Here is a 288,358-nt window from a genome sequence, read left to right as displayed (position 1 = left end):
GCTCGAACGTTGCTACGATCCATCGTTATCGGGAAACGCAGCCCTGGACAGTAACCCCAACACTGACAACAGCCTACCATCCACAGACGGACCTAACTGAAAGGGTAAAACCTAAAGTGCATGATTTCATCCTACATTGTGGAAAACCACAGGAAATGGGATCAGTACTTACCTGAATTTCGATTCACCCTAAATTCTGCCGTCCATGAGACCACGGGTGTATCCCCAGCCGAGCTACACCTTGGGCGGAAATCCCATGGATAAACTACTGAAGGGTCAGAATCTTTCCCCCGATGCTGCCGAATATGATGTAGTGCAACACATCAAAGATCTGAAAAATAAAGCACTCATCAGCAGTAATAAAGCAAAGGTGAGACAGCTGAGAAACTATAACAAACACCAAAAAGATGTAACATTCTTACCCAAAGATAGGGTATGGTTGCACAACCATCCTCAATCTTCCAAAACAAAACACTTTTCTGCAAAGCTGGCTCTGAAGTGGAAAGGACAGTATTGAGTCTTGCGGCAGCTAGGCCCAGTGAACTTTGAAGTAGTGAGAGAAGACACTGGAGAAGGTCTGTGCAATATTCATGTGAACAATATCAAAGTTTGTTATCCAACTGCAGCCGAGATTGACAAGCAAGAGAAACAAACACTGTACAACATTTTCTGGGAGGTCTCTGATGAGGAGGACTTCCTCGGCTTGGATTAGGCTGCACTTTACCAACCATGGGTTGTCTTTCCATGGAGGGGGGAGTGTAGCAGAGTACTTCATGTCATGAACGTAACTTCCAATTCACGCCATGGTCACGTCAATGTAAGGGTGGTTCCTGTGCATATAGGATGCTCACAGAATCAATGGGGGTAAAGTGAGAAACAGACACAGACGGAGACACAGCCATGTTAGTAGCAGAGTCAAAGTGAGCCTGAAGCAGTTAACTAGTTAATTGGATACAGGTCATATTGCCTACCGCAAAGAGTGCTGGAGTTCGTCGTCTGGAGAAGTCCTCCCGACGTAACACAGAAAACCACCCAACATTGGAAAGCCTGGATTTCTCTCACAGAGATTCAAAAAGGGGAGATTTATGTGCAGCTAAATTGCAGCCGGTAAGCATCATACTAAGCGTTCACAACTTTACATGTGTTTTAATGTTGGTGTATTCGCCATGCTAAACTAAACATGAGCTGGACACACTGGATAGATCTCAAATGTTGGCTGGGAAAGTTAAGCGCATAAATTAAAAATATATGGATCTTTCACTCTAGAGTGTATTATTTACTGCAGCTTTCATTTCGAATGAAAACCACTAACTATATTGAGTGATTTCGCGGCAGTTCCCTGCCATTTAGCTGCACATTGTCCAACTAATGCTAGGTTTAATGACTGGTCGTCTAATTAAATATCCGTATACATATTTACATTAAAAAACTATTCTTCTTACTACGACTCTTATCCATTAATTTATACTGTTAAGAGTGTGCTAACCGAATAATCTTTAAATGTTGCATTAAAGGTACATGCCCATGGATATTTTGAATTACTTACCAAATGACTCGCCATTGAAATCATCAGCGTTCTAGTTTTGTTCTTATTCGCTGACGTTCTTTGTGTGATAGACAGACGAAAATGTCCAATGATACTAGACACAGAAATGGCTATATTTGATTGGCCCCACACAAATTGCTTTCTAAACTGTGGGAAACACTCATAGAGTTGGAAACACAGAAGAGTGAGGTGTGCGGGGTCAAGTGTTACATCATCAAGGGTCATATTTGTTGCCGGAACACAAAAAAAACAAAGATGGCCTCAAGTAAACAAGACGAAAGACAGACTATTGTCAGATGTTTTAAATGCATATTTGTGAATGAATATATATTATTTTGATCTGTGGTTGGTTATACAATAGTAAAATGTTTTGAAAGTGATAAGTCAAGGGAAACGGATAATATTATGGTTTACTAGGTAATATACACGTAGGCTAATGTTGAACTCTATTGTGACGTAATAAAGAAAACTGGAGGTTCTAAGGACGCGTTCTGTCACACCGGTGTCAGTGACAGTACGCTGTAGGGCCCAGTCAGACAAAGGGTTAAGTAATTGGGTGTGCTTGGCCTTCGGCAAGGGCACAACCTTTGTTCTCTCACATTTCTTGTTCTTCTTTTCTGACCCCTAAGGATCAGTGAATATTCGGACTACATAGAAAACGGCGGTGTCAAAATGTTCGTCTTGGTCTCGATTGCGTTGCTTCTATTGGGATTTACGTTCTGTTGCACGGTTTAGGCTGAACTTTTTGCCTTTTGTCAACAAAGGGTATCAGTGCTAGCCTACGTCACAGCATCAGCACACGTTAGCAACGAGGCATGGATACAACGTGCATAGATGTTGCACGATACAGCGAGTATCGTGCCGTGGTGTACTAACAGCATCATACATGTACATTTAAGCAAATCAAGACTTGCATGTACAGTAAGTAATGTAACATTAAATAATGTATTAAACTCAAGCTTGTGTGGTGCGTCGCTGGCTTCAGTGCCACAGCCTAAGCTTTATGTCAAAAGAAACGTTCTCATTTCCGGCGCTTTCAAACAATCCCCTCACAGTTCGGCTAGCCACCACAACCAGCTTGCTCGTAGCAAACCTCTTTTGAAATGGCCAATTCTCCCTAAATAGATGTCGAGCTTATTTACGTTTTTGGGGGCATATTTTCAGTAGGCAGATGGTACTGTTTGAATCGCGATTCCATCTGAAATACTGCCGGTGACAGCATTGTTACAGTCGTTTGTTTCAAAGTTTTTTTTTATGAATTACGCAATATGAGTAGGCTAAATGCTTGAAAAATTTCCCTAGAAGACAAAAACTTAAAGGGACGGACCCACCTGCAACCGACGCAAGCAAGCACACCCTACAATTTCCCCAGAAATTGTACCCTCTCTAGTTCTCCTTACTTTGGTTGATAAGGTATTTTGTGCGACAGAGAGAAGTATAAGACCGAGATAAGGAGAAAACCTTAAATACTTCAGGGAAACCTTAGGAGAACACTTAAGGGTGTTTTGTTTATTTATTTTTATTATTTTCAGGAAACCTTAACCCTTTCTTCGAGGAAAATATTAGTTTTTTGTGCAAATGCACTTAGCAACAACAAAAAACTAAACCTCAAAGGATATTAAATAATTTTGACATAGACATTTTGAGTTGTAGCAGAGCCCGTTTACAGAGAGCCTGTCCACTCCCTATTAAGCCCCATTGTACCGAATTTTGTTGCAGTTCCACCAGAGTTCCACTGGGAGTGATCGCGGTCGATTGCAAAATGAATGGGAGTCTATGGAGCTAAACGGCTAAATTGGTCTGTTTCACCTGATTGTCGTTGAGAAATCTCAGATTTGATTGTAGTTTTTGCATGTTCAACATGGATTACAGGTCTAAAGTTGAATGAACAAGTACTTATGTCCTTTCCATTTCTTACAGGGTAAGTCATTGTTGCCCATAACACGCTAGTATTCTGCTAATGAATGCTGATTGGTTAGTGAAGGACTGACTACGACCAGCAATGCCGCTCGATGGCATCCGAAGCAGAACCAGAATATCAGAGCATTAGCAACATTAGCAGCAACATTAGCAACAACATTAGCAAACCAAAACTCTTTCTAGCATGTGTATTGACAGGGAGAGCCTCCCCTGTCAGCTGTGTTGTCGATGCCTTGAGAGAAAAATGGAAGGTACCAGAGCTTGCCGCAAAGCAGTATCTCTGGTCGTACGATGTGTATGACGTCATTGACATTTTAAAAGGCTTTTTAAGACAAAAAAGCGACACCCAGCAGTGTGTTTTTTTTTTTGCCTCCCCTTTCGAATTCAACATTCAAATTACTAGACAAAAAATGATATCCTGAGAAAAGTGGATTTTGAGGGGTATAGTGTAACGGGTGTAAGAGACGTGGTATTGCTCTGCCAGGGCCGTCGTTCGCTGCCATCGGGAGTCGAACTTGCCACTTCTGGACTGCCAAGCGCAACCACTACCAACTACGCCAAAGAAGAGCTAGCTGTTTGTTGACGCGGGTGGCCTTTTACATACCTGAGGAGTGAGTTTCACCGATTCATACCGGTTACATTCACCCCTCCAAACTCACTCCGGCCGGTTAGCATCTAATGCTAACCTAGCCATCCGGGTCACGGCACCAATGTAATGGGGGTGTAAGAGTTTCACCGATTCACACCGGTTACAATAGCTCCATTGAACTGCAACCAGTTGAGAAGCCGGAAGTTTCCCGAGAGTAGCAGTTCTCCCATAGTTAATATAACTAGAGGAAGCAACTTTTGTCTTCCAAGATGGCGTCCCCATTCATTTCTATGAAAAGTGCGCAGTGAGGCAAGCGAGAGCGCGAAACTGGACCGCGCCATCTTTCCACTTCCGACTCTTCCGGTCTAGCTTTAAACAGTGACTCTTTTTTTCCCTAGCTCCGAGACCTCGTGCACGCTTGCAACTAGCTGTACACGTCATACTTTGCGACAGCCAGTGGCAAGCATAGATTTATATGGTTGCGAGCGTGTGAGCTAAGGCATTGCAGTGGCAGAATGGGGTACAAGTCCGATAAGAATCAGAGACATGATGCAAACTTTACGTAAATGTATGCTGTCATTGTATAGTATTCCTTTCACTTGGTTGTTAGAAATAGGCTATAGGGCTAAATATAGGGCTATTCTAGAACTCATCACATATGTTGATTTTTTTTTCTTGTGATTTGAGTATGATTTCCAATGCATTGTATCGGATTAAATAAACTGTTAACATGAACACCTAGCTCCGTCGTTGTTCTCACCAGGCAAAGAAAGCTCAATAGTTATTTTGGTAACAGAAATCTTCCATAATGCAGACTTACCATAGCTTACTGTCAACTGTATTTTCAAACGAAATGCCACGAAATTCACACTGCCTTCAATTTACATATCAGTGTAGAAATGTGGACTGTGTTTTATATGTTCTACAAAACCAAACGCCTATTAATGGATATAACGTGATCTAACAAGACTCGGAAATAATGTTATAAATAAAAGCTTGAGAAGTGTGTCTAAAATATACTTTATTTAACATTTGCCTTTGAAAGGGGCATATTAACAGAACTAGGTTTATATACAAGACGTTTCCATCAGATATAAGTGGGGGTGAAACAGTCACTGAGGACCTTCATTGTCCCACAAAAGCAGTCTGGCTTGATGACACGATTAAAAAAAAGAATAATGGGTGTGTTTAACAAAAGCTTCTGAAGGCAAGACTAATCATATTTATATCATTTCTTATTGTGGTTATTAGTTAAAGTATTAATCTTCGTCTTTGCTCCAGATAGACATGTCAACAATCTATGCTCACGCTTAACATAATGTAATATTTGCCATCATGTTATGAACGTAAAAACGTTCTTGACAGGCAAATCAACTCTGTTTTAAAATAACGGGAATAAACTATATTAACAACATTTCATGTGTGTGTGACAACCATTTGCTGAACTTGCTACAACAGGGCAGGCAACTCAAGCCATTTCTCCCTGTGCTCATTCAATATAGCTCATTCTGCTCCAGGTAAATCGGCTATCGGCCAATGTGAACTTTTGTGCTCGTGCCCTGTTAGTATCCGCGAGCACATTTGCATGCAACTTTTATTGACGTAAGCAAATAAATGGGGTGCTAGTTTACCCATTTCGGATTGGTTTCAAATTTAGCAAAAATCTGGAAAAATTATTTTATGAAAAATCTAGTAGTATGAGCCAGGTTCGAGAATCGAACAAAATTATTGGGGGAGATAGTTTTGTAAATGTTGACTGGAGTTAATAGAATAAAAACGACCGGAAAAGCCGGAAGTCTAACAACAAATGCAATACCACCTACATCCACCGGGGCCGTTGCTTCAAGCCGAGGGGCGAGGGGTGGGGGCTTGAGTTCTCCCCATATTAGACATTCTCTGGTTGTAGTCTTGCAAGCACAACGACTACATATCCCAGTAAGCATCGCTTTCTTAACGCACGTTGTGAACCTTTTTCACATTGGTAGACTTTTCCTTTCGGATTGTCATGACGCGCAGTCAGTGTCTGACTCGGGTGGTGAGTTCGTTGAATTGCTTGTTTGCTAGCTATCTAGGATTGTATAATTAAATAACCTATCTAGAGACAAATGTGTACATTTAATCTTACTACCATGTTATTAGCCCCGTCGCTGTACACGTTACATTGACTACCCTAGTTAGCATTATCTGTGCTAACTAAACCACCGATGGCTAAAATAAAATAACAATAGAATAAACATCCTGAATGATCCTTGTTGCTGTAGCTTGCTAGCTTACCTTTTCTTTTTCTTTGCTAAACAGTAGCTAATTGTATAAGACCAACAGGCTGAATACTATCGCATTAGCCTGTGTGATCGCCACACCAAAAAAAAGAAATCTGTCTTTCCATAGCCTAAATATTTAAAGTTCAGGGTTTGCCTAGTCAACAGATTGTCTAATCTAAAGGATGCAGATTTTTTCCATGTGGACTTAATTAAGTGGAGTACAAAAAATCTAAAAGGTTGAATCTGTTTAATGCAGGCTACACTGACATTGCTGTATTCTTGTACTTTTCAAGTAAGTACTTTACCTCACTGATTCAAACCACCAAGAGTCATGGAGGATGACTGCAAACCTTTACTGGGCTCTGTCCGAACAGGAGAAAGCTACACTCACAGAGGGTCTACGGATTCACTTGATTCAAGAGCTAAAAGGTAGGTACATTGATCTTTTGACTTGAATGGCACTCAATAGGAGTTCATTGGAAATTGATGTCATAGTTGTTGGTGTTTTGTAGTCTCATGGCATGGCTCTACTGTTCAACTTTCATAAATGGTCGATTCTACATTATCATAAGAAGAAGTTGGCCCATTTAAGTTAATCACTAACCATTTAACTCGGGAGGACACATCCTGAGATGTGGTATTCTGTCTGAATCAGCACTGAGTTCACATGACACATCCACCAAATGTGTTTAGAAAGTCACAACGCCTTGGCACGACTCAGTTTCATATGGGTCTGCTGTCTTTTAGAATGCCACAACACAGACAACATTAGTTGTTTATTATAAGGAGAAGCACCCCTAGTTTCTACTTCCACAGAAAATCTATTATTAGCTTCTGAAGTCTTAAAACGTTCCTTGCCCCTCCACCCAACCCAATAACACATTCAGGCTGCATCCCCACGCTAGATTAATCCAGTCTGGTATTTCACAAACAGCGACGAGGTAGCAGCAACATTATTGGAATATGTGTTTTGGCAGAGGTCTTTTGAAAATCAAGAGGGCCCCTCTACCATGTTGTCATATACAATCTCTTTTTAGATGTAAATGTTAAAAACAAGTAGGCATTTTAAGTGGTTTTTAAAACTCAACTGCAACTTAATGTCTTTCACTCTGCATCTTTACAATGCACCTTCATCAAAATGTAAAGCTGGAAGGTTCAACAGGTAGTGTCTGAGTACTTTTAACGAGTAATTTAGCTGCAACAACCAAGGTTAACAGCTTTGGACACTGCTGTTCTGAAGTCCATTGAAACTATTCAATTGGGCGTTGAAGTGACTGGGACATTTGGACTTTTACCATTTTATTTATTACCATTTTAGATGCCTATGTCTTGGTGTGTGTCAATACGAATGTAATAAGGAAATTACCACATCAAATTCAGTAGGTACAGCTTAACCAAGTAGCTCCTTCTTTCTCTCTCTTACTTTCCCCAGGCCGTTCCATGTGGAGCCCAGGAATATAGTTGAGAATACCCCCCAGGAGAGAGTGACTTCTGAGGCCTCTGTCCTGAGCAGCCGAGTTCACTACTACAGCAAGCTTACTGCATCCTCTGACAGATTACTGGTACAGTAACTACTGTCAAGGACACACACTCTTATGCCAAAAATCTATAAATCACAAATTGATGCCAGTATGTTGCATACGTAAATGTGGCACCTGTTTCAGAAAGCCATCACTCACTTTGTGTTGCAAATTGCATTCCAATTGAAATGATATGCATTGAGACGGCTAGATAAAACAGTCTGTGACTTCTTTTTTCTCCCAATGTTGTGAAGTTAATGGATTTAATACACCAGCTGTCCTTTAGCGAAATGAAGGCTCTTCTTTGTCATTCACTGGACCTTTGAGCTGTCATTGGCCATATCAACATGCTTTTACACTTCTATATAAAGGATTTAGTTTGGACCAGACCTTAAACAGATAGGCCTCTGTGACCTAGGATATTTCACAGACATACTGTTAAATTCAGGATATAGAACATGCACATGATATATTTACTGGCCATCATTGAGTCCAGGCTGTCAATAGGGGTGTCAGCCAAGTGTAAAATCAGTGTCAGTATTGACCTATTCACTTGTAAATTAAGTATGTTTATATGTTCTATGGCTTTCAAGTCCCAGGTTAGTTGCACTTGGGTAAGTCACAGCCACAGCAGCCTTTACTAAATGGACTGTTGTGAACTAAGCTTTGTGTTCACCCACTGATCTTAATATAAAATCTCATTGGTCTGACTGGACCCCGGTATTTTCTCTCCCTCAGAGTCCTCCAGACCACGTGATCCCTGCACCACAAGAGATCTATGTGTACAGCCCACTGGGAACAGCCTTCAAAGTATCCAAAGGAGGGGATGTATCGTCCAAAAATCCTAGTATCGTCACTATGTAAGCATCTACTGCAGCTTTTCCCATACATTGATTTATTTTTATTTTTACATTTTTTTTTATTTTTTTTTTTACTGCTTAACATGTCCCCCCAAAAAATTGCGACGAGCTGCACGCAGCGCATTATGTGTATTTGACTTCATGCAGCGCCGATAGAATTTTGCCAAACTTGAGACGGCGCCAACGCCACGTCACTGTGACATATGTCATCAAAGTACCGCAAGAGAGATTCGAGAGCAGCCGGCTGGGTCAGCCAGCGCTTCTTCTCCAGAGCAATTGCACAAGCTCTGATGACGACACAGCTATTTCATTGGCCAGACTCATACACGACAACTTTGACGTGTGTTTTGTCTGTATTCTGACATCTTCAGTTTTGCCAATGCTCAAATCCGGACCAAACAGTACAATTGAATTCGATATTTGCCGTATTGTCAATAAGACTGCCATACTGACGATGAAGAAAGTGTCTTGGTCCGCCTCTTCACTAACGGTAAGACTTAGTTTAGTTGAGTTCTGGTTGTATTATCGATCTGCAGATTTCAGAGAGAGTTTAACATAGCCCAATACATAAAATGAACAATTTCAGTGCACTGGTTCATGCAAAATGGGAGTCAGGTGGCTGAGCGGTTAGGGAATCGGGATAGTAATCTGAATGTTGCCAGTTCGATTCCCGGCCGTGCCAAATGACGTTGTGTCCTTGGGCAAGGCACTTCACCCTACTTGCCTCGGGGGGGAATGTCCCTGTACTTACTGTAAGTCGCTCTGGATAAGAGCGTCTGCTAAAATGACTAAATGTAAATTCGAATGCGAAAACAATAAAATTTGCGACCAGTTCGTCAGCGATAAAGTAAGCAAACAGTGCTTGATCAGCCATGGATTTGAATTTTATTTATTTACATGGGAAGTGCACGTTATTGAACATGACTGTAAATGTGCCAGAATGATAAAATATGGCTATTTTTCCATCTGTATTTTTATTTTATTTTTTATTTCACCTGTATTTAGCCAGGTAAGCTATTTAAAAATAATAATGCATTTTATTTAAAGGCGCCTTTCTCGGCACTCAAGGACACAGTACAGGATATAAAATACATTTAAAAACAGCAAAAACAAAGAATACAACAACATTAAAAACAACAGAAGCAGGCAGCGTAATTGACATCAAATGGAATATGTAGTAAAAAAAAAAAGGGTTTTGAGTTCCAATTTGAAATGGGGGAATGAGTCAATATTTCTTAGTTGGGGTGGTAGTGCATTCCAGAGACGGGGAGCAGAGCGGCTGAATGCTCTACTCCCCATGGTAGTGAGGTGGGCAGATGGGACAGACAGGTGAATGGAGGAAGAGGATCTGAAGGCGCGGGAGGTAGTGGGACCCTGGAGTAGATTAGACAAGTACGGGGGGGGCGAGGTTGTGGATGGCCTTGAATGTAAAGCTGAATTCTGGACCAGTTGAAGCTTATGGAGGGATTTGTGAGGGAGACCAAAAAGGAGAGAGTTACAGTAATCGAGACAGGAAGTGACAAGACTGTAAACAAGAATGGCGGCAGAGAACAAGTTTGAGAACAAGTTCTCATTTGCAACTGCAACCTGGCAACGATACAGCATAGCGATTGGACACATACAACACAGAGTTACACATGGAATAAGCAAAACATAATAATTACAATATAACAATTAAACACAGAGAATAAAAGTGCAGAGATAGAGATACTGGGGTGCAAAGGAGCAAGATAAATAAAAAAATACAATATTGGGATGAGGTAGATAGATGGGCTGTAGACCCATCTAAATCACACTGAAAAACAATACATCTTGTTAAAACAAAAAAACATTAATTAGCCTAATTAAAAAAAGGTACGTCATTGATCGATTCTAAGCACACTTAATCATTTAAATACATTATACAAGTAGGAAATGTTATCTAAACTCATGCCTGATGTAAACGCAGCATGGAAAGCTGAAAACGTCCGACTTGACGGCTCCGCTTTCAACTCCTCCCCCGACTACAAGCGGCAACTCTCGCAGAATGGTGCATCCAGCCGCAGCCCATGTTGAACACACCTATTGATTCCCTCAGCCCCTTCTTGCCCCACTTGCGTTCACTCTCTCTTACTACAATGGACCCGTCTGTGAATAGCCCCCTCTCTCTGTGCACGCTTTGAATCAATGCACGGGACAAACAGCTTTTTCCCTCTGCAGGAGAATCAATCCGGAGTTTACGAACGGTTAGGCCCAATCCCAATGTCCACCCTCACAGACTCATGGAGTTTGAGGTGCGTTCTTGCTAAGTCTGTAAGGGTTTAGGGCTGTCCCACTGTCAAATCTGTCAAGTGTGCGAGGGCTCTTTTGCAGACATTTTGAGCCCTTTATGCACCCTTTTCGTTAGTCTGCATTTTTGCAGACTTTGGTTAAGGGAATTGCCCACAATTCACAGCATTGTGACGTGAAACACGAGGGTTACCAGGGAAAGCCCGGAAGCGAAAAAGAATCCTGTCAAACCCGCCTAATAAGACAAGAAAGAAGAAGAACGGTAAACAAACAAGCATGCTTGGAAGGAGCAACCAACCCTGACGTAAACATAGTTGGAAATAAAAGTTAACATGTAAGTTTAAACACAAAGCTCACTGATGGTTAATATAGCCAGAACTGTGTGTAGTTTGTCCTTTGATGATCATTCCAAATATGCTTTCAACAGATTTTATCTGACAACATTACTATTTTGCCGATAATGCAGCAAAGTGCTGTCCCATTCCAATTTATAGCATTTTGAACCCTTGCACTCAATCACTTACTAGTAAGCCTGAGGGTTTAGGGGGGGGGGATATTGGGATTGGGCCTTAGTATCATAATTCTCTGCACAAATTTGTCCAAAACTGATACATTCAAGTTAAATATAATAATATTCATAGTTAAATACATTTGGCAAATATAACAATATGAGTCCAACGTAATGTTTATGTTGGGCTACATCAAGCTCAAAAAACTATTTTGCCAGTCGCATTGCTTGTCGAAGCCCCTATGTACGTTCACATCAACCAATAGGACCTAGGTTTGGCGAAACCGGTTACAAAGTCTGGCTCCACCCCTGCTTACCACCACAAATATAATCTAATTACACATGCACATCTAACCATTGTGATGTATTTTTACTATGGATATAAATTATGTATAACTTTGATCATAATTTCAGTTAAGATGCTGTTTTAATTTGCCCCCAAGTTTTGCCATATGGAATACAATGATGGGGACATCTATACTCAGCATACCATGGGGCATAAAGCAGGTTTGTAGTATAAAGCACAGTTTTGTGTATTTCAATTTACTCTAAGTTGATCAATGTTTTTGTTTCAGTTAGGTTTGAGTCCTGAAACCCATTTGTTGTTCTGACAGGCAGGGTTCACTTTGGGGATCCTCATCCTCATCTCCATGGGCCTGCTGACCCTCTACTGTTGTTACAGAGTGCTCAAGGCACCTAAATCAATACGTAAGTCCAGCTCACAGACTCTGGTTATTAAATAAACTCATACATGATGAGCTTATGTTGGTTTATGTAATCTTATGTTGCTATTGTTATCTGAAATAGAGGTTTAAAGTTTACAAACTAAGGGCTTATTGACATATGTCCATTGTAAGAACTGCTCATGTTACATAACAGAGCCTTGCGCTGCCCCACTCCCTGTGTACATTGTGTAGAGTAGCTGTTATCTACACATGCTTAAAAAGGAGAGATTCATCTCGCATGTTTTTGCTACCTTTAGCAAGTGTGTTGGCACCTCTGAGCAACGTGCAGGGACTGATGAGGACGGTTTAACACTCGGTCACGGTTAGGTCAGGAATCTATCCCCGTTGGTTGTTCTCAGGAAAAACACGAGCCCACATGTAACATGTTTTAGACAAAGGTTATTTTAATACGGTGCAACAGCCAACAACAGGCCTCTGAAATAGTTTAGAAAAGTTCACTTGTCTTTTATTTATATTTACACTACCTAGTAACAGTTGTTATTTATTCTTTTAGCGTACATTGACACCTCCGACTGGGAGTTTCCTGACGTGTGTAAATACTATTTTGGGAAGTTTGGCCAGTGGTCCAGTCTGGTGTTCTCCATGGTGTCACTCATTGGTGCCATGGTGGTCTACTGGGTCCTCATGTCAAACTTCCTCTTCAACACTGGCAAATTCATCCACAGTATGTCAGAAAGGTTTTAACTTAACATGGCATTGTTTGAGAGTTTGTGTAAAACTGTTAAGTCCTAATTCTTCTTCTTTTTTTTCTTTTTTTCCTCACCCTTTCGCCAGACTATGCTAACAATGTCAGCATGTCTGATTCAGATTTTGGGACCAATGGCTCAGAAAGAGGTTAGAACAGTCTTTTTGCTTGCATGGTGTTCATTCTTTTTAATCTTGTGATGTAGTTAAGCGTTGCAGTAGTCATGAGACAAAAGGATGAATGTTGGGGTCTCGTCAACAATGTACATTACTCATGCTGTTGTTCTTGTTCTTCATCTTGTGCCCAGTGATCTGCCCGTTCCCAAACTCCATCCCTGGAGGAAACTCCAGCAGCTTCAACATGAATTATCTGAGTGCCAGCAACTCGTCAGACACAGCCCTGTTTGATCGCTATTGGAGCAAAACCAACACCATTCCTTTCTACCTCATTGTCTTGCTGCTGCCGCTACTCAACTTCCGTTCTGCATCCTTCTTTGCCAGGTTCACTTTCCTAGGTAAGGAAAGACAAGGACTGGCAAGCTGGGAAAACAAAGTGGAAATGGGAATTTTAGTACACAGCAAGAAAGAACTGGGAAGCGTTAGCGCTATGAGTAAAGGGCAATAATATTGTGGAGAGTTTGGAGGAACTGTTATTGTAATATTGAAAAACTAGAAATGGAAATGTAAAGATTAGAATCTAGGGTTGAGCTGGAAGGGCTTCTTGAGTAGTTAAGGGGATAGTCATAAGGGGGGAACTGGGATTATGACCTTGTTTTAGATTGGCTAGTAGCTGGCATTTAACTCTGTATAACTCCAAACAGCTATCAACTCGGCAGAACATTTCCTTCTGTATGCCTGTGCCTCGTCCATTTATATTATATAGTGGGACAAGTTATCTCTTACTTCTCAACGTAAGAATACAAGGTGTAGCGTGATTTGTATCGACTTTCCTGACTATTGTGCATGCCAGTCTACAACTTCTCTCGCTTCAGCTATTGCTTCTCTCGCTGTCTCCTAACATGTATTCTAAACTTTAGCTTCGATTGTGTGAGTTTCATGAAGTGATTTAAATAACACACGTGATTGGACAACACATCGTAGTATGGAGCGCTGTCTGGGATTTTCCCAGCTGCGCTGAGCCACCACAGCATGTGTTCATTGAAAATAACGGTTGCTTCATCAGTTTGTAATTTAACAATTATTGTGCACCCCAGGTCTAAAGCATTAAATACAAACAAATACGTTGCCAGCCAATGTTAAGTGTTTACTTCACTGTATGACACACATCAGCAGAGTTAATTGGCCTGTGTATCTCCCTTCTTTAGGAACAATATCTGTTATCTACTTGATCTTCCTGGTCACGTGGAAAGCTTTCCATCTTGGCTTCCACTTGGAGTTCCACTGGTTGGATTCAACACAGTTCTATGTTCCAGGTAAATTATGGTTGGTGGGGTGGTTGTCATTGTTTGCACAGAGGTGTCTCTGAGTTTTTACATACTAAGCATTCAAATAAGCATAATAAAACAACAATGTAATCTTTACTTGCTATCAATATTGATCTCAGATCTTCCTTTAGACTTTTGACAGACTTGGAAAATGTATCTGTTAAAATCTGGTCATGTCAAGCTGATGACTTAGCTTTATGTGCTAATTGCGTAATCAACATGCTAATGTTATATTTCCCCTTTTTCTCTGTGTGTGTCAATACTTAAGAGTTCAGGCTGCTGTTCCCTCAGCTTACTGGTGTACTGACGCTGGCTTTCTTCATCCACAACTGCATCATCACACTCATGAAAAGCAACAAGCACCAGGAAAATAATGTGAGTGTGAGCTATGTTAGCATTTAGCTTACTCTGCCAACACGTGACTTGATACCTTAGCTGTGTGACTAACGACATTGGGCTTTGCATTTACTGTGAAAACCATGACAGAAGGAATTCTAACTTCCATCTAAAATACAGAATAGGAAATGCTTAGTTTCTGTTGTTGAGTCTGCCGTTTTCAATCTCTCCTGCCACAGTTCCTTTCCTCCTTTTTTCACATGACTATTGTCATGAAATCTGTTTGGTTCAGTTATGACTGTACTGGAATAGCTGCCATATAAATTAATTTTATCTGACCTTGTGGATAATAATAATAATTAGGGATGCACCAATAACATTTCTTAAGGACCGAGTACAAGTACCAATTTTTTTTTCTGGTACTTGCCGATACCTATACATTTAGATTATTATTATAATTGTTTTGGGTGACGTGGCAGTTTTACACGCACAACACAGTGAGACTAATGAATGTCGGACAGCTTATTTATTATTTCTCAAATGAAAAAAGTATTTTATGTGCTTATCACAAACTTAAAGCACAAATTTCAGTGAGTGTCTTATAACCTTCAAAGGGCATAATTACCTGTAAGAAAGGCTGGTGGGATCAGCCAAAAGGAGACCGAATACGCTTGTCAGACTTTTATCAGTTAAAGTTATTATAAATGACGGTTGGACTTCTGCAGTAATACCGCACTAAGTTTTCTTTTATGCTCGCAGTGAGCAATCTTTAATTTAGTGAAATGGTGCTTTCATGAAAAAAGTAAGTTGGTTGTTGTTCTTAGTCCTCGGATTGTTTAACCTTATTTAATTCTGTAAAATTTATAAATAGTCTGTAGCGGTCGGAGAATTGTGTATACTGCGCTGTGGAATGTTTAGTTTAGTTTTCGACGGTGGTCGGATTTTATTAATATGATGTTAATAAACCGTATAATATTTGTTTAATTATGATGGCATTGGTAACATATTATTTGTGGTATATTCTGTAATATGCTGTGTCGGGAGTGTGATGTTAATTGTCTACGTTCTGTGTTGTTTCAGCACCACCACATTCATTCATGTAAGAAACAGAAACGCTAACTTCCTAGCAATAAATCTACAAAAGAAAGCTGTGTCCAAGAGTGAACCCCAGGAGCGAACACAACGCACCAACCAGCTATATATATTTAGTTATTTCATTTTGCACCTACATGACATTGTTTTTTTTTTTTGTATCGGTATAGGTATCGGTCTTTGGTATCAGAGGTATTTTTACGAGTACAAGTACATGAGCCTGGTATCGGTGCATCCCTAATAACAAGAGAGGGTACAATTTTGGGGGAAATTGTGAGGTGTGCTTGCGTTGGTTGTGGATGGGTCCATTTTTTTTCTTATTTCGGTCTGGGCCCGACCGTGGGCCGGAAACGCTGCCCCCATCTCTCCCAGTTACTGCGCACAAAATTTTAACAAATATATTTTTTAGACTGCTACACGTGATACATCATTGGAAAGCTACGATTCTTGTGCTTGTACTATTTCAAGATCAAGGCGCAACAGCAAGTATTACCAACGTCTTTGTCCAGTCACAAATATGTAAACAAAGCAAAAGCAAACTATTCTACTCACCCTAAAAGGTTCAGCCTGGTCCAGGTATGCAAAAAATCCCAACAAAATTTGACTGGTTACATTCCCAAATGTCCAAACTATCTAACCATGTCGAGTAGTTCGTCCAAAACAATTATTATATCCACACATCAGTGTTTCCCCTACCATTATATTAGGGGGGGGCCCCGCCCCCCCCTGGAAGGTCAAGTTAATAAGAAAAAATAAAAATATTGTTATTTTTCTTTTATATTATTTTAATTTTTTATATATAGCGCCAGATCACAAAATAAGTAATTTAAGGTTACCTTTCCTATAAAACAGGTCTATAGCTTGCTCTTTAATTAAACAAACCAAATGGCCTTATGTTATTTATCTTATTTACACGACGGCATGTAATTTCTGTCCCCCTCCCCGCACGCCCCCCCCCCCCCCCCCCAAACACTGCACAGCCACGTTCTTGTTACTTCATTCTGACTTCGCCAATTCAATTTTTGCAGACTCTCATGCACTATCACTCATTGAAAGAGATGTATTCAAATATTGACGATTGGAGAGTGTCAAGATGGCCGCTAACCTCTGACCTTTCGATTGACACCTTGTTTGACCCAATAGGAGCTTCCATGCCCTGGTGACAGCCTTCTAAAGCCAACTAGGTCTGTGCGTCCTGCCCACCCCCCTGTCCCCCCTGTCCCCCACACACACACACTCGTTCTAAACAAATGTATCAAACTGGCTCTGAAATGAGCTTGTTAGCTTTGTAGCTAAGGAAATGCTGCAAATGCTAATACCCAACATGATAGGTATCTATGGAGCCTTCAAAATAAAAGTCTACGTGCCATATGGATGACAGAAGCAGTGTTCTTTGTGCGTCAATCCTGGGAATCAGATAAAGCACTCCAATGTGTTCATGCTTCAGTTTTTGTGCTTCAGCAATACTAATGGGGGATTTAGCTATTTTATATATGATCATTCTAAGTGCCACCTTTCAATAGAGATAACAATTATGAAAAATAATACGTTTTTATCCTAAGTATTTGACCTTAGTTACTAAGGGTCCTTTTGAAGCCTCCAAAAGGCCCTTTTAGAAAACGCCTGGATGTACTCTTATAAAAACGTTTGTCAAATATGAATATACAGTCAGGTCCATAAATATTTGGACATTGACACAATTTTCATCATTTTGGCTCTGTATACCTCCACAATGGATTTGAAATGAAACAATCAAGATGTGCTTTAAGTGCAGACTTTCAGCTTTAATTTCAGGGTATTTACATCCAAATCAGGTGAACAGTGTAGGAATTATAACACATTTGATATGTGCCCCCCCCCTTTTTAAGGGACCAAAAGTAGTTGGACAATTGGCTGCTCAGCTGTTCCATGGCCAGGTGTATGTTATTCCCTCATAAAGGGAGTTCGTTATTTCATTGACAAGGAGCAGACAAAAGGTCTAGAGTTCATTTCAAGTATGGTATTTGTGTTTGGAATCTGTTGCTGTCAACTCTCAATATGAAGTCCAAAGAGCTGTCACCATCAGTGAAGCAAGCCATCATTAGGCTGAAAAATCAAAACAAACCTATCAGAGAGATAGCAAAAACATTAGGTGTGGCCAAATCAACTGTTTGGTACATTCTTAAAAAGAAAGAACGCACTGGTGAGCTCAGCAACACCAAAAGACCCGGAAGACAACTGTGGTGGATGACAGAAGAATTCTTTCCCTGGTGAAGAAAAACCACAGTGCAGATGGACAATGACCCGAAGCATACTGCGAAAGCAACCAAAGAGTTTTTTAAGGCAAAGAAATGGAATGTTCTGCAATGGCCAAGTCAATCACCTGACCTAAATCCAATTGAGCATGCATTTCACTTGCTAAAGACAAAACTGAAGGGAAAATGCCCCAAGAACAAGCAGGAACTGAAGACAGTTGCAGTAGAGGCCTGGCAGAGCATCACCAGGGACGAAACCCAGCATCTGGTGATGTCTATGGGTTCCAGACTTCAGGCTGTCATTGACTGCAAAGGATTTGCAACCAAGTATTAAAAGTGACAATTAGATTTATGATTATGTTAGTTTGTCCAATTATTTTTGGTCCCTTAAAATGGGGGGGGGGGGGGCCACATATAAAATGTGTTGTAATTCCTACACCTTTCACCTGATTTGGATGTAAATACCCTGAAATTAAAGCTGAAAGTCTGCACCTAAAGCACATCTTGATTGTTTCATTTCAATTTCCATTGTGGTGGTATACAGAGCCAAAATGATGAAAATTGTGTCAATGTCCAAATATTTATGGACCTGACTGTATTGTGGTATTATATTTGACTTTTGAGTTGAATTGGGTAAGGCTTCAATATGTGGTCCAATGCTGTCTTCCAGTTAATACCTACCACCTCTAGGCCTCTTCAGGCCTCTGTTTTCAAAACAAAATCTAGGCGGACATAGACATTTTCAATTTCCTTGTGTTCAAGCTTCTATTACTCAACACCAGTAGGACTGAAGGCCGAAATATACTACTCCGTTTTCACGGAGACGGACACAGGGAACGCCCTCTTCGATGTGGAACGCCCTCTCCGAGCCCCTCCGAGAACTCTACGTGGACCTCCTGATTTTCCTGACTATCCATCCGCTAGTCCGTCATTTTACGGATACTCCTTGGCTGTGATTGGTCCGCTAATGTCAAAGTAGCTTAGCATCATCAGAGTAGGGAAATTCTTATGACCTGGCAGGCAACATCTACACAGTAGACATACAAGATAAAAAAAAATAACATGTAACATATTAACAACAATTTAAATTGAGAGCTAGCTGCAGTTTACAGGGTGAAGGAGTGAGAAATATTAAATTAAATAATCTGCGTATATAGGTAGTAAGTAAGTGTAGTTGTATGAGTGCAATTTTCATATTGCTAACAGAGCAACTGCATGTTTTTTATAGATAGATAGATGGATACTTTATTAAATTTAGGAAATTTAGGATTTAGGAATTTCTTAAAGTGCTTACATTGTTCTCTAAGTTTCAAAAACGTTGCTCCACCTACTGTTCTGGCGGTGAATTGTTTTCAGCACCCACAGCCTTTGGAGTACTATAAATTCAACAAATCCGTCCATTTGTCTGTCTGTCAGTAACGTAGTTGGAGTAATATAATTCGGCCTTTAAAGGGGTCCTAACTTCAGTGTGTCAGCTTTCAAAAGAGACCATTTACATGCATGTACTCCAAATGGTTCAAGAACAGCTTTCAATTTACTTTGGGTATGCTGTTTAGGCAGCATACCCAAAGCATTACCAGCATTTTCAGGCAAATTTATCAGGATTTTTTAAAGGTTAAATAAGCGTGCATACTTATTATTTATGAAGATGGCATATATTAAAAAGCATATATTTGTTGCTGCTCATTTACACTTCAACACATTGAGTGAAGTGTAGAATGAAACAGGGTTACATTACATTTACATTTATTCATTTAGCAGACGCTTTTATCCAAAGCGACTTCCAAGAGAGAGCTTTACAAAGTGCATAGGTCACTGATCATAACAACAAGATAGCCACAAAAACATTGCGAGTAGCCAAAACATGAAGCACACATTGTGAACAACCAAAGTAAGTGCCAAAGGGAAGAACCATAAGAGCATGTAGTTAAACAAGTTACAATTAAACAACATGAACCGCTATAAGTGCAAGTGTACCTGTGGAAAAAAAACAAGCAACAATAATACAAACAATATATCACAGCAAGTACAACATTTTTAAATCAGTTACCACTAACCACAAGAGCAACAAGTCTCTAAGCAAGAGTCATTGTGATCCTTCAGGAAACTAACATCGGGTCAAGCGAACCATTCCTAAGTACCGTTGTACTCCCGGAACAAGTGCGTCTTGAGCCTTTTCTTGAAGGTGGAGAGACAGTCAGTGTCTCTGATGGAGGTGGGGAGTTGATTCCACCACTGGGGGGCCAGACAGGAGAAGAGCTTGTGTTGGGACCGGGCGGTCTTGAACGGTGGGACCACCAGGCGGTTGTCTGAAGGAGACCGTAGGTGACGGGTGGGGGTGTAAGGCTGCAGGAGAGACTTGATGTAGACGGGTGCAGTCCCGTTCACTGCTCGGAAGGTCAATACCAGGGTCTTGAATCTGATACGGGCCATGATAGGTAGCCAGTGGAGAGAGATGAGGAGCGGGGTAACATGGGAGCGTCTGGGTAGATTGTAGACCAGGCGGGCCGCTGCGTTCTGAATCCTCTGAAGAGGGCGGGTTGCACATGCTGGGAGACCAGCGAGCAGCGAGTTGCAATAGTCCAACTTGGACAGGACAAGTGCTTGGACTAGCAGCTGGGTGGAGTGCTCAGACAGGCATCTCCTGATCTTCTGGATGTTGTAGAGGGTGAATCTACACGACCGGGAGACCGCAGCAAATTGGGCCGTGAGGGAGAGCTCGTCGTCCATGGTAACCCCAAGGTTCCTGGCAGAGGATGAAGGGGTCACCGTCGCAGATCCCATGGTGATTGAGAGATCGTGGGAGATGGAGGGTTTAGCCGGGATGATGAGAAGTTCTGTTTTGGCGAGGTTCAGCTGGAGGTGGTGCTCGGTCATCCAGGCGGAGATGTCTGTGAGGCAGGCCTCAATCCTAGCTGAGATCCCCGGATCGGTCGGGGGGAACGACAGGTACAGCTGCGTGTCGTCAGCGTAGCAGTGGTAGAAGCCATGGGAGGTGATGATTGGTCCAAGTGAGGTGGTGTACAGAGAGAAGAGGAGGGGTCCAAGGACGGAGCCCTGTGGGACACCAGTGGAGAGCTGGCTAGGGCCTGACAGTTTGCCTCCCCAGGAGACCTGGAAGGATCTTCCAGACAGGTAGGATGAGATCCACTGGAGTGCAGTGCCAGTGATGCCCATCTCAGAAAGTCTGGAGAGCAGGATCTGGTGGTTAACCGTATCAAACGCTGCAGAAAGGTCCAGCAGAATGATGACGGATGACCTGGAAGCCTCTCTGGCAGACTGGAGGGCAGTGGTGACTGAAAGGAGGGCAGTCTCTGTGGAGTGGCCAGTCTTGAAGCCCGATTGGTTGGGGTCAAGCAGGTTGTTCTGAGAGAGAAAGTTTGACAGTTGGTTAGATACAGCACGTTCAATTGTTTTTGAAAAGAAGGGTAACAGTGATACCGGTCTGTAGTTCTGGAGGACGGCAGGGTTAAGGGAGGGTTTTTTGAGTAGAGGGGTAACTCTAGCCTGTTTGAAGGCAGAGGGGAAGGTGCCGGAGGTAAGAGAGGAGTTTAGGGCATGGAGAAGAAAAGTTATGATGGAGGGGGATGGGGAGTCAGTTGGCTGGGGGATGGGGAGTCAGTTGGCTGAGCGGTGAGTGAGTCGGGCTAGTAATCCAAAGGTTGCCAGTTCGAATCCCGGTCATGCCAACTGACGTTGTGTCCTTGGGCAAGGCACTTCACCCTGCTTGCCTCGGGGGAATGTCCCTGTACTTACTGTAAGTCGCTCTGGATAAGAGCGTCTGCTAAATGACTAAATGTAAATGTAAGGGGGAGATGGTTTGAAAGAGAGGGGAGGGGATAGGATCAAGGGGACAGGAGGTGGGGCGATGAGAGAGAATGAGGTCAGAGATCTCTGCCTCAGGATTCTGTTGTCATTTCCCTTCCCCTCTCGTGGCTAATTGCTTTAAGCATATTAGTCCCACTACAATACTAGCTCAACAGCGCAAATATAGGGAAAACAAAGCTGACTAAGTATTAGCTAGCCACAGAAGAGCACATTCTAGTAGGCATAATGTACAATTTTCCTCACCTGGAGAAGCCAGCTGTGCTCCGTCTTGCTCCTAGTAGCAGACCTGACCCCCGGACCGGTAAGTTAGTTTTACAGCTAAGCTAACTTCTAAAATACCGATGTGTGGGATATGATGGAGCTAACCAGTTGAATGGTGTACAAAAGTACAGGGTGTTGATATAACAGCTTGGAAACTAGTTACATGTCATCACCCTGGCCTTTGCCTGTGGCGTTTCTGCAGCTGTCTTCCGTTTTGGGTAGCTCAGTGTTTCCCAAACATTGATTTATTTGTGGCAGCCTGCCACAATTACAAATTGACCGCCACAAATTGATGCAAGTTTGTACTGTTTAACATTAAAAATCTTCATTGTAGATTTGCATGGCGTAGCGCATTGATTCTCAGCCCCTTCTTGCCCAGCTCACGTTTTCTCTCACTACAACAGACCCGTCTGTGAATAGCCCCCTCTCTCCGTGCACGCTCTGAATCAGTGCACAGGACAAATGGCTTTCCCTCAGAAAACACGTCCAGAGAATCAATCCGGAATTTACGAACGGTTAGGGCCCATCCCAATGCCCACCCTCACAGACTCATGGAGTTTAAGGTGCGTTCTCGCTAAGTCAGTAAGGGCTTAGGGCTGTCCCACTGTCAAATCGTCAAGTGTGTGAGGGCTCTTTTGCATACATATTGAGCCCTTTATGCACCTTTTTTGTTTGGCTAAGGGAATTGCCCACAATTCACAGCATTGTGACGTGAAACACGAGGGTTACCAGGGAAAGCCCGGAAGCGAAAAAGACTCCCGGCAAACCCGCCTCATAAGACAAGAAAAAATAAGAACGGTAAACAAACAAACATGCATAGAAGGAGCAACCAACCCTGACGTAAACATAGTTGGAAATAAAAGTTAACATGTAAGTTTAAACACAAAGCTCACTGATGGTTAATATAGCCAGAACTGTGTGTAGTTTGTCCTTTGATGATTATTCCAAATAACAGATTTGATCTAACAACATTACTATTTTGCTGATAATGCAGCAAAGTGCTGTCCCATTCCAATATATAGCATTTTGAGCCCTTGCAGCCTCTTGCACTCAATCACTTACTATGTGACGTTAATTAAGTCTGTGAAGGTTCAGGGTTTAGGGGGACATTGGGATTGGGCTGTGATTAGTGACTTTAGTGACTGTTGTCGTGAAAAATATTAAAAGTTTTTATCCAATTCTCAAAGTTTTAAAACAGCACTGAAACTCACCTGAAAGTGTGATTCAAAGTGTTTATTAGAATTCAGAATGACAGAGATTCCAACAAACGTGAGTAGACCCCAGGGTCTGACTGGAATTTTTCTCCGGACATTTCACTTATATATTTACTCTATTATTTTGTGATATTTTGCCATTGGTACGTTATAGTTGGTCACAGATGCATAATGCATTTCTCACACCATTGGTCTCTTACTCTAGGGGCTTCAGAATACAGTTGCATAGAAATCAGGCCTGCTCTGGCCTTGAAGACCAGCTGCAATAGATTCCTGGGTGTAGGGTCGTAAATCTGTCCCATGATATCTGGGCCTTGTAGTTTTCTATGGACAAAGCCTATACACACAGTCTTCTCTGGCCCTGAGCCCCTAAATATCCAGATTTGCACTTTGGGCTTAATATCATCTACATATTAGTGGCAATACTAATCAGTCAACAGCTTTGCATCTGGTTTTCAGTAATAAAGCATTTAAAAGTAAAAAAGGTGATTAAGAGGTTCATTTTCAATCATATAATCCATAATAATTTCTCCATCGTCATAATTACAGCAGTGTGATGTTTTTTCTACAACATTGTGGCTAGCTAGTTAGCCACCGTTAGCTTCACTTTTCTCCACAAAAACTAAAATGATGCCTAAACCGCCAAACGGAACGTTCGCACGGATACAAGCAACGCAATTGGGAGCAGGACCAACATTTTGACACCGACATTGTCTATGTAGTCAAAGAATTGAGGGACGAGTTAAGGTGGGAAAATAATAATAATATATTTTTTTTAAAGGATATGTGAGAGGGAATATGTTTTGCCTTGCCAAAGGCCAGCACACCCAATGAAAAATCATATTAGAGCTTTGCCTCATACCAAGAATAATACATGACTGCAACTTGATCTAGTTGTCAACCTGAACTATTACTTTTTTTCCCAAGAACCTCTGCTTTGACGATTTTGGTGATAAAGACTAATAAACATTACACTTTTGTTGTGATTCTAGGTGCGAGACTTGTCTGTGGCTTATCTATTAGTGGGACTGACATATCTGTATGTGGGAGTGTTGATCTTTGCAGTCTTCCCCTCACCACCATTGTCTAAAGACTGCATTGAACCGGTAAAGCTCTCACGTATATCACTCACTCATTGAAAAAGATTTTTGATTTGACCTTAAGATCGTCATGATTAAACCTTTCTCTTTTCTACGCTATACTCAATACACCATTTCATTAGTCAGATCCATAAATTCCACTCCTATTAGACAAATGCAAGAGTTGATTCTCAACACACTTAGAAATGAGAAATTAATTAATGCTATGTATTTGTATTTTATATAAAAAAAATGTTTCACTGTTCCTCGTCAAGCTTCTACTCATGTAAATGTGTACAGTCTCCAGAAATGTTAACCAAATGTGTGTATTTCAACTTGGCCTCTGCAGAACTTTCTAGATAACTTCCCTAGCTGTGATGTGCTGGTGTTCGTAGCTCGCACCTGCCTGCTGTTTCAGATGACCACAGTATACCCTCTGCTTGGCTACCTGGTGCGTGTTCAGATGATGGGACAGTTCTTTGGCAAGCACTACCCCAGGTAAGAAACCACTGTTGGTGCATTGGGACTCAAACTGCACAGTACATCTAGAAAGTATTCACAGCGCTTCACTTTTTCCACATTTTACAGGCGTATTCCAAAATATGTATTTATTTTTGCAAAATAAAGACGACAATCAAACGTATACATACAGTGAGGGAAAAAGGTATTTGGTCCCCTGCTGATTTTGTAGGTTTGCCCACTGACAAAGAAGTGATCAGTCTATAATTTTAATGGTAGGTTTATTTGAACAGTGAGAGACAGAATACATTTACATTTAGTCATTTAGCAGACGCTCTTATCCAGAGCGACTTACAGTAAGTACAGGGACATTCCCCCCGAGGCAAGTAGGGTGAAGTGTCTTGCCCAAGGACACAACGTCGTTTTGCACAGCCGGGAATCGAACCAACAACCTTCTGATTAGTAGCCCGACTCCCTAACCGCTCAGCCATCTGACCCCCCAGAATAACAACAAAAACATCCAGAAAAACGCATGTCAAAATTGTTATTGATTTGCATTTTAACCCTTGTGTTATCTTCGGGTCATTCTGACCCATCAGTCATTGTGACCCACCGTCGTATTGCGACAAATTTACCTCATACAAAAACAAAGTGAAGCATTTTCTTTTAACTGTCGGGCTGTCTCAGACCCCCCACATTGGAATGGTTAAAAGAAAATTATTTTTATTTGTTTTTGTATTGGGTAAAATTGGGTAAACACAACGATGGTTCGTTATGAACCTTTGAGTCATGTGACCCGAAGGCAGCACGAGGGTTAAGGAGTGAAATAAGTATTTGACACCTCTGCAAAACATGACTTAGTGGCAAAACCCTTGTTGGCAATCACAGAGGTCAGACTTTTCTTGTAGTTGGCTACCAGGTTTGCACACATCTTAGGAGGGATTGTGGATGGTGTTCTTGGGGTCATAGGCAGCATTTCTCCTCCTCCAAACACGGCGAGTTGAGTTGATGCCAAAGAGCTGGTTTTTGGTCTCATCTGACCACAACACATTCACCCAGTTCTCCTCTGAATCATTCAGATGGTCATTGGCAAACTTCAGAAGGGCCTGTACATGTGCTTTCTTGAGCAGGGGGACCTTGCAGGTGCTGCAGGATTTCAGTCCTTCACGGTGTAGTGTGTTACCAATTGTTTTCATGGTCCCAGCTGCCATAAGATCATTGACAAGATCCTCCCATGTAGTTCTGGTCTGATTCCTCACCGTTCTCATGATCATGGCAATGCCACGAGGTGAGATCTTGCATGGAGCCCCAGGCCAGGGGAGATTGACAGTTCTTTTGTGTGTTTTTTGTGGTGGCGGGGGGGTGGGTGCTACCAAATCTCACGCCAAGGTTTTTGGAAAAGTTGGCAGCCCTGGTATATGGTTACCTAGCTTGCTACCCTTAGAATGTGGCTGTAACATTAGCTTTGTTACATCCAAATCTTTGTTATTTGAATAACCGTTCTGCTGTTGGTGTTATGATGCGCGCGATATCCGCCTTTCCCCTCATTGAAGTGACAATGAGTGTGCACCTCTGCAAACCAGGGTGATCAGATGAGAATGGGCAAATTCGAGGCATCTTACCGCAACTGGGCTACGAGCCATTGCAATACATCCACTGTAAACATTAGCGCATGGTGCCGCCTCTCTCCTCCTCATTAGCATTAAAAGCAACAGACACAGAAACAGCGCGTCCTGAGGAAAGCTCATTGTGGAACTGCTCGTAGTGGCTGTAATTCTGCACCAAAGCTGGATTTTGGGAAAGAGACTTAACCCTTGTGCTGCCTTCGGGTCACATGACCCAAAGGTTCATAACGAACCATTGTTGTGTTTAGCCAATTTTACCCAATACAAAAACATTTACAAATAATTTTCTTTTAACCTTCGCAATGTGGGGGGTCTGAGACAGCCCAACGGTTAAAAGAAAATGCTTCACTTTGTTTTTGTATGCGGTAAAGTTGTTGCAATACGTTGGTGGGTCACAACAACTGATGGGTCAGAATGACCCGAAGATAACACAAGGGTTAAGATACAGTATCAGGGGACCGTAAGGCCTATATAAAAGCATCCAAAAACAGCATGTCTTGGGACTTTTAAGAGTGTGCTCCTAATATTAGCTTGTTACCTGTATAAGACACCTGGAAGACAGACATCTTTCTGATTTAGAAGGGGTCAAATACTTATTTCAGTCATGAAAATCAATTGATAACAATTGACATGCATTTTACTGGATGGTTGTTATTCTGATGGTTGTGGTCAGATGAGACCAAAAACCAGCTCTTTGGCATCAACTCAACTCGCCGTGTTTGGAGGAGGAGATATGCTGCCTATGACCCCAAGAAAACCATCCACAATCCCTCCTGAGATGTGTGCAAACCTGGTGGCAAACTACAAGAAACGTCTGACCTCTGTGATTGCCAACAAGGGTTTTGCCACTAAGTCATGTTTTGCAGAGGTGTCAAATACTTATTTCACTCCTTAAAATGCAAATCAATAACAATTTTGACATGTTTTTCTGGATGTTTTTGTTGTTATTCTGCCTCTCACAGTTCAAATAAACCTACCATAAAAATTATAGACTTATCAGTTCTTTGTCAGTGGGCAAACGTACAAAATCAGCAGGGGATCAAATAATATTTTCCTGTACTAAGTATTTACAGCCTTTGCCATGACACTCAAAATTGAGCTCAGGTACATCCTGTTTCCACTGATCATCCTTGAGCTGTTTCTACAACTTGGTTGGCAAAATTCAGTTGATTGGACATTATTTGGAAATACACACACCTGTCTATATAAGGTCCCACAGTTGACAGTGCATGTCAGAGCACAAACAAAAACAGAGAACCACCAAACTTTATCAGTTTTCCTTGGCTGCTCAGCCAAGCTGAGCAATCGGGGGAGAAGGGCCTTGGTCAGGAAGGTGACCAAGAACCTGATGATCACTCTGACAGAGCTCCAGCATTGCTCTGTGAAGAGATGAGAACCTTCCAGAAGGACAACCATCTCTGCACTCCACCAATCAGGCCTGTATGGTAGAGTGGTCGGACGGAAGCCACTCCTCAGCAAAAGGCACATGACAGCCCGTCTGTAGTTTGCCAAAAGGCACCTGAAGGACTCTCGGACCATGAGAAACGAAATTCTCTGGTCTGATGAAACAAAGATTAAACTCTTTGGCCTGAATGCCAAACATCATGTCTGGAGGAAACCAGGCGCTGCTCATCTCCTGGCCAACACCATCCCTAGAGTGAAGCATGGTGGTGGCAGCATCATTCTGTGGGGATGTTTTTCAGCGGCAGGAACTGGGAGACAAATCAGGATTTAGGGAAAGATGAATGCAGCAAAGTATAGAGACATCCTTGATGAAAACCTACTCAAGAGCGCTGGACCTCAGATTGGGGCGAAGGTTCATCTTACAGAATAACGACCCTAACAACACAGCCAAGATAACAAAGGAGTGGCTTCGGGACAACTCTGTGAATGTCTTTGGGGGGCCCAGCCAGAGCCCAGACTTGAACCCGATTGAACATTGTCATAGAAGGGCACTGATGCTCCCCATCCTACCTGATAGAGCTTGAGAAGTGATCATACTCATCATACTCAAAAAGACTTGAGGCTGTAATTGCTGCCAAAGGTGCTTCAACAAAGTATTGAGTGAAGGCTGTGAATACTTATGTACAATACATGTTACATTTTTGTTCTTAATTTTTGTAAATCTATTAAAAATATGAAACAAACTTTTTTTCACTTTGTCATTATGTTATATGTGTGTAGAATGCTGATTGGAAAAATGAATTGAATCAATTTTAGAATAAGGTTGTAACATATTTAATTTTTAAGTGAAGCGCTGTGAATACTTTACGGATGCACTGAAGTTGTTCATCTATCGTATATATTACCACATACGTTTTTTTAGGTATAAAACACTGAATTTTGCCAGCTCTGAAGACAACTTTTAATCAACGTTTCTTTTTGCTGAAGGTTTCATGTTTTACATAAACAGTGAAAAACGGGTCGACGGTATGAACAATATAGAAATATACTGGTATGAATTTGCCCTACGGTATGAATTTTGACTACCATGGTAACTGCAGACTATACCATGGTAACTCCATTCACATGAGGCCCAGCATAACATTACTGTACAGGACTTGAACGCAAATGTAACCCAGTAAAAAGTATATGTATATTTAATAAAATATATCATAATATAAATATATTATTTGAACTTAACCAATTATTTGTTAGAAATCGAATGATGAACAGGGTATTTTGTGCCAATAAAAACTCAGTATGCGTAATAACTAATAGTGAGTAGACGTGACCAGGTAGAGTTGGAGAACAAAGCGAATGCCATGCTTGAAGAGAAACCTTGAAGTTGCGCACATATCTTATTGTTTTATGCAAGATTAAGTTCATACCATTTAGAATTCACTGAACTATCTGGGACCAATTCTTTAGACCAATTCAGAAAGATTGGTCTAAAGAAAAAAGAAAAGTTGATTTGAAAATTTCTACATGGATTTGGTCAGGTTTTTTGAGTGCACGAGTTCTGTGCCACCAAGGATGCGACCAAGGATGGCAAGTCGCCCAAATTCAGGACAACAATAAGAAGATTGCATGTAAAGATTAATTTTCATTGGAAGTTACAGAATTTACTTTATCATGCCTTGGTGTGGTTGGACTTTATGCAACCCATCATTGCATAGTGCAACGGACTAAAAATTATATTCATGACATACCACACAGTATTGACTGGACATTCCATCACAATGGTTGCCATTTCATAGTGGTTTGAGTATTGGACTGTAATTTTGTTATGTGGATTTTATGGTTTTCTTGAATTGAGAATCTAATGTTAAAACTGAAACTTTGGTTATGTATGGACAGAATGTGGCCAGTATTCTAGTCCATGGTTATATCTGATGTGAACTGCAATTGATTTAATAAGACATAGCTAATCTCTGTTTCCATAAAAAATAATATTTATTTCTAAGGGAAAAAAAGGAATAATAATACAAATTCACGTCAATCATAAATCATCTCGTTGTTGGCTCATTATTCACATCTAAGGGCTCTGTGGTCGAACCATAGACTGTATAAAGATGGACAAAGATTAGACTGATAAAGATCCACTTTCTCACACAAAAATGAAGCCAAAATATCCGCTGGTGATGACATTTGGAGCCAGTGTCTGTGCAGTAGTGATCGGGTGGTGGAGCCCGCGGTATCGAGCATGATAAGAACTACAAATGACAGACACCATCTTTGGAAAAAAGTGATTTTATGTGTAGCCTACTTAATTTTTTAGTTTGGCTCATGTCCCATCCGCTAACATGGAGGGGGTGGGACTTATGACCTATACTGCAGCCAGGGTGATCGAGATGTTTTGGCTTCACTTTTGGGAAGCTGTCATGCCGTCCATTCTTTTTACAGTCTGGGTCGAACCTAGGCTGAATACCTTTAGCAAATTTTAGTTAACCCTTGTGCTGCCTTCGGGTCACATGACCCAAAGGTTCATAACGAACCATCGTTGTGTTAACCCAATTTTACCCAATACAAAAACAAATAAAAATAGTATTATTTTATCCTTTGCAATGTGGGGGGTCTGAGACAGCCCAACGGTTAAAAGAAAATGCTTCACTTTGTTTTTGTATGCGGTAAAGTTGTTGCAATACGACGGTGGGTCACAATGACTGATGGGTCAGAATGACCCGAAGATAACACAAGGGTTAAGACATATGTCTTAACTAAATATTCTCCTCTCAAGAATTACATCAACATCGCAATCAATCTACGCAAACATCGCAAGCAATCTTCCGCATCCTCATAAACAGTAGCTATTGCACAGATGGAGGAGAACATATTTTTGGGCTTTATCCATTAGTTTTATATGACAAAACTTCTGACGTTTGCAGAGACTTACAAGTAAAAAATGCAGTGTGGAATAGCTATGCAATCCAAGATTCCAGGTTGGTTGGAATTGTGAAATGTTTATTGTAGGCCAACAGCATTCAATCATGTAATAATTAGTTAAGCTAGCTCACTACAAATATTGGGAGGATATAATGGAGGACTCACTGAACGAATCCAATGTAAAAATGTATATCATGGTATAATTTTAAGTAGGCTACCGACAGTAACTATATCACGATATTTGTTTTTCTTAATTTCTAGTCAATTCGTTTCAATAGAATACAATCTGCACCGCTGGGACTACCGCATTTGGACAGATTTGGATGGGGGTGTGACAGGTGTGTCGCATGAATTAGCCTACATTTTTCTAACTGTTGCAGTGATTTGTCACGGAAGAAGAGCCAATATGTAGCTTTCAATAGTACGTTTAAGGGATCACAAGAAAACGTAGTTCTATATTTGTAGTGAGGTAGCTATAACAAATTATTACATGGCTGAATACTCAATTCTGTTGGCCTAAAATAAACATTTTACAATTCTAACTAACCTGGCTTTTTTTTTTTTTTTTGCATGACTACACTCTTCCATTCTGCATTTTTTACGTTTAAGTCTCCAAATGTCGGAAGTTGTGTCAGAAAACCGAATCCCCAAAACTATGCTCTACTCCAATGGTTGCCAAACTTTTTGCTGCACGCACCCCTTTCTATTGTTGACACCTGTCAAGCACCCCCCAACACATTACTCTGGTTAAACTTCACATTTTTTATTGCTAAAGATGCCGATGGCTCACTCCTACTGTCCCTTGATTTCTTTAAAGTGCCCGTTTTTAACAAGGTGTCCATTTTGATGAATGTAGTAAGCGAAAAAATATATCAATGAATGATCACTTAGCGCTTAATAAGAACAGGGTGTGGCTGTTGTGAAACAGACGTGCTTGTAAAATGTAATTTACAACTTGTAAAAAAAAATTATTTCTCAATAAAACTTTGTCATGTCAAGTTTTACGACGTCGTATTAGGGCCAGTGTAGGTATAAAAAAAACGGAGGGGGGGGGGGTTCCGAGATTAGTCACAAACTTGCAATAAATAAAAAACTCATGGATTCTCCTACATTTATAAAGTCGAAAATATGGAGAACTTTTTTTTTTCAAGGAACCTCATCCCTTCACTTTGCATGGTCAACCTCATCACATCACAGACGACGCCGCTTGCCATGTATAAAGCCTGCAGTAATGGTTCCCGGATCTAATTATACTTTTCAATAGGTTCGTGGTTCAACAGGACACAGCCAAGACGCTGCGCTATTGGCCGTAGATGTAACCAGCGATATTTTTGCGTCTGTCCATTGCATTGTAGTTCCTGATGCACAAAAGCTATCACCTCATCCAAATAGGTATGATGTTTCCTTCTGAATAGGCCCAAATCACGGCAATGTATATAAGTCCGAATGCTTATTACAATCTGGTGATTCTGGGCTACAATTAGGAGTAGGCCTAGGCAGCCTATTTCCTTATTGCTGAATCGTATTGAAAAGTATAATTCAGACTTTTTGTTTCGCAAATTTGTGACTTTATAAACTCTGAGAATCTCCGATTTTTTTCTCGCACATTTTCGACTTTAATCTCAGAATATTACCCACCCTCCTCCGGCTCCGATTTTTTTTTTTACCTACCTGGCCCTTATACGCCGTCGTAGAAGTTTACTTCAGTTAAATACGTAAAAATATTTCCGCCATTACAAACATTCTCTCGCACACAGTCTGGTGGTCAGTCTGCGCACCACTAGGGGTGCGCGCACCCCAGTTTGGGAACCACTGCTCTACTCCATCTGTGGTTGGGGGACTCCATCTTGTTGTGAGGATGCAATATTTGCGTTACAGTCCCATACGGTAATTTTGTGCCGTGTCTGGTTTGAATGGGGCTGTGACCAGGGGCGCGGACCCAGACATTGTAAACATTAAGGGCTTAACCCAAACGTAGGGACTTTGTCTAAATTTGATGTGCGCTTATGCCTGTGTTATGCTTCTGCGGGTCTGCATTCGTAATGTCATGTAAATTGTGCAGAGACGTGCTCAGCATATATAGTTGTGTGGCCTTGTTGTGTAGATAGCAGATTGCACTAGGCAGTGCAATCATGCAAAATGGTTTGTTACTTGCTGTGGTTTGGTAAACAATTATTTATTTTTTTGCATCTTCTCCAATAGCCTATAGCTAGCTACTGAGCTATAATGAAAGACGCAAATACATTTTCTGATGTGTGAAATTGTATGAGGAGGAAATGGACATTGAGTTGGAAGAACATATTTGCTTAAATTTAATTAGAAACAGAGACAGAAAATGCAACAAGGCTTTTGAATATGTCTATAAGGGAGAATACAGTGTGCTTGTTCGACAGATGAGAAAATGGACGAAGAGATGCATTTCAAATTTGCCGGAAATCCGAACTGTGTAATTACTACCTCCTCCCTCCTGAAAGACGACGTCAAACGAGTTTGCAAGAATACGTTTGACGTGATCTTTCATTGCCCAAGTACGGTTCCAATCCAAAGAACACAAGTCACCAAGAACGCCAAAAATACCCAGAAGCGTTCTTGATCTGCCCATTTTATCGAGGATGCATCGGATGGTGACTTGGTCAGCGAGAACGCATCTGATTTCCCAGAAGTCATTGCAAGAACATGCATCTCAAATCGTTCCCCGTCCTTGCAAGACCGTTCTCGCAAGACGCTTGGAAAGAATGTTCTTCTGAACATGTTTGCATTCATTTGAGCGCAAAATACTTTTTTGAGCTTTATGCAATATAAACATTGTTGGGTTAGCGCAGGGGTGGGCAATCCTGGTCCTCAGGGGCCACTGTCCTGCATGTTTTAGATGTTTCCCTGCTCCAACACACCTGATTCAAATTAATGGTCCATTACCTGGCTTCCACAGAGCTTGATAACAACCCATTCATTTGAAACAGGTGTGCTGGAGCATGGAAACATCTAAAACATGCAGGACAGTGGCCCCTGAGTACCAGGATTGCCAACCCCTGGGTTAGGGTAATATTTGCTGAAAATGACAACCCACATTTTGACCTAAAAGATTTGGGGCTTTTGAGAGAAAAGAAACCCGGAGGCCCCCCCTCCATGGCCGTGACAAATCGTATTTCTGGAAGGCTCTTCCGTGGTTAGCACGGTATAGTCAAAATTAATATGGTAGACCAAATTCATACCAGTATATTTCTATACCGTTCATACCGTCTACCCCTTGCCCAGTCCTACCATCAATAAATATACAATTTTCCACTTCATTACAGTTTCTTCCACGTCCTCACACTAAACATATTTATTGTTGGAGCTGGAGTCCTCATGGCTAAGTTTTACCCCAACATTGGTTCCATTATAAGGTAAGAAAGCCCTTCGGCTGTCATTAATATCCTCCTCTAAATTCCTAATGTGTTTCATAAACATTGTCATGGAATACCTAGAAAAGTATGGGAATGAACATTAATGTTTCCCTGCCTGGAAAGATCATACAAATGAAGACAGTTAATATCATACTATCAAATAACTAAATGTAAATCATAGAGGAAAAAAATAATTGTAAATTGTGAAACGATACCTAATTGACACAGTGCTACTGTATTGGAGACACTGAATAAGTTCTAACATTGGGCACTTGCTCAATATTATCTCTGTGTGCACCCCGGTGTGTCGGCCAGAACACCACTTAAGGCCACTGTGTCCAGAGCATGTAAAAATAAAATGTGTAATATGTCGTGTTATTCCATGGGCTCCTTCAAGCCCCCAAAAATGCTAACTGAACCGCATTCCTTTTACCCTTCCTTAAGGTATTCGGGGGCTACATGCGGTCTGGCCCTGGTGTTTGTTTTCCCCGCCATGGTCCACATGATCTCTCTAAAGCGTAGGGGTGAGCTCCGCTGGCCCTCTGCCATCTTCCACAGCTTCCTCATCCTCCTGGGTGTGGCCAACGTGTTGGGACAGTTCTTCATGTAACTTATTACTCTGGGTGCTCACATAAATGCCAGGCCAGTGTTCCACCTTGAACATTTTAGGTGTTGCACACAAAAAAAATAACAAACGTAGGGGCAACACTGCTGCTGTGAGTTTAGGTGACATTGTAGTTATTGTCACACTATGGATGGACTGTATTTATGAGTGATCTTACAATCTGCATAACACACTGGTAAATTATTACAAATGTCTTTGTCTTCTAAATACTTATTGATTTCCTCTGTCTTTGCACTTTCATTATCTTCATACTGATCTGTACTTTAATTTTGCAACAAAGTCACACTTAAAGTCAATGACATTAGTCTAGATATTTTGGCTAAACCTTTCTTCATACATATTTACAGCCAATACAAACGTTCCCAAAACCTTGAGCAAGATTTTTATTTATCTGCAATTGGTTAAAACTGCCAGTTTGCACAGCTATGCTCAGGTGTAGGCCTGATATAGAGATGATATGGAGAGGTTATTTACCATATTTGATTATAGATTTGAGAGAACTATAGCAAAGTCACTCTTTTATACATTGAAACTCTCAATCCCAAAACCATATAGTTTCACTTATTTAGATTTGACTTTAACTTCTCACCCTGCTGCATCTCTGGGTTTTGTAGTTGCTTGCACTCATGACCAAGCTTCATGCCACTAGAAAACTAGAAGAAAAAGAATTCTCCCCAATTCAAGCAAAATGTAGACTGAAGCTGAATCATGTGTCAAGTGTACATTCTCTCACAGCTAAATAATTCAAAAATAAATGTGATGCATACCTACAATGCTGAGTATTGAGTCATGTTGTTTGGATTGTATTTGTAACTTGTCTATCCTGTACACATACAGTCCTTTCAAACGTTACCAAGCACCAACTATACTTTAGTGAAGTTGTGGACATTTTGCTATATTTAGAATACCAGTATCTTAAAATTAGTTTCTGATTGTTTTGTTTGTAAATGCAATGCAATAAATGCTGATGGTGTTATATACTGTAACAGTTACAAGCATGGAAAAAAGGATTGGGTAAGTGAATGTAAACAATGTCAGACTTTATCTAAATGATGAGTTTATCATTAGTGAATTTTCTTTGGGCCTTCGGTGTATGTGTTTGTATAATTGTCCTAAGGGATTGTTACATGCTGGATCAAATAATACAGCATACCTCCACATGGTTGAGGTATTGGTGGTGAACTGATTTAACACTAGATGAGTGGTAGGGACAGAAGCTCCTAGTCATTCTATTCCAGCGTTCAATACACTTCTTGCAATGCACCATTTACTTACACCATACATTTTTTTCATTGCTGGAGTTGCTGATTTAGATGGTGATACATTACATTTAGTCATTTAGCAGACGCTCTTATCCAGAGCGACTTACAGTAAGTACAGGGACATTCCCCCGAGTAGGGTGAAGTGCCTTGCCCAAGGACACAACGTCAGTTGGCATGACCGGGAATCGAACTGGCAACCTTCGGATTACTAGCCCGATTCTCTCACCGCTCAGCCAACAGACTCCCAGACTGATACATCCCAAAGCAAATTTTTAATGTTGTATATGTAATGCTCTGCAGGCATTGTATTCTACATGTACATTTATGCTTGGAAAATGCAAGAAATAGAGAAAAATAATAATTCTGTTGATGTTCATATGTAAGACTCCTTTTAAGGCCACAAAATATAACAGGCTAGTGGGATAATTCAAAGTCTGGAATTTATTCAAGTCTCAAAACCAGCAACTATTACTGTTTTGAGATAACTTTAACATTATCATTGCAGGCAATTTGTCAATATAATGCATGAAATTGTAATACATGCTGCTAAGTAATGTTTAAGGAGAGGAGGGGGGGCTGGACTGAGCATCTTTATACAGTGCAAGAGGAAGATAATTGGCAGTGAGGAAAAACGATGTGTTTCTATTGGATGGGATTGGCTAGAGAATGTGTCTGCCACAGAAGCAGTTAAGATAAATAGCCTACAGTGGCTTCCTTCCCATTTTGTCATCTGAACTGATCTGAAAATGTGCTACCATGTAGCGGCTTCCCATAAGAAATATGTTTGAACTGATCCAGCTTTTTGCACATTTGTGCCAAAATGGAAATAAATGAAAGCAACCACTTTAAAGGATTTAGATACTTTGTTCCCTATGTTGTTTCATGTCCCAGATGGGTATGGTAGGAGGCAGTGCTCTATGGTTCAGGAGAAGAGATCAGTGTAGTCCACACTGCCGGCCTTCTGTCCACATGGGTGAATCAGTTGCTCCCCTCCTGACATGGTAATTGGCTCTCCCTTGAGAGAAAAGGAAGAATTGCATGTGTTTTTATTAACTTGATTTTTTACAGTCGCTAAGACACATTTCTCAATACTTAGGTCACTTTTTCTCCACACAGTGAGCACAACAGAAGTATATGTGGGCTAAACTGTGGATCATTTATCATTGCTTTGGCACAAAATGCATTCAATGACTACATCTTTCAAATTAAATTCATTCTTTTCTCACTTTGACACAACGCCAAAACTCTTTGTACCTACAGGCCAATTTTCACATGCTTACATACTGTTTTCAAAACTGTTAAACTTAAGTTCAAAACAATAATATAATACAAATAATACAATTTGCTACATTTCTACAGTAATATTGTAATGAAATATATTTCTAATCTAAAAATTAAATGCTATAAAAACAATTGGACCAACCACAGCTGAATCTCATTGCAGCTGAACACCTACACAGGTGTTACTGTTTCAATTTAATTACAAAAGGAGAAAACTTCAGGGGGGTGTTCCATCAACGTCGATTAAGGAAAAGCGAGACTTATTTCGCCAAGTCTCACTTACTTTAGCAAGAGTTCCGTTCCATTAAGGTGGCTTATTTTAGTTCTAGCTACGTAACCTACGTAATTTATACTTCGGAACTAGCCTGATCCGTGTCAGGCTAAAAGTCAACCTAAACTAAAATGTGTTGCATATAAATTCAAACAGGCGGAAACAGAATCTCAAAAGACAGTTCCGTCGAGTAAATTCCTGCGCGCAAAGCACTTTTAGTCCGTGTTCGAAAACATAAATTCTGACTTTTTGAAGTGCAGACATGAATGATTTACATGTTTACTTCATCTCCAAAAAATATATAAATTTAAATAAACAAGTTAAGATAAAATGTCACTTTAACTGTTTTCAAAAGCCATTGGTTATTGATGTAAGGCCTTGGAAACTAAGCAGAGCCTCTAGACAAGTTACAATCAATTATGGCGTATCCGTTCTGTGACAACTCTGTGGTGGATGAAGGTGCTCAGATTATACAAAGAGCGTTTATCCCACCAGCCCCAAGGGTCTTCAGAAACAGAAGTAATGCTTCCCTGACCAGTATCTGTGGAAGAAGTATAGGTTCAGCAGGCCCAGCATAGTTTATCTAGATAGATTTAATTGTCATTCTTAAAAAAAAAAATACATAAATATATATATGAAATAACACTTTAGCAACTCTTAAGGATGGCAATGAACACAATAGCAGCCTACCATCTGTAAAGGACCTAAAGACAAGTCCGTATTGTGATTTTAATTGTTTGTTTTTACTGCTGTATTTTATTAGTGGCCTTCCTATAGCCTTTTAATTTGAAATGTACGTCACGGTCTTATGGGTAACGGATGTACTAAATAAACGCGCACTTTCTACATGTGAAGAAGTGACGTGCTGTGATGTGCATGACTTAAGAAAAGTGAAGTGATGTGCATGACTTAAGAAAGTCAAAGGAAAAGTAAAGGTTATATATATAAAAGAGAATTACGGAAATTAAAGGCCACTTTATTTTTATATCCCCCAAGTAAATGGGAGAACAAGGTTTGATAATTTCGTAAAACATTGTTAGCCAATTTTCTACTGTTAGCAACGGCACCTCTAAACTGCAAATGGTAATGTGAATATATGTGTTTGTTTCAGCTCTTATGTTATGGTGTTGAACGCATTGCAGTAATGTAATAAAGCTTTGCATGAAGCATCAGTTGGAGAGTGACCATCCTTTAAAGCTTGGGGACGCTACAGTAAGAGCTTGACCCTTATCGATGCTGGCTGTGTTCTGCGCTTCGACAACGTGCCATCAACGAAAGGTCCTCCGCGGTGCGACGGTGACTACGGACTTTGTCTCAGATCAGAAGGCTACATTCCCACTGACTCGTCGATGCAGATCAGTACTTCAATGAGGATTTTGGCATCATACGGGCAGAACGCCTTTGGATCCTGTGTGATGGTCTGATAATTGTAGGCTAATTAAGCTAACAAGTGGACATATGTAAAGAATAGGCTAACTGAAAGTTAATACAAACTGTTTGGGCATTACAGCAAACGCAGTTACATGCTAGTGTGTTACTGTTCACTTACCATATTTTGTTTTAAATCATTGTGTGAGTTTGGTTTAGGGCTGCACGATTAATCGAATTTTAATCACGATCAAGATCAAATTCGCGTGATCGAGCGATATTTAAAATGCGTCATTCTTTTCATAGAACACTCTGTATCAAAGTTTTTTTTTTTTTTGCAAAGCCAATCTAGCGCTCCGTAAAACAATAGGTGCGTTCTGCTTGCAGTTGGGGAGGAGTTATAAACGGCTCCGTAAAGTCGAAAATGTTGTGATGTATTGAGCTATGTTAAACTCTTTCTACAACCTGCAGGCAGCCGGCTGCAGCGCTGCATTAAGTCGAATACACCTACTGTCAGATCACGTGCCTACATGAGCCAGTCGGTCAGACGGTCACAACAGAGTAACGTGAGAAAAATTTCACAACAGAGAGTAGTCGGTCATAAGGCTATAAACTATCATAACAAAGAAAACTAAAGAATGTCTAACGAGAATCGGATCGTCATCCGTTGTGTGGAAGCATTTTGGGTTCAAGGCAAGTGACACAAAACAAGAACAGGTCATATGCAAAGTGACGTAAAGTTGCCACTCAAACAAACACCATAACGTTCAAGATGAATGTATGAGGGCCAAGAAATGCGTTGCAAAGACTAATCTAAACACAATATCAACTCAGGCATCCGTCGAAGCGAGCCTCTTAAGCGCATTACCATACCCATCCACCTCCCAAAGACACAGTGAAATAACGAATGCAGTCGCATTTCATTTGGCCAAAGACGTGCCCAATAAACACGGTGACAAACGAAGGTTTCAAATTCTTGATAAATGATACGTGATTCCCTCACGCAATTTTTTTTCCAACCTGCGATGTAAAACGCAGAGGGGAAATAAAGAGTGAATCTTTCTAAAAACCTGTAAACTAGTATTTTCTGCATAGTTCTGAAACATTCTCATTTGGTTACATTCTGTTATGGGAATATTTGTTTTTATTGATTGTATATTTTGAGTTTTATTCACATCCATTATGCAGGTACAATGCATTGAGACAATAACATTTGTTTAGCTTAAAATCAACAAATAATCGTGATAATTAATCGTGATCTCAATATTGATCAAAAATAATTGTGATTATCATTTCAGCCATAATCGTGCAGCCCTAGTTTGGTTGATACATTACTGATCTATGGTATTGATTTATGGTACTGATTTAATGGGCTATTTATGATTACATGTGCCAGTGTTATTGCTAGTAAGGTAAAATATGGAGCCAAGTAGGCCTACTACCACAAATTTAGGAGATCTAGATTACCCAGTCAATAGTTCACAAACGGAAGGTTACGAGCAAGAATATGTGCAACAAAGTGAATTCAAAGAACAGACTTGTGGAGAACTTCAAGGCCCTAGACGCTCTACCCGTAATAAAAACCCAACACCAAAAATGCTAGCTTCACCAATACAGGAGGCACAAAAGGGAGATAGAAAGTTTGCAGTACTGTACAACCAATGGAAAATCCAAGCCCGCAAAGCCAGAGAGCAGCTTAAATCAGACATTACAGAGACACAACTTGGGCTCTTAATTGACTCTTTAGAGAAAGCAAAACAACATGTAATGGACACGTATCTTGAAATCCGAGATCACATCACACCTTCAACCGAGCTAAGGCATCGTGTTGACTCATTGTGACCATGCCCGCTCCATTTATGGCTCTACTGCCTCACAAACGAGCCAAAGGTCTAGCATTCACTCCAGTAATCCCTCCATAACCTCATGTATAATAGCCAAACGTGTAGATGCAGCCGTAGAATTGGCAGTAAAGGAGGTAGAATATAGTGTGTTACAGAAGGAGAAAATTCAAAGGGAAAAAATACAACAGCAGCAAAGAGATCTTGAAGCTCAACACCGTGAGTTGTAACAACTACAGGCAGAGAAAGAACTAAGAGTAGCTAAGTCTAGGATGGATGTTTACAAACAGGAGGCAGCTCGGGAAAGTATCTCCTCACCTGAATACAGCACTGAAAATAGACATACAGACTTAACTCAAACTGCCACCAACCAACGTTTCAGCCTTCGACCAACATCCCCTCAAGTAGATGTGTCTCAACTAGCTCAAGCCTTTCAGGACAGCATATCTCTAAATAGACTACCAATGCCTGAACCTTATGTATTTAATGGCGATCCAATTCAATATCTCAAGTGGAAATCCTCGTTTGTGTCACAGATTGATAGAAAAGGAATCTCATCAGCTGACAAACTTTATTATCTTAAAAGATATGTAGGTGGCCCAGCTCGCAAGACCTTAGATGGTACGTTCTTCAGAAATGATGAAGAAGCCTATAAAGACGCTTCGAACAAATTGAACCATCGATACGGTCAACTATTTACCATACAGAGGGCCTTTAGAGAGAAGCTAGCAAATTGGCCAAGGATCCAACCCAGAGATGCTGAAGGACTTAGAGAATTTTCATTTCCTGAACGCTTGTCAAGATGTTAGGCAACATGTTAAAGGAGACATGACATGCTGTTTTTGGATGCTTTTATATAGGCCTTAGTGGTCCCCTAATACTGTATCAGAAGTCTCTTTCCCTAAATTCAGCCTTGGTGCAGAATTACAGCCACTACTAGCAGTCCCACAAGGAGCTTTCCTCATAACGCGCTGTTTTGGTGTCTGTAGCTTTAAATGCTAATGAGGAGCGGAGGGGCGGCACTAGGAATGGGCGATATAAACAATATGCAATATAAATGATACAAAATTGGCCTACGATAGAGATTTTAATTCTATTGCACTATCGCGATAATGCACGTAGGACGCAATCTACCCATGAAATTTAGAGCTATGAGCTGCAACGTATCATCGTATTAATCATCTTGAGTAGCTATGGCTTAAAGTTAAAACTGGTGAAAAAGACCGGTGCAACATCCATTATTTGGACTTGATTCGGATTTAAGCCGTCCGAGAGCATCAGCAAACTACTGGGGGGGTCGTTACACAGAACGTTACACATAACTTAAAAAAAAAAAATATATATATATGTATTATATCCTCTCCTACTCTTTCTTAAAGGCCTAGCGAATCTATGTCTTTCTCTCCCTGACCCTGTCTTTCTGCTTGAGCAGCACTGGTTGAAGCCTCAAAATATTGTAAACAATTTCTGCATATATGCAGGTAGCAACGCTAGTGCTAAATAAGTATTTAGCTGGTTGGCTCCATGATGCCGGGTAAGTAGGGCTCGTGAGACTGCTCACCAAAAGAACGATGGGGAACCCACTTGTCTAGCAGATTAAGATATGTTCGTAGGTACCTAGCGAAAAGTCACCTCAACTTTCCTAGACTCGTAGCTACGGTAGCCTACTAATGCTGAAGGCTCGCTGATATCGCATAGCGTCGTTGCTAGCGTGTGCTGACGTTGTGACTGTGTGTGCGCGCGCGTGTGTATGTGAGAGACGCGCGAGTGACAGAGAGACGGAGGGAGAGCAGGGAAAGGAAATGCAGCTGAACGAATACGCTGCTTGCTTTAAACAGCGTTAAAAAAATAATAACGAAACGTAATATGTGGCGGCCGGTGTTGATTCTGTGGCACACCTCCACAAATTAGTCTATGTGTGGGAAACTGTGGGTCTATGTAACCTGTTCTGAAATGGTTCTGTTATAATTTATATATCGTGATATATATCGTTATCGCAAGAGGCTGCAATGTATATCCCAATATGGATTTTAGGCCATATCGCCCATCCCTAGGCGGCACCATGCGCTAATGTTTACAATGGATGTCAGGAGTCAGGTGGCTGAGCGGTGAGGGTATCGGGCTAGTAATCTGAAGGTTGCCAGTTCGATTCCCGGCTGTGCCAAATGACGTTGTGTCCTTGGGCAAGGCACTTCACCCTACTTGCCTCGGGGGGAATGTCCCTGTACTTACTGTAAGTCGCTCTGGATAAGAGCGTCTGCTAAATGATTAAATGTAAATGTATCGCAATGGCTGTAGCCCCTGTTGCTGTAAGATGCCTCGAATTTGCCCATTCTCATCTGATAACCCTGGTTTGCAGAGGTACACACTCAGTCATTTCAATGAGGGGAAAGGCGGATATCGCGCGCGCCATAACACCAACAGCAGAATGGTTATCCAAATAACAAAGAAGTGTACAACACTCACGTTACAGCATGTGTATTCACACACATACTTGATGCTATCTACCTTTCCATTAGCGACAGTAACTCAGCTGTTAGCTGCAGAGCTAATGTTACAGCCACATTCTAAGGGTAGCAAGCTAGGTAACCATATACAGTAAAGCTACAAAATGATATAGCGTTAGTTAACTTACTTGTCCGAGGTTAGTAGCTGGACGAAGGAGAGTTAGTACTGATCCAGAATTTAATTTTAGCAAGGCCAGTTTTGTATTAGCTCAAATTGAGGAAACAGTCGTGGCTGAAGTGTTTGGCGCAGACATACAAAACAAATGCGCCTACAACAGAAGTTATGTAGGCGCATTTCCAGAGAAAATAAAATTAAGATACTGGGTCTTCAGAGGCTCGGATGAAGGAACTGTAAAAAGATTTTTGTTTTCCTTTGTACATCCAAACTGAGCAAATGTAATGCTTTGTTCGTTTGCAAGCCATGATGTCTCTCGAGGATAAAAACACTTGCACGGTCGTAGCTCAGTTTCTTATGGGCGGGCCAGATTCTCTGGGCGGGCAAAGCAGAGAGAGGGGAGGTAACCTTCCTCCTTGTGACGTAACAAAGCGGAGATTTTCAAACAGAGCAATTGAGCTTTAATTTTCTGAAAGGCGAAGAAATACACCCAGGGCTTGGTTTACACCGATCGAAAATTCTAGCCACTGGGGGACCAAAGGCAGGCTAGGGGAACTCATATTAATGTTAAATAACCTCCTAAAGTGAAGTTTTCATGTCATGTCACCTTTAATGTTTAAATGTTTTGGGTGTGGACCCGTGGGAATTTCTCTTGGCTATACATCCAGTTTGCTTGTTTAGAGTGAGAGGGCAAGACCCTCTCAAAGGGGGGTTATGTAGTGGGCCGGAAACTGGATAAGACACCTCAGTTTTAGGCCTGAGTGGAAAACCACAGTACACAAGCTTTGTCTTGACATTTGGTCTCTCAGCAGTCACAACGAGAACATCACATATTTACTAAACGCTCACGAGAGATAACGAAGGGCATTCGCAAGAACTCAGACCTTGTACGAAGAACAGAGGGCAGGGCGAACTGACATTTTAGGGTTTAGGAGATAAGCACACCATGGCAGGCTAAACAGCCATTGAGATGAGGGGTGTTCCATGTACTATAAATGCTGGCTGTATTCAAATGTATAACTAGGCTCTCTTCTCTGGCGCTTGAAAAAGACCTAACCGAATGTGTTCCCTGTCTTGATCAATAAAATCAAACCTTTGCATCTGAAACTTGGACCGACTCCTGCGCTTTTCTTTTTGCAACCTGTTCCGCTAGAAAGCTAGCCACCACACACGGAACAAAAACGTATATATTTTTATGCGGTTTGACCTTTCATTTACACGAAAACTGAGGTTTTATCACGGAAAACGATCATTTCTAAAAACTCCAGCCAAAGTGGAGATTTCTGAAAACTCAGTTTTTGTGTTTGCGTGTGCACTACGTCAAACAGAGTTTTAGGTTCTCAAACGTCACAGTATGCGACTAAAAATGCATCACGTCATGTTAGCGTCCTATGTTTACAGTTAGTTTGCTTATGGATCATGGATTTATGCGGGTTCATGAACAGAAACATTTTTGAAAACTATCTTGTGTGTACAACGTTATTTTTGAAAACGGAGAGGCAGAAATATTTGTTTCTGTAAATACCCGTCTATGTGTAAATGTGGTCTAAGAGCACTACTACACAACTACTACCACTACTAGTGCTGCTGCACGTGCCGATATCCCAGCTAACACATGACGTTGCGGCAACGTTGCGAGTAAGTGCTCAGATGGTAACCCGCGACGTTACCTTCTTGCAACGTCGTGGCAACGTTATAAAGGGAATGTTGCCAGTTGGTCCCATGGACAACATTGCCACAACGTCCTACCTTGGTCGGCTGGTTACGTTATTTTTAGACCCTTGGACAACGTTGCCGCGACGTCGTACCTTGGTCGGCTGGATACGTAATTTTTTGGTCCCATGGACAACGTTGCCGCGACATCGTACGTTGGTCGGCTGGTTACGTTATTTTTAGACCCTTGGACAACGTTGCCGCAACGTATCTTGGTCGGCTGGATACGTTATTTTTTGGTCCCATGGACAACATTTCCGCAACGTTGTACGTTGGTCTGCTGTTAGTCACAAGCCTTCGCGACCCAAGCCAATAGACATTATTCGTAAATCACAAAATTAAGGTGGATTTTACCATTATTGAACAATAATGAGGATATATTATTGTTATTTTATTGTTATTTCAGAACTTGTAGGCCTACTGCCATTGTTAATAAGCTATCTCAGACTGAGTGATCACTTCTTGCTGAACAATTGAACCAGCAATATTTAAAGAAGGTATCAAATAAGTGCCTTATTGGACATTACATGTAGGCTATAAAATTATACTTGAAAGGTGAGTTTCTTTACAGAAATAGTTAAATATATAAATGTATTTGCAGAAATTGAATGGGGCATGCTATTACGTATAGGTTTGAAATCTAGGCTATTTAGCCTGTTTATCTGCTATCAGATTCACGTTGTTTACGTTAGGATTTCAATAGCTAGAGGCTTATAGGTTAAACCCTCCAGAAAGTTATGTTGAAATAGTGAAAATGCATATATGATATCAAAGTTTAGCGTCTCACAAATCACCCACAAAAGAATCAGTGAATATAAACGTTAAGAACTGTTAGAAAACCTTGTTCCAAAATAGTTTATTTAGCCCTGAATTTTCAATGACTGTGGAGCTAGCGCATGGCGGATCACGTTTTGATCACAGTCAGTCATGGCATGCACAGCAATATGGCGTTATAAAAAAACTGCGTTGTCGCTCCTTAGTAAGGACCTTATATGTTTGAGCCGTCTAATTCAAAATCACCTTAAATTAATTGAGTGAGTTACAAAATGCTTTGCTATCTATATTACTCTTAAGTATTATAGCTAGCACAGAGGAGCAATTAGAATTCCCATTGGAGAAAAAGGAACTGAACTCCAAGACCTTGAGGAGCGCCTTAAGGTGCTGGAGTTCCGAAAGAGAGTGGTAGGTGTTTGGAGATGCCATGAACTATGGCTTCTACGCAGCGTTCAAATTGGTGCTGACAATAAGTTCATGACTTCTAATTGCAGACGCTGTGATGAAGTGGAAGACGGGACTGGGAGAGAAGGCTGTGGAGCTCCTCATAGCGGAGACACTCAAACACGCCCCGGCAGCCCATTCAAAACAAGCAAGGTGAATCATGATTGCAGCTTCCATATCCAACCTTTCACATGGCTATGTGACAAAAATCGAGAATCCCATAATATTTTTTTGATGATGTATATTATTTTAGAAGTGATTTTTTATGACTTGTACAGCCCCTTTCACACATGCAATTATGTTGATAGGACACTAACTTATTTTGTGCTTCATTGTCAGGGCCAACAGACAGGACCTGTAGCGGGGACTGATTTTAATTCACTGTTTGGCACTTTGTTTGAAATAAAATGACTAACTGTTACATGGTAATTCTGCCTCGTTTATGATTATCTTGAGTTAGGCTGCACATCACACAAACATAGTCCTCCTAAAGTTGGCTACCATGTAGCCTATTATACAAGAACAAGTAGCATTTGGGGCAAATGAGGTCTGCATGAACCAACCCCAGGGCTCAACATTAACATTTTTTGGCACTGGCCCGGTTTGAAACTTACTGGCCCCAAGACAATTTTTACTGGCCCCCCCTCCAAAAGTTGTAATTTATCATTGTTACAACAAAACCAAAGACTTATAAGTTGTGTTATTCTGTTAACATGTTTAACCATTTATTAAACAAATCCTGGATATAAAAAGAACAAAAATGAAATCAAATTTCTAGTGATAAAAAATTAAAAGGTAATAGTCAGCCAAACAATTGACTTTTAACCTCAAACATGACGTGCTTTCTTCCCTGCTGACAGCCATCTCTGCACAACTCTGTCTGGCTGAAACTTGAAACCTCTGGTCCCTCAATGCTAATATATAAAAGCTTCCATAGCATTTCATCAGTATGACACTAAGTACCCAAGTCGACAACATTCTTCTGCTGCAGTTCAATAGCCTGGGGGAACGAGGCGAACGGCTGGCCCGTCTTAATTACGTGATATGCCGTTGTTATAAGTCTTGCAATAACACGATGGGCATCTACATTTAAATTCCTGACCAGCATGGTCAACGGCCTGGAAGATGGATTGTCAACCATCTGCTTAACGCTAGCTGTCGCGCAAACCAGGTGCTGTCTGCAAGCATGGCTGGTCAGGGATTGTTTTCGGAAATTGTCGGTGCCTGTGTAAAAAGATCCACTTTTGTCTGCTTTAGACGGGAACATACGACAGACGACACAGTGCATCTTCGTTCCATAAAAAAAGTTGCTTCCGTTTGAGCTCGTAGCTCTACTTTTCTGCCATCTTCACTTTATTGTCTCGCGCCAGTTGTTGAAAAATGTATCGAGATTAGAGAATTACAATTTGACAACCACTCGTCACTCACTACTCAACTCTTGATTTGCCAACTGTGCGCCCCACGAGCTGCAAAGTTATTTATGCATTTAGCGGATAGCAAAACATATGAAGGGTGTTAACTTTTACAATGCACATTTTTTTTCAATCAATAATTTGCAGTGGCCCGATCGGGCCAGTGAGTTGCTAGTTTAACTGTCCCGACGTTACTTTTTACTGACCCCGGGCCATCGTTATTGTCGAGCCCTGCGCCCCAATATAAGCAGTAGAATTGAGAAATATAGGTTACTTAATTAACGTTGCAGTTACGGACTGGCAACGTCACAAAATTACTTTGCTAGGAGGTCGCGGTTACGGACTGGCAACGTCACAAAATTACGTTGCTAGGAGGTCGCGGTTACGGACTGGCAATGTCACAAAATCACGATGCCTGGACGTCGCGGTTACGGACTGGCAACGTCATTTCGTGACGTTGCCCTTACCAACTGGCGTCGCCAAAGACGTTGCGGCTACGAATGTTTGGTCATCGAATGACGTTGCGACAACGTGAGGGCAACGTAACTGTGTTAGCTAGGATATCTTATGCCACTACTACAACTACTAATTCTGCAGATGCTGCTAATATCTCTTTTACTACAGTACAGCTTTCAGCTTCTCCCGCATTGTATTTCAGCTCTTAACATTGTTAGATGATGCAGTTCAGATTCCACACTGCCTCTTTTGTGTGACTGACACATTTTTGAAATTCATTTCAGCTTGTATTTTTTCATTTCTGTATTTTCAGCAATTTGTAAAAAATAATTTCAGCCTTCAGCATTCTAACGCATTTTCTGCAGGAAATGCACTTTCTAGTTATTGGGTGTGCTCAAGCCTTCGGCGAGAGCACAACCTTTGTTCTCTCACATATATATTATTATTATTATTTCTTTTTGCCCCCCTAAAACTTAGACAATATTTGGCCTACATAGACAACGTAGGTGTCAAAAGTTTCGTCTTGGTAGCGATTGAGTTGCTTCTATTGGAATTTACGTTCCGTTGCATGGTTTAGGCTTAAGTTAAGTTTTTGTGGCGAAAAGTGAAGCTAACGGTGGCTAATTTGCTAGCCACAGTCACTGACGTTACTAACGTCACTGCGTCACTAACGTCACGAAAACACGCGTGACTACCTTTGCCAGAACATTCGTTTAGCATCTGTTAACTTGGGGGATAGCTAGGCTAACTATAGCTTTACTGCAAGGCAGCTGCAGAAACGCCACAAGAAAAGAGGCCAGGGTGATAACTATTTACTCATTTTACTTTGTGATATGACACACAATTGTGATGTGTAATGTACAATATAAGCTGATATTATTAAGGAAGTACATCTACTTTCGGAAACAGCAGTCTACTATTTCACTGAAGTATTAGCATCATGACATTAGCCTGTGTTGCCCGGGCAACACATACTACAGTGGTCTATGATGTAGCGTTATCTGTTTTCAATCGTTAAAATAAACATTCCTCACATATACATTTTCGTTGTAGGATTTATTCTGACATTAGAAAACAATTTGTTGGTGAAATTACCATTACCTGTGGTTTCAAACCAGTGTAGCTCACTGCAACGCTGTAGCTTACGCGAGACACACTACTGTACAAAAACATCTACACTAAACAGCTGTTTAGGAAGTCAAACGGCGACAGAACATGTTCGGCACTCCCCTTACTTAAATCAAAAGTCTATCTAACTACTAACCTGAACTTCATTGCCACAGCCTAAACGTTGTCAATCTGTTCATGAAAATAATTAATTTCAGTTTAAACCGTACAACGGAACGTTAAATCCAATTCAACCAACGCAATCGCTACCAAGACGAACACAGCAGTAGTCTAGTACTGTACCGTAGTAGTACAATTTACCGGGGCAGCTTCTCCACACAGGGCTATATCGCATTTTGCGTTGTTACTGACAATGATCGCTACCACTGAGCTTTTTATGAATGAGCGATTTTCCACTAAATAAATGTCAAGCTTATTTACGTTTTGGGGGGCATATTTTCAGTTAGCAGATGGTACTGTTTGAATCGCGATTCCATCTTCTACTGCCGGGTAACGTCGTAGAATAATCTTCAAAGGGGGTTCTTTATTAATGAATGAATGCAATGAGTAGGCTAAATGCCTGAAAATATCATGAGAAGGGAAAAACTTAAAATGACGTTTAAGTCATAGAGATTAGGTCAATTTTTACACCGGTCTGCCCAATTTATTCGTTTTGTTTCAACGATGAGGCTGCCTCTTGCAGGGGAAATGAGAAGACATCTATTTCATTCTACACTTCACTCGTATTTTCAGTTGTAAATGAGCAGCAAAAAAAAAAATGCTTTTAAATCTATGTCATCTTTATAAATAATAAGTATGCATTTTTATATAAAATATACAGAAATATCAGTTGTAAAAATGTCATTCAAAAACGGACCCCTGTGCAACCGACGCAAGCAAGCACACCCTACAATTTCCCCAGAAATTGTACCCTCTCTAGTTATTATTATTTTTGCCCCCCTAAGCATCCGTCAATATTTGGACTACATAGAAAACGTCGGTGTCAAAAGTTTCGTCTTCGTAGCGATTAAGTTGCTTGTATTTTTATTTATGTTCTGTTGCATGGTTTAAGTTAAAATTACGTTTTTGTGGCGAAAAGTGAAGCTAACTTGCTAGCCACAGTCACTGACATGACGTTATACGTCACTAACGTCCCGAAAACACGCGTGACTCCCTCTAGCAGAACATCAGTTTAGCAGCTCGTTAACTTCTGGGAGATAGCTAGGCTAACTATAGCTTTACTGTCAGGCAGCTGCAGAAACGCCACAAGCAAAGAGGGTGATAACTATTCACTCATTTTACTTTGTGATATGAAACACAATTGTGAAGTGTAATGGACAACATAAGCTGATATAAGGAAGTATATCTACTTTCGGAAACAGTAGTCTACTATTTCACTGAAGCATTAGCATCATGACATTAGCCTCTGTTGCCCGGGCAACACATGCTACAGCGGCCTATGATGCATCTGTTAATCAAAACCTTCCTCAAAAATACATTTTCGTTGTAGGATTTATTATGACATTAGATTACAAGTAAACGATTTGTTGGTGAAATTATCATTACCTGTGGTTTCAAACCAGTGTAGCTCACTACAACGCTGTAGCCTACGCGAGACACACTATTAGCTAACAAACATCTCCACAGCTTTAAACCTTTTTCAGTTTAGGAAGTCAAATGGCGACAGAACATGTTCGGCACTCCCCTTAGCTACTTAAATCAAAAGTCTTTCAATAGGTGAAACTATCTGACTACTAACCTGAACTTCATTGCCACAGCCTAAACTTTGTCAATCTGTCATGAAAATAATTAATTTCAGCCTAAACCGTACAACGGAACGTTAAATCAAATTCAACCAACGCAATCGCTACCAAGACGAACACAGCAGTAGTCTAGTACTGTACTGTAGTAGTACAATTTACCGGGGCAGCTTCTCCACACAGGGCTACATCGCATTTAGCTTCGTTACTGACAATGATCGCTACCAGTGAGCTTTTTATGAATGAGCGATTATCCACTAAATAAATGTCGAGCTTATTTACGTTTTTGGGAGCATATTTTCAGTTAGCAGATGGTACTGTTTGAATCGCGATTCCATCTGAGATAGCTACTGCCAGTAACGTCGATGTTGGAATAATCTTCATCAAAGGGGGTTCTTTATTAATGAAGGAATGCAATATGAGTAGGCTAAATGCCTGAAAATATCACGAGAAGGGAAAAACGTAAAAGGACGTTTATGTCATAGAGATTAGGTCAATTTTGACACCGATCTGCCAAATTTGTTCGTTTTGATTTAACTATGAGGCTGCTGATCACCATTCCCTCTTGCAGGGGAAATGAGAAGACAACTATTTCATTCTACACTTCACTCTTAGTATTTTGAATTGTAAATGAGCAGCAAAAAAATTATGCTTTTGTATGTAATGTAATCTTTATATATAATAGGTATGCATTTTTATATAAAATATACTGAAATATCCGTTGTAAAAATAAATGTCACTTGCAAAATATGAACTTTGCAGAGTGCCCAGTTCTTGAGCTGATCATGGGAAACTAAACCAGACATCCCAACCTGCAAAAACTCATTTCAGGGAGGTGGCTTCACCGGCTACTACCCCATGGTATCTCAGATGTACTTCTGCATTTGCTGCAGCGTGAACTAATGATGAATATAGCCTATAATAGCCTACACTTTTTTAGCCCACCCAATATCACCACCAGCCATCACTGGACGGGCTACTTGTCTACCTACCTACCTCCTTGCAGTAGTCAGACCATAGACTGTAAAAACAATGGACGATGCGTTTATGCTTCCTCCCAATGCTGTCCATTCTTTTTACAGTCAATGCGTCAAATAGTGAGTTCATGTGTTTTGGAGGTTTGGCTTTGATGGGAAGGGTGGGATATTTTGGTCTGAATCCGAACCAAACTCAAGCAAAGATTTCTAAGTTTGTAAAATGTACCTACCCTGCCTTTAATAATGCTTTCTAACAGAACTTTTTATAAATTCACTCGTATGGTTAAATAATATATAACCCATAATACATTGCTCTAGACCAGGGGTGTTCAATCCTGGTCCTCGAGAGCCCCTGTCCTGCATGTTTTAGATGTTTCCCTGCTCCAGCACACCTGATTCAAATGACTGGGTTGTTATTAAGCTCTGTGGAAGCCGGGTAATGACCATTCATTTGAATCAGGTGTGCTGGAGGACCAGGATTGAACACCCCTGCTCTAGACAAACTATGTCACGTGGTACATTGTTCTCAATGTTGTACATAGCAGCAACATTCAGCTACTTTCACACATTGATGGACAGGGAGTGACTTAAAAAAAAAATACTACCTCATGGTACTCGACAAGCTCTGCCAATGATGAGAAGTGTAACTGGTCCCCAAGTAGTGTATAGCATCCGTCTGTGGCATCAATGAGGAAGTGCTTAACTGCATCTTTACATCGGTAGGAGAGTACATATCCCAAAATCCTCTCACTGACCCGAACCAGGAAATAGCCCGGTGTCCCTTCGGTCAGTAGGTTCTCTGCATCCTCCCGTGAAATAATTCCTTGGTGAAGCAAAATAAACATGTTACATACTGGTGGTATGTGAGACAAAAAAATCTTCATAGAAGTATGTGTATAAAAGCATTTGATATCTAATACACTGCATTACAGTGTACTTAACACTGCTAAGCAGAATTAAAACATAATGACCATAAAGGTTTGAGGGAAACATATAGTATAATATAACTCCCAATAAAATTGTTCCCAGCTAATATCTAGAAGCAAGGCTATCACTCATTTGATTGTAGATGTTGTTGTTGTTTCATCCTTTCATAATATCAGGATCAATCAATAAATGTAGAAAATATTAAATTTAGAAAATGTAAAACAGTATCTAAAAACATTCTAATACTACTAAACAATTTAAAAAACATCTATGTCAAATATATAATACAAATTAAATAAAATATAAAGAGAGTGCAATGTGATTTGTGCATTGGGCAATGAGCAATAAGTGGCCGATGGACTTTATTACAGTATTATTGGCAGTTGGAAGTTCTGGGCCTTGTTGATGAGGCCATCTGCGGATGAAAAGAAACTGTTCTTGTGGCATGAGGTTTTGGTCCTGATGGACCGCAGCCTCCTGCCGGAGGGGAGTTGCTGAACAGTGTGTGTCCAGGATGGGAGGAGTCGGCCACAATCTATCTCGCTTGCCTCAGGGAGCTTGAGGTGTGCAGGTCCTTCGAGAGATGGCAGATTGCAGCCGGTCACCTCAGCAGTGCAGATGATAAGCTGCAGTCTGCTCTTGTCCTTGGCAGTGGAATCAGTGTACCTGATGGTGATGGAGGAGGTGAGGATGGACTCAATGATGGCTGTGTAGAAGTGCACTATCATTGTCTTTGGCAGGTTGAATTTCTTCAGCAGATGCAGGAAGTACATCCTCTGTTGTGCTTTCTTGGTGAGGGAGCTGATGTTCAGTTCCCACATGAGGTCCTGGGAGAGGATAGTGCCCAGGAAGCGGAAGGACTCCACAGTGTTGACTGGGGAGTCACACAGGGTGATGGGGCTTAGTGGGGCTGGATTCTTCCGGAAGTCCACAACCATCTCTTCTGTCTTGAGAGTGTTTAGCTCCAAGTAGTTTTGGCTGCACCAGGTCACCAGGTTGTCAGCTCCCCACCTGTAGTCAGACTCATCCTGGTGTCATCCGCAAACTTCAGGAGTTTGATGGACTGATGACTAGAGGTGCAGCTGTTGGGATAGAGGGAGAAGGGGAAAGGACGTAGCCCTGGGGGGATCCAGTGCTGATGGACCGGGAGTCAGAGACGCGTTTCCCCACCTTCACACACTGCTTCCTCTCAGACAGAAAGTTATCCACCTGCAGGTGGAGTCTCATGTTCAGCTGGGAGAGCTTGTCCTGTAGCAGAGCTTGGATGATGGTGTTGAAAGCAGAGCTGAAGTCCACAAACAGGATCCTGGCATAGGATCCCGGGGAGTCCAGGTGCTGAAGGGTGAAGTGGAGGGCCATGTTTACTGCATCGTCTACAGATCTGTTGGCTCTGTAGGCAAACTGCAGGGGGTCCAGGAGAGGATCCGTGATGGAGGTGTGCCAGCACCAGACGCTTGTAAGACTTCATTACCACAGTTGTCAGGGCGATGGGTCTGTAATCATTAAGTCCAGAGGACCTTAGCTTTTTGGGCACAGTGATGATTGTGGAGGACTTGAAAACATCTGGCACTTGGCATGCCTCCAGAGAGGTGTTGAAGATTGAGACAAAACAGAGTGCACCGACAGGACGAGGCTGCCATCAGGGGCGCCATCATGGATTTAGATAGCAGGGGCTTTGCAAGCCATATCTGCCGGAGCTGTAGCCCTGAACCTTTTGAATGTAGCCCCAAATATAATTTGTATATCTCGACAAAACAAACTGTGTGTTATGTGCTGTGTAACATGCTACAACAGTCTGTCAAAATAAATGCACTGTCTATATAGCATGTCAGTGAACGTAATGTTTATATTACATTTGCGCTCAAATTAAAGCAAACCTTTTTGAACATTCTATATTGATGTTCCGAGCTGAGATCAAATAAGCCTAGTCAAGGTCCTATGTTAGGTTTGGGCTAAGCCCCGAATGTTAACAATGTCTATCTACGTACCTGCATAATAGTGTGTATGGCCTAAATCATTTACTTTCATAGACATTCAGTAAATTCTTGTAGGCAGAAAATCACCCAAAATGTGTGCCTTAGACAAATTGGCACTGTAATGTTAATGTTAAAATTTACCTTTCCACTCAAATGATCCCTAATGGACTTGGAAAAAATTATAATGGATGATTACCTCCACACAAACATAAACATTTCAGAAACTATGTCACTGAAGATTTACTAACTAAATTCTAGCTGTTGGCTTTACCATGGAACCAAGGAGCTATACGACTCTGATCCTTTTCAAAACCTGCTCGAAGAGGCAGCTGCTCCTCCTGGAACCATTGGATGATGTGCTCTCTACCGGAGGTGGAAAGAGTCCGTGGCACACCCTTCTTCCTGTCAACACCACAGAGACAAAGACAGAAAATTGGGTCAGGCAGTAAAGAGCATTCCTGCATTTAAGCTCTAAAGCTTGGGCTTGGGTGTCATACTGCAAATCTCTAGATATCTGCTTGCACCCCCAAATTAACGAGACAGACCCATCACAAGTGTGCGGGTTGATATACATGGGATCCATTTCAGGCCAAGGAGATAACACTGAGGCTGTGGTTACTGATGTAAATTGATTATGTATGTAATGACATTATGATAACAATCTTATGAAGTTTGATTCCGGGATGAACGGGGACATAATAACAATGACCCGATTTACTGCACCATCACAAGCCACAACATGCTGTACACACCAACACTCCTTTAGTTTAAACCTATTTCAGGGTTTTTCCTGCATAGAGAGAGAAAATTTGGGCATGCGCCTAAGCCGTTTTCCCGAGCGCCTAAGGCAAAACAATAGTCTGCGATGGGGGAAAAAAAGCTGTGTTCATCACGCGTGCAATGCATGTCAGCGAATATGTTCTCAATAGTATGTTTCAAGTAGGCTACAGCCGAACCCTCGTTCTGTGCATGTCTTCTTGTCTGATCAATACGCAACTGTGAGGGGCGCGAATGGACAGAGCGGCCAGTAAACTGTCGTTCCGCTGCGAGGGCCAGCCTGATGTGCACGAATACACTTGTACAAATGCAAATGAAATTTATTAATTTATTAATTATTGTTTAAACTAATATCAGACATCCAAACATTTGGAGATACATTTGTTGCTGCTCATTTTCACATAAAAATACTAAGAGTGAAGTGTAGAATAAAACACGAATCTCTTCTCATTTCCATTAGTGTAAAAGGTAACGGTGATATGTGGCAGCCTCACATAGTTGAAACGAAGTTGCATTCAACCGAAGAAACTGGATATATGACTTAAACTTCCCCTTAAAGATGCTGGAAAGTGGAATACAAAATTAGTTTTAAGCTCATCACACCATAGAAGAATGTGTTGTTAATTACCCATCCAAATTCGAATGAAAAAAACAATACTGACAAGTATGTTAAATTAGGCTTTGAAATCGTGAGAATCAGCAGTCTTTTACATTTACATTTACATTTATTCATTTAGCAGATGCTTTTATCCAAAGTGACTTCCAAGAGAGAGCTTTACAAAGTGCATAGGTCACTGATCATAACAACAAGATAGCCAAAAAACATCGCGAGTAGCCAAAACATGAAGCACACATTGTGAACAACCAAAGTAAGTGCCAAAGGGAAGAACCATAAGAGCATGTAGTTAAACAAGTTACAATTAAACAACATGAACAGCTATAAGTGCAAGTGTACCTGTGGAAAAAAGCAAGCAACAGTAATAAAACAATATATCACAGCGAGTACAAAAATTTTAATCAGTTACCACTAACCACAAGAGCAACAAGTCTCTAAGCAAGAGTCATTGTGATCCTTGAGGAAACTAACATCGGGTCAAGCGAACCGTTCCTAAGTACCGTTGTACTCCCGGAACAAGTGCGTCTTGAGCCTTTTCTTGAAGGTGGAGAGACAGTCAGTGTCTCTGATGGAGGTGGGGAGTTGATTCCACCACTGGGGGGCCAGACAGGAGAAGAGCTTGTGTTGGGACCGGGCGGTCTTGAGCGGTGGGACCACCAGGCGGTTGTCTGAAGAAGACCTTAGGTGACGGGTGGGGGTGTAAGGCTGCAGGAGAGACTTGATGTAGACGGGTGCAGTCCCGTTCACTGCTCGGAAGGTCAATACCAGGGTCTTGAATCTGATACGGGCCATGATAGGTAGCCAGTGGAGAGAGATGAGGAGCGGGGTAACATGGGAGCGTCTGGGTAGATTGTAGACCAGGCGGGCCGCCGCGTTCTGAATCCTCTGAAGAGGGCGGGTTGCACATGCTGGGAGACCAGCGAGCAGCGAGTTGCAGTAGTCCAACTTGGAGAGGACGAGTGCTTGGACTAGCAGCTGGGTGGAGTGCTCAGACAGGTATCTCCTGATCTTCCGGATGTTGTAGAGGGTGAATCTACACGACCGGGAGACCGCAGCAATGTGGGCCGTGAGGGAGAGCTCGTCGTCCATGGTAACCCCAAGGTTCCTGGCAGAGGATGAAGGGGTCACCGTCGCAGATCCCAGGGTGATTGAGAGATCGTGGGAGATGGAGTGTCTTCTCTGCTTGAGACTGGGGGGGGCGTGTCGCCTGAAGGAGCTGAAGCTGCGCCCCCTCGAATTTATTGAATTTAGCAACAACAGCAACACTAGCTACATCAATTGCAGATATCAGGACAGACCTACCTGCAGTGTTTTATGTGTTAATTACTTTGTGTTTGCATCGTACCAGCTGGGTAACAGAATGCAACTGTCTGTGATCTGACGTAGATAGGTCGCTTTGACGTAGATAGGTTGGGTTTTTGCCCCGCCTATACAAAACCTGTTTTCAAACAGTACCATCTGCAAATGGAAAATATGCCCCCAAAAAGTTAATAATCTTGAAATGTATTTTTGGAAAACAGCTAATATAACAAGTTTACTGGAAATAAAGTTTGACACATTTCCAATTGAACTGTTGCCTAGCAAGTAATTAAGACAAAAATGTTCGTTCCTACCTAGGCTACCTACTCATATCAAGCTACATATGAGATATCATCACCCTGGCCTGTGTCTGTGGCCTTTTTTTTCTGTAACTAGCCTAGTCGATTTAGAGGGGGCAAAAAGGAGGACAATCCCAAAAAGTATCATTAGTATGAAATTAAGACAATAACAGTCATTTTAATAAGTCAACATTTGCAATTTGAATACAAATTCAATACAAGTGCACTGATTTTCTGTTGTCTTTGGTGAGACAAGTTTAGTCTAAAGATAAATAAGAAAATAAGACAGTACCATTCCCCAAACTATTTAAATTGTAATAGAAATTAAAATACATAATTTGGTCAGCTCAGCAGCGGTTGTTTTATCATCTGTTGTTGTGTTCGGTGCAAAAATAATGTCAAGGAAGAGTTCCAGACAGAACTAGCATTATCCTTGTGCCGTTGCGTAGCGCAGGCATCCCGCTCTAAAGCCCCTTTCCCCCTACTACTCACATCTATATCAATGCAACAGAGCTTACAGAAGACATGCTATTGAACTTTGCTGCTCTTAGTGGCAAAGTTGAGTTCTGAACTCCACGTAGGTTTGAAGGAGGTCTTTTCGGCATCTGAAAACCTACGCGATTGGTAAATTGCGACGGTGGGCAGGAAGGGTCAAAAAGGAGGACAAAAGGGCGAAAAAGAGGACACGCAACAGCGGATCCGGACGTCTGGTCACCCTAAGTACCTACCGGAAGCTAACTAGTTATAGCTAATAAAAACTGAGAAATATCTGCAATATCTGCAGATGTAGCCAGCCATGTTTTCTGCAATAATACCACCATGGTCTTTATTTTTGGTCAGCAGTTTAGCTACGCAAGTAGCAAAATTACTTAATACTCGTCTTTCATTGAGTCGGTCTCCACTGAAAGCAGTGAACATACCAGCTTGTATTTATTGTACAGGCCTTGTTACAAACACACACGTTCTGTAATGTTGTGACGTTTCTGACTGTTGCTAGCTAGTGAATGCATGCTTTGGGTGTGACGTTTCACTTTTCTCCCCAAAAAATTATGCCTAAACCGTGAAAGGCAAGTGTAACGTTTAGACCAGAGCCCGTCTACGGAGAGCCTGTCTACTCCCTATTAAAGATCCTGTAAAGTGGACCTGGAAACGAGTTTTAAGTTCGCCACACCACAGAACAATGTGTTATCAACTACCCATCCAAATTCTAATGAAAAAATAACACGACAAGTATGTTAAATTAGGCTTTGAAATTGTGAAAAAATCAGCCGTCTTCCCTGCTCGAGACTGGGGGGGCGTGTCACCTGAAGGAGCTGAAGCTCCGCCCCTCGCTGCCTAGTGCCTACCTCCGACCCAGATAATGGACGCTATGTCAAGCCGAACAAAACCGTATAGAATTAGAATTTATTTGTTCAATGAGTGAAACATACAGATGCATATAAATGAAATGTCCCCCTGAGCTGTAACAGTAAAAATGGACACCAGAGACAGCAGACAGTGAGCTCTCCAACTAGGCTACTTCTAACACATTAGCTACCATTTCACCAAAATACCATCATTCTACACCGAGTAGCCTAATATCAATTTAGCGGTTTGCACTAACTCATAGCAGAGATACCTCTGGAAAAGTTATCTACTATAATTATAACAAGCACACAGAACTGAGTGATGAACTGCTGGCGGCGGTGGATGGTCCAGGTGCGACCGGAGGATGAACGGCCGGAGGGACGATGCTCGGTACGGCTCCACGCTGCAAGAGAAGCCGTGTGTTGGTGAACCCCGTCTGTCTCTGGTCCATGTTAAAACTGTCCGCCGTGAAATGATCAGTGCGCTGTTGGAGTTTATCCGAAGCTTTCCATGAGCGTGGCTCTTCACAAAATCTATCCACCTATTTTTCCTTTCATTATCAACAGGGAACTTAAATGGCGTTGCAGCGCAGCTGGAGTTCTTGCATCCAGGGAAGATGCAGTTGCGGGTGGTGGGAGACATCCTGAAGCTAGCTAGCTAGCTGATGTAGGCTACAATAACAGTACAGCAGGAGGAGCCATTCAGTGATCTGACGTAGATAGGGCATTTTTTGGCTCCGCCCATTAAAACCTGATCTGAAAACGGAAGTGAAACTGTTCTTCGGTTTAACTCCACATTTCAGTGTGACAAGGTTTTAGCGCTTCGCACATGCTTTCAGGAACTCATTTCACACGTATATAATGTACTTAGAAGCAAAACATGGAATTTACTTTACAGGATCTTTAAGCCCCATTGTACAGAATTTGGTTGTAGTTCCACCAAAGTTCCACTGGGGGTGATCGTGGGCGAGTGCAAAATGAATGGGAGTATATGGAGCTAGACAGATACATCTTTCGCCTGACTGCGTTGAGAAATCTCAGATTTGATTGTAGTTTTTGAAGTTCAACATGGATTATAGGTCGAAAGTTGAATGAACAAGTACTTATGTCCTTTAGATTTCTTATAGGGTGAGTCGTTGTTGCCCATAACACGCTGGCATTTTGCTAATGAATGCTGATTGGTTAGTGAAGGACTGACTACGACCAGAGATCCCGCTTGATGGCATCCGAAGCGGAACCAGAATGTCAGAGCATTAGCAACAACATTAGCAAACCAAAACTCTTTCTAGCACGTGTATTGACAGGGAGAGCCTAACCTGTCAGCTGTGTTGTCCCCTCGAGAGAAAAAAGGAAGTGACCAGAGCTTGCCGTAAAGCAGTATCTCTGGCCGTACGATGTGTATGATGTCATTGACATTTTAAAAGGCTTTTTAGAACAAAAAAGCGACTTAAAAAAATCTAACACCCGGCAGTGTGTATTCTTTTTCCTCCCCTTTTGAATTCAACATTCAAATTCCTAGACTAAAAATTATATCCTGAGAAAAGTGGATTTTGAGGGGAATAGCTCCATAGACCTCCATTCATTCTGCACTCGCCCGTTAGCGCCCTTATATGGAAATAGAGTGGAACTGCAACCAGTTCAGAAGCCGGAAGTTTCCCGAGAGTGGCAGTTCTCCCCATATTAGACATTCTCTGGTATAGAGCTCCGGATGTCTTGGAATTGGAACCAGATGCGATGCCCCATGATAGGATGTATATACACGAGGATACAAGCCTGGGAAAGTTCATGTTAGGAAACGTGGAAGAAGAGGTGGTGTTCGGAGGCGGATTAGTCAACAACTACGGAATAATCGCATCCCTCTGCCTTCTATGATACTATCTAATGTGCAGTCTCTAAGAAGTAAAATCGACGAGTTGCAAGCGAATGTCAATCATCTGCGGGAATTTCGAGAAGCCTGTATAATGGCGGTGACGGAAACTTGGCTCACACACATGGAGACGGATTCTTCACTGGAAATTGATGGTTTCGGGACTCCTATTCGACTTTATCGTGACTGTGAGGTAACGGGGAAGGCTAAAGGAGGGGGCGTTTGTTTGTATATAAACCGCAGATGGTGTAGCAACTTTACGGTAAGAAAACGGGTCTGTCTAGCTGACATAGAGTTACTCACTGTGTCGCTTAGGCCCGGCTACCTTCCGAGGGAATTCCCTCAATTGTTTGTTACGGTGGTGTATATACATCCTAAAGCAAACGCCAAAGCAGCTGAATTAATATTTAAAGTGACACAAGAACTTCAATCTATATCACCAGATTCCCCCAATTTTATTATGGGAGATTTTAACCATTGTAAACTAAAGGGCACATTATCAGGGTTTTATCAGTATGTCTCATGCCCTACTCGTCACAGTAAAACCCTTGACTTGTGTTATGGCTCTATCAAGGGAGCTTATAAATCTGTGGGTGGACCCCCGCTTGGATCTTCAGATCACAATGTAGTACACCTTTTTCCAACCTACAAGACTGTGCTTCAGCGTGAGCAGGTTGTGAAGCGAATGGATAAGGTTTGGACTGAGGAGAGTTCCCTTGCACTTCAGGGCTGTTTCGAGTGTACTGACTGGTCAGTGTTCCTGGACTCCTCTGATGACATAAATGAACTTACTGATGTGGTGTGTAGCTATGTTACATTCTGTACGGACTCTGTGATCCCTACCAAGGAAGTTAGAATATTCCCAAATAATAAACCCTGGGTTTCAAAAGACTTGAAGAGTCTTTTAACCCTCGTGCTGCCTTCGGGTCACATGACCCAAAGGTTCATAACGAACCATCATTGTGTTTACCAAATTTTACCCAATACAAAAACAAATAAAAATAATTTTCTTTTAACCATTCCAATGTGGGGGGTCTGAGACAGCCCGACAGTTAAAAGAAAATGCTTCACTTTGTTTTTGTATGAGGTAAATTTGTCGCAATACGACGGTGGGTCACAATGACTGATGGGTCAGAATGACCCGAAGATAACACAAGGGTTAAATCAAAAGGAGAGAAGCATTTAATAGAGGAGATATAGCCAAGATGAGAGAGTTGAGGAAGTAGGTAAGGGCTGAAATTAAGACAGCAAAGTTTAACTATAGGGACAAAATAGAGACAGAATTTAAAAGTAATAATCTAAGAACTGCTTGGAATGGCATGAAAAAGATGACTGGATGTCATGTATGGGGTAATAAGGCAGTCAGTCTGGAGGGTTTTAATTCTGATAGCCAATTGGCTGATGGTTTGAATGATTTTTATCTAAGGTTTGATAAACAAGATTTTAATGAACAGATAGACAAGATGAGGTGCAAGACTAAGTCGAGTCAAACATTGAACATTGATGTTGACTTTGTTGCAAAACTCTTTAGGCACACCAATAGTAGGAAGAGCCCAGGCCCTGATAAGATCTGTGGCAAACTAAAGACTTGTGCTGATCAGCTCTGCAATGTTTTTCAGGTTATTTTTATGAAATCTCTGGAGTTACAAAATATTCCAGAAATCTGGAAACATTCAATTATTGCCCCTGTCGCTAAGTGTACAAAACCAAAGTCCTTAAATTATTTTAGACCGGTAGCACTTACATCTTTACTTATGAAGGTTTTAGAGAAAGTGGTGGGACGGGCTTTTAGGTAGCAGATACAGGGTTCTCTGGATCCTCTGCAGTTTGCTTACAGAGCTGGTAGGGGTGTTGAAGATGCCTCTCTGACGCTGCTGAACAGCTTGTATCATCACCCTGAGGGCCCACTAACTCATGCCAGACTTCTGTTCATTGATTTTTCTTCTGCTTTTAACACTATTCAACCACATTTGCTAGTAGAGAAACTTCTTTCCGATTTCAATCTTGATATGAATATTATTGGATGGATCTTAGACTTTATGACAGAAAGATCAGTGTGTGAGAGATAATGGCGTCCTTTCAGACAAGCTCCATTCATCCACTGGCTCACCCCAAGGTTGTGTACTCTCTCCTCTTCTTTATATTCTGTACACAAATAGTTGCCAGAGTAAGTTTGAGAATAGACACATCATAAAGTTTGCAGATGACACGGTCATAGTCAGCTTTCTGAAGGGAGGAGATATGGATCATGGGCTGGTTGTCAATGACTTTGTTTCATGGTGTAAGGAGTTTCACCTTGAACTGAATTTGTCAAAGACCAAAGATATGATTATCGACTTCAGGAGGTCGGTGCCCATTCCCCGATTCACAACTATTGAGGGGATTGAGATTGATTTGGTTGAGAATTATAAATATCTGGGTACTGTGTTTGATAACAGGCTGTGCTTTCAGAACAACACAGTTGCCATTTCAAAAAAGGTACAGCAACGTCTCTATTTCTTGAGAAAAATGAACTCTTTTAAGGTGTGCACCAAAATGATGACGCTGTTTTATAGAACTTTTATTGAGTCAGTGCTGACATTTTGTGTGGTGGTACGGTTTGGGAATCTGAATCTGGCTAATAAGAACAGGCTTGATCGGCTTGTCAGAGTGGCCAGTAAAGTCATTGGGGTAAACCAAGTCCAGCTCTCTGAGCTTTATGTTCGGCAGGTTGCAAGGAAGACCCACTCCATATTGGCTTGTACTGACCATCCCCTGATGGAAGAGTTTGAGCTCTTGCCTTCAGGAAGAAGGTATAGAGCTCCCACCCACAGAACAAAACGATTTGGGGACTCTTTTGTTCGTTTTGCTATTGGGAGGCTAAATGTGCATAAATGAATGGCATGAAGTATTTATAGACGGAACTTATTCTGGGTTTTCAATATTAAGTGATCCTTGTACTGTATTGTTTTTGTATTGTGCTGGTTATGTAGTATTTTATGATGGATTGAATGTGTTTTAATACCTGTCTACAAACAAATTTCCCCTAGTGGGATCAATGAAATTGACTTGACTTGTCACCTGACTTTACTGTTTACGTCACCATTTTGGCAGGAAAGTAGTGGCTAAAATGTACGGTGCCAGCACGGATTTAAACCTGTCCGAGTTCATTGCGCACTTTAATTCAAAAGACATAGGCAGCTATAAAGAAAAACTTGATCGATTTAACATTAGTGATCCATATAATGCTCCCAGTGTTATTTTTACGCCCTTTACGAGTGAAACTGAAGGCTTCCCTGACCTTCTGTATCCAGATATTTACAACTCTCTATCAACTTTCATTCGTCCTAGTCTGGAGAGTCTTTGAAAGCCTACAAAAGCCTGGAGGGATATAAATGGACGCAATCAGCTGGATTAGTGATGAATATTCAGCTTTGAAGTCTACCGGCTACAAATTGCTATGTGAAGCTAACGTTAATGCAGTCAGTTTTATAACTTGTATAGCTAGCTAGCGTTAGCAACGTTTGTCAACGGTTAGCTCCGAGCCCCTCGGAGAGCTCTACGTGCACCTCCTGATTTTCCTGACTATCCGTCCGTCAGTCATTTTACAGATACCCCTTGGCTGTGATTGGTCCGTTTTAAGAACCGCTTGTGTCAGGGGCGGGGGCTGCCGTGACCAACAAGACGAACATAATCCTTTGGCTGCCATTGCTCTAAGTTTTTACAATTCATATTTCAGCTAAACAGTACATGTAAATCAACATCTGAATTCAAATGTGAGGAGAAATGGGAAGTGTAGTTGCTGAAAATGTGCTTATTTTATTGATGAAACGGCTAAACGGCACCTCCCTGAAATGAGTCTCTGCAGGTTGGGATGTCTGACAAAGCCATTTGAATACCTCAGCAGTTTGAAACTTCACAAAAACAGATGAAGATCGTCAACAGATGAATCACAAATATCAGCAGTGTCTACCAAGTAACAAAATGCACAACAAAGGAAACTTTACACAAAAAGAAGCATCAGTCAGTTCCACAAAAACTGCACAAAGTGTGGAAAAGACCCACAGCACAAGTGGAACCAAGGCAAGTGCCCAGCAAAAGGCTCTGTTTGTTCCTACTGCCACAAACCAAACCATTGGGTGGAAATTTGTCACAAGCGAGCGGTAATCGCTGTAAGTATTGAGGCAAATCAAGATTCTTTAGATGATGAAGAAATTTGGAATATTAGTCTGATGCAACCTGCTGACCCCATGTTGACAAATGGGTGGTGAAATTGTAAATTCTGTCTAAAGAAGTGATATTCCGAATCGATTCAGGCTCCAAATGCAACACATTAACGCTATTTTTTTTTTAAACTTGTCTCATTCTGTATTTTTCTGTCTGTAACTATGTGTTCTTATGTTGCTGCCTGGTCTCCCTTGAAAAGGAGATTTTTAATCTCAATGGGACCTTTCTAGTTCAATAAAAAAAATATGTTCTGGACAGCGGAAACCAGGAGTACCGCCGCAACAGTCAACATCTTTGTGCAAACACTCGAAGCAGACAGGGCCACCAGAGCAGTCAGCTGAAAAGCAACCACTGTCTCCCACCCCTTCTGAGAAGCCTCGCTCACCTCCCAGGGACACCTTGAGACATGCTCAGGCCCAGCGAGGTGAACAGTACATCACTAGGCCCGACAGACTGACTTATTGAGTTATGCACATAAAGTTAGTGAGGGCCAAGGTGTGGTAAAGACTAGGGATGCTCCGATCTGATCGGCGCCGATCCATATCGGCCGATATTCCCATTATCGGTTTTGATCGGCTTTCTCAAAATGGGCGATCAAACATGGCCGATCAGATGACATAAAATCTGCGAGAACTACTATCAGAGATGTTTCAATAAAACGTTAGATAGGCATTTCAGGCCGCCAATGGTAAGAAATGATTCTTTAACCTTTAGATGCGTGAGTTCTAAATATTTCCGACGCTTCCACCAGAGTTTGTTTTCCAAAACGGAAGCTAGCTAGCTTTAGTTAGCTTCAGTTACCTAGCAACCTACCATAATACTCGTAGCAATGCTACTATCTGCTAGTGTTACTTGTTAGCCTCTAATTGTACATTTTGAAGCCATACTATAGCGTTTGTCATAGTTTTTGCCTATCTGAAAATAGTCGGTTGGAATTTTCAGAATCACACATGTGCGACGTTACTCTGTGAGACCCACATTCGAACGAAAACAGTCACGGACAGCCACTGCTTTTCGGAAGGCCAATAAAGACCTATTTCCTGCTCTTGCACAAGCAGAACGAGTCTTCCTCTCCGCACCTTGTACAAGTGTAGATAGCGAGCAACTTTTCAGCACAGCAGGGCATATTTTAGATGAGAAGAGGAACAGGCTGACTCCTAAAAATGCTGATATGCTTATATTTATCAAGGCAAATCTTCCAGTGATGCTGCTTAATCAGAAGTAAGGTTTGAATACTCTAGTATGCCCCCTCTCCGAGTGAGAGAGTGCGTGAAGTGAGTGAAGTGAGAGAGTGAGTAAAGGATGTGAGTGAGTGAGACGCTACAGATGCATGTTGTTGTTTTTTTAAATTGCTGACTTCCTGTGCACCTTTTATCTTTATTCTGTCTGTTATCTCCTCCTAAATGCAGACAAATTGACTTGAAACTGACTGACTTGAAACATATTGGATATTTGGCTATGACCTGTTTATGTTGCAGTTAAGTTTGTATTATTTTTCCACAGGAAAGCTACTGTATAAGCTCCAAGTTCTCTTGAGAGCCTCTAGAGAGTGGAATGTTGCACATGTGATTCTATTGTTGTGATTTTTATTTAAAGATTTATATTTTTATTATTATTTTAATATGTATTATTATTCACACATTTTATAGTAAGCGAGAGAGCTTCTACACTGGAATGTTGCACGTTCCCTGCAATAGAACGGATGGTTGTCAATTCATGATACTCTCTCAATACCAATGTTGTTAAGAATAATTAATTTCATAAATAATGCTACACAATAAATAGAATGCTTCAATCGACACCGTGATCGGTATTATCGGATCGGCAGATACTGATTTCAGTGATCGGCACCAAAAAACCTGATCGGAGCATCTCTAGTAAAGACACCTTTGGAAGTGAAGTGCTAGTAACCTCTCCTTCCAAGTTAGTGTGACTAAAGTCACTGTTTTGTAAAGTTCTTATGTGTTTGTTTATTTTCATAAAGCCACTGAACTCTAGAATGGATGTTGATATTATTTAAAATGAAGCCAGGACATTTAAACTGCTGACGATATTTCTGAGTTGCTCCTGTGTACATGTTTCTTATTTTGTTAAGAAGGGAGATGTAACATATTGAGTTTTAATTACTCCTGTGGCTACAGTCTGTTCTGTACTAATGCATTACCCGTAGTGCTGTATGTGTGACGCATGCGCAGTACAATAAAGTTGGCATGCTCGAAGCTAGAAGCGCGTACGTTGACTGGAATACATTACAGCAAGCACACACAATAAGGTAGAAACACAATAGATAGCTTTGCAGCTTTGCTGCTTGGCCCATAATAATAAATGGGGATAACATTGCTGCAATTACACTGCATTAACATAGCATATCAACACAGAATTGCCAGCTGTTGAAGCACATGCCTTTTTAAAGTTATTCACATTTTCCTAAAATGAAGTATGGAGAGCTTGTCTTATCAGATAACGTAGTACAGCATTTTACCTGTCTTTACAAAAAAAATTGCTTGTCTCTGTACTTTAGGTGAACGTAACCCGTTTTTCAGTTTCCATCCACGAAAATAAGCAACAAACCCTCTGGGGCAGAAAGTAGGAGGCTGACAGCGAAGCAGGCCATACGCCATGGTGTTCAGTTTATCAGGCTTTTGAAAAATCCACTGACAGCAGTTTCTGCTGAAGGCTACTTTATATGTGCATTATTGGGTGTGACTGTCTATGGCAAGGCACAACCTGTTCTCTTTAATATATGGGGGCCAAGGAGCTAAGCTGTGAAGGCATCTATTGTGTTTCTACCTTTTCTTATCGAGGGCCAAGCAGCGAAGCCACTTATTGTGTTTCTAGCTTTTCTTATTATTAGGGTTAGGGTAAGTCTCCTTGTGTGTTATGTAAAGTATGTTAATGTTTTATATTTGTATTTTAGTTTGGATTTGTTTTATTGTACAGTACTATGTACTCTAGAATTAATATGACTTGATCAACCTAGGATTATAATAAATCGGGGGTACTCAATAGGCGGACCGCGGTCCGGATCCGGACCCAGACGCAATACAATTTGGACCGAAGCCAAAATCAACATTCTAATTTAGTCATGATCCAAGCGAGTTTTCATTGGTGCGTGATTTCACGCCTATATTGTTGTCCTACTAGCATTTTTACATATCCCCTACAATTAATACAATGTAGTACTCAACAACACAGCAGAAACATTAATAGACCTAGACTAATAGTCTAGTGTTGGGGGATTTGGTTCAGATAAATACCGGGATACTTTCCTTCCACAGTTATTGTATTATCATGCTGACTCCGATATAGATAGATATTTTATTCAGATCTTAAGTCTTAGAATCCAACAGCAGAATTTACAATATTACTTACAAATTAAGGGTATCACTAGTAATAGTGAGGTTCCTTGGTTTGGGTCTAGGCAGAAGGGTCAGCTTCTCCCCTCCGAAGGCCTTGGCAGTTGCAGCTACTCGACCTCGCTCTAGAGCCTTCACCGATCTCCTACGGTGATCATCACGTGTCTGCTTGGCAATGGATCGCCGATGCAGGTCTGCTGCTTTGGACTTCCGCACTATGAAACACCCAAATACTGTATTTAGAACCCTGTTTAAAGAACTAAAACTACACATTAAACTACCAAACAACCAGGTTTACAAAGGTATACTTATTAAATGAAACCTTTCTTGGGTAACCCAGAGAGAGTTCCTATTTGAACGTTTTCTCACATGTCTCCTGCCAGTCCTTGTCATCCCTCTCTTCCTTCACTTTCCTCAGGTCCATGTAGATCTGCTGCTTCCGCTTCTCCTCCAACCTTCTCACCTCCTCCTCGGCCATCCTCCTCTCTTCTGACTCTCTTTTCTGGAAGACAAAGAAAATACACCTCAATAGCTCCACGTGTGTGAGAACAGATGTATTATTTCACAACTGTCTTATGAAAGTTTTAAATGAGAGACGTGTGGCCCACAGAAAAAAATTAAAACACTATTTCCATTTTGGGAACTACAACTACTTGACATTGCCCACAATTACTATATTTATTATATTCATCATGCAGGTGCATTGTTGGATTGTCTGATGCATCAACTTCCTTGTTTAAACAACTTCTCTGTAAAAAATTCCAAAGCATGTCAAAGGTAGGCTAAATTCTGTTTTGTATGTACTGAAAACAGCTGGTATGTATGGCTAATCAGTCAATCATTAATTATGACCATTAATAACAAATCATATAACAAAGCAAAAAGTGGTATCAGAACACTTAGAAAGTCATATTTGAACACAAACCATTGTTCTGGTGAAATTATTATTTCACAGCAATAACTATACTGTACATTAACCCCTTGGATGCTGTTCCGCTGACAGAAAAATACCCAAAAAAACAAGATACAAAAAAAATGGTATCTTCGCACTCGATCAAATTCCAGGACCCTGCTTTCTTGACTTTTCCTAGATATGTGACACGCTCCAGTCTTGTCGGCCCAGTCTTGTCGGCATTTCGTATTGTCCACTAGAAGCCGGACAATCTTTTAAATATTTTTTTACAGATGTTTTCATCATGGCCCGCATCAAGCTCTTCTCCTGTCTGGCCCCCCAATGGTGGAATCACCTCCCCACCTCAATCAGAGACACTGACTGTCTCCCCACCTTCAAGAAAAAGCTTAAGACGCACTTGTTCCGGGAGTACAACGGTACTTAGGAATGATTTGCTGGACCTGATGTTAGTTTCCTCCAGGAACACAATGACTCTTATTGAGGGACTTGTTGCTCTTGTTGGTTAGTTGTAACTGATTTCACTTCTTGTACTCGCTGTGAATTATATTATTGTTGCTTGATTTTTCTACAGGTACACTCTTGCACTTTTTGAGGTTCATGTTGTTTAATTGTAACTTGTTTAACTACATGCTCTTATGGTTCTTCCCATTGGCACTTATTTGCTTTCCACAATGTATGCTTCATGTTTTGGGGCTATCTCATTGTTATGGTCAGTGACCTATGCACTTTTGTAAAGCTCTCTCTTGGAAGTCGCTTTGGATAAAAGCGTCTGCTAAATGAGTAAATGTAAATAAAGATGGAAGCAGGTTACAATTTAGAAAATGTATATGTGACCTAGGGCTTAGGGATCGACATTGTGCTGTTCAATAGACTGTTGACTATGACTTGTTTGATGGTGCAGTACCTTGAGCTCTTCCTGCAGCTGTGTCTGTTCCTGAGCTGCTGCTTCCCGTCTGACATGCTCACGTTGCTCCTCCTCCCTCCAAGACAGCAGCTCAGGGTCTGGCAACATACCAGAGAACCTCTTCACCAGCTCTGCTTCCTTCTTCAATCTAGAAGTCACACATACACACACTTCAACTTCAGAGGATGTTTGGGTTAACACCAGCTGTGTCTGTGAAATCAATTTTGAGGAACTAGGAAGGGGACAAACACATTAGTAAGTACAGGAGCGTGTTAATGCTTTAAAACAAAATGCAATTTAGCCTGCAGGCTCACTTTGAAGTCCCTGAATTATTCCGGCCTTCATGAAGATAGTGTATGTACATTTTAAAAAGTGAACCAAAGAAGAACAAACAACTGGAGTTTATGCTATGTTTTGCACACATAAACGTAATATTTTGCTACATTTTACTATACTTTTAGAGCTGCCATGAACACCACAGTATGGTGCAACCAAATCAGGGTGAAAGCTACCATTATTAACTATAATAAAAAGGCAAGCTCTACCATTTTCCAATAAATTAGTATTAACCTCCAAGCAATCTAGGTCATAGGCATAGCACAATCAGGGAAAAGTTTAACTTACAGTATAGGAGTGGCTGAGTCAATAGGCAAAGTAAATAAATGTTTAACTAGGATTCCAGATCTGTTGGTACTATGTCTAGATAATAATTAACTGTGCCCTCTTCAGCTGACTGACAGACGTAGAATCCAAGCAGAACCTACCATATAGGTTATTTTTAGTGAGATGCTGTGACAGAACATGCATGAGTGTGACAAGGCAGAAATAGGTCTATAGACATTCAGGCATTCAAGCAATGAAAGGAACCATGCAAATTGCAGATAATGTGTCAGTCACGTTTTAAAAGCCTGTGAGTACTGAACATGTAATTTACAAAAGCACACCAGAAAGCAAGCAAATAACCTGCTTTTAAACATGTTTAGAGGGAACATTGTGGAAAGGTTTGTCACAAAGGTGACACATTTGAACTTTAGAGTTGTGTCAAAGTTGTGGTAACCGACTCCACATAGATGTATGTAATAAAAATGTGGTGATGTAATGACAGATCACTTCCTACCTAAGCTCATCTGCCTCTCGCTGAGCCTGCTGGGCTGCCTTCTCGGCCAAAGCGTCATTACAAATCTGGACGTAGGGCTTGTCAGCATGGTGCTCCCCCATCACCCATACCCACACGTCACTGTCCATTCCTGTCAACCACGTCACACTCTTGGATGTGACTGGTGGACAAAAGATGTGTGAAGAAAATATATACCACAAACATGCACACACAAACACGTACAATAATGTGAAAACACATACACAGCCAGACACAAACAAGCACACACCCATTAAAGACTACCAAAGCAAAGTACTTCTACAATACACAATCCAGTGAGTTATCAAGTACTTAAACAAAATTACTGCAGGTCTGGTTATACCACATAAAGAACCATAGTATTTTCCCACAGATAACTTATTTATTGCATAATGTAAACTTTGAATGCAAACTTAAATATGCAACAACCTCTAGGTGACATCCCAGATGTGTGCTATAGCTTTGAGAGTTGTATTTATCACCAATTGAATCAGACATATAATAATAATGTATTTGTTAAACTGACACTTTATCCAAGGCTGAATACAGGGAGAATCTGAACCTGTGACCTCTGGATCTGCAGTTAAATTATATCCCCGAGCTACACCCATTCCCCTTATTCAGCCAATAAATATGAAAATACTTTTCTTGAGACTTACACACACATCAAGAACTAAACAATTGATACCTGTCTTAGGTTTCTTCGTTTTGTTTTCCTCCTTTTCTAGTCTTGCTTCTCTCTCCTTCCACCGGCGGACTTGCTCCTCTCTCATCTTGATGAACAAAACTTGCTTCTGCTCTTCGTTCAACTCAGCCAGGAGATCAGGGTCGATGAACATGTCAGTCAAAATTTGTTGCAGCATCTCTCAAATATATTTTACAGTTTTCACAGTGAACTTAAAGCTGGGGAAATTTCTCAGCTTGAGGTATTTGAGTTGAAGAAATATGTCTCAGTTCAATGTTGTTAAAACTTTAATGTTTGCTGGTCCATGGTTTTTCTCACTCAGTTAGAACTTCCTAAAAACAAAGGGGCTATTGTCAAATTTGAATAGCATTTTTATGAACTAAAATAAGGATAGCTCTCTGCCATGTGTCCAGTGTATCTTAATACACCTGGTCTGTGTGAAACAATCAATTTTAATATATTATCAACTAATTTCAAAAACACCAATACACACTCTAAAGTAGGCTAATAGTTGGCTACACTGCAATTGGAAAAACTGGTAGGCCGAATTATGTTAGGCTATGTATTTTGTAATTATATACCTCAGTAGGCTTATATATCGGTCATACAGCCTCTCTCGAAAACGTAAACTTTACTTGACTTACCCTTTTCACGGCGTATCTAACTATGCCAATCAAAAACCACGTAAAATTCGTCTTCAGTTTTTGTCGCATGTTCTTCTATAAGGAAATCAAAGCTTCTCGAATTTCAATAAAGCCTATTCATGTTCATTTTGTACATGGGTCAATGTGTGCGTCGTGTAAAAACAACAGTCACCTGCTTTAATTATTTTGTCAATTTCCTGAATTGTAAATTTCGATAGTCCTACTAACGAGTCTAATCCAAGAGAATTGCAGGTGAAGTTCGGTAGCCACTCAACAGACTACTCCGAGAAGTTTCGCAAGACGCTCCCTATTTACCTCATCCACTTCCACAAGATGTCATGTAACTCATCCAAAACAACAAATAAGCCACTCCCATGTAGGCGTATATCCTCCTGTCCTAGCCTAAGGCCTAAAACTTTTATTCACAAACTATATCGGCTATTCATTATGTTAAATAGGCCTACAGTATTTTAAGTTGTTTTTAGTATTAGAAATGTAAGTCAGCATATCGTTCACTTGACGTGCTTTGAATTTAAAGTGGCCCAACTAGCCTAGGCCCTACTGTAGAACAAGTTTTCCTAACTAAAACAATTTCACCTTTTTCCAAATCTTGGCAATAGTCTACTTGACGATGTCCACTTTGTTGAGAGGGGCTGCGCCATGAGAAAAAAACTACAATTTAACTAGAAAGGTACATTTCTTGAAGAAAATGTGTGTGTTTGCTGAATGCAGTTGAAACTATTTTGTTTTGATGGCTTTAATAATGAAGGTTTTACAAAGATTTTAAAAGAGGTATGTGCTTTAAAAACAAAATGGTGAGAAAAAGTATTCAAAGTATATCTGTCATTGTTATGCATTGCAATATTTTCTTACTGTTTAAAAAGTAGAAAAAAGACTGATGAAAAGAGTGATCTTATTGACTTTCATACATTTTTAAGTGTTAAAAGTATTAAAGAATGAAAGACTGAGAAACAGAAAAAAGTTAGAAAATGAGAAAATATAGTGATGAAGAGTATATTGCATAACAGTTATCAATATCATAGCAGACAAAGGTATGTCAGCAGTATGAAGGTTAAAAAAAGTGTTGCTTTGAAACCAAAATGGTGAGACAGTGTTAAAAGTATATCTGTCATTGTTATGCATTGCAATATTTTCTTACGGTTGAAAAAGGAGAAAAAAGAGTGATGAAAAGGGTATCTAATTTAATTTCATAAATGTTAAAGCGTTATGTTAGAGCTCAATGCTCTTGAGACAGTCACCCCCATCACCCTGTGGACCCCCCAAGTCAACCCTGTGGAGTCCTTCCGCTTCCTGTGCACTATCCTCTTCCAGGACCTCAAGTGGGAACTGAACATCAGCTCCCTCACCAAGAAAGCACAACAGAGGATGTACTTCCTACGGCAGCTGAAGAAATTCAACCTTCCAAAGACAATGATGGTGCACTTCTACAAATCCATCGTTGAGTCCATTCTCACCTCCTCCATCACCATCTGGTACACTTTTGCCACTGCCAAGGACAAGAGCAGACTGCAGCATATCATCCGCGCTGCTGAGAAGGTGATCGGCTGCACACCTCGAGGACCCTGAGGCAAGCAAGGAAGATTGTGTCCGACTCCTCCCAGCCTGGACACACTGTTTCAGCCACTACCCTCCGGCAGAAGGCTGCGGTCCATCAGGACCAAAACCTCACGCCACACAAACAGTTTCTTCCCATCCGCTGCTGGCCTCTTCAACAAGGCCAAGGACTCACACTGACTTTATCACTTATTCACATTTAGTCATTTAGCAGACGCTCTTATCCAGAGCGACTTACAGTAAGTACAAGGACATTCTCCCTGAGGCAAGTAGGGTGGAGTGCCTTACCCAAGGACACAACGTCATTTGGCACGGAGGGGAATCGAACTAACAACCTTCTGATTAATAGCCTGACTCCCTAACCGCTCAGCCATCTGACCCCCCCTTATCACTTTATCTGCACAAGACACCTTGCCAAATTGCAGTATGTTGCCCTATTTGTACTATAGATATTTTATTTATTTTTTCATTCTAAATGTTTTACATTTTTAGCCCCTTAGTATTAGTTAGACTTGTACACTTCTTATTTAAGATTCTTATATGTTTAATGTGTGCACCTTCCTGCCACAGTAAATTTCTTGTCTGTGTGATGTGTTTCTTGGCGAATAAAACCCATTCTGAAAAGTATTAATTATTGAAAGACCGATTGGTTCCTTGTTTCTTGTAACGTAGCAACCGTTGGTCATTGTCAACATTTCTAACCTAGAATCTAGGTTTTAGGTTCAAGATGGAGGAGAAACTAATCATGTGTGCCTGCACACCCAGTCCTGTTCAGACACTTAATTTAAAGATTACATCAAAAATATAATCCATAGTGCAGGGTTTCCGATGTTGTCGTTGTCCCTGGTGAGTTTCTTTATACTTTTAATTTCAATCTCGTCACATTACGTGACTTTGTTGTGCAACTGCAAAAGCTACTCTGATTAGCTAAAATGCTGCTGCAAAAAAAGCTGAACTATTGTGGGTAGTAAATAAGATCATGCTACATCTAACCAGCGGATCATTTTTTGCAAGTGTGTCAAAGTGGTATTTTTACAGACTGTATTAACACCGTAGGCGTGAATAGTACATGCATGTCCCATCTTTAGCCGAAGCGAAGCTAGAGAGAGGATGCAATGGGAGATCTGTTGTCAATATCGCCAATAAAAAGTAAATACTCTTCAGTTACGAAGCATTTGTTTGAAGGTAACGAACGATAGTTATTGCAGGAAGAACGTAGGTAGCTATGTGACCTGGCGCCCGTTCTCCGTACGTCGCTTATTACATCCCAGATCAAATGAGACATTCAAGATGACATCATCGTGCGAATCATGATCTGGCTAATTCGGTTCTTCCAACACCCTTGTTGTTTATGATTAGTATAGCTGGATTGAGTTAAGCGTTGGTCTGAAAGGGGGTATGTATCGATAGTAGAAACCTTGATCAGTAACGCTGCTATTGGCTGCTCACATAAGTCTATGGCTGCTCACCATGGCCAAAAAGAGCGCCCCGTGTTTTCCGCAACAGAGCCAAACAGAGCACCCAGCTAACACATGACGTTGCGGCAACGTTTCCAGTAAGTGCTCAGATGGTAACCGAGACGTTACCTTCTGGCAACTTCGTGGCGACGTTGTAGCAACGTTATAAAGGGAATGTTGCCAGTTGGTCCCATGGACAAGGTTGCCACCTTGGTCGGCTGGTTACGTTATTTTTAGACCCATGGACAACGTTGCCGCGACGTCGTACCTTGGTCGGCTGGTTACGTTATTTTTGGTCCCGTAGACAACGTTGCCGCGACGTCGTACCTTGGTCGGCTGGATACGTTATTTTTGGTCCCGTAGACAACGTTGCCGTGACGCTGTACCTTGGTCGGCTGGATACGTAAATTTTGGTACCATGGGTTACGTTGCCGTATACGTCGCTCTTTGGTCGTAGGACAACGGATCTCGAGTGCATTATAAGTGGTTTATCCAGAGATGGAGAGATCACACTGGACTGCTCTCAGTTCTGACACTTTTGTAATGTAGCCATAGTCTACATGAATTTCAATCACACACAATATTAAATGTTGCATCCCAGCGCGATCTACGTTCCTACCCTCACCTATGGTCACAAACTGTGGGTAGTGACCGAAAGAACGAGATCGCGAATACAAGCGGCCAAAATGATTTTCCTCCGCAGGGTGTCCGGGCTCTCCCTTAGAGATAGGGTGAGAAGCTCGGTCATCCGGGAGGGGCTCAGAGTAGAACCACTGCTCCTCCGCGTCGAGAGGGGCCAGTTGAGGTGGCTCGGGCATCTGACAAGGATGCCTCCTGGACGCCTCCCTGGTGAGGTGTTCTGGGCACGTCCCACTGGGAAGAGGCCCCGGGGAAGACCCAGGACACGCTGGAGGGACTATGTCTCTCGGCTGGCCTGGGAACGCCTCGGGGTCCCCCAGGAAGAGTTGGTGGAAGTGGCCAGGGAGAGGGAAGTCTGGGCCTCCCTGCTTAGGTTGCTGCCCCCGCGACCCGACCCCCGGAAAAGCGGCAGATGATGGATGGACGGATGGCATCCCAGCACGTATAAATGTAGACAATGCATGTAATTCATATGCAGCTCAGCCCCAGCATGTCGTTGGTCATCAATTTTCTCATATGCAGAAACATAGCTTTAATAAATAAAATACTTCACTGATATAATTTAGTCTTTCATTCTTTACTATAAACATGTACAAAAGCAATCAATGTGTGATGTGTAACATGATTAAGCAAACATTCTTTGTATAGCACACCAAAGCTGTATGACACACAATGCAAATTTGTGCTCCAATAATTTTGTAATACAAAATTGTTAAATGTGACCAAAAGGTAAGCGACACTTAAAGATCCTGTAAAGTGGACCAGGAAACGAGTTTTAAGTTCGCCACACCACAGAATGTGTTTTTAACTACCCATCCAAATTGGAATGAAAAAATTACGCAAGTAGCAAAATTACTTAAGACTCGTCTTTCATTGAGTCGGTCTCCACTGAAAGCAGTGAACATACCAGCTTGTATTTATTGTACAGGCCTTGTTACAAACGCACACGTTGTGTAATGTTGTGACGTTTCTGACTGTTGCTAGCTAGTGAATGCATGCTTTGGGTGTGACGTTTCACCTTTCTCCCCAAAAAATTTAATTATGCCCAAACCGTGAAAGGCAAGTGTAACGTATAGACCAGAGCCCGTCTACGGAGAGCCTGTCCACTCCCTATTAAAGATCCTGTAAAGTGGACCTGGAAACGAGTTTTAAGTTCGCCACACCACAGAATAATGTGTTATTAACTACCCATCCAAATTCTAATGAAAAAATAACACGACAAGTATGTTAAATTAGGCTTTGAAATCGTGAAAAAATCTGCAGTCTTCTCTGCTCAAGACTGGGGGGGGCGTGTCGCCTGAAGGAGCTGAAGCTCCGCCCCTCGCTGCCTAGTGCCTACCTCCGACCCAGATAATGGACTATGTCAAGCCGAACAAAACCGTATAGAATTAGAATTTATTTGTTCAATGAGTGAAACATACAGATGCATATAAATGAAATGTTCCCCTGAGCTGTAACAGTAAAAATGGACACCAGAGACAGCAGACAGTGAGCTCTCCAACTAGGCTACTTCTAACACATTAGCTACCATTTCACCAAAATACCATCATTCTACACCTAGTAGCCTAATATCAATTTAGCGGTTTGCACTAACTCATAGCAGAGATACCTCTGGAAAAGTTATCTAGTATAATTATAACAAGCATACAGAACTGAGTGATGAACTGCTGGCGGCGGTGGATGGTCCAGGTGCGACCGGAGGATGAACGGCCGGAGGGGCGATGCTTGGTACGGCTCCGCGCTGCAAGAGAAGCCGTGTGTTGGTGAACCCCGTCTGTCTCTGGTCCATGTTAAAACTGTCCGCCGTGAAATGGTCAGTGCGCTGTTGGAGTTTATCCGAAGCTTTCCATGAGCGTGGCTCTTCACAAAATCTATCCACCTATTTTTCCTTTCATTATCAACAGGGAACTTAAATGGCGTTGCAGCGCAGCTGGAGTTCTTGCATCCAGGGAAGATGCAGTTGCGGGTGGTGGGAGACATCCTGAAGCTAGCTAGCTAGCTGATGTAGGCTACAATAACAGTACAGCAGGAGGAGCCATTCAGTGATCTGACGTAGATAGGGCATTTTTGGGCTCCGCCCATTAAAACCTGATCTGAAAACGGAAGAGAAACTGTTCACATTTCAGTGTGACAAGGTTTTAGCGCTTTGCACATGCTTTCAGGAACTCATTTCACACGTATATAATGTACTTACAAGCAAAACATGGAATTTACTTTACAGGATCTTTAAGAGTTTCATTTCCAAAGACGACTCACAGAATATTACAATTCTTCCTTAGCAAACCTGCCCCTCAGTCTGCCCCTGAGCAACAACTTTGCGCATGCCCATTTCAACGCATCGCTGAAACTGGGGTTTCAGAAGAGATTTTGCAGGGGTTCCACCGTCTTTCACGCATTGGATTTTACCTGGAAATTAGCTACTTGAAAGGTGAGTTTCTTTACAGAAATAGTTTTAAATATAGCTGCAAGCAGCGATGCGGGTTCCTCCGCAAAATGGCAAAATATTATAAACATGTACACTGTTGAAGATGGAGAGTTGGACAACAAGAGAGCACAACTACTTCATGTTTGTCCAACAACAATAGGCTGAATGGGGATTTGAACTCATGAGCACAATGTCACCTTGAGGCCAATAAGGTTTGAAAAACCATCAGTCAAAATTCTATTTGATTTATTGACACAAAGATACTGAGGCAATGTGGACACTTACATAAATACACCCCTTTCAGACATTTTGTTTGCATTTCTCATTCCATTTCACCCTATATAAAGACACACCTGCCCGCACACTATCCCCATTCATGATGTTTCCCTCTCTCCCAGCGCAGGTCATGCCAAAGCAGAAATGCTGTAGCAGCCACATGAGGTTAAGATGTAGTCCAAACCTTTCCTCCCACAATCAATACATATCAATAATAATTTACAAACAATAACATTACAAACATCTAACTGAACGAACACAACAACTGAAATCCCTTGCATGGCCGTTGTAACCAAACTATTTTCCACAAGTCTTTGCGTTTTTTGACATGCCGCACTGCATGCTGGGTACTCAAGAGCGCTGACAGTTGATTATCTAGCTGTGCGCCGACTGCGTGATATGACAAGATGCTAGTGACGTGCTAAGGTCTATGAGTCTCCTGCATTAACAAGTTCTGCTCGATTATCAAGCTATTTATTTTTTCATCATTGTCCTCAAAAAAGCAGTCTGCAGAGCTACTGTGTCTGTGGGGTGACTGTCTGTCTCTGGAGGGCTGGCAGGCAGGGGCAAGCAGGGCCTGCAGGCAGGCAGGCAGGGCAGGCCAGCTGGATGAAGCTGTCCAGCTAGAGAGGGATAGTCCAGCAAGGGGTCTGTGATGCTCTCAGCATTCTCTGTTGTTGCTCTCAGCATCCTCTATTGAACTCTGTTGAGCAGGCCTCTGCATGACCTTCCAGACCTGTAAAAGTGAAGAAAGGATCCATGTCAGTTCAGTTACACCCATCTACACTTGACATAAACTACAGTTTTGACTGTGAAATGCAGTGGCATTACTTGAACTTGAATCCAAATGTGTTGACCTGATGGAGACCCATGCAAAGTCGCTCAAAACACAGGTTCGATTCCAGGCTCTGGCAAGAGTATTTAGCTCTAAACTGGTCAATATATACACATCTGACAAAAGACCAGCTCAACCTTTGCCTGTAAACAGTGATTCTGACAGTCAGAGACCTTTAAATTAGCCTGGCTCTGCCCTCCTATGTACTTCCGCTCAATTTGGATTTTGCTTCTGTACTAGGTCTGGGATTTGAGTGCATCAGTCGGTTTTCAGAAAAACGAACAGAGGGAGTGGCTGAGAACGATGACGTTGATGACGTGCACTAGTTTGTGTTGTAGTTCAGTAATGGCGGCGGAGAAATATGCGAGCGAAGCTTTTCTGCGGTTGTGGCAACGCTTCCGAATATCCATAAGTTAAAGCCGGAGCAAGAACAATCCTTGCTGAGTTTTGTTGGTGGTCATGATGTTGTGGCCCTCCTCCCCACGGGGTTCGGGAAAAGTTTGATTTTCCAGCTACGGCAGCTAGCTCCGTGGTGAAGGAGTTGGCTAAGGCGAACGCTAGCGATTGGTTATGGCAAATCAGAGTGGCTCTGGGCAGATCCAATAGTTTTAAACTTCAACAGAGTACCCGCCTTCAATGAAGTTAACGCTTGTCAATGGGGCGATCCCAGACCCTCTGTACAAATGAAATGTATGAGGGTCTGGTTAGGACCAGGCTACCTTTAAATAGCCTGACTTACTGAAATTGGCAAAACTAGCCTGGCTAACGTAGTTCGCTTTCTCAGGGCATATGACGAATGAAACAGACTCGCCTTGAGATATACTGGCTATCTTTAGCAGGCCCTTGTCTACAAAAAGCAGTCCTCACTGACGTTTTTGGAGTAGAATGGAGTAAAATACAAAATTGTTTACACACTGCCAGTGGGCGAGCCGAGCCTGACTCCGAGGCTAACGTCAAAACAATGTACCCCCGGGACGCAGTATCACTCCAATTGCAAGTCCACAAATCACAAAAGTAATCGGAGCATCTGGCTAAAAGCACAATTCCCACATCTCCTAAAGCCTGCCCTCCTTGACCTTTTTCGTGTAGACCTAACTGTAAAATGGTGAACTTATGAACATGACGCGACCAAAACATGGCTGCCGCCTAAGCCTATGCGGTCTCCCTGGCGCATAGGCTTATTACAAAGACTTTCACGCCCCAAATCAAAATTGTGAGCCGACAGGTCGGTGGGGAATTGATTTTTCTCCTAAAGGCTGCTCTCCTCGACCTTTTTGATGAACAATTCGCCAAGATGCAAAATTATTCACTAATTAAAGACACAGAGGAAAAAAGCTAGAGCTAGCTATTTTTCGAGTTCGGTTTTCCGTCACTTCAGACTCACGATCTAAAGGTCTAAAAGTGCTAAAACCTTCACCATAATTCAAGAGTAGTGTACTTTCACAACACAATCATTGATTCTAGCTTAAAATGTGTAAAAATAGGTGATATTACTTACCGAACGTGGCTGCCTCCAACACTATCAGGCGATTCCAGTTGAAAACAACAATGGCCGCCGAAAAATAATTTAGATTCGTAACGGCGAGCTGCGATTGGAAGCGAAAGGAAACAGGAGATAAAAACAGAGGGTGGGGGCTTGGTCAGCACACAATTTCCAGAAAGGATGTGTGTGCGTCTTGTCAAGCTCGCGCGTGTGTCAAGTAGGGTGAACACCTGTCCCGCAAATAATAAGAATACTAACAAAAACAATAGGTTTCCTCCTACCGGAGGAACCCTAATAATAATAAGAATACTAACAAAAAGAATAGGTTTACTAACAAAAACAAATACTAACAAAAACTAATACTAACAAAAACAATAGGTTTCCTCCTACCGGAGGAACCCTAATAAATATATATGTGAGAGAACAAAGGTTGTGCCCTTGCTGAAGGCAAGCACACTCAATTATATACTCGACAAATGAAAAGTACTTACTCATTAGATTTTTCTATTTTTTAGGGCTCAAATTTGTGACCATTTTGGTTGCATATGCTTCCAAAATGTAATCTGTGTGACCTCAAAATATATTTGGTAGTGTAGCAGAATACTTTTACATTATTCACTGGACAGGTTCAAGTGGACACCACCTTTATTTTATTTTGCCATGTATACAGATACATGTATAAAGATTTGGTATTCTCCATGCAGGCTATATACAGTGGGGAAAACAAGTATTTGATACACTGCCGATTTTGCAGGTTTTCCCACTTACAAAGCATGTAGAAGTCTATAATTTTTTATCATAGTTACTCTTCAACTGTGAGTGACAGAATCTAAAACAAAAATCCAGAAAATCACATTGTATGATTTTTAAGTAATTAATTAACATTTTATTGCATGACATACAGTAAATATTTTATCACCAACCAACCAGTAAGAATTCTGGCTCTCACAGACCTGTTAGTTTATCTTTAAGAATCCCTCCTGTTCTCCACTCATTACCTGTATTACCTGCAACTGAATCCGTTACCTGTATAAAAGACATCTGTCCACACACTCAAACAGACTCCAACCTCTCCACAATGGCCAAGACCAGAGAGCTGTGTAAGGACATCAGGGATAAAATTGTAGACCTGCACATGGCTGGGATGGGCTACAGGACAATAGGCAAGCATACACATATATACCCCCCCTCCCCATACATATTGGCAAATTCTGGCAGACTCATTCCCTCATTCCAGTTTTTTTAACATGAAAAAGACTAAAAGTCAAATTTGCAGATCGCACATGTGCGAGTAGTTGTAGAAAATACTTGCACGGTCTCAAAACCTTTTCTCATTTGGTCGCTGTCTAGAGCCTTGGCTTGAACACATAGCAATGTAGCAGACACTACCAGCAGACAGGTGCAAGAAGCTTCTAGATGGCTACAAAAAAAACGTTTGAAGGCTGTTGTTGGCAAAGGTTCTGCAACCAAATATTACAGGGGTGCCAATAATTGTGTCTGGAGTACATTTTGTTTGTATTTTGTATATCATTATCATGCAAGCATTTATTTTTTGTGTTCAGTAACTTTGGACATTTCATAAAAATATTCTGATAATACAAAATTGGTTCATTTGCATTTATTTCTTAAAGATCCTGTAAAATGGAATTGAAAATGAGTTTTAAGTTGATCACACCACAGAAGAATGTGTTGTTAACTACCCATCCAAATTCAAATGAAAAAACCCCACAGACAAGTATGTTAAATAACCCTTTGTATGCATTAATCCGCGTTTGGCTGTGACATAAATCAGTCGGGTTTTTGCTTGCCTATAAAAAACCTGAGCTGAAAACGGAAGAGAAACTGTTCAACGGCACATTTCAGTGCGACAAAGTTTTTGAGCTTTGCACATGCTTTCAGGAACTAATTTCACACGTATATAATGTACTGAGAAGCATATCATGGAATTTGCTTTACAGGATCTTTAAGATATTCTGAATTCTGCACTTAAAATTCAGGGGTGCCAATAATTTTGGCCATGACTGTACATGCCACAGATAACTTAAAATATGGTTAGTACTGCAAGAATTTCTCTAAAACTGCCAGTGATAAGTTACAGCTATTTGTTCATAAGAGAATCTGTAATTGGGCAGTCTTAGAGCAACAGCAAAACATTGTTTATGGCTGGCATTCTTTGAAGGGAGCCACACCACAATCAATGTGAACATCTGTCTGAATGCTTTGGATATATTTAAACATTCACAAATTCAGTCTGAATTCATTAAGTCATTAAGCTTGTTTCTTAAGCCTATGCTACATGCTAATAACGATACTGGAGATTACACTGAAAGTTTGCCACTGTATGACTGTCCCACTCAGCAGAAACATTGTGTTTTTAAAGGGAGATGGGGGATTTAGCTAGTCTGTCTGAAAAGATACAATAGCAAACTTAATCATAATTTTTTGACATTACCAACATTTTGACACCTGAACATGTCTAATGAACTGATTAAAACATATTCAAATTAACATACTTAAACCACATTACAAGATCATGCTTTACATGAAAGAAAAAAAATCTTGAAGGATTTCAGATGAATTCACATGACTGAAGAAAATTGTGTGCATTCTCATACTGTATGTAAAAACAAGTACAGCGTTCCATATTTCCATAATTGCCAAAACGAAGTTCTGACCAAACAAGTTGCTTCCTCTTTTCTGAAAGACGGGACATGCCCAAATTAGAAGAATGTTGTCTACTAACCAGTTTCACATTCTTATTAAAAAATGTTTTTACAAAAGTATTTACATACTTTTTATTGGTCATATCATTACTTACAGGACAGGATTTACAGACATCCACTGCCACCCGAGAGAGAGAGAGAGAGAGAGAGAGAGAGAGAGAGAGAGAGAGAGAGAGAGAGAAAGAAACAAAGGTCATCTGACAAGTAACAAGTCTTATTTATTCAAAATAAATACGGAGTTGAATAGACTTATCATGGAAAAGCCATGAACTTAACTTGATAGATGAAACACACACATCTAACATCGACCCCTCAATTAAAATCAAAATGGTTTAATATTTTCATATGAGATATTCGTGTTTTTTTTTTTTTATTACACAGCAATTTTCATTTCAATGTGTCCCCATCTGTCTGCAGCTCTGCAATGATAGAAGCTAGATTGGCCTTGGGAAACTGTTGTCTCCTCTGACCCCCCCACCACCACCACCACCACTACAGAGGGATGCTCATCACCCCCATTCCATGAAGACTAGCCTCCCATAGAGGAAATGGGTGATCATCATCGCAAAGTCAAGACTTCCTTCCTCTTCTTCCAACTGCAGTCGCCCTTTAAGGCCCATAGGAAGTTGCGTACTGCAGTGACTGCCAGCATCGCTGTAGAGGAAGGAGTGGAAGCTGCAGCCGCAACTGTAGAACCCATTTTACCTGGTGACACAGAGGATTACAGTGTCACAGACTTGAGGGTGGAAGTCAACTCAAACAACGAGGTGATTAAAAACGTTGAAGAGCTTTATTCATCAGTTAAGGCTTAATTATTAATTTGGGTGTCAGATGATCCTTCAAACCAAGAAAACGTGTGTTTAAATGCAGAGGGATTTTTTACTGAATTACAAGTTGCTGGTCAGTGTTTCAGATAGTTCTGCTTGGGTCTTGAGGAAGGAGAGTCTTCAGATGATGGATGATGAGAATCAAAACCCTAAAATCGGGAGCGCCAGCCAAACATCACCCTCGACAACACGCTCAGGAGGGTCACGGGTAAGCTTTCTACATCCAGGGTCTGTCACCAAGATCAGCAAGATCTATGAGATGAATAGTGAAGAGTCCAGTAAACCAGTTCACCAAGTCCCAGCACAGCCCAATCATAACAGCTGGGTCTGCAATGAAAAGCAAGAGTCTGGAAATCCAAAGGCTCCACAAATAAAACCATCAGGGACCCTCAGGAGCCCAATGAGAAACTCCTTTTTGTATGCTGTCAAAGAAAAGTCATCCCAATTACATGGGGACATGAATAAGAAAGCAATGACACTGAGTCTCTCAATGGCTGTTACTCATCCCATTGTCACAACCGCAGCAGTTTTGCAAAGCTCTGTTACAAGCTCTGTCACATCTAAACCTTCCATCCCAACAATTTCTCAGTCAACTGAGGTTAAAGCAACTGGTTCCTCAACCATACTCAAGGCTTCACCACGCCAGAAAGAGAAGGTGAGTTTGTTACTAGTCTGGTAGCATGTACTCAGTTTATGTTTTGGTTACACAAAAACAAACCACAATATCTGTATTGGTTTTAGACATATCAATGCTCCTGTTAGTGTAAGCATTCTGTAAATACAAAACCACACAGGATGAAGAATGCTTGCCAACTCAATCCCACCCAGATGGAATGATAACTGTTAGGTATCCGGGGCTTGTCTATATAATTCCTCAGACTAAATGGACTAGAAAGCAATTACATCTGTGGCATCTACTTTGAAGATAACCCAACTGTGTTTGAAGTTTACAGGCGTTTGACAACTAGAGTGAATCTTTTTCTTTCACCTCTTGGAAATTATATTTGTTATGGGCTCTGTTTTGGCTTTTATCAATTTGCTGTACCTCAACCTCAGTACCTCAACTGGAATTGAATCACCCCTTATTGTTTGGTTGTCAATTTTTTTTTACTGGAGAACAAAATTTGTTACTTCCATAATACAGTATTTTCAGTTTATATTGAGATCATAGAATGAAATTATTTAATTCATCAAATTCAATGATCCTGTCCATTTTACTGTATGATTATCAATGTCTGAATTTCAAGACCAAATACCCTTTTCTGACTAAATGCTGTTTTGGATTTTCTTTATTAAGTATGCATAATTTAAATATTCAATAGGTTTCTCATCATCTGTATTGATCTTATTCTTAAATGTATTTCGAATTTATGACTCCCAGGAAATTAATAACCAAACTTCCACCTTTGTAATTAATATTGGCACTGCACTCATTGAAACATGCCAACACTGTATGGAGAGGATGCCTCGTGAATGTGTCACAGACACACTTGAGTTGGAATTGGCATTGTTCCAAAGCGCTTTTTCCAAAATTACTTTCTGGATATTTGTAATTGCACCCTTTAATTACAGTATATTCTGACCTTTGAAAGTTAATATAATGCATATTTACAGCCATAAAACATTTTTCACAAGACAGGAATCTAAATCATATCACTGATTATTTCACAATTGTTAGATCTAGCAACTTCTGGGTCATTCTTGGGCTACGGTAATTCTAATGGAATTTAACTCAAATTTGTATTAAAGTAAATGTATTGTCTGAACACCCCCTAATATTAAGTACATATTAATACTTCAAGAAAACATATTTTCACACCTCAAGCATTAAATCCCTTTTTATTATTTTCCACTTTCATCTGATATGGACACTATTTATCTTCAACCCCATCACAGACAATAATGGTAGATGATTTTAAAAGACATTTGTCATACAATCAACATTTACCTAAAGCTCATGTGTCCCCAAAACAATTCCTACAGTAGAAATCTAACATTTATGCAAAATCTCTTAATTATGCTACATCAAACCCTGAAATAGACATACAGTGCATCCGGAAAGTATTCACAACGCTTCACTTTTTCCACATTTTGTTCTGTTACAGCCTTCCAAAATTGATTCAATCAATTTTTTTCTTCAAAATTCTACACACAATACCCCATAATATATATAATGTCAGTTGGCTGACTCCCTGTCAGCCAACTGACAGGGAGTCAGTTGGCTGAGCGGTGAGGGAGTCGGGCTAGTAATCCGAAGGTTGCCAGTTCGATTCCCGGTCATGCCAACTGACGTTGTGTCCTTGGGCAAGGCACTTCACCCTACTTGCCTCGGGGGAATGTCCCTGTACTCACTGTAAGTCGCTCTGGATAAGAGCGTCTGCTAAATGACTAAATGTAAATGTAAATGTAAATATAAAAAAAGAAAAAGATTGTTTAATATTCTTTTGAGATTTGCAAAAATTAAGAACAAAATTATCACATGTACATTAGTATTCACAGCCTTTGCTCAATACTTTGTTGAAGCAAAATAAATCAGGTCTCTCCAGAGATGTTCAATCGGGTTCAAGTCTGGGCTCAAGGACATTCACAGAGTTGTCCCAACGCCACTCCTTTGTTATCTTGGTTGTGTGCTTTGGGTCGTTGTCCTGTTGGAAGATGAACCTTCGCCCCAGTCTGAGGTCCAGAGCGCTCTTCATCAAGGATGTCTCTGTACATTGCTGCTTTCATCTTAACCTCGATCTTGACTTGTCTCCCAGTTCCTGCCACTGAAAAACATCCCCACAGTATGATGCTGCCACCACCATGCTACACTGTAGGGATGATATTGGCCCGGTGAAGAGCGATGCCTGGTTTCCTCCAGACATGATGCTGGGCATGCAGGCCAAAGAGTTCAATCTTTGTTTCATCAGACCAGAGAATTAGGTTTCCCATGGTCTGAGAGTCCTTCAGGTGCCTTTTGGAAAACTCCAGTCAGGCTGTCATGTGCCATTAACTGAGGAGTGGCTTCCGTCTGGACACTACCATACAGGCCTGATTGGTGTAGGGCTACAGAGATGGTTGTCCTTCTGGAAGGTTCGACTCTCTTCACAGAGCAACGCTGAAGCTCTGTCAGAGTGATCACCGGGTTCTTGGTCACCTCCCTGATTAAGGCCCTTCTCCCCCAATTACTCAGTTTGGCCGGGCGGCCAACTCTAGGAAGAGTCCTGGTGGTTCCAAACTTCTTTCATTTATGGATGATGTAGGCCACTGTGCTCATTAGGACCTTCAACTGTCATTTTTGTATGCAACAATGTAATAAGGACAATAGGAATATTTAGAGCTAAAGAGTGTACAATGTATTTGGAAATTGTGAGGTGTGCTTGCGTCGGTTGCCACTGGGGCAGTTCTTTTTCTTCCTCCAAATCTGTTGTTTAAACTCATTTTTGGGGTGCCATAACTTGTCATGGAAGGGAATTTCAAATCATGCCTAGCATCAGTGGCGATGTGTCCTGGCTTAGGTTACTGAAATGAATTTGCGCAACAGGAAAGGGATGCACCTGAACAATCAAAATACTTCATTACAGCTGACTTGGTTGTGAATCTGACACTACCATGCGTAGACTTCAAGTACCTAGCTACTGTGATGAAGCTGGCTTGTTTTGCAGTGGTTTACACAGTCTCGCTAAACAGATGATTGGGGTGTTGTGATGGGCTCAAATAAACACGCATTGCTATGTTTTACAACCGGAGGATTTGACCGGAAGACCAGAAACCGTTCTGTTAGAAGAAGAAAAAAAAAAAAGAAAAAAAAACTATGCCTTAGGTTTTGAACCTACAACCCTTCGCTTAGCAGCACATCATCTCAGCCTATTAAGCCATTCACATACCTGGACTTTACTGTATTCAGTAACTGGATAATAAAATAAGACGTTTCTCCTGAGGCAAGCATTGTCAGATTTGGTCCAAGCTCAAACAGCTGTAATTCAGTCATATTTTTACATATCAAGGTTAAACTTTGCAGGGTATTGGGCCCTGACAGAGGAATATTAAATATAGCTGCAGGCAGCAATGGCGGGTTCTTCCTCAACATTGCAAACCTTTTCAAAATGGACTTGACACAGACATGTATTTCCAAAGCTATTGTGGTCTCAAACTAGCCTGGTCCTAACCAGACTCTCGTACATTGCATTTGTACATAGAGCCTGGGCTCGATCCATTGACAAGCGTTAACTTCCTTGAAGGTGGGTACTCTGTTGAAGTTTAAAACTATTGGATCTGCCCAGAGTAACTCTGGATCTGGCATAACCAATCGCTAGTGTTCGCCTTAGCCAACTCCTTCACCAATAATGGAGCTAGCTGGAAAATCAAACGAACCCCGTGGGGATCAAAGATTGTTCTTGCTCCGGCTTTAACTTCTGGATATTCGGCAGCGTTGCCACAACGGACCGAAAGGCTTCGCTCGCATCTTTCTCCGCCGCCATTACGTAACTACAACTCAAACTAGCGCACGACATCAACGTCGTTCTCAGCCACTCTCTCTGTTCGCTGATTGGACCGGTAAAAAGTTTACCGGAGACATCTGACCAATATACCTCAAGCCCAGACGCAGTACAGAAGCACAATGAAAATTGTGCTGGAGTACGTAGGAGGGCAGAGCCAGGCTAGTCTCAAGCTAGCATAACTACATATGTGGCCTGGTAACATGTTGTAGTGTCTTCCTCGTGTGTGGAACAGATCAAGTCCCTAGGGCAATGTGACACTTATTTATGGCCACATGAAATATTTGCCACAGGTGCAAATTCACCCGTATGCATTCTTTTTTTGCCATTTTGTTATATATTACTCATTGCTTATCACCTATACAAAGACATATGTCTTACAAATCAGTTTAGTATTTCAAGTCAATCGGAGCTACGGTTCATGAGGAGAATGATTTTGTTGTTTTGGACAAATCTTCATTGTACAGAAATCAAATTAAAATGTATTTGTATAGCCCTTTTTACAAGCAATGTCACAGAGGGATTCACATACGCCCATATAACTGCCCCTCAACCAACCTAAACCCTCAAAAAACAAGGAAAAACTCACAGGAAAACTCACTAGAGGAGAAAACATTTAAGAAACCTTGGGAGGAGCAATTCAGTGATGGATTCCCCCCCCTCCAGACACGGTTGGTGAAACAGAGGTGCAGAACACAGGCTTAACATAGTCATACAGCAGGGATGTGTTAATGGGTGTTAAAACACCAAAATCCAGTGTTCAAATTGGGTCAGTTGGTAAATGTCAGTATAAGCAGAGGTAGCCACAGGGCTGGGGACTATGATCGGCGCAGCATCACAGGCCGGGGGGTGAGGAAAGGGACCGGGAATTCGCCGTCGTCCGTCATGGAGACTGGTTTCCAGTTGCCGACTAGATCCAGCTTTGGCAGACTGTCACAGATCGATGTGTACTGGCGACCAGGTCCAGCGTTGACCGACCCACGACCAGGCAGATGCTGACAGCTCAAAACCCCCACACCACAGGGGATGTGTGGAGGGGGGACAGAGAGAGGATAGCAGGAATTACAGAATGCCAGGAGCAGCTAACAGTTACAGTAATATTAGAATGAGATCCCCACCGGTCAAGTGTGGACTAGTGCAGCAATTTAGCCGAGCAAAAAGGGTATTTGATGCAGCTCTAGACACTAAGATAGTGCCAGCCCCCCTTGATTGGAACATGAAATCTGTTCCAGAGAAGAGAAACTCTAAAATACGTTAATCTCATACGAATAAGAATGCCCCGTCCCCCGTCGTCTCCAACTAGTAACAGAAACAATAACAGTAAGAATATACAGTAATTATTTGTCAAATCTAGATGGGGTGACATGAACATATAGAAGCTTTATTTGTAATTTAAAAGTTAAATATGATACATATACAGACAAACACACACTTCAGGTTCACATTGAAAGTACATACACACACACTATAGCAGTCGTAGAACTGACTAAACAAGAACGTTTTTAACCCAATTTTGACTGTCGAAACTGTGTCAGCCTCCTTAATTGAGACAGGTAATTTGTTCCAGAGAAGAGGTGCTCTATATGAGAATGCCCTGCCTCCAGCAGTTTATTTCTTTATTTCGGGGACCACCAGATAGCCGGCATCTTGGGATCTTAGTGACCTTATGGGGTGATAGGGTGCAAGAAGACCAGAGAGCTATAGTGGTGCCAATCCATGCAGATTTGTAGGTTAGTAATAGAACTTTGAAATCAGCTCTGGCTTGGATAGGGAGAGACGAGAGTAGATGTTATGTGATCATACTTTCTGGTTCTGGTCAATAGTCTAGCAGCAGCATCTTTCACCCGCTGTAAAAATGTTAAGTAGGTACTTGGGAGGCCAGAGAACAATACATCGCAGTAGTCCAATTGGAATGTAACAAATGCATGTATTCGTTTTTCAGCATCATCCTTTGAGAGGAAATTTCGTATTTTGGCTATGTTACGTAGATGGAAAAATGCAGTTCTGGTAATTTGCTTAATATTGCGCTACGTAGCCGATCATGGCAAAGGTAATGTGTATGTAAGCAATAACTGTATTTATCTAATTACATCTATTTGATGTTAAAAGTATTTGAAGCATAAGTCAATCAAACATACAGAAGCATGTATAACAACTTCATATTTGAAAGATTCAACAACAGTCTATACAGGTAAAATACAAGGCTTGGTTGCAGCAGAGCGAGTATAAAATAAGGGTACGTGACTATAAAGACCCTATTTACTTATTTTCTCAAGATAACAAAAAAAAAAGTAGCCTATACCATTCAAAAAGCCACTGTCCAAACTGGAGCTAGGTTAATGACTCACAATTCAAGATAAAGTAGACGCGGAGGTCCACGGTAATAAATCCAACAAAATTGCATCTATTAGGCCTATGCATTAACGTTTGACAAAATATTCTATGTGGCTTTTCAGTGCGAACAAAACATATTCCATTACCACAGAGGTCAGGGCGACAGGTCTGTTGTCATTAAGTCAGGTTGGCCTTGATTGGTGTTGAAGATGTTTGTGAACACCGGAGACAGCTGGTCAGCACAGTGCTTGAGGGTGGCTGGAGGGACAGAGTCTGGCCCAGCTGCTTTGCGGGGATTCTGCCTCTTCTGTTAATTTCTCCCTCCTGAAAGTAAAGAGTTGTCTCAAATTCTTATTTACAGTGATGGCCTGGCAAAAAGTACAAGGGTTAGGGTTGAGGGAGAGGGGGCTATGGAAGAAAAATGTGGTTAAAAAACACAACGGCACACAACCACAGCAGTACAGACATACAGAAAAAGCAAAAGAGCAACAACAAAAAACAAGCAGGTTAAACAAAGCAGGGCATTAGTAGCATAGGGAGTCAGAGGGGATACAAATGTTAAAAGCACAAAAAGCACAAAGCAAGACACAGAGATTATTTACATCAAACAACAACCACAATCAAGACATAGACTGACACTGGCAGGTACGAACAAAGGATACAGGCAGGTGAGAAAAAAAGTATCTGTGGTGGAGGGGGCGGGCAGCCCAATTGTCTTTCAAATTGACAGTAGAACCGTTGGCCAGGCGAGAGTTGTTAATGGGGTGGGGGGCTCTGAGCTTGTAGTTGGTGATCTGCCTAAAGGCCGAAATATGCTTATGCATCTCCGTTTACGGATGGGCGGGCGCACGGATACGCATGGATACGGACGGATAGACTTCGTTTATGGTTCTCCGTAGGCTGTGGGTGCTGAAAACAATTCACCGCCAGAAGAGTAGGTGGCGCAACGGTTTTTTGTAAGTCGTCGTCGAGTGTTTTTTACCTAGGTTATCGAGAAGTCGGAGCAAATTTACAAATTAGCCGTTTCATCAATAAAATACGTACATTTTCAGCAACTACACTGCCCATTTCTCGTCACATTTTAATTCAGATGCTGATTTACATGTACTGTTGAAGCTGAAATATGAATTCTAAAAACTTACAGCAATGGCGGTCAAAGGATTCTGTTCGTCCTGTTTATCACGGCAACCCCGCCCGACGCAAGCGGTTCTTAATACTGATCACAGCCAAGGGGGTATCCGTAACTATCCGAAATTACGACGGATAGTTAGAAAATTCAGGAGGTGCACGTCAAGGTGTCTGAGGCTGTCCGAGGGCTGACGGAGAGCTCGTAGAGGGCGTTCCACGGAGACGAGGGCGTTCCCATGTGTCTGTTTTTCAAAAAACGCAGAAGCATATATCGGCCTTAAGCCCTCTAGACAGAAGCAGAGTCGTTAGCTGAGAATTGGTGTTTTAGTCTCTCAGAGTGCAGTCGTTAAGCCTCTTTCACCACCTTGCTAAACCTTTTTTCGAAACCTTGAATATTTCTCTGCTCTCATTCCTAAATGACATGTATGCTACACACACATACCACATTTCAAGTAAATTGAAGCTATGGTTTTTGAGGATTACATTCTTGTAGGTTTGTACAAGTCTATATTTTACAGAAAAATCCAATATGGCGGCCATTGTGGGTTCTTGAGGCTTTGTCATGAGAAATAAGGTATATGTACAAAGTTTCAGAATTTTGGGACTTATGGACAGGAAATGGCATCCCTTTGACACAAATTGACAAATTGGGGCGTGGCCTGTAGTGCCACCTATAGTCTCATGTGGGCCATGTTTGGTGTGGTAGTTACTAGTACGCTGTTGTACAAAAACAATAGGTGCCGTTGCGGATTCGCTTCTTGGACCCTAATAATAAGAATAAGAATAAAACTAACACATACAATAGCTTTGCTGCTTTACAGAATAAAGCTGACTTAAGGACAAAATAAAACGGACTGCAAGAGATTCAGAACAGACATGGCCTGTTAGCTAGTTGCCTATAATGTTTCAGTGAAAATAAGATGATCCGTAAGTAACTTTCTTTCGTTTCGTCATGTTTTCCTAGCCTATACTAAATTCTGATTGGGATACTGTATTTATTTTTTTACGGGATTATCAATCGAAATGAATGCACTGACTAATAAAGTAAATTCTTCAAACTCAAGATCTTACTGGGGAACAGCAGATTCATACTGGGGCACTTGCCTCAGTAAAAAGTCTTGCGACACCCCTGGACCATAAGTAGCCAAATTCAACGGGCAGTGGGTAAAATGAAATCATGAAATCAAGGTGAAAGGCAGAACTTTTTTCCTTATTTGATCTGTAATTGGGTAGTTGACAAATACGCAGTAAAGTGCTTTGTAAATTACAAATTTGTATGACAAAAATCATGTATTTATGTAGTGTGAAATCTGGTATTTGAGAAAATATGACATTGTCAATTCTTTCAGTTTCTTTTAACATTAACATTAAAGTTATTACATAAAAGTGTTGTTTTTTTTACTTTGAATAATAAGAAATATTTAATTTTAATTAACAATACAAACAGTATCATGTATACCCCGTTTTTAGAAAACAACTTTTCACCAACAAAATGAACTTTGATAATCCAAAAATATTTCTTAATTGTATGAATGTGTCTATTTTGGATATAAAAAATATACACTACCGTTCAAAAGTTTTGGGTCACTTAGAAATGTCCTTTTTTTTTTTTAAGCCCTTTTTTTCAATGAAGATAACATTCATTTAATCAGAAAAACACTATACATTGTTAATGCGGTAAATGACTATTCTAGGTGGAAACGTCTGTTTTTTAATTAAATATCTACATAGGTGTATAGAGGCCCATTTCAAGCAACTCTCACTACAGTGTTCAAATGGTACATTGTGTTTGCTAATTACCTTAGAAGACTAATGGATGATTAGAAGAATTAGAATTACAATGCCAAAGGTCTCCAATGCTGAAATTGCTGCAAATGGAGCATTCTTTGACGAAAGCAAAGTTTGAAGAACAAAATTAATATTTCAAATAAAAATAATTATTTCTAACCTTGTAAATGTCTTGACTATATTTTCTATTCATTTAGCAACTTATTTGATAAATAAAAGTGTAAGTTTTCATGGAAAACTGTCTGAATTGTCTGGGTGACCCCAAACTTTTGAACGGTAGTGTATATTTTTTTTTATTATAAAAGTTAGAATTAATTGGTCCCAACACAAGCTCTTCTCCTGTCTGGCCCCTCAATGGTAGAATCAACTCCCCACCACCATCAGGGACACTGACTGTCTCCCCACCTTCAAGAAAAGGCTCAAGACGCACTTGTTCCGGGAGTACAACAGCACTTAGGAATGCTTGGCTGGACCTGATGTTAGTTAGTTTCCTCCAGGATCACAATGACTCGTATTGAGAGACTTGTTGCTCTTGTTGGTTAGTTGTAACGGTTTCAAATTATTGTACTCGCTGTGAAATATTTTACTGTTGATTGTTTTTTCTACAGGTACACTCTTGCACTCTTGTGGGGAGTTTCATGTTGTTCAATTGTAACTTGTTTAACTGCATGCTCTTATGGTTCTTCCCTTTGGCACTTATTTGGTTTTCCACCATGTATGTTTCATGTTTTTGGCTGCTCGCAATGTTTGGGGCTATCTCGTTATTATGATCAGTGACCTATGCTCTTTTGTAAAGCTCTCTCTTGGAAGTCGCTTTGGATAAAAGCGTCTGCTAAATGCATAAATGTAAATTGCTTCATGCTTGAGACAGTCACCCCATAGGACAGTTTTGAGATTTGGCTCAAATGTTTTCCAAAACTAGCAACGCAGTTTTTAGAACAGGTCCATGTAAAACAAATACATAACCATTTACTGCATAAAAAATATGACAATACTGATTATACACATTTTTATCTGGTGTGACAGTGAAAATACCACGTCATGTCAACAACCAATTATTATCAGTAAGGGTGCTTGTCCACTGCAGCGACGCAATGTTTTCCATTCATTTTCAATGGAGCCAGGCGAATCGCTTGCGTGGTGCATTGTGGGTAGCGACGTGACGCGATTCAAGCGATTCGAGTTGAGATTTTCTCAACTTGATGCAAATGAGGAGCAATTTTCGCTAGCGATGGCCAATCGGATTGTTTTCCTGTTTCTGTGGGAAGGCGAGCGATGGCAAGCGATTCGCGTCGCTGCAGTGTAAACGCACTGTTATACTGCGTTTGCAAGACCGTTAACCAACCTACAATTAAAATATGTAGGTTGCAGTATACACTGCATAGGCCTTATATATTATCTGGAATAGGTTGTATTTTGTCTATTTACTCTTAAGTAACTAAAGTTTTGTTAAATATTTAAATGAAAAATATATTAATTATTTCAATGTTCATAATGTCTTTGTTGTCATAGTGCATCTCCTTTAGCCTATACTGTAATTGGATGAGACCTGGAATGTTTTATAATGGATCGTACCAAGTCTGACAATGCTTGAGGGGTAGACTGAAAACCAAACATAAAGTCAATAGATAAACACCGAAGGCAAAGTGTAGCACACAGGGAGCAGGAGTAGCATGCACGGCGAATCAAATGCTGAACACAGAGATTGAATAATCATTTTCCTGGTGAGTATGAATGCCTCCCTACTACAAATCCCACATTCCCATGGAGCATTGCTTGGATACTGGATATACTCAACCGATGCTAAAACATTAGAACATAAAGTAGCACAAGGTCGCTCGGTCTCGTCCGCTTGGTCGGTGGGGCTTTCTGTTCCATAGGATTGTTGTCACGCCTCCAATACATTTTCAACCATCCGGACTGAGTCTATGCTGATACAGCTGCCAGCATAGCTACACAGGCTAGCTTGCTAACGCAAACGTTACAATAATGAGTTCAAACCGTCGACAGATGGTCAACTAATTGTGCAGGGAACATTTTGACAGTATACAAGAAGATAAGGAGAGAATCGGGCAGACTGAACCTAAAGATGCTTTGCCAGCCTCGAAGGTAAAAGGCTAGTGAGTGTCACTTGAACCGCACAACAATGAGGATATGGACGATAGGGATGGGGTGAGGAGCATTGACTTGCTTGAGTGTTAATGTGGTCATACCTTAGAGAACTCTAGCGATATAGCAGCAGTAGTGCTAATGAGTCAGCTCGCTAACTGAAAGCCAGCCGGAAACACAATTTTCAGCTGGATGGAAAAAATACTAATATTGTTGTCCCTTGCTTAGTAAGATACAGGCACCGTAAACAGCTAGCTACTTTGCCCCACTCTTGCATACCAAGACTAGTCATATGGTCTGATGGTGTCAACAACAACACACACAATAAGGCTTTTTCGGTCACTTACCATCTTTACTAAGAGCAAGGTTACCCTTTGCTGCAAGAGAGCTTGCTGCTGCTGACCCCACACCAGCGCTCTCTGAACATTCAGTTTAGTGCTAACTCCTAGGAAAACTAGGAACATTTTGTCAGCCAACAAAACAACTTGGCAATGCCACATTCATCTAAGTTAAGTGTAAACTAACCTAGCTACAAATTCTTGCGCTGCTAAACTGGCTTTTGATTCCTTGTTGGGTGCCTATGCTTTTGGCAAAGCAAAACCTATATTCTCTCTCATATAGGCTAGTCAGAGCTTGTCTAAGGAGAGCCTGTCCACTCCCTATTAAGCCCCATTGTACCGAACTCTGTTGCAGTTACACTCGAGTTCCACTGGGAGTGATCGCGGTCCAGTGCAAAATGAATGGGAGTCTATGGAGCTAAACGGCTAAATTTGTCTCTCGCCTGATTGTCGTTGAGAAATCTCAGATTTGATTGGAGTTTTTGCATGTTCAACATTGATTATAGGTCGAAAGTTGAATGAACGAGTACTTATGTCCTTTAGTTAGCATACCAACTCAACATTTATTTTGTTGTTACTTGTTAATAGTGTAACTGTTATTTATTGTGAAATTATTGTAGTTGCGTGTTAGACTGACTTAGGTTTACTTATTATATATTTAAGCTACTTAAAAACTTTATTATATTGTTAAATTTAAATAATTTTCCATAAAAAAAAACTCTAAAAGAGGCTTTCTTTGATTACTTTCATTTCAATTTTTCATGAATCTGAATAATTTTAAAAGTACCGGTTCGGCATCGGAATCGTACAAATCCAATCGTTACCCAACCCTACCCATAGGCCATTTTAGGTTTTAAAATTGGGGGTGCAAAGGGTAGTGATTTTTTTTTTGCTTACAAAAACATGCTCAAAATTAATAAATAAGAAAAATGAATCATTAGAGTACAACAAACCATGATAGAACATACAACTCTGACATCACATAAATGGGTCATTCATTGCAAAACGAAGTTTACCTTGTCAGCTGAATAACGACAGTTCGTGGGTAAAATGGACATACAACAGTAAAACAGTCGGTTTCCAAAAATCCCTGTTGTGACATCACAATGGGGGCTCCACCTTTTTTGGCTCTGGTCACGCCCTAAAATTTGCTGCGCGCTGTTCTGTGTACTTACACGGAATTACAAAGAAGAAGGTTTTTCAAGGATATTGAAAATTGATTAAGGTCGTAAATGCAGTGTTCCAGGCTGTACAGGGAATGCTGACACTTTTCAGTCTTCCCAAGGAACCAAACACTCAACGGGCTGTGATGTTTGTCTATGAGAAGATCCCTGTGCAGTTCGACCCTCAATTACTAATTTGCTCGAACCATTTCACAGAGGACAGTTTTGAAAACCTGGGACAATGTAAAGCAGGATTTGCTATGTTCAGTATGGCTCCGCGCTGCAAGAGAAGCCGTGTGTTGGTGAACCCCGTCTGTGTCTGGTCCATGTTAAAACTGTCCGCCATGAAATGGTCAGTGGCGCAGAAGCGGCTGTTGGAGTTTATCCGAAGCTTTCCATGAGCGTGGCTCTTCACAACATCTATCCACCTATTTTTCCTTTCATTATCAACAGGGAACTTAAATGGCGTTGCAGCGCAGCTGGAGTTCTTGCATCCAGGGATGAGGCAGTTGCGGATGGTGGGAGACATCCTGAAGCTAGCTAGCTAGCTGATTTAAGCTACAATAACAGTACAGCAGGAGAAGCCATTCAGTGATCTGACGTAGATGGGGCGAAATGACGTAGATAGGGCATTTTTTGGCTCCGCCCATTAAAACCTGATCTGAAAACGGAAGTGAAACTTCGGTCTAACTCCACATTTCAGTGCGAACAAAGTTTTAGTGCTTTGCACATGCTTTCAGGAACTCATTTCAGAATCAGAATGGGATTTATTCGCCGTGAAAGTTTGCACAGACAAGGAATTTGCTTTGGCAGGAAGGTGCATACAATAAACATATACCTAAAATTTAAATATGTGGACTATCTATACTAAGGGTACATAAACTAGCAGTACTAAGTGGGATTAGAATAGAATTAAATATACAATAAAATATAAGTTGTCGTAAATTACAATACAAAAATACAAAAATACAAATATTACAAAAAATACAAATGTACAAGATACCATTATTGTAATGCAGTGCAAAAAGCAGTGTGTTTTAAGCAAGAAGTCATTAGAGTCAGTGTGGTCCCTTGGCCTTGTTGAAGAGGCCAACAGCGGAAGGGAAGAAACTGTTTTTGTGGAGTGAGGTATTGGTCCTGATGGACCGCAGCCTTCTGCCGGAGGGGAGTGACTGAAACAGGGAGTGTCCAGGGTGGGAGGAGTTGGCCACAATCTTCCTCGCTCGCCTCAGGGTCCTCGAGGTGTGCAGGTCCTCGAGGGTAGGCAGATTGCAGCCAATCACCTTCTCAGCAGTACGGATGATACGCTGCAGTCTGCTCTTGTCCTTTGCAGTGGCAGCAGCGTACCAGACGGTGATGGAGGAGGTGAGGATGGACTCAATGATGGCTGTGTAGAAGTGCACCATCATTGTCTTTGGCAGGTTGAACTTCTTCAGCTGCCGAAGGAAGTACATCCTCTGTTGTGCTTTCTTGATAAGGGAGCTGATGTTCAGTTCCCACTTGAGGTCCTGGGAGAGGATAGTGCCCAGGAAGCGGAAGGACTCCACAGTGTTGACTGGGGAGTCACACAGGGTGATGGGGGTGAGTGGGGCTGTGTTCCTCCTGAAGTCCACAACCATCTCCACTGTCTTAAGAGCATTGAGCTCTAAGTTGTTCTGGCTGCACCAGGTCACCAGGTTGGCCGCTTCCCACCTATAATCAGACTCTTCTCCACCAGAGATGAGCCCAATAAGGGTGGTGTCGTCCGCAAACTTCAGGAGTTTGACGGACGGATGACTGGAGGTGCAACTGTTGGTGTACAGGGAGAAGAGCAGAGGAGAAAGGACGCAGCCCTTGGGTGATCCGGTGCTGATGGACCGGGAGTCAGAGACTTGTGTTCCCAGCTCAACGCACTGCTTCCTGTCAGACAGGAAGTCTGTGATCCACCAGCAGGTGGAATAAGGCACGTTCAGCAGGGAGAGCTTGTCCTGAAGCAGGGCGGGGATGATGGTATTGAAGGCAGAGCTGAAGTCCACAAACAGGATCCTGGCATAGGATGCTGGGGAGTCCAGGTGCTGTAGGGTGAAGTGGAGGGCCATGTTAACTGCATCGTCCACAGACCTGTTGGCTCTGTAGGCAAACTGCAGGAGGTCCAGTAGAGGGTCAGTGATGGATTTAAGGTGTGCCAGCACCAGGCGCTCGAAAGACTTCATTACCACAGAGGTCAGGGCGACGGGTCTGTAGTCATTATGTCCTGTTGGCCTTGGCTTTTTGGGCACAGGGATGATGGTGGAGGACTTGAGACAGGCTGGCACATGGCATGTCTCAAGGGAGGTGTTAAAGATGTAGGTAAACACCGGAGACAGCTGGTCAGTGCAGTGCTTGAGGCTGGCTGGAGAGACAGTCCGGCCCAGCTGCTTTGCGGGGATTCTGCCTCTTGAAAAGTCTGTTAACTTCACCCTCCTGAATGGAGAGAGTCGTCACTGTAGAGGGGGGGAGGTGGGAGGCCTCCTGGGTGGGAAGGGGTAGTTCAGGACTGTCCAATTGTCTTTCAAATCTGCAGTAGAACTCATTCAGGTCGTTGGCCAGGTGGGAGTCGTTAGTGGAGTGGGGGGCTCTGGGCTTGTAGTTGGTAATCTGCCTGAGCCCTCTCCAGACAGAAGCAGAGTCGTTTGCAGAGAATTGGTGTTTTAGTCTCTCTGAGTACAGTCGTTTAGCCTCCCTCACCGCCTTGTTAAACCTGTTCTTCGACTCCTTGAAACTGTCTTTGTCCCCACTCCTAAACGCGGCCTCTTTCTCTGACCTCAACCTTCTGAGTTTAGCTGTAAACCAGGGTTTGTCGTTGTTGTAGCTTACCCTGGTGCGTGTTGGTATACAGCAGTCCTCACAGAAGCTGATGTATGATGTCACAGCCTCTGTGAGCTCATCCAGACTATTGGTAGCAGTCGTGAACATGTCCCAGTTAGTGCAGTCCAAGCACGCCCGCAGATTCTCCATAGCTTCACTGGTCCACTGTTTTGATGTCCTCACAGCAGGCTTACAGCGCTTTAGCTTCTGCCTGTATGCAGGAATCAGGTGGACCATGGCGTGGTCAGAGTGACCCAGTGCTGCTCGGGGGACCGCATGGTATGCTTTGCTGATTGTAGAGTAGCAGTGATCCAAGGTGTTTCCTTCTCTGGTAGGGCATTTGATGAATTGTCTATATTTTGGGAGTTCTTGAGTGAGATTGCCTTTGTTAAAGTCGCCTAGCACAATAACCAAGGAATCCGGATTTTCATGCTCCACACTCAGTATCTGGCTGGCGAGCACACGTTGAGCCTCGTTGACGCTAGCCTGCGGAGGCATGTAGACGCCAATCAGAATGAATGATGCAAACTCTCGTGGCGAGTAAAAAGATCTACAGTTAATAAAAAATGATTCCAGATCAGGAGAACAGTGCTGCAGAATCACTGTCACATCTTCACACCAGCCACTGTTAATGTAAAAACAAATACCACCGCCTTTCGTTTTGCCAGAGAGCACAGGGTCACGATCCGCTCTCAGCAGTTTGAAACCTGCTAGCTGTAGCGCAGAGTCTGGGATCAGTTCATTCAGCCATGTCTCCGTAAAGCACAAAACGGAAGATGAATGAAAGTCTCTGAGAAATATCTCCGGTAACGCTGTGCGTGCCCCACGCCGACGGAGTAGCACCAGAGCACCGGCTCGTTTGCCTCTCCTACGGCGCTTCGCTGCTAGGACAAAGCCGAGGGTGGCTTTGACTATAATTCCCACTAATTCTGCCGCTGGAAGCAGAAAAGTGGGAAATAAATCCACAGGAGTTGTAGTCCTGATGTTTAGAAGTACTTCTCTAGTTAGAGAACCCCGGAAATCTTGGCAGAACACTGAATTAACAGACAAAACAAGACAAAAAAGAGCGCACCTAACGACCGAGGCAGCCATCATCGGCGCCATCTTGGATCTTCACACATATATAATGTACTTAGAAGCAAAACATGGAATTTACTTTACAGGATCTTTAAGGAACAGTGTGAAATACCCTATAAAATCAGTTAATGACCCCTTTAAAAATGTTCATTACATTCGTTACATTAATTTGAAAATTATTTCATCCCAACAGTAGGGGGTGCAAATGCACTTGCGCTAAAATCACCTGAGTCTACCTATATTGTCTGTCATATATGTTATATTATTTTCCCACCCTTAAAAAAACGTCTTGGTCCCGAAAGCATTGCTTGTATCGGGTGGAAGGTTCCGTTGCCCAGTTTTGGCATTGTTTACGTTTTTGTGGAGAAAAGTGAAGCTAACGGTGTCTAACTAGCTAACCACAGTCACAAACGTCACTAAAGTAACTAATGTCACATCACAAACCCGCGCATGATTATCTATGATAGAACATCAGATTAGTATGGAGGATTATAGGGGCCAAAACTAAATAAATAATAAAAAAATCGAATGGTTAAATACTTGGATAAATAAATAGTTATTTAACACAAAGATTAAATAAATGACTAATTATATCATTTAATGCCTAATTGACATACAAAATATATATGTACTACAAATTAAACGAGATACTAAATATATAAATGTTACATGTATGTGTGTATATATATATATATACGTTTTCAAAATTCAAATACATGTAACATTTATATATTTAGTGTCATTTAATTTGTAATTTATATATGTTATATGTCAATTAGGCATTGAATTATATAATTAGTCATTTATTTAAGCTTTGTGTTGTATAATTATTTATTTATCCAAGTATTTAACCATTCAATTATTTATATATTTATTTATTTAGTTTTGGCCCCTATAATCCTCCATAGTTTAAAAGCTGTTTATTTCTGGGAGATTGCTGGCTAGTCTACCTAAAACGTCAAGACAGCTGCAGAAACGCCACAGGGACAGGCTAGGGTGGTAACAAGTAGCTAGCTATGTTTCTACGCCATGATATCAACATTCTGTATTTTTGTACGCCCTTCAACTGGTTAGCTCCTGCGATTCTCACATATCGTTATTCTAGTAGTTAGCTTAGCTAGGGTGACCAGACGTCCTCTTTTACCTGTACACGTCCTCTTTTCGAGACCTAAAAAATGCATCCGGCAGGGACTCCAAAATTGTCTGGGATTTTGTCTATTTGTGTTTCTCTGGGTCTTTCACAAACTATTACGCCCTTACAAGTTTTGGAAAGGGTATCTACCTTACGTTCCACCTGCTTGCGCGAGCTCTGACTGTAGAGAGAACTGTCATTTTGATCAGATAGTGCGGCATGCAATACACGACCAGCACTCCCCCCCCCCCCCCCCCCCCCCCCTCCAAAACCCAGAATGTTCCAGCTGTGTTGGCCAGCTCCAGTAAATAGCGACCAAACCAGTTAATACTCAGTCAGCTTTGTTTTTTCCTGTATTTGCGCTGCGGAGATAGTAGTGGTGGGACTGATAGATTATTAAAGCAATTAACCACGAGAGGGTGATCATAAATTCTGTAGATCAATGATGCCATTCAATATCCAAACGATTGGAGTGGATAAGTACGAGGCGGTACTTCCTACTTACAGTGTATAGCCGGTCACACCACATGACATCCTAATCTTGTTGTTACTGACACATAATGATCACTTTGAGTAAAGTTGTCATATTATCCAGTTTTTCAGAAGTACATTTCAATCTTATTTACGTTTTTGGGGGCATTTTTTCAGTTTGCAGAGGGTAATGTTTGAATCGTGATTCCAGATAAGATACTGCAAGTGACATCGTTGGTATAGGTTAGGACAATTTTTACACAGGATTGCCCGATTTCTTTGTTTTGATGGAACTGTTTCAACTATGTGGGAGTCAGGTGGCTGAGTCAGGTGGCTGAGCGGTTAGGGAAGCGGGCTTGTAATCAGAAGGTTGCCAGTTCGATTCCCGGCCGTGCCAGATGACGTTGTGTCCTTGGGCAAGGCACTTCACCCTACTTGCCTCGGGGGAATGTCCCTGTACTTACTGTAAGTCGCTCTGGATAAGAGCGTCTGCTAAATGACTAAATGTAAATGTAAACTATGTGAGGCTGCAACATAGCCTATCACCATTCTCTCTTACACTAAGGGAAGTGACAACAGAACCCTGTTTCATTCTACACTTCACTCTTAGTATCTTAGTAGTAAGTGTAAATGAGCAGCAACAAATGAATGCTTTTTAATCTATGCCATCTTCATAAATAATAAGTATGCATACTTATTATTTATTATACTTAAAATGAACAGAATTTCACACAAAAAACGGACCAATCTGCAACCGACGCAAGCACACCCCACAATTTCCCAACATTCCCAACATTGTTTGGTGGCCCCTGTGCCAGAATATACTAGCACCTTGAGATCTGTTTTCAGATGAAAGGTGCGGTAGAAATACAATTTTTTATTTTTATTTTTTTAAGACAACCCTGGGTGATTGAGTTTTGGGTCACAACAAATTAGTATTGTATTAGAGCATAGTGCCTGTGATGTAGTCTGTGAATAAGATGTCAGTGGTTACAGGTTACTTGAACTAAATATAGTGCATAGTACCTGTGATAAAATTGGTGTTGCACACACACAGATTTCCGAAATTATAGATAGGGCACAGTGCCCCTGATGATGTTAGTGACACACACAGATTTCTGGAATTATAGATTGATAGTGCAGTGCCTGTGATGCAGCTGGTGAGGACTGTTCTTCTCAGGGATTTTGTTAGGCTACCTATATTTCTCAGATCACAATTGAAATTCTCTGTCATCTCTGAAGTACTTCTTCAACCTCCACATCTATTCTAGTCAAATTGCCAATGTTGTGCTAGCCTACGTTCATGCAAATGATTATGTAGCCTTCATTTGTCTTATTTAACATAACATAATTGCTTATGTTATGTACTATATTTGTTTTCTGTTAAATTGTCTTACCACCACAAACATCAGAACATTTAGTTAATAACAGAAGTCATTGCATGCACAACGGTTGAGCCAGTTGTCATAATTGTAGGCCTAATTCACCATACAGCGCTTGTACATTTGCAATGTGCTGTCAGTTTTGACATCAATAAACACATTTATGTAGCCTACCAAAATTCACTGATACTGAAAGTATATCCACTTTAAATTGTTGTTCTGTTCGCTAGCCAGCCTCTTTGAAAGCATCTGATTATCGGTTGTAAAAGCAAATTTGCTTCCAAATAACTAAACAGAATTTCCCTATTTTCCTTACTACGCTTAGTTTCATTTGTTGCAAATACCTCAAAACTAAGGCTGTGTGTACTGATTGTCAGGCTGAGGTTAGTTATCACTGGAGTACTTACAGCCTAAAATATCACATGCAAGCAAAGCACACAGCAGCGGTAGCAGCAGCAGCGTTTGCTCCGGTAGTATGGCAGACAACACTCACAAAAGAAGCGAGCAGCTGGCTGGGTTCAACAAAATAGAAACTGTATTGTTCAATATTAAGGCCAATCTGTGGTTGCTAAAGTATCTGAAGTATGTTGAGTGAGATTTGAATATTATGGAGCAGGATATCGTACTAGGCTATGAGACAACACGTCTTAAATGTATTCCAGAACAAGTCTAATTTTGTGGATGTTTATTATAAAGCAATACAGTTTGTGAGTGAATAAAATTCCCTCACAATTTAAGTTGTGTTCCATCTGAACTTGTTATATGGACATTATCATCCAGTTAGGCCTATTTGAAGTTAAGTACAACCTTTTAATGTTATTTCACAAAAAAAACTTTGATTGGGGTAAAATTGTCAGATTAAATAATTTTGCGATTTAATCGCGATTAAATATTTTAATCACTTGACAGCCCTAATAAATATACCATCATATAATTATATAGCTGAATCAATTTACTACATCAATAAATAAATACATTTACTTATTTCAAAATGACGTTTTTGTAAAGACGACATTTATTTATTTCATGGGACTTTTATTTCCTAATACCACATTTATTTATTTTTTGAGACTTATTTCGTAACGTTCTAATTTCCAATCTCACATGCAAACGAGAGGAGCGTGGTTATCTTCAGACCAACCCAGCTGCACAAGTTCGAAGGCAGATAGGGACACCTAGATTCGAGAGATGATGGAAGACATTAGTCGTGTCAGAGATCGCATGCTGGCCTTAATAGATCAAATTGATCAGCATGGCTTGTCAGGATATATCGTTTTGGCACGCATTGTAGATTTTGTAGAGGTACTTAGGCGGATAAGTGCTCTACAGAACGTAGACATTGAACACAAAGTCTTAAATAGTTTGAGACTTATCGAGCACCGTGTTCGTGTGCAAGACGGCAAGTGTAGAAAGCCACCATGGGGCTAAAAAGAATCTTCCTTTAGAGTTAGGGGTTAAGCGTATTTTGATCTTAGCCTATTGTCTGGGTTCACAGTGACGATCTAAGTATTCATTTGTAGGATGTAGTTTCATAAGGGGCTGTGGTATCGTGGGAAATTTGGCTATTGCCTCAAGACAACCCCAAATACGTGATTAGCCTACACATTCGTATTTTCTGGTGTGTCCACGGTAACCAGTTGTTTTTAATGAACCCATACAAAATGTTGCCTGAATGCCAATAAATTTGTGACTGAAAGCTCCTTTTCTCCATGAGCCTGAATCAAGCTTACGTCAAAAGTTACCTGCAAATGTGCTCGCGGATACTAACAGGGCACAAGCACAATAGTTCACACATTGGCCGATAGCCGATTTACCTGGAGCTGAATGAGCCATATTGAATGAGCACAGGGAGAAATGGCTTGAGTTGCCTGCCCTGTTGTAGCAAGTTTAGCAAATGGTTGTCACACATACATGAAATGTTGTTAATATAGTTTATTCCCATTATTTTAAAACAGATTAGATTTTTCTGTCAAGAACGTTTTTACGTTCATGACATGATGGCAAATATTACATTATGTTAAGCGTGAGCATAGATTGTTGACATGTCTATCTGGAGCAAAGACGAAGATTAATACTTTAACTGATAACCACAATAAGAAATGATATAAATATGATTAGTCCTGCCTTCAGAAGCTTTTGTTAAACACACCCATTATTCTTATTTTTTATCGTGTCATCAAGCCAGACTGCTTTTGTGGGACAATGAAGGTCCTCAGTGACTGTTTCACCCCCACTTATGTATGATGGAAACGTCTTGTATATAGGCCTAGTTCTGTTAATATGCCACTTTCAAAGGCAAATGTTAAATAAAATATATTTTAGACACACTTCTGAAACTTTTATTTATTACATTATTTCCAAGTCTTGTTAGATCACGTTATATCCATTAATAGGCGTTTGGTTTTGTAGAACATGTAAAACACAGGCCACATTTCTACACTGATATGTAAATTGAAGGCAGTGTGAATTTTGTGGCATTTCGTTTGAAAATACAGTTGACAGTAAGCTATGGTAAGTCTGCATTATGGAAGATTTCTGTTACCAAAATAACTATTGAGCTTTCTTTGCCTGGCGAGAACAACGACGGAGCTAGGTGTTCATGTTAACAGTTTATTTAATTCGATACAATGCGTTGGAAATCATACTCAAATCACAAGAAAAAAACACTGCCACTGCAATGCCTTAGCTCACACGCTCGCAACCATATAAATCTATGCTCGCCACTGGCTGTCGCAAAGTATGACGTGTACAGCTAGTTGCAAGCGTGCACGAGGTCTCGGAGCTAGGGAAAAAAAGAGCCACTGTTTAAAGCTAGACCGGAAGAGTCGGAAGTGGAAAGATGTCGCGGTCCAGTTTCGCGCTCTCGCTTGCCTCACTGCGCCACTGAGCACTTTTCATAGAAATGAATGGGGACGCCATCTTGGAAGACAAAAGTTGCTTCCTCTAGTTATATTAACTCTATGGCCTGAATAGCTCGCATTGTGTAGCAACGGACCAACAATCATGTGTTTTTGCTGTAGTGCGATCGAATCCCACTTCATGCCAGCTTGTTCTATTTTGTTAGCCTACAGCAGCAAATATGAGATGTGACTTGAAAATCGCCAATAATGTTGAATGTTGTGTGAATTTGTAACGAATCTGGTGATAGAGGCCAACAGCAGCTGCTGCTGTTAGGTGAACGCACAGCTCGCATGCTTACGGAAACCAGGTAGTCCGGAAACCAGGGCGATAACACCGGGTGTCCAGCACCTGTGCTAGGGGGATAGCTCTACCTGTATACGACAGGTGACAAGTGCCATCGGCCGAAAAGCATACAATGTAGACAAGCTTTGCCCACAATGTCCGTGTCGTCTCTGCCTTTTTATCATTGGTTCCCAATGGGAGTGATGGCGGCGACCTAGTACGTGTGGGGACTTTGTCTGATAGCTGCGACGTAACGCTGAAGTTACCTTTGTAAACATTGCTTTAGCTCGTGTGATGTGTAACTCGTCTGCAAAGCTAACAATCACTGCCACCACTACGTCTTCCTAGGTGGTATGTTGCAGGGTTTCTGCAGGTTTCAGTAAGTCAAATTTAAGACTTAGGACCATAAAGATCGAAATTTAAGACCTACACGACGCATGACCAAAATTCAAATAAAATCAAAGAAATTCTGAAAAATCTTTTTATTTAAATGAATTCAGTCATTGAAAAAGCATTAATTTTACACATAGGTTGATCACATTAGTAACGATCGACACCCAACAACGTGCCAAATCCCCAAAACCTTACCCCCAAAATGAAAATAGGGTAAAACAAACTTGCCCTCAAATAGAGAAAGTGTGTGAGTGTGTGACTCCAGCGCCTTCACACCCAATTGAATATTTTTTGGGCAAAGTTTGCAGCGAGCCTCGTACCTGGAGCTGTGATCTAGCCATGTCTCGTTGAAAGTACACTTTCCCATTTTCCACACGTAGTCGAACTTTAACAAACTGTGAGGAGACGCAGACGTATTTCGCGGGTATTGCATTTATCACAGGATTTGTAGTTTTATCACCGCATACGTACCAACACCAAGATCCCACAGAAAGAACTACAACACACCGAACCAACGTTCTGAGGGCAGCGTTCTGCTGGTTTTGTAGCAGCGACTCTAGAGCTCCGCTCTGTAGGCTACGACTCAATAATTTTTTGCTACTTTATAATAACTTTCTGCGGCCAGCGTTTCTGGAAAACTTTTTTTAGACCTGACTAGATTAAATTTATGACCTCGGATGAAAATCTAGCCGTTTTTAAGACTTTTTAAGGCCTTGAATTTTAAATTCAGAATTTAAGACCCCGCGGAAACCCTGTGTTGGCTATAACCGGTCTCAAGTCTGCAACTGTAGGCTGTGGCCAGCTTATGGGAAAAATAATAAAAGGACGACATATCAGTGTGGCCATTTCAGCTAGCTAGTGTTGGGCTGTATTGGCACAGACCAGCCAAAACCCGTTTCGTCACTGACATCACTGGTCATTAAAACGAGTCCAGTGGTAGTGGTTTGATTTACTATTGAAGAATTACATAAATTCTCATATCTGGGTTTGGGTAATGTGTACCGTGTTGAATGGGTCTTGGTCTAGACACGTCTTGGTTTGTTGCAACTTTTCATTGCCAATATTGACAACGCTTTAAGAAACTTAACTACAATTTGAAGCAGTAAATCCAAAGGTATGGGTAATGTCTTGAATGGTCTGGCTTCACTTCAGGTCTCTGCAGCGATCGTTTCGGCAGCTGGTCGAATTTTTAGCGAGACGCTTGCGAAATCGGCTGCAGGATGATGAAATACACCATATTAGTTGATATATTTGAATAAAAAAACATGTTAAGATTTTACTCCCTTAATTGTAGACTACGGTGAACATTTGTAAAGTTGTAGACTTTATAATTACACAATGTTGGTAACATTACATGTGGTTACCCTGACGAAAACAAATGAAAATAAACGGATTGATCCGTTGAGCTAGCATGCCCGTAGTTGTTTTGTTTGTTTGAGAGAAACGAGTAGTCAGGCGTTGCACACAACACACACGCGTGCAGACATAGCCTACCGAGAGAGAACCCCCAAGTCGATTTCTAAAATCAGCATCAAATTAATTCTCGAAGTTGAAAAGCATAGGGAGTTGTTGTATGACCCCCAGCAACAATTTTACAAGGACAACGTAGATAAGGATCAATGCTGGGATATAGCCAATGCCATGTTTATGTACCATGTCAGCGTAAAGGAAAGCTCAGAGTAGCTGAAGGCTTGGTGACCGGCGCGGAGAAATGCGCGTCTGGTGTGAACAGCTTTTGCTCAGTCATAGCCGATCGTGGCGCTGCGCGGCCCGTCCAGGCGCTTCGCAGCCAGTGTGTCCCAGGCGTTAGGCGTAGCAACGGTTGCTAGCTTTTTTAGCTAACATTACCTGGCACTAATCACCCCCCATACTACCTGTACATCTTGCACACGAACACTTGCTTGATAGGTCTTAAACTATTTAAGACTTCAATGTATATGTTCTGTAGAGCACTTATCCACCCAAGTACCTCTACAAAATCTACAATGTGTGCCAAAATTATATATCCTGACAAGCCATGCTGATCAATTTGATCTACTAAGGCCAGCATGCGATCTCCGACACGACTAATGTCTTCCATAATCTCTCGAATCTAGGTGTCCCTATCTGCCTTCGATCTTGTGCAGCTGGGTTGTTCTGAAGATAACCACACCCATTTCGTTTGCATGTGAGATTGGAAATTTGAACGTTATGAAATAAGTCTCAAAAAATAAATAAATGTGGCATTGGGAAATAAGTCCTACAAAATAAATAAATGTTGTCTTTACAAAAACGTCATTTTGAAATAAGTAAATGTATTTATTTATTGATGTAGGAAAATGGATTCAACTATAGAATTATATGATGCTATATTTATATCTTTATTGCTATCTGTTTTTAATTTAAGAATTTATTTCATAGCCATATTTATTTATGTATTTATCTATTTTTTTATTTACTTATCTATTTATTTAATTCTGACTAACTCAGCGTTCCATAGTAAGCAAGAAACCTTTTGACTTTAACCTATATTTGAGTTGTAAAGTCAGCCAGTCGGCCTGTAGTCATGTGAAAGGCTCAACCGGTGGAGTAGAAGCGACAGTGCGAAAGAAACCATTTGCAAATGAGCAATTTTATCTATGGAAAAATACCCCCACGGGATCGTAATACCCTTCGTAATAAAGTTAGAAACCGAAAAGAGGAATCGAAATTCGAATCTAATCGAATCCACAGTTCCAAGATGAAAGTTGATGGATGGTCCAGAAAATGAATTAATTAACTAGGCTTAATAGTAGTAGTTGAATACTATACAAATTTAAATTTGTAACTTAAGATATAATATTTAATATATTTGACTTGATATTGAATGGTTTAAAATGTAATTATATCTTGTTATTATATGATATTAATATTTCTTGTAGGCTAATGAAATGTAATGCTAAAACAGCATTAAAACCTCTAAACTCATCTGCAGGACAATAGCTCTTCGACTCGTTTCACGAAAAGGATTTTGGTAGCAATGTTTCCTGGACATTTGAGAAAATATTTGGATGTTTTATCACTATTAGGGATGCACCGATATGGAAATTCTGGCCAATACCGATGACTGATGACTCTTTATATTTGGAAGCCGATAACCGGTATGCCGATGAATACAAAGCCTGAGTGATTACAAAAACAAAAGGCAAACAAATACAGTGGACAACTGCTTTTATTAAAACCTTAAATGCATAAAACATTTAGATCTTTTTTTTACCAAAATGATCACATTTCTAAATTGTTTACAATTAATGATACATTCCTATGGCTAACTTTCTTTTATATAAAGTAAAATATAGTGCCTGACAGAAAAAATAAGTGGTTCAACGGGCGGAAATAATCCATGATTTATCGTCTTTAATGTATCTACCACATTTTCTTATTGGTCCAATAACAATAACACAAAAAATAAACATTTATCGGCCGATACCGATATGGCCGCCAATATATCGTGCATCCCTAATCAATATGGTATCATGTAGGGCTGAACGATTTCGGAAAAAATAAGCTAATTGCGATTATTTTGACTAATATTGCAATTGCGATTAAATATGCAATTATTATATGATTTATTATTAATAAATATAGATATATACTACTGTTCTCCAGTCAGCAACATAACACACAAAGTTCAGAAAAATTAAGGAAAACATACTGCCTGTACCTCTTTGAAAATATTTTGTTAAATCAAAGCTAAACGTAGGCTAATGAGTGCGTTGCACTTTCTTAACTAAAGCTAGCTAGCTAGCTAGCGTTTTGGGACTTTTGCTGTGGGGACCGTTGCAAATATTAAGAACGCACACATCTAAAGGTTAAATATTAAAAGAAAAAGAAACACTGTCTGAACATTTCTGATCCAGTCAGTAGCCTAACTGAAGCTGTGTATCACAGCTGTGTATCACCGAGGGGAATCATATCTTTTGTGATGAACACTGTGACTGCTTGAGTAATTTCGTACATGAATATGGAATTAGGCTTTGAAACATTTCGATCAGTGATCCTGTCGGGTGTTATTTGGCTTATTTGACACACTGGTGTTCAGCATTTTAGCTATGCATCGTACATGGCTTTGTGGTGTTTTTTTAGGGCTAATTAGGTTGGTGGTGTTGCCCCGTGTGGTAGCAACGTTAGCCAGGCAGGTTTTCTGCAAGTATTTCTGCAAGTATTGCGCAGCATCTTTTTTAAAGGAAAAATTGGCAGAGTGTCTGTAGTGTCAGGTTCTGTCGAGCCTGAGGCCATCATACAGGTCAAGGTAAAGTGTAATGTGCAAAGTTGATCCTTTGTCTGCAAACTGCGTTACTCTCGCGTGTCACGTGACCAAAGTAAAATCGCAGCCTTTGCGATTACAAAATCTTGTTTTCTCACGTCGCGATATTATCGCAAATGCAAATAATCGTTCAGCCCTAGTACCATGACATTTTTCTTTATCCACATTTCGGTCTTGTCCTATTTTTCATTGACACTGAATGTTTACTGTACTCGAGTGTTCTTTTTGTCTAGCTAACTGAATGCTACTATGCATCAAACTGAATATTATTCAGATGCCAATTTCAACAGTACAAGGTTTTATATTACACATTACACTCACATCAGTTTTAATCATAAAGATATTTTAAATTGGTAATTGTGCAAATTGTAGACAGTTGTACTTGCTCATTAGGGAAGAGGAACTAAAACAATTAGCAGTTTGTTTAAAAGATTGAGCTATTCAAATCTGTTGTGAACAAGTGCCCAATGGTTTGGAGGTTTGCACAATGTTTGAAAATATCCATTATAATCTTTGAATTATACCAAAGCAATTGAGAAATTGTAATGTGGGCCAAAAATAAAACAGCATTTTTTTTGGCATTTAGGTATTTTCATTGTTTTCAGAGAGAATGCCATGGTCATCTCATGAATTATTGTTGTTGCAGGTAGTCATCATATCCTTCTCTAGATGGGTCATTTCCGACAGGCTAAAATTCCAAACTTGGTAACTTTGTCAATATTTGATACAGTAATTTTACTATGGACCAGTTGAAAGACCGTTGGTCAATTGTTGTACGACAATAATTCTTACTTTCTATAGCTGTTCATGTTGTTTGGTTGTGACTTGTTTAACTACATGCTCTTATGGTTCTTCCCTTTGGCACTTACTTTGGTTGTTCACAATGTGTGCTTCATGTTTTGGCTACTCGCAATGTTTTTTGGCTATCTTGTTGTTATGATCAGTGACCTATGCACTTTGTAAAGCTCTCTCTTGGAAGTCGCTTTGGATAAAAGCGTCTGCTAAATGAATAAATGTACTTTCATGTCACTGCTCACCGTCATGCTCACACAATTTTTACTGACAAATATTCTCTTTCAAATATGGAGGTAAGTAGGCCAAAGTTTAACCCTTGTGTTATTTTCGGGTCATTCTGACCCATCAGTGATTGTGACTCACCGTCATATTGCGACAACTTTACCGCATACAAAAACAAAGTGAAGCATTTTCTTTTAACTGTCGGGCTGTCTCAGACCCCCCACATAGCGAAGGTTAAAAGAAAATGCTTTTTATTTGTTTTTGTATTGGGTAAAGTTGTCGCAACACAACAATGGTTCGTTGTGAACCTTCAGGTCATGTGACATGAAGACACTGTGATTTTAAATTGATTAGCTACTATTAATAAATTGCTATGGAGGTAAATGGATATGATTGGTTTGTCAAGAATACACACAATATATTGATTTTTTTTTTTTTGGCTGTCTTACTCTTGCAGGAACAAACTTGTGTTCAGGTTACCTCATCCTCACACACTGAAAGTGTTTCAAAAGTTCAGTATGAGTTTCTTTTGAGGAAAACAGAGGAGACCAGCTCTACAGAAAGTGGTAAGGTCCAATTTGTTTTACATGTCCAAACTATTTTGAATAATTTAATCATCTCCCATTGCTGAAGTGTGTTTTTTTAGCACTTCAGTGAATTTTATATTTGGAAGAAGCAAGTTAGTATTAAGGAGAGAACATTTTCACATTAATGAGACGCACCCTACAGCATTAAACCCTGGAAAACCACAGTTGTTCATCAATACATAAATGTCTCTTTTGTTGTTTTCAGTAGCTAAGGGGATTTAAAAATATACCAGGGTTTCCTGCAGAAAATGTGTTAGTTAAGGTGGTAGGGTGGGGTTTGCCATCAGACCGGGGGGGGTGGGGGGTGTAGTTTGAGTGATAGACTAATGCGTTCTGCAGAGAAGGGAGACTGGTGTTGGTCATGGTTTGGAATGAAAGGTAAAAAACAGGACAGAGTAACACGGCGGATATCGCTATAACAAATAAAACTAGAGAGGGTACAATTTCTGGGGAAATTGTAGGGTGTGCTTGCTTGATATTTTTTTAGGCATGTAGCCTACTCATTGCATTCATTCATGAATAAAGAACCCCCTTTGAAGATTCTATGACGTTACCCGGCAGTAGAAGATGGAATCGCGATTCAAACAGTACCATCTGCTAACTGAATATGCCCCCAAAAGCTTGACATTTATTTAGTGGAAAATCGCTCATTCATAAAAAGCTCACTGGTAGTGTGGAAGAAATTGGGATTTCCGGTGTGCTTACTTAACTGAACTTAGTCACTCCGTTTATGAAGAGACGGACAAAACACTTTCTTCATCAGTAGCGATCATTGTCAGTAACAACGCAAAACGCGATTTAGCCCTGTGTGGAGAAGCTGCCCCGGTAAATTCTACTACTGTACAGTACAGTACTAGACTACTGCTGTGTTCGTCTTGGTAGCGATTGCGTTGGTTGAATTCGATTTAACGTTCCGTTGTACGGTTTAAGCTGAAATTAATTATTTTCATGAACAGATTGACAAGTTTAGGCTGTGGCAATAAAGTTCAAGTCAGTAGTCAGATAGTTTCACCTATTGAAAGACTTTTGATTTAAGTAAGGGGAGTGCCGAACATGTTCTGTCGCCGTTTGACTTCCTACAGCTGTGTAGATGTTTTTGTAGTGTGTCTCGCGTAGGCTACAGCGTTGCAGTGAGCAACACTAGTTTGAAACCACAGGTAATGATAATTTCACCAACAAATCGTTTACTTGTAATGTAATGCCATAATAAATACTACAACGAAAATTTATTTGTGAGAAATGTTTATTTTAACGATTGAAAACAGATGCATCATAGACCACTGTAGTGTTTGTTGCCCGGGCAACAGGGGCTAATGTCATGCTAATGCTTCAGTGAAATAGTAGACTACCGTTTCCGAAAGTAGATGTGGGCCTACTTCCTTAATATCAGCTAATATTGTACATTTCACAATTGTGTGTCATATCACAAAGTAAAATGAGTAAATAGTTATCACCCTGGCCTCTTAGCTTGTGGCGTTTCTGCAGCTGCCTTGCAGTAAAGCTATAGTTAGCCTAGCTATCCCCCAAGTTAACAGATGCAAAACGAATGTTCTGCTACAGGTAGTCACGCGTGTTTTCATGACGTTAGTGACGTAGTGACGTTAGTAACGTCAGTGACTGTGGCTAGCAAATTAGCCACCGTTAGCTTCACTTTTCGCCACAAAAACTTAACTTTCAGCCTAAACCATGCAACGGAACGTAAATAAAATACAAGCAACTCAATCGCTACCAAGACGAAACTTTTGACACATAGGTTGTCTATGTAGGCCAAATATTGACAAAGATTTAGGGGGGCAAAAATAAATAATAATAATAAATATATATGTGAGAGAACAAAAGTTGTGCTCTCGCCGAAGGCTTGAGCACACCCAATAAACGACGTAGGACGTTTTGGACGACGTACTTAAGGCGGCAGGCTTGTGTTGCTTAGGCGGTGCCTTAGCTGCAAAGTGCTGCGGGAAACCCTGCATACTCTACTGCATGTAGCAGTCATACCTTTTGTGCTATCGCTTTCACTTCGTCAGAAATCTTATCATGGGTTGCACAACACTACTATATGATCCCCTGCTACCCAGTGACAAGGATTGGCTGTCATTGTCAAATGCACGGCTCTCATATGGGATGTTTGTATGAGAATATGAATCTCCTTTGTCTTCCCCCTCCCTCTGTAATGACTAAACTAAATGTACTGTACATCCCTCAGTAATGTGGATGACTCATTCCTGCCACTTTTTTGTCATTATTTCTGGTAAACAAAGACATCTTCATGAAGCCTGAAACACAGGTTTTGATTGAGTGAGGAACAAACCTGAGAGGTTGGAGGAATTTGATAACTGCACTGAACACTTATCATTTAGTGTAGTTTAAATGTTTAAGTTTAAGTGTTGTCCTATACTGAAATAGATTAGTAGTGTGGTCTAAACTTAACATGCTCAATAGTATGCTGTCCTCAAGTGTGATAATGCTGGCTGTTTGCTCTGTGCGACAGATTTGCAGAGAGAACTGTTTGAGCCAATAAAATGGCCCAATTTTATCACGTAAAATGTCTCCCATTCTGGTAATGCTAATTTCTCTGGCTTCAAAACCACATGCACAGGGTGCTTCATTATGATCTAAACACAACAGTTATCCTGAGAAGATCTTCTACAGGTACTGCCTCACTAGTCTTAAGTAGACAAGTAACAACATACAAGGGATTAAAGTATCTGTGTGTGTGTAAAGGAATGGACCAAAGGCAAGCAACAGAATTGGTTTGGACTCATCCCAGACCTTCCTGGGATGTGAGTCCTTTTAGGGCAGTGTTTCCCAAACTCCCCCCCTCCCCCCCAAAAAACTAAATAAATAAAAATGAAAAGGACTTCGCTCTACATATCCCGAATTCTCCTGATTGAGGAAAGTTTTTAACTCTTCCCTCAGTTCGTCGAGTTGTGCCAAAACCTTGCCGCGTGATAGCCATCGAACGGCCTTATGTATTAACAAGCTCTGATGTTCCGCTCCCATTTCCTTGCATTAAATCGAATGATGAAATTAACTAGGCCTATATCTACTGCTCTGTCCAGTACATCAGAGTTCCTTCGCCAGCGTCTTTGCTACCAGTGCCTCCCTATGTAAAAAGCAGTGAGTGGCTTTCACATGTGGGTTTTGCACTCTGACTCTGCTAATGAAGCCCTTCGTACTCCCCGTCATGGCAGCGGCCCCATCAGTACATAAACTGTGACAGTCCTTCCAATTCAACCCCCCCTGTTCAAGATACTCTGTTGTCACACAATATATTTCTTCTCCCGTTATTTTGTCAGACATTGATTAACAAAATTAAAGTTTCTCTAATGCTGTCGCCATCTACGAATCGAACATTTGCCAGGAGCTGAGCGTGCGTGCCCACTAATGTCAGTCGACTCATCCAGCTACAAGGAAAATTCGTTGAAGGCAGGGACGGACTGTGTGTAAAGGATTAAAAGTCCCTGGACTTTTATCCAGACTGGCCCACAAGAACCGGCCCCCGTATACGCCACTACAGCTAATGATCGGCTGCACAGACGATCATTTGGAATAGACCAACCGGCCTTGGGGAAATGGGGAATGGCCAACCGTGTCGCTCAATCTTCTGCCGACATTTTATTAGTAGTTAAAAAAAGTATAAGGCCCTCTGGCCCAGACGTGTCTCGGCCCACCGGGAATTCTCCCGGCCAGTGGATGGCCAGTCCGCTACTGGTTGAAGGACTTTTACACGGCACCCCTGCTCTCATCAGACGGCACCCCGGTTGGGAAACACTGTTTAAGGGATCAATGGGAACACATACCTTGTGTTCCGTCACCACACAAGAGGGATTCAGACCTACTGCTACTGCAGGGGGGAAACGCTCACACAGAAACGATTAGATTTACGCTATGCACGTAGATACATTTGTACGGTTAAGTTAAGTGTGTACATTAAAATAGCTGAAAATACATTAAAATAGCTGAAAATACATTAAAATAGATTTCATGTTAACTTTGTATTGCCTTGTCTACTCCTTCTATTTTCAGTGTTAATTCTACCAGAGGAAGGGAGCAGCAGAACCAGTTTGGACTCTTGCTTTCTTAATGATGGCATTGATGAGACATCGCTCTTTATGGAAATTGACCGCAAGCTCACCAGCCTGCTGAGTGGCCTCAGCGCTAGGACCCAGAATGCAACAGCCACCTCATCAGAGGACAGCCCAAACCAAGTCATTTGTGAGAGGAGTGCAGCTATGATCCCCTGCAATGGTCAAAACGGAGTCTTGTCAAACATGGCCAATCAAGCCTCGGAGAGACAGGAAAGTTGCGGCGGTAAGGAGGAAAACGGACTCCTAGATTTGGCAGGTCTGGATCCGCTCGGAGACCCGCAGATCTCCCCCACCTTTGTCTTGGACTCATGGACTGAAGCACTGCTGAAGGAGGCAGTTCCCTTGTGTTCAGCCACAATTGAGAAGCTGGGTGACATCTCAGGAGAAGGGGTAAATGGAGACATCAGGAATGCGTCCACAACTGGTCCTAAAAATCCCAGCAGCCTCATTTCGAACACCAAGCCAATTCTGGATTCAGTGTTAACACCTGGGTCGGCAGTACACACTGGCGATGACGTGGACTGTTCTGAATTGAGAAGAAGGTCAGAGGCTGAGGCTGTGCTTGCCTCATCCGAGGATTCCAGCCAGTTGCCACACTACAGTTATTTTGAGGAATCTAGTGAAATCCTAGCAGAGCTACCCGGTATCTTCACTGACTTCAATGACGGTGGCCAGCTGAGGGAGAAGGCTTTCAAGAAACTCAGATTTTTAGAAAGCCGACCAGGGAGCTTGAATGTAGCAGAGTTGAAGGAAGGGGAAGAAGAATGGAAGAGCAGCAACAATCTAAAGGCAGATAGCTCCCTGGACAGTCTCAGCCCTGCTGAGAAGCTGTGTCCTCTACATCTGGAGGACGAAGTGTTCCCGTTGGGGCTGCTCCTTGAGTTGCAGAGACCTGAGGGGGGAGCACAGGAACCCAGCTCAGACAGGTATGTCACAGTCCTCTACATTTACATTTATTCATTTAGCAGACACTTTTATCATGAACAACGAGATAGCCCCAAAAACATTGTGGGTAGCCAAAACGTGAAGCATGCATTGTGAAAAGCAAATAAGTGCCCATGGGAAGAAACATAAGAGCATGTAGTTAAACAAATTACAATTAAACAACATGAACCTCAAAAGTGCAAGAGTGTACATGTAGGAAAGCAAGCAACAATAATATAATTCACAGCGAGTACAATAAGTTAGTCACAACACAAATCAGTTACAACTAACCAACAAGTGCAACAAGTCCCTCCTCTGAAAAAGTTTACCAGCTGACTTTCCCACCCCCCACCCCAGTTTAATCTTTTAAAATATATTGCCAATGCATTGATAGGACTGAACTTTTTATATACTGTACCCATATATACCCATACATACCCATATATTATTTTCAGCGGCCTGTATTTTCTATTTAAGATTTAAGATCAGTTGAACAAGTCCCTCCTCTGAAAAGGTTTGCCAGCTGACTCCCCCCCCCCCCCCCGTTTAATCCTTTAAAATATATTGCCAATGCATTGATAGGACTGAACATTTTATATACACTGTACCCATATATACCCATAAATATCCATATATTATTTTCACCAGCCTGTATTTTCTATTTAAGGCTTTATCAGTAGAACACTAGGAGTGTGTAGTTTTGTTTGAGTCTCACCACAAGGAAGTACAGAAGTGTAAGGTCTCTGGCTTAATAATGGAGTTGTGTGCTTGATAACTTCCTGTGGGGTTGACTTGCCGACAAAAGAGGCTGTGTGTGTTTAGGAAGCTGCATATCCCTGAAGGTTATGTTAGAAAATCAACTTTCACTTCAAAGTCAAACTCTCACAGTATGAAACCTTCACATTGTCCTTGTGCTCCAACAATGTATTTTTATTTGGTTTGGTTTTCCCGCTTCTGTAGTAACCTTGAACCATAATCTGTAACACACGTTTTTATTCAATCTTGGTTTCCCTGTAGATTAATTCCACAAAGACAATCTTTATGTACTAGATTGTCTTTTCTGTTTCTCTTTCCTATACCCTCTAGCATCACAAACACGAATGACAGCCAGAAGGAGAAAGATGACAAGGACACGTTGGAAAGCCAAGAGGCCAAAGACGTCTTTAGCTCGCATTTTGAAAGCATCCTAGAATCAGAGCGTCTTTGTAACACTCTCTACAGCAGTCTGGACTCTCTGGATGCCCTTTCATCCTCCGCCGATGAGGCACACTCTGGGTTCATCTTTGACATGCCTCTAACACCCATGATCCAGCAACGTCTCAAAGAGACCGTACACTTCCTGGATTTGACACCCGAGGTGGGGCGGCAGGAGGTGCTCAGTGTCACAACAACAGGGAAAAGTGGAAAAGCTGCCCTGGAAGTTACATCGTCCTACTTTGATGTGGGTAACAAAGACCCTGCTCTGAGAAGCCAATTGGATAAAAATGTGAGCGAATCCTTAGCCAATGAGGTTGTGGATAACACGGAGGTGGACTGTAAAGTTTGGCTGCATGGCTGTCTGAGGTAGGAAAAGGAGGATTTCTTTCTTTCTTTCTTTCTTTCTTTCTAATGAAGACCGGCCTGTGTCAGAGGTAAATTACATGTTACAATTACATGCACAAACAGTTTTAGTTTTCATTAGAAAAACATTACCCTAATTACCATAACAATCTGTTTAATTACGCGCACACACACATACATCCGTGTTTCCCACATAATTAGATTATATTTGTGGTGGCAGGCAGGGGCGGAGCCAGACGTTGTAAACATTAGGGGTTTAGCCCAAACCTAAGTTAGGGGGGCACGATATATCGACTCAATGTCGTTTTTGCAATATCACGTTATGCAATATCAATATCGAAAATGTCCCGAAAAGTATCAGATGTTCTGTTTATTTTGTGGATAGATGCACCGGGGGCTGTGTGTTGTGATCAATTTAGAGCCTGCATATTTCATTGGCCAGTTGCCCTGTCACACATGCACACTTCGACAGCGTGAGTGAAGAGGGAGATAGACAGCAAAAGAAGCGAGAAGTGAAAGGGCAGAAAGAGAGGGAGCAAACTGCGAATCGAGTGTGTGGAGCGAAAGGAAAGACATAAAAGTAAGAATATGAGTGTGGCTCAGGGACGTGAAATCATGGAGATTGAAGAGGAAATGTTAGTAGCCAAAAATAATGTCTCCTGACCAGCGTGGAAGTACTTTGGCTTTAAGACAACAGATGTTGCTCAGGCTAATGCACTGGAAAAAACGTGCCGTATGGTGGTACAACGCGTAAGAGGCAGTACAGACTTTTTTCTCACCAAAAACCACCTCAAGACACGATGATTGCACAGTAATATCCCATAAATATCTGCCAGTTACGTCAGAGCTAGTAAAGCAAACATCGCTAGCGAGTGCTTTTGCTTGTGGTACAAGTACGTCAAGAACTCCAAGCAGTGGCGGTTCTAGACACATTTTACTGGGGGGGCCAAGGGGGGGCCAGTGTTTAATCAGAGGGGCACATTCAACAACGGAAACAAATGATATTTAAACATTAAATACTTAAATTTAGCTTTACATTAACATCATACAAACGGCTCTGGCTCTCCCTCTTCCAGCTCCTCAGCTCTCTCAATACCTCGATATGTTTCTCAAACTTTTTTATTTACTGGGGCAAAAAAAGGCTGCAATGTCCCTTCCTCGTTTCATGATGACTACTAGAAGAAGAAAAACGTGTAAAAAAATTAAATAAATATTCAGTCAGCTAGGGGGGGGGGGGGGGGGGGCACAGGGAGGGCCAGGGACATTTTTACAGGGGCACTGGCCCCTGTAGGCCCTCGTGTAGAAACGCCCCTGACTCCAAGAGACATAACGAAATCACCAATGCTGTAACATACTATTTGGCCAAAGACATGATGCCCATTTATACAGTCGATAAAGAAGCTTCTGAATGAACTGGATAAAAGATACCAAATCCCATCCCGTTATTCACGTATTATTTTGTTATACTGTACCACCAGCAAAACATGTCCTGTTTTGTAGACATGGTCTTTATTTATTTATTTATTTATTCAGGTTGTACTGTCAGTTTAAATAAACCCTTGTGTTGTACGAAAAGATGTTGTTTTGATATTCAATTAATCTATTTTGCTTTCCCATAACTTTTGTGTTTTTATATATGTTTAAGAAAATCAAAATTAATATCGATATCGCAATATTCATGCTCAATATCGCAATATCACATTGTTGTCAATAACGTGCAAACCTATTCCTAGCATCGTTTTGATGTGACTGTAAATAGGGACCTCAACATGTAATGCTGGTGCGCAGCGCAATATTTTTGCATTAATTTGAGCGTAAAATAGTTTTTGTAATATTAATATTACGTTGGACTCATTGTTACATTTTGCCGAATTTACATTACATTACATTTATTCATTTAGCAGACGCTTTTATCCAAAGCGACTTCCAAGAGAGAGCTTTACAAAGTGCATAGGTCACTGATCATAACAACAAGATAGCCACAAAAACATTGTGAGTAGCCAAAACATGAAGCACACATTGTGAACAACCAAAGTAAGTGCCAAAGGGAAGAACCATAAGAGCATGTAGTTAAACAAGTTACAATTAAACAACATGAACCGCTATAAGTGCAAGTGTACCTGTGGAAAAAGCAAGCAACAATAATAAAAACAATATATCACAGCGAGTACAAAAATTTAAATCAGTTACCACTAACCACAAGAGCAACAAGTCTCTAAGCAAGAGTCATTGTGATCCTTGAGGAAACTAACATCGGGTCAAGCGAACCATTCCTAAGTACCGTTGTACTCCCGGAACAAGTGCGTCTTGAGCCTTTTCTTGAAGGTGGAGAGACAGTCAGTGTCTATGATGGAGGTGGGGAGTTGATTCCACCACTGGGGGGCCAGACAGGAGAAGAGCTTGTGTTGGGACCGGGCGGTCTTGAGCGGTGGGACCACCAGGCGGTTGTCTGAAGAAGACCGTAGGTGACGGGTGGGGGTGTAAGTCTGCAGGAGAGACTTGATGTAGACGGGTGCAGTCCCGTTCACTGCTCGGAAGGTCAGTACCAGGGTCTTGAATCTGATACGGGCCATGATAGGTAGCCAGTGGAGAGAGATGAGGAGCGGGGTAACATGGGAGCGTCTGGGTAGATTGTAGACCAGGCGGGCCGCTGCGTTCTGAATCCTCTGAAGAGGGCGGGTTGCACATGCTGGGAGACCAGCGAGCAGCGAGTTGCAATAGTCCAACTTGGAGATGACAAGTGCTTGGACTAGCAGCTGGGTGGAGTGCTCAGACAGGTATCTCCTGATCTTCCGGATGTTGTAGAGGGTGAATCTACACGAATGTATTTAACTGTGAATATTATTATATTTACCTTGAATGTATCAGTTTTGGAAAGATTTATGCAGAGAATTATGATACTAAGGGCCAATCCCAATGTCCCCCCTGAACCCTCACAGATTTACATTGGGTAATGGCACATTGGGTTTGGGCCTAACCGTTCGTAATTTCCAGATTGATTCTCCATCCGTCTTCTCTAAGGGAAAAAGATGTTCGTCCCGCGCATTGATTCAGAGGGTGCATGGAGAGAGGGGGCTATTCACAGACGGGTCCTTTGTAGTGAGAGAGAGGGAACACGAGCGGGGAAAGTAGGGGCTAAGCGAATCAATGCGCTGTGCGCAGCTCTACAAAGATTCTTTTACCATGTTAAACATTTAAAAAAGCGAGCCGGCACAAATAAATCAATGTATGGGAAAAACTGTACATACATAGGCCGGTGTTTCCCCTACCATGTTTTGGAGAGGCGCCCTGACCCCCCAAAACGACCTCCTGCCCCCCTGAAAGAATGGCTAAGTATATATAACTAGAGAGGGTACAATTTCTGGGGAAATTGTAGGGTGTGCTTGCTTGCGTCGGTTGCAGAGGGGTGCGTTTTTTTAATGACATTTTTCAGTATTTATATAAAAATGCATACTTATTATTTATAAAGATTACATAGATTTAAAAGCATATTTTTTTTGCTGCTCATTTACAACTCAAAATACTAAGAGTGAAGTGTAGAATGAAATAGTTGTCTTCTCATTTCCCAAGAGGAAATGGTGATCAGAAGCCTCATAGTTGAATCAAAACGAATACATTTGGCAGACCGGTGTAAAAATGGACCTAGTCTCTATGACTTAAACGTCCTTTCAAGTTTTTCCCTTCTCGTGATATTTTCAGGCATTTAGCCTACTCATTGCACTCATTCATTAACAGTGATGCCGGTAACGCGTTACTCTAATCTGATCACTTTTTTCAGTAACGAGTAATCTAACACGTTACTATTTCCAAACCAGTAATCAGATTAAAATTACTTGTCCAAGTCACTGTGCGTTATTTTTTAGTCATTAACAGTAAATATATATATTTGATTTCTTCTTGCGTCTCTGGGAGTTAAGCCTATGCGACAATTAAGTCACGTTTTCAGCACGAGGGTCACGTCACGTGTATATACATAGACCTACCACTCAGCGACACAAACAACAATGTAGCAGGAGAGAGAGAGAGAGATGTATGGAAGCAAATCGTTACCAAAATTCAAATGCAAATGCATTTCCAGAAATGCATTTTCATTTTAAGAATGTTGCTGCATTATTTGACTCATAAATGAAATTTGTAATCAATCATCCTATTTGCATTTTAATTTTCTTCTTCAAGAGTGCTCAATCTTTCAATTAAATTAAAATGAAAAAGAAAGACATTTGAGATTTAATTTTCAAAACATGCCCCAGCAAATAGATACCAAAATTCAATTTGAAATGTAAAATTTGAAAATTAAAATGCATTTCCAGAAATGCATTTTCATTTTAAGAACGTTGCTGCAAAATCGTGACCACAATTCAAATTCAAATGCATTTCCAGAAATGCATTTTCATTTTCAAGAACGTGGCTGCAAAATCGTGACCACAATTCAAATTCAAATGCATTTCCAGAAATTCATTTTAATTTTAAGAACGTGGCTGCAAAATCGTGACCACAATTCAAATTCAAATGCATTTGCAGAAATGCAAAATGAACGAAAAAGCATTCTGAGCGGCGCAGCAGAGTGACGTCAGTAGCCGCTCTTCTTCAGCTCCCTGCTGACCGAGCTACCCATCTTGTTCGGTAGGGGGCGGTGTGCACATCTGCATTGCATTACATTGCAAATGTGCCGGGAAATTGATTGAATTGCCGGGTCTTTAGAGCAGCGTTCCCCAACCGGTGCCCACCGGTCCGCGGACCGGTACCGCTCCGTGGGTCATTTCGTACCGGGCCGCACAAAAAAGAATTAATAACATTATTTCCTTTTAATTGATTATCAGAGTCTGAAAATACGTTTTATTCTGAAAAATTAACTGATTCTCTCCTTCTCCGCGGGCCTTTTCCCCTGAGCAAAAAAGCTCTGCAAAGACGTGTGTTTACTCATTTTTTAGCAAGTTTGTGGGCTGTATTGAGCGGTATCATGCGCGTCTCTTCCTCTTGACACATGACAAGTGATAGTTACCACTCAATGAAGCCTGTTTGAGACAACAACTCTATCGGTGTTTTGGATGAAGGCTATCCAGAGATCGCCACTAAAGCACTGAAAACCCTGCTTCCATTTCCAACATCAAGCGGGATTTTCTGCCGTGACAGCAATCAAACAAAATGATGGAATAGGCCTAAACTGGATATAAGGAACGCACTTCGGGTGTCACTGTCGTAGCTTATAGTCACACACAACAGTGGGACTGACACATCGAAAGATAGCTAGTAACAATATAACGATGGAAAACCAGGCTAAGAAACGTAAAGATGGGGCTGAAAAATTGAGACAAAAATACATCACATTCACTAGACATGGTTTTGTCAATTGAAAAAACGGCTGTTTATTTTACATAAAACTCCAAAAACTATTTTTCGCTCAAATCAGCTAAACAATTTTTCTCGCGCGCTCGCATTAGGTGTGGAAATCACTAACTAGGATCACATCAAACCCAGAATGTGCATGCATTAGCAGTGTAACTGTCCAGGGCCTATCTTTCCTCCCAGTCCGTCCCTGCTGGTCCGTGAAAAAATGTCTTACATGAAAGCGGTCCGTGGCGCAAAAAAGGTTGGGGACCGCTGCTTTAGAGGACGCATCACAGATCATGGCGCTCCCTCAAATTGTGCAAACACTGTTAGAATTAGCTGAGCAGGTAGAATCTAATAATACATCAGAGTCTGATGCCCGTGACCGAGTAGAACAAGTCATAGAGAGCTTGGCTGCATACTCTGCCGTCACAGATTTACACATTAATAGTAGCTCTGCCACTGTTTTAGTCATTGTTTGACATCAAGTTGCTCAGTCTGTGATACGTCCTCCAGGGCTCTCATGTTTTGAAGACAGGCAAGAGTGACATTCCCCCCCATACCCCCCCCCCCACCAGGGGGTCAAAATTAATTAATTAATTAATTGCTTTTTACCTGACATCTTTGAAAGGCAGCAATGATTAATGCATCCATGGCCAGGATATAATTATAAAATATGACATTATTTTAAAAGTGACCTATAACATTGACTATGCAAAACACATAAAATTATTCCGCGTATTTGGAAAGAGATGTTTATAATGTGAAAATATGACTAGGCCTATTATATGTATCAGACGAAATATTGCAAGCTCCGTCAAAGGTATCAGGCCTATGTTCGTCCCGCACTGGTTTTGAACCTGCCACCTCTGACATTCCTAGTGCCACCACTACCAACTACGCCAACGAAAAGCTAGCTAACCGTCGACGCGGGTGGCCTTTTACATACCTGAGGAGTGTGTTTCACCGATACACACCGGCTACATCTATGAACTACTTGTTCTGAGCAGGTGTTGTCAGTAAACAGGCTGTAAAACTGTTGGTTAAGACACTCATGAAAAACTGATGCTAATTATCTGGGAAACATTTTCTAACAGCAGTCAAGTTGTCATTGTTTGTGTCAAACAAGTTGTGAATTTGTTGTAACATTAAAACAGGATATCATGACTGTGCTCAAAGTGATGCTCGAGCTCCAGTGGTTTGCTCTGTAGGTGAACGAAACTTTTGGAAGACGTTGTAGCAGAATCACGTAAAAAATTACAGGATATTATAAATATATTTTTTCTGCGTGAGAAATACAATGTGTGGCGGGAGGGCGTGACAAAAGACCGAAATGAGTGACTGCTTGACACTTGAGAGCCCTGGTCCTCTAAAGACCCGACAATTCAATCAATTTCCCGGAACATTTGCAATGTAATGCAATGCAGATGTGCACACCGCCCCCTACCGAACAAGATGGGTAGCTCGGTCAGCAGGGAGCTGAAGAAGAGCGGCTACTGACGTCACATTGCTGCGCCGCTCAGAATGTTTTTTCGTTCATTTTGCATTTATGCAAATGCATTTGAATTTGAATTGTGGTCACGATTTTGCAGCCACGTTCTTAAAATGAAAATGCATTTCTGGAAATGCATTTTAATTTTCAAATTTTACATTTCAAATTGAATTTTGGTATCTATTTGCTGGGGAATTGCTTTTCGATCATATTTCCCGGTCAACTATAACTCAATGACCTTTCGATCATATTTCCCGGTCAACTATAATTCAATGACTTTTCAATCATTGTTCCCGGTCAACTAGCTCTATAATCATCTTTTCATTTCCCAGTCAACTATAATTCAATGACTTTTTAACATCGTTGCTGTTTACCCGGTCAACTACAAATCGATGTTTAATCAATTAATCAGGACAACTATAAATCAATGTTATTCTAATGTACCCTATGTTTCATCGATATTGCAATAGTGATTCAACGTTTATTTAGCATTGAGATTTAAATCTCAACCATTCAGATGATTTAGATGGAAAATAAATATTAATTCAATGTCGTCTTTCTATCTGGGGAAAGATTGAGCACTCTTGAAGAAAATAAAAATGCAAATAGGATGATTGATTACTAATTTCATTAGAGTCAAATAATGCAGCCACATTCTTAAAATGCAAATGCATTTCTGGAAATGCATTTGCATTTGAATTTTGGCAACGATTTGCTTTCATAGAGATGCGCATTTTCAAGTTGGAAATGCAATCACTATTTTGAGTATTTGTCAGCTAAAGATGGAAATATCAAGGTTCGTTGTACACTCTGTGCTGGTGGCGACAAAGTGCTATCAAGCTACAAAAACACGACGGCAAATTTGAAGAAACATTTGGAGTCGCAGCACTGCACAGTCAAACTTATAGAGACTGTTGTCAATAGGTGGGTTCGAACGCACCTATTTTTATGTTGAGACGGCGGGGGTGTTGTCGGCAGCTGCTGAATGTTACTAATAAAGTAACTTGTAATATAACTTAGTTACTTTTAAAATCAAGTAACTTGTAAAGTAAGTTACTTTTAAAATCAAGTAACTGTAACGTAACTAAGTTACTTTTTCAAAGTAACTGTGGCAACACTGTTCATTAATAAAGAACCCGCTTTGAAGATTATTCCAACAACGACGTTATCGGCAGTAGAGTTATCTCAGATGGAATCGCGATTTAAACAGTACCATCTGCTAACTGAAAATATGCCCCCAAAAACGTAAATAAGCTTGACATTTATTTAGTGGAAAATCGCTCATTCATAAAAAGCTCACTGGTGGCGATCATTGTCAGAAACAACGCTAAATGCGATATAGCCCTGTGTGGAGAAGCTCCCCCGGTAAATTGTACTACTACAGTACAGTAGCCTACTAGACTACTGCTGTGTTCGTCTTGGTAGCGATTGCGTTGGTTGAATTTGATCTAACGTTCCGTTGTACGGTTTAGGCTGAAATTAATTATTTTCATGAACAGATTGACAAAGTTTAGGCTGTGGCAATGAAGTTTAGATTAGTAGTCAGATATACTTTTGATTTAAGTAAGGGGAGTGCCGAACATGTTCTGTCGCCGTTTGACTTCCTAAACAGCGGTGTAGATGTTTTGTAGTGTGTCTCGCGTAGGCTACAGCGTTGCAGTGAGCAACACTGGTTTGAAACCACAGGTAATGATAATTTCACCAACAAATCGTTTACTTGTAATGTAATGTCATAATAAATCCGACAACAAAAATGTATTTGTGAGGAATGTTTATTTTAACGATTGAAAACAGATGCATCATAGACTGGTGTAGTATGTGTTGCCCGGGCAACATGCCCGGGTATGTGTTGCCCGGGCAACATGTCATGATGCTAATGCTTCAGTGAAATAGTAGACTACTGTTTCCGAAAGTAGATGTACTTCCTTAATAATATCAGCTTATATTGTACATTATACTTAACAATCGTGTTACATATCACAAAGTAAAATAATAAATACTAACGTCACTGTGTCCAATCCCGACCGCCGTAAACTCCTATTGCCGGGTTTGGACACTCAGTTTCCGGTCTTTTTGCCAGCATTTTCTTTTGCGATCGCCAGCAAAGTGTAAGTAGTATTATTTTAGGCATACCAAACAATCTACGTGTCAAATTTCATGAACATATATGGACGTTTACATGTCTAAATAATATGGGAAAGTTACTTTGGCCGAAAGACCACTCGGCAACACTCGGGCGACGCTTGGGCGACGTTCTTTACTCTGACAAGTGTGTCTGTGTTGTCATCGTACTGCTACAATATGGGTTAGCATATGAGTGTATTTCAACGCTAGCTTAACACTACTTTGTCTAGCCAATGAAAATACACGATCATGTGTGACGTGATCTGTAGTCGAGGGGAGGAAGGGATGGGGGCTAGCAAACTTTGAGAAGAGTTCAACAAAACATCCAGCAGGTGGTGCTATACAGTCAAATTGAGATTTTATCGCATAGTTTGGAGATGTTGAAGCGTGATATCTTATTGTGGTGGACATAACTACGTCCCCGGATATGTTGACAGCATTGATGGTCAGTTTGGTGACCCTGGATCAAGTTAATATCCCCGTAAAAACAGCAGCGGCAAGTGTTTACTACGAGGATAGAAGTGCGGTCGGGTTTGGACAAGGGTAGGGCACGGCTAATTTACCGGCGCCAGCGTCTTTTGACCGGCTCTAGTAAAGGCTAAGCTAACTCAATTTTTTTTTACAATATTTAGCTCAAAAGGTAAGAAGTTAAAGCTTAACGTGAAATCAGTAAATCAGCTGAAAACGTGATACGATCAATATTTGAAGTGGCATTTTATCAGAATGTTAGCTAAAAACCGGTCGGAATTGGACACAGTGACGTTAGTAGTTGTCACCCTGTCCTCTTTGCTTGTGGCGTTTCTGCAGCTGCCTTGCAGTAAAGCAGTTAGCCTAGCTATCTCCCAGAAGTTAACAAGCTGCTAAAATAATGTTCTGCTAGAGGTAGTCACGTGACTTTTCGTGACATTAGTGACGTAAGTAGCGTCATTGACCGTGGCTAGCAAGTTAGCCACCGTTAGCTTCACTTTTCACCACAAAAACTTAGTTTCTACTTAAACCGTGCAACGGAACGTAAATAAAAATACAAGCAACTCAATCGCTACCAAGACTAAACTTTTGACACCTAGGTTGTATATGTAGTCCAAATATTGATGAAGGCTTAGGGGTGTGAAGAGAAACAATAATGATAATATATATGTGAGAAAACAAAGGTTGTGCTCTTGCCGAAGGCTTGAGCACACCCAATTAGGCTATATTTTCCAAAAAACAATAAAATTGAGGCGCAAGATCAAGCTGTTTTCACACATACAGGCAATTTGTTTCTTGCTTGTCGCCTCAAAAGTTAAATTAATTTGCGACTAATGTTCGCAACGTTGCCCTCGTTATTTACACTTGATAGTCTATAGATGAGTAGGCTACACTAGATCCACTGGCAGCCACTTATTTCGCTCCTCGCGAGTGGCTCCGTGTGGCGCTGGGAATAGCTGTGTTATGCTAGCTAGTTTCATTTTCACGAGCAACATACTGACATTGCTCTTCACAATTGCCCTTATAAACAAATATAATTCACTTCTCTTGCTAGGCTACCTGTTCAGGCTGCCAGGTATCTCACACTTTGCGGGGTCTGTCATGTGACTTCCATTGAAAATAAATGGGAGGCAACATTTTGGTGTACCCCCCCCCCCCCCCCCCCCCCCCCCCCCCCGAAATAAATCCTTGGGGGGAAACACTGTAGCTTATATATTAGGTTTGGGCAACAGGAGCAACTGTCGTAAACTGTCACTGCTTCTATCGCCAATAGCCGATTTGCAGGTAGTGGTGCAAACGGACCGTAGTTGATCCGTAAGGATCCCCGTAATTCCCTAAATCTCAATGCAACGTTGCAGTGAAAAGAATACAGACTAGACAGATGCATGCTGTGGTTAAAAGGTTAACTTGATCATCAAAAAGCACAAATTAGCTGCAACCACCTACAGTAGGCCGTAGCTTACATGCATGTCATTTTTGTGAACCGACCAACGAAGAGCTCGCAGTAAAATACAAAAAAATAAGTTGTGTTCATGAACTGGGCATGTTTGATCCCAACGAATCAATACGGTATACATTATATAAGAAACAAGAAGAAAAGCGCAGCTGAGGAGCGGAAGTCTCATGATTATTAGGCTCCTTATGATATAAAAAAAAAAAAAAAAAAAAAATTATCAGCTGCGTTGGCCATTGCTAGGAATCCTTAGCATTGAGTTTCAGGAAACGTGCTAGCTAACGTGCGTGCTTGGCTGCCACTACATCATGATAGCTAGGCTAGTAGTTTACTGTTCGCTGTTACTAGGGAGGACAAACGTTCTGCTCTCAATGTAATCACAACGGAGAGTTCCTAGCGTCAACAAATGCAAAACTGAACTTATTGCTCATTTAACATTGTGATAAAAAACACAATTGTGATATTTAATGTACAATACGATGTACGCTGATATTATTAGTACGTTTACTTTCGAAAATAGTAGTCAATTTTCGCTTATTGACTGAGGCGTTAGCATAATTAGCCTCTGTCGAACGATATATACGATAGCGGTCTGTGATACATCCGTTTTCAATCGTTAAAATAATAAACATGCCTCACATATCGATGAACGTTTTATGATTTATTATGACATTATATTACTAGTAAACAATTCATGGGTACAATTGTCCTTATATACCTATAGTTTTTAACCAGTGTAGCCCACTGTAATGCTGTACGCGACGCGGTTTATAAAAACTTCTACTGCTGTTTAGGAGCCAAACGGCGACAGTAAAATCTCGGCACTCCCCTTACAAAAATAAAAATTGAGAAAAATAGATGACTTTTTCAATTGGTGAATCAACCTGTCACTCAAATTATAGCCAATCGCTGTGTGAATACCATCCCGTATGTGGCACACAGAGGTTTTCCCATTTTAAGAGGTCTGTAATTGGCTGAGAGTACTTTGAGCCATAGGCTACTAACCTGAACTTCAATGCCACAGCCTCAATTTGATGTCATTCTGTTCATGAAGGTCTCCTCTACAGGACTGTGAAAACCGCGAACATTTCCCAGCTGGGGGATTTTTTATAATCGAGCTTATGTCCGAGGAGTGCCCCTGTTTTAGAGCTACATTTTGAGTGCTAACAAACTCCCCATCGCTCTATCCAGCTAGTTAGCTTGCCACGAGCATTCCTCTCCCTGCTTCACTAAGAAAATATGGACAGATGTGCCTTGTTTTCGCTCATTTAATCGGATCGACCTCAATATCCGTATACATATAGTGGAAACGTACATCTATGAATGTGTGGTCTCAAATATACATAAAGATAAACATTTTTTAATTCCAGCGCGTTCAAACAGTCCCCTCAGTTAAGGTTGGCTAGCAAGTTACAGCAGCAGCCAGGCCCTGTGACAGGTGGGGGGAGGGGCGCAAAGGGCACACTTAAAAGTGGTATTTTGCTTCCAACTCATTTTGTAGACAACCCATTCATTTGTAGCAGATAAACATCTTAAAACATGCAAGCTAGTAGGCCCAAAAACTAGGATTGAGAGAGGTTGATATAAAAGGAGTATAAGAGAAGCTGACAACGCTGAATGAGTATTTCATTTGTTTGATGTGTAAGGCAACTAAACACCTCTCTGGGAAAGTGTAAAAGGGAAAACAAACATTATGGAGATCCAAAATTACTGAAGAGCTCTGGCAGTAGTGCAATGCTTTGATAATGGTTTACTACATCAGAACTTGATGACTAACTAAATTAAAGAAGCCAATGACAAAAGGCTCTCACAAACAAGCTAGAAGTGGGTAGTAGCTTACTTGTGCTTTCCAATCAGTATCTAGTTTTGATTGCTGTAACCAAGACTTGTTTTGATTGCTGTTACCAAGACTTGTCCTGCTTAAAAAGCACCAAACTCTAGTCTGCTGTTTTTATACCTTGGTTCTATGAGAAGCCTTTAAAAAACATGTAAGTCACATTCACTGTTGACCATTCTCCTTAGAAGTTGAGGCAAACTGACCATCCACATCCTCAAACACCGGACTGCCATCCATGGGCTCATAACTGCTCATCTGTAAATGTAACTGTGTTTCCTCTGTGTATATGTAAAAAACACTGTGATTTCCCACACTGACAATAAGACTTACATTTGTCTAACATAAGTCTTACAATAACTTTGATCAGTGCATCAAGCATCTTACTGACAGTGTGGGAAATGTACACAGTACCGTTTACATGTACACAGGGTGAAATGTATTGTGCTATAACATGTATAGTAGGCCCACATAATGATGTAATTAGTATGTGGATACAAGAAAGTATGTATGTGGTACGTAATAAGATGGCTCAACAAAATAAGTCAAGTTGTGACCATCCTTGTCTGGCTCATAGAAACGACAAGAAGACAGGGGACAGTTTCATGGTTTGCAGATGAGCAGTACTAAGTCTACAAATGTTGTTCAGATGTATGAGGATGTAGTTGATCGGTTTACCTCGAAGAACGACAACTCAACAGTGACTGTGACTAGTTTTCTTTTTAAAAGGCTTCTCAGAACAATGGCAACAAAAATAGAGACTGGAAGGTTGGATGCTTTTCAAGCAGGACCAGTCTTGGTATGGCCATCAGAACTAGACACTGACTGGAAAGCACAAGTATGCTACTATAACTAGAGCTTGTTTTTGGGAGCAGAGATCATTTTGTCATTCTCCTTTTTTAATTCAACCTAATCAACACAATAAAGTAGGCTTGTTTTGTCCTTGGCTAATGCATGGACCAGGGGCATCGTTAGACCCTTTTTACTGGGGCACAGCGCACCGCACTTCAGGAGTAGCTGTGTACAGGATCGTGAAAGCGACATTATCAGCGGTGGAGCCTACATGTGAAGATGTGTTATGCCAAAGCAGTATCCCAATTAAAGCAGTTAAACCGAAAACTCAAACCGATGCCCGCAGAACTCCATGTCAGTGTGCTCTTCTGAGCTTGCCAAATAGCCACTGCAGCACGCACACAGAAGTCCAGGTGTCGGACTCGGCACACAAGTCAGAATTGAGGTAGGCTAAGAAAACATTACAAAACTAAAGAACGTTTCTAAATGATAGGCCTACCCATCATCTTATTTTGACTAAACCATAAAAACAATATTACATTAAGCTCCAAAAAAAGTATTTGCGCTCAAATGAATGCGAAAAAAAATTATGCGCTCGCATTAACTATTGATGTCCCTGCTAAAGCTGATATCAAACTTGCGTATCTGAACTGTTGTATAGTGGTTTAAGCAAGGGGCGTTTCTATAGCCGAGTAGTGTATTGTGCGCAGCAAGCTTGGAAGAAAAAAAGGGATATGAATAGGGGCCTGTGCCCCAGTAGAGTTTTATGTCTAACAACGCCCCTGGCATGGACATTGTCAATAAGATGCTTGCATTTGCCTTACTGTACTGATCCAAGTTATCAACTATTGTATGTCTGGCAGAATAATGTCTCGGAGCCCAAATCTCAATCAACCTCCTCCCTTGATGTATCATAGGCTACTCACTCATCATGTCTTTGCTTTATCAAATCTTTCTCAAAAGATTGCTACCAGTGCTATAGGCCTGTTGTAGATGTTGACAACACCCGTCTTGTGTCTTAGAAGAGGTAACTTAAACCTTACAAATGTGTACTGTATAGGTACCATCACTACAGTTACACTGGTGTCTGTCTAGTGTGTGATTTAAAGTGTAAATGAGAGTCGTTTCCTAAGCAAACTAATACACAGATGTACTGTGTCACTATTTAAGCAAATCCACCAAAAAACTCAAACATAGAATTCCATGGTTGTTTAGGAAGCTATAGCACGGACAAGCTAGCACCCCCACTACTTGAGTCAAAAGTCCCAGATCAGTTTTTAAATTGATGTAACAAACTATCACTCAAATTAGAGCCAATGCCCGTGTGAATACCGTCCCGTATGTGGTACTGGGGGTTTAACAGTTTAAGACGTCTGTAATTAGCCAAGTGGTCTTTACACCCTTGGCTACTAACCTGAACTTCAATGCCACATCCTTAACTTGATGTCAATCTGTTCAGGAAAATGTCCTCTACAGGACTGTAAAGCCGCTAACATTTTCCAGTTGGGACTTTTGAGATATTTGAGTTTATGCCCGATGAGTGCCCGTACCCATTCACTGCAATGAAAAGCTTAAAGATCCTGTAAAGTGGACCTGGAAGCGAGTTTTAAGTTCGCCACACCACAGAATAATGTGTTATTAACTACCCATCCAAATTCGAATGAAAAAGTAACACCGACAAGTATGTTAAATTAGGGTTTGAAATCGTGAAAAAATCAGCAGTCTTCTCTGCTTGAGACTGGGGGGGCGTGACACCTGAAGGAGCTGAAGCTCCGCCTCTCGCTGTCGAGTGCCTACCTCCGACCCAGATAATGGACGCTATGTCAAGCCGAACAAAACTGTATAGAATTAGAATTTATTTGTTCAACGAGTGAAACATACAGATGCATATAAATGAAATGTTCCCCTGAGCTGTAACAGTAAAAATGGACACCAGAGACAGCAGACAGTGAGCTCTCCAACTAGGCTACTTCTAACACATTAGCTACCATTTCACCACAATACCATCATTCTGAACCGAGTAGCCTAATATCAATTTAGCGGTTTGCACTAACTCATAGCAGAGATACCTCTGGAAAAGATATCTAGTATAATTATAACAAGCACACAGAACTGAGTGATGAACTGCTGCCGGCGGTGTATGGTCCAGGTGCGACCGGAGGATGAACGGCCGGAGGGGCGATGCTCGATGCGGCTCAGTGCTGCAAGAGAAGCCGTGTGTTGGTGAACCCTGTCTGTCTCTGGTCCATGTTAAAACTGTCCGCTGTGAAATGGTCAGTGCAGAGGCGGCTGTTGGAGTTTATCCGAAGCTTTCCATGAGCGTGGCTCTTCACAAAATCTATCCACCTATTTTTCCTTTCATTATCAATAGGGAACTTGAATGGCGTTGCAGCGCAGCTGGAGTTATTGCATCCAGGGAAGATACAGTTGCGGGTGGTGGGAGACATCCGGAAGCTAGCTAGCTAGCTGATGTAGGCTACAATAACAGTACAGCAGGAGGAGCCATTCAGTGATCTGACGTAGATAGGGCGAAATGACATAGATAGGGCATTTTTTGGCTCAGCCCATTAAAACCTGATCTGAAAACAGAAGAGAAACTGTTCTTCGGTTTAACTCCACATTTCAGTGTGACAAAGTTTTAGCGCTTTGCACATGCTTTCAGGAACTCATTTAACACGTATATAATGTACTTAGAAGGAAAACATGGAATTTACTTTACAGGATCTTTAATGGAACTCCGACTCGGAATTTGAGCTTCAGGGACTCTTGACAAAAAATGACAACATTTGGCATGTCAGACATTTTAGAATTGTTTATGTGATGTGTTCCCATCGTATTTAAGACTACGTATTTTACAAACAAGAGGTTTGTTAATGTAACTGTATACATATGTCACTCGTAACGGCTAATCAGCTAACATGTTAAAGTAGGCTACATCCAAAGTCACTGTCGTAAAACTAGCCTTTTGTTCACAAACTGCTGATTAACGGAAGTAGCTCCGAGGTAAAATTAAAAACCTTTAAAAACGTCTAAATTGAGCAAATATTGTTTATTATTGTGCACACGTATTTCAGTATAGTTAATATGTAATTTAATTCCATAATTTCCCCAGGAATAACTATTAAAACGTATTTCAGGAAAAACGCTCAAACGGGTTTGTCCTCCCTACTGTTACACTGCGGCTCACCTCTCAAATCTTTTGTTGTTGTGGTGAAAACATTTGTTGTTAGAGAAATTTCGCAGAATTTACTGTATTTTCTCTATCCTTTCTGTCTTTTCTTTTTTGTACACCAGATTTATGTTGCGGCGACATTTTCCTGCCACCCGTTGCTAGTCCCACTCAGTCACTGAGTCGCATGGCGCAATACTTGGGAATTGGGAACATGCAGTTAGAACAGATCATTTATTAGAGCGCAGAGAAGGATGACCATAGAGATTTATAACTATTACATTTAGAAAAAGTGAATTCTATATTTTTCCTTTTCTTTTTGAAATATTGGCAAATAATAACGACTGCAGACTATTGAAAACCCACACAGTAGTAATGGGCACCTTCCAAGCCATGGGCCCCGTGAATCACATCCACCTTTCCCCGTGTTAGCGACTGCCCTGTGCATGACTCAAAACCGTGGCTTGATCTGTGAGTTTTGTGATCTGTTGAACCGCTTTATGCTGGTGCATAATCTAGCTGAACACACTTTAGCACCGACAGCAGCAGCCACCTCACACCTCAACTGCAAGAGACCAAGTTACCCAGTCATCAATCTTAAACGCTTTTGCAAAAGAACATACTTACAAAAGAACATATATTTCAATTTAAATACCCAAAACAATGGACTTTTAATCGTCAAAATACCGATGGGTCGATTGACGATATTAGGCTATACGGCTATATGTCATATCTCCCAACCCTAATATATCTATACGTACGTGTACAGTACAGTTCTGTTTTGGTGACTGTAAAGGACTGTATACTTTTTAGCTGGTCTTCAAAAGGTTGTGGCCACCAGGGTGCATCGATCAGAATGCTGACAAGATGTTCCTTTTTAGGTGTTTTATTTAAATACAGATGTAAGTGTATGTGTGTGGTTCTGAAACAGAGATACAGGCATACATTTGTAAAATGTAGGCTCTATATGAATGATTACATGCCTAGCAGGTATATGATAAAACAAACAGGTTAAATTATAGTTATATATAACTGAAAGGCAGTGGTATAATAAACGCTTATTACTAAGCAATACAAACGTAGAAATGCAATAGTAGAGTATATGGTCAAAGATTAATACACAACACGCTACATTCAGCTAAACATACAATAAGTATGAACTGCAGAATTCCTCCACGAGAAGTGCATGGCTCTGCCATTATACAAAACTAGCAGCGCGCGGCGTCGGCTTCCAATTCATTTTCAATGAAACCAGGCGTTGACGCTCGCGTAGGGCATTGTGGGAAGGCGAGCGGAGCGGAGCGTTGCAAGTTGGATTTTCTCAACTTTATGTAAATGAGGAGCGTGAAAACGCTAGCGTTGGCCAATCAGATTGGTTTCTTGTAACGTAGCAACCGTTGGTCATGATAAACATTTCTAAGTTTCACAATTTCAAGATGGAGGAGAAGCTTTTCGTATGTGTCTGCACACCCAGTTTCTGTTCAGAACAAAGTTACTAATGTGACGAGCCTGAATTTAAAGATTACATTAAATTAATAATGCATGGTGCATGGCTGCCGATGTCGTCATTGTTCCTAGTGTGTTTTTATAGCCTACTTTTAAATTCAAGCTCGTCACATTACGTGACTGTTCTGTGCCACTGCTAGCTCGCTAGCCCAGCCTACAAACGACTGGTTGAGTGACCGGTGGCGTAACGTGTATTCTACTGTAATCTTGCACTAGTAAAATCTTGCACTTACATAAATGTTGTGTAAAAGTGGTATTTTGATCGATATTGTGAGTACATGAACCCAAATCTGCACGCTTGGCCATGACTACAACAGTGACCTTAGAGAACTACAACTCTGTATTAACTTGTCTAACACGCCCCCGAGCGTGGTTTACTGTGGGAAGGCAAGCGATGCAGAGCGTTAAAAAACGCTGCAGTGTGAACGCAGCGTTAGGGTCTCTGAACTTGTCGGTTGTCATTGTCTTTGCAAATGTGTCAACACTATGGTGATGCTGCCCTCTGCTGGAAAAATAGATTTAAAATGGCTATAATGCACTTAACTTTGTCTAGAAAGGTACAACAAAATGACTGACAGATTCAAGGATTTTTACAGAAATTCCTACTCTTGCACTCAGAGAGAGCGTAAATGGTTTAGTAAATTACAATATAAAACCAAATTATTTCCTTAGCACTATGGGAGTTCAAAGTTAAGATTTTAATATAATAATGTCATGGTTATCATCACCTTAAAAAAAAAAAATGGTCAACCTGGTGTAGCCTAGGGCATTTGTAAATTAAATGTATTCATTTAGCGTACAATTTCTTCCAAAGCGTTGTACAAATGTACATATATTGTGCATATACTTTAAATCTAGCGTTGATTGAGTCATGTCAGTGAAAAAACAGGAATCAATAAAATTCTGAGGTTAAATATCAATATACTCTTGAAATTATTAAATAAGTAGATGCATATATAATTATGGGTTGGTCAGCAGTTTTTTTCCATTTTGATCCACCAGATTTTAGGTGCCTAGATTTGACAGTTCATAATTTTTCTAAGGAGAAAATTATGTCCAAAATATCATTCTTGTTTAAAAACACTTGCAAGCACAGCTGTGGTATATGTTCAGGGAAATGTATTATGACAAGTATCGTGTTATCTGCGTTATCTACAAGGTTATTTATTTTCATGGCATTCATTGCAATGTTGTCAGTTGCTATACAACAGCCGCCATCCCCTTGCAATGGCAAATTTCCCTCTGTTTTATTCCTTAGCCAGGTTAGACAATATTAAGCTGTGTTATTTATAGCCGCAGTAGAAATGCAGACACAGGCCCCCCAGAGCTGCGACACAGAAGCACAGGCACACACTCACTCTGTACACTGAAGGACATAAATAAACCGCACCACACTAACATCACACACACCCTGCCACCACCCGAGCAGCCAAGTCCCATTTGTGCATTTATTCATACTTCTGCATGGAGGGGCTCAGCACACGTCCGTAGTCGGGCCCCTTCAAGCAGATGTAAAAGGATGCAAGTCAGCCAGGTTTCTTTCCCAGTTGGATACCCAGGCAGCAGTGATTATGGTGGCCTCTCAGCTTCCCACACACATACACACCGGCTAACCTGGCTGGCTGCTACTAGCATCTAATGATTAAGCTGTATCAAGCATAGCTACCTGTGTCCTCGGCTAGCTCGGCAGCACTGTTGAGAGGGATACAGCGGCGCTCTTGTCTTCCATGTAGGTCAGAGCTGCTCTGGAAACTGAGCTGTGAGGAACCTGGGCCAGTCACATGGCTGAAGCTCAAGAGTTTTATTCTTAAAAACTTTCTCTCCTCATACCCTTACTTTTCCTTCTCTCTCCTCCATTGGTGGTGAGAGGGAGTGAGCTAAGCTGGGTTCTATGGGCTCCTTCGTATGCGCCTGTTTCTCCCAATCGAGCCTAGCTGATGCTGAACACGACTCTATCCAGTAAGTGTTGACCTTCAGTAATGCATGACACGCTGGCTGGCCGTCTTTGTTCATTATCATGAGAATAGCTGTTTTTTGTTCAGCAGGATAAAAGGCAGGCTGTTTTTTCTGTCTGGATAACAGGCAGGTTACTCAGCTTAGTTCTCCTTGTTAGCGTGCTCGAGAGTGGCTTATAGAAATGCGGTCCGCTCTCTAACTAGCCCTCCCTCTCTCTCTCTCCCTCTTTGTCTCTCTCTCTCTCCCCCATGTCTTTCAGGAGGGAATGTTTTGAGCAGAAGGCTTTGCCTTGCCAGATACTGTTGCCCCTTCCTCTTCTCTTCCTTTACGCCCCCCTATCCCCCAACACATCTCTCTTATTTCCTCTCACCCAAGAAGTGGGTTGTTTTTGTGTCAACAGAAAGCCTGTACAGGAATGCAATGTGATTTGTTTTTGATGAATATTATTGATGAATTGAGGAATCCAGATATTGGGCTTCTTAACCTTTTTGCTGTCTTACTGAGAAAATTACAGTCAGAAGGAAATGTATCAAGTCAGCAACTGTGGGTAATTTACAGCCTACTAACTGAAATTTTTGATTAATCAAGAAATGCAAAAGTTATACATCTTGTGTCTCAACTAAGATTGTAAGAATTTGACAGTCCAAGGATCTGGCATTCCCTGTGGGAATTCACTTACAGGGACGAAGTGACGGCATTCTCGTATAGGGATTAAATGAAAGTGACAATGAAATCAGTTACGATAAGCCTTCCCAATGTTTACCTGTGTTTCTTAATCTCCCTTCTTCCTGTATACAGTATTAGGATAACCATGGATGTTGTAATAATCTGGCCAAGCTGTTCATTCAGACATTAAACCCTATGAAGGCTAGTCTATATTTCTGTATTATAGTTTGATGGAAAATGTGGATTTTCAAAGCTGATAACTATTATTAGAAGGAGAAAAGCAGACTTAAGGATTCTGTTGTACATCTCTCTAATAATGCCAGGAATCTCTCTGTGTGTGTGTACAAATTAGAATGGGTTAAGTTTCTCAGCTCAAGAACTAGGCATTCACCGGCAATTTGGCTTGCTCTCTTCATGTCCCAGCCCCTTCAATCTGATTGGTCCTCTGGTCTGCAGCGAGTTTCCTACAAATAGGCTATCTCAAGAACCGGGCACTCTGCAAAGTTAATATTTTTCAGTTGTCCTTTTTATACATTCAGTTTTGTTTTGTAAACGCAAATTCACTTCCAAAACCAATATTCAGCTACTTTCAAAGGGGCTGGCTAGCTAACAGAATGACAATATGAAGTGGATATACTTTCAGTATAGATCAGTGAATTGATTTATATAAATTAATGTGCTTACTGTTGTCAAAACTGCCTGCAAATTGCAAATATACAAGCGCTGTATGGTGAATTAGGCCTGCAATTGTGACAACTGGCTCAACCATTGTGCATGTACTGACTTCTGTTATGAACTAAATGTTTAGATGTTTGTGGTGGGAAAACAATTTTCCAGAGAACCAATATAGTACATTTTGATCAACATAAGCAATTTATAACATAGGAAACAGCAGACAAATGAAGGCTACCACAGTATCGGCAATTTGACTAGAATAGATGTGGAGGTTGAACAAGTACTTAAGAGATAACAGAATTTTTATTTATTTTATTTATTAGTATATTTGACAGGGACAATGCAGTTAAACATAGCTACAGAGCAAAGTTTGCAGCTGATGTGATGCACATAGAGTTTCTAGCTAAAGCTAATTTTCAACTCCCGTCCCTGGATGAGCCTTTCTACAATAGCACATAATAAAAACAATATACAATTTTAAAAATACAGAATAAAGAAATACACATTCAGAACACACGCATTCTAAGAACTAATTCGAAGGGTACACAATGCAATTGTACTAATTGAAAACTCATTCACGCTCAGACATTTACATGGGTACCGTTTTGGTTTGCTTTCAGCCATGCCTAAAGGCTTAAGGCTTTCAATTGTGATCTGAGAAATATAGGTACCAAAACCACTGAGAAGAAATTTCCTCACCAGCTGCATCACGGGCACTGCACTATCTATAATCTAAGAAATATGTGTGTGACACCGACATCATCGTGGGCACTGTGCCCTATCTATAGTTCAAGGAATCTGTGTGTTTAACTCATCTTAATCACTGACTGCATCATGAGTACTGTGTACTAGTAACTCTTAATAATGCAAGCTAATTAATTTTCTAAACCCCATAGAGGCCATTCCACATTAAAGAAATTAATCACAAGGTATGGTGATGAAGAAAGTGTTTTGTCCGTCTCTTCATTAACAGAGTGACTAAGTTTAGTTGAGTTCTAGATTTTTATAAGTATTATCAATCTGCAGATTGCGAGAGAAAACAAGACTTCTGACAATAAATGACAACACAACACCAGGCTTAGGTCTTGATGATGCCCTTCTCAGCTCTGAAGGTCGGATGACTATCTTTTATAGGGCACAAGAAAGTAAACAAAGATAGTGAACGTCAGGCAGTAATGGTGGTACAACAGTCACAGAGAAAGAGATTCACAGCTCCCAGCTAAGTCTGGGCGATATGGGTAAAAAATGATCACAATAGATATTTTATATTTCCATTCGATAACAATAGTTACGACGATAGACCACAGATCCGTAGTAGTAGGCTAGCAAAATAAGTCTTCCTTAACTTTTTCCCTACACTCGGCATAAAGTTTAGGCAGCGCGGTGTGAGAGAAATGTTTGCGGCCAGGGAGCACGTACCTGGGGTCAAGTAACTTAAAGGGGTCATTGATTGCAAAACCAAATTTACCTTGTCACAGTTGAATAACGACAGTGGGTAAAATGGACATACATTCATTCGAATAAATAACCCGTGTTGTCATGTAAATCTACAATTCACGATGCATGTTTGTCCGATCTTTGATAGCTAGAGCTAACTGAAGCTGAGTTGAATCACGATAGTTTGTTTGCTAAGTTGTAGTGCTAACGTTACCCACCTACGTCAATCCCGTTTGCTTCGACAACAGAAGTGGAAACAACTAACGTTATCATTTCAAATGATATGTAATCTGTTGAAAACAGTGTTGTGTAGACACAATAGATTTATTCGATGTTTCATCGAGTGCTGTTGGCCGTGTTGCGTCTTTGCTCCGCAGATTCACTCGTTGTAAACCAACCAATCAGCGCGTAGCTCATCTATAAAAGGGAGAAAACCTAATTTTTCACAGGGTGCATATGGCCGCATATTGGAAGTTGCTCCCTTGCCATGGCTATCGCTGCCACTGTTTTCGGCAACAAGACTCATTTTCCACGGTTAATATTAGCAACTCCACTAGAGGTGCTCAGTGTATTTTAGTGGGCGTATACCATTTGTCCGCAACTTCCTGCTGCACAACAGAAATTAAATGGACTGCTGTTCCTAATTATTCTCTATCGACATTATTGAAAATGAATTAATGTTACGGTATTGTTTCCAACAATTATCTCGAGAACCGGGCACTCTGCTAAGTTAATAGTTTGCAGGTGTCCTTTTTATACTCCAACACAGTGCAGATTGACATTGTTTGGATAAGCATTTTGACATTTTCCATAAAATAATAGTTTGCCGATGGATCTTTTTCAGCCATGTTCAGCTCGCACCATACGCTTGATTAGCGCGTGAACTAGGACGCTGTATCAGAGGTTGTATGATAACTTCAGTGAATTTTGTTTAGTTAATTAACTAATGCAATTAACAAAGGCATTTTAAATTAAACTAAGTGCTTAACGCACTGGACGCACTTGTAGTAAGGAAAATAGGGAAATTCTGTTACGTTATTTAGAAGCAAATTTGCTTTTACAACCGATATAGCCAGGTTAGTGATGACTGCTGGCATAACATTGAATCATCTGCTTTCAAAGGGGTTTCTTTATGGATGAAATTCTGGCAAGCTAACAGAATGACAATATAAGCAGTGGCGTCCCCAGAAATATTTCATAGGGGTGGCCAGATGGGGCTACTGAAGATCTTGGGGTGGCACACCAACATCAAAATGGTTCGAGCAAATGAATAATTGAGTGTCAAACTTCACAGGGATCTTCTACTAGACAAACATCAGCCATGCCCGTCGAGTGTTTGGTTCCTTGGGAAGACTCTGAAAAGTGTCAGCATTCCCTGTATAGTCTGGAACACTGCATTTACGACCGTGGTTAATTTTCATTGTCCTTGAAAAAATCCAAACTTCTTTGTCATTCCCGTGGACGTACACAGAGCAGATCACAGCTAAACTAGTGTCTGAGATCTAAATTTTGGGACGTGACAAAGGTACAGACAAAAAGGTGGAGGTTTTCGAAACCGTCCGTTTTACAGCAAAACATTTTTATTGTGAGATGTGCATAGGAAAGAGGTGTCAATGGACTTTGAGTTTCACTGTATGTCCATTTTACAACTGAACTGTCGTTATTCAACTTTGACAAGGTAAACTCGGTTTTGTAGTCAATGACCCCTTTAACATTCGGGGCTTAGCCCAAACCTAACAAGACCTTGAGTAGGCTTTATTTGACCTTAGCTAGGGACATCAACAAAGAAAACGAGTGTTGCAGGCCCCGGCTCAGGAGGCACGACTGGCAGATTACTGTAGACACAGGAGATAAGAGACTGAGAAGATGTGTCTGTTCTCTCACAGCTTCTCCAAGCATGTGTCTTTATTTTCAAGCAATCAATTAATCTCAGTTTCAATAGTACATTTTCATCAATGGCAACAAAATATGATCTCACATTCCTGATTTTTTACTGACGTGGTACAACAGCTTCCAATGTTCAATAAACTTGTTTAACACCCTAATTTTCCAAGCGTGCCAAATGCGGTTAGAGCATTGGAAGAGCGGCGGGGGGGGGCTTCTGAATCCGAGTTTCGACAATCTGACAGACCCTCCTCTCCAGCCCTGAATCTTTAGGTAAAAATTTGGGTTGTCATTTTTGGCCAAAAATGAGTCCAACATAATGTTTATATTACATAAAGCTCAAAAAAGACTTTTTTGCTCAAATTAATTCTCAAACATTTCGCTTGCGCGCAACTCACGCTCGCATTACCTATGGAAGTCCCTATCGAACCTCACTGTTGGAGCAATAACCGGTCTAATGGTATTATTTACTTTATTGTAAAAACATACCAGATGATTTGTAATAACTTTATTTTATTCAATTTCTTTCTGAATTGTTAGATTAAAAATTACACATTATAATTCTATACTCAACGTGTGCTCGCCAGCCAGATACTGAGTGTGGAGCATGAAAATCCGGATTCCTTGGTTATTGTGCTAGGCGACTTTAACAAAGGCAATCTCACTCAAGAACTCGCAAAATATAGACAATTCATCAAATGCCCTACCAGAGAAGGAAACACCTTGGATCACTGCTACTCTACAATCAGCAAAGCATACCATGCGGTCCCCCGAGCAGCACTGGGTCACTCTGACCACGCCATGGTCCACCTGATTCCTGCATACAGGCAGAAGCTAAAGCACTGTAAGCCTGCTGTGAGGACATCAAAACAGTGGACCAGTGAAGCTATGGAGGATTTGCGGGCGTGCTTGGACTGCACTGACTGGGACATGTTCACGACTGCTACCAATAGTCTGGATGAGCTCACAGAGGCTGTGACATCATACATCAGCTTCTGTGAGGACTGCTGTATACCAACACGCACCAGGGTAAGCTACAATAACGACAAACCCTGGTTTACAGCTAAACTCAGAAGGTTAAGGTCAGAGAAAGAGGCCGCGTTTAGGAGTGGGGACAAAGACAGTTTCAAGGAGTCGAAGAACAGGTTTAGCAAGGCGGTGAGGGAGGCTAAACGACTGTACTCAGAGAGACTAAAACACCAATTCTCTGCAAACGACTCTGCTTCTGTCTGGAGAGGGCTCAGGCAGATTACCAACTACAAGCCCAGAGCCCCCCACTCCACTAACGACTCCCGCCTGGCCAACGACCTGAATGAGTTCTACTGCAGATTTGAAAGACAATTGGACAGTCCTGAACTACCCCTTCCCACCCAGGAGGCCTCCCACCTCCCCCCCTCTACAGTGACGACTCTCTCCATTCAGGAGGGTGAAGTTAACAGACTTTTCAAGAGGCAGAATCCCCGCAAAGCAGCTGGGCCGGACTCTGTCTCTCCAGCCACCCTCAAGCACTGCGCTGACCAGCTGTCTCCGGTGTTTACCTACATCTTTAACACCTCCCTTGAGACATGCCATGTGCCAGCCTTTCTCAAGTCCTCCACCATCATCCCTGTGCCCAAAAAGCCAAGGCCAACAGGACATAATGACTACAGACCCGTCGCCCTGACCTCTGTGGTAATGAAGTCTTTCGAGCGCCTGGTGCTGGCACACCTTAAATCCATCACTGACCCTCTACTGGACCCCCTGCAGTTTGCCTACAGAGCCAACAGGTCTGTGGACGATGCAGTTAACATGGCCCTCCACTTCACCCTACAGCACCTGGACTCCCCAGCATCCTATGCCAGGATCCTGTTTGTGGACTTCAGCTCTGCCTTCAATACCATCATCCCCACCCTGCTTCAGGACAAGCTCTCCCAGCTGAACGTGCCTGATTCCACCTGCAGGTGGATCACAGACTTCCTGTCTGACAGGAAGCAGTGCGTTAAGCTGGGAACACAAGTCTCTGACTCCCGGTCCATCAGCACCGGATCACCTCAGGGTTGCGTCCTTTCTCCTCTGCTCTTCTCCCTGTACACCAACAGTTGCACCTCCAGTCATCCGTCCGTCAAACTCCTGAAGTTTGCGGACGACACCACCCTTATTGGGCTCATCTCTGGTGGAGACGAGTCTGATTATAGGTGGGAAGCGGCCAACCTGGTGACCTGGTGCAGCCAGAACAACTTAGAGCTCAATGCTCTTAAGACAGTGGAGATGGTTGTGGACTTCAGGAGGAACACAGCCCCACTCACCCCCATCACCCTGTGTGACTCCCCAGTCAACAAAGGGAGTCCTTCCGCTTCCTGGGCACTATCCTCTCCCAGGACCTCAAGTGGGAACTGAACATCAGCTCCGTCATCAAGAAAGCACAACAAAGGATGTACTTCCTTCGGCAGCTGAAGAAGTTCAACCTGCCAAAGACAATGATGGTGCACTTCTACTCAGCCATCATTGAGTTCATCCTCACCTCCTCCATCACCGTCTGGTACGCTGCTGCCACTGCCAAGGACAAGAGCAGACTGCAGCGTATCATCCGCACTGCTGAGAAGGTGATTGGCTGCAATCTGCCCACCCTCGAGGATCTGCACACCTCGAGGACCCTGAGGCGAGCGAGGAAGATTGTGGCCGACTCCTCCCACCCTGGACACTCCCTGTTTCAGTCACTCCCCTCCGGCAGAAGGCTGCGGTCCATCAGGACCAATACCTCACGCCACAAAAACAGTTTCTTCCCTTCCGCTGTTGGCCTCTTCAACAAGGCCAAGGGACCACACTGACTCTAATGACTTCTTGCTTAAAACACTCAGCTTTTTGCACTGCATTACAATAATGGTATCTTGTACATTTGTATTTTTTTTAATATTTGTATTTTTATATTGTAATTTACGGCAACTTATATTTTATTTTATTGTATATTTAATTCTATTCTAATCCCACTTAGTACTGCTAGTTTATGTACCCTTAGTATAGATAGTCCACATATTTAAATTTTAGGTATATGTTTATTGTATGCACCTTCCTGCCAAAGTAAATTCCTTGTCTGTGCAAACTTTCATGGCGAATAAATCCCATTCTGATTCTGATGAGTTTTTTTGCTTTGTTATGGAAAATGGTATTGAGTACCGTGAAAATTCACTGGTTTTGGTACCTACTACTGACATTTTGGTACCATGATAACACAACTCTGGACCACTACTTTCACCTTTTAAATTGAATGCCTGCCTGGAAATATCTCTAGGCTTTGGAATGTTTTAATTGATCATACACTTTTGCATAACAAATTGTAGGTTAATTATAGCGTTTTTGTGAACTGTTGGTTTACCTTGTGTATTCACGTGTAGACTAATTTACCCTAATATTTGGTCTTGATTGTGTGCACTGATGATGATGATGTTCTTTTTGCTTCTTTCTGTCCACCTCCTTTTCTGTCTACAAACATTTACAATGATTTCTTTTTTTCTACACCTACTTTCTCTCCTACAATTATTGTCCCTTTTCTTTTCCCTTCCATCATCTGTCCCAGCAGCAGTGATGCGGGGCCAAAGGCAACATTATCAGACTGGGACTCCGACATGGGGAGCACAGAGAGGCTGAAGGACAGTACTGACATGTTACACAATGGAAACCGTGGGGACCAGGAGGCAGCACGCCGACTTGCCCGACGGCTTTATCACCTGGAGGGCTTCCGCCGCTCTGATGTAGCCAAGCACTTGGGCAAGAAGTGAGTTATTCCCATTAACATGCGTAGCCCCTCTGTGGCCACATTAGTTTATGTGCACACTGGTTTCACACACTGATGACGTGTATGTAAAGTACGTTGTGCAACCCAAGTTTTTAGGCCTAGCTGTTTACATTCTAGTGCATTGAAGAGTTGATTTATATATATGCAAAAACCTTTTACATTTTACTGATCTTTCTTATCGAAGGTACTATAAGTTGGCTTGGTGATTGCCATGTTTGTTGGCATTGTCTGTTGGCCCATTTAGTGTTTGTACCTTTTCTTATTATTGGTGGCAAAGCAGCGAAGCACCTATTGTTTTTGTTAGTTTTATTAGGATTCCTCCGTCAGGAGGAAACCTATTGTTATTGGTGGCAAAGCTGCGGAGCCACAAGTATTTCTACCTTTTCTTACTATGATTATTGGTGGGCAAGCAGCGAAGCTGCGGAGCCACTTAAGTGTTTCTACATTTTCTCATTATTATTGGTGGCCAAGCAGCGAAGCTGCGGAGCCACTTAAGTGTTTCTACCTCTTATTGTTATTAGGGGCCAAGCAGCGAAGGCACCAGCTGCGAGGCACCTATTGTTTTTGTTAGTTTTATTATTATTATTATACTTAGGACTAGGAGTCTATGGCAGCCCATAGAACCGATTGGTGCAAAGTTTTGAAATTTGGCACACAGATTGGGAACCGTCTCCTGATTATTGTCACCAAATTTCATGTTGACCACTAAAGCACTATAGTGCCACCAAGGGGTCAAAGTTGGAGGGGTGTTTACGCCTATAACTTTTGAACCGTAAGACAATTTTCTTAAGTGAGGTATTGGATTCCTAAGATGCAGACAATTCGACTGGACACTATGACGTCATTGTCGTACTGAAGGTTTTTCTGTCATTTGTATTTTATGGAAAGCCAACTTTTTCGAACTCTTCCTAGGGCGTTGCTCCAATTTTCATGAAAATCGTAACAGATCATCTTCAGACCATGCTGTCGAAAAATCTTTAGCATTTTATCGATAAGTCAAACCGACGCTCGCCACGGGAGAAACGGCTTCCCTATTTTGATAAAGTAACCGAACACAGCATTTTGCAGCAGTGAGAGTAGCTCACTAGGATAAGACAGGCTCCTTCAAAACAAAAGGTCGTAGGATCGAATCCAGCCACAGCCATCAAGCATGTTGTGATACTGGATTATCTGTTTAGCAATGCCAGGTAAGCCACAGTAGCTGTCTAGCAGTATAATCATAATGGTAACGATAACGTTTCATTGTCAGGGGATTTATACTCAAGAAGAGTTGGATTTATTGTGCTTTGTAGATATAACGCTGCTACATCTAGCCAGCGCATTTTGTCTCAAAATGACATATTTACCAAACGCTTATCGTTTCAAAACTCGGTAAATGTCTTTTGCGTAAGGCCGTGAAGGTAATCAAAAGTTTCGGGGTAGCGCCTCCACGTTTCCGAAAAGTATATTGCGATTTTTAAAGACTGAATAATTTTTATTAAAAGTTTTGCTGTGCTTCTTTAGCTACTGAATTTCCATATCGAATGCTGCTTGGCCCCTTCATTGCTGCTTGCAGCTATATTTATTGGGTGTGCTTTATTGTTCTCTCACATATTTATTATTATTTCTTTTTGCCCCCCTAAGCATCAGTCAATATTTGGGCTACATAGACAACGTCGCAGTCAAAAGGTTCGTCAAGGTAGCGATTGAGTTGTTTGTATTTTTATTTACGTTCCGTTGCATGGTTTAAATTGAAATTACGTTTTTGTGTCGAAAGGTGAAGCTAACGGTGGCTAACTTGCTAGCCACAGTCACTGACGTTGCTAACGTCACAAAAACATGTGTGACTACCTCTAGCAGAACATTATTTTAGCAGCTCATTAACTTCTGGGAGATAGCTAGGCTAACTATGGCTTTACTGCAAGGCAGCTGCAGAAACGCCGCAAGCAAAGAAGCCAGGGTGATAACTATTTACTCATTTTACTTTGTGATATGAAACACAATTGTGAAGTGTAATGTACAATATAAGCTGATATTATTAAGGAAGTACATGTACTTTCGGAAACAGTAGGCTACTATTTCACTGAAGCATTAGCATCATGACATTAGCCTCTGTTGCCCGGGCAACACATACTACAGCGGTCTATGATGCATCTGTTTTCAATAAACATTCCTCACTAATACATTTTCGTTGTAGGATTTATTAGGACAATAGATTACAAGTAAACTATTTGTTGGTGAAATTATCATTACCTGTGGTTTCAAACCAGTGTAGCTCACTGCAACGCTGTACTGTAGCCTACGCGAGAAACACTAGTATAGTAGCTAACAAAAACATCTCCACACAGCTGTTTAGGAAGTCAAACGGCGACAGAACATGTTCGGCACTCCCCTTAGCTCTACTTGAATCAAATGTCTTTCAATAGGTGAAACTATCTGACTACTAACCTGAACTTCATTGCCACAGCCTAAACTTTGTTGAACATCTGTTCATGAAAATAATTAATTTCAGCCTAAACCGTACAACGGAACGTTAAATCGAATTCAACCAACGCAATCGCTACCAAGACGAACACAGGTAACTGTACTACTGTAGTAGTACAATTTACCGGGGCAGCTTCTCCACACAGGGATTGCATTTTGCGTTGTTACTGACAATGATTGCTACCAGTGAGCTTTTTATGAATTAGCAATTTCCCCCAAAATAAATGTCAAGCTTATTTACGTTTTTGTGGGCATATTTTCAGTTAGCAGATGGTACTGTTTGAATTGCGATTCCATCTGAGATAGCGCTAGCTACTGCCGGTAACGTCGTTGCTAGAATAAGTTTCAAAGGGGGTTCTTTATTAATGAATGAATGCAGTATGAGTAGGCTAAATGCCTGAAAATATCACGAGAAGTGAAAAATTTTAAAGGACGTTTAAATCATGGAGATTAGGTAAATGTTTACACCGTTCTGCCAAATGTATTTGTTTTGATTCAACTATGAGGCTGCTACTGTATATAGCCGATCACCATTCCCTCTTGCAGGGGAAATGAAAAGACAACTATTTTATTCTACACTTCACTTAGTATTTTGAGTTGTAAATGAGCAGCAAAAAAAATATGCTTTTAAATCTATGTAATCTTTATAAATAATAAGTATGCATTTAATATCAAATATACAGAAATATCAGTTGTAAAAATGTCATAAAAAAACAGACCCCTCTGCAACCGACGCAAGCAAGCACACCCTACAATTTCCCCAGAAATTGTTCCCTCTCTAGTTGGGTGTGGTTTGCCTTCGGGCAAGGGCACAACCTTTGTTCTCTATCATATATATTTATAGTGAGAATGTATTGTGAGAATGCTGTTAAGCATTCTCACTATTGTTTTCCTGTTTCTTTTCATTATTGTTTGAATGCTGCTTCAGCATTTTCAAATCCTCTAAAACTTCTTTAAACTTCTTCAACTTCCAAATCCTTCCTCTTCCTCAATCTTTCAGCTAGAGCCACCATTTAAACTTTAAAATGTTGACAAAACCCTAAACTGTTTTTAAATATTTCAGCTTTTTGATATCTATTCAACTTTTTTCAATATCACTGATTGTTTCATGACTTTTTCAAGCCGTTTCTGAGATTTACATGGTTGTGTACGTGAAACCCTAGAGTGCAGACTGAAACGCTTAGAGTGGAGGCCTGAGCTTCGGATGTCATTGAAAAAATATTTCTAGTTTGCCAGCATTGCCACAATTTTCGCTCTTCATGCTTCATTTTTGGATCAATAGATAGCTAATTTTGTGCTGGTCATAGACAGTTGTCTGTTGAATCCAACAGACGTACACATTTGTTCAGAGCCCCACGAAAGCGAGACAAAGTCCAACTCTCGCCCCATAGAGACCAATGCAAATCTGGTGACAAAATCGTCTGAGAAAGCAAAAAGAACAAGATTTTGAAACTGCCGGTAGAGTCATATTTCTGACCGCACAGACATATAAAGGACATCTCCGAGTGGCACACTCTGCTGGCTGTTCTTTTTCTGATATTCAACTAAATTGTCAAACAAATTCCTCTAACGTTCATATAGTTTAACTTACAGAAACAAGTTATACCTTAAAATGAAGGAAGGATTGTCCTCTTTCAGCCAATGTAACTACTAAAGAGCTCACATTTACAGATTTTCAGCTATGAGCCTTGAAGCGAGAGCAGCCTTTCAAATTCTCTCACTAACTTCAATGGAGAGGTGGGTACAATTTGTCAGAGAAAGCCGAAGGAACAAGATTTTGAAACTGCCGATAGAGTCGTATTTCTGACCACACAGACATATAATGGACATCTCTGGTTTCGGCAGTCTTGGGTCTCGGAAAATATCCTTATTTTTTGGATTGGACTTGCAGTTTTGCGTCTAGGTTATCTTGTTTGAGGTGTGGATTCTAGCTACATTTCTGTTATTCTCTGCCCTCAGCACGTTAGCAATCATAGCTGCACCATCACCGTGGCAACAACAGACATGCACCACTCAGTCTCTCACACAGATGATTGGTGCGTTTACTTGACCATGAGAAACCCGATTACTAGCAATTGTCGGTTTATGCCAATAATACGATTAGTCCGTTTACATGTGTAATTGGTGGCCAAGCCGCGAAGCCACTCAATTGTCACTCTTTTCTTACATTTACATTTAGTCATTTAGCAGACACTCTTATCCAGAGCGACTTACAGTAAGTACAGGGACATTCTCCCCGAGGCAAGTAGGGTGAAGTGCCTTGCCCAAGGACACAACGTCATTTGGCACGGCCGGGAATCGAACTTGCAACCTTCAGATTACTAGCCCGCTTCCCTAACCGCTCAGCCACCTGACTCCCTTTCTTATTGGTGGCCAAGCCGCGAAGCGGCGAAGCCACTTCAGTGTTTCTACCTTTTCTTATTATTATTAATCATCTTCCTCTCCCATTGGAGTCTATGGCAGCCCCTAGAACCGTATGGTAAAAAGTTGTGAAATTTGGCACACTCTTTAAGGACAGTCCCCTCTTTATTTTCACCAAGTTTCATGTCTCCCATTCGAGCACTCTAGCGCCACCAACGGGTCAAAGTTGGACGTAACTTTTGAACCGTATGACCGATTAAAAAAAATGAGGTACCGTTGGATTCCCTGGATCAAGACGAGTTCAACACACCATATGACGTCAATTTACGGTTATATAGACTTTCCGACCTTTTGAATTTTAAGGAAAAACGTTTTTTCGCTTCTCCTCCTTCAATTTTTGTCAAATCTTCCCCAGAATTGGCACACATCATCGTCACAGCAACCCTCACAACAAATTTCGAGGATTTTTGATTTTCAAAACCGTTTGTCCGGTACAGCCAATCAAAATCGGCAGCAAAGACACCAAACAGGAAGTTGGGTCATATCTCAGCCAATCCTTGAGAAATCAACACCAAACTTGGTAGGATGACTCGAAACCCTCTTCTGAGGATGTCCAATCAATTTGGTGTCATGTGATCACTGGGCGTGGCCGCAGGAAGCAAAAATGTGTTTTGGCCAATAACTGTTGATTTGTTTGCCTTTATTAAGTGATTCCTTTGTCTCATGATATCTTGGGACATTCCGTGTGTGACACATGATAATTTGTGAATTGATGCGGCCGCCATTTTGAATTACATAAAAAACACGTTTTCTCTACTCCTCCTACAAATGTTGTCCAATCTTCACCAAATTCGGCAGATATTATCTTCAGACCAAGCCTCACAAAGACCATTTGAATTTTAAGGAAAAACGTTTTTTCGCTTCTCCTCCTTCAATTTTTGTCAAATCTTCCCCAGAATTGGCACACATCATCGTCACAGCAACCCTCACTACAAATTTCGAGGATTTTTGATTTTCGAAACCGTTTGCCCGTTACAGCCAATCAAAATGTGCAGTTAAGCCTTCAAACAGGAAGTTGGGTCGTATCTCAGCAAATCTTTGATGGATTCACACCAAACTTGGTATAGGGACTCGGAAACCCTGTTCTAATGATGTCTAAAATGTTTTCTGGGTCATATGACTGCTTGGCCACCTCATTGCTGCTTGCAGCTATATTTAATTATGCGATTACTCAAACGCGTCTACATGATTCTTTTTTATTAATTGTTGTATGCTCCACGGACAAAACTTGCACCATCATCCTTCTGCAACAAAGTGTCGCCGTGTCTTCCTGTATCGGCCCTACTGCTGTATGTTTCATTCCATCAACACCAGGGTTCTCAAGTGTCACGCATTGAGCGTAACAGTCACTCATTTCGGTCTTTTGTCACGCACTCCCGCCACACATCGTATTTCTCACGCGGAAAAACTTTTTATATTTAATATGCCGCAGCGCCCAACCGAAATTTCTCTGGCCGCGCCTCTCTCACGCCTGGGACACACTGGCTGCGAAGCACCTGGACGCGCCACGCAGCGCCACGATCGGCTACGATCGGGTACGACTAAGCAAAAGCTGTTCACACCAGACGCGCATTTCTCCGCGGCGGTCACCAAGCCTTTCTGCTACTCTGAGCTTTCCTTTACACTGACATGGTACATAAACATGGCATTGGCTATATCCTAGCATTGATCCTTATCTACGTTGTCCTTGTAAAATTGTTGCTGGGGGGTCATACAACAACTCCCTGTGCTTTTCAACTTCGAGAAGTCATTTGATGCTGATCTTAGAAATCAACTTGGGGGTTCTCTCTCGGTAGGCTATGTCTGCACGCGTGTGTGTTGTGTGCAACGCCTGACTACTCGTTTCTCTCAAACAAACAAAACAACTACGGGCATGCTAGCTCAACGGATCAATCCGTTTATTTTCATTTGTTTTCGTCAGGGTAACCACATGTAATGTTACCAACATTGTGTAATTATAAAGTCTACAACTTTACAAATGTTCACCGTAGTCTACAATTAATGGAGTAAAATCTTAATAACATGTTTTTTTATTCAAATATATCAACTAATGTGGTGTATTTCATCATCCTGCAGCCGATTCCGCAAGCGTCTCGCGAAAAAATTTGACCAGCTGCCGAAACGATCGCTGCAGATCGCAGGCAATTGCAGGCAATCGCAGCCAGTGTGGTCGGTCCCATTTGATAACATGGGCGCCAAAAGAAAAAAGGATGCACTTCCAGGTGCGTCGCAGCAGATCGCAGCAGATTGCAGCCGATCGCAGGCAGTGTGTCCCAGGCGTCACTATGGAACCGGCAGGAATCAAGCGCATCTCCCCTGGAGTTCTTAGTCAAGCCTGCCACTTATCATCCAATCAAAAAAAAGAAAAGGTCTACACAATAGCTAATCAGAAAATAGCACTATTGCTCAAGCAGCCCTAAATTTAATCTCAGCACCCCTAAAAATAATAATAATTAAAAAGTTCATGAAGGGACATCTTTAGTTTTTTCATTCATTCAATATTTTGCATAATAATACATATAGGCATAAATGTATGAATTGTTATCCAGTGAAATTAGGGATTTATAGGCATGCAAACTCTTCACCTTTTTTAAACCAATATAACCTACGTTCGTGGCCGTGGCCAACACAGCATTTTACCCGTGCTTCCCAACTTTACAACTGGCTCTGGAACCAATGCTATACAAAAAATGTCTTTATGGTTAAAAGAACATGACATTGTTTACAAGAGCACAGATTCTACATAGATCTAGCCTCTTAATTTTGATCTCGAAGTGCACCAGATTCATGCGTTTAACTTAAAAATTTAATAACATTTTCTTCCGGGGGAGCATGCCCCCGGACCCCCCTAGAGGGTTGGGGGTTCGCCGTATCTTTCTCACCTTTTTCACCTTTGACCTGTTTGCATGCCTGTTATTAGCAAGGGGGTTTTGCACTTTTGCAAGGCACTGTATTCATGTCACATTGTCATTGGGGGCAGAGCACCCGTAAAGGTCTGATCCTAGAATCGCCCCTGAGTCTAGGCCTAGTCATATTTTCGTTATCACACGATGACTGACATATTGTCACATTATAAACATATTTTTCAAAATAGGCTTAATAATATTATTAGCACTAAATACATTTAAGTGTTTTCCATAGTCGATGTTATAGGTCACTTTTAAAATCATGTCATACTTTATCATTATATCCTGGCCATGGATGCATTAATCATTGCTGCCTTTCAAAGATGTCAGGTAAAAAGCTATTAATTAAGTAATTAATTTTGAGGGGGGGCTGGGGGAGGGGAAATGTCACTCTTGCCTGTCTTCAAAACTTGAGAGCCCTGCAACACATTGAATCCTACTAAGAAAGCCAAGTAAACGCACTCAATGATAGGCTACATCTGCTTCTGCTATTACTATTCCAACTATAATTGCATCCGTTAAAACGATAATATTCTTGTTACGACTAGCTAGCCTACTTCTTCTTCTGTTTAACAGTTCAGCTTTCAGCTTCTCCCGCATTGTAGGGCTATTTTAGCTCTTAGCTGTTAGATGATGCAGTTCAGCTTCCACACTGCCTCTTTTGTGTGACTCACATTTTTGAAATTCATTTCAGCTTTCAGCTTGCGGGTATTTTCTCATTTCTCACTTTTATACTTTTTAAAATATTAAGGTTTTTGTGCAAATTATTCTACATTTAAAAGTAATGGTAAATCATTTCAAATCATTGTTGGAATGCTGCTCCAGCCCCTTTCAAAAATACCTTTCGGTGGCTTTGACGCTTCAGCTTATAACTTTCTACTAAATGTTCACTATTTTCAGCTTTCTTAGCATGGTCAGCTATCCCCATTCAGGTTTTCAACATTCTCACTGCTGTTTCGCAGGAACAGCCTTTTCTAGTTCTTATTATTGTTTCTTTTCGCATCCCTAAGTCTTCGTCAATATTTGGACTACATAGACAACGTCGATGTAAAAAGTTTTGTCTTGGTAGTGATTGAGTTGCTTGTATTTGTATTTACGTTCTGTTGCATGGTTTAAGTAGAAATTACGTTTTTGTGGTGAAAAGTGAAGCTAACGGTGGCTAACTTGCTAGCCACAGTCAATGACGCTACTTACGTCAGTAACGTCACGAAAACTTGCGTGACTACCTCTAGCAGAACATTAGTTTAGCAGCTTGTTAACTTATGGGAGGTAGCTAAACTGCTTTACTGCAAGGCAGCTGCAGAAACGCCACAAGCAAAGAGGCCAGGGTGATAACTATTTACTAATTTTACTTTGTGATATGACACACAATTGTGATGTGTATTGTACAATATAAGATGATATTATTAAGGAAGTACATCTACTTTCGAAAACAGTAGGCCTAGTCTACTATTTGACTGAAGTATTAGCATCATGACATTAGCCTCTGTTGCCCGGTCAACACATACTACAGTGGTCTATAAAATAAACATTCCTCACAAATAAATTTTCGTTGTAGGATTTATTATGACATTAGATTACAAGTAAACTATTTGTGGGTGAAATTATAATTACCTGTGGTTTCAAACCAGTGTAGCTCACTGCAACGCTGTAGCCTACACGAGACACTACACAGTTGTTTAGGAAGTCAAACGGCAACAGAACATGTTTGGCACTCCCCTTACTTAAATCAAAAGTCTATCTAACTACTAACCTGAACTTCATTGCCACAGCCTAAACTGTCAATCTGTTCATGAAAATAATTTATTTCAGCCTAAACCGTACAACGGAACGTTAAATCCAATTCAACCAACGCAATCGCTACCAAGACAACACAGCAGTAGTCTAGTACTGTACAGTAGTAGTACAATTTACCGGGGCAGCTTCACACAGGGCTATATCGCATTTTGCGTTGTTACTGACAATGATCGCTACCAGTGAGCTTTTTATGAATGAGCGATTTTCCGCTAAATAAATCTCAAGCTTATTTACGTTTTGGGGGGCATATTTTCAGTTAGCAGATGGTACTGTTTGAATCACGATTCCATCTTCTACTGCCGGTAACGTCGTAGAATAATCTTCAAAGGGGGTTCTTTATTAATGAATGAATGCAATGAGTAGGCTAAATGCCTGAAAATATCACGAGAAGGGAAAAACTTAAAAGGACGTTTAAGTCATAGAGATGAGGTCAATTTTTACACCGGTCTGCCAAATGTATTCATTTTGATTCAACGATAAGGCTGCCTCTTGCAGGGGAAATGAGAAGACATCTAGGGAGGGAGTCAGGTGGCTAAGCGGTTAGGGAACCGGGCTAGTAATCTGAAGGTTGCCAGTTCGATTCCCCTCCGTGGCAAATGACGTTGTGTCTTGGGCAAGGCACTTCACCCTACTTGCCGGGGGAATGTCCCTGTACTTACTGTAAGTCGCTCTGGATAAGAGCGTCTGCTAAATGTAAATGTGTTTCATTCTACACTTCACTCGTATTTTCAGTTGTAAATGAGCAGCAAAAAAAAAATAATGCTTTTAAATCTATGTAATCTTTATAAATAATAAAGTATGCATTTTTATATAAAATATACAGAAATATCAGTTGTAAAAATGTCATTCAAAAACCGACGCAAGCAAGCAAGCACACCCTACAATTTCCCCAGAAATTGTACCCTCTCTAGTTGTTATTATTCTTCTGCCATGGGTGTCTATGGCAGGCCCTAGAAGCGCTTGGTCGAAAGTTGTGAAATTTGGCACACTTGTTGAGGACAGTCCCCTGGTCCAATTCACAAAGTTTTATGTCTCTTACTTAGGCACTGTAGCGCCACCAACGTGTCAAAGTTGGAGTTGCGTTTACACATGTAACTTTTGAACCGCATGTCCTATTGTCAAAAATTAGGTATCGTTGGATTCTTTGGATCAAGCCGAGTTCAACGCACACTATGGCGTCAATTTCCGGTTATATAGATTTTCCGCTATTTCCGGTTTTATCAAAAAAAACTTTTAAAGCCTACTCCTCCTACAATTTTTGTCAAATCTTCTTCAAAATTACCAGTTATGCTCTTCAGACCAAGCCTTACAAAAGTTATGGTAAAGATCCCAACAACCGTTTGTCCGTGACAGCCAATCAAATTCAGCAGAAACGCCACCAAACAGGAAGTGAAGTCATATCTCAGCAGTTCTTTGAGGCAGTGACACCAAATTTTGTATGCATACTCGGAACCTTATTCTGAGGATGTCCTCCAAAAATGGTGTCATGTGACTAAAAGGGGGCGTGGCCGGAAGCATAAACGTGTTTTGGCTAATAACTGTGTAAGTGTTTACCATAATACAGTCATTTCTTTGTCTCTTGATGTCTTTTGAGATATCAAGCCTGACCATTGATAACTTTTCATAATAACCGAATTGACGCGGCCGCCATTTTGGATTTCATGGAAAGGTGTAAAAACCTTTTGCACGTCACAAATGTTGTCCAATGTTTACCAAATTTGGCACAGATGATCTTCAGACCCAGCTTCAAAAAGGTATCAGATGGAATTTCCATTTTCAAAACCGTTTGTTCGGTAGAGACGATCAAAGGCGGCGGCTGCCCTTTTGGATTTCATGTAAAAGTGTATAAAAAACTTACGCCACAAATGTTGTCCAATGTTTACCAAATTTGGCACAGATGATCTTCAGACCCAGCTTCACAAAAGTTATCAGATGGATTTTCCATTTTCAAAACCGTTTGTTCGGTAGAGCCGATCAAAGGCGGCAGCAAAGCCGCCAAACAAGACGTGAGAGCATATCTCAGCAACCATTTGTCCGATTGTCACCACACTTGGGTTCCATCGTTCCCATGAAGAGCAGAGGGCTGGGGTGCTATACCAGAAAAATCACTGGTATGTTGGTAACTTGGTGTGTTGCATGAGTGCAACAGGTTGTTCTGACTTAATTGTTGCTAAGTGTCATGGAGGCCATGTCCTGCTCTGGACTGCTTGGCCCCTCCATTGCTGCTTGCAGCTATATTTAGGATTCCTCCGTAAGGATTCCTCCCTTTCCCAGAATTGGCACAGATCAACGTCAGAGTAACCCTCACTGAAGTTATCAAAAGATCTTTGATTTTCAAAAACATTTGTCCGGCAACAAAGCAACCAAGTTGGGTCATATCTCAGCAACTCTTTGAGATATCAACACCAAACTTGGTATCTCGACTCGCAACCCTCTTCTGAGGATGTCCAAAGAATTTGGTGTCATGTGTCCAACGGGAGTGGCCGTGGTAAGCAAAAACGTGTTTTGGTCAATAACTTGATTTTCTTGCTTTTACGAACTGATTCCTTTGTTTCATGATATCTTGGGACATCCCGTGTGTAATACATGATAACTTGTGATAACAACAACTTTGTCTTTGCATCGTACCAGCTGAGTAACAGAATGCAACCGTCTGTGATCTGACGTAGATCGGTCGCTGTGACGTAGATACGTCGGGTTTTGGCTCAGCCTATACAAAACCTGAGCTGAAAACGGAAGAGAAACTGTTCAACGGTCTAACTCCACTTTTCAGTGCGACAAAGTTTTCGCGCTTTCCACTTACTTTCAGGAACTAATTTCACACGTACATAATGTACTGAGAAGCAAATCATGGAATTTGCTTAAAAGCATCTTTAAATATGGTTGTCGGGCGACTCTGACCAAATGTTAATAAGGAGTTTGACCTCCTTTTTGCTCCACGTTTGCCCTCTGCTCATCTTCACATCCTATTATTGGTCTGTTTAGATGTATTCGGTCTGTGTTGCATTCACTTATCGATTGAACTGCACCAGAGTTTGTTTGAAAGCAAACTGAGACCTATTTTTTCAAGCGGTCTCGGTCCACTTGTTTGGTGTGCACCAGGGTTCGGATGACAGTGTTCACACTATCATCATATATCATATACTTCTTTTTCGTAAGGGTGCCACAGGCAAAGGCCTTGTTGATAACTATTTTGAAATGTAGCTAATGTACAATACGATATATGCTGATATTATTAGTACATCTACTTTCGGAAACAGTAGTCAATTTTTGCTATTTCACTGATTAGCCTCTGTTGGAGGACACATCGATGTTTTCGATTTTCAATCGTTAAAATAAACATTCCTCACAAATAAATGTTTGTTTTAGGATTTGTTATGACATTATATTACAAGTAAACGTTTCGTTGGTGAAATTAACATTAGACCTGTAGTTTTAAATCAGTGTAGCTCACTGTAACGCTGTACGCAACACTGTCACACTGGTAAGGAAACACAATTCCACCGCTGTTTAGGAAGCCAAACGGCAACAGTACATGTTATGCACAAAAACAGTCTGTTCACAAAGGTCTCCTCTACAGGGCTGTGAAAAAACAGCTATCATTTTCCAGTTGGGAATTTTGAGATATTTGATCTTATGTCCGACAAGTGCCCCTGTTTTAGAGTTACAGTTTGAGCGTTGACAAACTGCCCTTTGCGATATCTAGCTAGTTAGTTCATTTAACCCTTATGCTGCCTTCGGGTCACATGACCCAAAGGTTCATAACGAACCATCGTTGTGTTTACCCAATTTTACCCAATACAAAAAACAAATAAAAAATATAGCTGCAAGCAGCAATGAAGGGGCCAAGCAGCATTCGATATGGAAATTCAGTAGCTAAAGAAGCACAGCAAAACTTTTAATAAAAAACATTCGCTTTTTAAAAATCACATTATACTTTTCGGCAACGCGGTGGCGCTACCCCGAAACTTTTGATTACCTTCACGGTGTTGCGCAAAAGACGTACACCGAGTTTTGTAACGATAAGCGTTTGGTAAATATGTCATTTTGAGACAAAATGCGCCGGCTAGATGTAGCAGCGTTATATCTACAAAGCACAATGAATCTGCTTCTTCTTGACTATTAATCCCCTGACAATGAAATGTTATCGTTACCATTGTGATTATACTGCTAGACAGCTACTGTGGTGTACCTGGCTTTGCTAAACAGATTATCCTGTATCAAGACTTGCTTGATGACTGTGGCTGGATTCGATCCTACGACCTTGCGTTTCAAAGGAGTCTTATCCCAGTGAGCTATTCTCACTGCTGGGAAATGCTGTGTTCGGTTACTTTATAAAAAAAAGGAAGCCATTTCTCCCGTGGCGAGCTTTGTCAGATTTGACCCAAGTATAAACATTTACATTTTACATTTAGTCATTTAGCAGACGCTCTTATCCAGAGCGACTTACAGTAAGTACAGGGACATTCCCCCTAGGCAAGTAGGGTGAAGTGCCTTGCCCAAGGACACAACGTCAGTTGGCGCGGCCGGGAATCGAACTGGCAACCTTCGGATTACTAGCCCGATTCCCTCACCGCTCAGCCACCTGACTCCCAACAGCTGTAATTCAGTCACAGCTGTAATTCAGTCATATTTTGACAAATCAAGGTGATTGTGGTAGGAAGATGATTAAACTTTATCGTTACCATTATGATTATACTGCCAGACAGCTACTGTGGCGTACCTGGCTTCGCTAAACAGATAATCCTGTATCACGACATGCTTGACGACTGTGGCTGGAATCGATTCTACGACCTTGTGTTCCAAAGGAGCACGTCTTATCCCAGTGAGCTATTCTCGCTGCTGGGAAACGCTGTGTTCGGTTACTTTATTAAAAAAATGAAGCCGTTTCTCCTGTGGCGAGCTTTGTCCCAAGTATAAACAGCTGTAATCAGTCATATTTTGACATATCAAGGTGATTGTGGTAGGAAGATGATTAGATGACATTTCCAAAGTTTCGTCTCCATACGGTAAACCGTCGCAGAGACAAGGCCTCACGTCCGCTATGGCGTGCTCTTTGTCAAAATCATTTGCGCGTAACTCGTGAACGGTTTGACTTATCGATGCCATTTTGATAACTTTTTGTCTGCATGGTCTGAAGATGATCTCTTACAATTTTCATGAAAATCGGAGCAACGGCCTAGGAGGAGTTTGAAAAAGTTAGCATTTCTTAAAATGCAAATCACGGAAAAACGTTCGGGATGACAGTGACGCCAAAGGGTTCAGTCGAATCGTCTGCATCTAAGGAATCCGATGAAACCTCACTTAAGAAAAACGGTCTCATGGTTCAAAAGTTATGGGCGTAAACGCACCTCCAACTTTGACACCTTGGTGGCGCTATAGTGCTTCATGGATCGACATGAAACTTGGTGATAAATAGTCAGGAGACCGTTCCAAATTAGTGTGCCAAATTTCAAAACTTTTCACCAATCGCTATGCATAATAATAATAATAATAAAACTAACAAAAACAATAGGTGCCCCCTAATAATTTTCTTTCAACCTTTGCAATGTGTGGGGTCTGAGACAGCAATACGGTTAAAAGAAAATGCGGGTCACAACGACTGATGGGTCAGAATGACCCGAAGATAACACAAGGGTTAAGCAAAGCAAGACTTGCCAGCATATACCCTGGAAGGGACGCTAGCTGCGATAAATGTTATTTTTCTCCAGCCAACCTAGTGCATTCTTTCTGGTCTTGTCCCAAACTCTCAGGCTACTCGGCAATAGTTTTTAAAACACTAAGGGAGGCTCTTGGAGTGATGCTGGAACCCTGTCCACTTATAGCAATATTTGGTGTGGCTGATGAAACTGTGTTTAAATGCAAACCAGTCGGACATCATTGCATTCACATCACTTTTGGCCCGTAGGAGCATTTTGTTAGTTTGGTAATCTTCTACTTCCCCATCAGCTTCAGTCTGGCTGGAAGATGTAATGTTTTTTCTAAAGCTGGAGAAAATTTACACTCAGAGGATCTGTGGAAAGGTTCTATTTCAAGTGGGGACCGTTTTTGTTGTACTTTGAAAGTCTGAAAGAGTTGCCTGTGAGTGTCCCTAATTGTAACTGAGACCCCCCCCCCCCCTTTATTTTTATAAACCATTCTTCTTTCTATTCATTGCCTATTTATTTATCTCCTTTTTTTAAAATTTTATATTCGATATTCGATCGCCCCACAGAATGGTTGACACATTGTAAATAATTACTATATTTGAGCCACTTAATGTGTTATAGACACATGTGGGCCTATGTTTTGGAAGAATATTGATGCATAGCTGTGAGAATGTACATTCATGACTGAGAAATGTTTTTATGAACATACTAACTGCCAAGAGGTGTATGGGGAGGATGGGTGAGGGTAATCTTGTTTTGACTGACTTTATTATAAATTAAGTATTTCTATCTTAAACGAGCAAACCCCGCTACAACAGGGACAATGTTTGTATGAATTCTCCCCGGTCAGTTGTTTTCTTATTCATGCGAATGCAATACAGAAAATACAAAAATATTTTAGAGCATTGCATAGCACAAAGGAAAAATTACAAACGTTATTGTAAACACAGCAAACACCCCTTAGGCAGAACTGTACATGCAAGTGCTGTATGGTGACTTAGGCCTATAACTATCACAACTGGCTCAACCATTGTTCATGTAATGACTTATGTTGTGAACTAAATGTCTAGATGTTTGTGGTGGTAAGACAATTTAACAGACAACCAATACAATACATTTTGATCATCCAAGTGATAAGTGACATACTAATTCAAATAGAGGAATGAGAGATCCTTGACCCTGCACGAGTATTTGTGTTTGTATATGTATTTGTACTTTATGTAATTTATACCAGCTTTGCTTTCTTACCAATTTAAAGGATTGATAACTCATTGGACTGTTGGGGACAATTGGCACACATATAAGTGGCCTAATTTTTTGTTTTTGTTTTACAGCAATGACTTCAGTAAGATGGTGGCTGAAGAATACCTCACATTCTTTCAATTTACAGGGATGACATTGGACCAATCTCTCAGGTACCATTTATCACTTGTTGTCCTTGTATTGAGAATGTAACTCAAACATGCATTCAACAAAGTTAGAAACCGACCCAGGGTTAACTGTTAATGTAGATTTGAGTATGTCTTCACACGACTTGTCTACATCAACAGTTCACATTTTTTATGACTGATATATGAAATGCTGTCTATTTAATCTGAGTGACTTCTCTGTCCTGTTCCCTCTCCTCAGATCCTTTTTGAATGCCTTTGCACTAATGGGTGAAACCCAGGAAAGAGAACGTGTTTTGATTCACTTTTCCAATCGGTACTTTTATTGTAACCCTGCCACCATCACTTCACAAGGTACCTCTGCATTTTCTCTCACAAATTACATGTTATTTGTTAACTTTTGATATAGCTCAAGTTCAGGATTCTGCCAACTGTATAAAACCTTTAAAGCTGCATAGCTATCATGAACAAATCAATTGGGAAACAGCGGCCCCAATTTTTGTTTGCTTCCCAATTCTGAGCTTTACTCCAATTTGCGTTTAATTCTGGTTCTACAAAACTAGTGCACCGTGCCAGAGATGTCAGTGAAACACACAAATTTACATGAACATTTGTATTTTTTCCTTTGTGCTATGCAATGCTTTCTCTATCGCATTCACATAAATAAGACACAGACAACCGATCAAGTAGGCTTGATTCTTAATAACATTGTTCCTGTCCTTAACCCATTTATGGCTCGCTAAATCCATGCCTCAAGAAACCGACCGAGGAGGCGAAAGTAGTGGGAATAATGCCCTTGTCCCATATCCATTGCGGCTTGTCTTGACACCGACAACCGACCGAGGAGTTTGATTCGGTGGCACAGACACACAAAGAGATTCCTGGAATTATAGACAGTGCCTGTGATTTAGCTGGTGATTATAATGTTGTAGTTTATTTGGTGTTAGTTTAATTCTGATTCTGAATTGGAGTTTGTGCACATTTGCAATGTGCAGGCAGAGTTTTTGCATAAGTAAGTGCATAAATTCATGTAACACAATTAACTCCTGCATACTGAAATAAAGTATCCACTTTATGTTGTTAGCCAGCATTTCATCTAGCCAGCATTTCATCTAAAGAAAACCATTAGCAGCTGATTCAATGTTATGCCAGCAATCAGCACTAGTTAGTTGTTTGTTGTTTGTGTAGTGTACACAACCACAATTGTCGCTAATAACATTCCAGCTATACTGAATTAAAGTATCCAAGTGTACGGTCTTTATCTTAGTTAGCTAGCTAGCATTTCATCCAAACAGAAAACCCTGCTCACCTGGCCGTATTGCCGTTTGCAATCTTTCGCAGAATCCACATGTATTTAATGAGTTTGTTTTGGAAAGCGATGCACTTTGTAGGACTATTTAATTTTCCCAAAACACTCATCAGAGCAATACACAGCATTTTAATTCCACACAGGGTTGCAGTAGTTCAAATGCTTAGTGAAACTCAGATAAATGCTGAGTAGCCTATAGTGTGCCTCAACTCTATGTATAGGGCCTGCTCAACATGGCTGAAAGAGATCCATCGTGGTGAATTACTTTTTAGGGATCTCGAAGCGCTTATCCATATAACGTCAAACTCAGCACTGCACTCCCTTGGGTTCTGAAATAGACACCTGCAAAATTAGAACTTTACAAGGTGCCCGGATATCGAGATAATCGTGGGAAACTATTAGATAGTCTAGTGCAGTGGTTCTCAATCCGATCAAAACGACCATTCATTTGAATCAGGTGTGTTTGGAGCAGGGAAACATCTAAAACATGCAGGGCAGGGGGTCCCGAGGACCAGGATTGAGAACCACTGGTCTAGTGCACAGTGCCCGTGATGCAGTCGGTGATTTAGATTTCAGTGAAACACAAAAATTCAGATTACTTGAACTATATATAGTGTATATAGTTCCCATGAGAAAATTGATGGCACACACACAGATTACTGGAATGATAGATAGTGCAGTGCCTGTGATGCAGCTGGTGATGACAGTTCTTCTCAGTGGTTTTGGTACCTAATATTTCTCAGATCACAAATGATAAAAAATCTCTGTCATCTCTGAAGTACTTGTTCAACCTCCACATCATCTAGTCAAATTGCCAATGCTGTGGTAGCCTACATTCATGCAAATGATTATGTAGCCTTTATTTGCTGTTTCGTACGTTATAAATTGCTTATGTTTATCAACATTTATTATATTGGTTATATGTTAAATGGTCTTACCACCACAAACATCTAGACATTTAATTCATAACAGAAGTAATTACATGCACAATGGTTGAGCGAGTCATATTTGTAGGCCTAATTCACCATATAACGCATGAAATGTACATTTGCAATGTGCAGGCAGTTTTGACATCAGTAAACTTAATTTATGTAAATTAATTTATGTAACAAAATTCACTGATCTATACTGAAAGTATATCCACTTTATATTGTCGTTCTGTTAGATAGCCAGCAAATTCCTTTGAAAGCAAAATTCACTTAAGTTATCATACAGCCTCTAATACCCTCTTAGTACACATGCTTGTGAAGAAATTGCCTATTGTATCTTTAAAGTCTGCTTTTTCAGATGTTCAAAACATGTAACTTGGAAATTCCTACCATGATGTAGTTTTGAAGAGAGATTTTCAAGTTAATCTTTTTTAGGATTAGTTTATGAATTTACATGTAGGAGCTCACTGTGGACAAAGCACAAACTTGAGTAATGTTGCTCTAGCTAAAGGAAGAAGATGTGTTGAAAAAAACTGAGGGATTCATCTTCCACACCTAATATTTTTTCTCCAATTCAGGCACTTTATAAACAACTTAAAACATCATGATTGCCTGACGTTTTTGGCATTTTCATTAGTATAGTTTTTTTAACTCAGCAGATCTATTGAGTTTCTTTGACCATATCAATGCAATTAATTCAAATATATTTGCCTCTCTTTTAAAATGCTTAGCTAAAATACCATATTTGTTCCAGTCCCCATAGCAACTGCCTTGGTAACAACAAGCCTATGTGACCAGTAGATGGGTAAAGCTAAAATACTTGTTGCCAAGACTGTTGCCATGGAACTGATGTAACACTTTGGCCTTATGTAGAGATGGTTGATATAACTGTCATCTTGGGAGGCCCTTGTAGATCTTTATACACTTGCCTTCAGAAGATGTGACATTTCAAATGCATTAGATATTTGGAGTATAGTATGTGAAGTGTTTGCAATTCCATAGCTAGGTTACCAACAACTTTGTAAATTTGTGGACCATCTCATTAGTTATTATACTAGTAATCTTTAGGAAAAAAGATGGAGTCTGTGGTTATCAGAATGGTTGTTGCAAATGATTCACATTTTGTTAATTCATCTCATTTCGCAGATGGAGTCCATTGCCTTACATGTGCATTGATGCTGTTGAACACGGACCTTCATGGCCATGTAAGTTCTTTCTGCTTGGCCAAGCTGTCAACCTCTTTGTTTTCATCATGTTCACCTCTGTGCTACTACATTACACACATTTTCACATATTGAGGTATGTGGTATTTCAAAATAGTCACTTCTTGGCAGTAGCATCCTACACAATGATAAATAGAGGAACCTTTTTAATTTGTTGCTGCACTGTTGCTGAAAAGATAAAGTGATAAGGCTTTATTCGACCAACAAATCTTCCACAGGGTTTCATAGAAGCATGTTTATATGTAAAATGTTATGGATCTAAATAAGGGGGGTCAGATTGCTAAGCGGTTAGGGAGTTGGGCTATTAATCAGAAGGTTGTAGGTTCGATTCCTGGCTGTGCAAAGTGACGTTGTGTCCTTGGGCAAGGCACTTCACCCTACTTGCCTCGGGGAGAATGTCCCTGTACTTACCGTAAGTTGCTCTGGATAAGAGCGTCTGCTAAATGACTAAAATACATTTTGTCATCACTTGACTGATAATGGACATATTTGGGTGTGCTTTGCCTTCGGCAAGGGCACAACCTTTGTTCTCTCACATATATATTATTATTTTTATTTCTTTTTGCCCCCCTAAAACTCAGTCAATATTTGGCCTACATAGACAACGTAGGTGTCAAAAGTTTCGTCTTGGTAGCGATTGAGTTGCTTCTATTGGAATTTACGTTCCGTTGCATGGTTTAGGCTTAAGTTAAGTTTTTGTGGCGAAAAGTGAAGCTAACGGTGGCTAATTTGCTAGCCACAGTCACTGACGTTACTAACGTCACTGCGTCACTAACGTCACGAAAACGCATGACTACCTTTGGCAGAACATTCGTTTCGCATCTGTTAACTTGGGGGATAGCTAGGCTAATTATAGCTTTACTGCAAGGCAGCTGCAGGAACGCCACAAGCAAAGAGGCCAGGGTGATAACTATTTACTCATTTTACTTTGTGATGTGAAACACAATTATGAAATGTAATGTACAATATTAGCTGATATTATTAAGGAAGTAGGCCCACATCTACTTTTGGAAACGGTAGTCTACTACTTCACTGAAGTATTAGCATCATGACATTAGCCTCTGTTGCCCGGGCAACACATACTACAGTGGTCTATGATGCATCTGTTTTCAATCTTTAAAATAAACATTCCTCACAAATACATTTTCGTTGTAGGATTTATTATGACATTACATTACAAGTAAACGATTTGTGGGTGAAATTATCATTACCTGTGGTTTCAAACCAGTGCGCGAGACACTACAAAAACATCTACACAGCTGTAGGAAGTCAAACGGCGACAGAACATGTTCGGCACTCCCCTTACTTAAATCAAAAGTCTATCTAACTGCTAACCTTAACTTCATTGCCACAGCCTAAACTTTGTCAATCTGTTCCTGAAAATAATTAATTTCAGCCTAAACCGTACAACGGAACGTTAAATCCAATTCAACTAACGCAATCGCTACCAAGACGAACACAGCAGTAGTCAAGTACTGTACAGTAGTAGTACAATTTACCGGGGCAGCTTCTCGACACAGGGACAGCGCACTTTGCGTTGTTACTGTTGGTACTTAATGATCGCTACCAGTGAGCTTTTCATGAAGCGATTTTCCACTAAATAAATGTCAAGATTATTTACGTTTTTGGGGGCATATTTTCAGTTAGAAGATGGTACTGTTTGAATCGCGATTCAATCTTCTACTGCCGGTAACGTCGAAGAATAATCTTCAAAGGGGGTTCTTTATTCATGAATGAATGCAATGAGTAGGCTAAATGCATGAAAATATCACGAGAAGGGAAAAACTTAAAAGGACGTTTACGTCATAGAGATTAGGTCAATTTTTACACCGGTCTGCCAAATGTATTCGTTTTGATTCAACGATGAGGATGCCTTTTGCAGGGGAAATGAGAAGATCTATTTCATTCTACACTTCACTCGTATTTTCAGTTGTAAATGAGCAGCAAAAAAATGCATTTAAATCTATGTAATCTTTATAAATAATAAGTATGCATTTTTATATAAAATATACAGAAATATCAGTTTTAAAAATGTCATTCAAAAACGGACCCCTGTGCAACCGACGCAAGCAAGCACACCCTACAATTTCCCCAGAAATTGTACCCTCTCTAGTAATCAGATGTATTGCTTTGATAAAAAAGAAAAATGCTATGCATATTTTAAAAAAACATTTAAAACAGTTAGAAGCAGAATAACAGAATACAGAATATTGTATTTCGATGGTAACTGATATTGCAACACAAAATTCAATTTTTACTATCATATAAGTTGCTTCTATTAGCGGTTACTGCTATGGACAGGAGTTGCCTCTTCTTCTCTAGAAAGCACTGTAATTGTAGTAATCCAGTGGTGCTTCTGGATGTTGCTAGATGGGTGTATAGAATCATTCCCATTTGGAGAAAAGAAATCAATTGTATTTGCACAGCTCCTCTGTACATATCATTGCTATGACCCACCATCAATTGAATGGTGAAATAGTAAGTACTTTTTAATGCATTGGGTGAAAACGAGTCAGTGTAATGGGCCTCATTCACCAAATGTTCTTAAGAAAAAATGTGTTCTAAAACCCCACTTACGCAGTTTTCACAAAGATTCTGGAATTCACCAATGTTTTCTTATTTGGGATTTGTTCTTACATTTACATTTATTCATTCAGCAGACGCTTTTATCCAAAGCAACTTCCAAGAGAGAGCTTTACAAAGTGCATAGGTCACTGATCATAACAACAAGATAGCCAAAAAACATCGCGAGTAGCCAAAACATGAAGCACACATTGTGAACAACCAAAGTAAGTGCCAAAGGGAAGAACCATAAGAGCATGTAGTTAAACAAGTTACAATTAAACAACATGAACCGCTATAAGTGCAAGTGTACCTGTGGAAAAAAGCAAGCAACAGTAATAAAAACAATATATCACAGCGAGAACAAAAATTTAAAACAGTTACCACTAACCACAAGAGCAACAAGTCTCTAAGCAAGAGTCATTGTGATCCTTGAGGAAACTAACATCGAGTCAAGCGAACCATTCCTAAGTACCGTTGTACTCCCGGAACAAGTGCGTCTTGAGCCTTTTCTTGAAGGTGGAGAGACAGTCAGTATCTCTGATGGAGGTGGGGAGTTGATTCCACCACTGGGGGGCCAGACAGGAGAAGAGCTTGTGTTGGGACCGGGCGGTCTTGAGCGGTGGGACCACCAGGCGGTTGTCTGAAGAAGACCGTAGGTGACGGGTGGGGGTGTAAGGCTGCAGGAGAGACTTGATGCAGTCCCGTTCACTGCTCGGAAGGTCAATACCAGGGTCTTGAATCTGATACGGGCCATGATAGGTAGCCAGTGGAGAGAGACAAGGAGCGGGGTAACATGGGAGCGTCTGGGTAGATTGTAGACCAGGCGGGCCGCTGCGTTCTGAATCCTCTGAAAAGGGCGGGTTGCACATGCTGGGAGACCAGCGAGCAGCGAGTTGCAATAGTCCAACTTGGAGAGGACAAGTGCTTGGACTAGCAGCTGGGTGGAGTGCTCAGACAAGTATCTCCTGATCTTCCGGATGTTGTAGAGGGTGAATCTCCATGACCGGGAGACCGCAGCAATGTGGGCCGTGAGGGAGAGCTCGTCGTTCATGGTAACCCCAAGGTTCCTGGCAGAGGATGAAGGGGTCACCGTCGCAGATCCCAGGGTGATTGAGAGATCGTGGGAGATGGAGGGTTTAGCCGGGATGATGAGAAGTTCTGTTTTGGCGAGGTTCATCTGGAGGTGGTGCTCGGTCATCCAGGCGGAGATGTCTGTGAGGCAGGCCTCAATCCTAGCTGAGATCCCCGGATCGGTCGGGGGGAACGACAGGTACAGCTGCGTGTCGTCAGCGTAGCAGTGGTAGGAGAAGCCATGGGAGGTGATGATTGGTCTAAGTGAGGTTGTGTACAGAGAGAAGAGGAGGGGTCCAAGGACGGAGCCCTGTGGGACACCAGCGGAGAGCTGGCGAGGTCCTGACAGTTTGCCTCCCCAGGAAACCTGGTAGGATCTTCCGGACAGGTAGGATGAGATCCACTGGAGTGCAGTGCCAGTGATGGCCATCTCAGAAAGTCTGGCGAGCAGGATCTGGTGGTTAACCGTATCAAACGCTGCAGAAAGGTCCAGCAGAAGGATGACGGATGACCTGGAAGCAGCTCTGGCAGACTGGAGGGCAGTGGTGACTGAAAGGAGGGCAGTCTCTGTGGAGTGGCCAGTCTTGAAGCCCGATTGGTTGGGGTCAAGCAGGTTGTTCTGAGAGAGAAAGTTAGACAGTTGGTTAGATACAGCACGTTCAATTGTTTTTGAAAGGAAGGGTAACAGTGATACCGGTCTGTAGTTCTGGAGGACGGCAGGGTTAAGGGAGGGTTTTTTGAGTAGAGGGGTACCTCTAGCCTGTTTGAAGGCAGAGGGGAAGGTGCCAGAGGTAAGAGAGGAGTTTAGGACATGGAGAAGAAAAGTTATGATGGAGGGGGAGATGGTTTGAAAGAGAGGTGAGGGGATAGGATCAAGGGGACAGGAGGTGGGGCGATGAGAGAGAATGAGGTCAGAGATCTCTGCCTCAGACAGGGGAAAAAAAGAGTTGGGTAAGAACAGAATTTACGCACACCCAAGAGCACTCTTTCACACAATTGAGAGCTGACATGTTTGCGCAAAATAAGTATTTATACCGTTTTCGTCCGTTCTAATTTAAAATTTAATATTTCTCTCCTTATTTCTCTCTCCTCCTGAAACCAATAATTTTCATTATTTAACAATTTTTTTATATATATATATAATAAATACACACTACACTTACACTTGTGCTCATTTGTAAAGCACTTTGAATTGCCATTGTGTATGAATTGTGCTAGGCCTACAGGTGCATCTCAATAAATTAGAATATCATCAAAAAGTTGATTTATTTCAGTAATTCGATTCAAAAAGTGAAACTCCTATATTATATAGATTCATTACACACAGACTGATATATTTCAAGTGTTTATTTCTTTTAATTTTTATGATTATAACTGACAGCTAATGAAAACCCAAAATTCAGTATCTCAGAAAATTAGAATATTACTTAAGACCAATAAAAAAAAAAAAGGATTTTTAACACAGAAATGTTGGACTACTGAAATGTATGAACATTTACAACACTCAATACTTGGTCGGGGCTCCTTTTGCATGAATTACTGCAGCAATGCGGTGTGGCAGGGAGGCGATCAGTCTGTGGCACTGCTGAGGTGTTATGGAAGCCCAGGTTGCTCTGATAGCGGCTTTCAGCTCTTCTGCGTTGTTGGGTCTGGTGTCTCGCATCTTCCTCTTCACAATACCCCATAGATTCTCTATGGGGTTTAGGTCAGGCGAGTTTGCTGGCCAATCAAGCACAGGGATACCATGGTCCTTAAACCAGGTACTGGTACCTTTGGCAGTGTGTGCAGGTGCCAAGTCCTGCTGGAAAATTAAATCCTCATCTCCATAAATCTGGTCAGCAGAGGGAAGCATGAAGTGCTCTAAAACTTCCTGGTAGACGGCTGTGCTGACCTTGGACCTGAAAACACAGTGGACCAATACCAGCAGATGACATGGCACCCCAAACCATCACTGACTGTGGAGACTTTACACTGGACCTCAAGAAACTTGGATTCTGTGCCTCTCCTCTCTTCCTCCAGACTCTGGGACCTTGATTTCCAAATGAAATGCAAAATTTACTCTCATCTGAGAAGAGAACTTTGGACCACTGAGCAACAGTCCAGTCCTTTTTGTCCTTAGCCCAGGTAAGACGCCTCTGACGTTGTCTGTAGTTCAAGAGTGGCTTGACACAAGGAATGCGACAGTTGAAGCCCATGTCCTGGATACGTCTGTGCATGGTGGCTCTTGAAGCACGGACTCCAGCTGCAGTCCACTCCTTGTGAATCTCCCCCAAATTCTTGAATGGCCTTCGTTTCACAATCCTCTCAAGGCTGCGGTTATCCCTCTTGCTTGTGCACCTTTTTCTACCAATTTTTTTTCCTTCCATTCAACTTTCCATTAATGTGCTTGGATACAGCACTCTGTAAACAGCCAGCTTCTTTAGCAATGACCTTTTGTGTCTTACCCTCCTTGTGCAGGTTGTCAATGATCGTCTTCTGGACAACTGTCAAGTCAGCAGTCTTCCCCATGATTGTGTAGCCTACTGAACCAAACAGAGAGACCATTTAAAGGCTCAGGAAACCTTTGCAGGTATTTTAAGTTAATTAGCTGATTAGAGTGTGACACCATGAGTCTTCAATATTGAACTTTTTCACAATATTCTAATTTTCTGTGATACTGAATTCTGGGTTTTCATTAGCTGTCAGTTATAATAATCAAAATTAAAAAGAAATAAACACTTGAAATATATCAGTCTGTGTGTAATGAATCTATATAATATAGGAGTTTCACTTTTTGAATTGAATTACTGAAATAAATCAACTTTTTGATGATATTCTAATTTATGCACCTGTATATGAATAAACTAGCCTTGCTTTGCCTTCAATTCACATCAACTATGTTAACGGGGAACCTTGCCATCCAATAATAAGTGACTTATCATGGTATTTATAGGCCCAAAGTAGGCTTGTTCCGCACACTAGGACTACACCACACAATGGCGTATTTATTGCTGCTGCAAAATTTTGCAGATCGTTCCCTGAGGAGGGAACGCATCTTCCTTGACCATACCGATTTATTTGCAGAGAGTGACGAGTACCTGTTGGGACGCTTTAGGCCACCAAGAGCAGCCCTCATGGATATTTGTAACAGTCAACTGTCTTCTAGGCTATGTTTTGAAATATGTTGTTTTGCTTCAGAATTCAGATTAAAGTTAAACCATTTCTTTTTCACTTCATCAGTTCTGCGCCCTTCTCCAGTAATTGCATTCCATGCATCGGTTATATTTACTGCTTTGCATCCACCGCTGACCCTACTAAATATGATGTGTCGTTTGTCGCTAACTTCTTGCAGCAATAGCTCCACTTCAGAATTACTAAAGTTTTTCTTTTTTTTGGAGTGGAGGCCTCCACCGTCTTTACCACGTCTTTTAGACATTTCTCTGAGTGTGCACACGGCCCTGCCATCTCATGCCCTTTTATGGGAATTAACAGGGCGTTTACCTATGCCAAATAGGAGCAACGGGGCACGAGCTTTCAACTTACGACATATTGGGATTCATCCTTCTAAGACCACACCTGCGAACAATTCTGCTGTTTAGGAACACGTCATGAATCACACGTAGACTTTTCTTAGGAACTTTCTTAAGAACAAATGTAAGAAATAACTTATTATAGATATAGAATATCAAAGATATTGGTGAATGAGGCCCATTGATTTGAAGGCCACTTGGTGTATTATCTTCTCTATGACAAAGCCGCAGGTCGATGCTGGAGCTATGAACCAGTTATAGAGTGCACAGCTATTCTCTGTCCTTACTTTTAGTTTTCACCTCCAGTCAACAGGCCTTAACAGAATGTTGTAAGCTGTGTGAATCACAGATTGGCATGAGTTCGGAGGTTACAGTGCCCCTTTTTATACCTCAAACAATGTGCACAAGCCTTGTGCCCACAACCATGACACATCATTGCCTATCCCTTTTGCACTTGAATAATATTTGTATTTAGTGAGATTGTCAGTATTTTCAACTCTGTAGATCAAAACCTAGTTCTGTCGCTTGTAGTAATCTTGTGCCAGTCTGAACATTTGTCTGCACTGTCCACATACAAACTCGGCTTGTGTTGGCAGGAACTGTTAAGTCATTGGAACAAACACCGTCTGCTCATTATTTTAGTATTCACTGGAGCCGCTTGGCCCATCTTTTGTCCCTTTGTAACATGAATAGCCTATTAAAGTGACCTATAACCATTCTGTATCTAAAAGACAAAACCCCATTTTGTTCTTGACACCAATTTAACATTGAGAGTGCTTATATAGACCTATATGTAGTGCCAAAAGTATTTTAACATTTTGAGAGCAGTCAGAGCTTTACGCTAACTTGCATGCACTCCTAAAGTGCATGCGCTCCTAAATGAACACTAGGAGCACACAAATAAATTTTGGAGCACAGTGAACATTTTTACAGAGCTTTACAACTAGTGTGTGCGTGTAGCCTACTAACATCGTGTCCTAACTGGGTGCGACGCAACTAAAAGCAGTTTGATTGGCTTGTTTTCTGTTAGAATGTCCTAACTGGATGTGAGCGGCGCGACGCGACGCAGCCCTGTTTCTATTTATTTTTGGTTGCTTGCGTTGAAATGTTCCAAGTTAAAGGGGCGATTGATTGCAAAACCGATTTTACCTTGTCATAGTTGAAAAATGATTCTGGTGTGTAAAATAGACATACAGTGAACCTCAAAGTCCATTGAAACCTCTTTCCTATCAAAATTTCACTTTTTGAAACTGCAACTTGCAAACGCTAGCTTTTGAAACAGTGCAAGTTGTGACGGCAGTTGCAGCATCAACTTTGTCACGCCCCCAAAATTTACATTTACCCGCCCTCTGGTTTTCTGGTCCAGGAACATAAACGGAGGTCGCGTAGATCTCCAACACTTTTTTAGCTAACTGCGCGCTGCTCGGTACTTCCACAGGAATTACAAATGAGAAAGTTCATAAGTTTTTAAGATATTGAAAATGGAGTGCCGTAAATGCAGTGTTCCAGGCTGTACCGGGAATCCTGACACTTCACTATCTTCCCAAAGAACAAGACACTAGACAGGCATGACTGATGTTTATCTATGGGAATATCCCTATTAAGTATGACGCTAAAGTATTAATTTGCTCGGACCATGTCACCGAGGACACTTTCGAAAACCTGGGACAATGTAAAGCAGGATTTGCTATGCAGCTGTTGCTGAAAAGAGGTGCTGTTCCGACCTTAGGTTGATCACAACCGTAAGCTGTATGATGTTGTCGCTAACAGTTACTAGCAGGGTCTGACTGGCCATTGGGAGAATCGGGAGATTTCCCGAACGGCCGGTCAAACAAACGGCCGCTATGGCCACGGCACTATTCAAGAAAAAATTGCCTAATAGTTTACATTCACTTTGAGGACGTCCTGAATACCAAGCAACTGTTTAACTGGAGCGATCCAAAATCCAAAGGATGGGGGTGGGCATTGCCACCGTGTAAACTTTAACGGTGCACTTGTCCGTCCAGTTTACGATTGGTAAAAAATCGATCGTTTTCTGGCCAATTTGTTGGAGCTAACATCGTTGTTTCTTTAGCAAAGAAATGGAAAGGAAAAGAAAAGGAGAAAAGGGTGGCGCTGAAAAAGCTAGAGATAAAAAACAACGGGCACTGCAAGCAAATGCTGCACAATGTAGAAGTATAGAAGAAATGTTTAGGCCGTCAAAAGACGGAGGAGGAGAGAGTTTGCAGCCCGAAGATGCGGCTGTACCAGAGGCGCCAGGTGCAAGCAGCTGTAAGCAGCTGTATTTTCGACATTTAGAAAATTCAAATATCATTCCAAACTATATTGTTTAAATTTTTCTAAAAACATTATACATTTGGTATTACTGTTAGCCAATATATAGGCTATATATTTTAAATGAAGTAAAATAAATGGCCAAGAGAAAAGGGCACTAATCTAAATATGCACAACATGTTTTTTGGCTTTAAATAATAAATGTGCTATGTGCCTCAAATGCAATTTGATCTTTGGCAGGCTATTTTTTATCTATCTAACTGAAGCTGGGTTGAATCACGATATAGTTTGGTTGCTAAGCTGTAACGTTCTACCCACCTAAGTCGATCCAGTTTGCTTCGACAACAGAAGTGGAAACAACTAACGTAATCATTTCAAATGATATCTAGTCAATCTGTTGAAAAGTATTGTGTAGACACAATAGATTCATTTGTACGTTTTTATTTCAAGTCTCCACCTTCGTTGTTTCAGTGTGTGTTGGCCATGTTGCGTCTTTGCTCCACAGCTTCACTCGTTGTAAACCAACCAATCAGCACACAGCTCATCTATATATTCATGAGCATACCATAAAAGGAGAAAACCTAGCGTTTTTTCCCGGGAAAATTTCACTGTATGTATCAGGGGGCATAGAACAGCACCCGGGCCATTTTCAGCCCAACCATTGTTACGTACCCTATTCGGAGACCTTAAGGAACAGTGTGAAATACCCCAAAAAACCCAGTCAATCACCCCTTTAAGAACAGTACTGGAACTCAGCAAAGTTTGATGCAAAGTGTTTTATTGGTCCTCAAGGTTACAAAGATTCCCAAAAGAATGTGAGCAAGATCCCGGGATCAGACTGAAATTTTCTCCGTACATTTCACTTATATATTTTCATAATAAGAACATTTTTCACAAATGTTCTGTTAAAACACACCATTTCAAAACTAGCTATTTTAACAGTTATTTTGCAGATATTTACTTTCATCCCATGGACAAATAACTTCTTAATAACATAATTTTTGGTTTAGACATAGGAGCCTTGAATTTTGAACTGAGCTCGTGTAGTTGACGTCATGCAATCCCATCATGCACCAGTCAATATCAAAGACTGCAAAAGCCTTTTTGGGGCTATCTCGTTGTTTATGATCATTGACCAATGCACTTTTAGTAAAGCTCTCTCTTGGAAGTCGCTTTGGATAAGTGTCTGCTAAATGAATACATTTAAAGACTCCAGAGTAAGACGCGGACACCCTGCGGAGAAAACTCATTTTGTCCGCTTGTATTCGCAATCTCGTTCTTTCGGTCACTACCCACAGTTCGTGACCATAGGTGAGGGTAGGAACGTAGATCGACTGGTAAATAGAGAGCTTAGCCTTTCGACTCAGCTCCTTCTTCACCACGACGGACCGATGCAGAGCCTGCATCACTGCGGATGCCGCACCGATCCGCCTGTCGATCTCACGCTCCATCCTTCCCTCACTCGTGAACAAGACCCCGAAATACTTGAACTCCTCCGCTTGGGACAAGATCTCCTCCCCGACCCTGAGGTTGCACTCCACCCTTTTCCGGTCGATAACCATGGCCTCAGATTTGGAGGTGCTGATTCCCATCCCAGCCGCTTCGCATTCGGTTGCGAACCGCTCCAGTGAGAGCTGAAGGTCACGGCCCGATGAAGCCAACAGGACCACATCATCCGCAAAAAGCAGCGACCCGATCTTGAGGCCACCAAACCGGACCCCCTCAACGCCCTGGCTGCGCCTAGAAATTCTGTCCATATAAGTTATGAACAGAATCGGTGACAAAGGGCAGCCCTGGCGGAGTCCAACCCTCACCGGGAATAAGTTCGACTTACTACCGGCAATGCGGACCAAACTCTTGCACCGGTCGTACAGGGACCGAACAGCCCCGATCAGGGAGTCCGGTACCCCGTACTCCCGGAGCACCCCCCACGGTCGAACGCCTTTTCCAAATCCACAAAACATGTGTAGACTGGTTGGGCGAACTCCCATGCACCCTCCAGAACCCTGCCGAGAGTATAGAGCTGGTCCACAGTTCCACGGCCAGGACGAAAACCACATTGCTCCTCCTGAATCCGAGGTTCGACAATCCAACGGACCCTCCTCTCCAGAACCCCTGAATAGACTTTCCCAGGGAGGCTGAGGAGTGTGATCCCCCTAAAGTTGGAGCACACCCTCCGGTCCCCCTTTTTAAAGAGGGGAACCACCACCCCGGTCTGCCAGTCCAGAGGCACTGTCCCCGATGTCCACGCGATGTTGCAGAGTCGTGTCAATCAAGACAGCCCTACAACATCCAGAGCCTTAAGGAGCTCCGGGCGGACCTCCTCCACCCCAGGGGCACTGCCACCGCGGAGCTTTTCAACCACCTCGGCGACCTCAGCCCCAGAGATAGAAGGGCCCCCCCCAATGTCCCCAGACTCTGCCTCCACGTCGGAACGCTTGTTGGTGGGATTAAGGAGGTCTTCAAAGTATTCCTTCCACCGATCCAGGACGTCCCCCATCGAGGTCAGCAGCGCACCATCCCCACCATATACAGCGTTGACAGTTCACTGCTTCCCCCTCCTGAGTCGCCGGATGGTGGTCCAGAACCTTTTCGAAGCCATTCGGAAGTCATTCTCCATGGCCTCGCCGAACTCCTCCCACGCTCGGGTTTTTGCCTCTGCGACCGCCAAAGCCGCATTCTGCTTGGCCTGCCGGTACACATCAGCTGCCTCTGGAGTCCTACCAGCCAACAAAGTCCGATAGGCCTCCTTCTTCAGCTTGACGGCTTCCCTCACCTCCGGCGTCCACCACCGGGTCCGAGGGTTACCGCCGCGACATGCACCGACTGCTTTGCGTCCGCAGCTCCGGTCAGCCGCCTCAACAATGGAGGCCCGGAACATGGCCCATTCGGACTCAATGTCCCCGGCCTCCCCCGAGACATGATCGAAGCTCTCCCAGAGGTGGGAGTTGAAGCTCCTTCTGACAGGGATTCTGCCAGCCGTTCCCAGCAGACCCTCACATTACGTTTGGGCCTGCCAGGCCTGACCGGCGTCTTCCCCCACCATCGTAGCCAACTCACCACCAGGTGATGATCAGTTGACAGCTCCGCCCCTCTCCTCACCCGAGTGTCCAAGACATTCAGCCTCAGATCCGACGACCCGACTACAAAGTCTATCATCGAACTGAGACCTCGGGTGTCCTGGTGCCAAGTGCACATATGGACACCCTTATGCTTGAACATGGTGTTCGTTATGGACAAGCCGTGTCTAGCACAGAAGTCCAACAACAAAACACCGCTCGGGTTCAGATCCGGGGTGGCCGATCCTCCCAATCACGCCCCTCCAGGTCTCACTGTCATTGCCCACATGAGCATTGAAGTCCCCCAGGAGGACGAGGGCATCTCCGGGAGGAGCGCTTTCCAGCACCCTTTACCAAAGACTCCAAAAAGGGTGGGTACTCTGCGCTGCTGTTTGGTGCGTAAGCACAAACAACAGTGAGGACCCGTCCCCCCACCCGAAGGCGGAGGGAGGCTACCCTCTCGTCCACCGGGGTGAACCCCAACGTACAGGCCCCGAACCGAGGGGAAACAAGTATTCCCACCCCAGCTCGACGCCTCTCACCGAGGGCAACTCCAGAGTGGAAGAGAGTCCAGCCTCTCAAGGAGGCTGGTTCCGGAGCTGATGCTGTGCGTTGAGGCGAGGCCGACTATATCTAGCCGGTGTCTCCCTTAGAGATAGGGTGAGAAGCTCGGTCATCCGGGAGGGGCTCAGAGTAGAACCGCTGCTCCTCCACGTCGAGAGGGGCCAGTTGAGGTGGCTCGGGCATCTGATAAGGATGCCTCCTGGACGCCTCCCTGGTGAGGTGTTCTGGGCACGTCCCACTGGGAAGAGGCCCCGGGGAAGACCCAGGACACGCTGGAGGGACTATGTGTCTCGGCTGGCCTGGGAACGCCTCGGGGTCCCCCAGGACGAGCTGGTGGAAGTGGCCGGGGAGAGGGAAGTCTGGGCCTCCCTGCTTAGGTTGCTGCCCCCGCGACCCGACCCCCGGATAAGCGGAAGATGATGGATGGATGGACAGAGTAGGACGAAGGAAAGTTGATTAGATAGTTGTGTAGAGGCAACGCTCCTGTTACCCAGAATGCCCCGCGGCGAGCTGTAAAGCTACAGAGTTAAAGGTTTAAGCTTAGTTAGATAAGCATTGTTTGGAGTTTTGTTGTTGTGTTCATTCTGTTTTGATATGTGTAATGTGATGGTCTGTAGTTTGGATAAATTAAGTGTTCACCCTGAGTGTTGTCCAGTTAGATTGCGGTCTAGCCTTATAAGACAAACGTGCGGCGAGCAATATTCCTCTCCAATTCATACAGCTAGCTGACGCTACAGTTGTAAATATCTGGATACTGATTACAGCATCTGTATGTTGTGCACACGACTTGTTATGAATGAACTTTTTAAATCGTTATATCTTGTTTTGGCTTTATTGAATATTTTTCTTTATTGAAAATATTGTATTTTTACATTGAAGTAAAACATTTTTTTTAACATGGGTTTATAATGTGAACGTACACATTTACATTTACATTTAGTCATTAAGCAGACTCTCTTATCCAGAGCAACAACGTACATATGGGAGTCTGTTCATACAATTGAGTTGTTTGTACAAATACAAATAGTTTTTCCCCTGCAAATCTGGTTTATTCAGGATAATAGTACACATTTAAAATGAGAAATGCTGTTTTTTTACAGAGAAGTTAATAGAAGTTAATAAAATGTCATATTTACGGGCAAAGAACAGCCTGTAATGTAATATTACAGATATATCTTGTAAATTTGGTACAGGAAAATTACAATTATTTTACGGTTAATTCATGTTAATATATATATATTTTACTGTAATTTAATGGGTTTAATCTGGCGTCCCAGCTGCCAGATTGTTCCTGTTTTTTTACTAGTTTTTTTTGACAGTGTATGCTTTATTTAGGCAACTTGCTGATCCAACAGCCATCGCAACAGCATCCCAACGTAATGTGGGGATGCTTTGCCATAGGCCATGGCCGCGGGAACTAGGGGTGCTGAGGGTGCTGCAAGCACCCCTTGCTGACAGTACGAGAATTTAAAATGATATGACTTGAAAATCCACCACCGCGGCACCGCCCCGCAACATTAAGCCCCCCAGCACCCCCCTGATAAAATATGTTCCCGCGGCGATGCCGTTCTTTGTAAAATAGGCTACTTGCTGTGGTTCATACAACTCTATTGTAGGCCTATGCTACTCAACTTCAATGATTAACTCAGTCGTCATGTCTCCGCTGATTTGTGATGTAAGGTTTTGGTATTTCTTCTGCTTGAGTGTATGCCAGCTTGTCTATCTCGCTCTTAAACACACTATTTAGAAACAACTGACAAATATGTTGGCTTAAAAGTCAAGGCAATCATCAATCAGGATTTTTTTCCGGGGTAAACACATGGTTGGCCGTTTCTTAGCAGCTTAGTGAAGTTGGGTGTTAAGTCATAGGCTATAGCCTACAACTAACATAGTAAAATGTTAACTAAAGAGGGTACAATTTCTGGGGAAATTGTAGGGTGTGCTTGCTTGCGTCGGTTGCACAGGGGCCCGTTTTTGAATGACATTTTTACAACTGATATTTCTGTATATTTTATATAAAAATGCATACTTATTATTTATAAAGATTACATAGATTTAAAAGCATTTTTTTTGCTGCTCATTTACAACTGAAAATACGAGTGAAGTGTAGAATGAAATAGATGTCTTCTCATTTCCCCTACAAGAGGCAGCCTCATCGTTGAATCAAAACGAATACATTTGGCAGACCGGTGTAAAAATTGACCTAATCTCTATGATTTAAATGTCATTTTAAGTTTTTGATATTTGATATTTTCAGGCATTTAGCCTACTCATTGCATTCATTCATTCATTATTAAAGAACCCCCTTTGAAGATTATTCTACGACGTTACCCGGCAGTAGAAGATGGAATCGCGATTCAAACAGTACCATCTGCTAACTGAAAATATGCCCCCCAAAACGTAAATAAGCTTGACATTTATTTAGTGGAAAATCGCTCATTCATAAAAAGCTCACTGGTAGCGATCATTGTCAGTAACAACGCAAAATGCGATATAGCCCTGTGTGGAGAAGCTGCCCTGGTAAATTGTACTACTACGGTACAGTACTAGACTAGGGAGTCAGGTGGCTGAGCGGTTAGGGAAGCGGGCTAGTAATCAGAAGGTTGCCAGTTCGATTCCCGGCCATGCAAAAATGACGTTGTGTCCTTGGGCAAGGCACTTCACCCTACTTGCCTCGGGGGGTATGTCCCTGTACTTACTGTAAGTCGCTCTGGATAAGAGCGTCTGCTAAATGACTAAATGTAAATGTAAAATGTAGACTACTGCTGTGTTCGTCTTGGTAGCGATTGCGTTGGTTGAATTGGATTTAACGTTCCGTTGTACGGTTTAGACTGAAATTAATTATTTTTCGTTTAGGCTGTGGCAATGAAGTTCAGGTTAGTAGTTAGATAGACTTTTGATTTAAGTAAGGGGAGTGCCGAACATGTTCTGTCGCCGTTTGACTTCCTAAACAGCTGTGTACTGTAGATGTTTTTGTAGTGTGTCTCGCGTAAGCTACAGCGTTGCAGTGAGCTACACTGGTTTGAAACCACAGGTAATGGTAATTTCACCAACAAATCGTTTACTAATGTCAGAATAAATCCTACAACGAAAATGTATATGTGAGGAATGTTTATTTTAACGATTGAAAACAGATACATCATAGACCACTGTAGTATGTGTTGCCCGGGCAACACAGGCTAATGTCATGATGCTAATACTTCAGTGAAATAGTAGACTACTGTTTCCGAAAGTAGATGTACTTCCTCAATAATATCAGCTTATATTGTACATTACACATCACAATTGTGTGTCATATCACAAAGTAAAATGAGTAAATAGTTATCACCCTGGCCTCTTTTCTTGTGGCGTTTCTGCAGCTGCCTTGCAGTAAAGCTATAGTTAGCCTAGCTATCCCCCAAGTTAACAGATGCGAAACGAATGTTCTGCCAAAGGTAGTCACGCGTGTTTTCGTGACGCAGTGACGTTAGTAACGTCAGTGACTGTGGCTAGCAAATTAGCCACCGTTAGCTTCACTTGTCGCCACAAAAACTTAACTTAAGCCTAAACCATGCAACGGAACGTAAATTCTAATAGAAGCAACTCAATCGCTACCAAGACGAAACTTTTGACACCTACGTTGTCTATGTAGGCCAAATATTGACTGAGTTTTAGGGGGGCAAAAAAAAATATATATAATTATAATAATAATATATATGTGAGAGAACAAAGGTTGTGCTCTCGCCGAAGGCTTGAGCACACCCAATAACATGTTTGCTTATCCAGATATATCATATAATATGGTGTATGTTATCATTCTGCAGCCAAATTAACAAGCGTCTTTCAGAAATATTTGACCAGCTGCCGAAACAATCGCTGCAGAGCGCGAGCCAATCGCTGCAGAGCGCGAGCCCATTGCTGCAGAGCGCGAGCCGATCACTGCAGAGCGCGAGCCGATCGCTACAGAGCGCGAGCCGATCACTGCGCTTTGCAGAATGTGTGGCTGGTCCAATTTCATAACTTTGGCACTTACTTTGGTTGTTCACAATGTGTGCTTCATGTTTTGGCTACTCGTAATGTTTTGTGGCTATCTCGTTGTTATGATCAGTGACCTATGCACTTTGTAAAGCTCTCTCTTGGAAGTCGCTTTGGATAAAAGCGTCTGCTAAATGAATAAATGTAAATGTAAATGGGCGCCTAAAGGAAAAAGGCTACGATTCGAGGCACTTCGCAGCTAATCCCGGCGCTTCGGAGTCAGTGTGTCCCAGGCGTTACGGTGTGTGTCCACTACAGCGATGTGAATCGCTTGCTTTCCCACAGTGCACCACGCTCGGGGGCGTGTCAGACAGATGAATGCAGAGTTGTTGTTGTCTTAAGTCACTGTTTTAGTTCGTATAACGTCAAAGTGTGCAGACTATGGTTTACGTACTCGCAATATCGATCAAAATATAACTTTTACACACATTAAGCAAAAATCTGATACACTGGCTAGATGTACATTTACATTTATGCATTTAGCAGACGCTTTTATCCAAAGCGACTACCAAGAGAGAGCTTTACAAAAGGGCATAGGTCACTGATCATAACAACGAGATAGCCCCAAACATTGCAAGCAGCCAAAACATGAAGCATACATTGTGAAAAAACAAATGTGCCAAAGGGAAGAACCATAAGAGCATGCAGTTAAACAAGTTACAATTAAACAACATGAAACTCATAAAGTGCAAGAGTGTACCTGTAGAAAAACAATCAACAGTAAAATATTTCACAGCGAGTACAAGAATGTAAAACCGTTACAACTAACCAACAAGAGCAACATGTCTCTCAATACGAGTCATTGTGATCCTGGAGGAAACTAACATCCGGTCCAGCCAAGCATTCCTAAGTGCCGTTGTACTCCCGGGAACAAGTGCGTCTTGAGCCTTTTCTTGAAGGTGGGGAGACAGTCAGTGTCCCTGATGGAGGTGGGGAGTTGATTCCACCATTGGGGGGCCAGACAGGACAAGAGCTTGTGTTGGGACCGGGCGCTCTTGAGCGGTGGGACCACCAGACGGTTGTCAGAAGAAGACCGTAGGTGGCGAGGGGGGTGTAAGGCTGGAGGAGAGACTTGATGTAGTCGGGTGCAGTCCCATTCACCGCTTGGAAGGTCAGTACCAGAGTCTTGAATCTGATACGGGCCGTGATGGGAAGCCAGTGGAGGGAGATGAGGAGCGGGGTAACATAGGAGCGTCTGGGTAGATTGAAGACCAGACGGGCCGCTGCGTTCTGAATCCTCTGGAAAGGGCGGGTTGCGCATGCTGGGAGACCGGCGAGCAGCGAGTTGCAGTGGTACAACTTTGAGAGGACAAGTGCTTGGACTAGCAGCTGGGTGCAATGCTCAGACGGGTATCTCCTGATCTTCCGGATGTTGTAGAGGGTGAATCTACACGACCGGGAGACCGCAGCAATGTGGGCTGTGAGGGAGAGCTCGTCATACATGGTCTCCCCGAGGTTCCTGGCAGAGGATGAAGAGGTCACCGTCACCGATCCCAGGGGGATTGAGAGATCGTGGGAGATGGAGGGTTTGGCCGGGATGATGAGGAGTTCTGTTTTGGCGAGGTTCAGCTGGAGGTGGTGCTCGGCCATCCAGGCGGAGATGTCTGTGAGGCAGGCCTCAATCCTAGCTGAGATCCCCGGATCGGTCGGGGGGAACGACAGGTACAGCTGCGTGTCGTCAGCGTAGCAGTGGTAGGAGAAGCCATGGGAGGTGATGATTGGTCTAAGTGAGGTGGTGTACAGAGAGAAGAGGAGGGGTCCAAGGACGGAGCCCTGTGGGACACCAGCGGAGAGCTGGCGAGGTCCTGACAGTTTGCCTCCCCAGGAAACCTGGTAGGATCTTCCCGACAGGTAGGATGAGATCCACTGGAGTGCAGTGCCAGTGATGGCCATCTCAGAAAGTCTGGCGAGCAGGATCTGGTGGTTAACCATATCAAACGCTGCAGAAAGGTCCAGCAGAATGATGACGGATGACCTCGAAGCCGCTCTGGCAGACTGGAGGGCAGTGGTGACTGACAGGAGGGAAGTTTCTGTGGAGTGGCCAGTCTTGAAGCCCGATTGGTTGGGGTCAAGCAGGTTGTTCTAAGAGAGAAAGTTTGACAGTTGGTTAGATACAGAGCGTTCCATTGTTTTAGGAAAGAAGGGTAGTAGTGATACTGGTCCATAGTTCTGGAGGACGGTTGGGTTAAGGGAGGGTTTTTTGAGTAGAGGGCTAACTCTGGCCTGTTTGAAGGCAGAGGGGAAAGTGCCGGAAGTAAGAGAAGAGTTAAGGACATGGAGAAGAAAAGTTATGATGGAGGGAGAGATGGTTTGAAACAGAGGGGAGGGGACTGGATCAAGGGGACAGGAAGTGGGGTGATGAGAGAGAATGAGGTCAGAGATCTCTGCCTCGGACAGGGGAGAGAAAGAGTTTAGACATTTAGTTGGGTCATAGAGGGGGTATGAAGTGGGTAGGACAGGTGGGTCCAGGGAACCGACTGCTAATGTCAGCAATTTTTTCTCAAAGAAGGAGAAGTCGTCTGCTGTCAGGGTGGAGGGGGAGGGTGGGGAAGGTGGGTTAAGAAGGGTGGAGAAGGTAGAGAAAAGTTTGTGAGGGTTTGAGGCAGAGTTAATTTTGTTCAAGAAGTAGTGGGTTTTAGCATCAGTTATGCGGGCAGAGAAGGAGTTTTGGAGGGAACGATACTTATCGAGGTCCAGACCTCTTTGGACTTGCGCCATCTCCTCTCAGCTGCCCGAAGGATGGACCGTTCTTCACGAATAACATCCGTGAGCCACGGGCAGGAGGGAGAAGATCGCGCAGGCCTGGTTGACAGGGGACAGAGAGTGTCGAGTGATGCAGTTAAAGTTGATAACAGGGTGTTGGTGGCAGTGTCAGTGGGGTGGCACATGAACTCGTCAATGGGAGGGAGGGAGGATGTTACAATGGAGGAGAATTGGGAGGGGGATAAGGAGCGGAGGTTGCGATGGGATGGGAGGTAGGAGGAGTTCGAGGGAGAGAGACAGAGAATTGGATGAAGGAGTGATCAGAAATGTGTAGTCGGGTTACAGAGGTTAAGTCAGTGATACAGTTACGTGTCAGAATGAGGTTGAGCTTTTTTCCTGCCTTGTGGGTCGCCGGTGTGTTCAGCAGCTTCAGGTCGAAGGAAGTCAGAAGAGACTTGAAGTCGACGGCCTGTGTTCCTTCGAGGTGGATGTTGAAGTCCCCAAGGAGTATCAGCGGTGTTCCATCATCCGGGAGGACGCTGAGGAGCATGTCCAGCTCCTCCACAAAGTCGGCTGGCCGCCCTGGTGGGCGGTAGAGGACTACTAAAAATGCTTTTATAGGATCAGTTAGCATCACATAATGGTGTCCAAATGATTTGGCAGTAACAGATAGTGGGGTAGATGTGTATTTAATATGTGGGGAAAGAAGCAAACCTGTCCCACCACCTTGCCCGGTTGAGTGGGGTGAGTGAGATAACGAGTGGTTGACGGAGAGAGCAGCTGGAGTTGCAGTGTTCTCTGGGCGGATCCATGTCTCTGTCAGCGCAAGGGCATGAAGAGAAGCATGGGATGCAAACTCTGGGATGAGGTCTGCCTTGTTCACAGCAGACTGGCAGTTCCAGAGCCCTATAGAAAGAGAGAGGGCAGGTGGAGAAGATCTGGATAGGTGGCTAAGATTAGAAGTAGAACGTATATACTTTGTGACATATCTACGTCTACGTCTGCGAGTGGTGTAATGAACGGGAATGCTGAAGAAACACATGCTGGCTATGAATATGTTCTAGGTGGATTAGAATACAAATAGGGTGATACTTATCAGAAGAGGTGATCCGGCCTCGTCGGCCATGCTCAGTGGACTCCCACAGGTAGACTCCCTGTCTTTGTTCAACCCAGTCTTCGTGCACCGAGGCTTCCAGACGAGGCTGCCTCTGCAGTGCTAGCCGCCTTAAATATGCTAAAGGCGCAGCTGACAATGGCCCTAATTATGTAAACAAAGCCAGGGTCTCACGCGGTGGAGAGTACCCTGAAACTCGACCTCTAGCTAGTTACCTATTGACCAATTTAGCTGCTACACCCTTACCCTCTATCCTTGAGACAAAGATTTAGCTCAACACAAATGAATGAAACAAACTGTGGTTACTTACAGTCAAGATGGCAGTCACGAAGTACACTCAGTAAGACACTATTCGTAGCATGCTATTCACACTAGTTATGGTCCTTTTTTCTGTGTCTGTGTGTTATTCAGAGTGAAAGATTTTACAGTGAGAGATCGGACGCAAACACCACTAATAGTGTGAAACTCAGTCTCACAATATCAATGGAACACAACTTTTACACACATAATGCAAGAAATCCAATACGCTAGCTAGATGTAGATGTATTTTTGGGTATTTTATTCAGGGTGAAAGATTAAATGTTAGAGTATTCCACCGGGCACTCAGGGTAACCAGTTGTGTACCGCCGATGGAGCTAGCTAGCTAGCACAGTTACGTTTTTTTACGAGACTTTACGAGACTTTAAAAGTACAAAAACCCCACCAGGAGCACCAACAGCATCGGCGAACCTGCGCCATGCCTCATTCTTTTTGTTAACATCTCTGTACGAATACAGAGACATATCAAACAAGGCTGGGTATGCAGCCACACAGACGATCAGTTTGTCCTGCATCTTGAAACTGTGAAAGCTAAATATGCTTACCATGACCAACGGTTGCTACGTTACAAGAAACACAAAAACAAGACGATTACCATCGCTCGCGAAAATCTCTCCTCATTTACAAAAAGTTGACAAAATCTCAACTTGAATCGCTTGGATTGTGTCGCTACCCACAATGCACCACGCAAGTGATTTGCCTGGCTCCACTGAAAATGAATGGAAAGCATTGCGTTGCTCGCATCGCGTCGCTGTAGTGGAGACGCACTGTTTGACATTCAAAACGGCCATGTTTAGATAGCAATTTCTGTATATTTTAAGACGGACAAATGTGTCTTCTTAACGCAAATGCTAAATTACAAGTTTTGTATAGTGGAACTCACCACCAAAATCGCACATTGACCCATGCCTACTTGAGATTTTTTGGGGCATTAATCTGAGCGCAAAATGCATTTATTTTTATTTTTTATGTCACATAAACATTACATTGGACTCATATTGTTATTCTGTGCAGTCAGACATTAATTTGTAAGTTCGTTACATGTCTGGTTTGTTTACTATGCAATTCAGTGTCTCAAACGGAGCCAACTTTGCAATGGTTAGATAGCAAGCTAGCTCTGACTAAAGCACTAGCTACAGTTTACACTTACCTACAGTTTGGCATTTAACGTTAACTATTATGATATCAACAGATAGCCCACTCTGTTTCATAAATTGAATTATATATGTTGCGAATTACAGTGACCACGAGTAGACTGTGCTCGCCGAAAATGAGAACCCAAAGTTTTAACCTAACAGATTTGGGGCTCAAGTCCCAGAAGCCACCCCCTCGCTCCGCCCATGGCCTATACCGATACTTTTTTTCCAGTGTTGTTCACCTTTCTCTAACTGGACTGCATTATCACAGAAAACTCTACTGTCAGTGTTTCCACTACCATTATATTAGGGGGGCGCCCCGCCCCCCCAACGGCACCCCCACTGGAAGGTCAAGTTAATTATTATTATTTATTTTTTATAGCGCCTGATCACAAAATAAGCTGTGAACACTGACTGTGATGGGGCATGTAACCTATGAAAGGTGGGGCTTGTAGTTTTTAAACGGGGGGTAAATAGATTAAGGTCTTTTGTCATCTTTATGAGCTATTCTCGTAAAAATAAAAATAAAATAAGCACATATCAATTTTTGGCCGCATATGCGATTGAAATACTTCCACTGTTGAGCCCTACGCAGGTGGAAATTGTCACTTATAATGTGCATTGAAAGGACAAGTTTGAATGAGAACTGACCTTACTTGAAAGGAGTCAGGGTTTCTCAAGATAAAAGAAGTGTTGTTTATTGTTAATTTTAACTAACAAGTTATCATGGGTTTTTGTTTACATTACAATACATTAGCCTTCCCCTACGACACTTGTATCCATCCAGCAACTAAGTGCAACAGAGCAAAGTATATATTAACTTTCACATAATTGTCTCCTTAATTCCATAAGATGTGTTAGCTTCCTCAAATCGTATGGGCTTGCCGCTTATACAAAAATGTGTTACCTGTATATCTTTTTCAGATTCATAAGGAGGTCATTTATACTGAAGTTGTGATTTACTGTAGTCATGAAAAAAATGACAGTGCAATGCTTACTGCATTTGTATGAAACCTTGCAAATGTCTGTGCCACCCCTGTCAATAGGACCAGATGTGTGTAGTTGTTTATGTGCCTAACTAGGTTCTCATTCTCTCTGATCATGGCCAAGTGATACATATTTTCAATATTTTGCAGAATATTGGGAAGAAGATGACGTGCCAGGAATTCATCAGTAATCTTGAAGGGCTAAATGCAGGACAACATTTCCCTAGAGAGGTTCTTAAGGTGGGTCTTGTTTCCTTAGCTCATAACATCATCTGACAATGGTTGTTTTATGGTGATTGAGGGTCAATGTCTTGATATTTTGAAGACAAGATCAGCAGGGCACTTTGCATGAGAAAGGAGAGACCTCTTTTGGACCTGCTAACACAAGTCTCCAAATATCAATCTGATCTGCTAAACCACGTGTCAAACTCAAGGCCACGTCATTTTATGTGGCCCGCGGGAGCTTAAATGGTATATTGAAATCTACACAAGTCTACACTGCTTTACAGCGTGCATTGACCATAAACGACATCTCTCACAATGCATTTTGATTATGTTACGGCAAAGTGACGACATACCGCCTCTAGAAAGCAGTGTATATACCCATCAGTGTTTAACGCAAAGTTTCAAGTTGAACTGTGGGTGAAGGCAAGCATGGTTTGAATGACAGCACTCCAATGCAGCCGGATCTGCAAACGTACCCCATGCGCATTTTCAGCCAAGGTCCTCGGGCATTCAACTCAAGTTGGTATTGCTCTCAAACTTGGTTAGAGTACTTAGCAGTGGCGATTTTAGACCCTTTTTAGGGGTGCTCAAGCATAAATAGCAAAAATAATAATAATAAAAAAATATAGCTGCAAGCAGCAATGGGGTGGCCAAGCAGGTCAGATGACCCAGAAGAAACTTTCGACATCCTCAGAAGAGGGTTCCAAGTACACGCAGCAAGTTTGGCGTGAATCCATCAAAGATTTGCTGAGATACGATACAACTTTCTGTTTGGCGGCTCTGCTGCAGACTTCGATTGGATTCGAACCTCTGACGTTGCCGTTGCCAGGACACCAACTTATCCTAGTGAGCGATTCTCAGTGCTGCAAATCACAGTTCAGTTACTGGGTAAAAATATCTGCAGTTTTTCCTGTGGCAAGCGGTTGTCCGATTTGGCCCAAGTTTAAACTGCTGTAATTCCGTCCTATTTTGACATGTCAAGGTGATTGTGGTCTGAAGATAATCTGTCCCAAATTTGGTGAATATTTGATACATTTTGTAGAAGGAGTCGGACAAAAGCGTTTTATTAATTCATTCTAAATGGCGGCATCAATTCGGCTGGTATCACAAGTTAACATGTGTCAGACACGGGATCGCCCCCCTAGAGGTTAGAGGACACATATCTACAAAGCACAATAAATCTGACTCTTCTTGATCCTCTTAGAATGAAACATTATAATTACCATTATACTGTTAGACAGCTACTGTGGCATACCTGGCTTCACTAAACAGATAAACCAGTATCATGACATGCTTGATGACTGTGGCTGGGTTCGAACCTATGACCTTGCACTTCAGAGGAACCTATCTTATCCCAGTGAGCTATTCTCACTGCAGGGAAAGGCTGTGTTCAGTTACTGTATAAAAAAAGTAACCAGTTTCTCCTCTGGGAAGCGTTGTCAGATTTGACCCAAATATAAAAAGCTGTAAGTCAGTCCTATTTTGACATGTCAAGGTGATTGTGGTCTGAAAATGATTTGATTACATGTCCATGAAAATAGGAGCAACGGCGAACAAGGAGTTTGTTTTTATGAAAATTCCAAATGTCCGACGCCCAAAATGGCGGACACGAGAACAGTGTGATATATTTCGACTTAGTATGCCACGTAGAATCAGAAGAGACCAATCTTGTGATTTATGACAAATCTGTTCAGAAATTGTGTTGGGCTAATCCCCGAATGTTTACAACGTCTGGCTCCATGCCTGATTAACACTCGGATCGATAAGCAGTCTCAAAAATTGTATCAATATAAAAAATAATACGATCCCTTTCCGTAATCATGATACCCCCTAGAAATGTTCACTGCACCCCCAGTCAAAGCAGGCTCCATCCGGCCCTGGATGGAAGGCAATTTCAAGAAAGATGGGAAAGCGAATACATGTTTGTGCTTCAAGGAGAAAAAAACTGTATGTATTTTGTGTTATGAGGCGACGCCGATTGTTAAAGAGTACAATCTCTGTCGGCCTTTTGACACCAAACACGGAGATAAAATGCCAAATTTCAGAGTCAGATAGCTGAGCGGTTAGGGAATCAGGCTACTAATCAGAAGGTTGCCGGTTTGATTCCCGACTATGGAAAAATTACGTTGTGTCCTTGGGAAAGGCACTTCACCCTACTTGCCTCGGGGGAATGTACCTGTACTTACTGTAAGTTGCTCTGGATAAGAGTGTCTGCTAAATGACTAAATGTAAATGTAGCCTTCAAGAAAAACAGCAGATTGTCTATAATCTGCTGTTTTTGTAATCGGACTGCAATCGCAGCAGAACGTTCACAAAAGCTACAGCTAAAATCAATGTTTTTACATCGTGAACATCGTTACATCGTAGTTACAACTGGCCCTTTGAGGGCAACCATAATGCTGATGTGGCCCTTGGTGAAAATGAGTTTGACACCCCTGTGCTAAACCATCGAAGAGAACTTGTTTTTGGCCATATGGTGTGCATAAACTGGATATTTGTACACCTGATATTCTGTGTGACTTCTAACTGCAGGCCTCACGTCAACAAAAACATGGGGCATCCATTACATGACATACATATTATTCTGGCAAGAGACAGGTGGCTGAGCGGTTAGGGAATCGGGCTAGTAATCAGAAGGTTGCCGGTTCAATTCCCAGCTGTGCTGAATTACATTGTGTCCTTTGGCAAGGCACTTCACCCTACTTGCCTCGGGGGGGATGTCCTTGTACTTACTGTAAGTTGCTCTGGATAAGAGCGTCTGCTAAATGTAAAATGTAAATGTTCTAAATGCAGAGGTCAATGGTAATCTATGACAGGATTCGCACAGTGTAAAGAATCTAGAATTTTTCTAAATATTGATCACTAGGCTTGGCATAGTCATCAAAATGAACAAAATCCCAAAGGTTCTAAATCTAAAGGTTCGACAGTAAAATGTAATCTATCCGATATCTGTGGGCATGGCAGGACTGTAAGAAACACGACCAATCATTAAGGTTGGACCTGCACTAATGATTGGACAGCATTTGGACCGAATGCAATGATTGGACGGGCTACTTGTCTGTCGGTTCCTACCTCCTCCAGTAGTCAGGCAATGTGTCCATGTGTTTTGGAGGAGTGGCTTTGAAGGGTGGGATATTTTTTTCCTTTCAAACTCAAGCAAAATTTGCAAGGTTTGCAAAACTTGCCTATCCTGCCTTTAAGTGACTAGGAAAATATGTTCTAAAAGGAATTACATAAACCCATCAAATATTTTGTAAGGAAAAACTCTTCTGTACAGAATGCCAATACAAGTGGTGTCCTCTCTTTAGGGATATGTAGCTCAGTAAACCTGGTCATCTGTTAAAAACGGTACAATACCAGAATTTCTGAAGTTACGGTAGTTCCGAGTGCCGGATCTACCCGGTACCCATGCAGAGTCGGACGCTGACAAGCAGTGATGCCAAAAATATCTCACCAGAAGTCTCTAGTGGCTCTCTGAAAAGTCACCATAATTTGTCGCTAGATGAGACTTTTTGTCACTAGGGAAGGCGAAAAGTTGCTAAATCTAGCGACAAAGTCGTTAAATTGGCAACACTGGACAAGCAGCTAATGTTGCAGGGGCTCCACTAAAAACTGTCAACAAGAAAAGTGGAAGAGCCACGTACACTACCGTTCAAAAGTTTGGGGTCACCCAGACAATTTCGTGTTTTCCATGAAAACTCACACTTTTATTTATCAAATAACTTTCAAAATGAATAGATAATATAGTCAAGACATTTACAAGGTTAATTATTTTTATTAGAAATAATTATTATTATTTGAAATGTAAATGTTGTTCTTCAAACTTTGCTTTCGTCAAATAATGCTCCATTAGCAGCAATTACAACATTGCAGACCTTTGGCATTCTAATTCTAATCCTTCTAATCATCCATTAGTCTTCTAAGGCAATTAGCAAACACAATGTACCATTCGAATACATACAGTAATAGTTGCTGGAAATGGGCCTCTATACACCTATGTAGATATTTCATTAAAAACCAGATGTTTCCACCTTGAAGTCATTTACCACATTAACAATGTATAGTGTATTTCTGATTAATTTAACGTTATCTTCATTGAAAAAAACAGTGCTTTTCTTTGAAAAAAAAAGATATTTTAAGTGACCCCAAACTTTTGAACGGTAGTGTATATGGAAATACTTTGGGTGTGAGGCACATGACAATAAGAACATCACTGATCACCAGAAACCAATTTGCAAACATCACTGTTCATGTCCTTTATTGCATTTGCAGCTTACTGAAAATGCAATACCTAATACTGGGACATACGAAAGGAGAGGGCACAACAGGCTTTTACATTATAGTTTCCCTAAATTTGTGTTTTGGAGTTTGGGATGTATATTTAAGTTTTGTGCTTGTAGCGTGACCAAGACCAAGACCCATGAAGGGTGTTGAATCCAGTCTTTCTACTTCATACATAGATACATACATGCATAAATTATGTTAAAGTCAAGATTCATATTTTTGAGCTCTACAAATGATCTCTAGGTCATCTGAGTTAATGTCAACGCTCAGCAGTGATTCCCTCAGAATGTGATTATATTTGTGGCGGTAGGGGCGGAGCCAGACATTGTAAAAATTAAGGGCTCAGCCCAAACCTATGTCTACTATCGGTTAGATGTGAGTATAGTTAGGGACTTCAACAAGTAATCCAATCACAATTATTTTTTTTGCTTTAATTTGAGGGCAAAATAGTTTTTTGAGCTTTACGTAATATAAACATTATGTTGGACTCATATTGTTATATTTGCTGAATGTATTTAACTATGAATATTATATCTATTTATATATTGTATATATTTTTATAAAATGTATGAATTATCAATATATTTAAATTCATATAATTAACTCATTTTAAAAAACGAAATAAGAAATAAAATATAATTGGCCGAAATGCTCAAGTGCACACACATTAGTTCTGACCGTTGGTTCAGATTAACAGCCTCACATTTTGTTTCTGTCAATCAGACACGCAGTCAACCAATAGCCGAAACCAAAGATGCATGAGTGAACTCCCTTATACCCCTAGCTAGTTCGGAACTGGTGCTACAGCCGGTTCGGAGCTGGTTCAATTTGCGAGCCGTCTAAGAACCGGTTTGCTTTTCCACAGGCTAGAGAGCCACCACAGAGCCACGTCATTATGCAACTGTATACGTCTCATCTTTCCCAGCAACGCTAGCGCGGCAGCGCCAAACACAAAGCAGAGCCCGTCTAAAGGCTGTTTATCAATCCTAAGAACGCGAGGTTGAGATGCGTGTTTTCTTGGCTATTGCGCAATACACTGGACTCGCAGCAGTATGACAACACTGGCATCATCAGCGCCAAATTTGATAAACCTTTGCTGTATAGTGCTTGTGTATTACATTGGTTTTAAATATAGGCTCATACTACTCATACAAGTTCAAAACAAACGAAAAATTTGTGTTTGTCATTTCACCCATTTGATAGGATTATGATAAAATGCAGCAACTAGTGTCTGCACTGCACTGCGATGCTAGCTAGGTTATCGAAAAGTCGGAGCAAATTTACAAATTATCCGTTTCAATCAATAAAATAAGCACATTTTCAGCAACTACACTGCCCACTTCTCGTCACATTTTAATTCAGATGCTGATTTACACGTACCGTTTAGCTGAAATATGAATTGTAAAAACTTACAGCAATGGCGGTCAAAGGATTTTGTTTGTCTTGTTGGTCATGGTAACCCCACCCCTGACGCAAGCGGTTCTTACTTGGTTCCTTCTTTAGCCCAGCTCTGTTGTGGTGCTAGTTAAGAATCAAGCGGAGCTGGTTCATGCAGGGGACGCGAGACATAGCGCCTCACTAGCAGCGCGTCACAGCAGCGCGTCATATCACCCAGTAGGGACACACCTTCTTAGCAGGGTGGGCTATTTAATCAGGATATCGTTGCACTCTGCATTGCTTAGTGCGACACAGGATGCTTTGTTTAATCTGCTGCCTCCCCGGCCTCCACACTTGGTTCTGTGTTCCTTTCGTACGGGAATGCGTCGCTGCTCTCTGCTCGGAAGTCGAGACGGTGTCTCCGTTGGGTGCGGCAGGGAGCCGATGCAAGTGTTACAATCATGTGTTGTACCGTGTGGAATAATGTAATCAAGTAAATACTATACTGAGTCCTCCTGCCTGAACCACTTTCCCTGGTTTGGAGCCAGTTCTTAGGCTGTCGAAATAGAAATAACAGGTTGGAGATTAAGCACTGGCTCCGAAAGGGGTAACAGTCACGCTCACTAACAGCAGCCGAGCAGCGAGAGTAAAGACAGGAAGTTTTATATACGCAAATGTTTCATAGCATTGTTTTACATAACAAATCAGTGCATTTTCAAATACATTGTGGTTAAGGTAGAGTATGATTTCATCTATTGTATTGGGTGTGCTTTGCCTTCGGCAAGGGCACAACCTTTGTTCTCTCACCCCAGTGAGCTTTTTATGAATGAGGGATTTTCCCCTTAATAAATGTCAAGCTTATTTACGTTTTTGGGGGCATATTTTCAGTTAGCAGAGGGCACTGTTTGAATCGCGATTCCATCTTCTACTGCCGGTAACGCTGTAGAATAATCTTCAAAGGGAGTTCTTTATTAATGAATGACTGCAATATGAGTAGGCTAAATGCCTGAAAATATCACGAGAAGGGAAAAACTTAAAAGGATGTTTAAGTCATAGAGATTAGGTCAATTTTTACACCGGTCTGCCAAATGTATTCGTTTTGATTCAACTATGAGGCTGCCTCTTGCAGGGGAAATGAGAAGACATCTATTTCATTGTACATTTCACTCGTATTTTGAGTTGTAAATGAGCAGGAAAAAAATATGCTTTTAAATCTATGTAATCTTTATAAATAATAAGTATGCATTTTTATATAAAATATACAGAAATATCAGTTGTAAAAATGTCATTAAAAAACAGACCCTTGTGCAACCGACGCAAGCAAGCACACCCTACAATTTCCCCAGAAATTGTACCCTCTCTAGTTAGTACTGTTTTAACACCAATAATAGTCAAACTATCGCTTGAGAGGCTTTTTTTAAAGAGCCGTTTGAATCACAATGGGATTTATTCGCCAAGAAAGTTTGCACAGACAAGGAATTTGCTTTGGCAGGAAGGTGCATACAATAAACATATAGGGACCTAAAATTTCATGTGGACTATCTATACTAAGGGTACATAAACTAGCAGTACTACGTGGGATTAGAATAGAATTAAATATACAATAAAATAAAATATAAGTTGCCGTAAATTACAATATAAAAATACCAAAATACAAATATTACAAAAAATACAAATGTACAAGATACAATTTTGTAATGCAGTGCAAAAAGCAGTGTGTTTTAAGCAGGAAGTCATTAGAGTCAGTGTGGTCCCTTGGCCTTGCTGAAGAGGCCAACAGCGGAAGGGAAGAAACTGTTTTTGTGGCGTGAGTATTGGTCCTGATGGACCGCAGCCTTCTGCCGGAGGGGAGTGACTGAAACAGGGAGTGTCCAGGGTGGGAGGAGTCGGCCACAATCTTCCTTGCTCGCCTCAGGGTCCTCGAGGTGTGCAGGTCCTCGAGGGTAGGCAGACTGCAGCCAATCTCCTTCTCAGCAGTGCGGATGATACGCTGCAGTCTGCTCTTGTCCTTGGCAGTGTCAGCAGCGTACCAGACGGTGATGGAGGAGGTGAGGATGGACTCAATGACAGTTCCCACTTGAGGTCCTGGGAGAGGATAGTGCCCAGGAAGCGGAAGGACTCCACAGTGTTGACTGGGGAGTCACACAGGGTGATGGGGGTGAGTGGGGCTGTGTTCCTCCTGAAGTCCACAACCATCTCCCCTGTCTTAAGAGCATTGAGCTCTAAGTTGTTCTGGCTGCACCAGGTCACCAGGTTGGCCGCTTCCCACCTATAATCAGACTCGTCTCCACCAGAGATGAGCCCAATAAGGGTGGTGTCGCCTGCAAACTTCAGGAGTTTGACGGACGGATGACTGACGTCTCTTTTGGGAGCCAAAAGAGACTGCTTTTTTTGGTGAGCTGAGCTGAACGAGCCAGCTCACTGAAAAGAGCTGGAATGCCCATCACTACCCTACATGCATTGTGATTGTATTGATGTTCTGTTGTTGTCTTAAGTAGGCCACAGCCTTAGATATTGTAGGAGACTGATACTGTCAACAAATGAGAGTTGTTCAGTAACCTATTTTTGCTATTTGCTTTGTTATCGAAAATGGTATTGAGCACCGTAAAATTTCACTGGCATTGGAACCAACTATTGACATTTTGGTATCTTAACAACACTACCTAAATATGGGTAGAAGTGGACACAAATGGAAAGGAAGGCATTAAATATATTGCTGGCGGAGGATACCAAATGGTTCACCTTTTGTCAAACTGTTTGTTTTGTGCCTTGTTATGATTATTGGGTTGCTGTGTGCTAAATGTTATATTTTTTTTAACCTTTAGCCAGTTTCTGGCATTTCCTGGTAATAAATTAGGTATCCACTCAAATTGGGTGTGCTCAAGCCTTCGGCGAGAGCACAACCTTTGTTCTCTCACATATTTTTCTTATTATTTTTATTTATTTTGCCACCCCTAAGGATCTGTCAATATTTGGACTACATAGACAACGTAGGTGTCAAAAGTTTCGTCTTGGTAGCGATTGCGTTGCTTGTATTTTTATTTACATTCCGTTGCATGGTTTAAAGGGGTGATTGACTGGGTTTTTGGGGGTATTTCACACTGTTCCTTAAGGTCTCCGAAAAGGGTATGTAACATTGGTTGGGATGAAAATGGCCCGGGTGCTGTTCTATACCCCCTGATACATCCAGTGAAACATTCTACCTATGCTCGTGTTAGCAAGCTAAATTAGTTTACATGCCTACAGTCTAGGTGTTTTCACTATCTAGCTGTTCTTGAATTCCTTGCAAATCAGCGTTAATAAATAGGGATATTCCCATAGATAAACATCAGCCATGCCTGTCTAGTGTCTTGTTCTTTGGGTAGATGGTGAAAAGTGTCAGGATTCTCGGTACAGTCTGGAACACTGCATTTACGGCGCTCCATTTTCAATATCTTGAAAACTTATTAACTTTCTTATTTGTAATTCCTGTGGAAGTACAGAGCAGCGCGCATCTAGCTAAAAAAGTGTTGGATATTTATGCAACCTCCGTTTATGTTCCTGGACCAGAAACTCAGAGGGCGGGTGAATGTAAATGGGGCGTGACAAAGTTGATGCTGCAACTTGTGACTTCACAAGTTGCACTGTTTCAAAAGCTAGCGTTTGCAAGTTGCAGTTTCAAAATAGTAGTGAGAAGTGAAATTTTGATATGAAAGAGGTTTCAATGGACTTTGAGGTTCACTGTATGTCTATTTTACACACCAAACTGTCATTTTTCAACTATGACAAGGTAAAATCGTTTTTTCAATCAATCACCCCTTTAAGTTGAAATTACGTTTTTGTGGCGAAAAGTTAAGCTAACGGTGGCTAACTTGCTAGCCACAGTCACTGACATGACGTTATACGTCACTAACGTCATGAAAACACGCGTGACTATCTCTAGCAGAACATTAGTTTAGCAGCTCGTTAATTTCTGGGAGATAGTGAAGGATTTAATTTGTTTGTGTCTATTCCAATATGTAATGATGGTATTCAATGACACAAGTCTGTGTTCTAGAAAGTGGTCTGGAGTTGCAGAGGTCCGATAATATCAGCTTTAATGCAGCAGTTGGAAATCAACAAGTACAGAGCTCTGGGGTTGTCTACGTTTCCCTACCCGCAACAGAGTTTGGGTTGTTTCACAAAGTCCAACTGGCTATCTGTCCCTGCCCCAGCATATATTATACAGTGCAGTAAAACAAAAACACAAGAAGAGGGTTGAGCTTGTTCTCCTGTGCAGCAGGGAGTTGTTCTTGCCGACGCGTCCCACCTGCTCGGGTTCCCTCTCCACCCGGTTTCAAGGTTGTTTCTGAAAATGAAGAGATAGACACAAAATACAGCCTTTTTTCCCACACTCTGTGGTCGAAACTCGTCTGGGTTGTTCCTCTTTTTCCGCCCACACCCATGACTCCCCCTGCCCTGTGTGAGACATAATGTTTAAGCCTGGGCACACTTCTAAGTTCATAAGAAATAACTTTAATAAGCACAATACATTCTTTAATAGCTAGGCTAACTATAGCTTTACTGCAAGGCAGCTGCAGAAACGCCACAAGCAAAGAGGCCAGGGTGATAACTATTTACTTATGTTACTTTGTGATATGAAATACAATTGTGAAGTGTAATGTTCAATATAAGCTGATATAAGGAACTATATCTACTTTCGGAAACAGTATTCTACTATTTCACTGAAGCATTAGCATCATGACATTAGCCTCTGTTGCCCGGGCAACACATACTACAGCGGCCTATGATGCATCTGTTTTCAATCGTTAAAATAAACATTCCTCAAAAATACATTTTCGTTGTAGGATTTATTATGACATTAGATTACAAGTAAATTATTTGTTTACCAGTATAGCTCACTGCAACGCTGTAGCCTACGTGAGACACACTATTAGCTAACAAAAACATCTCCACAGCTGTTTAGGAAGTCAAACGGCGACAGAACATGTTCGGCACTCCCCTTACTTAAATCAAGTCTTTCAATAGGTGAAACTATCTGACTACTAACCTGAACTTCATTGCCACAGCCTAAACTTTGTCAATCTGCCATGAAAATAATTAATTTCAGCCTAAACCGTACAACGGAACGTTAAATTGAATTCAACCAACGCAATCGCTACCAAGACGAACACAGCAGTAGTCAAGTACTGTACTGTAGTAGTACAATTTACCGGGACAGCTTCTCCACACAGGGCTACATCGCATTTTGCGTTGTTACTGACAATGATCGCTACCAGTGAGCTTTTTATGAATGAGCGATTTTCCATTAAATAAATGTCAAGTTTATTTAATTTTTGGGGGGCATATTTTCAGTTAGCAGATGGTACTGTTTGTGTAGCTCCCTCCAATCAATGACAACTTGAGAATTCTTTTTACTGGCAATTTATTTTATGTACAACACACAAGGTCTTGCTTTGCCGTGAGAACTAAAAAGACATAAAACATATGAATTTACACACTACACAAAGAAACATATAGCTAAACGTAATGTAAATTGAAATGACATATACACATACCTCATTGGCCGCACAACCAAAGGGAGTAGGTGAAACTTGTTGTCATTTTCTTAGCTTTCTTTTAACCTTAAACTTAAACTATCAATGATCACTAACAATGCTGATGCTGTATGAGCATGCTACACAGGAGTGCCGTGGCTGCCACCTGCTTGGTCAACTGTGTGTCACTAATTCAATTCCCCAGTGCAACACATTCCAATTCCTACACATGCATTCAGTAATAACATAACAATAGTAATAATGGGCGAATGTACGTTACCTCAACAGTATGCATAAAATAAATAATCAAGAAAATGTGTTAATTAAAAATAATAAACACAAAAACTCTCTGGCAGTTACAGTTTGAATCACGATTCCATCTGAGATAGCTACTGCCGGTAACGTCGTTGTTGGAATAATCTTAGAAGGGGGTTCTTTATTAATGAAGGAATGCAATATGAGTAGGCTAAATGCCTCAAAATATCACAAGCAGGGGAAAAACTTAAAAGGACAATTAAGTCATAGAGCTTAGGTCAATTTTTACAATGGTCTGCAAAATGTATTTGTTTTGATTCAACTATGAGGCTGCTGATCACCATTCCCTCTTGCAGGGGAAATGAGAAGACAACTATTTCATTCTACACTTCACTTTTAGTATTTTGAGTTGTAAATGAGCAGCAAAAAATATATGCTTTTAAATCTATGTAATATTTATAAATAATAAGTATGCATTTTTATATAAACTATACTGAAATATCAGTTGTAAAAATGTCATTAAAAAACGCCTCTAAAAGACCCCTCTGCAACCAACGCAAGCAAGCACACAATTTCCCCCCAAATTGTATCCTCTCTAATTAGGTTCCTCCGGTAGGAGGGAACCTATTGTTATTGTTGGTATTCTTATTATTATTAGGTTCCTCCGGTAGGAGGGAACCTATTGTTATTGTTGGTATTCTTATTATTAGGTTCCTCCGGTAGGAGGGAACCTATTGTTATTGTTGGTATTCTTATTATTAGGTTCCTCCGGTAGGAGGGAACCTATTGTTATTATTGGTATTCTTATTATTATTTTTCTTCTCCTTGGGCCCCAATATCTCAAAAAGTCCCTGGTCATAATTTTTTTTAATTTGGCACATTGATACTACATCCAAGTGGGTACCCCCACACCAAATATGGGCCACATCGGACCATAGGGGGCGCCACAGGCCACGCCCAAAAGTCCGATTTTCAAAGTGATGGCATTTCCACCCCATTGCTCCAATTCTTCTGAAACTTGGTGTGCATGCCTCATTTTTCATGAGGAACAAAAAAGCCTCAAGGACCCATAAGGTCCGCCATGATGGATTTTCCTGTACTGTGATAATTTGGGAAAACCTTCAAAATTCCTCTTCTCTTGAACCAAAGGTGAAATTGACTTGAAATTAGGTACAGATATGTATCATTGACGTATTTAAAAACGTTACTTAAGGCAATTGAATCAAGTACAAAATGGCTGAAATGGGTGTATTTATGTAAATGTACACATTGCCTAAATATGTTTGTGTCACTAAATCAAATGTATTTTTGAAGGATGGTTCAAACCTAATAAGCTTTAAGGTGACATGCCTCTGAAGTACCATGCAAAGTTTCACCTTGATATGTCAAAATATGACTGAATTACAGCTGTTTGAACTTGGACCAAATCTGACAATGCTCGCCATTGGAGAAACAGCTTTTTTTAATTATCCAGTTATTGAACTTTGTGTATTCCATGCCTGGGAATGGCTCAATTGGCTGAGATGTTGTGCTGGTAATCAAGGTTCAATACCAGTCAGAGGCATAGTTTTTAATTTTTTATTCTGACCAAACGGTTTCTAGTCTCCCGATAAATCCTCCGGTTGTAAAACATAGCAATGCGTGTTTATTTGAGCCCATCACAACACTCTGATCATCTGTCTAGCGAGACTGTGTAAACCACTGCAAAACAAGCCAGGTTCACCACAGTAGCTAGATACTTGTAGTCTATGCATGGTAGAGATAACTCTAATGGTTATCTCTAATGAAGTAAATTGATTGTTCAGGTGGATCCCTTGCCTGTTGCACAAATTCATTTCAGTAACCCGGAAGTCAGGTGGCTGAGCGGTTAGGGAGTTGGGCTAGTAATCTGAAGGTTACCGGTTCGATTCCTGGCTCTGCAAAATGACGGTGTGTCCTTGGGCAAGGCACTTCACCCTACTTGCCTCAGGGGGAATGTCCCTGTACTTACTGTAAGTCGCTCTGGATAAGAGCGTCTGCTAAATGTAAATGTAAAATGTAACCTAAGCCAGGACACATTCCCACTGATGCTAGGCATGATTTAAAATTCCCTTCCATGACAAGTTATGGCACTCCAAACAACCTGTTTAAAAAACCATGAGAAAGTTATTCTTTACAGCAGCAACCCAGTCATCGCCGTTGTCCCGTTTTTATAGGAAATGTACAAGCAGTTTCAACTTAGGCTGAATCTAACAACGCTTACCACAGGAGAAACAGCTTACCTTTTTATACAGTAGCTGAACATGACAATATTCAACACTGAGAATAGCTCAATGGGCTGGGGTGGTGACCTGTAAAGTATCAGGTTGTAGGTTGGAATCCAGCCATAGTCTTTTGGCCTGTCATAATTTTGATTATCTGTTTAGTTCAACAGGATGACATCTTTCTGAAGTACCACAAACAATTTCACCTTGGTATGTCAAAATATGATTGAATTAAAGCTGTTTCAACGTTGGCTGAATCTAACAACGCTTAACACAGGAGAAACACCTTACTTTTTTATACAGTAACTGAACATGACAATATTCAACACTGAGAATAGCTCAATGGGCTGGCATGGTGACCTGTAAAGTATAAGGTAGTTGGTTGGAATCCAGCCATTATCTTTTGGCCTGTCATAATTTTGATCTGTTTAGTTAAACAGGATGACATCATTCTGAAATACCATGCACAATTTCATGCAATTTCACCTTGAAATGTCAACCATTTCTTAACCTTTGTCCCAAAGCTGATCAAAGCTAATACTCTGCCCTTTCTATTCATACAATCTCAACAGTTGGTGTGTAGCAGAGAGGATAGAGGGACTGACTTTTGTAACCTTATGCTCATGAGTTCAAATCCCCATTCAGCCTGTTGTTGGCCAAACATTAAGTAGTTTTGCTCCCTTTTTGTCCAACTCTCGATCTTCTACAGTGTACATGTTTATAATATTTTGCCATTTTGTGGAGGAACCCGCATCGCTGCTTGCAGCTATATTTATTCTTGTAATTTATCTTATGAACTCATTGGTAAAAAGTTTTGAAATTTGGCATATTGATACAATATGCCACAACTAACGTCCAAACACATACTGGCCCACATCAGACCATAGGGGGCGCCACAGGCCACGCCCAAATGTCCACTTTTCAGAGTGATGGTATTTCCACCCCATTGCTCCAATTCCTCTGAAATTTGGTGTCCATGCCTCATTTTTCATGAGGAACACAAAATCCTCAAGGACCCATAAGGTCCGCCTTGATGGATTTTCCTGTACAGTGATAATTTGTGAAAACCTTAAAAATCGATCTCCTCTTACAAAAAAGATCAAATTGACTTGACATTTTCTACAGATATGTATCATTGACGTATTTAAAAAATGTTACTTAAGACAGTTGAATCAAATACAAAATGGCTGAAAGGGGTGTATTTATGTAAATGTCCATATTGCCTCAATATGTTTGTGTCACTAAGTCAAATGTCATTTTGAATGATGGTTTTTCAAACCTAATAGACTTTAAGGTGACATCCCCCTGAAGTACCCTGCAAAGTTTAACCTTGACATGTGAAAATATGACTGAATTACAGCTGTTTGAGCTTGGGCCAAATCTGACAATGCTTGCCATAGGAGAAACTTCTTATTTTATTATCCAGTTACTGAACAAAGTCCAGATCTGGGAATGGCTCAATTGGATGAGATGTTGACAATAGACAGAACGGTTTCTAGTCTTCCGGTCAATCCTCGGGTTGTAAAACATAGCAATGAGTGTTTGAGCCCATAACAACACTCCGATCATCTGTTTAGCAAGACTGTGTAAACCACTGCATAACAATCCAGGTTTACCACAGTAGCTAGCTACTTGGAGTCTATGCATGGTAGTGTCAGATTCACAACCGAGTTAGCTTTAATTAAGTATATTGATTGTTCAGGTGGATCCCTTGCCTGTTGCGCAAATTCATTTCAGTAACCTAAGCCAGGACATCGCCACTGATGCCTAGGCATGATTTGAAATTCCCTTCCATGACAAATTATGGCACCCGAAACAACCTTTTTAAAGCACTACGAGTAAGCTATTCTTTACAGCAGCAACCCAGTCATCTAGTTGTCCCGTTGGCTAATCAAACCATTCTTCGAAATTATAACTGAAAGAGACAGTTCTTACACTCACTATAGTTCAGGAAAAAACTCTTAGTTAGATGCTGCTAACCAATAATGTGAGAAGCCAAATTTCTGAAGCAACACCATCATTGTCAGCCATTGAAGTGCTGACTTTTTTATTCTGTAGTTAACTGGACAAACTTGGGCCATAGTCACTGCGGTTTGTATTGCTCATTGGCAGGATTCTGGACAAGTGCTAGCCTTCAGGGACTTTTCCCCTTTCAGATCTTAAACTGTGTCACATCGGCTTAAACTGAATGTGCAAACCACAACAGCGTCCCTGAACTGTACATATAGTGGGTTAACCCTTGTGTTATCTTCGGGTCATTCTGACCCATCAGTCATTGTGACCCACCGTCGTATTGCAACAACTTTACCGCATACTAAAACAAAGTGAAGCATTTTCTTTTAACCGTTGGGCTGTCTCAGACCCCCCACATTGCAAAGGTTAAAAGAAAATAATTTGTATTTGTTTTTGTATTGGGTAAAATTGGGTGAACACAACGATGATTTGTTATGAACCTTTGGGTCATGTTTACATTACATTTAGTCATTTAGCAGACACTCTTATCCAGAGCGACTTACAGTAAGTACAGGGACATTCCCCCGAGGCAAGTAGGGTGAAGTGCCTTGCCCAAGGACACAATGTCATTTGACACGGCCAGGACTGGAACCAGCAACCTTCTGATTACTAGCCCGATTCTCTAACCGCTCAGCCACCTGACCCCCTCAGTCATTTGACCCGAAGGCAGCACAAGGGTTAAGCAAGGAAAGTTTGTATACTGCATTGTATTGCACACTTCTTGGCAAGCTTGGAAGAAAAAGTAAAATGATGAGCAGCTCTAATAAGGGGCTTGTGCCCCAATAGAGCTTGATGTCTTGCAACGCCCCTGTGTCCTCCATATGCAGCTGGTGCCCTTTTTATTTTGTTCACCTGAGTCCGCCACTGTGTCTGTGGTTCGCACATCTCGAGAACCATTTATCTGATCGACTTCACACTTGGTGTATGTGAAGTTGTTATAGCTGTGGAGGTATACTAGCCATTATCCACATTACTTTACATCTCCGAAAACGTCAGAGCAAATTTTCAAATGAGGCCTTTGTTAATTTGGCCATAGATTAAAAGTTTAACCCTCGTGCTGCCTTCGGGTCACATGACCCAAAGGTTCATAACGAACCATCGTTGTGTTTACCCAATTTTACCCAATACAAAAACAAATAAAAATTATTTTCTTTTAACCATTCCAATGTGGGGGGTCTGAGACAGCCCGACAGTTAAAAGAAAATGCTTCACTTTGTTTTTGTATGAGGTAAATTTGTCGCAATACGACGGTGGGTCACAATAACTGATGGGTCAGAATGACCCGAAGATAACACAAGGGTTAAACAACCAAATTCTCCACCCCCAAAAATCTTAAAACTACTTTTAACGTTTACTGCCAAATTATTGACACGACAAATTGGCGACGAGAAATCTACGAACCTGTCAAGCACATGGAGCTTACAAGTACATGGACTGGGAAGTCGGCTGGTGGGAAGGAGTTTGAAAACGAACAGCACTAGAGGAGTAGCTAGGCTAATGGTGGATGCGTGAGTACACGTGAAAAGCTCACAGTAAACGACGCATAAGTACACTTAAACGGTAAATATCAGACTGAAGATGGCTTATGTTGGAAAGGTAGACGAGTTCGATAGTGTTTATGAAGACTGGGAAGCGTACATGGAAAGAGTGGAATTGTACTGTGCTGCCAATGATGTGGGGGAAGAGAAGAAAGTTTCCGTTCTCCTCAGTCTAATTGGAGCTAAGACGTACAATCTCCTACGCAACCTAGTTAGCCCAGCCAAACCGTCCAGCAAGACATTCAATGATATTCAGAAGATTTTGAAAAACCATCTAAAGCCTAAACCTCTAGTGATAGCTGAAAGATGTATATTCCATAGAAGAGATCAAGCAAATGATGACTACATGGCCGAACTGCGTAAACTTTCACAAAATTGCGATTTCAAAGATGGACTTTCTGATGCATTAAGAGACAGACTAGTTTGTGGCATGCATTGCTCAAGCACACAAAAGAGGCTACTATCAGAAAAAGACTTGGACTTAGAAAAAGCACTGGCTATTGCAATTGCAATGGAAACAGCAGCTAAGGATGCATCAGAATTACAAAAGAAAAGTGTTGAAAATGAAATGCATAAAATGTCCATAAATAACACAAAAGGGCAGAATTGTTACAGATGTGGAAAATCCTCTCATGACGCAAATGACTGTTGGTTCAAAGACAAGACCTGCAGAAAATGCCACAAACAAGGTCACATAGAAAGAGTGTGTAAATCTGACAAAAGTCACAGTGACAGAATATGAAAAATCTGATAATACAGATAGTGATGAAGATGACCTTTCATGCTTAGAACTGCACAACATCACAGAAGCAGATAGGAAAATTATATGGATAACAACAGAAGTGTCCGGAGTAAAGTTGAAAATGGAGCTGGACACAGGTTCAGCTTTGTCCGTAATCTCTGAAGCTGACTACAAAAGACTGTTTTCCAAGCTACAGCTAGAAAAGACCAAAGTGATGTTAAAAACATACACTGGTGAGAGAGTGTCTCCTAAAGTAAAACTTAAAGTGGATGTGACTTATGGTGACAAAAAACACAAGTTGGAACTATGTGTAGAAAAATGGAGGACCAGCTCTTTTTGGGCGAGAATGGTTAAGAAAAATCCAGCTTGATTGGCATGCAATTAAACCCCTCAACGTATCTCCAAGCCTCGAGAGCCACAACTGTAGCTCTATGCAAAGACTATCTCAGCTCTTAGAAGAGCATGCAAAAGTGTTTGAGAAAGGCATTGGCAAGCTAAAACACATTAAAGCAAAGATTGAATTGGATGACAATGCAACACCAAGATTTCACAAGGCACGTCCAGTGCCATATGCACTGCTTCCGAAAGTTGATGCAGAACTTCTGAGCCTGGAGGAATCTAACATTCTCTCCAAGGTTGACTGGAGCGACCTATTGTCCCAGTGATTAAAAAAGGGAAAAGTGGAGGTGTTCGCATATGTGGCGATTTCAAGGTGACCATTAATCCGGTGCTGCGTACTGTACAGTATCCTCTACCACGAATCGAAGACATCTTCTCATCACTAGCTGGAGGGGAGAAGTTTTCGAAAATTGACCTGTCTCAGGCCTACCTTCAGATGGAAATGGAGGAATCAAATAGGAAGTTGCTAACCATCAACACGCATAAGGGACTGTACCAGTATAATAGGCTTGTATTTGGCGTTGCATCAGCTCCAGCCATCTGGCAAAGAGCAATGGAGCAAGTGCTTCAGGATATACCAAATACACAGTGTTATCTCGATGACATCTTGATCACAGGAAAGAATGATTAAGATCATCTCCAAAACCTCAGCATAGTGCTCAAAAGACTAAGTGACTATGGCCTAAGGGCGAAGAGAGAAAAATGTGAGTTTTTCAAGAGTGAGATATCATATTGTGGTCACATCATCGACAGATTTGGCTTACATAAATCACAAGACAAAGTGGAAGCGGTGCAAAAATCCCCCAGACCAGAAAATGTGTCACAGCTAAGATCATATTTGGGCCTTGTCAACTATTACCACAAGTTTCTACCAAACCTTGCTTCAGTAGTGCATCCACTGAACACACTGCTACAGCTTGGAACTAAATGGGAGTGGTCAGAAAAATGCGAAAAAGCTTTCAAGGAAACGAAAAAACTAATAACCTCTGATAAGCTACTTACCCATTATGATCCATCACGGCCCATATGCCTGGCCTGCGACGCGTCCCCTTATGGGATTGGTGCCGTCCTGTCACACACCATGGCTGACGGGTCTGAGCGTCCAATTGCATACGCGTCAAGGTCTCTGACGAGTGCTGAGCGCAATTATGCGCAGATCGACAGGGAGGCCCTTAGCTTAGTGTGGGGCATAAAGAAGTTTCACCACTACCTTTTCGGCCAAAGGTTCACGCTAGTGACAGACCACCAGCCTCTGGTATCCATCTTCCACCCTAGGAAAGGAATCCCAGTGATGTCAGCCACCCGACTGCAACGATGGGCACTGTGTACCTGGGAGCTCATTCATATGATATAGAGTTCAAGGGTACGAAGCAACACTGTAATGCCGATGGCTTGTCACGCCTCCCGCTGTTGACAACTGAGGAGGAAAAGCCTACATCTGGAGATCCAGCAGAAGTGTTCCATACAACGTTGGTGGAACAGCTACCTGTGACAAACTCTGAGATTCAGAGAGAAACACAAGAAGATCCTACACTATCAAAAGTGTATGACATCACAGTACAAGGTTGGCCAGCACATGGAAATGCCATGTTTCCTGAATTTTCAGTGAGACATGACCAGCTCTCTGTTTGCCAGCGAACTCTGATGTGTGGATCGCGTGTAGTAGTACCCCCCAAACTTCGCGGTAGAGTGTTGGAAAATCTACACGAAGGTCACCTTGGCACAGTCAAAATGAAAAGCCTGGCTCGCAGTTACGTATGGTGGCCGGGAATTGATAGACAGATTGAAGATATCACCAAGACCTGTGCAGGATGCCACACTGTTCAGAATGTGCCCCCACCGGCACCCTTACACCCGTGGGAGTGGCCGTCGGCACCCTGGCAAAGAGTGCATATCGATTTTGCTGGGACATTCATGAACTCCATGTTCTTAATAGCTGTGGACGCCCACTAAAAATGGCCAGAGGTGGTACAAATGAAACCCACAACCTCAGAAAGGACTATTTCTGTACTTAGGACCATCTTTTCCAGAAATGGCCTATCTGAGATAATTGTGAGCGATAATGGTCCACAGTTTACTTCAGAAGAGTTTACACTCTTCATGAAGATGAATGGCATAAAGCATGTCAAGTCAGCTCCACACCACCCTGCAACAAATGGGTTGGCGGAACGGTTTGTTCAAACCTTTAAGAAATCAATCAAAGCCATGGGAAAGGAAAACGTCACCCTTCAACATAAAGTGGACAATTTTCTTTTTGTGTATCGGAACTCTGTCCATTCAACAACAAATCAAACTCCAGCAATGCTGTTTCTGAACAGGCCTTTGAGATCTCGCATTGACCTCCTAAAACCCAACTTGCGAAGGGAAGTGCAGAACAAACAATTCAACGCATTGTCAAGCGAGGCAGCAAGGAGCTTTGACGTTGGACAGCAAGTTCTGGCACGTGACTATCGAGAAAACAAGTGGACACCGGGACGGATTGTGACAAGAAATGGACCACTGATGTACGAGGTGGATGTTGGAGAGCAGACATGGAGACGTCATGTCGATCAGTTACTGAACGTGCAGCCAAACGGTACCTCTGAGTGGCCTGCATCCAATCAACAAGACCCAACACCAGACTCACCATCAAACACACAGCTCAATACTGTTCATGACACACCAAAGACTATGAAGCCTGCAAAGGACAGTGTGTCCCCAGAGAAGACACCACAGGGTCCAAGGCGTTACCCAGAAAGAACCAGGGCACCACCTAAAAGACTGGAGTTGTAATGACTTGTCTTATTTACAGGTGGCTGTAACAAAGTTATGGACTGTTCATTGTGTAAGCACTCCCCTATGTATTGTTCTCCTATTGGTTATTCGCCATGCGCATGTATACATTGAGTGCAGAACCTCAAGAAAACCCAGTGATGTTTTCAAGTGTAAACTTAACCTCCGAGTGAGCCTGATTATTTTATTGATAAGTAGTCGCATAGACACGACAGAAGTCAGCTAGTTTTTCTCTATAGAATAATCACCATTGTGGTGTTTTAAGCCCTTGCAGCAGTGAGAGATTGACCCCTGGTTGTGAGTGAGTGAGGGATCGACTTATGAAAAGCTGTGGAGCCATGTATAGCTCTTACAAGAAGATACCTAATAATTAATTACTTTAATCTGTTTTAGTTTATTCTATTTTTGTTTACTAGCTAGTAATAGGGTAGCCTGGTGCTGTATTGGTAGGCAATAGGTATTCCTTAAGTGTAAGGTATTACATTTACATTCATTCATTTAGCAGACGCTTTTATCCAAAGCGACTTCCAAGAGAGCTTTACAAAGTGCATAGATCACTGATCATAACAACAAGATAGCCAAAAAACATCGCGAGTAGCCAAAACATGAAGCACACATTGTGAACAACCAAAGTAAGTGCCAAAGGGAAGAACCATAAGAGCATGTAGTTAAACAAGTTACAATTAAACAACATGAACCGCTATAAGTGCAAGTGTACCTATGGAAAAAAGCAAGCAACAGTAATAAAAACAATATATCACAGCGAGAACAAAAAATTTAAAACAGTTACCACTAACCACAAGAGCAACAAGTCTCTAAGCAAGAGTCATTGTGATCCTTGAGGAAACTAACATCGGGTCAAGCGAACCATTCCTAAGTACCGTTGTACTCCCGGAACAAGTGCGTCTTGAGCCTTTTCTTGAAGGTGGAGAGACAGTCAGTATCTCTGATGGAGGTGGGGAGTTGATTCCACCACTGGGGGGCCAGACAGGAGAAGAGCTTGTGTTGGGACCGGGCGGTCTTGAGCGGTGGGACCACCAGGCGGTTGTCTGAAGAAGACCGTAGGTGACGGGTGGGGGTGTAAGGCTGCAGGAGAGACTTGATGTAGACGGGTGCAGTCCCGTTCACTGCTCGGAAGGTCAATACCAGGGTCTTGAATCTGATACGGGCCATGATAGGTAGCCAGTGGAGAGAGACGAGGAGCGGGGTAACATGGGAGCGTCTGGGTAGATTGTAGACCAGGCGGGCCGCCGCGTTCTGAATCCTCTGAAGAGGGCGGGTTGCACATGCTGGGAGACCAGCGAGCAGCGAGTTGCAATAGTCCAACTTGGAGAGGACAAGTGCTTGGACTAGCAGCTGGGTGGAGTGCTCAGACAGGTATCTCCTGATCTTCCGGATGTTGTAGAGGGTGAATCTACACGACCGGGAGACCGCAGCAATGTGGGCCGTGAGGGAGAGCTCGTCGTCCATGGTAACCCCAAGGTTCCTGGCAGAGGATGAAGGGGTCACCGTCGCAGGTCCCAGGGTGATTGAGAGATCGTGGGAGATGGAGGGTTTAGCCGGGATGATGAGAAGTTCTGTTTTGGCGAGGTTCAGCTGGAGGTGGTGCTCGGTCATCCAGGCGGAGATGTCTGTGAGGCAGGCCTCAATCCTAGCTGAGATCCCCGGATCGGTCGGGGGGAACGACAGGTACAGCTGCGTGTCATCAGTGTAGCAGTGGTAGGAGAAGCCATGGGAGGTGATGATTGGTCCAAGTGAGGTGGTGTACAGAGAGAAGAGGAGGGGTCCAAGGACGGAGCCCTGTGGGACGCCAGTGGAGAGCTGGCGAGGTCCCGACAGTTTGCCTCCCCAGGAAACCTGGTAGGATCTTCCCGACAGGTAGGATGAGATCCACTGGAGTGCAGTGCCAGTGATGCCCATCTCAGAAAGTCTGGCGAGCAGGATCTGGTGGTTAACCGTATCAAACGCTGCAGGAAGGTCCAGCAGAATGATGACGGATGACCTAGAAGCCGCTCTGGCAGACTGGAGGGCAGTGGTGACTGAAAGGAGGGCAGTCTCTGTGGAGTGGCCAGTCTTGAAGCCCGATTGGTTTGGGTCAAGCAGGTTGTTCTGAGAGAGAAAGTTAGACAGTTGGTTAGATACAGCACGTTCAATTGTTTTTGAAAGGAAGGGTAACAGTGATACCGGTCTGTAGTTCTGGAGGACGGCAGGGTTAAGGGAGGGTTTTTTGAGTAGAGGGGTAACTCTAGCCTGTTTGAAGGCAGAGGGGAAGGTGCCAGAGGTAAGAGAGGAGTTTAGGACATGGAGAAGAAAAGTTATGATGGAGGGGGAGATGGTTTGAAAGAGAGGTGAGGGTATAGGATCAAGGGGACAGGAGGTGGGGCGATGAGAGAGAATGAGGTCAGAGATCTCTGCCTCAGACAGGGGAGAACAAGAGTTTAGACATTTAGTTGGGTCAGTCATGGAGGGTGAGAGGGTAGGAAAGGTGGGTTTAGGGAACCGACTGCTAATGACGGCGACTTTTTCCTCAAAGAAGGAGGAGAAGTCGTCTGCTGTCAGGGTGGAGGGAGGGGGTGGGGGAGGTGGGTTAAGAAGGGTGGAGAAGGTAGAAAAAAGTTTGTGGGGGTTTGAAGCGGAGTTGATTTTGTTCAGAAAGTAGAGGGTTTTAGCATCAGTTATGTGAGAAGAGAAGGATTTGAGGAGGGAGTGATACTTATCAAGGTCCAGACCGCCTTTGGACTTGCGCCATCTCCTCTCAGCTGCCCGAGGTATAACATCAGTAACCTCAACTAAACAATACATTTGATTTTTTTTCCTTTCCTACTATTTGATTATTCTCTGTTTAAAAAGGCCTGCATTTTACGTTCTACAAATTGGAATAATTGTATTTTATTAATCAGCTCAAGTACAGAGATTCAGATATGGCTTGAGTCTGACTGTATGTCAGAATAAATGGGCTACTTATTATAACTTGGGACTCCTTGGAACTATCTCAATTTCTTAAAACACAGAATCCCACAGACTGTGGTGGAAGGGAGGCGAAGCATAACAGGCTTGAGTGCTGCAGGAGACATGACTCAGGAACATATTCTCCCCTGCATACAGTAGAGGAACAGATGGGCAAGTTGATGCGTCAGGCAGCCGCATCAGTGATCACATGAAGCCATGTTGATTGGCATGTGACCACAATATCTTAACTAACCCGGGGGGGGGGGGGGGGGGGGGGTGTCCTTGGCCAACACAGCATTTTACCCGTGCTTCGCAACTTTACAACTGTCTCTGGAACCAATCGTCACTCTTAATGCCTAAACCTCACAGCCAATCAGTGGCAGAGTGGGGAGAGGTTTTCTACATAGATCTAGCCTCTTAATTTTGCTCTCAAAATGCACTAGATTGATGTGTTTAATTTAAAAATTTAATAAATTTTCTTACGGGGGAGCATGCCTCCGGACCCCCCAGAGGGTCGGGGAGTTCGCCGTATCGTTCTCACCTTTTTTACCCCTGACCTGTTTGCATGCCTGTATATTGCGATAAATGGGCAATCACTCTCTGAATTGCTGCACTGCCAACTCTGTCATTTTCATGCCTTTCTATTAGATCACAGGCTTATGAAATAAATATTTCTATGCACATTTTTTGTTTTCAAAACAAAGTACCTTGGCTTGAATGAGTGTTAATATCCTTTTCAAATTGAACAATGTAAGATCTGTTTGAGATTGAATGGCAAATCTTATACTACTGAGAGCAAATGAAATCAAATTGCTTTCATATACTGTATGTGATTTGTGAGCAATAAAGCAATTCCTAAGGTAATTTTTGCATATACTAGGCCTAAAAGATATTTCAGTGCCATAAAGGTTGTTGTCAGATTTCCTCAATGCCCCTTTAATTAGCATTTAATATAGATTGAGAAATTGTGACCTAGAGCTGAAATGAAATGCATTCCATTTGATCTCTGTTACCCTTGACACATCCATATCACCTGTTCCACAGCCTATAGAGCTTAACTACTAGTGCAGTGTCGGTGTGTTGGTGGCGCACGCTAGTGCAGTACCCCATGGCGGTGCCTGTTGGTGGCGAATGTGTGTGTATTTATTTCTTGCAAGTTCCATGTCTCCACAGCTCAACATTCCTGTGTTAGGAGGGGAGGTCTACTGCCTCCTGTAAAAAGTAAAGGCAGGGACTGTAGAAGTGTAGTATCTGCCTCTTCTCCCTGTGTGTTACTTCCTGCCGTCTGTTGTCTGACACCCAACTGAATTCTGTCTATGGCTGTGCGATATAACCAAAATCTCATATCCTGATATAGATACTTCCATTCCGATAACGATGCATATCATGATATTCTATAAATTCAATGAATAAATAGTTTATATGAAATGACCACATGGAGATTTCTTAATCTCTTTCTTAATTTCTTAAATTACATTGTTTATTATATATTAAAGTACTTACTCATAAAAAGTACTTACTCATATGAGATTCTAATTTTTTAAGGCTCAAAATTGCGACCAAAATGGTTGCATATGCTCCTGAAATGTAATCTGTGCGACCTCAATATATATTTGGGAGTGTAGCAGACTAATTGTACATAATTCACTGGACAGCTTCAAGTGGACACTGCACCTGTAAGGGTTTCAGAGTTATGGGCTACATTGTGGGAAGCTAGCTATGTTTTCTGTTAAAAAAGTAGTCTTTGTAGGCTTACTTGAATAAACGACACACAAAGTTGTGTGTCAAAATGGAGAAGTTTGCCGACCTCACGTCTTTCCAAGTCCTCACAGGAGCATTTGTGCGAGTGTAAATAATAGTTGTGTCACGACATGTTTTCATTTCTCTACAAAATGCCGGCTAATTGCACAGTAGTATGTGCCTGCTGTGAGCTGATACAGTGACTGGTTCACCATCCTATCCAATGTCACATAACTAATTGTACTTTATCTTTAGATACTTCAATGCATATTTTATATTTAGAAGTTTAGAATGGACAGTCATTTTTTTCCTCTTTCCAAAGCCCAAAAGGAAAGGTGCTAGCAGTAGATAAGTCAGTGTGGGAGGCCTCATTCTCAGCTAAATACCTTCAACAAACAAACTGTACTTCAGTCTGCTCCATTGTAGCTACTGGACTATAGACCTTTTTTGATGAACATTCTAAAATTTTCATTCGTCAAGTTTGGCCCTTGAAAGCTTCCCGTTTCAGACGCGAAAATTGTTTTGAGGGAAGTAAGCTAGTTTAGAAGCATAAGTGAGCAATTTACAGTGGCAAAAAATGTTTTTTTAAACAATGTCAATTGTTGCTGTGTTTGGCAGTTTCAATAGTAATATTGGTGGAAATACTGTTAGAATCGCGTTGGTTTTTCATCGTTGTTTCAATATTAAATAAGGGTGCAAAATGATGATGGGTCAACATAGTCTGACGTTGGTTCAATGAAATTAGCATTGAAAGCGGAATGTTGATTCAGCGTAGTTTCAATGATGTTTGCTCTCTGGGTTAGTGCTTTAAAAAGGTGGTTTGGGGTGCCATAACATGTCATGGAAGGGAATTTCCAATCATGCCTAGCATCAGTGGCGATGTCCTGGCTTAGGTTACTGAAATGAATTTGCGCAACAGGCAAGGGATCCACCTGAACAATAAATATACTTCAGTAGAGACTTCAGTTGTGGATCTGACACTGCATGCGTAGTCCTAGGCTATGGCTAACTCCAGAGGTGTCAAGTAACGGAAGTACAAATACTTCGTTACCTTACTTAAAGGTGACATGAAAACTTCACTTTAGGAGGTTATTTAACATTAATATGAGTTCCCCTAGCCTGCCTTTGGTCCCCCAGTGGCTAGAATTTTCGATAGGTGTAAACCAAGCCCTGGGTGTTCTTCTCCGCCTTTGAGAAAATGAAGGCTCAATTGCTCTGTTTGAAAATCTCTTTGTGACGTCACTAGGAGGAAGGTTACCTCCCCTCTCTCTACTTTGCCCGCCCAGAGAATCTGGCCCGCCCATAAGAAACTGAGCTACGACCGTGCAAGTGTTTTTATCCTCGAGAGACATCATGGCTTGCAAACGAACGAAGCATTACATTTGCTCAGTTTGGATGTACAAAGGAAAACAAAAATCTTTTTACAGTTCCTTCATCCGAGCCTCTGAAGACCCAGTGTCTTAATTTTATTTTCTCTGGAAATGCGCCTACACAACTTCTGTTGTAGGCGCATTTGTTTTGTATGTCTGCGCCAAACACATCATTTTGTAGCTTTACTGTATATGGTTACCTAGCTTGCTACCCTTAGAATGTGGCTGTAACATTAGCTCTGCAGCTAACAGCTGAGTTACTGTTGCTAATGGAAAGGTAGATAGCATCAAGTATGTGTGTGAATACACATGCTGTAACGTGAGTGTTGTACACTTGTTTGTTATTTGGATAACCGTTCTGCTGTTGTTATGGCGCGCGCGATATCCGCCTTTCCCCTCATTGAAATGACTGAGTGTGTACCTCTGCAAACCAGGGTTATCAGATGAGAATGGGCAAATTCGAGGCATCTTACAGCAACGGGGGTTCAGCCATTGCGATACATCCATTGTAAACATTAGCGCATGGTGCCGCCCCTCCGCTCCTCATTAGCATTTAAAGTTACAGACACCAAAACAGGGCGTTCTGAGGAAAGCTCCTTGTGGGACTGCTAGTAGTGGCTGTAATTCTGCACCAAGGCTGAATTTCGGGAAAGAGACTTCTGATACAGTATTAGGGGACCACTAAGGCCTATATAAAAGCATCCAAAAACAGCATGTCATGTCACCTTTAAGTAGAAATTTGGGGTATCTATAGACAAGTTTACGCGCCAAATCCCAGGGGGCCGCCATAACTCTACACAAATGCACTTCATTTCCGCCGGAAGTGGTTTGCAAAGCGTCTGCCGGTGTAAACACAGCGATGTCGATGCTAGCTTGGGATCACGGTTCTACTACTTTGACATACTTGACGTTTGACATTTACTACTGGACTACCGTCGCCCTACTTTGAAGTACATTTTAGAGTAGATTTATAGTTATAAAGCTTTTGCCAGTCCATCATTTTGGAGCTTTTAACATGGAGAAAAGGCAATGTCAGAAGATGACTTTAGTCGGTGATTCATTAGAACATTTGTTGTCTAGCTCTTCAATCTCTCAGCAAAATGTAGGCTAATTATTTGGCTAAAGGATGCCACACGTATCAGACAGAAGTTGTTCTATAAATTCGTAGCCCGACATTAAAAACATTTATAGTCGGTTGACTGATCGCGTTGTTGTACCCAGTCAAAGGAATAAACACACAGGAACATCATGAACATTCAATGGTCTTGCCAGTTATCCTGGCAAAACATGTAGCATAATGTTCTTTATTTATTGCCAGGACACGGTCCAAGTAGCCTAGGCATACATAACATTGAAAGCTAATTCGTTTGGAATTTCTAGGCTATTGATGTTACATGTTGATGTTCAGCCTATTCAATTTAACCACTTCAGAAGGACAAGACAGGCAGTACACTGTTATCCTTATTTAAGTGGCTTGTCACTGCCTGAAGTGCCTACTTATCTATCTATTCTTCCTACAGGGTTCTTGCAGGTTTCAGCAAGTCAAATTTAAGACCTTTTTAAGACATTTTAAGACCATAAAGATTGAAATTTAAGACCTACACGACGCATTACCCCAAAAAATATTCAAATCAAAGAAATTCTGAAAAAAAAACATTTTATTTTAATGAATTCAGTCATTGAAAAAGCATAAATGTAATTTACAGATAAAACAATCACATTAGTAATTTTGGAATATTTTTTAGGCAAAGTTTGCAGCGAGCCTTGTACCTGGGGCTGGGTATACCGCTTGTAACCAACAGCGGAAATCGCTGTGATCTAGCCATGTCTCGTTGAAAGTACACTTTCCCATTTTCCACACGTAGCCGAACTTTAACAAACTCTGAGGAAGCGCAGACGTATTTTGCGGGCAGGTATTGCATTTATAACAGGACTTGTAGTTTTATCACCGTGTACATACCAACACCAATATCCCCCAGAAAGAACTACAACACACCGAACCAACGTTCTGAGGGCAGCGTTCTGCTGGTTTCGTTTGTAGAGCTCCGCTTTGTAGGCTGAGACTCAATACTTTTTTGCTACTTTGTCATAACTTTCTGCGGCCAGCGGTTCTAGAAATGAACGAGGGTAAAACATTTTTTAGACCTGACTAAATGAAATTTAATACCTCGGATGAAAATATGGCAGTTTTTAAGACATTTTAAGGCCTTAAATTTCAAGTTCCGAATTTTAGACTTAAGACCCCGCGGGAACCCTGTTCCTATGAACCCGTTATGACTGCTTTAAACAATACTGGTTGGCTACACACCTCATGCCGGGCTTTTACAGATGTGTGTATTGGCACTTTGAAAGGTTTGAATTATTATATCCACATATCAATGTATAATTATTAAATCCACTGCAACAATAGGACAAAGGAACACCAACAAAATGTGAATAGCCTACAAACAATAAGCATACTACTGTAGTATAACTGTAACAGGCTAGAGGCGATTCTAGGTTTTAAAACTGGTGGTCGTAGCACTCTATCTAACCACTCGTTCAGGTGCTTTCTCGAGTGTTTGCAACCAACTACCGCACACGTCGTTCCCGAACCACTTTTCTTCATGTTGTAAATTGTATATCCTCTTTGTCACTGCGATATCAGTGCTTTGTCGGCACAACGGAGATAGCTAGCAAAACAAACCCAGCCCGCCAGAACGGAAGTGGATTGCATCGAAGGGAGGAGTTTAGGAAGTAGAGCGGAAACGGCTCAAAAACTTGTCTATACTTTACTGAAGTAATTATTTTTCAGCCGACTTTCTACTTCTACTCCTTAGATTTTCACGCAGTTATCTGTACTTTCTACTCCTTACATTTTAACCCTTGTGTTATCTTCGGGTCATTCTGACCCATCGGTCATTGTGACCCACCGTCGTCTTGCGACAACTTTACCACATACAAAAACAAAGTGAAGCATTTTCTTTTAACCGTTGGGCTGTCTCAGTCCCCCCACATTGCAAAGGTTAAAAGAAAATTATTTTTATTTGTTTTGTATTGGGTAAAATTGGGTAAACACGACGATGGTTCGTTATGAACCTTTGGGTCATGTGACCCGAAGGCAGCACAAGGGTTAAAAATAGCCTCGTTACTCCAATTTCAGATCGGCTTGTTTTCATTCCGGCTTGTCATCGTTCAAAAAAACACACAAAAAAAACTATCCAGAAAAAATGCGCCATCCGGATAGAGTGAATTTGATTGTGGTTCAGTGTTCCCGCGGGGTCTTAAAAAGTCTAAAATTCGGAACTTTAAATTTAAGGCCTTAAAACGTCTTAAAAACGGCCAGATTTTCATCCGAGGTCTTAAATTTCATTTAGTCAGTTCTAAAAAAGGTTTTACCCTCGTTCATTTCCAGAACTGCTGGCCACAGAAAGTTATGATAAAGTAGCAAAAAAAGTATTGAGTCGCAGCCTACAAAGCGGAGCTCTACAAACGAAACCAACAGAATGCTGCCCTCAGAACGTTGGTTCGGTGTGTTGTATAGTTCTCTCTGGGGGATATTGGTGTTGATATGTACATGGTGATAAAACTACAAATCCTGTTATAAATGCAATACCTGCCCGCGAAATACGTCTGCGCTTCCACAGAGTTTGTTAAAGTTCGGCTACGTGTGGAACATGGGAAAGTGTACTTTCAACGAGACATGGCTAGATCACAGCGATTTCCGCTGTTGGTTACAAGCGGTACCCAGCTCCAGGTACAAGGCTCGCTGCAAACTTTGCCCAAAAAATATTCAAAAATTACTAATGTGATTGTTTTATCTGTAAATTAAATTTATGCTTTTTCAATGACTGAATTCATTGAAATAAAATGTTTTTCTCAGAATTTCTTTGATTGGAATATTTTTTGGGGTGATGCGTCGTGAAGGTCTTAAATTTCAATCTTTATGGTCGTAAAATGTCTTAAAAAGGTCTTAAATTTGACTTACTGAAACCTGCAAGAACCCTGGTGGTTGGATGAGAAGTACAAACATATACCATTCCAACACCCTATTGGTTTATACGTGATCCATCACCTGCACATGACACAAAATCACGTCAAACTCCAGCAAGGAAATAGCAGACGTATGTAGTAGTGATGGGCATTCCGTCTCTTTTTCGTGAGCCGGCTCATATGGCTCAGCTCACTAAAAAGAGCCGGCTCTTTAAAAAATACATGTTTTAACTATGAATTTGACTATGATAGGTGTGAAAACAATTTGATTAAATTATTAAATGAAATCATACTCGACCGTAACCACATATCTTTAAAAATGCATTGATTTGTCATGGCTCTCTTCCGAGTTTTGACTACTCTGACTGTGTGAGTTGGCTCGGCCCTCCCTCATGCAGGATTGACAGGAACAGACGATGATCGTGTGCGCCTTTAAGCCTACAAGTATTTTTTCGTTGTTCTTTGAATTAGTCAATTATTTTAAATACAATTAAAATTCATTATTTCATAATCATTTAGTTTTTATAGGCTGTATTAATCTATAAAAAATAGAGTCGGCTCTTCAGATATGCGAGCCAGCTCCCGACGTTCACCTTCAAGAGCCGGCTCTTAGAGCCGGATTGTTCGCGAACGACCCATCACTAGTATGTAGCCTACGAAGATGTCCATGGCAGAGAGTCAAGAGAACTCGAGCAAAATGTCAGAACCAAGCACCAGCGAGGAGGTTAAAACATTTATTTTTTAAAGAGCCGTTCGGGAGCCAAAAGAGGCGGCTCTTTTTGGTGAGCTGAGACATACGAGCCGGCTCACGAAAAAGAGCCGGAATGCCCATCACTACCCGCTGCACACCTCCCTGACCGTTGCATTTAGTATGCAGGCATCATAGCTGGTCTAGGTCTTATTAAGCCGTCATGTCTTAATATGTAGGATTGTTTGTTGACTCCCATTAAAAAAATTGTTGTAGGCATCAGACTTTTATAGGCTCCAATAACCTCTTTACTGACAGTAAACGCACTCTGCCAAATACTATTTGGTAGGCTAGCTACTATTTGAAATAGTGGTAGACATCGGGATAGATTAGCTCTAGCTCTACCTTAGGTAGGCTATCAATTTCCGATCAGCCTAAAATAAATAACGTTCTGATCCAGTGGGTCGGTTAGGGGACACTATTCGATGTATCGCTGCTATTCACAGACAGTTAATTGATGGTAATATGCGCTAGTCATGTTAACTCGATGGTAAAGTAGCTAGCGACTAATGTAGGAAACGCGCTAGCCGGATGTAGTTCAGGGCCTTACGTTCTAAACTGATCTGTTATTGTTTACGTTCCAAAAAAGGTATGTAACTGACTTATCTGTTGTCACTAACGCTACGTTAGATGTGTGAACATTCGCAAAACTGGATTTAAAAATTATGGTTATTATTTGCAAGTATGATTACTGCTAATATTATCTTACCAGTAGCTAGCTACTTATACCAGCAAACCTGCTCTAAAGGTTAGCTAGATAGAGCTTACATCAATTACAGGTTGGGTTGCTTTTAAAGTGGGTCTCAGTGCTGGTAGACAATAAGATGGAACGTGACATTCCACAAGCAATTACAAATTAATTTTGCTTTAAGAATTGTAACCCTGACCCCCTACTGTAGTAGTTGCTGTTGAGATCTGTGTGTTTTTGCTTGTATTATTGTCCTCTTTCTTGTTCATTTGAATATTCTACTAAGGGTGAGGCAGGGTCTTGTCTGTTTGTTAATTTGGCAAGGCAGACAACAGGGCATCATGAGGGCATAGAAAAGGAAGAGGATTTTGCCTACCACATTTTTTGTTGCTGCGCTTTGATGCAGCATGATGAGTGGTCATTTGACATGTAGTACTCTCTGTGCTGATCCAGAACAGATTTGAATGTGCCCCCCCCCCACCTCACAAAGAAACAAACCCACACACAGATACATAGGCTTTTATTTAGCATATCTTTGCCTATTGAAGTGATCCTGTCCGTTAGTTTCGTAAGGTCAGTGGTGTTGCTATTTGGAATATACATAAATAGGTTTCATCGTTGCATCGGTGAGAAAGGGGTAGTGTCCTCCTCTTCTTTCCACATTCATCCATCCCTCATATTTTGTCTCCCTCCCTCCTCTATTTCTCTTGCTCCCTCTCTGTGCAACACAGTCACTGACGTGTGGCTCTCACTGGATATATCGCTCTAAATCCTAACAATAGTGGAGGGGATGCTTGAGATGCAGCACTGCTGGTTCTTTGAACAGATGAGCAGACATTCTCTTCATTTTCTTCTCTCACGTCATCTCAGCTTCAGTGAAACCCGCTACTGCCCACCAGCCCACCCACCCTTCCACACACCCACCATACCCATACCGCAACAGCACAGGGTTTCTGGGACAGCCACGGTCTAAGAGCTCTCTCGTACTCTGAATTAATTGCTTTCATATTATTGTTTGGAGCTGCTGTTCAACAGTATTCAAAGATGATTGGGGTAAACAGTGTCCAGGGCACCAGCAAGGTCCGGATGCGAGGTAGCAGCTCGGTCAAATATGGTAGGGACGAGTTAATGCGTCGGCAGCCTCAGCACCGCTCCAAGTCTCTTAAAGTATCAAATTCATCCGAATTCCCATCCGAAAAGCAAAAGAAAGACAAATTAAAAGACAAGGTAAAAATGCATTTTATATTATGATTTTGAGATGTGGTAATTGAGAGATGGAGAAAGAAAGCATGATGCATTAACAGCTGAGTTTTATAACATATTTCTTTCTGATGCAGTTGAGTTTTGTATTTGAATCTGAATTTTTATTGAATAGTCTTATAATGCATTGGTTTAGGATAAGTATTAAAATATTTCAAGTCTTTCTAGTAAATAACCACTTGTTAGAATGTAGACTTGGTATTAACATGGTGATTAGGATTTATTGGACAGTGATGTCTTCAAGGGCATCAGAGGGAAACCTTTTGCATTGTATTTTCCTCTGTTTATAAACTGCCTGGTATATTCATTATCATTCAATATCCTTTGACCAATTGGGCATGGCAAGAAACATTGGAGCATTTCAAAGTGATCGATGTCTTTGATGTGGTCTCTTTTGCCCCTGCTCGCTTGTTTGCTTACTTAAAGAGGATATCAGTTGTTAGTCCCTAAAAGTTGTGCGATTCTTTTTCTCCTCTCAACATTTATAAATCTGTCACCTTTCCTCCAGCCGTCAATACCTCCACTCTGTAATATACTGGTGATTGATGACAGCTAGCCTGAAATGGACTGCCAAATGTGCATGCAAACACGTAGGCTTAGCACATTGCTACAGTCACATTCAGGGTGACACCAAATAGGCATTCGCTCTTAAGCCATTGTTCGTGATGAGGTCTGTCTGTTATGGACATGCATATAGTTCTTTGAGCATCTGTTACCTTTTTCTGAAAACAAGACCCTCATTTGATTCACAGGTCATTTTGAAGCTCTCATTTAACCTCAGAGTTTTATCGGAGTTGAAAGTTTGTATAAAATTAGGAGGATTCATGTGTTTCCCTTTTTTCTTCATGTCATATTGAAAATAACACTGCCTTTAAATTAATGAATAATTAATTGTTAAAATGATTTACATATTTATTATACAAAAGTACAGAAATATAGAATTTATTAATTCTGATCCTTTATTAGCATCTTTACAGAAATTACAAGTTTGAATAATTTTTGGTATACCTCTTTTACCAGTGTTGCACGCCAGGATTTTCTTTTTGTTGTCCTTGTAGATGCTCTCTAAATCTGTCAGATTGGATGATGAATGTTGGTAAACTGCCTGTCCATAGATTTTGAATATTACTTAATTCTTTGGTGTAGCAATGCCACTCAAGGACTTGTCCAAAAGCCAATCCATCATTGTCTTGGCTGTATTTCAGGTCATCACCACACTGCAAGTAATTTTTAGAAAATATATTGTTGGCATTTTCGTGCTCTATTGGACAGTGAATGTATGAGAGAGGCAGGTAAGAGAAAGAGGCGAAGACATGCAGACAATATCCCGTGCCGGATTGGAACAAGGATCTGTTTAAGAACCTGAGGTGGGCTTCAGCCCATGTGTTATACGCACCTAATTGGTGAGCCACCGGAGCACCGCACCATAATGCAGGTTTAATGTTTGCCCTGTATGAGGTTGTGTGAGCTTTGGAACATGATCTTCAAGGATCTCCTTATTTGAGTTCTTTCAACATTCTCCCGATCAAGACCAACCTCCAAGTCCCTGCCCCTGAGAAGCTTCCCCATAGAATGATGTTGCCTCCACCATGCATCACATTAGGGATGGTATTAGCCAGGTTTTGAGTGGTGTAGTGGACATATTTTGTGAGAATCAATTGTTAAACTAAATTGGATTATTTATCATACTGATATTTATTAAACAGCACAACCATTATACCAACATAACCATCTTCGACACACAAACATCAGGCACTAACACAAAACTCAAATTTGAGACACAAACTTGGAATATCCAGCAGACACCAGCACTACCCAGCTGATGGCCCTGAACTCCCAAGAACATCCTAGACACACCATTTTATAGTACACAGTTCTCAAATGTCATTGGTCCAGGAAATGTCAATGTCTTAAATGTTGATCTTCCTTGTAAGGTCATCACTAGGAGTAATACTATCTATACTGTTGGTCATCTGTCCTATAATTTTATTTTTGCATCTGGACCAAGAGATCCAAGGGAACCAAACTACAAGTGTGATCACGACAGTCATAAGCTCCACCAGCGATGAGCAGTAGCCTAATTAGAAACTAGCATAGAGTTTTTGCACCATTTCGTGTTGACTGTTGCAGTGATTAAAATAAAAATACTGGGTGATAAAACACACCTAGAAAAAGTTAAGAAAGCAGGGTCCTGGAATTTGATTGAGTGCAAAGATACAAATGTATTTTCTCTTCACTGGCCCCAAATGACCCTTCTCGGCGCTTTTAGTGTTAAAAAACAGTGTGCCCCTGAGCTCAATTTGGAGGTAATAGCAAATTGTATTTTTGTTCTTCCAAAAACACTTGTTACAATTTACACACATTGGATTGGTGGCTCTGGTAACGAGACCACAGTATGTTAGTATAGGCGCAAATCTGTCCCATCATTCAGTACTAAAGCAATGCAAAAAAAAATCTAGGACCCTTATATCTTTGCCAGGACACATAGATGACAAGTTTCCCCCCTATAGTATTTTGTGATACTCTCCTTCTCTGCAGCACAATAGGTATGTAATGATATCTCCTTAGTGTTTGTTGTGTTCATTAATGTTATTGATATCAGTTTAGAAAGATCAAATGGGATCAGGTACAGAGGCTGAAATGAACACACCTGCTCAACAACAGGGCTGTATCTGATTTAATCATCTTTACAAATACAGTTGCATCTGTCGCCTTTAATTGGGTGTGCTCACGCCTTCGGCGAACACAACCATTGTTACTGTTTGAATCGCGATTCCATCTGAAATACTGCCGGTGACAACGTTGTTACAGTAGCTTGTTTCAAAGGGGGTTCTTAATGAATATGCATAATACTCATGCAATATGAGTAGAAAATGCTTGAAAAATTTCACTAGAAGAGAAAAACTTAAGGGGACGGACCCACCTGCAACCGACACAAGCAAGCACACAATACAATTTCCCCAGAAATTGTACCCTCTCTAGTTATATTTAATGAGAAATTAAAAGATGAAAACATTACAGCAATTTATTTTGTGCAGGGGATTTTTGCAAAAAATATTTTTGTCCCTATCTGTCAAAGTTTATAAACAAGCTGTTACTTTCATGCAGTTTTCACTTAACATGCTTTAATATTCACTGTTGTATGTTTCGTGTAGGTATTGTTTCCAGTGGTGACAGAGTGAATGTCAGACTGTTTAAACATTAATAGCAAATACGGGCTTAATTAATGAAAAATAATACTACCAGTCAGACCACGTTACTGCAATCTTAACTCTCAAATCAAATCTTACTTTGATTAAGGAGTTTGGAGAAAAACATGTGGTAATGAGAAATTTAAATGGCAGCATTAATGCAACTGGTATAGTAACCATAAGAAGGTAGCATAAAATTATATATTATGCATTCTTATACCATGGTCTGGGTGAATACTTGATTCTGATTGGCTGCAGGGGTATCCATTATCCAGTGATATACGCATACCTACTACGTAGTTGCAGCAAAACTGTCTGTTACATTTACATTTAGTCATTTAGCAGACGCTCTTATCCAGAGCGACTTACAGTAAGGGACATTCCCCCTGTGGCAAGTAGGGTGAAGTGCCTTGCCCAAGGACACAACGTCATTTTGCACAGCCGGGAATCGAACCTGTTACCTTCAGATTACTAGCCCGACTCCCTAACCGCTCAGCCACCTGACATCGTCTGTTCACTATTCTAAATTATTGCGCTGACTACATAGTATATGAGCCTGTACAAAGTGTCTGAAATAAGTAACCATAACAAAAGGGATGCAGTCAAAGCCTCCATTTACTATTTTGAAAGACTTTAACAAGCTAACTTGTATTTACCACAATGAGTGACTTCAATATTTATTTTAACCTATTTGAAAAAATGTACTTTTCTGAATATACTGTGTCAGTGTCACGTAACCGCTCATCTCACATCCCATTCGCTATTCACCTCGCTAGTCAATCTACTTCAGACAGGCTGCATAACGTTAGCTTTTGGGCTAATAGCTCAGCCAAAGGAAATCCGGTGTTGGTTCTATGAGCTGAGCGGACTAGAAATATCAGAGTTGACATTACGTATGAAAACATAAATTAATGTTGAAAATCGTTGACAACTGGCCATGGTATAAGCGGGATAATGCCCTTCGAGGTGTACAATATCACCCGATAATGGACTCCGCGGAAGCAACCGGTTCATGCCTCCGCATCGTCCATTATTGGGTGATATTGTACACCTTGTCGGGCATTATCCCTTTCATGTTAGGCAGCCAATTGACGTATTTACCCAATATGAGAGTTAAGTCTCTCATTTTAAATACATAATTTCTTGGCTATGTTTAGATGTGTCAAGCAGCAGACTAAAACAAATACATTAATAATTTGATACATTTATAAACAAATAAGTAAGTTGGTGTTTGGTGGGGTACAGACTTGGGGTGTAATGGTGTCAGGCATCGTCAGGTTGTGGAATGTACAGTACATATGTTGCAAACCAATATAGAGGCATTAAGTGAAGAGAACATGTCTTGTGGATATGTTACTTGAGCAGGGATGGAGACCATACAGCTATCATTTTGCAAATGATGCATATTAATGGGTTGTGTTTTGTTCCCCACAGGCCTTGTATAACTCAATCAAGAATGAGAAGCTGGAATGGGCCATGTAAGTTTTCTAATAGTTTACAGTATCTTGAATTATGACAATAATCTTTCCTCCTCCCATACATACAGGCTTTTGAGTTAAGCAAATGTATAGAATTGTTTATTTAAGTTGTTTTATGTTTGTTAATTATTTATAGGAAATGGCATGAGACCTGATTACTAGCATACACTGAGCATCAGTTTACCAGTTAAAAGAGCACGCCCGAAATGTGATCTCATTAATAAACTGTTTCGGTTGGGTTCATGTAATTATGTTAGACATCCATTATTTGTTTTCTGTACCTTGTGAAAATGACTTGAAAATGAATAGGCGTCAGATTTGATTATCTAGTTGATGTCACATGATTTGGCAGAGGAAATACTCAAAATAATAGGCTAGCTGAGAAAACAAGTAATACATAAGACAGTGACAAATACATTTACAATGTAACATATCATACCTGAATATGCTTTGTTTATTGAATTTTGACCCATTTACAATTTATCAGACCATTTCTATGTTTTGTGTTTCCCGAAAGGGGTTTGTACAAGCACTTGTGTTATAGCAAGCTAAATGATTGGATGCATGACAACTGAGACGTGCTGTAATCAGCTTGAGAAAAAACCATCACATTAGAGTGACAATCTGTCTCCCTGATAATGGTAATAAAGAAAGAAGCTGTCCTATTGTGTCATCGGTAATCTACTAAATTACAGCCTGCCTACAATTTACACCCCTTTCATGCTACAACAACCAATGGGGATTTGAAAGGACTCGGTCACTGCGTTTTCCAACTGACATGTTCGAGGGAAATTATTTGAAGCAACAGACGAACCAGTCTTAAATTTATAGATAGGACCAAGTTAAACTAGTGCCTCACGTAATGTTTTTCTCTTTCTTTGACACAGGTGTTTGCATCCTCGGCGAACATTTTATATACTAAAACAAGTCACTTGTACAACTTGGTTGCCCATTTTCATGTGAGGACTGTCCACAGTTCTTAAAAACAACAACCACATGTAGCGGTTGTGTACTCCTCGTGCGTTGTGTATTGATGGCACCAGTTTGTATGTATGTTATGACCCCTCTGGCCTAACACAGATGGAATGGTGGTGCGGGGAAAATGAAGCGCTGTGGTAATTGAACAGTGAGGTTTACTGTATGGTCGTCACAGGGGAGAAACAATGGAACAACGAACGGAGCCAAAGAAAAAAACAGAAAAAGTGTTCTAAGAAACCATAAATGTCCCTAGACTAAACATACATGGGTTGGCACCCGTTCCTTACTTAGTGTGTTAATAGGAGGTTTACTGTGTGATGGAGTGTAAGCCCATGGGCAGCTTGTCTATTCTAAAGCCCCCCCAACCCCCCCTCCCCCCGTGCGAGTGAACAAAATATAACTAACTAACATAAAGCACGGTACCGTGTATCGGCCTGAACAGAACAAAAACTGGGTTGTAACACTTAACTCTTAACCGTACATACAAGGACCAAAACAAGCGTAGCCAGATGTCTCTCAGACCACAAAACTCTCTCAACATCTCTCAAAGGAAGACAGCTCTCGATCAACTCTCAAAGGACATCGCACTCCCAAACAGTGAACCGCGACGGTCTTTTAAATGGGATGCTGGAATGGAGGTGGGCAGACTGGAGGCGGGTCGCTGGTCACGCCGATATCCAACTGACAAACACCGGACAGACACACCCTGCAAGCAGCTGACAGGGAAAAAGGGGAGAACAGAATGAAACAGAAACACAACCGCTACTATACGGACACAAACTGAATTCAAGCAAATGAAGAACACGGGTCCGTAACACCCCCACCCATAAAAAACCCAAGCGCACCACGGCTTGTTACTCAACTTTACAAAAAAAACATACAATGACAAAAGGGGCTAAGCACGAGATAGGGCATCAGCCAACACATTTTCGGATCCCTTCTTGTGGCGTATCTCTAAATTGTACATCTGAACCATTAGGGTCCACCTCATCAGACGGTGGTACTGATTGTACATGCGGTGTAACAAACGGGTTGTGATCAGTGAAAACAACAACAGGCAAAACACTAGAACCAACATTTACATCGAAATGTTGCAGTGCGAGCCAAAAAGAAAGAGTCTCCTGTTCTATGGTGGAATAACGTGACTGACATTTATTAAACTTTCGGGAGTAGTAACAAACAGGATGGTCAATTCCATCCACATCCTCCTGTAAGAGGACAGTTCCAGCACCAACCATACTGGCGTCGACCTCTAACTTAAATGGTTTTGAGAAGTCAGTTGCTACAAGCACCGGGGAAGAACAAAGAGGCACTAGGAGTTAGAGGGACCTGCCAGTAGCCCTTTAGCAGGTCTAACTTGCTGACGAACCTTGCTGACCGATGGTGTCGATGCAGTCATCAATCCGTGGTAACGGAAAGGAATCAGGAACAGTCAGTGAGTTAACCTTCTGGTAATCGGTACAGAAACAAGGATTAAGGATTAGTATGCAGGAAGAACTCCATGGGCTGATACTTGGTACTGCCAGGTTGTTCTCGAACAGGTAGGAAACTTCCCTTTTCATCAGAGAATGCTTCTCCATGTTCACTCGGTAGGCATGCTGTTTAACAGGACGAGCACTATCTATGTCTACGTCATGCTCTAAGACACTTGTGCAACTGGGCACGTCACTAAAAAGACAAGGAAAATCATTTACTAGAGACACCACGTCCGCAGCCTTTTGAGCATCCAAATACGCAAGTCTTGAGGGGAGAGTCATGAGCATCTCCGTGTTGCAAAGCCGAGCACTCTCTTGAGGCGCGTACCGCAGATGCAACCTATCCTCGTCCACATCCCTCAACACGTCAGGGGAACAGGAAAGCACAGAGGCAACAGAGGTAGTCGGTAGCTAATCTGTTCTCGGACACATCACGAACATAATATCTCTTTAGATGGTTTATGTGACAGACACGCGATTGTTGTTTCCTGTCTGGCATCAACACCACATAATCGGTTTCACTCAACTTCTGTTTTATCGGATATGGACCCGAAAAACGGGCCGAGAGGGCAGAGCCAGCGATAGGCATCAACACAAACACCATATCACCTGGCTTAAACAAACGCGGAGAAGCCTTCCTGTCAAAACTCTGCTTCATGCGTTTCTGCGTAAGAGACAGAGAACCTTTGGCTATCTCGCATGCCTTCACTAACCGCTCACAAAGTCGACAGACATATTCTGACACTGAATGACTTTGGGGTAGAGTCTGCAATGTGGTCCTTCAACACTTTTAACAGGCCTCTTATGGTATGCCCAAAAACGAATTCGGCCGGACTGAAGCCGAGGGATTCTTGGATGGTCTCTCGGATAGCAAACAGAACGAAAGGTAGGCACTCATCCCAGTCTTTCTCGGTGTCCATGCAGTATTTGCAACATCGACTTAAAAGTCTGGTGCCACCGCTCCAGTGCTTCCTGGGTGGTAGGCACTGGAAACCTGGTGCCTGATGGACAAGGACTTCAACACCTGTTTAAATAGGGAGGACAAGAAGTTGGTTCCCTGATCTGACTGCACAACTTTTGGCAACCCAAAAGTGGAGAAGTACTTGGTCATAGCAGCCATCACAGCTTTCAAGGTTATTTTACGCAGAGGTATCGCCTCCGGATATTTAGTAGCGGCACACATTAAAGTTAACAAATACTGATGTCCAGCGCTAGTCTTGGGTAATGGTCCAACACAGTCTATGACCATGCGTTCAAATGGTTCACCCGTAACCGGAACTGGATGCAGAGGAGCTGGAGTGATTACCTGGTTCGGTTTTCCGCTAAGTTGCCACTTGTGACACATCCGACAATAATTCGAAACATTTTCTTTCATGCCAAAATTACGGAGAAGTCCATCATAGGTTTTCGTGACGCCAAGGTGGCCAGACCATGGTATGCCGTGGGCTATAGACAAATCTCGCTGGCGTAACACTTTTGGCACCACTATTTGGACTACAGTGTTCCATTCAGGTCCCACTCAGGGTTTCCATCTGCGCATCAACAACCCCTGGTCAGAGAAATAGTCTACATTCTCCAGATTGTAACTTCTGGCGGGCTGACGACTGGAGGTAAAACATTTGGCCAAACTCACGTCTGAGGTTTGAGCCGCAATGAGTTCCTCTCGTGTGATCGGCAGATTAAGCTCCCCAGGGTCGGCAGGGCCTGCCCTGTCCTCCTCTGGCTCTGTATCAGCAGACTCACGAGACACAGGAGAATTTAGGGGTACACAACCACTGGCGAAAACAGGAGCAAGGACTGTGCTAGCCAGATCGATGTTGTTCACGTCGTCCCCCCGTCTGCGGGCTTGCGCGTGCGTAACCACACAGTGGGGAAACATGTCAGGGAAATCTACGGGAAGTGAATCTCATTGAAAAACATAGGCTTGTCCAGAGCCTCGCGCATGGGAACGATACGGCCTCCATCAATGTCGTTCCCTAAGATTATTGACACCCCACTGATGGGGAGCTGCGGCTGCACCCCCGACTCTAATCTTTCCACTTATCAAGCCGGTTTGAAGGTAGACAGTGTGTAGAGGCACCGGTACACATCCCATCTCTATTCCTTGGATAAACACACTCGATCCACAATATGACAGATCCGACCACGACAATGCACTGGCTAGCACGAGAGACTGAGCAGCGCCCGTGTCTCTCAGTATATTAATGCGATTTTCGAACCTGATCCTCAGTCAACGACACTGAACCCTCAAATATGAACTGGGCATACGGGTCTGGAGCGGGAACCTGCTCCAGAACAGCACGGACAGTCGGTGGGTAAACCGTACTGACCAACCCAAAACTCTTCTGCTTTCCCTCTGCAGGGCTAATTGACTGTTTCCCTTTTAGCATATGGCATTCGGCATTAACGTGACCTACACGGTGACAATAAAAACAAGAGCGGTCTTCCTTACTCCTTTGATACGTTACTGGACCACGGTGAGATACAGGGTTAACCACCTCCCTGCTCCCGGGGTGTGGTAAGGAAAAAACAGTTTGGTGGGACAGAACGAACTCGTCTGCCAGCACGGCCACTCTAGCCAGTGACATCACTTGTTGCTCGTTTAGGTACACCACTAAACGGTCAGGCAGACAGTTCTTAAAGTCCTCCAACAGCATTAACTCACGCAATGCAGACTGGTCCGTAACCCTACTGGCCACACATTTACATTTAGTCATTTAGCAGATGCTCTTATCCATAGCGACTTACAGTAAGTACAGGGACATTCTCCCCGAGGCAAGTAGGGTGAAGTGCCTTGCCCAAGGACACAACATAATTTGGCACGGCCAGGAATCGGACTGGCAACCTTCTGATTACTAGCCCGCTTCCCTAACCGCTCAGCCACCTGACTCCCTACACACCACCTGTCAAACAGAGACTCCCTTTCTCTGGCGACTCAACATAGTTTTTTATGGAGGACTTCTTGTGGTGCCTGAACTTCTGTCTGTAAGCCTCTGGGACGAGTTCATATGCCCGTAACACCGAAGCCACCGAGTCTGAGCTATCTTCGAGAGTCAAAGACGAAACAACTTCCTGAGCTTTTTCTAGCAACTTACACTTACTACGGGCCACACCTCCTAGGGCCAACGCCGAGACGTTGCAACACGCTCAAATGCGCTAAAATAGGAAGCCACTTCAGCCTCCCTAAAAGGTGGAACTAAGGCAATTTTCCTACTCACATCAAAAGACCCTGGTGCAACAGGTGGTGGGTCTTTTCTCTCAGCCTGCAACTTCAGTTCTCGGATTAGAATGGGTTTGTCAGCCTGTATCTCCAGCTGCTTGACTTCTAGATGAAATTTGAGTTCCATCTGTCTCTCTTTCTCCTCCCTTTCCAGTTGGAGACGGGCTAGCCTTATCCGAGTATGTGCAGTATCACCCGAACCAACAATAGACACAGAACCAGGATCAAACTGTGGTAAGGTAGAAAGACCTAACTCAGCTCCGTCGTCAGACACAGATCTGTGGGGACTACCCGGCGCACTAGGGACGGGAGTACCTAGCTTTACCGGCGTCTCCACTGACGCTGTGACCAACAGCGTGACCAACCCAGTCAACACTAGCTGCTTCAGCTTCACTTTAACAATGGTTTTTGACGCTGGGATGCCGAAGTGATCCGCTATAGAAAACTTGTCTACCTTACGGCTACAACGCACTACACCAATCCCGTTGTTCGACTAAATATGTCACAAAGGATTCAAAAGGATCCTGGATGAGCCCACAATTATGTTACGACCCCTCTGTCCTAACACAGAGGAAATGGTGGTGCGGGGAAAATGAAGCGCTGGGGTAATGGAACAGTGAGGTTTATTGTATGGTCGTCACAGGGGAGAAACAATGGAACAACGAACAGAGCCAAAGAAAAAAACTGAAAAAGTGTCCTATCTAAGAAATCATAAATGTCGCTAGACTAAACAGACATGGGTTGGCACCCCTTCCTTACCTAGTGTGTTAACAGGAGGTTTACTGCGTGATGGAGTGTAAGCCCATGGGCAGCTTGTCTATTCTAAAGACCCCCCCTCCCCCGTGCGAGTGAACGAAAACCGCTGATTGGAGGTGGGCAGACTGGAGGCGGGCCGCTGGTCACGCCGATAACCAACCACCGACAAACACCAGACAGACACACCCTGCAAGCAGCTGACAAGGAAAAAGGGGAGAACAGAACGAAACAGAAACACTACCACTACTATACGGACACAAACTGAATTCAAGCAAATGAAGAACACGGGTCCGTAACAATGTAACAGATGTGGTCCTGTTCCATCAGAGGTACACTTGGCCGATGTTCACCCTTCGCTGGGATCGAACCTGCCATCTCTGGCATCCCAAGGGCGACCACTACCATCACAGTGCAGCAGATTTTTCCTTAGGCTACTTTTAGCGCGGATAGGTGGTCAATGGTGCCCTAATGATCGCTAGATGGCGCCGCTTCTTGCACGCAACCAAGGCAAGGTCAGAAACTGAAGTGGCCTTCGTCAATCTGTCATTAATTTCCGTGTTGATAGTCGTGACTATTTTATTAGCACAATTGTTGTCTAGCAGGGCTGGACTGGCCATCTGGCATACCGGGCGTTTGCCCGATGGGCCGACGCATTTTATGGCCGAATAACTATGATAATCCGAAGAACTATGATAATCGCCGATATAATTATATGCTTTTTTTTTCTCCTGTTTTTTGGTTGGGCCGGCCCAAAAAGAACTGACAGCGGCCCATTGGTAAAAATGGTTTTGGTCGGGCCGGCCCATAGAGAACTGACAGCGGCCCATTGGTTAATTTTCTTTATTGGCACTGGCCTGACCCAATCAAATCCAGGAACCCCCTTCCTCAATTCAAGTAACCTGAAATATAATGTTTCACAAGTAGTTTTGAAAACTTTCAAGCATGCCTTTGGTGCCCCATGTTCGGCTTACATGTTTGTCATACGTTTGTTCATTTTAGCCTACATTCACAGACTTAGTAGAATGAATAGGCTAATCTTGGGCATTGCATTGTGCACAGGATACATTTTTTCTTTGTTTGACCTGGTAAAACCTTGAAAAAAATGATAGATTGCGTAGTGAATCAATGGATTTGGTCCCTCAAGTTCCCTTCAACATCTACTCAAGTCAAGTTACTGTCAACATTCCAAGTATTCCAGTGCTTACACAGCTGTTTCACCACCTCAAGAATAGGCCTACTTTTCCTCTAGATTTCTAAGATGTTGTACAACACTCATTTACTCTAACTCACTTGGTAACACTTTATAATAAGTCAACACTTTTTGGCATTTACAAAATGTTAACCAATACTTAGTTAATCTTTTATAAAACATTTTGAAACATTAACAATACATTATTAAATAGTTAATAAGATTATTATTAAACACTGTTGATCATTAATAAACACTGTAAAAAATTATGGATTTCATTCATAATACATAAGGTGTTTGATAACTGCATTATCATACTTTATAGACAGCTTGTTAATATAGTTGCAAACCAGTAGTTTAAAAGGTGTTAATGGTACATGAGCTGGTATAGAAAGCATTAGCAAATTTTGAACAAACCATTTACATTACCTTTACAAAGCATAACGGCCCACCACTACAAAAAACGTTGTCCTACTTCACCACACTTCAGATATAAGTTTCATTACGTGTTTATGGTCAATCTTAGCACATATTCTGGAAAAAAAGCAACATGGCTGTAGCAGCGTATTCAATTGGCGTGGGAGACAAACTGTCAAGTCAATGCATACATTTGAATGTATAGCCAGTCCATACATTGAACATTTAACCCCACTGTCCGTTAATATGAAAAAGTGGTGGATTTTATAAAATAGCATGTTCAATGTTATATTAAATATAAAAACATACTACGAACAGGTAAGACATATTTTGCTTAGGCTATACGCTTGCGATTGTAGCCATGACGTCGCCTTGGTTTAAAATCATATTCGACATGATACAAAGTAAATATCAATTGGTGCCTATTTCAACTTGTAGTAGCAGTTTCCCCCAACAGAATGCTTTCATCAAAGGATCATGATTTACATTACATTTTACATTTATGCATTTAGCAGACGCTTTTATCCAAAGCGACTTCCAAGAGAGAGTTTTACAAAAGTGCATAGGTCACTGATCATAACAACGAGATAGACCCAAACATTGCGGGTAGCCAAACATGATGCAAAAATTGTGAAAACCAAATAAGTCCCAAAGGGAAGAACAATAAGAGCATGTAGTTAGACAAGTTACAATTAAACAGCAAGACCCTCAAAAGTGCAAGAGTGTACCTGTGGAAAAAAGCAAGCAACAATAATATATTTCACGGCGAGTACAATAATCTTAAGACAGTTACAACAAACCAACAAAAGCAACAAGTCTCTCAATAAGAGACATTGTGATCCTGGAGGAAACTAACATCAGGTCCAGCCAATCATTCCTAAGTACCATTGTATTCCTAGAACAAGTGCGTCTTGAGCCTTTTCTTGAAGGTGGGGAGACAATCAGTGTCCCTGATGGAGTTGGGGAGTTGATTCCACCATTGGGGGGCCAGACAGGAGAAGAGCTTGTGTTGGGTGCTCTTGAGCGGTGGGACCACCAGACGGTTGTCAGAAGAAGACCGTAGGTGGCGGGTGGGGGTGTAAGGCTGAAGGAGAGACTTGATGTAGTCGAGTGCAGTCACATTGACCGCTCGGAAGGTCAGCACCAGGGTCTTGAATTTGATACGGGCCGTGATGGGAAGCCAGTGGAGGGAGATGAGGAGCGGGGTAACATGGGAGTGTCTGGGTAGATTGAAAACCAGACAGGCTGCCGCGTTCTGAATCCTCTGGAGAGGGCGGGTTGCAACTTTGAGAAAACAAGTCTTTGGACTAGCAGCTGTGTGGAATGCCCAGACGGGTATCTCCTGATCTTCCGGATGTTGTAGAGGGTGAATCTACACGACCGGGAGACCGCAGCAATGTGGGCTGTGAGGGAGAGCTCGTCATCCATGGTCACCCCGAGGTTCCTGGCAGAGGATGAAGGGGTCACCGTTGCAGATCCCAGGGTGATCGAGAGATCGTGGGAGATGGAGGCGAGGTTCAGCTGGAGGTGGTGCTCGGTCTTCAGGCGGAGATGTCTGTGAGGCAGGCCTCGATCCTTGCTGAGATCCCCGGATCAGTCGGGGGGAACGACAGGTACAGCTGCGTGTCGTCAGCGTAGCAGTGGTAGGAGAAGCCATGGGAGGTGATGATTGGTCCAAGCGAGGTGGTGTACAGGGAGAAGAAGAGGGGTCCAAGGATGGAGCTCTGTGGGACACCAGTGGAGAGCTGGCGTGTGTCTGACACTTTGCCTCCCCAGGAGACCTGGTAGGATCTTCCCGACAGGTAGGATGAGATCCACTAAAGTGCAGTGCCAGTGATGCCCATCTCAGAAAGTCTGACGAGAAGGATTTGATGATTATCTGTATCAAACACTGCAGAAAGGTCCAGCAGAATGATGACGGATTACCTCGAAGCCGCTCTGGAAGACTGGCAGTGGTGACTGACAAGAGGGCAGTTATTGTGGAGTGGCCAGTCTTGAAGCCCGATTGGTTAGGGTCAAGCAGGTTGTTCTGAGAGAGAAAGTTTGACAGTTGGGTTAGATACAGCGCGTTCAATTGTTTTAGAAAAGAAGGGTAGCAGTGATACCTGTCTGTAGTTCTGGAGGACGGCTGGGTTAAGGGAGGGTTTTTTGAGTAGAGGGCTAACTCTGGCCTGTTTGAAGGCAGAGGGGAAAGTGCCGGAAGTAAGAGAAGAGTTAAGGACACAGAGAAGAAAAGTTATGATGGAGGGAGAGATGGTTTGAAAGAGAGGGGAGGGGACTGGATCAAGGGGACAGGAGGTGGGGCGATGAGAGAGAATGAGGTCAGAGATCTCTGCCTTGGATAGGGGAGAGAAAGAGTTTAGACATTTAGTAGGGTCAGTCATAGAGGGTGAGTGGATAGGAAAGGTGGGTTCAGGGAACCGACTGCTAATGTCAGCAACTTTTTTCTCAAAGAAGGAGGAGAAGTCGTCTGCTGTCAGTGTGGAGGGTGGGTGGTGGAGGTGGGTTAAGAAGTGTGGAGAAGGTAGAGAAAAGTTTGTGAGGGTTTGAGGCAGAGTTAATTTTGTTCACAAAGTAGAGGGTTTTAGCATCAGTTATGTGGGCAGAGAAATATTTTTGGAGGGAGTGATACTTAGCGAGGTCCAGACCGTCTTTGGACTTGCGCCATCTCCTCTCAGCTGCCCGAAGGATGGACCGTTCTTCACGAATAACATCTGTGAGCCACGGGCAGGAGGGAGAAGATCGCGCAGGCCTGGTTGACAGGGGACAGAGAGTGTCGAGTGATGCAGTTAGCGTGGATAACAGGGTGTTGGTGGCAGTGTCAGTGGGGTGGCACATGAACTCGTCAATGGGAGGGAGGAGAAATGGGAGGGGGATAGGGAGCAGAGGTTGCGACGGAAAGTTACGAGGGGAGGGGAGGAAGGAGGAGTTGGAGGGAGAGAGACAGAGAATTGGATGAAGGAGTGATCAGAAATGTGTAGTCGGGTTACAGAGGTTAAGTCAGTGATACAGTTACGTGTCAGGATGAGGTTGAGCTTTTTTCCTGCCTTGTGGGTCGCCGGTGTGTTCAGCAGCTTCAGGTCGAAGGAAGTCAGAAGAGACTTGAAGTCGACGGCCTGTGTTCCTTCGAGGTGGATGTTGAAGTCCCCAAGGAGTATCAGCGGTGTTCCATCATCCGGGAGGACGCTGAGGAGCATGTCCAGCTCCTCCACAAAGTTGGCTGGCCGCCCTGGTGGGCAGTAGAGGACTACTAAAAATGCTTTGATAGGATCAGTTAGCATCACATAATGGTGTTCAAATGATTTGGCAGTAACAGAGAGTGGGGTGGATGTGTATATAATATGTGGGGAATGAAGCAAACCTGCACTCTCACTCAAATTGCAAGTTTTCCACAAATCACAAAAATAATAGGACCATCTGGCTAAATGCACAATTCCCACATCTCTTTAGGCTGCCCTTTTTCCCTTTTCGGGGGAAGAAATTACCGAACTGTAAATAAAATGGTGAACATGATGCAACCAAAACATGGCTGCCGCTTAAGCCTATGCGGTCTCCCTGGCGTCCGACCTCACTCCAATTACAAAGACTTTCACGACCCAAATCAAAATTATGTGCCTACAGGTCTGTGGGGAATCGCTTTTTCTCCAAAATGCTGCCCTCCTCAACCTTTTGGGTGAAGAATTCGCCGAGATGCAAAATGATTCACAAATTATAAACACAAATGAGAAAAGCTAGCTAATATTCGAGTTTGGTTTTCCATCACTTCAAACTCACGATCTAAAGGTCTAAAAGTGCTCAAACCTTCACCATAATTCAAGAGTGGTGTACTTACACGAACCCAATCATTGATTCTATCTTAAAATGTGTAAAAATAGGACTTACCGAACGTGGCTGCCTCCAACACTATCAGGCGACTCCAGTTGAAAACAACAATGGCCGCCGAAAAATTTTCGTAATGGCAAGCTGCGATTGGAAGCAAAATGAAACAGGAGCTAAAAACCGAGGGTGGGGGCTTGGTCAGCACACAATTTCCAGAAAGGATGTGTGTGCGTCTCGCCAAGCTTGCGCGTGTGTCAAGTAGGGTGACCACCTGTCCCGCTTTGCTCTGTATCGCACAGCATTTTCAATATGGGACGTGCGGGACAAGGGGTGAAAATGCTTTGCGACACAACGCAAAGCGGGACAGGTGGTCACCCTAGTGTCAAGGGGCAGGATGAGTCTGAGAATTTGGAGCACGCGCGCTATGGAGCAATTCAATTGAATTCAATCATATATTGACATATCAAGGTGAAATTGCGTATGGTACTTCAGAATGATGTCATCTTGAAGGCACAAAGGTTTGAAAAACCATCAGTCAAAATTATATTTGATTTATTAACACAAAGATATTGTGGCAATGTGGACATTTACATAAATACACTTCTTTCAGCCATTTTGTATTGCATTCCTTATTCAATTTGACCATATAGAAAGACATGTGTTCTACAAATCTGTAACAATTTTCAAATCAATTGGATCTATGGTTCATGTGGGGAAGGGTTTTGAAGGTTGTACCAAATTTGGACAGTACAGCAAAATCTATCATGGCGGACCTTATGGGTTCTTGAGGCTTTTTTGCTCCCCATGAGAATTAAGGTATGAACACAAATTTTCAAGCATTTTGGAATAATGGGGCGCTGGGGAAATCACGTAGACATTGGGCGTGGCTTATAGCGCCACCTATTAGCGGTCTGGGAGTAGTGAGTGACCTGTTGTATCATTGGGCCAAATTAGAAAAAATCGGGTCAAGGACCTTTTGAGCCATTTAACGGAGAAATATAATAATAATAGGAATACTAACATAAACAATAGGTTCCCTCCTACCGGAGGAACCCTAATAAGAAGAATACTAACAAAAACAATAGGTTTCCTCCTACCGAAGGAACCCTAATTATTTGTCTTTATTTCAGTGGCAAAAAGCATTTGGTCAGTTCTGAGTGCACGTCCACGGCGATTAACATTAGCGATTAAGGCCTAAGGGCTGAGAATGTTGCTAAAATAAATGACAGATTGTGAAGGGAAACGGTAACGTTAACCTAGGTATTCATTAGACAATTAAAGCACATCGATAGGTAGAAACGCAGAGTTTGGCATGGAAAACCTGCTAGCGAGCAGGTTAGTTTCACGAAGTAAGTTACCATGGAAACTTACCAAAAGGTTTCGTTACCTCTCTTTCTGGAACGGAAACCTCAGATTATGCCTCTTTTCAGGGTTAAACAACTCAAAGTTTTCACTAAACCCGCTACCTGGAATACCCCCCAGGTGACCACTTTAGAATGATGGAACAAGAGACCATGGGTATTTATAGATGTAATACTGTGTTTTGGACTAAATATTTTACTTTATTGGATCATTTGGACCTTTGACAATTTTTGTTTGGATGTTATGATAAGTGGTCAACTGTGAGGCTCGATAGGTAGTCGTCTATGGTTTTTGTTTGTTTACATGTTGGTGGTTGGACAAAGACGTTGATTGTACTTGCTGTTGCGGCTCGATCTTGAAATGGTCATCATCAATAGCATCAGAAGAATATGATCTTTCCAACGATATACAACAATCCTAAGAGGTTTTAAATAAACCAATAAAACATCTTTATAGGACGACACTATAAAGGAGAGTCTGGGCATCTTCTTCAAATCTATCTGAAAATCTTGTTTGTTTTTGTCTCCAGAGATGGAGACGAGCTCAAAAAGTCTATTTCTGAGCTGGCAGACAATGCCCACACCAAAAGCATCACCCGGATCAGCAGTGGCAGTAACCCTTTCCTGGACATCGCGCACGACCCCAACGCTGCAATCTATAAAACGGGCTTCCTGGCACGCAAGATCCATGCTGACATGGATGGAAAGAAAAGTAAGCTACTAACTAGCCTCACTATTACCCAAGTCATAGTTCACCTTACAGTCCAATTTGCACCATTTTACACTGGCACATACATACATATTACATTTAAAATGCAGCTGTGTTGTAAAATGTTACATCTCAGTGTATGTTTGTTTTGTATAGCCATAACATAATATTATAGAAAAATGTGTTTGCTTTGGTGATGGACATACACACACACACACACACAAACACACAAAGTCGATTTTTGAATTCTACACACTCTTTCATGTCATCTTTTTTAATCTCACAGCCTAAATTCAAAACAAAACTTTTTCATCTGTCTACACATATGGGTGTGCTACCACAGACCATTGATGATGACTTGCAATCACGTAATCAACTAAGTATTCCATTTTGTCACAGAGTAATTAAGAGCCGACTCTGGTCTGGTTAAAAACCTTAAAAAATAAATAAAAAATGATAATAAAATTGCTGCCTAATGTGAACCCTCAGGTAGCACTTCAGATGCAGACACAAATGGATGGAATTGGCGTTAGTCCCCTGTATTTCAGAAACCAGTTATATTTGGGCTATTATAAGTTTATGTCCCAAGCTAAAAACTGCAGGCTTGTTTGCACTGTACTTATGCTTGCCAAAATGTGGACAGTGATGAAAGCAAACCTAAATTCCTATCACTGGCATTTGTGTACAACAACAGTTTATTTCAATAATATGATAGTACCTTTATGACTGATAGTGAACACAATTTAGTGCATGGTAGTGTAGTGGGGTGTGGTCATTGAAGAATAAATATACTTAATTTCTAATCAAGTATTAATAAGTCGAGGCACCACCTCAAAATTGATTTATGGAGATTGAGGAAACCTAGTTATTGGTGGCCAAGCCACTTAAGTGTTTCTACCTTTTCTTTACTATTATTATTGGTGGCCAAGCCGCGAAGCGGCGAAGCCACTTAAGTGTTTCTACCTTTTCTTATTATTATTAGGGACCAAGCAGCAGCGAAGCTGCTGTGGCACCTATTGTTTTTGTTAGTTTTATTATTATTATTATATTATTATTATTATTATTATGCATAGCGATTGGTGCGAAGTTTTGAAATTTGGCACACTGATTTGGAACGGTCTCCTGATTATTGTCACCAAGTTTCATGTCGATCCCTGAAGCACTATAGCGCCACCAAGGCGTCAAAGTTGGAGGTGTGTTTACGCCCATAACTTTTGAACCATGTGAGGTTTAAGTGAGGTTTCATCGGATTCCTTAGACGCAGACGATTCGACTGAACCCATTGTCGTCCCGAAGGTTTTTCCGTCATTTGTATTTTAAGAAATGCCAACTTTTGCCAAACTCCTCCTAGGCCGTTGCTCCGATTTTCATGAAAATTGTAAAAGATCATCTTCAGACCATGCCGACAAAGAATTATCAAAATGGTAGCGATAAGTCAAACCGTTCACGAGTTACACGCAAACGATTTTGACAAAGAGCACGCCATAGCAGAAGTGAGGCCTTGTCTCTGCGACGGTTTAACTTTGGAAATGTCATCGCGAGCATGTCATCTAATCATCCTCCTCCCACAATCACCATGATATGTCAAAATATGACTGAATTACAGCTGTTTATACTTGGGTCAAATCTGATAACGCTCGCCACGGGAGAAACGGCTTACTTTTTTTTTATAAAGTAACCGAACACAGCATTTTCCAGCAGTGAGAATAGCTCACTGGGATAAGACTTCCTAAGGGCTCCTTTGTAACACAAGGTTGCAGGATCGAATCCAGCCACAGGCATCAAGCAAGTCTTGACACCGGATTATCTGTTTAGCGAAGCCAGGTACACCACAGTAGCTGTCTAGCAGTATAATCATAATGGTAACGATAACGTTTCATTGTCAGGGGATATATAGTCAAGAAGAAGCAGATTTATTGTGCTTTGTAGATATAACGCTGCTACATCTAGCCAGCGCATTTGGTCTCAAAATGACATATTTACCAAACTCGGTATACATCTTTTGCGCATCGCCGTGAAGGTAATCAAAAGTTTCGGGGTAGCGCCACCGCGTTGCCGAAAAGTACATTGCGATTTAAAAAAATCGAATAATTTTTATTAAAAGTTTTGCTATGCTTCTTTAGCTACTGAATTTCCATATCGAATGCTGCTTGGCCCCTTCATTGCTGCTTGCAGCTATATTTCTTATTATTATTATTAAACATCTTCCGCCATGGGAGTCTATGGCAGCCCCTAGAACCGTATTGTCAGAAGTTGTGACATTTGGCACACTCTTTGGGACCAGTCCCCTCATCAATTTCACCAAGTTTCATGTCTCCCATTCCAACCATCTAGGGCCACGAATGGGTCAAAGTTGTTGAAGGTTGAAGGTGTGTTTACACACGTTACCTTTGAACCATATGCCGCATTTTCCAAAATGAGGTATCATTGGATTCCCTGGATCAAGACAAGTTCAACGCACTCTATCACGTCATACCCAGTCATATAAATTGTCCGCCATTTTGAATGTTAAGGAGAATAGTTTTTTCGCTACTCCTCCTACAATTCTTTTCGAATCTTCTTCATAATTGCCACAGTTGATCTTCAGACCAAGCCTCACAAAAGTTATCCCCTGGAGCTTTGATTTTCGCAACCGTTTGTTAGTTACAGCCAATCAAATTCAGCAACTGATCTGGAAAAAGGGAAGTGAGGTCATATCTTAGCGAATCTTTGATGCATTGACTCCAAACTTGGTGTATGGATTCATGACCCTTTTATTGAGAGCACCAAAAAAAGGTAGTGTCATTTGAGCTAGGGGGCTTTACAATAGGACAAAATTGTGTTTTGACCAATAACTGTTGATTTGTTTGTCGTATTTAAGTGATTCCTATGTCTCGTGATATCTAAGGAGATCCCGTGTCTGACGCATGTTAACTCTTGATACCAGATGAATTGATGAGGCCGCCATTTTGAATGAATGAATAAAACGTTTTTCCCTACTCCTACACAATGTATCCAATATTCACCAGATTTGGCACAGATTATCTTCAGACCACAATCACCTTGATATGTCAAAATATGACTGAATTACAAGGTTTTATACTTTGGTCAAATCTGACAACGCTTCCCACAGGAAAACGGCTTACTTTTTTTATACAGTAACAGAACACAGTAATTCCCAGCACTGAGAATAGCTCACTGGGATAAGATGTGTTCCTCTGAAGTGCAAGGTCTTAGGTTCTAATCCAGACACAGTCATCAAGCATGTCATGATACTGGTTTATCTGTTTAGTGAAGCCAGGTATGCCACAGTAGCTGTCTAGCAGTATAATCATAATGGTCACGATAATGTTTCATTCTCAGGGGATTTATACTCAAGAAAAATCAGATTTATTGTGCTTTGTAGATACAATAATGGGAGTCAGGTGGCTGAGCGGTGAGGGAGTCGGGCTAGTAATCCGAAGGTTGCCAGTTCGATTCCAGGTCATGCCAACTGATGTTGTGTCCTTGGGAAAGGCACTTCACCCTACTTGCCTCGGGGGAATGTCCCTGTACTTACTGTAAGTCGCTCTGGATAAGAGCGTCTGCCAAATGACTAAATGTAAATGTCTAAATGTAAATCTAGCCAGTGCATCGGATTTCTTGCATCATAACTTCTGAACAGATTTTTCATAAATCACAAGATTGGTCTCTTCTGATTGTACGTGGCATACCAAGTCGAAATATATCACATTGTCCCGTGTCCACCATTTTGGGCGTCGGCCATTTGGAATTTTCATAACAACATACTTTTTTGAACTCCTTGTTCACCATTGCTCATATTTTCATGGACATGTAATCAAATCATTTTCAGACCACAATCACCTTGATATGTCAAAATATGACTGAATTACAGCTTTTTATACTTGGGTCAAATCTGACAACACTTCCCAGAGGAGAAATGGCTTACTTTTTTTTTATACAGTAACTGAACACAGTAATTCCCAGCACTGAGAATAGCTCACTGGGATAAGACAGGTTCCTCTGAAGTGCGATGTCATAGGTTCGAATCCAGCCACAGTCGTCAAGCATGTCATGATACTGGTTTATCTGTTTAGTGAAGCCAGATATGCCACAGTAGCTGCCTAGCAATATAATCATAATGGTAATGATAATGTTTCAATCTCAGGGGATCTATACTCAAGAAGAGTCAGATTTATTGTGCTTTGTAGATATGTGTCCTCTAACCTCGAGGGGGGCGATCCCGTGTGTGACACATGTTAACTTGTGATACCAGCCGAATTGATGCCGCCATTCTGAATGAATTAATAAAACGTTTTTGTCCTACCCCTCCTACAAAATGTATCAAATATTCACCAAATTTGGGACAGATTATGTTCAGACCACAATCACCTTGACATGTCAAAATAGGACTGAATTACAGCTGTTTAAACTTGGGCCAAATCTGACAACCGCTTGCCACAGGAAAAACTGCTTATATTTTTAACCAGTAACTGAACTCTGTGATTTCCAGCACTGAGAATAGCTCACTAGGATAAGTTGGTGTCCTGGCAACGGCAACGTCAGAGGTAAGAATCCTCCCAAAGCCGACGAGCTTGTCATGTCTCTGATTCTCTGTTTAGCGAGACTGTAAGCCACTGCAAAGGAAGCCAGGTACACCGCAGTCGCTAGCTACCTATAGTCAAGCTGTATATACAGTTAGGTCCATAAGTGTTTGGACATTGACACAATTTTCAGCATTTTGGCTCTGTATACCACCACAATGGATTTGAAATGAAACAATCAAGATGTGCTTTAAGTGCAGACTTTCAGCTTTAATTTCAGGGTATTTACATCCAAATCAGGTGGACGGTGTAGGAATTACAACACATTTTATATGTGGCCCCCCCTTTTTAAGGGACCAAAAATAATTGGACAAACTAACATAATCATAAATATAATTCTCACTTTTAATACTTGGTTGCAAATCCTTTGCAGTCAATGACAGCCTGAAGTCTGGAACCCATAGACATCACCAGACGCTGGGTTTCGTCCCTGGTGATGCTCTGCCAGGCCTCTACTGCAACTGTCTTCAGTTCCTGCTTGTTCTTGGGGCATTTTCCCTTCAGTTTTGTCTTTAGCAAGTGAAATGCATGCTCAATTGGATTTAGGTCAGGTGATTGACTTGGCCATTGCAGAACATTCCACTTCTTTGCCTTTAAAAACTCTTTGGTTGCTTTCGCAGTATGCTTCAGGTCATTGTCCATCTGCACTGTGAAGCGCCGTCCTATGAGTTCTGAAGCATTTGGCTGAATCTGAGCAGATTCTTTTAGAGGCTCTTTTAGATGTTTTTTGGCAAACTCTAATCTGGTCTTCCTGTTTTTGAGACTGACCAATGGTTTACATCTTGTGGTGAACCCTCTGTATTTACTCTGGTGAAGTCTTCTCTTAATTGTTGACTTTGACACAGATACGCCTACCTCCTGGAGAGTGTTCTTGATCTGGCCAACTGTTGTGAAGGGGTTTTTCTTCACCAGGGAAAGAATTCTTCTGTCATCCACCACAGTTGTTTTCCGTGGTCTTCCGGGTCTTTTGGTGTTGCTGAGCTCACCAGTGCGTTCTTTCTTTTTAAGAATGTACCAAACCGTTGATTTGGCCACACCTAATGTTTTTGCTATCTCTCTGATAGGTTTGTTTTGATTTTTCAACCTAACGATGGCTTGCTTCACTGATGGTGACAGCTCTTTGGACTTCATATTGAGAGTTGACAGCAACAGATTCCAAACACAAATACCATACTTGAAATTAACTCTAGACCTTTTATCTGCTCCTTGTCAATGAAATAACGAACTCCCTTTATGAGAGAATAACATACACCTGGCCATGGAACAGCTGAGCAGCCAATTGTCCAATTACTTTTGGTCCCTTAAAAAGGGGGGGAGGCACATATAAAATGTATTGTAATTCCTACACCGTTCACCTGATTTGGATGTAAATACCCTGAAATTAAAGCTGAAAGTCAGCACTTAAAGCACATCTTGATTGTTTCATTTCAAATCCATTGTGGTGGTATACAGAGCCAAAATGAGGAAAATTGTGTCAATGTCCAAATACTTATGGACCTAACTGTAGTCAATGCAATCCTCACACAAACTATCAAATGATTTTAGATTTTAGAAACCGTTTGTCCGGTACAGCCAATCGAAATCGGCAGCAGAGCCGCCAAACAGAAAGTTGTATCGTATCTCAGCAAGTCTTTGATGGATTCACGCCAAACTTGCTGCGTGTACTTGGAACCCTCTTCTGAGGATGTCGAAAGTTTCTTCTGGGTCATCTGACCTGCTTGGCCACCCCATTGCTGCTTGCAGCTATATTTGTTATTGGTATTTGTAAAAGTTTGATAGGCTAACAAATGAAACAAAACAGACAAACAATGGATCAGATGAAAATAGCGGGAAAGGGGAGGAGAATTGGAATTGGGCCTTGTCTAATAACGGGAATGGTCTAGTGGTAGTTTTACGTGTAGTCTAATCAAACTAATGAAATTACTTCATGCCAATGTCACAAGTGAGAAAGAGCTAGTCGCATTTACTTTGTTGGTATGTTAAAACTGGTCTGTAGTTAAACGTGTGGGTGTTATCAAAAAGTCCTCTGTCAAAGTATTCCTTTTAATCCGCGGTGAGAATTGCGTTGGGGTACTTTTGCAGATTCCTTCAGGTAGTGTTTTAATTTCTAATCTTGTTGAATTCCAGGATAAGCTTTGGCGAGATCCTTTTGAATGCCTATCCGTTGTCACTGGACTTGCGTTATCAATGGACTCAACGATTGATTGTTCTTGTTGGTTTTTATACTCCGAATAAAGTGGAAGTGTCTTGATGCAGGGAAGACAGTTCATTGGTCAGCCTGGGTGTTGTCCAAGCTGGTTCACATGTGTGAATGGAATCTAACTTTAGGATTGTGGCCTAAATTGCAAAATGTTCATACCTTGCATTTAGTTCATAATCTATCTACACAACTTAATTTGATAAAATTGTTTTGTTAGTAGATAACAATAAATTGGATACCAAGGTTGACTGACTTGGATCACTTGTTTACATTAAAACATCAAATTAATCAACACAGCATAAAAGGGAAAGCATAAATTATCAGTCATAAATTCTTATCATCCCTGAAGTGTTCATGAAGAGTGTAGTTCTTGAGAAATGTTTGGACATCCATAAAGTTCAGATTTGGATGGATCCCTTTGTTCGATCCAGAGTTTCTCTGGAGTAAGGAGGGGCTGAAGGGTGGGCCATTTGGCTGGCCCTTCTCTCTCCCATGGGGAGGAGGAGAGAGTGTCTTGTGTCAACCCTTTGAAGCTCATCCAGAAAGATAGTGGCATTGAATGAGGAGTCATAATGCAAAGTCTGGGGTTCTTGTGCTAATGTGGTCTGCAGTACCGTGTCTTAATGAGGTGCACAGATTATTATCATGTTGAAGGTTTGACTGTGCTAAAGTAGTAAATTAGGTATCATATGCATATATTTAGTTATTGCCCCCATTTTTCATGAGCTGAACTCAAAGATCTAAGACTTTTTCTATGTACACAAAAGGCACTTCTCCTTTGCCGAGAAAATCCATCCACCTCACAGTTGTGGCATATCAAGATGCTGATTAGATGGCCTTTTATTGTGGCCAGCCTATGGCACACCTGTGCAATAATAATGCTGTCTAATCAGCATCTTGATATGCCACAACTATGAGGTGGATGGATTTTCTCGGCAAAGGAGAAGTGTTCACCAACACAGATTTAGACAGATTTGTGAACAATATTTGAGAGAAATAGGCCTTTTGTGTACATAGAAAAAGTCTTATCTTTGAGTTCAGCTTATGAAAAATGGTGGCAAAAACAAAAGTGTTGCGTTTATAATTTTGTTCAGTGTAGTTTATGAAACTGTGTTGATATACAGTATAGCTTTCTGTTGGTTTTTGTGCATTATCATAAGTGTATATGTTTAGCAATATCCCTATCAAGGTTCTGGACACCACTTCTGGAAACCAAATATCACAGTGTCACCCTATCCCTTATCCTCGGTTGATATAGATAACCCGGTGATGCCAGAAAGCCCAACTTATCCTAGGTAGACAAGTAGCACAGGGACATTCCAAACGCTCACAGACCATTCCTTCAATATTTTCCATGACCTAATAAAACTGTATGCCCCATGCCAGTACCACAATAGCTTTTAAAAGCAGTTCCAGTTAAAAGTTCCGTAGTCATCCCTGATCCCACTAATCACATGATGCTTTGCAATAATGCGTGTCACCGTCCAATAAGTGCCATTGTTAACAGAATATTAGCTAACGACAGGATTTTTTGGAAGCGCAGTCTTTGGCACTGTTTTGTATACAGTACATGCCATGTGTCAACCAGTCCTCCCTGCTGGACAGGTGGGGTAATTACAGTTTTTCTCAATTGCTAAGACACATTTCTGGAAACGGTCACCCATTTTATCAAAACTCTAAACACAAAACCTCATCTTCAAGCACTATTTACAAAACCTCTGAATCCTCTTGCAAAATGAAACTTTCACCTCAAAACAGATTTACCTGGCTCAAAATCAAACACTGCTCACAAATCATAAACAAAGTGATAAAAATGATATACACTATCAAGCAGTCAGTAAACAATACACCAAAACATAGAAAACATTGTTCAAAACATATAGTTCTCAGGGAGAAGTACATTTTGAATAAAAAAACTAATTTCATATTTATCCGTCATTGTCTTTTGATGAACGAAAGCATGTTCTATCATAGTCGCTCAAAATTGATCAGAAATTACTACTCTGCTTTGCTCTTTGCAATTTTTTTGTTCTTTCTCTTCCTTGTATACCTATACAGTAGTGTACACTGCATCTGACTACTCACAACTCACTCTTGTTCTTTGTTGATATATGATATTTGTTGCAACCAGTCAAAATCTATTGAGCAGTCAGTACTGTAACAAATTGAAAGCACAATGTTCAGGGCCGTACAATTTGTTCATTGTACACTATACAGCCTACAATGCACTGTACTACAGTATACAATACTAAAAGGGACAAAAATCAAAGGAGTAAACATGTGATCAATGTGCTTCTTCTTGTCTTTGGGCTGGGTCAGGCAATATTTTCCTACCTTCAACAACCTGTTTGCTCTCTGAACTGGCTTATATTGGATGTGTCACATCATTTGAAACAAGTTAAATCAATTTTGAGTGGTTGTGTTTAATCAATGACATGTTTTCTCTATTTGTATTTGATTGTTTCCATTTGTGTTTACCAGTATGGATGACATGTGCATTAGAGTGCAGAATGTGTTTTGAGAATAAGAATGTGTTTAGAGCTTTGCTGGAAAGTCTAAGTGAGATCTGCAAATTGTGTTTTACAATGTGAAATGGTTTAAGGTATTGACAACAGACTGCACAATTAGCTACATGAGTTCAGGCAACTGAGAACTTTGTTTAGTCAATGGGTTTTAGTGTTTTAGCAATTCAGAAAAATTGTAATATGATAAAAGGATTTTAATGTCTCTCAAAGCAAATCTCACTCAATTGAGGAAGACTCCCACTCCCTAAATCTCTCTGGATTGAACCCACTTAACCCTCGTGCTGCCTTCGGGTCACATGACCCAAAGGTTCATAACGAACCATCATTGTGTTTACCCAATTTTACCCAATACAAAAACAAATAAAAATAATTTTCTTTTAACCATTCCAATGTGGGGGGTCTGAGACAGCCCGACAGTTAAAAGAAAATGCTTCACTTTGTTTTTGTATGAGGTAAATTAGAAATTAGTCATTGTGACCCACGACGGTGGGTCACAATGACTGATGGGTCAGAATGACCCGAAGATAACACAAGGGTTAAAATGGTGTTTATTTATGCACATTTTCTCTCTTTCAAGGGAATGATCTTGACTATGTAAGCATGGTTGTAGAGAGGTTTGGAATTTGTTTTGATCTGCTGTTGTTGACAATGTTGCAGGAGAAGAATGTCTTGGTCATTGGTAACTGGTTTTTATGTGACCAAGGAGCCAAGAACTATGAGGGGCCGTGAGGGACATTATTCAGAATACCCTCTCACACACACAACTGAAAAGCTCTCACACACACAACTGAAAAGCTCTCTCACACACTACTGAAAAGCTATACGCTCACACACACTACTGAAATGCTTTCACACACACTACTGAAAAGCTATCACACACACTACTAAAGAACAGTTTACCTTGCTACCGTATTACCAATGTTCATTACAATATTTTACGTGCAAACATGACATTTCCATTACCTCATAGTTACACTGTTTCACTTTCTTTTTCAGCACCAAGAGGAAAACGAGGTTGGAAAACCTTCTATGCTGTTCTCAAAGGAATGATTCTCTACTTGCAAAAGGTAAGACATTGACATAACCCTTATTTGTGAACTTAAATCCCATTTTCAAACTTGATTTTAATTGTTTCTTCCCTAAAGGATCTAAGACTAGACATACAGACGTGCTCAAATGTGTTGGTACTGTCAAGGAAGTTTTCCGACGACACTGTATACCTGGATTGATATGACTGCCGTATTAATACAAATTCTTTATTCGAATATTAAAGCACGAAACAGAGTTGCGTGTCTGTGTGGTTGCCACAGTGATGGTGCAGCTGTGCTCGCTAACGAGCTGGGTAGAGAGAATAACATACATTTATCTAGCATCCACACCTCAAACAAGTTAACCTAGACGCAAAACTATACTATATTTTCCGAGACCCAAGACTCTGCCGAAACCACAGATATCCTTTACTTGTCTGTGCGGTCCGAAATACGACTACCTGCAGTTTCAAAAACTTGTACCTTCTGCTTTCGCTGAGAAATTTGTCACCAGATTTGTATTGGTCTCTATGGGGCGAGAGTTGGACTTTGTCTCGCTTTCCTAAGGCTCTGAACAAATGTGTAAGTCTGTTGGATTCCACAGACAAATGTCTACGACCAGCACAACATTTCCTATCTATTGATCCAAAAATGAAGCATGAAGAGTGAAAATTGTGGCAATGCTGGCAAACTAGAAATATGTTTTCAACCAGATTCCAAAGCTCCTCTTCACAGTCAGCACTCTAGGCTCTCACATACACACCCATGTAAATCTCAGAAACCGTTTGAAAAACTCATGAAACATAATCAGTGATATTGAAAAAAAGTTATAGAATAGATATCAAAAAACTGAATAAAAAAAAATAGTTTAGGGATTTGTCAACATTTGAAAGTTTAAATGGTGGCTCTAGCTGAAAGATTGAGGAAGAAGAAGGATTTCAAAGTTGAAGAAGTCTAAGAGGATTGAGAGGATTTGAAAAAAAACTCAATTGGAAAACCATGTTAAAAATATTATGAACAACATTGATTGATATTAATTCAAGCATAAGAGGTAGAAAGCTGAAAAGTCATAGCCTGAAACTGCTGAATTGTTTGATAGCTTAACGGTTTTAATAGCTGAAGCAGCATTCCAACAATAATAAGAAGTATGCAGAATAACAATAGTGTTTTTGCTCTCAGCAAACACACTAAATATATATGTGAGAGAACAATGGTTGTGCTCGCCGAAAGCGTGAGCACACGCAATTATTAACTAAAAAAGTCCGGTTCGCATAAAAGGCTACTTTGGAGTTTTTCACTGTTTCTCCGGTGAAATGTGGATTTGTCCGGGCAGCAAAGTTACCAGCAACGAGCCAGGCTAGCAAGGGAAGCTAGCCTTTTCACCCTGAGGTTTCCCTACCCCGGTACGGAGCCACGAGTCAGGAAGGTAACATGAGGATAGCCTACCGAAGTTGAATTAGCCAATGTCGTTAGTGATGCTAGCTAACGATAGTTTGCTAGCTGTATCATTTCACTGGGTCTTGCAGCTGTGAAATTATTATGCAATGTTATGTTCTACTAGCCATTTGCCTACTTTACATTTACATTTAGTCATTTAGCAGGCGCTCTTATCCAGAGCGACTTACAGTAAGTACAGGGACATTACCCCGAGGCAAGTAGGGTGAAGTGCCTTGCCCAGGGACACAACGTCATTTCGCATGGCCGGGTATCAAACCGGCAAACTTCTGTTTGGTAGCCCGATTCCCTAAGCGCTCAGCCATCTGACTCCACTTTAGCAAGTCACTGTATTACCAAGCCCTTATAGTGTAACTGAGAAGACACAGTAAATAATTATTCTTTCAAGTAATAAGCCCTCGTTCAAGTGTTGAGCATTAAATTAGCTGCACGATCTGTAGAGATCTTGAGACAAAGCCACTTTTTGCTCTAAAACCGGGCTATAAGCTGCTTCGAAATAAAAGCCGTACAACCACAAGAAAACTGTAAAATCGGGGTAAAAATCTCGGAAATCGGAAAAATACGGTAACCAAATCTAATGATAGCTGATTTGGCCAACATCTTCAGACAGCCACTGTTTTGCTGTTTTACTGTATCTTCCTTATTCAGTTTTGGGGTGCGAGGAGAGGTGATGGGTAATTTCAAATTAGAAATGAGTTAAGTTATTGGTTGCATTTGAAGTGTGGTGTTTCACATCCAATAACAGTAATGTAGGAGCCATTTGTATTAGATGACACTACAAGTAATGATATTAACAAATCAATTAAACAATGCACAGGCAATTTAGTGATTTTCCCGCAGTTGTGGTCTTGACCAGTGTTATCGCCCAACTGGTTTCCACACTCTGGTTCCCCAGCTGTGCGTTCACCTATCACCCTATATTCGTAACAAATTCACAAACATATTACTGCCGATTTTCAAGTCGGATCTCATATTTGCTGCGGCGAATATGAAAGTATGGTCTACGTGCGCACTACATTACATTCATTCACGACAAAATAAATGGAGACAAAATAAAACATTTGCAGGCTTGCATGAAGTGGGATTCCATCGCACTATATCAAAAGCACGTATAACACCAAAGCCCATTGCTTTACCCTGCAAGCTATTCTAGCTCATGAAAGATTAGCTAAATCGTGACGTATTTATTAACTACGTTTGCCTTCAGGTAACATCTTGTTTAGGCTTCTTCTGAAACAACTGGTTACCATAGACACTACCCGAATGTAGGCTACCAAACACGTATTTGGGGTTGTCTCGAGGCAATAGCCATATTTACCACGATATCACAGCCCCTTAATGACACAACATATTGCAAAGTAATACTTAAATCGTCGCTGTTAACCCAGACAATACGATCAGCTTAAATGCGAACACTGCCGAGTAGTAGCCTATACATGTAGTAATATTCTGCCCGCAACACAGTACTGAAGGTGTCGAATGTAATTGTGATTAGCATCCAGGTAACTTTGTGTAGTTTCTATAATACATATATTTGTATTTGATGTCTAACAAACACACAACACTCATATATTGCCATCGTATTGTCTTTATTATGTGAAGCACTACACATGTTTGTGTGAAGTACTGTAAACAATGATCTAATATCCTTTGAATATCCCTTTTTACAAGCAGTGTCACAGACAGCTTCACATGTGACCATAGAACTGCCCCCCAACCAACCTCAATTCAGAATCAGAAAGGGATTTATTCGCCATGAAAGTTTGCACAGACAAGGAATTTGCTTTGGCAGGAAGGTGCATACAATACACATATACCTAAAATTTAAATATGTGGACTAACTATACTAAGGGTACATAAACTAGCAGTACTAAGTGGGATTAGAATAGAATTAAATATACAATAAAATATACAGTTAGGTCCATAAATATTTGGACATTGACACAATTTTGGCTCTGTATACCACCACAATGGATTTGAAATGAAACAATCAAGATGTGCTTTAAGTGCAGACTTTCAGCTTTAATTTCAGGGTATTTACATCCAAATCAGGTGAACGGTGTAGGAATTACAACACATTTTATATGTGGCCCCCCCCTTTTTAAGGGACCAAAAATAATTGGACAAACTAACATAATCATACATCTAATTGTCACTTTTAATACTTGGTTGCAAATCCTTTGCAGTCAATGACAGCCTGAAGTCTGGAACCCATAGACATCACCAGACGCTGGGTTTCGTCCCTGGTGATGCTCTGCCAGGCCTCTACTGCAACTGTCTTCAGTTCCTGCTTGTTCTTGGGGCATTTTCCCTTCACTTTTGTCTTTAGCAAGTGAAATGCATGCTCAGTTGGATTTAGGTCAGGTGATTGACTTGGCCATTGCAGAACATTCCACTTCTTTGCCTTAAAAAACTCTTTGGTTGCTTTCGCAGTATGCTTCGGGTCATTGTCCATCTGCACTGTGAAGCGCCGTCCTATGAGTTCTGAAGCATTTGGCTGAATCTGAGCAGATAATATTGCCCAAAACACTTCAGAATTCATCCTACTGCTTTTGTCAGCAGTCACATCATCGATAAATACAAGGGTACCAGTTCCATTGGCAGCCATACATGCCCACGCCATAACACTACCTCCACCATGCTTCACTGATGAGGTGGTATGCTTTGGATCATGAGCAGTTCCTTCCCTTCTCCATACTCTTCTCTTCCCATCATTCTGGTACAAGTTGATCTTGGTCTCATCTGTCCATAGGATGTTGTTCCAGAACTGTACAGGCTCTTTTAGATGTTTTTTGGCAAACTCTAATCTGGTCTTCCTGTTTTTGAGACTCACCAATGGTTTACATCTTGTGGTGAACCCTCTGTATTTACTCTGGTGAAGTCTTCTCTTAATTGTTGACTTTGACACAGATACGCCTACCTCCTGGAGAGTGTTCTTGATCTGGCCAACTGTTGTGAAGGGGTTTTTCTTCACCAGGGAAAGAATTCTTCTGTCATCCACCACAGTTGTTTTCCGTGGTCTTCCGGGTCTTTTGGTGTTGCTGAGCTCACCAGTGCGTTCTTTCTTTTTAAGAATGTACCAAACCGTTGATTTGGCCACACCTAATGTTTTTGCTATCTCTCTGATAGGTTTGTTTTGATTTTACAGCCTAACGATGGCTTGCTTCACTGATGGTGACAGCTCTTTGGACTTCATATTGAGAGTTGACAGCAACAGATTCCAAAAACAAATACCATACTTGAAATGAACTCTAGACCTTTTATCTGCTCCTTGTCAATGAAATAACGAACTCCCATGAGGGAATAACATACACCTGGCCATGGAACAGCTGAGCAGCCAATTGTCCAATTACTTTTGGTCCCTTAAAAAGGGGGGGGGGGCACATATCAAATGTGTTGTAATTCCTACACCATTCACCTGATTTGGATGTAAATACCCTGAAATTAAAGCTGAAAGTCTGCACTTAAAGCACATCTTGATTGTTTCATTTCAAATCCATTGTGGTGGTATACAGAGCCAAAATGATGAAAATTGTGTCAATGTCCAAATATTTATGGACCTAACTGTAAGTTGCCGTAAATTACAATATAAAAATACAAATATTACAAAAAATACAAATGTACAAGATACCATGTTGTAATGCAGTGCAAAAAGCAGAGTGTTTTAAGCAAGAATTCATTTGAGTCAGTGTGGTCCCTTGGCCTTGTTGAAGAGGCCAGCAGCGGAAGGGAAGAAACTGTTTTTGTGGCGTGAGGTATTGGTCCTGATAGACCGCAGCCTTCTGCCGGAGGGGAGTGACTGAAACAGGGAGTGTCCAGGGTGGGAGGAGTCGGCCACAATCTTCCTCGCTCGCCTCAGGGTCCTCGAGGTGTGCAGGTCCTCGAGGGTAGGCAGATTGCAGCCAATCACCTTCTCAGCATAACGGATGATACGCTGCAGTCTGCTCTTGTCCTTGGCAGTGGCAGCAGCGTACCAGACGGTGATGGAGGAGGTGAGGATGGACTCAATGATGGCCGAGTAGAAGTGCACCATCATTGTCTTTGGCAGGTTGAACTTCTTCAGCTGCCGAAGGAAGTACATCCTCTGTTGTGCTTTCTTGATGAGGGAGCTGATGTTCAGTTCCCACTTGAGGTCCTGGGAGAGGATAGTGCCCAGGAAGCGGAAGGACTCCACAGTGTTGACTGGGGATTCACAGGGTGATGGGGTGAGTGGGGCTGTGTTCCTCCTGAAGTCCACAACCATCTCCACTGTCTTAAGAGCATTGAGCTCTAAGTTGTTCTGGCTGCACCAGGTCACCAGGTTGGCCGCTTCCCACCTATAAGCAGACTCGTCTCCACCAGAGATGAGCCCAATAAGGGTGGTGTCGTCCGCAAACATCAGGAGTTTGACGGACGGATGACTGGAGGTGCAACTGTTGGTGTACAGGGAGAAGAGCAGAGGAGAAAGGAAATTCTCAAGGAAGACAAGGAAAAACTCACTAGACTGACTAGAGGACAAAAAATGGAAGAAACCTTGGGAGGAGAAATTCAGTGAGGGATCCCCTCCTCCAGAGATGGTTGGTGAAAGAGAGGTGCACAACACAAGCTAAACATAGTTTTACATTAAGAAAAAAGCCAAATCCAAGGTCAACTCGGGTCAGAGTTGGCAAATGTCAGTTTAAGCAATGCTGGCCACAGACTGGTGCCATGTGATTGGCACAACATAACAGGTTATCCGAAGGTTGCCAGTTCGATTCCCGGTCATGCCAACTGACGTTGTGTCCTTGGGCAAGGCACTTCACCCTACTTGCCTCGGGGGGAATGCCCCTGTACTTACTGTAAGTCGCTCTGGATAAGAGCGTCTGCTAAATAAAAATGACTAAATGTAACAGGGAAGCCAGGTAGATGGATGGACTGGAAGGGGCCAATGTCCACTCGCTGCGTATCATAGGGGTGGAACGGTACATGTATTCGTATTGAAACGTACGGTACGGGCGTCACGGTTCGGTGCATGAAATTACACAGAGAATACACAGTATAAAAATTAATAAAACTTGCATGCAAATTAATGTAATGCGGAACTACTGTTAGATAATTGTGTTCTTTAGGGACACCTAGCGTCACTGTGTCCAATCCCGACCGGTTTTTAGCTAACATTCTGATAAAATGCCACTTCAAATATTGATAAAAATAATCGTATCACGTTTTCAGCTGATTAACTGATTTCACGTTAAGCTTTAACTTCTTACCTTTCAAGCTAAATATTGTTAAAAAATTTAGAGTTAGCTTAGCCTTTACTAGAGCCGGTCAAAAGACGCTGGCGCCGGTAAATTAGCCGTGAGCTACCCTTGTCCAAACCCAACCGTACTTCTAAACACTGGGCGCTGCTGTTTTTCCGGGGATATTAACTTGATCCAGGGTCACCAAACTGCTGTCAACATATCCAGGGACGTAGTTATGTCCTCCACAATAAGATATCACGCTTCAACATCTCCAAACTATGCGATAAAATCTCAATTTGACTGTATACCACCACCTGCTGGATGTTTTGTTGAACTCTTCTCAAAGTTTGCTAGCCCCCATCCCTTCCTCCCCTCGACTACAGATCACGTCACACATGATCGTGTATTTTCATTGGCAAGACAAAGTAGTGTTAAGCTAGTGTTGAAATACACTCATATGCTAACCCATAGTAGCAGTACGATGACAACACAGACACACTTGTCAGAGTAAAGATCGTCGCCCGAGTGTCGCCGAGTGGTCTTTCGGCCAAAGTAACTTTCCTATATTATTTAGACCATCGTCCATATATGTTCATGAAATTTTACACGTAGATTGTTTGGTATGCCTAAAATAATAATACTTACACTTTGCTGGCGATAGCAAAAGAAAATGCTGGCAAAAAGACCGGAAACTGAGTGTCCAAACCCCGTTCGGGTTTGGACAATAGTAGTTTACAGCAGTCGGGATTGGACACAGTGACGTTAATCTGTAGCTCTGAAGCTCTGATTGGCGCCACCGTGAGTCTGAGATAGCTAGCAGCACTAAGGACGAGTATGGCGAGTGGTGGTGGCCCACGAGAGATAGAGGACTCGCCGGCCTCTTTAACCCTTGTGTTATCTTCGGGTCATTCTGACCCATCAGTCATTGTGACCCACCGTCGTATTGCGACAGATTTACCGCATACAAAGACAAAGTGAAGCATTTTCTTTTAACAGCTAGGCTGTCTCAGACCCCCCACATTGCAAAGGTTAAAAAAAAATATTTTAATTTGTTTTTGTATTGGGTAAAATTGGGTAAACACAACGATGGTTCGTTATGAACCTTTGGGTCATGTGACCCGAAGGCAGCACGAGGGTTAAGATTGAAAGTTTGGTAAAACTTCGGTTTCCCATTCAGTTACAGTAGTACAGGCGAGAGAGTGGTGGATAAGACAAGCACTGTGTGTTGGTGTTGTTCAGCAGTTGTGGGCAGTATCGTGCAGTCTGAGTAGGCAAGGAAGGCACTGCCTACCCTGCCAAAATTCAAACGTAAATGTTTATTAAATCATTTTATTTAATAAACTTGTATTTGTATTTTTACTGTTTATTCTTGTGATTTATATATGCAATATGTGTGTTATTCCAGTTGTTTAGACGTTACGATGACAAATGTAGCAGTTACGCAGAATCAAATACAAAGAAAAAAGTTGAATAAGCAGTGCTTTTACTGTCCATTCACTGCGGACGACAAGCGAAAAACTCACTTGCGCACTTCTATCCTGTATTCTTCAACATGTACGTTCTCTGCGGTGCCTTTGCACGTAAATATGTTATGCCAGTAATCACCTACGTTACATATCAAACATGGACCAATAAAAATCGAGGTATTAATGGACATTTGCGCAGCTAACGTCATTACATAGCTACATTGTAAACGTAATCCCCGCAAAATTTAAATCAAAATGATAGCAGCGGTGTCTGCCGATATCACAGTGTTGAGGAATTTCTCCAAGCTCGATTGTATTCAAAAAATTAGTTAATAGCAAATAGGGAGCTCACTACGCCAGACCTAGATGGACTACTGCCGCAAAAGGGACAACAACGTTTTAGATCGTTTCAAACAGACTGGTATGAAGAAAAGATTGGCTATGTGGCTGTGCTAACAGTCAGCGGCTGCAGGCTACTGCTTGTACCGTTTACTGCGTTTACTATTTTGACATAGCCTAACAATAAATTAGGTAATCTGGCTTTCATAACTCAGTGCCTAGCCTCTTCCCAGCTAACGCCGTTACGTTGCCCTTACGTTGCCGCAACGTCACTCAATGACCAAACATACGTCTTTTGACGTGATCTTGTGACGTTGCCAGTCCGTAACCACAACCCCCTAGCAACGTAATGTTCTGACGTTGCCAGTCCGTAACTGCGACGTTAATTAAGTAACCTATATTTCTCAATTCTACTGCTTATATTGGGGCGGTTCATATGCAGACCTCATTTGCCCCAAATGCTACTTGTTCTTGTATAATAGGCTACATGGTAGCCAACTTTAGGAGGACTATGTTTGTGTGATGTGTAGTCTAACTCAAGCTAATCATAAACGAGGCAGCATTACCATGTAACATTCAGTCATTTTATTTCAAACAAAGTGCCAAACAGTGAATTTAAAATCTTCTGCCAGTCCCCGCTACAGGTCCTGTCTGTTGGCCCTGACAATGAAGCACAAAATAAGTTAGTGTCCTATCAACATAATTGCACGTGTGAAAGGGGCTATACAAGTCATAAAAAATCACATCTAAAATAAAATACGTAATCAAAAAAATATTATGGGATTCTAGTTTTTTGTCACATAGCCATGTGAAAGGTTGGATATGGAATCTGAAATCATGATTCATTCACCTTGCTTGTGGTGTGTTTGAGTGTCTCCGCTATGACAAGCTCCACAGCCTTCTCTCCCAGTCCCGTCTTCCACTTCATCACAGCGTCTGCAATTAGAAGTCATGAACTTATTGTCAGCACCAATTTGAATGCCATAGTTCAGGGCATCTCCAAACACCTACCACTCTCTTTTGGAACTCCAGCACCTTAAGGCGCTCCTCAAGGTCTTGGAGTTCAGCCTGTGTTTGGGACACCTGTAGGTCCATCACTGGCACCTCTTCAGTGTGTCTGCCCTGTAGTTGCCTGAATAGGAGAGCCTCTCGCTGGTTCTCCAATGTCTCCATCTTCCGAAGCATAACCTGTAATGTGTCTGTAATTACGGACAAGTAAAACAAGTTTAAAAGAGTTTGCATGATTGGCATACACTGTGGTTCTTCGAGATTAGCTGTAACATTGATGTAAATAACAAATGTTACCTTGAATGGTCTTTGCCCAAGATGGTACAGCTGAATGGGATATACAAAGCATTAGTATGACAACATTTGTTGTTTTGACAAATATGTTTCCCCCACGATCAGAACAACTTAGGTATGCCTTACAATGAGTTGGCAATGGTTTGAGTAAATGGTTTGAGCGTTTTTGGTTTGTGTGCTTTCGTTTTTGCAACACGTTTATGTATTTGGTTGTGTTGTGTGTATTTGCAGCTTGTTTGCTGAATGCTGCGCATGTGTTGTCAAATTCATGAAATTGTTTTCTTAATTTGCTTGTGTTTTGTCTATTTGCATGTGTTTTCTTAATTTGCAGCGCGTTTGCACATGTCGGCCACAATAGGTATTCGCTTACAAAGGGTATGGTAAGAGCCTGGTAACACCATGGAAACAAACACGGCTTCCTTTTACAGTCCAGTTTCAGATTACTTACTGAGTAAATAGCCATGTTTTACCTGGTATCGCCTTGGAACGTATAGTACAAGTTCACACTAAGGGTAACGTTGACAAAGTGGTATTCGCTTACAAAGGGTATGGTAAGAGCCTGGTAACACCATGGAAACAAACACGGCTTCTTTTTACAGTCCAGTTTCAGATTACTTACTGAGTAAATAGCCATGTTTTACCTGGTATCGCCTTGGAACGTATAGTACAAGTTCATACTAAGGGTAACGTTGACAAAGTGGTATTTGCTTACAAAGGGTATGGTAAGAGCCTGGTAACACCATGGAAACAAACACGGCTTCCTTTTACAGTCCAGTTTCAGATTACTTACTAGTAAATAGTCCAAACATGCGCAAGAACATACCCAGTATCCAAGAAGATTTACCATGGAAAACTCTTCCCGCGGAGGTAGGTATACCAGCCAAGTAAATGAGGCCATCATCGATAAATGTATCTGATAAGGTATTTTATTGTAAAGTACTATCTTATATTCTCATTAGACGTGGACTGTTACCGACATAAACCTTAGGTAACTGCAGGGTAATAGTAGAGTATTTTGTTCGTAATTCTGCTGGAGCTTGGCCGTCTTTACCTACTTAGTAGCAGTGGTATTTACCCAATAACACTTTATAATTTACCATATATATCTCCCGTAGTTACCAACTTACTACCAGCGGTATTTAAATAGTAATATTTATAAGTTTCCAGGTAAATACTAAGTTTTGTCTTCTGTCTTTACCTAATTAGGACCAGTGAAAATTACCCAGTAATAACCAGCACGTTGGTATTTAGTTAATGGGTAAATACTTCGAATTATCTAGGTATTTACCACCTTGGAACCAATCGGTAATACCCAATAATACAGAAAACATACCCAGTAATGATCAGCCCGTTAGTATTTAGTTAATGGGTAAATACTTCGAATTATCTAGGTATTTACCACCTTGGTACCAATAGGTAATACCCAATAATACAGAAAACAGACCCAGTAATGATCAGCACGTTAGTATTTAGTTAATGGGTAAATACTTCGAATTATCTAGGTATTTACCACCTTGGTACCAATAGGTAATACCCAATAAAACACAAAACATACCCTTTACTTTCTATGTAAATATCTAGTACTTAAGGGACTGTAAAAGGAAGGGTTACCGAATGTAGTTTATGTACATAGTATTAGCATATTGATATTGATATTAAAACGAATAAACTTAATCCAAAAACAGATGTCATGTACAACTTGGAAGAATTAGTGACATGATACTCTTATAGATTTAAAGTATACCTACCCCATTTTCTTTAAAGGTCCAGCATTGGGCTACAATTCCAACCAGTCCTTCTCCACGACATTATATATCCTGTTATCAAGAGAAGAGATAAGTCAAGCGCTTTTACAGTAAATTGTTATTGCATCGGTGTAAACAGTATTCCTCAAAAAATGTAATACTCATTTCATGAAGAATGGCCGTGAAAACGTTTTTCTCCAATGGGAATTCTAATTGCACCTCTGTGCTAGCTATAATACTTAGGAGTAATATAGATAGCAAAGCATTTCGTAACTCACTGAATTAACCCTTGTGTTATCTTCGGGTCATTCTGACCCATCAGTCATTGTGACCCACCGTCGTATTGCGACAAATTTACCGCATACAAAAACAAAGTGAAGCATTTTATTTTAACCGTTGGGCTGTCTCAGACCCGCCACATTGCAAAGGTTAAAATAAAATTATTTTAAATTGTTTTTGTATTGGGTAAAATTGGGCAAACACAACGATGGTTCGTTATGAACCTTTGGGTCATGTGACCCGAAGGCAACACAAGGGTTAATTTAAGGTGATTTTGAATTAGATGGCTCAAACATATAAGGTCCTTACTAAGGAGCTACAACGCAGTTTTTTATAACGCCATATTGCTGTGCATGCCATGACCGACTGATCAAAACGTGTTCAGCCACACCCTAGCTCCACAGTCTTTGAAAATTCAGGGCTAAATAAACTATTTTGGAACAAGGTTTTCTAACAGTTCTGAACGATTATTTTCACTGATTCTTTTGTGGGTGGTTTGTGAGACTTTAAACTTTGATATCATATATGCATTTTCACTATTTCAACATAACTTTCTGGAGGGTTTAACCTATAAGCCTACCTCTAGCTATTGAAATCCTAACGTAAACAACGTGAATCTTGAAGGATTTAATTTCTTTGTGTCTATTACATTATGTAATGATGGTATTCAATGACACAAGTCTGTGTTCTAGAAAGAGTGGTCTGGAGTCTCAGAGGTCCGATAATATCAGCTTTAATGCAGCAGTTGGAAATCAACAAGTACAGAGCTCTGGGGTTGTCTATGTTTTCCTACCCACAACAAAGTTTGGGTTGGTTCACGAAGTCCAACTCGCTATCTGTCCCTGCCCCAGCATATATTATACAGTGCAGTAAAACTAAAACACAAGAAGAGGGTTGAGCTTGTTCTCCTGTGCAGCAGGGAGTTGTTCTTGCCTACGCGACCCACCTGCTCGGGTGCCGTCTCCACCCGGTTTCAAGGTTGTTTTTGAAAGTGAAGAGATAGAGACACAAAATACAGCCTTTTTCCCACACTGTGGTCGAAACTCAATGTTTAAGCCTGAGCACACTTCTCAGTTCATAAGACAGAACTTTAATAAGCACAATATATTCTTTAATCTGATAGCAGATAAACAGGCTAAATAGCCTACATTTCAAACCTATATGTAATCGCATGCCCCATTCAATTTCTGCAAATACATTTAAATTTTTAAAACTATTTCTGTAAAGAAACTCACCTTTGAAGTAGCAAATTTCCAGGTAAAATCCAATGCGTGAATACAGTGGAACCCCTGCAAAATCTCTTCTGAAACCCCAGTTTCAGTGATGCGTTGAAATGGGCATGCGCAACTGTTGTTGCTCAGGGGCAGACTGAGGGGCAGGTTTGCTAAGGAAGAATTGTAATATTCTGTGATGACTGGTCTTTGGAAATTAAACTCTTAAGAGTCGCTTACCTTTTAGTCACATTTAACAATTTTGTATTACAAAATTATTGGAGCACAAATTTGCATTGTGTGTCATACAGCTTTGCTGTAATCATGTTTGTAATCATGCATTTAATCATGTTATACATCACACATTGATTGCTTTTGTACATGTTTATAGTAAAGAATGAAAGACTAAATTATATCAGTAAAGTATTTTATTTATTAAAGCTATATTTCTGCATATGAGAAAATTGATGACCAATGACATGCTGGGTCTGAGCTGCACATGAATTACATGCATTGTCTACATTTATATGTGCTGGGATGCAACATTTAATATTGTATGTGATTGAAATTCATGTAGACTATGGCTACATTACAAAAGTGCCAGAACTGAGAGCAGTCCAGTGTGATCTCTCCATCTCTGGATAAACCACTTATAATGCACTCGAGATCCGTTGTCCTACGACCAAAGAGCGGCGTAACGGCAACGTAACCCATGGTACCAAAAATAACGTATCCAGCCGACCAAGGTACGACGTCACGGCAACGTTGTCTACGGGACCAAAAATAACGTAACCAGCCGACCAACGTACAACATCGCGGCAACGTTGTCCATGGGACCAAAAAATAACGTATCCAGCCGACCAAGGTACAACATCGCGGCAACGTTGTCCATGGGACTAAAAATAACGTAACCAGCCGACCAAGGTACGACGTCGCGGCAACGTTGTCCATGGCACTAAAAATAACGTAATCAGCTGACCAAGGTACAACGTCGCGGCAACGTTGTCCAAGGGTCTAAAAATAACGTAACCAGCCGACCAAGGTACGACGTTGTGGCAACGTTGTCCATGGGACCAACTGGCAACTTCCCTTTATAACGTTGCTACGACGTTGCCACGACGTTACCAGAAGGTAACGTCGCGGGTTACCATCTGAGCACGTTGCCACAACGTCATGTGTTAGCTGGGTTACTGATATCACCGCACGTCACTGGTTGTGGGGTATGTGAGTGGAAATACATCTAACATGCTAACGCATCTGGTGTGTGCTAAATTACAAAAAATATCCAACGCCATCAGCCAGATGTGCCAATCACTGGAACGAGACAAAAAACAAACTGTCCAACTTCTCCTCCATACAGTGCTTAACCAGCCATTAGATACACATACAAATAGGGCCAAACAAATCACTGACGCAATCGGAATTTACATGTTGTATGTTCAATGCGCCCATATTCACTCGTAGAGGAACCTGGTTTGTTTTGCTTTTCCCTCCGTTGTACTGAACTCGTTCCGAACCGTGATGTCTGAACCGCGGTATGAACCGAACCTTGACTTCAGTGTACCGTTCCACCCCTAGTGTGTCACACATCTTTTAAATTTCAGTTTAGTAACACGCCAGAGATTGAGTAAGATATGCTTTTATTGAAACAGAGCTGGTAGCAGAGCCGAGCCTGATGGAGTTTGGTGGAGGCTGGTAGCAGAGCCGAGCCTAAGTGTGAGATTGCTGGGATGCACAGGAATGAATGATGATGTGAAGGGTGCATGCATATTTACCAGGCATTGATCTCGGGGTGTGGCTGAGAGTCCTAGTGGGTTACGGCCGAGCAAGAGCTCAAGCAGCTTGGATAGATGACAGGGGGAAGCAGGGAAGGGGCAGGGTGGGAGGGTGACAAGAACATGCTGGCACAAGGACCAGAGGAAAGGGAAACTTTATGCAGAACTCGTGATTGAAAATGGGGAGTTCGGTTGCCTCCTTTCCGGGGGCCAGATTCTGCAGGCCAGCGGCAAATATTTTGTACGGCCCAACTTTGCTCCACAGCACACCTTGCCGTTGACCTGACCAGATTTCAGCTATTACTGAAAATGACAAGACAGAGTTGTTTACAAAAGCCTCAATGGTAATTGAATGCAGCATCAATTTCCGAAAAATCCCAAGTCCTACTGTGGGACATGACACTCCTGCATGTATTCAGTATGTTGTCGATAGAAATAAATTGCATCTACAGTACCAGTCAAAAGTTTGGACACATGGGAAAATGTGTCCAAACTTTTGACTGGTACTGTATACTTACATTCCTTTGGAGTGACTGACATTGAGGGTCTGTCGTCAGTTGAGTCGACCATCTTGCTGAGATCAGAGGACAAGGGGTCTGTTCGTGGACTAGGTGTGAAAGTGGGTGATTGGGGAACTGTAACACAGCTGAAAGGGCTAAGCTGTGGTTCTGCAGGAGGAGTGGAAGCAGTGGCAAAGTACAGGGACATTCCCCCCGAAGCAAGTAGGGTGAAGTGCCTTGCCCAAGGACACAACATCATTTTGCGCGGCTGGGAATCGAACTACTAGCCCGACTCCCTCACCGCTCAGCCATCTGACTCCCTGTAGCCTACTTTCGGGTAGTGTCTATGGTAACCAGTTGTTTCAGAAGAAGCCAAAACAAGATGTTACCTGAAGGCCAACAAAGTTCATAAATACGTAACAATTTAGCTAATCTTTCAGGAGATAGAATAGCTTGCAGTGTACTGCAATGGGCTTTGGTGTAATACGTGTTTTTGCTCAAGTGCGATAGAATCCCACTTCATGCGAGCCTGTAAATGTTTTATTTTGTCTCCATTTATTTTGTCGTGAATGGATGTAATGTAGTGCGTTCCTAGCCTGTACTTTCATATTCGCCGCAGCAAATATGAGATCCGACTTGAAAATTGGCAGTAATATGTTTGTGAATTTGTGACAAATCAGGTGATAGAGGAAGACTGATGGGTGAACGCACAGCTGGGGAACCAGTTAGGGACCAGTTGGGTGATAACACGGTCTTGATTCCGAGACAAGACCGCGACCTTCAAAATGTGGTCTTGAGACAGGTCTCGAGTACTACAACACTGACAGATGACACAATGTAATGACTTAAATGAAAAACATTTGCCCAAACATTTATTTGGAAAACCAAAATACAGCATTTCCATCCCAAGAACCTCATGCTGTAGGGGGTTAAATATTGGCCAAACAACCAAAATTAATTCCCCTATGGTTTCAAAGGAAGATGGGAAACTGAACAGTGTATTAGCATGAACCAAATAATGCCAATACAAATAGAATCATAGCTTTTTGACTCTATGGGTTAAATCTGAGCTAGAATGGTCAAAGCAAGGTTAAATTAAATAAACATTTAATAACATTGCTAATGAATTAAATCAATTACAAGGCAAACATGTTACAAAATGAAGGTTAACTCTTACCTATGCTACCATAATTATTGTAAATCAGAGACAGAAAGCAAGATGTGAGGGTAAAGGCCGATATATGCTTCTCCGTTTTCCAAAAAACGGACACATGGGAACGCCCTCCTCTACGGGGAACGCCCTCTCTGAGCTCTCCGAGTGCCCTCGGAGAGCCCCGGAGAGCTCGACGTGCACCTCGTGAATTTTCTAACTATCCGTTGTAATTTCGGATAGTTACAAATACCCCCTTGGCTGTGATTGGTCAGTATTAAGAACCGCTTGCGTCAGGGGCGGGGTTGCCATGATAAAGGGGATGAACAGAATCCTTTGACCGCCATTGCTGTAAGTTTTTACAATTCATATTTCAGCTTAACAGTACATGTAAATCAGCATCTGAATTAGAATGTGACGAGAACTGGGCAGTGTAGTTGCTGAAAATGGGCGTATTTTATTGATGAAACGGCTAATTTGTAAATTTGCTCCGACTTCTCCATAACCTAGGTAAATAAACACTCGACGACAACTTACAAAAAAACGTTGCGCCACCTACTCTTCTGGCGGTGAATTGTTTTCAGCACCCACAGCCTACGGAGATACCATAAACGCAGTCAATCCGTCCATATCCGTCCGTATCCGTAAGCCCGCCCATCCGTTAACGGAGTCGGAGAAGCATACTGCGGCCTTTAGGGTTAGAGTACAAGCCAGAGCTGAGGAGAATGTCTCAGGAGATCAATAATCCACAGAACAATGCATTACAATTCCTTTTACACACAAGAACAACCAATCAGACCAAATCTTTACACAATGGGGTGTGAGAGCCATCGAGTAGAGAGTCTGTCCAGAATCTCCAGACTTTAGCATATGAGAGGTGGGGGCAGGTTGACACCCACCCTTACAATCCTCCCTCTTGGACACAAAAGCAAAGGCAAAAGCTGCAGTGTTCATCGTGTTTTAACCTGCACCCATAGGAGAGAGGAACTTGATCACAGACAGGTCAGCATTGAGATCCTAATGATCATGGCTGTTTGCTCAGAGGATCACTTGGAAGAACCATTGTCTACTGGCACGCAGATGTGCCTAACATATTCCTGCTACTTGTCCTTGTCCTCTTGCAGCAGAATACACTTGAAGCACAGCACTTGGTTAACAATGAAAATTGTAAAGTATGGAGTGGTCGGGTCTGAGAGAGTCGGATTGAATAAAAAATTGAAATTAGTGAGACAGTGTCCTAAAACTCAATGGAAAAAAATAGGTGGACAACAGTCCTCCCTTTTGATAGATAAGAGGTACACAAACATATCATTACATATCATAACATTTAGTCATTTAGCAGACGCTCTTATCCAGAGCGACTTACAGTAAGTACAGGGACATTCCCCCCGAGGCAAGTAGGGTGAAGTGCCTTGCCCAAGGACACAACGTCATTTTGCACAGCCGGGAATCGAACTGGCAACCTTCTGATTACTAGCCCGATTCCCTAACCGCTCAACCACTTGACTCCCTATCATCTAGCATAGATTAAAATAGAAATTAAAACAAAACATTGTTCTTGGGTCCAAAATAAACAAAACACAAATTAAACAGTAATAATAAAATAAAATACAAGTTCTACCAATCCATTGTCAGTTTAGCTTAAGCCTAGAACATTTACCATCAACTCTATAAAACACACAAAGGTACATACTGATCCACAATACCCAATTCTCATCCACACAAACCAACATAGGAAGCCATGGATGGACAAATAATATGCACTGTGCATATGCTAAAGGAACTGGCGCAGCAACAAAATAAAACTGACCACAACTGAATCTTTTAACTACATCAAAGACACAGGATACAGTAGGAATGTAGCAATCTCACAACTTGGACCTGAATTAAGGAAATGTAAGAGATAGAATTGCATGTCTTAAGTCAAAGGTATTTTTGCCCAATGTATCTCCAGCGTTTGCTGCATGTAAAATGGAGGAGGCCTCCCCTTTCCGAGATCCTAACATTTGGACTCAGTGTGGCCACTTCGTAGACAAGCACGACAAAATCTAACTTTGTTGTTAGAATAAAACAAGCGTGTGGGAGGAATACTTCTGCCAAGATTCCAACATGGCATGTCGGTGTGTCCCTGTCTTTTACAGAAGTTACACTGTCTAGTAGTGGGCTGCTGGGGCTTGGTGTTTACCTCGGTCAAAGGTGTTAGCGGTGTATTGCCTTGTGGCACAAAAAGGTGTTGCTGCTTTGAGGACAGAGTTGAGAAGACATTTGCCAATTAGATGTACAGTAATCTTCAATATTAGTTTCTTTTCTGCTTTGTTTTTATGGACTCCTACAGTTCGCCAATGTTCAATTATTTCAGCTAACGTAAAATCAGTTTTAAGATCGTTCTTGTCTTTCTTGCTCAATTCAGATAACGTTCGGTTAACGCTAACTTTTTTCCATAGGTTAAGTAATTTGTTAACTTCAGTTTCCCATTCAATTGTTTGTTCATTTTATGCAGGAGCTCCTCCTCAATACTCAGGCAGCTTTGATCACTTATGGAGAGGCATGAATTGTCTCATTCTAGAGAATTGTAGGAGTGTGTTTGGGTAAACTGTATGTCTGCGAGTTCTAAAGCTAATGTCTACCGCAGAATGGTTTCAGGAAAAGGGAAATTGTGTTTTCAAATGGCCAAGTGAAAGTCTATACCTCTTAACTAAATTGAACACTGTAACATGGCCTTAGGCTTGTTGGTCAGGCCACTCTGTACTATTGTTTAAGGTGCTCTACCTCAACAGTGCCATGCCCGCAACATTTATATGTTCACTCCCACAGGACGAATACAAGCCTGAGAAAGCACTCTCAGAGGAAGACCTGAAGAATGCTGTCAGTATCCACCATTCTCTGTCAATCCAAGCTGTAGACTATGAGAAAAAGCCAAATGTGCTGAAGCTCAAGACAGCAGACTGGAGAGTCTTCCTCTTCCAGGCCCAGTAAGTGCGTGGGGGAGGCTTCAGGGGATATGCATAATTTACCACCACTAAACTTGCTACTGTATAATTCCAAGTTGAGCCAGTGCCATATAAATAAAACTGAAGGAATACTTGTAGAGCCGAAATCTAATTTCATGCTTGGGTTTAAGCACTGTTAAAACACATATTGGCCATTAGTCTGTCCAATTTTGTTTTATACTTAACACAGCATTCAAGCAAACCCTAAAAAAGGTCTTATCAATGAAGGTGGCAATAGTGAGTAAGTGCAGTGAATGGGAAAGCAATTTAAAAGGACAAAGTTGGGGATTTATATCTTCTACTGTTAACCTTACTGTAGTTTACCGGGCATGTTAATCTTTTAAAGAATTCACACTTTCACAAAACTATCCAATTATCCAAACACCTTTTAGAAAATTCTGAATGATTGCTTTACACAAAGGATTATTTTTAATCTATATGTCTTCATTCAAAGGAAGTGTTTTTCTTGTCTGTCAGTAGTGTACATTTGTTTCTTTTTCTTCCAGGAGCTCAGATGAAATGGACTCTTGGATTACAGTAGTCAATTCGGTGGCAGCCATGTTCTCTGCCCCATCATTCCCTGCTGCCATTGGCTCACAGAAGAAATTTAGCCGTCCATTGCTACCTGCAACCACGACAAGGATGTCACAGGTAAATAATGTCCAAAGTGGTGGAATGTTGCTTTATTACTTTACACTTATTAGTTTTATTTGATTATCCTCTGTGTGCCTAACCATTACAGGAAGAGCAGTTAAAGTCTCACGAGGCAAAGCTGAAGCACATCTCCACAGAGTTGGCAGAACACAGGTGCTATCCTCCAGACAAAAAGGTCAAAGCCAAGGATGTTGATGAGTACAGACTCAAAGAGCACTACCTGGAGTTTGAGGTAAGCATTTTTTTGTGAGCATCAGTGAGGGGCACTGGGGTTGAAGCAGCTTGCGACTGGTCAGTTTTCTGTACCAGTGCATGCTTGTCTGTTATTCTACATAGCAAAATGAACATATACAGTATGTAACATGTATAAATGTTTTGTTTCATTCAGCCCCTGCACTTTAATATGTGCTGGGCAAATGACCTTATGACCTGTAAGTCATTCAAACTTATTGATATAGCATTTCGATGAATTGTTGTCTTGTTTGATGAGTTCATGATGATGTCCAAGTTTTTAGTTTAGGTTTAGTTTTTCCACAGGTTTTTTACATGCCCTTTAGGGTGTCCGTATGTGCAGGATTTCTGGGATTTTATTGTTTTCATAAGGACAATTTTCAGTCTTTGAGACAGTAAAAAGTTAACAATTTGCCTAAAGAACTCCGCAAAGGGTAGTTCAGTCAAGACAATCACGTATTAGATTTGAGCATTTATTGATACCATGACATGGACAAAGATTTGATTTTGGCGGAGTGGATAATTTAAGGGAAGCACTCCCTGCGTCCTCGATGCAACACATACATACATAACATATGAGGCAGGGAGCAATAGAGACATAATCCCCCTGACGGATAGAACATACAGACAGAAAGGGGAAGAAGGGGATGGTGGAGGGCGGCAGCAGCACTGATCATACAACGGCCTTTTGAGGCTGTCTTATCAGACATGGCCCAATGGGCTTGTGCTGGCTAACACCAGTGACGTGCGGTCAGGGGAGGCAATGAAATTGCCTCCCCTGACCGCACGATGTCATCATGAAATTTAAAAAACAAATAATGATGAAAAATTAAAAAAATAATTGTCCGCTGATCTGTGATAGAAATGTAATTATTGTATGATTCCAATCATTCCAATGATTTTAATAGTCAATATCGCTGAATTTGTGTAATTTCCTGTTCAAATACGGGGAAAGACGCGAAAGGAGGCAGCGACTAGCCGAGCCTCCTCTTGGATTGCGCAATCCATCACAAACTGGGTTGAGCTGCTCATTTTTTTGCTCAACTTGAGCATGTGCAATTGATCTCTCTGTATGTCACCAATGTAATGTTTGTACACACTTTTATTATACGTTCTCACATTCCATAGTCTAGGCCATATATTTTACGTATGTGTATAACATATTAGTCTTGCTAATCTGAAATAACGCCGCAGTGAAAAAGCAGGAGGGGAGGCAGCCAGTAGGGCCTACTTCTATGGAACGCCGAGTTAGTCAAAATTAAATAAATAGGTAAATAAATACATAAATAAATATGGCTATGAAATAAATTCAGAAATAAAAGAAAGATGGCAATACATATATAAATATATATATATATATAGCATTATATAATTATATAGCTAAATCCATTTACCAACATCAATAAATAAATAAATATATTTATTTCAAAATGATGTTTTTGTAAAGACAACATTTATTTATTTCATGGGACTTTTATTTCCTAATGCCACATTTATTTATTTTTTGAGACTTTTACACACCACATTTATTTCCACATTTATTTCCACACCACATTTATTTCTGTGCTGTATTTATTTCCGATCTCACATGCAAGCGAGAGGGGCATGGTTATCTTCAGACCAACGCAGCTCCACACAAGATCGAAGGCAGATAGGGACACCTAGATTCGGTAGATGATGGAAGACATTAGTCGTGTCAGAGATCGCATGCTGGCCTTATAGATCAAATTGATCAGCATGGCTTGTCAGGATGTATTATTTTGGCACACATTGTAGATTTTGTAGAGGTACTTGGGCGGATAAGTGCTAAGTCTTAAATGGTTTGAGACTTATCAAGCACCGTGTTTGTGTGCAAGACGGCAAGTGTAGAAAGCCACAACAAGAATCTTCCTTTAGGGTTTAGCGTATTTTGATCGTAACCTATTGTCTGGGTTCACAATGACGATTTAAGTAGGCTAATTTGTAAGATGTAGTTTCATAAGGGGCTGTGGTATTGTGGGAAATTTGGCTATTGCCTCAAGACAACCCCAAATAGGCCTACGCGATTAGCCTACACATTCCGGTATTTTCTGGTGTGCCCACGATAACCAGCTGTTTTCGATGAACCCAGGCCATACAAAATGTTGCTTAAATGCCAATAAATTTGTGACTACAAGCTCCTTTCATCCATGAGCCTGAATAGCTTCAACGGACCAACAATCGTGTATTTTTGCTCTAGTGCGATCGAATCTCACTTCATGCCAGCTTGCAACTGTTTTATTTTCTTAGCCTATAGCAGCAAATATGAGATGAAATTCGCCAATAATGTTGAATGTTGTGTGATGAATCTGATGATAGAGGCCAACGGCAGCTGCTGCTGTTAGGTGAACGCACGGCTCGCATGCTTACAGAAACCAGGTAGTCTGGAAACCAGGGCGATAACACCGTGGGTGTCCAGCACCTGTGCTAAGGGGATAGCTGTAGAGCTACCTGTATGGGGGGGTGACAGTGGCATCGCACTGCCAAAAAGCATACAATGTAGACAAGCTCTGCCCACAATGTCTGTGTCGTCTCTGCCTTTTTATCATTGGATCCCAATGGGAGTGATGGTGGTGACCTAGTAGCCTACGTGTGGGGACTAGGTCTTTGATAGCTGCGACGTAGCGCTGAAGTTACCTTTGTAAACATTGCTTTAGCTCATGTGACGTGTAACTCGTCCGCAAAGCTAACAATCACTGTCACCACTACGTCTTCCTAGGTGGTATTTAAGACTTCAATATCTATGTTCTGTAGAGCACTTATCCGCCCAAGTACCTCTACAAAATCTACAATGTTTGCCAAAATAATACATCTTGACAAGCCATGCTGATAAATTTGATCTATAAAGCCAGCATGCGATCTCTGACACGACTAATGTCTTCCATCATCTACCGAATCTAGGTGTCCCTATCTGCCTTCGATCTTGTGTGCAGCTGCGTTGGTCCGAAGATAACCACGCCCCTCTAGTTTGCATGTGAGATCGGAAATAGATACAGCACAAAAATAAATGTGGTGTGGAAATAAATGTGGTGTGGAAATATATGTGGAAATAAATGTGGTGTGTAAAAGTCTCAAAAAATAAATAAATGTGGCATTAGGAAATAAAAGTCCCATGAAATAAATAAATGTATTTATTTATTGATGTCAGTAAATGGATTCAGCTATATAATCATATAATGCTATATTTATATATGTATTGCCATCTTTTTTTAATTTCAGAATTTATTTCATAGCCATATTTATTTATGTATTTATTTACCTATTTATTTATTTATTTAATTTTGACTAACTCGGCGTTCCATATACTTCTGCCTCACTGAAGGGGTCGTGTGAGCACACAGGCTTGTTCTGCTATTGTTCTTCTTCATGTATTACAGACCAATGGCGTTGTCGGTAGTTGTTGCTAGCTAAAAAAGTGAAGTAGAAAAAGTGCGCCCTATCAGTCCGTTTATTTTTTATTTTTTGCCCTGACTGCAAAAGTAAGATTATATATATAAAAGCTAAAACATTTCTCAAAACTGGACTTTCAATCAAAACTGGAAGTGATAAATCCGATGCCGGAGCTAAAACAACATTTGTCTTTTTGTTATGGACTTTATATACTTTCCTTTGTATTGAATGAGTATGAATTGTAGAATTGTGATGGGAAAATTAAGAAAACGGAGGGTACAGAGCAAATGCGCCCTCTCTGAGCCGCTATAAATTTAAGCTTTTCTTCGGCCAAATATGTAGCTACCTTACCTATGCGTGTGTAAAGAATGCTGATATGGGATATAAAACATAACCATTAGTCAATATGCAAGCAGCCAGTTGAATGATGAATTGATGCTGCTCTGTTGAATTCATAAATCTGACTTTGAAAGAGTCAGTGCCTCCCCAGCCACGAACCTCACCACTGGCTAACACACGTGTGGTAGTGAGCGGATGATGCGCGCTGCCCGATTGCCCTGCCTGAACTAGCTTCGCTCATTTATTATTCTCAAGAGAAAAGAAGAAATTCTCGATGGCAGTGATTTATTCTCTAGACCACAAGTGTCAAACTCGTGGCCCGCCACGTCATTTTATGTGGCCTGCGGAAGCTTAAACGGTATATTGAAATAAGTCTACGCTGCTTTACAGCGTGCATTGACCATAAACTACATCTCTCACAGTGCATTTAGATTATATTAAGGCAAAGTGATGACATCCCGCCTCTAGAAAGCAGTGTATACACATCAGTGTTCAATGCAAAGTTTAACTGGGTGAAGGCGAGCATGGTTTGAATGACAGCACTCCAATGCAGCCGGTTCTGCAAATATATCCCATGCGCATTTTCAGCCAAGGTCCTCGGGCATTCAACCCAAGTTGGTATTGCTCTCGAACTCCTACTCAGCCAAGCTAGCATATTTCTGCTTCCCCTGTTGACAATTTGGAGCCAAAAATTATAAAGACATCACCTTACCAATTGGAAAACGTAAATGTTTATTTTACATAAAGCTCAAAAAGCTATTCTGCGCTCAAATGAAGGACAAAAAATGTCACTCTCGCGCTATGCATGCTCGCATTAAGTGTTGAGGTCCTAGGTTTGGGCTAATCCCCAAATGTTTACAACGCCTGGCTCTACGCCTGATTAACATTCGGATCGATAAGCAGTCTCAAAAATGGTAGGCCTATCAATATTAAAAAAATTACGATCTCCTTCAGTGATCATGATACCCCCCAAAAATGTTCACTGCACCCACAGTCTAAGCAGGCTGCATCCGGCCATGGATGGAAGGCAGTTTCCATAAAGATGGGAAATAGTGATGTGTCATTAGTGAACGATTCGTTCATTTTGAACGAACCCTTACAAGGACTCGGGAGTAACGAGTCCTCTCAAAGAGTGATTCGTTCATTTTCTCGTGGCCGCGCATCGGGACTGTTGCATAGGCTCGTCCAAGTAAACAGAAGTGATTCGTTCATTTCCTGACTCGGTCTTCGGGTACGAGTCTTTGGATCATTTTTCACGTGACCTGCATAAGCTCTGAAGTGGTAGCTAGAGGAAACGCTAGAGGGAACGATTCGTTCATTTCCCGACTCGGTCTTTCTACGAGTCTTTGGATCATTTTTCACGTGACCTGCATTGTATTTTTTAGTAGAGGAAACAGTTTCCTCATTCACTTTCGCGTGGCCGCTGTTTTAGTAAAATGTGAATGATATTCGCTCAAGTCATCATACTGACTGGTTTTGTTATTTTTACTTTACATTTACACTTACAGTTTAGTGCAAACAGTGTAATTGTTTGCCGTGATAATTAAATGCTAGTGTAATAATAAATGACCAAATCATACAAACTCTCATGATACATTATTTTAATGCAGGAATTTCTTTTAAAATAGTATCTGCTGGTGCACATGTCATGCACTAACCTACATGAGAATATGATACGTGTTTGCAGTGGACGGATAGCCCCCCCCCCCCCCCCCCCCATTGAAATGAACGAATGACTCGAAAAAAGATTAGTTAATTTTACTGAACGAGATTCAAAGAACCGAATCAGTAAAATGATCCGAACTTCCCATCACTACTGGGAAAGCGAATGTTTGTGCTTCAAGGAGAAAAAAAGGTATGTATTTTGAGTTTTAAGGCGCTGTCGGTCGTTAAATAGTACAATCTCCGTCGGCATATTGACAGCAAACACAAAGATAAATATGCCAAATTGCAATTGCAGCAGAATAGTCCCTATGTTCACAAAAGATACAACTAAAACATTGTTTTTACATCGTTACTGATGTTACATTGTAGTTACAACTGGCCCTTTTAGGGCAACCATAATGCTGATGTGGCCCTCTGTGAAAATGAGTTTGATACCCCTGCTCTAGACCTTAAAAGGGATTGCAACACATAGACATATGCAAATCTATCATTATGAAAGTCAGCCATTAGATAGTGTAGGGCAGGGGTACTCAATTAGAACCCCAAAAGGTCCACTAACCAAATTTCCATTCAGTCCAGGGTCCGTAACAATTATGGTTTATTTTTCTGGCCCTTACCTCAGAGTTCTGGGGGTAATTTTGTTCAGTGTCTATGCTTTGTGTCATAGTGACCATAGCCGCGGGAAAATAAGCTATTTTATCAGGGGGGTGCTGCTGGGGGGGGGGTGCTTAATGTTGCGGGGCGGTAGGGATGGACTGGGAGTAAAAATAGGCCCTGGACTTTGATCCAGACCTGCCCACCAGAACCGGCCCCCGTATTCGCCACCACAGCTGCCCTGCTAATGCATGCACATTCTATGTTTGATGTGATGCTAGTTCGTGAGAACGCTAGGATACTTATTGGGAGCGCGCGTAGTGCACAAGACCATTTTTTGGCCTTTATTTGGGCGCAAAATAGTTTTTGAGCTTTATGTAAAATGAACATAGCCGTTTTTCAATTGGTAAAACCTTGTCTAGTGAAGGTGATGTATTTTTGTCTCTTAATTTTTCAGCCCCTTACGTTTCTTAGCCTGGTTTTCCATTGTTATTCTTCTCCCGGTGCTCCCGATGGCCAGTCCGCTACTGCGGGTCTGGGCTGTGCCGCGGTGGTGAATTTTCAAGTCATATCATTGGAAATTCTCGTGCTGTCAGGGGGCTACAGCACTCCTAGTTCCCACGGCCATGATAGTGACGTTTCACATTACCACTATTAAACACATCGGTTTTGTGCTCCCCACCGGCAGCACAAATGCATACTTGTCTGAAATTAGGTCTTTTTGGAATACTAATACTAATATATCGGTTATAGGGAACCACCTGGGTCCGGGTCTGGACCGCGGTCCGCCAATTAGTGACCCCTGGTGTAGGGGGTTAAATATTGGAATATTGGCCAAACAACCAAAACGAATTCCCCTATGGTTTAAAGGAAGATGGGAAACTGAACAGTGTATTAGCATGAAGCAAATAATGCCAATATGAATGGAAATTATAGTTATTTGACTCTATGGGTTAAATCAGAGCAAGAATGGTCAAAGTACGGTTAAATGAAATGCGCATTTAATAACATTGCAAATGAATGAAATCAATTACAAGTCAAACATGTTACAAAATGAAAGCTTTAAATCTTACCTACTCTACCATGATAATTGTAAATCAGAAAGAAAAAAGAGGTGAGCAAGGAGTAGGACAGTATGACAAGGGAGATCTGAGGAGAAGGTCTCAGGAGATGAAGAATCCACAGAAAAATGCATTACAATTCCCTTTATACACAAGACCAACCAATCAGACCAAATCTTGAATGGGGTGTGAGAGCCATCATGTTGAGACTGTCCATAAACTCCAGACTTTAGCATATGAGAGGTGGGGGCAGGTTTGACACCCAGCCTTACAATGCAACTAATAAAAACATGCTCAAAGAACTTCCTCAAAGAACTTTCTCCCCTTAAACATTGTCACAGCTTCACGTTATGCAACATTGATAAAAACGTGTAATCTGAACACAAAAGGTTTCACCTTGACAGCTAACTCTTTGCCTTTCCACATTGTACAAGCAAGAAGGCAGAGGGTATTTATATGAGAACTATGAACTGAACAATTTTTATGTAAATTGCTGCATAAATTACAAGTCTAATTAATGTGTATAATCAATTGTGTAATTGCTTCACCCTGCCCTTCCTCAGTTTGCGAGTCAGGATCTGCTTAGGCACAGCTCTACAATCCAATACTTTGAAGTTGCTGTAAAGCAAATTCCATGATTTGTTTGTCAGTACATTATATATGTGTGAAATGAGTTTCTGAAAGCATGTGCAAAGCTCTAAAACTTTGTCGCACTGAAATGTGGAGTTAGACCGTTGAACAGTTTCTCACCCGTTTTCAGCTGAGGTTTTGTATAAGCGGGGCAAAACACAACCTATCTACGTCACAGTCACCTATCAGAATCAGAATCAGAATGGGATTTATTCGCCATGAAAGTTTGCACAGACAAGGAATTTGCTTTGGCAGGAAGGTGCATACAATAAACATATAGGGACCTAAAATTTAAATATGTGGACTATCTATACTAAGGGTACATAAACTAGCAGTACTAAGTGGGATTAGAATAGAATTAAATATACAATAAAATAAAATATAAATTGCCGTAAATTACAATATAAAAATACAAATATTACAAAAAATACAAATGTACAAGATACAATTTTGTAATGCAGTGCAAAAAGCAGTGTGTTTTAAGCAGGAAGTCATTAGAGTCAGTGTGGTCCCTTGGCCTTGTTGAAGAGGCCAACAGCAGAAGGGAAGAAACTGTTTTTGTGACGTGAGGTATTGGTCCTGATGGGTGTACAGGGATTGGATCGCCCTAAGAAGGGCCCCCCTCACCCCGTACTCCCGCAGCACCTCCCACGGTATCTCCCGGGGGACCCGGGCATACGCCTTCTCCAGATCCATTGTTCCTCTTTAAAGGGGTGATTGACTGGGTTTTTGGGGTATTTCACACTGTTCCTTAAGGTCTCCGAATAGGGTAAGTAACATTGGTTGGGCTGAAAATGGCCCGGGTGCTGTTCTATGCCCCCTGATACATCCAGTGAAATTTTCCCGGGAAAAAAAGCTAGGTTTTCTGCTTTTATGGTATGCTCATGAATATATAGATGAGCTGCGCGCTGATTGGTTGGATTACAACGAGTGAAGCTGCGGAGCAAAGAAGCAACACGGCCAACAGCACTCACTGAAACAACGAAGGTGGAGACTTGAAATAAAAACGAACAAATACATCGATTGTGTCTACACAACACTGTTTTCAACAGATTGACTAGATATCATTTGAAATGATTACGTTGTTTCCACTTCTGTTGTCGAAGCAAACAGGATTGCCTTAGGTGGTTAACGTTAGCACTACAGCTTAGCAAACAAACTATCGTGATTCAACTCATCTTCAGTTAGCACCTTTACCAGGGAGGCTGATAAGTGTGATACCCTTGTAGTTGGCACACACTCTCTGGTCCCCCTTTTTAAAACCCCGTTCTGCCACTCCTTAGGCGCTGTCCCAGACTTCCATGCAATGTTGAAGAGGCGTGTCATCCACGACACCCCCTCCACATTCAAAGCTTTCAGCATGACATTGTGGCTATGCAGTTGTTTTAGTACATGGTCAACAAGGCTTTCATATACTTTATTGTGTAACTATACTCAACAAAAATGTTGACACAACATGTCAAGAGTTGGTGTAATCTTTCATAACCAAAAGAAAAAGATTCATGCAGAAATGTATTTCTCTTGTGTAAAATCCTTACAGCCCAAGTTCATCTATTTCCATGAACTCATATCCACGGAAACTAAAATAAAAAGGAAATATATTTCTCACCTTCATTTTTCTTCTCTGTAGGAGAACCGGTACAAGATGTATGTGAAGCTGCTGAGGGAAGGTGTGAAAGAGTTGCTCGCTGGCAAAGATGGTGATGCTGGCCTGAAGAAGTCACAGTCCAGCCCTTCCCTCAACCAGGAAGGCCAGCCGGCCATGGCCAAAGTGAAGCGCAACACCTCAGAGAGGAAGGACTACAGGCCAGAGATGCCCAAGTTCACATAGGAAGCTTTCCCCTTTGACCTGTGAAAGAGCAATTAATACTCAACAAACGTGTGAATATATTTTATGTAATTTATTTATCTGGCCACTGTTTTGTTTTAACAAAAACAGTTGTGTAAAATGTAAATGATGATACATGTTCTTCTTAGACTGACTGGTGCTTGCATAGTGTTTTTCTTTTGTATTGCAAACATCACATGTATAATTGTGGTCCTTTTATTTTGGTGTTGCTGCCATTGCTGTTGTCATTATTGTATATCGATAGTAGCAATTAGTAGTGAAACATTTGACTCTTTGCCACTTTACTCAAATGTCACAGTTCCTGTAAATCTTTATTTGCCTTTCAGTAAAAAAATATATATCCTTGGCTTCAATTTAGGGTGTGTGTGTATCTATTCACCATATATATATATATATACACATACATAGGTAAAGAGTACTCAGAAGTGTTTATTTTAATATGTAGTTTTAGTGAACGGTGAACACATCCTAAATAGTGAAACAGAGTATTTTACATCAATATGGCTTCCAGTGAGATTCAGCAGGTTATTTGATGTAGATTTTTTTTTTTCCTGCCTTTCCTTGTATACCTTTAAGGTTCATTTCCACTTGGAATGTAAATTTTTCAGGAAGATAATTATTAAGATGTAAATAAGGGAAAGGGATCCAGTGTTGACTTTAAATGTGATTCTAGATCTTGAACATTTTGCCTCTTTTTGGAAGACTGCATCATATTGCAGTAGTTGAGAGCAGGTCAATTGATCTGGATCCTCATTTATCACAATGAACAAGTAGATGTATTTTACAATTTTGATTCAACCTCAGATCAGACTTTTTGCAGCTGAGTAATATTTTTAATAATTTAAGGCAAATAGAACATTGTATTCTGCTTTTGGAGTAGTGTAAATGCCAATGCTCTTTTTTTTGTTTTATAATCTTTTAACTTTTTATGGGTATTGAATTCTTAGTTGAAAGCTATTGTTGTAAAGATCAAATTCGTATTCATAGTGCACTTTATAAATGAGTTATTCTGAATATTATAGAGAGCTTTATAAAGGCATCACAGGTTTTTCTGGCAGAACTCTTAAGGTACCGAGCTGTCTGTACAGTAAGAATCTGTTAACTCAAAACAAAATGTCTTTGTTTTCAGTCATTGGGTAGTTTTTGCTGTCTTAGGTAGTTTATTTAAGGACAAAGTTTCCTTTAGGGAGCTGTTTTCAAGCTGTAAATTGCAGTAATTACCTTTTCCAATGCTAGTTATAATGAATCCATAGTCATATGCACATTTTTGTTAGACCCATTATTGGCATAACAACATTAGCATCTTGTATCTTGTAAGATATTGGATTGCATGTCTACACCTCTGTAACAGACTCCTACACACCAATTTGTTTAGTCCTTACCAAAATGTGCATGTTTCTATGTATAACACTAGAAAGGAATTTTACTTTTTATCATGATCAATTAATGATATATAGACATTTGCAAAAGTGTTTAGGAACAAGTGTTGGTAGTTCAAAGTTTTATTCTTTAAATGTTTTTTATTGACACTTTATCTTTGTTACTATCTTTTTCCATCTATTGTCCCCCCCCCCCCCCCTCCACAGGACACAAGATCTCTTGAACATACATTAATATGACTGTAGCCGTGACCATTTATTTTGGCCTGAGTAGTAACTGACATAATTGCTTGCTAGTGTGTATACTCTTTTTTCTATTTTCTCCTTGCTTCATAGCACTATTCTTCTAGTATTGTTATTATTAAGGTGGTGCGGCTCTGTTTTGACATTTTAGCACTTAGAATGCATCTTACAAGTGACCAAGTTTCAGAGGTGTGAAGTGAATATAGTCTATATCACAAAGCATCCAACAGTTTGAAGTTGTTTAAATAATAATTTGGGTGTTCATATGAAGAGGTCTGCCCTTAATATCTGTATTTTTGATTCTTGTTCATTAATTCTTGTTTTAAAGTATAAGACAATGGCTGGCCAATTGAAGACACATATTAG

General features: G+C 41.5%; 3 protein-coding genes across 11 annotated transcripts; 2 read left to right on the top strand and 1 right to left on the bottom strand.

Moving 5' to 3' along the window:
* Window positions 1-6,061: 6,061 nt before the first annotated feature.
* Window positions 6,062-46,804, top strand: slc38a9 (solute carrier family 38 member 9). 5 transcript variants are annotated; one of them, XM_067258084.1, is made up of 17 exons: window positions 6,062-6,090; window positions 6,610-6,745; window positions 7,749-7,878; window positions 8,575-8,696; window positions 11,916-11,979; window positions 12,087-12,180; window positions 12,712-12,882; window positions 12,993-13,052; window positions 13,211-13,417; window positions 14,228-14,335; window positions 14,616-14,722; window positions 24,305-24,418; window positions 24,741-24,889; window positions 34,098-34,187; window positions 34,632-34,711; window positions 46,439-46,541; window positions 46,728-46,804. In XM_067258084.1, the coding sequence occupies exons 2-17, from the start codon at window positions 6,648-6,650 to the stop codon at window positions 46,747-46,749; spliced, it is 1,719 nt and encodes a 572-aa protein (XP_067114185.1). In that variant the 5' UTR covers window positions 6,062-6,090; window positions 6,610-6,647; the 3' UTR covers window positions 46,750-46,804. The 5 variants fall into 5 exon arrangements, with proteins under 5 accessions (XP_067114185.1, XP_067114189.1, XP_067114187.1 ...); XM_067258088.1 differs by lacking the exon at window positions 12,712-12,882; XM_067258086.1 differs by lacking the exon at window positions 24,305-24,418.
* On the bottom strand, window positions 36,477-73,356 carry sh2d4a (SH2 domain containing 4A). Of its 2 annotated transcripts, XM_067258101.1 has the most exons (10): window positions 73,223-73,305; window positions 73,051-73,125; window positions 72,410-72,738; window positions 71,704-71,863; window positions 70,587-70,734; window positions 69,139-69,271; window positions 68,786-68,984; window positions 55,275-55,405; window positions 52,706-52,923; window positions 36,477-37,089 (listed from the first exon to the last, which is right to left on the bottom strand). In XM_067258101.1, exons 3-10 carry the CDS (start codon window positions 72,582-72,584, stop codon window positions 36,997-36,999), a joined length of 1,257 nt encoding a protein of 418 aa, XP_067114202.1. In that variant the 5' UTR covers window positions 72,585-72,738; window positions 73,051-73,125; window positions 73,223-73,305; the 3' UTR covers window positions 36,477-36,996. The 2 variants fall into 2 exon arrangements, with proteins under 2 accessions (XP_067114202.1, XP_067114201.1); XM_067258100.1 differs by having other exon boundaries at window positions 73,051-73,356.
* Window positions 73,357-85,385: 12,029 nt separating this feature from the next.
* psd3l (pleckstrin and Sec7 domain containing 3, like) lies at window positions 85,386-286,723 on the top strand. 4 transcript variants are annotated; one of them, XM_067258060.1, is made up of 16 exons: window positions 85,386-85,945; window positions 114,852-114,960; window positions 119,008-119,995; window positions 121,080-121,556; window positions 149,894-150,088; window positions 166,679-166,759; window positions 166,974-167,086; window positions 170,117-170,175; window positions 193,657-193,746; window positions 232,223-232,266; window positions 246,012-246,193; window positions 256,495-256,565; window positions 275,764-275,921; window positions 276,446-276,590; window positions 276,682-276,825; window positions 286,152-286,723. In XM_067258060.1, the coding sequence occupies exons 1-16, from the start codon at window positions 85,415-85,417 to the stop codon at window positions 286,350-286,352; spliced, it is 3,588 nt and encodes a 1,195-aa protein (XP_067114161.1). In that variant the 5' UTR covers window positions 85,386-85,414; the 3' UTR covers window positions 286,353-286,723. The 4 variants fall into 4 exon arrangements, with proteins under 4 accessions (XP_067114161.1, XP_067114160.1, XP_067114162.1 ...); XM_067258059.1 differs by having other exon boundaries at window positions 149,891-150,088; XM_067258061.1 differs by lacking the exon at window positions 85,386-85,945 and adding an exon at window positions 96,670-96,742 and having other exon boundaries at window positions 149,891-150,088.
* Window positions 286,724-288,358: the final 1,635 nt, after the last annotated feature.

The sequence above is a fragment of the Osmerus mordax genome, chromosome 20 (genome assembly GCF_038355195.1).
Source record: "Osmerus mordax isolate fOsmMor3 chromosome 20, fOsmMor3.pri, whole genome shotgun sequence".
Taxonomy (NCBI): Eukaryota; Metazoa; Chordata; class Actinopteri; order Osmeriformes; family Osmeridae; genus Osmerus; species Osmerus mordax.
Note: the sequence above shows the minus strand (reverse complement) of the source record. Positions and strands in the feature narration are given on the sequence as shown.

Coding starts and splice junctions, on each gene's coding strand:
- slc38a9 (XM_067258084.1), top strand. CDS start 6,648: ATGGAGGATGACTGCAAACCTTTACTGGGCTCTGTCCGAACAGGAGAA. Junction 11,980..12,086: donor TACCATGGGGCATAAAGCAG/GTTTGTAGTATA, acceptor TTGTTCTGACAG/GCAGGGTTCACTTTGGGGAT. Junction 12,181..12,711: donor CAAGGCACCTAAATCAATAC/GTAAGTCCAGCT, acceptor TTATTCTTTTAG/CGTACATTGACACCTCCGAC.
- sh2d4a (XM_067258100.1), bottom strand. CDS start 72,584: ATGCTGCAACAAATTTTGACTGACATGTTCATCGACCCTGATCTCCTG. Junction 71,864..72,409: donor AACGAAGAAACCTAAGACAG/GTATCAATTGTT, acceptor TTTGTCCACCAG/TCACATCCAAGAGTGTGACG. Junction 55,406..68,785: donor ACTAGTGATACCCTTAATTT/GTAAGTAATATT, acceptor TGGTGTTGACAG/GAAGAAGGGTGTGCCACGGA.
- psd3l (XM_067258059.1), top strand. CDS start 85,415: ATGATGGATGATGAGAATCAAAACCCTAAAATCGGGAGCGCCAGCCAA. Junction 256,566..275,763: donor TGATTCTCTACTTGCAAAAG/GTAAGACATTGA, acceptor TCACTCCCACAG/GACGAATACAAGCCTGAGAA. Junction 276,591..276,681: donor CCACGACAAGGATGTCACAG/GTAAATAATGTC, acceptor TAACCATTACAG/GAAGAGCAGTTAAAGTCTCA.